This window comes from Trichoderma virens, assembly GCF_000170995.1.
Source record: "Trichoderma virens Gv29-8 chromosome Unknown TRIVIscaffold_82, whole genome shotgun sequence".
Taxonomy (NCBI): Eukaryota; Fungi; Ascomycota; class Sordariomycetes; order Hypocreales; family Hypocreaceae; genus Trichoderma; species Trichoderma virens.
In genome coordinates this window covers 575845-836829 of record NW_014013667.1, presented here as the reverse complement: position 1 = coordinate 836829, position 260985 = coordinate 575845, and the positions used below count along the sequence as shown (strand labels likewise).

The following is a 260985-nucleotide window of genomic DNA, read 5'->3' as shown; positions in this document are numbered from 1 at the left end:
ATATCAGCCATTACACAACTTCCAGAGGGACTGCGGTCTCTCCAGTTAAACTTTCTAAGCATTACACCCAGCAGTTATTGTGAGTTGCTCAATGAGATGCGCGACAAATTGCATTGGCGTAAGCAGCGCCCCCAAACTAGAGTGATTATTGGTGTACCTATCGACCATTATGTTCGAGGACGCGCGATTTGGATCGAGGAAGATATTTATATGCTTTTTAAAAGTGGTGTAAACCCTTTTGAGAACGAAGATGGCGAAATTTGGGACACGCCTCGTTTGGGGATCGGAATTGTACGTGACTCGTTTGATCCGGACTATGTGAGGCCCTGGGTGGACCACAATACCTACCAAGAATTGAGCTATTACAAGAAATAGCTTCGTCTCGAAAATTTCAGAATTGCGGTAGTATTTGTGGATGCATGTATGAGGGTAATTGGATTTAGTTGAATCGTTTCAATAGCATATTTTTTACGATTGAACTCCTACAACTGGATTACGCCAAACCCAAAGTTATCTGGAGACTTTTGTGCCATTCAATATACATGTTCGCTGCAGAACGAATCGAAACTGTACTCAAAGAATATAATCTGGGTGATCAAGAAAACTGATTGCTCTCACTGAGACCTATCATATTCAACATTCACCCATACCGACCTTACTACATGCATTATATTAATCAACGACTCGCAACTTCTTATTATTTTTGTGGCAATAAATTCGGCAAATATATCCTTAACTCTCCCTCCTAATTAATAGGAGGGGATGGAATCATCATGCTCTTTTGTGCCCAACAGTGAAAGAAGCCGTTGCTCATGAATCTCTGTTTGGGTACTTTGCTGAAGCCACTCGCTCTTTGGGGTGATTGTAAGTTTCCAAGGATCATTCTTGTTGACAATGAGACAAATTTCAGTAGATCTTCAGAAATATTTGATAGAACCCCAGCAATTCTTAATTGTTCTGTAAGCGTTTGGATGCTTCTCTGAACAAGTGTCTCTCTGGCGTTGATGTTAATTTGGTTGCTAGTTACGATTTCATCGTCACCATCATGATTATCGCCAATAAAGCGTCTCATAATTATCGGATCTGCTGCGAATGAGAATAAAAGGCTGTAAGGCCCCAGTACACTTTTAATAAGGCCCATCTCGATCTGCCACTGCTCATAGTTGTTCAACGCTCAATAATAGAAACTTCATCATAGGACCTGTAAGTGATAAGCAACATGTCATATAGATAAAGCCGATTTGATTCATATATCCTGGTCCTGGATTCCGAGTAGTACCAGTGCCCGGAAACTCATATATAGCAAGTGGGTTGAAGCTGTGATGACTCTGGTATATCCCGACCTCTAGAGTCGTCTCTTCGGTACCAGTCTGAGCTGTGCCGAATTGCTCAGTTCTGAGGCCTCGTAGTGCATGAATTATAGAACACTTACCACTTCCTGCTGGGCCTCAAATAGCCACATGCGTCGTATTCAAATGGAAGCCTTCTTCAGCTCTTTGGGTTTAGGTGACCTGTGTACTTCTCGGTGGCGCTTCGTCTTTATTCGGAACGGCCGAATCGTATAATCATTGGAACATGTGCATCAATGCAATGAATCCAACTGCAGCGTAAGAGAAATGAACGGCCTGGTTGGTTCGGGCACGTATGGTAAAAAATAAAATACAGTCAGTAGCGAAGTATATACATATTTAATCGCCCTTCTCATATAGCCTAAGTACCGATGATATAATGAATGTATTAACATACGTTGAACAGTATTGGAAAGCAAATTAGGAATGGTCGACTCACACGCGGCCTATAAAATTGGGTATAAGGAAACGTGATGATACCACCTTTGCCGTTTACTTCATAGCTAAATCAGTTAGATGGGCAGCAAGGCCGATTTAGGAGCGGCGCTATGCTTTTGCTAGAGCGCAAATGCAATATTGCAGAGGCCTCACCCCCTTATCGAGAAATGGGTGTACTGAGAGCAACACGGTATTCGACACACGTAGCCTGAATGTATAGCAACATGCGCCATCCATTTTCCCCCCCTCATGCTTGTTGTGCTTCAAATAATTATTCCAGATCTAAGAGTATAAAACGGTTCTTCTTAGAGCATTGCATAGAGTCATATATTGCTACCTACAAATGGCAAGATTAACATGATCCAACGGTGAAATAAGATTGTCTATATGAATAACTAGGGTATCAGGACTAAAGTCTCGCGACAAAGGAAAATTTGTACATGTGGCACTTTGCCTTTTCATACATTCCAAGTCTAGGTGGTGACAATCATGATGTCTGCTCTTCACTCTTACGGCGCAATTCCTCTTTGAAATCTCTCCGAAATTCTCGAGCATCATGCCGTACCTTTGTGCCAGCTTCACGTGCCTTATCTTTCAAGTCAACAAAAACTGAACCAAATGGGCGTTTAGTGTCATCTTCCGGCTCAGCTTTTGTCTCTCGAGGCCGGAAAAGATACCCTTTAACGGAGTCGCCGACTGAGAAAAGGCGCTTCACTTTCCTCGCTAGCTTTGCCCCTGCAGATAATTGTTGAGGCTTGGTGTCTCGCGAAGAGGTGGAAACGAAACTTTTGTTGCCTTCTTGTATCTCTGAAAGCCTATTGCTAGTGTTGAGATGGGATATCTCCGCCGGTTCGTCGGTAAGTTGAGCCAGAGGTGTCATTACATTCTCAATCAGCGCATCCGACGACGTTTCCGTCTCTTCAGGCGTTTTTCTGGCGTGCATAAGCTCTCCCAGTCTTATTACTGAGAAATCGCACATTTTTTTGACAACATGATCATATGCTTCTGATGACAACTTGTATTCTCCATCTTGCAAAATGTATGCGGGCATCTGAAGAAACTCCTCGACATGCATCACCGTCTCACGTACTGTTTCCCTCGGTGCGATGAACCACTCCCTGTGTCCACCTTGACATTTGAAACATTCTAAAACACGAATATTGGCATGCCGGAGTATGATTTGGGCAATGCGCTCCGCATGGGGGGCTCCGACGAATCTTTTCGTCTCATAAATAATATCCGTATTGATTCCGTAGCAGTTGTTGGGTTGGTGCAGTCTCTCTTCAGCACTCTTACTCGACCACCCAATCTTAAAGAGAGAAGCGTTCTCCTTATGTTGGAGAATATATACAACACCTTCTCTCATTTTATCTGCTGTGGGATGGCTGCTGATCACTTGGAATACTGGCGAGTGGTCTCGTATCGACCCGCTGCGCTGAATACTGGTAACACCAAGTCCTTTGATGATAGTGTCTTGTCTCTCGGAGATGTCTTCTTTTATACCAGCGGTAAATGCCAAGTCTCGCATTCTCTCGTCGCCATACTCTTGCTTGACATCGGGAAAGACGATTATATCTTGAACAACCTCTTCTGCAACAAGAACCTCTTCTGCAACAACAACCTCTTTAAGAACCTCTTGTTCAAGAACCTCTTTAGGAACAGGAGCCTCTTCATCAATATTTTCTTCTGCAATAACGTCTCCCTCAGGAATATCCTCAGTAATGGACTCTTCCTCGGTGACATCCTCAATGTCAAATCGGGAGCGTGTTCCATTGCGCAAAGGAGTATTAGGGAGAGAGCTCGCGAATGTTGTGTTGCTGGTAACAGAATGAGACTCAGCAATACTGTCAACGAAAGAGCTGCCATCATCTGATGTTGCACTGGCTGATGATGGTATGAATCGTGTAGGCGTCGAGGGTACAAGCTGTAGTGCAGCTGCAGTTATTGGTTGTATATTGGATGAATTGGTTGATGGCACAGATGGTGTAGGCCTTGGTCTTGAGGTCGACGAAAAGCCTTGCCGCACAGCTGGACGTTGTCTTGAAGTGGATCCATCGGTTATCCGTTCTGTCTTCCACTGGTCGAAAGCATCGAGGACTCTCTGACGATGCCACCTCTTGCAATGTGTATAAGTGATAAAAGTTTTCATTTTATCATGAAAACTCTCTGTATCAGGACATTCTGTCATGTCCTGGAATTCAGAAAGCAGACTAGGTGTATGCCATCTTTCCTCCTTTCTGCATGGAGGATTTCTGCACCTCCCACCATCAACTCTTTTTGCTCGACAGGTTTCGAAATCGGAATCTTGAGGATTCGGACACACGTCAGTGTATCGCTGTATCTCCTCAAGCTTCTGGAAGACAGGATTTTGCCTCATATTTCTGGAAGCCATCTTGTGTGGGTCTATTGCTTTGATCTTTTAAAAAGTATACTCCTTTGACGATTTTGTCTTGGTGTATAGGCATGCTCATTTATACCGTAGACTCTGATGAGAGCCATCAAGTATTAATGCGTAAGCGGGTGAGGCTGTGAAGTCGTATGGGGCGCTTGACGAAACTACAGATATGCATGTTGGTTCTGTTGTTCTAAACTATGTCACGAGCCCTGTCTCTTGGCGGGCAGAATTCGCAGAAGATGGGCTGTTTTTGCGACCAACATGCATATATTGGAAGCCACTAATCCAACTCGGCAGCTCGTTTTTCAAAAGCTGAATGCGGGACATGCAATCCATGTCACCCCTGAATCCCGAGTGGATGGATGACATGTGCTCGATGCGACGACTGATCGGTGATTAGAGACCCGATCGCTTAAATATGGAGAATTCTTAGACGATACACGGATTGCTCGGTTGCTTTTGGACTATGAAGGAGCAAGAAAATTTTAGGACGCATACTCGATATCGCGCACTAACTAAATAACACACCTCATGTTTGCCTGGTTACGCATTTTCCAGAAACAAAACGGGTTTCATTCGTTGATTAGATCGAGAAGTACGATGTACAAAGAATTTTGACATTGACCTGCTCAGTCGACTTAGTGAGCTCTGAAACTTCCCAGGAAGAGTGACATTCAATCTCCGCTCTTGCTCCGTCGACATACGAGTACCCTCCTGGTATGTTTATTTCCTAGGTATCCAGGGACAATGTGAAGCATTAGACGACCCTCTTAGGATTCTGCTACAAACCCATGTATCTCGCGGAAATAATAGAAGACGAAATAACTGGCCGCTTTAATACACCCTCTAGGGCTGTAGCTTCGGCCGCAGCCGAGAAGACCACCAAATGTTGCAGAAAGCCGGTTTTCCGTGTTCTCTGAGAAATGCTGTTGGTCCTGCGGTTCAAGCAGCCCCCAACGAGGAGAAGACCCACGCAAGATGCAACACGCTACTGCGCGTAAGCCACACAGACGCCATGGATTTTCAAAGCCAGGCACCTTCTGTAGCGACTTTGGTTAGCCTCATGCCCATCGCGGCATAGAACTGTAACCTCCTTGTTTAGTGCAGTCAAATGTTCCAACCGGGCCGGGCTGTGTAGGATGCTATTTTCGATCTCTCGCGACGGGCCATCTCCGCGGTCGCTTTAGCGCACACCCACTCTCGAGCTGTTATCGAGAAAACGAGGTCAGCCATTGGGCCGGCGCTTAGATGATGCAATTGTTTGGGAACTTGTGATAATTGAGCTGTCCTGTACTATGTAGAGAAAGCGGCTCTCCACTATTTTCCAGATACCAGAAGCATTGGTTTCTGAGTATCAATACAGAACATGCAGACGGATAGATTCGATGCGTTTCGGTCAATCCTGCTAGTACTTCCATCATATACTACAACCATGTTCTAATATAGGTTTCTGTGAATATGTGTATGAGAATTCTCGTCTCGCACATTGAGGTTGATTCGTGTCTGAATTGTCGACTTTCTCGCGTCACTGATGAAAGGGGCACAGGTTGGCACAGGTTGGCACATCAAACTGGAAGGGATAATATTCACAAAAATGAATCCAATTACGGCATGCAAGATTACAGGGATAAATCGATATATATTAGGCAACTAGATCAATATGTATCAAAAAGGGAGAAAGGTATTTAGTGGCCTATCGATACGCATTCGGGCTGATAGAATTGACACCTGTTAGCCATGGTCCCATTGCTGCGTAGCGAAATCAGGTACACAAAGCGCATCTTAAAAGAGGGAATACGTACAATAGGCTGGTAATCTGAAGCCAGATATAACGGATCATCAATATCCGCGATTTCGTCGAAAGTATTTATGGTATCGCCAGGCATCTCCCGCTCTGGTTGAGTCGGCTGCCCGGTCGGTTCTGTGCATCCAATAAACTCGTTCATAGCGGCTCGAGGTACTGTATCAGGCTCTGTGGCGGTACCCCAGTTAAGGCCCTTCTGTTCGACAGCCTGGGCAATTAAGTACTGTTTGACGTTCTTGGAAATTTCTGAAGGACCGGCGCTAGTCATCTGAGCTCGAATAGTGGGTTTCGAGAGGAAATAAGCCGCCAATCCGGCGACTTGTGCTGTTGCAGGAGAACATCCAGTAAAGCAGATGAAAGAACCATAGTCGGTAGTCCCACCACAGGCCTTCACGCCCATAGCATAAATACTGAGAATGTTGTTTCTAGAGGTGTCGAGTATGCTAGATCCCTTATTATCTTCCCCAATATATCTGGCGCCGTTAGCATCTGCATTGCCAACCACGGTAAGTCCAGTCTCGCTGCCTCCACGGGCCTGCGGTTCGAATGCTGCCAGGTCCTCTGTAATATCGTTGTGACCAGCCGCCACTGCAGTAACACCAGCTGGGTAAATGTACTCATTGAATAGCCAAGGAAACGGATTGATCTCTGGGCTTCCAACTACTTGATCCGAGTCCCAAAATAAGGTATTGATCTCAAAAGCTGCATGTTTATAACTCAGTTGGGTGGACAGGATACTCAAAGCAAGGTATACTTACCAATGGACATGGAGAACACAGCACGGCCCGACAGCCCTCTGTCAACCACATTATGGGCGCTATACGCGATCCCCTTCACCAGTTCCCACAGCGTAGTTCGCGGCCCAGTAAACCCTGAAACTTTCACAATAACCAGCTTGGCCATTTTGGCAACACCAAAATAGTAACCAGCAGCCAATGAGGCCATACGGGTACCGTGTCCTGTACTATCATCCCTCACATCGCTCCGAGCTGTACCTCCGGTTCTTGAGTTGAAGAAAGAGTCTAGATTTTGCACTGGCCTATAATCAAATTCCTGTAGCATATCAGAAACTGTCTTTTCAATGCGGAATGGGAGAAGTACTTGATTGGTAGGGGCAATCCCTTTATCTATAACGTAGATGTAAACTTGGTTATCTGGATCTTCTGCGGTTGCATTGTCATAGAGAAAGCCGTCGAAGTTCTGGACTGACTGAGCCGGAACTTGGTTTCTGGCCCAGGGCGATGAAAGCCATCCAAGATGATAATTATATGAGTTAGATTGTTCAAAATAAAATTCTGTAGCCACTGAAATACCTCTCTTTGTTATCGCCTCGGAGACGTTTGTATGTGAGAGATTTGAGAGAGTGTCCGGAGATACAGTTCCAATGGCGCCGTCGTCTTCAATTTCAGTTGGATCATCTATTTCTGCATTCAAGCTGACGCTTGCAACGTTCGGGCTAGCAAGCAACTTTCCAGCATCGCAGTTGTCTATCTCTACGAGCAATGCGAGGTAGCCAATGCTCGGGTAGCTGTCTTGATCCACTAAAGCTCCTTTGGGGAGACTATTGATAAGATCGTTGGCATCATCATCAGAGGTATTTTTCTGAGTGAGAACTACCATAGGCGTTGGGGACATTGTAGGACTGCATGTGGTTGTTGTCGATGTAGATGACGCAGTTGTGACTATAGTGCTTGTGGGCATACCTATGCTCGAGGATTGCGGCGGTGGAGGCGATGATGTTCCGATTGAAAGAAGAAGGAGGAGTGACAAGACTAAACACAGGAAAGTCAGACAAACCAGAATTCTTCTTATATAGATCGATAATCTTGGGGAAACAATGATAACTCACAGATTCCAGTAGCTGCACCGGCCCCTGCAGTGACGATTCCTGGAATACCAATTGTTTGAATCTGCTGCTAATTAGTTTTCTAATGCTATGAGCTTCAACAACACTTTTTTTGCATACTTGTGGGTCAATCGCAGCTAGATCTCCCGGAACATCTATCGTAGGAGCAGATGGGTTTGAGTCGATGCTAGCAACCTCTCTGTCAACGACCGTCTCAAGGCTGCCTAGGGTTTGATCTGCAAGACTGCCTGTGGTGAGAATATTTACAGTTAGCAAAATGAAGCAACTATTGTCATATGACGCCCCTAAAATTGCAATCCCGTTCACGATCTTTTCTTTCTTAATGGGGATGCTTACTAGCTTCGTCCGCTAACTGTAATTGATCCCTAGTTATCTAACAGTCTGAGGGTTAGATGAAAAGTTATCCAACAGACAAGATAATACCGAGATTGTTATGAGTCTTACCAGCGGTTCCAATTCTATATCATCGGCAGCAGCTATTCCGGCGTAGCGAGAAACCGTAGCCGCTGATGAGCCTATTTTTATGTCATTGTGGTTAGATCTTCTTTTCCAATGCACAGCTATGAAGCAAGGAATATGCTCTTACTTGCAGCAGATCGAGCGAGACGGAACGTATTCCCGTCAATTTTTAAGCTTTGAAAGATGTTCGATGGCACATCTCGGACCACCTTTGCATTTTTTGATGAACCTTGTGTTTGCAGTTGTTGGAGATCACTTCTATAGTCGTTGATAGCTTCAAGAGCCTCTCCTAGCGACGAATTTAACTGGAGAAAAGCGTTTTTTAACTGGACGAGGTCTGGGAAGAACCAAGAAGAGTCATTATAGGCCTGGACACGAGACATAGCGCCGCAGAGCTCTGTGCTATTTCCTGCGCAAACTTGATTACAGTCTTTGGACGAAGCTTCGGTCGCATTGTGCAAAGTGTTTCCGACATAGCATACGCTTTAAACAAAGCATTAATGGCTATTAGCTATATGAGTCTCATCTGGTGGGCAAGGGTGATCTGATTTGTAACATACCTTCCGTTCTCAAGACCGGCATATCTCCACGCTCCTTTCTGCGCAAATGCAACACATTTCTCAACTGTCATGCCAGTTGTACTATTATCTGTGCTCTCTCCGGCAACTAAGACTCTCGCAGACGGAGAATCTACAAAACATCCGATATTCGTGAAGGTTCCCACAGATGGCACTACGGTAGGGCTCACTGAGGTTGTGGGGACCGAGGAAGTTGATGTTACAGTTGTAAAGGCCGAAGCGGTTGATGCGATAACAACTGTGGATGAGTTTGTGCTGGCTATAGAAGAAATACTGGTTGATGAGACGCTGGATCTGGAGCTAGTTGTGGCAATAGTGCCAGTTGAGCTGATCGTGCTGGTCGATGACACGCCGGTTCCGGAGCCGATGGTAATGGACGAGATGGACGTAGTAGAACTTTGTATACTCGATGGCGGAAGGCAGGTATTTGTTCCGCACAGTTGACCTGAAGGACAAACGTTGCACGCAACACCGATGCTACATTGCACGCCGTTATTATTGCAACACACTGCATCCGAGACGTAACAGTTTCCATGGCTGCATTGGTTCAATGATGTTAGCATCACGAAATTCACGTGTCAAATGTTTTGTTAGACTCACCAACAGCTACCCCCATTACAACCGACAGCCTCGAAGGTGGTCGGGTTCAAAGAACAGAATTTTAGCCCTGTTGTTGCGCAAGCCAGAGTACCTTCGAAGTTGACACAGCCATACCCAACAGGGCAAATAACGTTGTTGGGGCACGCCGTTTGTATACAAAGAAACCCGCTTGGACAGGAGGGATCTTGAGAGGCTCGCCGAGAGAGTCCATGAGCTTCAACCCTTGCTCCCAAAGGTCTTACGATTCCATGTAGTGGAGGCAAGGCTGCTATTGGCGAGGCTTGAAGAAAGACGGTGACAATAACAGCCACTGCCGATATATGCGATAGTGGCCACATGATGGGCATTTGATATGAGACGAGAAATCTACCCCCAGTATCACGAGACTCTTAATACTAAACCAAGAGCGAGCCATTCGTTTATAAATGTTTTATCGGCTTGCACGTGTCTAGCATCCTTGTAAAGATTAGCCAATGGCTTTTAACAAAAAAAGGAGAATAGCCAAGAAGCCCTGCACTCATTACTATCAGAAGTTCCTACAAGGACAAATATGTGGAATCACAGGGTGCATCTACGTCGTAAATATCTACTAACTGTCGAGTAATGGATCATCTCGGGTCAAGACCGCTAACTAACTTATAGTACTGACTATAACAGCCGGCTTCACTACCTCACATCATACAATACAGTGGTATGGTTTTATCTTGTTATCAGCACTACTGCAGAAATACAAGTCTTGTTATCCTTGTTTCTCTGGGTCTCTATGCACTAGTGAACTGTGTTCAGTCTAATTACCGGGCTTGTCTCGGGCAAATCCTTGACTGCACCAATGATGTAGGCAGTAATAAGGTATTGTCGTAAACATAAACATAGAGTCCAGACTCTTCTCATCGAATAGTGCTTCGTATTATTCCTTGCACAATGTGGAATGTATTTTCATTGGAAAATATGCAAATCCCTATTTCAGAAGATATATGCCGTGTCACTTTATAGACTCATTTTCAGTTTATTTCTCCTGAAATTCCGATTCAAATTATCACATGAGGCATTAGAAGTGATAGATATTGAATGATATGTGTTGCCTCTGCTACGACTACGATTTTGAGGGCAAGATAAGCTTCTATTTAATGCTTTAAAATACCGTTCTTATATTTAATGATACTTAAATTCTTCATAACTTACTCCACACCGCAAATAAAAATCGCCACGACCACTCTATGCTAACAATTTGTGTTGAGTTTTATTTCTCTGGCTTTGTAATATCGATATAAGTGCTTTGGCGGAAAAAAAGGAGCAGCGCACGGACCATAATGATTGATTTAGGGAAACCCATTCGAGAATGTCAGCTAGTGCTGATAACTAGAGCGTGCCTAACTGATGAGGCGATATTAGTGAATACGGAATGGCTCGTGGTCTACATAGTAGATGGAGGCGAATATTGCATCTATCTTTGTTTACCTGTTTTTTTTTTAAAAAAAAAAAGAAAAAAAAGAAAAAGAAAAAAAGAAAAAGAAAAAAAAGAAAAAGAAAAAAAAAAAAAGAAAAAAAGAAATCCATCCGCTCTTATGACTAGGAAAGATTCAAGGCTGCAGTAGTGTTAGTTGACTGTTACATATATACGGTTATCTCGGCATCATTGTTATAGCCGATATCTCCAGGCGCAATGAATATAATACTACTTTGTATCTAGAAAATAATAAGACGACCAAACTAGGTAGTAACGGAAGTTCCCATAGAAAGGGGAAGGCGAAGCTATTCAAGGTGCCCACTATACTAAGAACACCACTCTGAAGGAAAAAACTACTATCTACTGTCTGCGGACGGGGTATTCACGCTATCTTACTTGGGGCATTCGAGCATCTAGATTTGAACTACTAGAAAATTTCCCACATGAACGTCCTTTTCTCTGCTACTAGCACCATAACCATGTCTCACAAAGTGCCCTAATATAAAGGGGTTAATATTCCCACCCACTTGAATTTGCATGCAAGAGACAAAGTATGGCTAGAGTCAAGATGTATTCCTTCGATTCAGGTTTCTTCTCACTCTTACTCACTATCCTCCCAAGTGTCGCCATTGCCGCCAATGATGTTGATGCTGGCTTCAATGCCTACGCGGCAGCTCAGGTGATGGTTAATAAGGCCTCACACTCCTGGGAATGGGGTACAGCTGCAGAAGCTCTATTAGAGCTGTATAATCCCGAACTTTCTGTCTTTGGATCGAACCCTTTCCCTAATGGCAAAGTACCTCAGGCTAGCCCTAATACTTTCGCTCTTGAATATGCGAGGGAGTTCATCAACCGCAACTCACAGGTTCTTGTCGACAATTCTGCGGTTGGTGATCCAGCATCATTAGGTGTCTCAGCGATTCTCCTTGGCCAGTCAGACAGCGTTTATATCGGGGCGGCCAACCGCCAGGCTGATTATATTCTTAACGATGCCCCAAGATGGAGCAATGGTGCGATTTCTCATCGGCCTGATGTTGCTGAGCTGTGGGCAGACAACATGGCCATGTCTTTCCCATTTTGTATGTCGCTTTTTCTTTTTCTCTTAGTATATGAAAGGTAATAGGACTAACTGAACTTGTCTTTCTAGTGGCTTATCTTGCTGTCCAGCAGAATAACGCCTCGCTTATGTCCGTCACAGTTCAGCAGTGTGGCCTACAACGTGATGTTCTTAAAGGAAATAATTTTAACTGGCAACACATTATCGGTCCGCAATCTCAAGATACAGGTCTTTGGTCAACAGGCAACGGCTGGGCCAGCTATGGCATGGTGCGAGTGCTACACACACTCCAAAAGTGGAGCGTTTCGGCCTCCATGACTTCACAAGCTACCCAACTCAAGGGGTGGATCAAGGAGATTCTCGACGGTGCTATTCAGTCAAGCTTGGACGGCGGCTTATTGCGTAACTATCTCAACGATGCCAGCTGGTTTGGAGAGATTTCCGGAACTGCAGCACTAACTGCTGTGGCATATCGCATGGCTGTCAACGATCCTTCTATGTTTCCGCAATCTTATATCACCTGGGCAGATTCAAATAGGATGGCCCTTGCAAAGAAGCAGAGTAGCACTGGCCTCTTTTCGCCAGCTGTCGACCCATACAACTGGCACGACAAGACCCAGTATACTACTGGATCACCTGAGGGCCAGGCATTTACAGTCCTTCTATACACAGCATACAGAGACTGCGTCAACGCGAAGGTTTGTCAAGCACCACCTCCATCTGCAACAACTATCTCGAACAGTGGTCTGGGGCCTATTGATATTTTAACTGTTCTTAATGCGCCTATGACGTTCAGTCAGATGCCAGATCCAACTGGAATTGCTTGTGGTGCTCCTCAGAGTTGTGATACTGATGGCTGTAATGGCACCTTCAGTGGGCTAGTAAAGAACCCGGTGTGTAAAGCCGGAATCAGACAGGGTTGCGAGTGCATACCTACAGACAATACATGCGGTCCGCACAAGAGCTGTGACTTGAATGGCTGTGCTGGCAAGTTTAACGGCTTGACCCAGTATCCTCAATGCACAGGCAACTTTGTAGGTTGTGAGTGCACACCAACAAATACCACATGCGGCGCACATCAAAGTTGCGATTTAAACGGCTGTGCTGGCAAGTTTAACGGATTGGAGCCCTACGCTCAATGCACTGGCAATTTCGTGGGATGTCAATGTACGCCAACGACAAACACTTGTGGTCCTCATCAAAGCTGTGATCTCAACGGATGTGCGGGTGAGTTCAGTTTGACCGACGGCAATGCCTACTGCACAAAGAATTTTGTCGGGTGCCAATGTACAGCGACATCAAATACCTGCGGAGCTCGACAGAGCTGCGACAACAATAACTGCCAAGGTGCATTCTCGGGTTCTGTACCTTATGCTCAATGTACCAACTTCTTCAAAGGCTGCCAGTGCACAGCAACATCTAAGACATGCGGATCGCCGCAGAGCTGTGGCCTTAATGGCTGCGGTGGTGCTTTCAGTCTGACAGATGGAAAGGCGTATTGCACTAAGAACTTCGTTGGCTGCGGATGCGTCGCGAATCCCGGAACATGCGGTGCTCCTCAGAGCTGTGATAACAACAACTGTGCCGGCAAATTCCCCGGAAACGTGCCGACACCCCAGTGTACCAATTTCTTTAAGGGCTGCCAGTGCAAGGCAACTTCGACGACATGCGGAGCGAAGCAAAGTTGTGATAATAACGGTTGCGCCGGTGCTTACGACTCAGCGGGCGTGGCTCGCTGCCAGGGTAACTTTCAAGGTTGTCCGTGCAATCCTACATCAGTAAGTCCTACTGGTTTCATATCTGATTATGTCTCCAGAATATCTAACAATCTTAGAATACCTGTGGCACACCCCAGAATTGTGATGCCAATGGTTGCAACGGTTCCTTTGACAGTAACTCCAATACGGCCCGATGTCGAGGCAAGTTTGCGGGATGTGTTTGCATCCCCGTTGCCGTAAGTGCCTTGCGCTTCAGATACGGCGATTGTATTTATCCATCATTGACACTGACTATGATCCAGTCTACCTGTGGCCAGGAGCAATCATGCGGTGCCAATGGCTGCAATGGCGCCATCAACTCTCAGGGCAACGCTGTCTGCACAGGAAACTTCTATGGCTGTTCATGCATCCCTGATATCATCTGGACTCCTCCACCTCCACCTCCACCACCTCCGCCATCAACATCAGAGTCCATCATCATGATCAGTCTGGCGTCTGAGATTGTTAATGATCAGGCTTCATTTTGGTGGAATATCTTCAACATCAATGGCATATTCCTCCCTGGTGGGCTGTGTCTTATCTCGCCCATCAAGATGAGTTCAGGGACTCAGCCATATCCTCAGAGTATGCCTACTTTCAACATTGACAAATTTACAGGCTGCAGCTACTCTGGTTCGAAATCATCCGTGGGAACGATGACGTGTGATGGCAATCCGTCCATTCAATGCTTTGCAGGGAACGGAAACACGGACTGCGGTGGTATTATTTACGAGTATGACGTTGAGTGTCATATAATAGGTTGATCAACATGGTATTTTGAGATAGATCAAGCATAGTATGCAGTGCCTTAGGCTTACATACCAAGCTTCAAGTAGCCTTGCGTCTACATGAATACATGGTATCCTTCTACAAACCACAGATCCTACTACGATAGATTAGGGTGGCTTTGAATAGACTATTGACAAAAATTCAAAGTATTTTCAACTTGTCCTATCAGCATTGTCGTTCTCGAGCACTACGCATTTAGCCTGTCTACGACAGCATTCAATGTTAGCAAGCCTTCTCGGTAAACAATCCAGAAGAAATGCACTAGTATGTTTTAGAATGCCCCCAATGGCATTACGAGTTGCTGTTCCTCTGTTTCTGTTTCAGTTGACGCATTACGCTCGATTTTGATAAGAATATTTTGGCAATTCGTAAAGCACCAGCCTTACCATTGTCCAAGATACCATTAATTTAACGAGAGCTTATGTATAACTAGGTCGTCTTTGTTAGTATATAGCAAGCTACGATGGATTGCGCGGATTTGGAAGTAGTCAAAAGCCGAAAGAATGGCATAAGTCTCAACCTTACTCCGGAATGGAGAAGCGCAGCCCTGACATTAAACTCCACAAAGGACGAAAAGATTTACATGAGGCGTTTATGGAGTTTCTTCAAAATGGACTTGTATGCATTTTTATGCCATCTACCTATTCTATATTGCGAGTTTTATAGAAAATCACCCAGACAATTCGGGATTTATCATCGAACGGAGTCCTCGAGTAAGCATTACCTTGACTGTAACTCCCCACCGGCTATACTTTTGGTGACCAAGTTGGAGAGGGCGCAGCATACATTGTGATATCGAGACGAGACAGCTCAAACCGAATGAGTAGGTGCTTTAGGGTATCTATGCATGTGGGAAGCGGCTCGCTACTCAAATTTTAGAGCAGCAGACGCTAAGACAGGCAGTCGGCGAGCCAAATACGGAATATGGGCGCAAAGATGGACGGACGGCGAGCCTAATAAGGAATGCATATGGGGAGATAACAAGACAACTCTTCGCACCTGACCTATTAATGGCCGCCTTTTCTCTGGGATTGTATAGGTTCAAAAGTTCCTTCATCCTAGCCCCGTCGCTGGCCTTCTTTGGTGGCACGCCTTTCTAAGGCCCTCTAGGCTGCGATTACAGGGGACATTAGCGTAGGGGATTGGCGAGGAGAGGCCCTGTCGGCGAGAGGTTCGCAGCATAGAGTCCCATAGATTGAATCACTTGCCAGGTATCGCTGCCAAGCGTTCCATCCTCATGAGGCTTGAGAATGCCGTTTCATTTTAATCGAGAAGAAAGACGGCTTCTTGTAAATCAAACAAAAACATTAACAGAGAGAGAGTGCTAATAGCGAATACTATTAGACTTTATCATGTAATTAATTTAATTGTTCGTTTACAGATGTGTCAGGTCGCAATCGCCAAGTTGGTTCGCAACTTGAGTTCAGCTCCCAAAGCAGTGAGCCAGCAGGACGATACTGCTATTTAATATAGCCCAATTCCCGAAATGCTCTGTCTAGAATCCCCCGAATAACTTCATTTTTGCGGATACTGTAATCGTTCATCGACTCATTACCCTTGCGAGCTGCCTCCGCCGCCTCTCTCTTCGCCTGGACATAGAGCTCTTGGTCCGCCGGCGTCTTCCGCAGCCAGTCCCGAAAGATCTTGTGTCTCACAGTTTCTGGGCAGTCCAGGCCAAAGACGTGAAGGTTGGTATGAGGCTCATAGGCACAGAAGAAGCGGTGCTCATGCCACGACGGCTCGCGGAGCAGGAAGTCAAACCCGATCGCCTGGAGCTGAGGAACGTACGCGGCCTCATCGAGCGGATCTTGGACTGTCAGATCGATGTCGATAATGGGCTTAGCAGCTAGGCCGGGGACGCTGGTTGACCCAACGTGCTCGATTTCGAGGGCGGTTGAGCCCAGGGCAGATGCGATGCTTTCTTTGAGCAGCTTGAATGACTGTGGCCAAGAGGCATCTGGCTCGACGATCTCGATCTTGGGCTTTACTCGACGATGTGCGATTCTTTGCACATCATCTACTTCGAAGTCATAGTTCTTGATAATAGCCTCGACTGATGGAGCCATTTTGGCTGGCTGACGATAGTCGATCCCCGCCTGAGAGAAATAGCAAGATGCTAAATAGATTGAAGTCTCCCTGAGAGTTTGGTTTATGGGTCCTTCATATATGTATGTATTCCTGCAGGTAATGGGGTCCGTCGGTATAGTAAGACCTCCACATCTAAAGCTGGAGGATCATCCCACTGACACCACCCACAGCGCTAAACACATGCTGCATACAGCAATCAATGCTAAGGACCTGGTTAGATCCAGTCTATAAATTACGACACTGTGTCTTGCCGTAGACATGGCTAGGGTGCACTGATTAACAACAGTTTGCAAGGAGACACTATTCCCTAATAGATGTTGGTTTAGGTTTACCATACATATTGATTTAACTGTTTCTATATATCTTAAATACAACTACCCGGAGAAACAAGGCTCCTTAAACCTTCCTCCAAGTCATACCTAGTCTCTGGAAGAAGGAGAAAAGAGTCTCTTCAGCGACATGTCCACGATAAGTGGACTGCCACAATGCAGCAAAAGAACCTGTCAAGGGAAAAAGTTACAGATATGTCCGCTAAAATAAAGCATGAAACTTACCCGCAGTTGGCCCCAGCTCACCAAAGCCTAGAAGTTCTAGCACCAACGGCGCCAACCTCACAAGCACACCAAAGGCAAACAGGGACAAAAGCACAGTGGCTGCGATCTCGACAGGATGCTCTTTGACGTATTCGAACAGATCGGGGAACGTAATCTCCGCAGCTTTGGAAGCTTGGTCATATGCTTCAATCATAGCTGGGCCCATCTTTTCGTGTCCATCTCTCAACGCCCCCTCCAACTTCTTCAGGATATTTTGCGCTAGCCATTCCGACCATCCAGTCGCAAAGACGGCGTCCTCGAGTTGTGAGGAAAGGAGCGCTCCGGATTTTTCTGCACAAAGGAGAATTTCGATAAAGTTCTCGGCAGTTTCTTCGATGGTGTAGCGGATGGGAGGATGAAGGGATGGCTTTTCTGTGACGATGCCATCAGTGCGATAGGGCGAAAGAGACGCCGCGTGGTCATCATCACAAAGACAGCAGAAGAAATCCATTTCGCTTTGATTAGATTATAATAATCGTGTAGATGATGTAGGAATAAAATGCTTGAAGGGAAAATATAAAAGGCTATATCCTTGGGGTGGTGAAGTGCAGCTGGGCACATGGAGGCAGCCTGACTGCACTTTATGCTCTTCTAGCTGATGCGGCTGTGCACACGCACGTGCTGGCGCAGCATCACTTTTGCTGTTGTTGACTCAAACAAAAACGCCTTGACTGGCGTTATTGCGAGCTGATTCAAGGGATGCAGGGAATTCTGCAGGCCGCCTTGGAGGCTGGCGGGTATGCGGGAGGCCGACAAACATGATGGCTGGAAAGTGGCTGACCGCTTGAGAGGCCGGAGAAGAGGGCCAACAGAACGCGAAGAGTGGAATCGAGAGGGATTTCTGAACGATGAGAGAAGCTTGAGGTATTCGTAATGGGCCATCTAATTTCATCGCTCAACTGCGAGCTGATGTTTAATTTTATGGCGAAGCGTGAAGGATTATGGCTGGAACTTGTGTTTCTCTTCATACATGTATTTACAGGTAGGTACATATGCATAACTGTTCCATCACCACGCCCTCATCCACCAACCCTGCATCAAAGCGGCCATTACCACTTCCCCCACACCGAGCATCGATAAGTCACTACAAATTATTATCAAACTTCAAATACTCTATCATTCCCCTTTGTCCAGAAGTTTTATTTTCTCATCTTATTTTTTCTTGCTCCACGTAGGATTCTATTCTAAGTCTTCCGGTGGCCCTGCCATGGTAACGTGCCAAACTCCAATTCCAACAACCAATCCGCCTGCAATAAAACCAACACCTCTGGTCTGCGGCTACCAATGGGATTTATGATGGCGACGGTGAAATGCACAAAAAAAGCCATTGTTTACGGCGAGTATTTCGTTCCTGAGAGAACAGATCCAGGGCACAACGGCGTACACGCAATCACCAATAGTGACCATTCCATTGGAGCCAGATCCAATAATCTCCGTGGAAAGGGGGGGTTGGGTTGGGTTGGGTTGTAATCACCCAGGCGAGAACGTGGATGTAGAACCTTTAAGAGCATTGTAGAGGTGCATCTGCAGGCCAGTCTTCACCATCACGCTTGCACATTGTTTAGCCAGATAATTTCAGGGCCCTTGGAAATTTTATGGCACAGTGTTTTAGCATCGACAACCGCATGGTAGGTAGATGTTGAGATTCTATTATCTAGTATCCTTCCTGCAAAAGGCAATAACTTCCATAGATCAATGGCCATATGTCTAAATGTCCTTAAATAAATGGAAAGTCTACACTAAATCCCACAAATAGTAATCATTAGATGGCAGTTGTGTTTCAATCTACTCCCCTTTTTTCATATTCGCGAGAATTGCATCCGCCATTCGCTGGCGAACGCGGTGTGGTATCTCATGCCCACAGTCTTCTAGAATGACAAGCGTTGCTCCTTCGACGTCATCTCTCAGAGCCTCTGCATGTTTTAGAGGGAAAATTTGGTCCTTCGCAGCATGAATAACAACGGTAGGGCATCGAATTTGCTTGAGCAACTCGCGCGGCCATCTCACACCTGACGCATCAGAATGATTATACTTGGTCCACATAGTCCCGCTCTCTTTCTCGCGATAATATGTAATCTCGGACTCTCGTCTAGATTCAGCCCTCTCCTCTTCTGTAGGCGGTTCAGTTGCCAAGGCAAGATCAAGTCGCATATATGATTCGATCCAGCTTTCGTCATCGTCTCGGTCGTCTGGAATCTCATATGCCTCAGCCAGCAGCCACTGCCCCTCCAAGTGTACTTGGGGCAACTTATCACTAGGAAGCTGTTGTCGCCCAACTGGACTGGTGAGTACAAGTGCAAGACTTCGGACAACATCAGGCATCCGACTAGCTGTTTGCCAAGCAAGAGTTCCACCCAAGCTAGTGCCCACGAGGTGAACATTTCCAAGTTCAAGGTGTTTAATGAGGCCCACGATATCATCAACCATATCATCTAGCGTATATACCGGCGCACCGTCAGTTGGCTTGACAAAAGATGTTGAGCGGCCTGTATCTCGATGATCAAATCGAATGAGGAAGTGTGGATGATCTGGAGGACTGAGAAGTCGCATAATCCCGTCTGTTTTCTGTGTCATGGCACCACTGTGCCCTGAGATGAGAAGTATTGCCGTGTCCGATGGGCTCCCGAATACCTGATAGCAGATCCGGCATCCGGATGGAAGCGATACAAAAAGTTCCTCAGACATTTCTTTAAAAAATATTGTTTAAACGAGAACTGATTGTCGTTGGTTGTCGTTATGGTGCCTGATATGAGTAGTGTTTATTCACCAGCCCGACTAGCCATTCTGGCGGAAGTCGAATCACCTGATGGCTATTTAGGAGCATCTCCCTTGTGCAGGGATGGAAGCAATGCGGGGTTCGACAATTTGCGTCGTAACCATCAGACGGATGGCCAATTGTGTTGGTCGCGTTGGCTCTGAAATTGCATTAGACATCATATCGTTATCTAATAAGCCCATCATGTCTTTCCAGCATTGAACATTTCGGCACTTCTGCACTTCTGCACATATCCGGACAGTGTTTCTTTCATTCTTCAAACAGACTATGCATAGTGATTAGCGGGCACAAGTGCTTATCGGAAGAAACGATCATCACCTTTGACCGAACCGCGCCCATGGGTTTACAGCATAATGAACAGACTTGACAACGGCTAAGCTATTGGTGAAAGCTACCGACTCGACTGGTCAATTCAAGTTGTTGTAGGGCAGCTCAATGAGTGAGCTATTATATATTTTGGGCTTGACATAGTTATTGACAAAGTTTATGAGAAGAAACAAGTAGACATAGGATGGTAGGAATTTGAGAACAAGCGATTGGGGAAGTCCGAAAGACAGATGAAATGTCAGACGTTGTCTCTATGCGCCTCCAATTAGCTCCAGCACGTAGCTCGACCAAGTCAATTCCTATATTTACATCTATTCATTTTGAAATCTTCACATTCCGCATTTTTTTTTTTTTTTTTTTTTTTTTTTTTTTTTAGATATTCAGAATACCTAAATGAAACGGGGAAGAAAAAACGAATTGAATCTACAAGTGAGTTTAACTGGAGTTGTTTATAGACTTGCCAGTGCCATCCATCGTCGTCGGCCCACATATTTGGCGGTCGCTACAATACAAAATGATTTTCGACTGATTTATCCCTTATGCCACTGGTTTCAATCGAAGTATCGTATGCCCTCTAGTTCTTCCGGCTCGGGTCACGAATTGAACCGACTCAGGCTTGACCCTCTATGCCATGATGTTTATTAGAAGAGAAATGCAACATATTTAAAATTGACCTATGTTGTCGAGTTACCTCATGGCATGCAAAGCTGCGCACAGTCAGCATTCTAAGCATCGTTTACTTCACACGACACGACGTCATTAATAGCAGTTTCGTTTGCTAAAAGTTTAATTTCCAGGCCCAGAACGTTCGATAATCACTATTGCTTAACGGAGCATATGGCTGCTGACTGCATCTGCTTATTCGATGGACTAAGAGTAGCTGAGGTCAGATGAAGAGGAATGCGGTGAGGACGACATTTATTTATTTGCACTAAACAACAGAAATACCTTCTCTCTTTTCTCTCTCGATCTTTACACGAATGTTTTGAATAATTTATTCCAATTCGGCTCTCTTTTCAGACTATAATCTTGTGGTCTTCATTTTGCATTCTTTACGGGAGTAAGTATGTCTTCAGTGGCCACCATAGACGCCGGCAGAAAAGCTGTGAGTTCATCTTATTGTTTCTCGATACAATATTAGAATAGACTCTAATAGCTGTAGGCCTTGATACTCCGTGATAAGCTAGGTGCCGACAAGGTTATCTTGCCTGATGATGCTTCCCCAGATTTAGGCAAATATGGCACATCTTTCTACTTCATCGCGCAGGCCGCTCAGATCGCTCCTGCATGTCGCATTCTCCCAGTAAATACTGCGGACGTCTCAGAAATTCTCAATGTTGTTCGGGAAACCGGGACAACATTTGCCGTTAAAGCCGGAGGTCATTGCTCATACCCTTCTGGGACAAATGCTGAAAACGGCATTACTATTGACCTAAGCCGTCTAAAGGACATCAAAATATCCGATAATCGAAAGTCTGTCACCGTTGGAGCTGGCTGCAGGTTTGGTGAAGTCTACCGCGAACTGGAGGCCCATGGGCTTGGGTGTGTCGGTGGCCGTGTTTCCAGCGTCGGTGTTAGCGGGCTTACCCTGGGAGGTATGAGTGTGCAGAATTTTCATTTGAGAGCAAACATTAGACACAATGCAGTAACTGAACCGTTATCTAGGTGGTATTTCTTTCTTCTCGACTGAGAGAGGGCTTGCTTGCGACAATGTCGTAAGTTACGAGGTAAGCTTTGCATCCACCATCCTTAATATGCTAAACAGTCGCTCACGGATCCCTTCCGAAGCTTGTAATTGCCAATGGTCAAGTTCTAAGCGTCACCAAAGTTTCCCATCCTGATCTTTTCTGGGGGATGAGAGGAGCTGGGATCACCTTTGGTATCGTCACTAGCTTTGAGCTGAAAACCTTTGACCTTGGAGAAATATGGGGTGGCTCCAGTACATTCGCCCATGAGAACGAGACTGCAGTCCTCGAAGCATTTGATAAGTTTGTACATGCGGACCAAGATCCCCTCGCTGAAGCATTTCTGGTAGTTGCCGATATGGCAAAGGATGGTAATAGTGTGTACACGATGGTCTTGTCTCACAGCAATCCGCAATCCGATACCTCGGTTTTCAATGATTTCAAGAATCTCACTCCTCTTGCCTCATCGACTCAGACTCGCACTTTGACAAATTTTTGCGACGAGTTGGATAGTCGAAATGAGTCAGGTTTCAGGTATTTGCTTCTTAGTAGATCAAATAAGGCCACTGGTGGACTTCTATCTGACGAAATCCTCTAGATACCGGACCAATTCACTATCTGTGAAATGCCATCTAACAACCCTGAAAGAGATTGCTGCTATTCATGAAGAATGTGTGCATCTCTTAAAGGATTGCGATGGCTTCGTACCCACACTACTATACCAGCCGTTGCTTGGGGCTATGCTTCCCAAGGACGATGTAAGCAATGCCCTGGGAATTAAACCAGAAGACACGCCCTTAATCGGTATGCTAAAAACGCCATATCTTACAATTAAACTAGGTTTTACTGACAAATATTGTGAACAGTCATTGCGCTTCTATGGAAGTGGACCGACATACAACATGATAAGCTAATTTCCCAAGTCGCTGATCAGTTTGTAGAAAAAGTTGAGAAGGCCACTCGGGCCTATGGCACATTCCACAGGTACCAGTATCTTAACTATGCAGCTAACTACCAGGATGTATACGGTGGTTATGGAGAAGAAAATAGGAAACGCCTTCTAGAGATCAGAGCAAAGTATGATCCGGAAGGGCTGATGTCAATTCTGCGTCCAGGGATCATCCAGTTGTCCGGTCAGCAGGAGATGTGAAAAACTTTAGCAATAAAAGTTCTTATTTTGAAGGATGTATTAATCTGGTAGACAAGACGACTCGGTTACTTCAATCAATACGGGTCATTAGCCAGCAAGATTCTCGGTGCGGCCCACATGAGTGAATCATTCCCACCTATAGCTGTTCACAATGTACTACACAAGATGAGCCATCTGAATCACGAGTATCTTGACTGGAACGCCAGCGCAAAATAGCTCATAGAAAACTGGAAACAAGGTTTCATTAACTTGGCATCTCAGTTGAAGGTATCCACCGGTTGAAACGAAACAAATGTGATCCAATTTAACAGCCATATTGAGGCCATAGAACTTTATTAGCCAAAGTTTTAAGCATATTTATTAGCCGTGGTTAAATTGGATCGGCTATATAAAAATAATATCTCCGTGTGCTATATATGGTAACATTTCCTCCGCGTATCACATAAGGTAGTATTACCTCCGCAAATTATACGAGATGTTACACTCGGATTCTCCGTCACCGGGTAAATATCCTATTTTAAATACCGTAGTAGTAAACACATGAAGATGAACTCGCCTTATTCCACCAATCGTAGATTTTGAGCTTCTCACTCTATACTTCTATAAGTATATAAGAAGCTGGCGATGCCAGTTATCTGATGGAGAATTGCTTATTATCATCAAGTTTTACTTCAGAATCTGAGCAGTGTAAATATGAAATCCTCCACAACGCACATTCTTACAGCCCTTGGCTGCCTTACCTGGGGTGTTCTTGGCCATGGACAAATCCAAAATTTCACTGTTAATGGCGTGTACAACCAGGGTTTTATCCGTATGTCTTCCTTCTCCTTGCAGCTTCCATCCGGCCGGGCAATTTCTAATGCATGTGCTCCAAACAGTCGATTATTACTATCAAAAGGTCAATACTGGCCATTTCCCTAACGTTGCAGGCTGGTAAGCTACAAGTCTAAGATTAATTCATTTATTGTTGTGGCAAACCTTTGAGTACGTTGCTTATACAAAAGTAGGTATGCTGAGGACCTAGATCTGGGTTTCGTCGCCCCTGACGCATATACCACGCCCGACATTGTCTGCCACAAGAACTCGGCTCCTGGTGCGGCCAGTGCCACTGTACCAGCTGGCGGTACCATCGTCTTTCAATGGGGCCCTGGCCCGTGGCCACATCCCTATGGCCCTATTCTTACCTACCTGGCTCAGTGCAGTGGGTCATGCACGACTGTGGACAAGACATCGCTACGCTGGGTCAAGATTCAAGAGCAGGGTATCAATTATAACACCCAAGTATGGGCACAGCAGGATCTTATCAACCAAGGCAGCAAGTGGACCGTGAAAATCCCATCCAGTCTCAAGCCTGGTAACTATGTGATCCGAAGTGAACTTCTTGCGTATGTTACTTCTTCTCGTTTGAACTTGCCTAATTGATAGTATTAAACTAACGTACACAGTGCCCATGGCGCCACGAGTTTAAATGGCATGCAAAACTATCCGCAGTGTATTAACATTGTCGTCACTGGATCTGGTACTAAATCGCTTCCTGCCGGAACCCCAGCAACGTCGCTCTATAAGCCAACTGATCCCGGCATTTTGTTTAATCCTTATACAACGATTAAAAGCTACACAATTCCTGGCCCAGCTCTGTGGGTAGGGTAGATGTAGGAAATATAATGTAACCCCCTGTAATGAGGTCTCAGATGCGGTTGGGCAGATATTCGCTACAGAAGCATATGCTGTGGAACTGCGTGTATATCTCTCTCCAAATTCAACTAGGCAGAAACCTCAAATAATCCATGATAGTTGCTTACCTATAAAATATTACCTCCAGTTGCAAGAGTCGATACCTCTGAAGAGAAATTCCTACTTAGATGCTTCCTTAAGCGCGGTAATGGCATTCCCCAGGAATGTTGCTCTCGCTAGGAATAACGCAAAATTGCGCTAATTTGTACAATGTATCCTCGGGCTAAAGCTGATACCCCACTTGCGCTAACATATCTGCACTACCATAGCAACCCATAGCATATTGTCATTATCTTACATATAGTTCTAAACGATTTAAAGAGTCCTGTACTTAATATAAAGGCTTGATTAGACAAAAAGAGAAAGTCACACACGAGCTTTAAAATTTCCAAGGACCAATTTAATACATAAATGAAGTATAGGTGAAAGCTGTGCCAGCACAATTCCGTAGTTAAAGCACTAGATTGTTATCTCTCAACAATCGAATCCTATAATAGCGCTTGCCTGCCGAGCATGCCGAAATAACCAGGGATCAGGGCATCCTGGCTGTGAGGGGATGCGGTACAATGCATGATATGTAGCTAATGATGTAGAATTTCGCTAAGTGAGGCTCAGATATGTAGCTAGTAGTGCGGCGGTAGTTTGGCAATATCTAATGGCTGTGGACTCACCACGTCAGTTGCAGTTCTTGTAACTATTGTGAACCTTCGTATGCATGACGTATCAACGCGTACACATTTGCGCATAATATGATGAATCAGGAAAAGGTATGACCTTCTCTTCCAGTGAAAAGATGGCCCCTTCACACACACACATCTATGCTAGTCCAGTGTTGGCCTAGAACTCCTCTTCCCACCCCCCAACTCTAGGAGGGTTTCCCCTCATGGTTGCCTTCACTAGCGGATAATGCGGAGTAAATAATACCTACTAAATAATTTTGAGGTGTCTTGAACGGTTAAATGCGTGATGCACAAGGCTGTGGGATTGGGGTCTCTTGGGTAGGACGTTGTTAGTTGGGAGATGTTTTACATGTTGGGCACAGATGGCTGGCCGAGGACTAGGGATTGGTCTCCGCAACACGTGAATGAACGTACACGCGGCTTAGATTGTGAATAATACGTTAACTCCCCACAACTCTACTATGGGTCGTGGCCTACCCCACACAACAGGCTCGGGGAAAAGTGGATTCTATATGGAAGAGACACTTGACATAATGAACTTGACTTTAATTGGCTAAGATAACCTATCGAGTGAACTGATAGCTGTGTTATTCCGTTCATGCGTCATGAGCATTACCCATCATCAGACCTATATAAATAAGAGAAATCTGCACAATCCCTGAATTGACGGCAGTGGATTGTAAGGAGGGGGGACCATAGGGGTAGCTTCAGCACAAGCCGCTGTAAACGTTAAATTTCAAATCTGGTCAAAAGAATGATCTCTCCTGCAGAGCTTCCCTTTGGCCATCAAGCACATTAGAGGTCTTGAATGGCGTTGTGAATGTGAAGGGTGTCGGCATAAGTCTTCATGTGGAGGATCTTGCCACTATTGTCAAACTGGAAGGTCATCACCGATTCATGGTTAAATGGCTTGCCTATCTACAATTTAGTAATCTGAGTTTAGTTTTTTTTGTAATCATGTAGCGACTCACCAGAGAGTGTTGTTGCAGTAGCCTTGAGCACAGCGGCAGCCCAGTCGCTCTGGGGGCCGCCTCCGATCACTTGAAGGACTTTGCAGTCGTGAGGCTTGGAATAGTCGATGATGTTGGGAATATCAGAGAGACCCCCATCGACGACCTCTGACTTGATTGTATCGGCGCCCTGAAGCTGGGTGGCGTGCTGGAAATCATGTCCGTTGATGTGGAACTCAACGTTGTCGTGGAAGTGGTTGGTGATAAGTCCATTTTTCTGGGCCTTTCCTCCAGTTCCTGCCTTCTCAGCAAGGTCTTGGGCAATGTGGGCCTCGAGGAGGCTTCGAATTTGTTCAACGGATGGAGCCATTGTAAGTATAGCTAATGTGCTTTGGAAATTGATATCAGAAAGATAAAAGCTGGTAGTTTGAGTTTGTGCTTGTCGATGAGATTTGAAAAAGAATGAGAACCTCAGAGATGGGGTGCATTTATATTGTTATGTGAGACTACATTTCAACTAAGTGTTAGACTAGACATGGCACCTAATGCTACATCCTTTGGAAAACAGTATCCCAGCCCTTCGACATCCACATGCCAGGTTGAACACTTTGGCCTTTCCGATGGCCGAGTGGGACCCGGCTCTCAGCAGCGTACAAGGGAGGGGTAAAAAGATGTGTATAGAATATGCCATCAGCAAATCCTGCAAACGTATCACTTTTCACTACAATATTAGTTACTTCTTTCCCTTCAGCTGTGAAAAAACTGCCGCGTCTTTCCGTATTGGTCACTGCAAGGCCCTTTTGTTTATCCTATGATGAAACTACACTTGATGCCAGGGTAAATTAGTTACCGCTGGCTCAATTGTGCTTTCTACATATTAGAAGCATCATTTTTTATTTCACTTACTAGCACAGCCATGATTTCGCCCTAAACTTCTCTCTGCAATGCTACGTAACAACAGGGCGAACAAGAGCTCCTAAGTGACTCTCATCCAATGAATCTTGAGCACTCCATCACACTTCCCTTAATCACATGTGCTCATCATACACATTCAGCCAGCCACGATTTCCAACTGTGAAAATGATTGGGTTAATCGGTGCCATCGTAGATATTATCATGACGTTTGTATTTACGGAACTTGTTCGAGACCGAAATGATAGGGTATTACAGTCCTTTTGTTTTCAGCCGCCTCTTTTCAGCTGTGATAATGTTCAGGATTCTTTCCGCATTAGTAGCTGTAAGCTCTTGTGTTCGTCCTATGTCGAAACTCCTTTGGTGCCGCAATGACGGCAGAACCGTTGTTGCCTAGTGTTAATGTGAGTCTACTAAGGAGAGTGTTCCCCACTGCTATCTCTAGGTGCAGAAGTCCTGATTTGCCAATTTAATAATGTAATCCAACTAGACATCACGGACAGCTGAAAGAGCTGCTAAGTAGAGATTGTGGGTAAAGTCTATCCTGAAAAAAGCTCGAGGCCAACAGGTTGTGTTAGAGTTTCGTCTGTACTGATGCGAGGAGCCACGCTATGATCCTTGCTCCATAAGTCAACGGCATGCAAGTCATTAGCTGGACCTACAATACAAGAGATAGGCTCTAGTAGCGTTGTCAAATACTAGTAGTACCACTGGAAGCTGGTTGCGGCTTATTTGAGCTACTGTAACGTATAAGAGATATGATAGGTTATGAACAGGGAGCTCTAGTAATAGTTAGCTTTGTATAGAAGCGGAGCGAGTACACGTAATTAAACTTCATATGTTGTGTTGCCTCTACATCTGAATGTTAAATCCACAACCCCTGTCCGAGTGGGAACAACCAGGGTAATCGGGGCATTGGTGTGCATTCGCCCTCTAAATAGACCAGACGCTGCAGCTGCGGCTCAGCAGTGCTACCACACGCAGCTTTACTAAACAAAGCTATAGTGAAGGCCTTTGCATGAGCTGCCTGTTCCAAATCAGCCAAAGGGAACAATCGTAGCCCCCCGTGGCCGACATATGCAGATGCAAGCTTCTCTCCCCAAGACTCTTAGCCGTTACAGAACTTTAGGGCGGAAAGCTTGAATGAGTGTGGTGGACGCACTAGCTGATGGAAGATACTATGATAGGCAGTTCCATATGCACACTGCCCGCACTTGACAGCGCACTAGCATGACAGGATCGTTTTATCTCCACAGCTAAAGTGAGGCTTAGATTCGAATTGAGTATAGTACAGGTTCAGGATTAATAAGTGGCGGCTAGTTCGGAAAGCAAACAAAGGCATTTGACGAAAAGAGGGTTCAACTACCTAGTCGACGATATCCAAATGAAATGCTTGAAGCTGATCTGAAAGCTTACGGACTAGAAAGCGACAAAGATCTGTGTAAGCCCAATTTCGAAATTCGCTCAAGCCAGTGATACCATACGTACCAGGAAAGCGACTCCAGCAGTTGTAAAGTCGCTGACCTAATCGTTGTGAATGGTGATGTAGTAGAATGATTAGTGATTGGAGTTGAACAGGAGACGTCCTAATTGCATACGTCATGTAGACTGTAACAATATAATGATTTGCTGCCATCTGGGCTGTCTTTGATGGAGGATATCAAATTTGACAAACGACGAAATGACTAACAGAGGGAAGGGGAATTAGAGCTGGGAATTCATATAATTTGAAGAAAATAATTTTATTAATTTCAAAGAACCGAGTTGATAACATTTCCTGCCACATAGCTCTCAAGTGTCTCTTTGATTCTCAGCTGTGAATTCTCCTGGCATGTACCACCATACCAAGCGACGTGTGGAGAGAGGGTCAGGTTGCTAGGACATTCTCGAAGAAGCTGGCAACCCTCTTTGGTCGCCGGCTCGTTTACAAAGACATCTGTGGCGGCAGCGAATATCCATTTTTCCCTGAGCGCCTTTAACAGCGCCGCTTCGTTCATGACGCCCCCCCGCGCCACGTTAACTACAATGCTATCCGGCCTCATAGTTCGGAGTTCGGGCTCGGAAATCATGTTTCTTGACTCCTCGTCGAGCGGACACGCGAGCATCAGTACCGTGCACGTCTTGATCACTTCCTCAAAAGGAAGCCTTCCAGCCCTCACCTGATCAGACGCAGCCGATTTCCGCTCAGCAATCAAGACAGACATCCCTAATGCCTGTCCTATCGACTCCGCAATTTTCCCTTCCAAGTAGTCTCGGTCAGTAATTCCTACGCTTGCAGTTCTCAGACATCTAACACTTACCTATGGCCCCGTACCCGACAATCCCCAATACTTCGTGCCTCAAAACCCGTGGCATTTGCGGGTACAGATGAAACACGTTCTTCTCTCTGGGCCAAGCCTCAGCTTCGAGTGTGATGCGGTGTAGGTCAACAACTTGACGCTTAGCAGCCATGTATAAGGCAAACGCGTGCTCAGCAACCGACTCTGCGTTTGCGCCAGGCGCATTACATACAGCGATGCCGCGCGCCCGGCACGCCTTCTTATCAGCTATGTCAGTGCCAGTGATCATGAAGGCCACGAGCTCGAGGCGCGGGCAGGCGGCGATGGTGCGGCTCGACACAGGCGCGCGCGATGTGATGATGATTGTGGCATCATGGACGCGCTCAATGATCAAGTCCTCACCAATGGTGTTATGATACTCGACATACTCGTGCGGGAAGTCGAACTTAGGGACTGGACATGTGTAGGCATCCAGGCAGACGACTTTATGGAGCTCCCCACCCCATCGGGGTTTGAGTGAGCCCACGTTTACCGTCGCTCTGGCAAAATGTTGACTCTCAACTTGATCGATGGCCATCAGCACAACAGTAGTTGGGTGAGCTAGTGGAAAGTTGCCTGACGGCGGAATCAACAGTCAAGGTAGGCTAATTCAGAAATGACTTCTCTGATTTATACTCGTCGAGTTTAGAAACGCCGCATTTTCGCCAACCAGCTTGACGGGAGCACACAAAGGCAGATATCAGTCGCAAAGGATAATTCGACGTAAATACAGATCGCCTACTTAGGCATACCTAACAAAGGACAGGCCCAGAATTCACTTTGGGGGCCAGGCTAATATTCTACTAAGATACATACCCCCGTCTACACTAATACCACCCCAAGGTGGTGTATAGCTGCTGCCTACAGAGGGGAAATCCTAGCTAGTAATAATTACTGCCATCCCATGGTAAACAATGGGAGGATTTATCGTACCCCGCGCAGAGCCCCTTATTTGACCACAATAGGTTTGGACGCGACGAGCAAGTGGCTAGCTGACGACGCCCCAGTAGCCCGGTAGCGTCTACTTTTAGTCCGTCGGCCATGGTCCACACCTCCCTCCTTAACGTTGTAGGGGTGGAGATGAGTAGTAAACAAAGTAACAAGAAAATGAGGCGACTGTACTCCATATTTAACCACAGGAATCTTAGGAAATGGTTGACTATACTAAATACAGTAATGAAGTTATATAGTAATACGATATAGCAATAGGACAGACTAATATGACACAATTATGGACCTTAGGACGGAGCTGAAACCTACAGGGAAATAATTATCAAACCAAGGCTAGAAATATCACCTGGGAGCTTGTCCCTAATAACAAGCGAGCAGGTTCTCATATAAAAGAGCATTTATATTTTACCTTATATAAATATCATGAGCTGTAGACGCAGTTATTCTTGTAATGGAAAATAATCATTAAGGACCTGTTGCTAAACTACCAATTACGAGGCTCAAAGAGGTCCATCTACTCAAAAGCATTGTGATATTACTTGCCTAAAATCACTGTGGCCATATCTACTCGACAGGCCTTTTATTTTATCTCCCTTAACTCAAAGTCATTGTGACTACAAAACTCGAGACAACCTATTAATCACAAACATTTGCCTTCATACATCCAGCATGGGGTCACTCGGGTCACTCAACCAGACGGATGGTCACGATCTGGCAATTGCACCATCCTTAGTATCTAGTGATTGTGACAAGAAATATGACGGCATTTTTGAACAAGCAACCCAGCGCTTCGGTTTGAACCGAAATAAAATTGAGAATATCCTGCCATGTACGCCCTTTCAACGCGACGTCATGGATTGTGCTGCCGATGATGGGAGGCGTGCTATTGGCCACGTCGTCTACGAAATCTCAAGTAATATTGATACTCAACGCTTGACCGCAGCTTGGAAAGAGGTTGTGCGCCAAACACCAGCCTTGAGGACTTGCCTATTTGCCTCCAAATTTGGAAGCTCCTTTCAGGTTGTGTTGACAGAAAGCTTCTTTTCGTGGATGCACTCGACATCGATCGGCATTAAGGAAGAGGTGGTGCAAGATGAGGCAGCTGCTGCTATGATGGGGCCGCGTAGCAATCGATATGTTGTTCTCGAGGACCCAACTACGAAGCAAAGACTGCTCATCTGGACATTTAGCCATGCCCTAGTGGACAAAACCCTACAGGAACGCATCCTTAGACGGGTTCATACAGCCTACGAGGGCAGAAAAATTCAATGCTCCAGCCGGATTGAATTGGCACCCAACCCTTCCACCAGGGACATGGAACGTGCTGCTCGGTTTTGGCAGCAACATTTTAATGGCTTGGATGCCACCGTATTTCCCCCTCTCCCTTCTCATATTGATGTGGCCTATCCCAATACACATGCAGAACACCGTATCTCATACCTGGGCCAAGAACAGAAGAAGTGGTCCAACACGGCTGTCTGTCGAGCCGCCCTCGCAGTTCTTCTATCTCGCTTCACACAATCTCCAGAGGCCATTTTTGGCGTTGTGACGGAGCAACCTCGCACACTCGAAGAGCAAGGCGGCCTAATTGATGGTCCAACGCGGACGGTAGTGCCCATACGCGTGCATTGCGCCTCTGATCAATCCGTGTCGGAGGTCATGGGGGCAATCACTGCACACGATCATGCTATGCGCGAGTTTGAACGGGCTGGTCTCGACAATATCCGCCGCACTGGAGATGATGGTTCCGCCGCTTGTGGATTCCAAACCGTGCTCCTGGTCACTGATGGTGGCGCTTCGCAGACGCCTAGTTATGGACTTCATCGAAGTGTAGAAGAATCAGACAGATTTGTGCCCTGCACCAATCGTGCTCTTCTACTAGACTGCCAGATGGCTAATGACTCGGCATTACTGGTCGCACGATATGATCAGAGTGTAATTGACCCACGCCAGATGCCTCGTTTTCTGAGACAGTTGGGAGGCTTGATCCGGCAGTTTCAGAGCTCTGCAGCCGATCTGCCTTTGATAGGACAGCTTGATGTTGTGACGCAAGAGGACAAAGCAGAGATCGAGAGTTGGAATTCCGAACGCCTGCAGATAAATGATGCCTTGATCCACGACGTGATATTCAGGTGGGCTGCTGATACTCCAGATAGAGCAGCAGTTTCCGCTTGGGATGGAGAATGGACTTATACCGAGCTGGACAGTGTATCCTTACGCCTCGCAGTACATATCCAATCTATAGAATTGGGCCAAGGGCTGAGGGTAATACCACTCTGCTTCGAGAAGTCGAAATGGGTCATCGCTGGAATACTTGCCGTACTTAAAGCTGGTCGGGCATTCGCGCTCATCGACCCACGCGATCCACCGGCCAGGATGGCTCAGGTCTGTCGACAAACTTCCGCCATGGTCGCTCTCACTTCCAAGCTTCACATCAACACCATCGGCGCCGTCGTTGATCGCTGCATTGTGATCGATGATGACTTTCTTCAGTCACTTTCCTGCGATGAAGACCAACTTAAACACACCGTGAAACCTCAAGACTTGGCCTATGCTATTTTTACTTCTGGCAGCACTGGAGAGCCAAAAGGCATTATGATTGAGCATCGGGCATTTTCATCTTGTGCTATCAAATTTGGCCCTACACTAGGGATCAACAACCACACGCGCGCTCTTCAATTCGCGTCATATGCGTTCGGTGCGTGTCTGGTGGAAACCATGACAACTCTGATACAAGGCGGCTGCGTTTGCATTCCTTCTGATGACGATCGTATGAATAATGTTCCAGATTTCATCACAAGGTGCCAAGTTAACTGGGCTATACTGGCTCCTTCGTATGTCGGAACATTTCAACCAGAAAATGTCCCTGGACTAAAAACATTGGTGGTGGTCGGAGAGCCAATATCAGCATCGATTCGGGATACCTGGGCCCATCGAGTTCAGCTCTTAAACGCCTACGGCCAGAGTGAGAGTTCGACTATATGCAGCGCTATACAAGTCAGTCCATTCTCACTTGAACCGAACAATGTCGGTCGGGCTATAGGCGCCCGCTCCTGGATCATCGAACCCAACGATCCTAATCACCTTGTTCCAATTGGGTGTGTTGGTGAGTTGGTAATTGAAAGTCCAGGGATTGCACGGGATTATATCATTGCTCTGCCGCCGGATAAGTCGCCCTTCTTTGTAACGACTCCGGCTTGGTATCCAACAAAACAGCTATCCAACAGTTTCAAATTCTATAGGACGGGTGATTTTGCGCGTTACAGCCCTGATGGCACCGTTATTTGCCTTGGGCGCAGAGATTCCCAGGTTAAGATCCGAGGACAGCGCGTAGAGGTCAGCGAAGTGGAAGCTGGTCTACGACTACAACTACCCGGTGACATCGTACCAGTGGCTGAAGCTGTCAAACACTCGGATTCGTCCAATAGCAAGGTCTTGATCGCCTTCTTGATAGGGTCGTCTATGGGCGGGGAGGATAGCGTCTACACCACATCGGGGGTAGACGCCCACATCTTGGATCACAGCGCTACCAAAGAAGTCAACGCGAAGTTGCAGCAGCTTCTTCCCCAGCCTTCCATTCCGTCCTACTATATTCGTATGAGGGATCTTCCCCGCACTGCCACAGGGAAAACAGACCGGAAAGCTCTTCGATCTATCGCCAGCAAGCTACTAGGCGAACTAGGTGAAAATGCGACATCTCAGCTGAGTGAGACGTTCGATTCATCGGCAGCTAGTATAGAGGGCAAGCTGAGAGATCTTTGGTTTCGAGGCTTAAATATCGATCCCGACTCTAAAAATGTGGGAGCAAGTTTCTTCGAGCTGGGCGGAGATTCTATCGCTGCGATAAAAATGGTAAATATGGCGAGGTTAGCTGGGATTGCCCTCAAAGTATCCGATATATTCCAGAACCCTACGCTTGCTGGTCTTGTAGATGTAATCCAGCAAGGCTCAGCCCCTTATAGTCCTATTCCAACCACAAGGTATGGCGGGCCTGTGGAACAGTCATTTGCTCAAGGCCGACTATGGTTCTTAGACCAACTGGAACTCGGTGCGTCGTGGTATCTCTTACCATATGCCGTACGCATGCGTGGGCCGCTGTACATCGATGCGCTTATTATCGCGTTGCGAGCCCTGGAACAACGGCACGAAACCCTGAGGACGACATTTGAGGAACAGGACGGTGTAGGGGTGCAAATTGTTCACACGAGCCTATTTCAGGAATTGAGGGTGATTGACATGCCAGACAACAAGAACGGAGGCTACCTCCAGTTGGTACAGCAAGATCAGACCACTCCATTTGATGTGGCATCCGAGGCAGGGTGGAGAGTATCACTGATACGGCTGGGAGAAGATGATCACGTCCTCTCTATAGTCATGCATCACATCATCTCTGACGGTTGGTCTACAGACATCCTACGCCACGAACTAAGCCTGTTCTATTCGGCCGCTCTCCAGGGGTGTGACCCTCTATCAGTGGTGAGCCCACTCCCAATCCACTACCGCGACTTTTCCGCATGGCAAAAGCAGGAGGAGCAGGTGACTGAACATCAGCGACAACTTGAGTACTGGACAAATCAGCTCGCAGACAGCTCTTCGGCCGAATTCCTAACTGACCTCCCACGTCCAACTATACTGTCCGGTGAAGCTGGCTTCGTGCCAGTCACCATCGATGGCGAGCTGTATAAGAAGCTCCGAGAATTCTGCAAAGCGCATCAAGCTACATCTTTCGCTGTGTTGCTGGCAGCCTTCCGCGCAGCCCATTATCGTCTAACTGGGAATGAAGACTCTATCATCGGCACTCCCATCGCTAACCGTAACCGACGGGAATTGGAGAATATAATTGGCTTCTTTGTCAACACCCAGTGTATGCGAATCACTGTTGACGGTGATGATACATTTGAAAGCATTGTGCGGCAAGTTCGGTCGACAGCGACTGCAGCATTTGAGCATCAAGATGTCCCCTTTGAGCGCGTCGTTTCAGCGCTGCTACCCGGCTCGAGAGACTTGTCCCGGAACCCGCTGGCACAGCTCATGTTTGCCGTTCATTCTCAAGATGACCTCGGCAAGTTTGAGTTGGAAGGCCTCGAAGCAGAACCCCTATTTAACAAGGTATACACCAGGTTCGACGTAGAGTTTCACCTATTCCAAGAGGCGAACAGACTAAGCGGCAACTTGGCCTTCGCAGCTGATCTATTCAAGCTTGAGAATATTCAGAACGTTGTCGCTGTCTTTTTCCAGATCCTACGTCAAGGCCTCGATCAGCCCCAGACTCCAGTTGCCGTTCTCCCGCTCACAGATGGGTTAATAGAGTTCCGTGATATGGGTCTGTTAAAAATAAAGAGGACCGAATACCCCCGAGAGTCGAGCGTAGTCGACGTCTTCCTCAATCAAGTGGCTGCCCACCCGCATTCTCTCGCTGTCGTTGACTCATCATCAAGCCTAACTTACGCTGAGTTGGATCGTCAGTCTGGTCAGCTCGCGACCTGGCTCCGCCAGCACAATATGCCGGCTGAGACACTGGTGGGAGTGTTTGCACCGCGGTCATGCCAGACAGTTGTTGCCTTCCTTGGCATCCTGAAGGCGAACCTCGCATATCTCCCGCTCGACGTTAAATCTCCTGCAGCTCGCTTGAAAGCGATTCTATCTACACTGCCCGGACGCAAGTTAATATTACTCAATTCTGACACGATCGCCCCAGAGATTGGGCTACCCGACGTGGAGACGGCGCGAATTAGCGACACTTTGGAACTTCGTGATATGGATGATCTGAATAGTTGTTCAGATGTGGCAGCGTCGGGGCCTTTGGCGACAAGTCTTGCATACGTGATCTTTACATCCGGATCAACTGGCAATCCTAAAGGCGTTATGATTGAGCACCGTAGTGTTGTTCGACTTGCGAAGGACAGCAATATTATATCCAAATTCCCACTGGCGGCAAAGGTGGCTCATATATCCAGCATCGCTTTCGACGCTGCTACTTGGGAGATCTTTACAGCGCTTCTGAATGGTGGAACACTGGTCTGTATTGACTATATGACCATTTTAGACAGCAAAGCATTCGAGACTGTCTTTACACAAGAACAAGTCAATGTGGTCCTGCTTACGCCTGCGTTGCTTAAGCAATGTCTGGCCAATATTCCTGCTACATTGGGCGGACTAGACGTCCTCGTTATCGGCGGAGATAGGCTTGATGGCCAAGATGCAATCGCAGCGCAAGCGCTTGTCCGGGCTGGTGTTTATAACGCTTACGGACCGACTGAGAATGGGGTTATCAGTACTGTTTACAACATCGTTGAAAATGACACATTTATCAACGGAGTTCCCATTGGTAGGGCCATCAGCAACTCAGGGGCCTACATCATGGATCCGCACCAACAGCTTGTCACTGCAGGCGTTATGGGAGAGCTTGTGGTAACCGGAGATGGGCTCGCTCGGGGATATACCGACCCAACATTGGACGCAGACCGCTTCGTCCAGATCAACATTGATGGCCAGGTGGTAAGAGCATATCGAACGGGTGACCGGGCGCGGTACCGGGCAGGGGATGGCCAGATCGAATTCTTCGGACGCACGGACCAGCAGGTCAAAATTCGAGGTCACCGTATTGAGCCAGCTGAGGTAGAGCGTGCTATCCTCAGTCAGGATGCCGTCCGTGATGCCATAGTCGTTATCCGGGAGCATGACGGTCAGGAGCCGGAAATGGTCGGTTTTGTCACAACTCATGGCGACCTCTCCGCTGAGAAGGAGGAGGCTGGAAGCCATGTCGAAGGTTGGGAAAATTTCTTTGAGAGTAATACCTATGCCGACATTAACACCATCAGCCAATCTGATGTTGGCACCGACTTTAAGGGCTGGACATCCATGTATGACGGCAGCGAGATCGACAAGTCTGAGATGAGAGAGTGGCTCGACGACACTGTACGCACTCTTCTTGATGGTCAGGCACCAGGCCATGTACTCGAGATAGGTACCGGAAGTGGCATGATCTTGTTCAATCTAGGAGATGGACTCCGAAGTTACGTCGGTCTTGAGCCATCCAGGGCGGCGGCTACGTTTGTTAACACCGCGATAAATTCCATCCCGGCTCTTGCTGGAATGGCCAAAGTACATGTCGGTACAGCAACAGACATAGGCCAGCTTAGTGGACTCTATCCAGACTTGGTAGTGCTTAATTCGGTCGTCCAGTATTTCCCTACGTCTGAGTATCTACTACAGGTTGTGGATACTCTGGTTCGGATCCCAGGCATTAAACGCTTGTTCTTTGGCGACATTCGATCTCACGCTACTAATAAGCAATTTCTTGCCGCCAGGGCATTACGTACGTTAGGCGACAAGTTGACTAAAGATGCGATGCGACAAAAGATGGCGGAAATGGAAGACCGTGAAGAAGAACTGCTTGTTGATCCGACGTTCTTCACGGCGTTACAAAACCGGTTTCCCAATCAGATCAAGCATGTTGAGATCCTCCCAAAGAAGATGCAGTCCACAAACGAGCTCAGTGCGTACCGGTATGCGGCTGTCGTACACGTTTGTAGCTCAGAAGAGCTTTCACGGCCAGTGTATTCGATCAATATTAACGACTGGACCGACTTTCAGGCATCACATATGGATCGTCATGCTCTTCTCTGCCTCCTGCAGAGTTCAGCAGACTCCTTGACAGTTGCTATCAGCAATATTCCTTATAGCAAGACGATTTTAGAGCGGCATTTAGTTGAGTCTCTGGATCACGAAGGTCAAGATAATGAGCAAAGCTTGTTGGAGGGGGCCGTTTGGGTCTCAGCTGTCCGCTCCAACGCCGAACGCTGCAGCTCCCTCTCGGTGACTGACCTTATACAGCTTGGCGAAGAGGCAGGCTTTCATGTAGAGGTCAGCGCGGCGCGACAGTGGTCGCAGAGAGGTGCGCTCGATGCTGTCTTCCACCATTTGCCAACTCAAAAGGAGGGCCATGCTCTGATCCGGTTCCCGACTGATATTGAGGTTCGAGAATCGGCCACCTTTACAAACCGGCCGCTACAGCGGCTGCAAAGTCGTCGGTTCGTATCACAGATCCGTGAGCAGCTGCAGTCCTTGCTCCCAGCGTACATGATTCCGTCCCGCATCATGGTGATAGACCAGATGCCTCTCAATGCCAATGGCAAGGTCGACCGGAAAGAGCTTGCCCAAAGGGCCAAAAGAGCAGTTCCAAAATCTCAAGTGGCACCAGAACAGGCAGTGCCACTCAACGAAATAGAAGCTATGCTTTGTGAGGAGTTTGCAGAAGTCTTTGGCATGGATGTCGGCACCACCGATCACTTCTTCAAGCTTGGCGGACACTCCCTCCTGGCTACGAAGCTCACAGCGCGTGTCAGCCGTCGGCTGAGTGCCCGAATGTCTGTGAAGGATGTATTTGACTACCCTGTTATTGCGGATCTTGCAGCCGTCATCCGCCAAGAACTGTCTTTACACAACCCCATCCCTACAACGCCCAATAGCAGCCATGGGGAGCAAGTTGTGTCCGCACGGGTGGCCCCACGAGATGAAATAGAAGCCGTACTATGTAGTGAGTTTTCAGATGTGCTCGGCATCGATGTTGGTATTACCGACAACTTCTTCGACCTTGGCGGACATTCTCTTATGGCTACCAAGCTCGCCTCGCGTATCGCCCGTCGACTGAATGCCCCCGTATCTGTCAAAGATATCTTCGATTATCCGGTTCCTATCCGTCTCGCGAGTAACATTCAACTTGCTCAATTGGAGAGCTACGAAGAGACAAGCGATATGCAAGCGGCTGCCAATGCTCCATTCCAGCTCCTTCCTTTGCAAGATCCGCAAACATTCATCCAACGTGAAATATGTCCTCAACTTCAATGTTCCCACGACGCAATTCTGGATGTCTATCCTGCTACTCAAATGCAGACATTCTTCCTCTTTGATCCTGCAACAGGACACCCACGGAATCCGACGCCGTTTTACATAGATTTCCCGACCGGTTCGGATTGTGCTAGCCTAACTAGGGCCTGTGCATCTCTAGTCGAGTATTTCGATATTTTCAGGACGGTGTTCTTAGTGGCTGCAGGCGCGCTATATCAAGTTGTCCTGAAACATCTGAATGTCGATATCGAGATAATCCAAACCGAGGAGAATGTCAACAGCGCGACTCGTGCATTCCTGGACTTGGATTTACAACAACCTCTCCGCTTAGGACAGCCATTAATACGCATTACTATTTTGAAGATGCAGGCATCAGCATTGCGAGTGATAGTTCGAATGTCTCATGCCCTGTATGACGGCTTGAGTTTAGAGCACATTGTGCGCTCTCTTCACGTTCTGTACAGCGGCGGCAATCTTCTAGCGCCGCCCAAATTTGCTCGATATATGCAACATATGGCAGACAGTCGTAAAGACGGTTACGATTTCTGGCGCTCTATTCTACAAAATTCGTCGATGACTGTCGTAAAAAGTATTCGCAGCAGTGCTCGTCAACAACAAGTTGCACCTGTTGGGAGCTATCATGCGTCCAAGGTCATTGCTGTTCCTCTCCAGGCTAAAACAGACAGTAGCATCACACAGGCAACGATTTTTACCACCGCCTGCGCTCTGACGCTGTCGAAAGAAACCGGATCAAGTGATGTCGTCTTCGGTCGAATAGTATCTGGGCGTCAAGGCTTACCGATCGCTTGCCAAAGCATCGTTGGTCCTTGTACTAATGAGGTACCAGTGCGCGTCCGCATAGATGAAGAGGCAAATCATAAAGAATTGCTACGCGAGATGCAAGAACAGTATCTAAACAGCTTGCCTTACGAGACTCTAGGGTTCGAAGAGCTCAAGAAAAATTGCACAGGCTGGTCAGAAGCAACTACAAACTACAGCTGTTGCATCGCATACCAGAACTTTGACTACCACCCTGGTAGTGAAATGGAAGAACAGCGGGTACAGATAGGGGTTCTGTCACGAGATTACGAAGCTGGGAATGACGCACCGATTCACGATCTGGTTATAGCAGGAGAGGCAGAGCCTGATGGGCCTTACCTGCATGTCACTGTCGCCGCGAATAGGCAAGTTTGTGAAGAAAGAATGGTGAAACGTGTACTCGAAGATGTTTGCGAAAGGATTCAGACTTTGAGTTTGGCTATGTGAGATATAAAGCTAGATACACTCGGCTCACTGGTGGTCGTTTTTGCAGCTAAAATGAAGGGTTTACCACAGGAGATTGTCAAATATAAAAGTTTTAATGTACAGAAATTTCTCTAAATTATATCTTTGTTGGCTCCATTGACCCAAGGCATCACGCCTCACAGTGTTGAGTTACGGTAGCAATCTAGCGCTAGCATGAGCGAAAACTCGATTTCATTGTGACGTGCAGCATGGAGCTCCGCTTTCCAAGACTCGCGCGACTCGCATTGAACTATGTGTAATCCTCAATCGAAATGTGTACCTAGGCAAGTACATGTGTAGCAAACTACCTAATGTGTAGACTTATTCTGTCCTACAAATCTATGATTATATGCTAAGTAGTTACAGAGAAATCTTATCTTGTCTTGACTAACATGAATCCGCTCCTTATAAAACTGCGCCTGTTTTATATCATTAGCTTGGCTTTTCCTTCGCTTGCAGATATCCCGGATTTCAGATTATGTGGCTCTTTCCACTCATATGTGCAGTGCCCACAAAGATGAGTAGTGATTTTACCTAGCTCTGGCACGGGAACACACTTTCTCCGAATTCTACAATCGTACGTGTAATGCCATTTGCGGCTTTAGGCGGAAACAGAGACGCCCCTTTGCCAGGATCTGGGTGCCAATTGACAGTTTCTTCCTATTGACGCCCTTGTCTACCCAGTTTATATTATCGCCCAATCAGCCGCTGTCTAGGATCTACTCATATATGCGGAGTAGCACCTGGAAAGTGAACTTGAATCAGCGGCGTATTTCCCTGCTATATTATTTATCAATACTTTAGTATCGATACTAAAGACGTAAAAAGCCGACGCTATGGAGTAAAGATGCCAATAAAAAATATCAACGTGGATAAACCCTGAGGCGACAACTAACTGTAAATTGATCGGGGATGCTCCTAGAATAATGACGTATGTGTGGCCAGATTCTAGCTTTTCCGGAGTTGCGACTACACAAGATAGGAAATCTAAAGAGAATGGTGCATGTGCTAAATCTATTTTACCAGATCTATTTATGGGCTTCCATCTCTGCTAATCTTATTCCCCTCGTCGCCCGAGAAGTATGAGCGTTTAGACAACAGTCAGCCAATGTGTTGGAATCCTATGCGACGTCACTTGGGCATCATCTAGCGCAGCCACAGAATTCTATCTTATATTCTCGTATGGAGGAGTACTTATTCATACCAATGCGATCTGATTTAAATCACCAAGATAATATTCTCATCTAGAAGCACGCAAAAGATATATCAGAACGGGAATCCTAATTAGCCGTCTGTTCACGCTGCCCTGAATTTTGTCAACGTGGTTGTATTACACTAAGCTTACACCATACACATTATGGCTGCCTATCTCACACAGCGCATCTCACACCCTCACATTGCACATCCTCACCATGGCATCACCGTTTCTCGCGCCGGCACTCCAGCTCCTGAGAAGAGGGCGAAATGCTCCGTACCGATCCCTAATGTTGCTGCCAAAGGCGTATCTTTCTTCACGCCCGAGCAAGATCCCGCTCCAGGCAGTGCTTCTCAAATTCAAGCGTCTGGAAAACCAGTGCCCAAGCTTTTTTCTCCTCTCAAGATTCGCGATATTCAAATGCCGAATCGCATTTGGGTGAGCCCCATGTGCCAGTACAGCGCGCATGAGGGGTTTCAAACACCGTGGCACATCACTCACTATGGAGGAATGGCTCAGCGCGGTGTAAGTCTCTCTCTCTGAATTAATATCACGCTTATTCAGTTCTTCTATTTTTTACCCAATGAAAATACAAATGTAAATATATGCTAAATGAATCAATAGCCCGGTCTTATAATGATTGAAGCTACTGCCGTGCAAGCCAATGGCCGTATCACTCCAGAAGACTCGGGTTTATGGCTTGACGCCCACATCGATACTCTAAAGAAGCATGTCGATTTTGCGCACAGTCAGAATGGCCTCATTGGCATACAACTTGGTCATGCAGGTCGTAAAGCCTCCACAGTTGCGCCTTGGCTCAGCTCCGGCGCAACGGCTACTGAAGAAGTCGGTGGCTGGCCGGCAGACGTTGTAGGACCCAGCAATGAGGCCTTCAGCGAACATTATCCAAAGCCGCGCTCTATGAGTCTTGCAGAAATTGAGCAGTTCAAGCACGACTTTCTCTCTGCTGTTCGCCGTGCCCTTCGCGCTGGTTTTGACGTTATTGAGCTGCATTTTGCGCATGGGTATCTCGTTTCAAGTTTTCTATCGCCGGCTGTGAACAAACGAATAGATCAATATGGCGGGAGTTTTGAGAATCGTGCTCGCCTAGCGCTCGAACTGGTGGAGGCGACGCGACAAGTTATCCCCAAGGGAATGCCTTTATTTGTGCGTATTAGCGCAACCGACTGGCTGGACACAAACCTAGACTGGAGAGGAGGGCCAAGTTGGAATGTCGACGAGAGCATCAAGCTGGCCAAGCTCTTTGCCCAACGTGGCGTTGACGTTCTAGATGTATCAAGCGGGGGCAATCACTCCCAGCAAAAGGTTGTCGGTGGGCCAGGATACCAGGCTCCGTTTGCAAAGAAGATCAAAGCCGCAGTAGGAGACACGATGCTTGTCAGCTCGGTGGGAAGCATCAAGACAGGAGAGTTGGCACAGAAACTAATTAAAGGAAGTGAGGATATCGAGGATACGCCACTGGACCTGATTGCTGCGGGCCGCATGTTCCAAAAGAATCCTGGGCTGGTGTGGGCGTGGGCAGATGACTTGGAAGTGTCTATCACTCTTGCGCATCAAATTGGATGGGGATTTGGAGGAAGAGCGCCGAAGAAGATCACCAAGTAGACTATTTCATAATTATTCTATGGTTGTATGTGATTTGGTTTCGAGTGGTTGAGGGATAAAGTATAGAGACCCTACATTTATGTAATTGTATCTCTAGCTCATTATCCAACTGAATAGTCTTGCGTCCTGTACAAATTTTCAACGGCTGGTCTTGGTTGATCCAGATGAATCTTCTTATTCCTATAATAGAGGGGAAAGAGAGGCAAGACGGACCCTAATCAATTTTCTGTTTCTCTCTTGAGTGTCCACGGATCCCAATCCATGACATCTTCGTCGGAATCACCATATTCGCTTGGAATTGAGGATCCTTCCCTATGACTATTTTCAGCAACCCATGAATCGTTTGCACGCTCTGACCTGCCAACTGAGCTTGAACTTGCCCCCAAACCCACCGTAAGGCTAGAATTCGAACTCATCCCGTTATCTTTGAATGAAAATTGGGATCTGTTTTCCTTCCGAGGGATGAGATTCTTTGTGCAGCGTACAACCCATGGCACGCGTAGCTTAACCTGTTGCGTGCCAGGTTCAGAATCGGCACTCACACGCCTCGAATTTGAAGTATTCTCCGACATGTGTACTCCTATCTGCCGCATGTCAAGTGTAGAATCGAGGTTCCCGCTCTTCGGCCCTGGTATACTCTCTGGCGCTTTCTCGTATTCCTTCTCAGCGTTTTTTATATCATTCCCTGGGCTGCATACATCAAACGCGCCCAGTGCACAAAGATTACGCGGGAAGCCGCTGATCTCAAGTGGGGTGGTGAAAAGTTCTTGAGAGACGCCGTATACGTGGGAATTATCCGAATGCAAGCAAAGGCATATGTTTGTCTGACTGGAAAGATCAATCGCTTCAATGGAGATTTCTCGAAGGGGGGTGAAGATCCCACGGCTAGCCATATTCTCGATCGTGGTGATAGAGAAGGACTCCTTGTAGTATTTCTGCAACCTTGATCCGTAATTCTCTTTTATCAAGAATGATGGTACAAATCGCTGTGAGCAGTATCGAAGCAGTATCTTTCCTAGTCCTTGAATGTCGCGCACGTCATGAAACCGACAGTGGATTCGACCTATGTCGTATCAGGGTCAGTATACCGCAGAGAAAATGATCATGTGCATAACTGAAATGAGTGACTGTGCAGCTCATAGAAGAATAGGAGAGATAGTTGTTCGTGCGGTAACTGTGGGGAAGAAATAACACTGCAAAGATTTGCCTTGTTCACCTTTACATTGAAATCGACCAGTTTCCGTGTTTCGAAAAGCTGGGCCGACAGTCTCAAAATAGAAACAACTCGCAATTAATTTTTCTGCGACCTTCTGTATTTCACGTCGAGTCTCCTGGACCATGAGTTTTGCAAGATGCTCCATACCGTCCATTGCCTTTACATCGTCAAGGGCTGGCAGTTCGTTCGCAAAGTGAACATTTAGGCGAATATTGCGATTTTCGTCTCCATATCTCATCTTGTCTCCTGCTGATTTGTTCTGGCTGGAGTAACTTCTCCAAATCTCCTCACAATCTAGCTGCTTTTCAATAATTTTGTTAGCTGTTCGCCATAAATATCCAAGCCCTGCCACTGCTCGCCGCGGCCTAGGTCTGCGGTTAAAGAAGCCATCCGAGGTGCTTATCTCCATTGTTTCGGGTGGGCTAGATGAATCTTCAGCGGTTCTAAAGCCACTACCAATTGAAAGGACGATATCAGGGGGCCAGTCTTTAACATCTTCCCAAAGCAGCCGTCGCTCTTGATCCGCAATGAATACTGGACAGTGGTGATGGATTGCTCCGTCCGTATAGGCGCGCATCGTTTCGCCTTGAATAAACGGTTTAAAATATGGCGGAGCCGCTGAGGTGGCTCTAGCAGCCTCCCAAACTTTAAGCTCTTGCGTTGGGTCTTGTGGTCGTATAAATACGTATGGCACTAATGTCTTTAGATCAGCAAATATTTACGCGGAGAGTTATCGTAATACTTACGCTTTTCCGATCTACATTCTGTATTATAGTTGGATAGAACGGCTGCTCGATCTTCTCTTGCGAGCGTTGTTGTAACCGCAACGCGTATTGACGTTGATCTTGTGTGCAGGGCTCTCCCATAAAGCAAAGAATTATTACCAAAAGCTGACCGTAAAGCGCTTTCAATCGCCTTTGATCTGTATAACCCTTTACCAGTTATGGCAGTAAATGTATTGAATAATCTTGGAGCGCGTTTCGTAAAAGCCTGTTTGCAAAGGCCTTTGAACTGCGACGTGCACTCAGAGACGGGCCAATTTTTGACACCCAAGCCTAGAGCAAGAATGCCACCGGCACTACAGCTTGTTAGTTGAGCGAGTATAGTAAAGATAAAATAAAAGATAAAATCGGTATGTAACAAACCTTGTCCCAACAATGAGATCAAAAAAGCTCTGGATTGGAAGGTGATCTCCAAGCTCCATCTCAATTTCGCGAAGGATAACGAGCTCGATAATCCCTCTTACGCCACCTCCGTACATTTGATTAGCGTTTTAACAACCGCCAAAAAGAGTGTTACAATGTACCCATCTAAACAAAGGACTCTCACACCAGCCTCCTCTGGCTTGTATTCAATCTGTATTGGAGAATGCCAATTGCTGGTAGTTGGATGAAGAGGGCAGCGATATAAATTGACCAAGCCTTGCCCTTTGCAGTCTCCGAAACACTTGACGCATGCCTTGCAGATTATGTGGCCGCAAGGCAATATGTTCTCCGGTATTTTCCCAATGCAGCAAACGCAAGTTAAATGACTTCGGAATCTTGAAGCGGACGGGACTTTGTAGTAAAAGGTCTCCATAACACTGCGGTGCATCCTTGGGATGAAACTGCACTCATCTTTCTCCGCACTGTTAACCTTCGCCTCAAGGCTCTCAATAACCTTCTGAATATCAGCAATCCACTGATCAAAAGATTCAAGGTAATTGAATGATGATTGATAGCCCCCTCGCGCAAAAATGACTCCTTTGCGAGTTTGGTGCCCCTTTTCATGTGATAATTTAGTATTCACACAAGAATTACCGTCTTTTTTGAACGAGCAACGCAACCATTTGTCGCAAAACTCTGAAACAGCATCACTGAGTGGAGCTTTGTACGTGTCTTGAAGAAGACTCGAGAAGGTTCCTACGCTGTGTCAGATTGGGGCATCCTATATGATGGAAGAAAGGAAAGTTTCTGAATTCCGAGTATTCATACCTTGTGTTTTGTCTCTAGTGGCTGCGAGCATAACACACGAAGCAATGGGTTCTGCAAGACGATAAAAGAGCCCAGACATAGGGATACCAGTTGTCTCCCATTGATCGTACATGAACAGAATGAAGTTGAGTACATGTCCGCCAAAGTCTTGCGGTGGAGACAAATCACGGCGTGCCTCTGTCACAAAATCAAATGGCTCGTCTAGATCTTGGGTGAAGTGGTCATAGGCTGCGTTGACATATCTTGGTAGCCTTTCTGCATTGAGTAACATTCTTGTCCTCTTCTTGATGTCATGGGACTCTGCGCATTTGCTAGAGATGTTATCATAGAGCTTTATAAGCTGCGCATCAATTTGCATATAATGGCCCTTGCGGGGAATTTTGAGGACTGTGACTGATAGGTAGTAATAGTTGAGAAGATCTTTGGTCGTCTTAATGCTTCTCGACAGCTTGAGGCTGGAACAAATGTTCTGTAGGTACGGTACATTATTGACCGAATCTTTGTAGTCCTCGAGTAGCTTATCAGTCGCAAATTCCGGTTCCCACTGTCTGTCGTCCGTAGTCATTTCGGCCGCATTAAGGACAATAATAACATGTGGCCTGCTGGGTTGGTTTACAGACTTGCTAATTGAAACAGCCGCCCACTCTACTAGTAGATGTAAGACATCTTCAAAGATTCTTTTGTTGTCAATGGTTAATTGATTAGTCAAATTCCCATCGGCATTAAAGCTGCATGCACACTTACCTAGCTTCACGGAGTACGAAAACAATAACATCCGAGAAAGTATATAGAATTCTTGGGAAGAGGCTCTTGACGGCAAACTCTCGCGAATTTTTCTTTGGTTCATTTCCCCAAGAAAGTCTTTTTATGATTCTGTCTTTGACAAGATTTCGGGCTTTTTTCGCACTCTCTGAATCATCTGTAGAGCAGAATTCTATCCCTCTCGGGGTGTTTTCTCCACCAGTCATGCCTTCTGAATCAGCAAACAGTATCGGGCTCTGATCATAATAAGTTGCGGGATCTGCATATAAGTGTACATCGCCTGTCGTAGGTAAATTATCGTCGACGAGCCCTGGGACAGGCTTGAGGTTTATATGATCTTTAGGAAGCTTAGCCTGAGCCTGGGCACGGTCCATGAGCATCTTGATGACTGTACTCTTTCCGGCTCCTGTACATTACGCAGAAGTATGTCAGCCAATTGAACTATATGGTCTGGGTACTAAATTAAGATTAGAATAAGTTGTAGATAGAGGGAAATCCTACCCGTATGTCCTATAAATGAAACGAGATGAGGAAACCGTTCCTTAAATACCCCAACTTGGCTCTCGTGCAAGATATCAAGAAGCCGTCTTGAAGAATGAAAGACGGATTCACTATTCCTTTTTTCCACTCCAAACCATGTTGTATTGGTATCATAGTTGTGCTGTATTTGTTGGTCGTTCGGGCTAGGCTGCTCGAAGATTTGGTTCAGTCGTTGAGCAACTTCATCATCAACCTTCTCATGTGGGCGGCCATTCGCTAGTGTTTTATTTGGCTAATGAATTACAATTCACTTGTCAGTCATTTTCTGCAAAGTTAAGGATATAGACGGCGTACAATAATAGCCAGTCTCAGATAAATGGGAGCTTTTAATCTCGATAGGGGTGATCGTAGAAAACAAACAAATACTAACTTTATGGGGCCGTTGCATAGACCAGCACCCATCGCAGAATAGATCAATACATTCAATGCATCTCCAAACTCTCCCAGTGCTTTCGCAAATGCAACATATTTGCGGTTCCAGGGCCGACATGGATTGTCGTTATATCAATGGCTGGGGCCCTGATGGCTGTAATGGTGACACCAGATGCTCTAAGCTGCGGATAGTTGATAAATGACTTTTATATTTTATCAGAGTCAGCAATAACAACCAGTTGTAGAGAGCTTTTCCAAAGGTAACAATAAACTGTCAGATTTAAAAGAATACGGAGTAGTAGTACGCTGCAGTCTTTTGATTTTGTTGTATAGAAAGGGAGTCAGCATGCGATGGGACGCAGAGTGAGGGGGGGAAGAATAATGTGTGGAACGGTGTGGGGCCACATTTTTACCAACAGAATCAGCTACCTCTCTAGGGCGCACGGTATGATGATTCTTCCCATTTGAACGCGAGAGTTGGTAGGTTGGGCCGAAAGAAGGACCCTGGTGATGATTGACACGTCAGTCAAAATGAAGGGCTTTAATGTAGGATGAACAAACTAATGATGTGCAGGGTAATACCATCAGGTCTTAATTTGATTAGGCATTACCGCAGAAAGCCATAGGCAGTGGACACCGAAGTCGTGACATTATTCGTCGAGGGGGCTTGGATTGCGAGGAAGACTTTGATCACGAGTAGCATAGATTTACACTGAAGTCTATAAGCAACCCTTTCACGCATTCCGAGATAAATAGACAAATAAATGTATTATTGTCAGGCTGGTTCTCCAGCACTGCCACACTGGTGCCTTTCCAGATGAGGGAGCCATACTCTATCTAATTGCGGCCCAAGAGGTTTGCATTAGACGTCCAACCCATTTACTTCGTGGTATCAAACTTTTAATTTTCACTCTTCGTTCTATGTTATTTCTGCCCGCCATATCACTAAATCGTCAAGTTAGACCCGCAAACGTTGATTTTATTGTGTGGCCTGAGCCCACTTCATTACTTGTGATAGGAAATCAAATGTTTATATTCTTCTATAGACCAGATTGTATAACAGTAGGCGCTTAACATATTTTATGTATTTAAGATGGGAATATACTATGTGGGGTTCAAAAAGAATACAAAGTACCATTCCCTAGAGGCGTTCGGCAAAGTGATACGATTATGCATGGCATCAATCTCGGGAACAAGGCTGGTAATAGGTCCATATGGGGCTTATAAGCAGATGGTGAGTTATTATGTATGAGATATTGAAATGCAGTGGTTTGCCCTCAGGCAGATTCAAAGCATGATAGATGTTCGGTGAAAGAGATGTGGAAAGATGATCGAAGGCATTCAAAGATAGAATCCAAAAGCTCGTGTCTCTATCGATAGAGAATTCCAAGATCATTAATAGATCCGATTTGCCCGCAAAACACTCACGCATGGTCATGCCTGGGTGGCCCTCTGCCTTCTTAAAAGAGGGCACGTTGTTAATTGGTCAGATTCCTCACCGAAAAGGGTGCATGCTTATCCATGAAGTTCAGCCGCAATTTATGTCATTGTGCCACGTCACTCATTGCCAAGGCACCCTACATCGCAGGGTAGCAATCTATCAGTTGTATTGAAAGTAGGCTGTCAGTGGTGTGCATATTATTGTAAATCATTTACATTATTTAATTGGTGCATAACGATTATTTCTACCTTGATCGGAGAACATCTCTAATACCTGACTTGAATAATTTGCATACATTAGCAACAGCGCTTAGCATTACCGCACCAGACTAGTATCATTTAGCTTCTACTTGTAACTATTGGATAGTCCACGAATTAATGTTTTCTTCACGACGCTCCGAACGTTTTAGAGTAAGGACTGGGTTTGTAGTAGATGAAGGATGTGGAGAGATCCTACGTTATATACCATCATGTCTTTTCCTAACTAGTACACCCAGTTAAGAAATTTCTGATGTTTTTGCAAAACGACCTCATCGGTTGCCCTCTTCGGGTGGTTCGTTTAGAAGAAAACTGACAATGCTAAGAAGGTAAACTCTCTGTTATATACTACAAGGGGGGGGGGGAGGGAGACTAGCTGTAAACAAAAGCAAACAAAAAAGTCGGCTTAACCAAGGAGTAGTCACACAAACCCAAATAACATTAAACTCAACACCTCCCCCCAAGCCCAACTCCCCATCTAATCAAAGCCATCACAACTTCCTCCTGACCCAATTCTCATTTCAATATTTCCCTGAAGACTCCTACTTTGGGGCGGAATAGTTTTGTGGTAAATCCAATCAGGAACGTTAAAAGTATGTAAGATTTAGCCTTATAGGTAGTTACAGGTTAGACCATATGAACAATATAGCTACACTTCCTTCTGCGCTGATTAATAATACAGAGCTTGCTGCCACCAAGTACAACGCTCGTTAGCTACAGTATCCTGTGCCGGCAGAAAGCCATCGGCCCTCATATCCAGTACAGATGAATTAGAGCCATACTGAGTCCAGAGCGGTAGGTTCCCCTGATTTGGATTTCCCGTCTTCACAAAGTTGGTTATATAGTTTTGAAACATCTTTGCGAGAGTAGAATTTATCGGTACCCCGTTGTCCAAGCTCAAAGAACTGTTGGTAAAATACACTGTAAAGCGTACATTATTTAGGATCCTACTCTATGATAGCAGTAAAGGTCAAAAACAGGACTTACAGTATGGGCTATCTGCCCCATGTAGTGCTGGCCAAACGTTGAATAAGTACGAATACGTCTGATTCATAAATGCGAGATCCAGGTATCGCGTATTGCAGGTGAAAGCGAACTCGCTAAAGATGAGGTCAACTCTTTGGATTTGATTTGTATATCCGAGAGTTCCATTAAATATAGGTGGATATAGAACGTCGCTCACATAATCCATGTTGTCTTGTGGTGTAGATGGGAAAATGGACTTGAAGTAGTTGCCAAAGTCGCCGTTACTCTGGATGTAGGGACTTGAGAATGTAAGCCCTTCGTCCGCGGAGTGACCAACCATTACCTGTAACCTCTTGTTAAATTGGCCAGTCAGGAGAAGTTCACCTGGAAGGCGGGGCACGAGTTTCCCGTCCACGACAGGACCATAGCTGAAGAGCCCGTAGGCCGAGGTCGCCACAACAAGGTAGTTGGTGTAGTATAAGTCGGCTTCAGAGAGACCGCGGAGCTGACTCAAGCTGGTAATGTTTTTCCCCGTAATTTGCGATGCGGATGCAAGAGTTTTGGTATACAACGCTTTTTGCTGTACACTACCTGGCATAGGTTGAAACCCCGGGCTCTGCGCGATGGCCCGCTGAAATGGGACTCCTTCCTTGAGTCCACCATATGATGTGATATGGTGCATAACCGAAGCGCCGCCTGCAGACTCACCAACAATCGTGACCTGATCTTTGTCGCCGCCGAAGAGGTGGATATACTTCTGTACCCAATGAAGAGCTAGTTCTTGGTCGTATAAACCTGCATTTGCAGTTCCATTTGCTGCAACCTCATGCCCAGATAAAAAGCCCTGAAGACATTAGTTTCGCAGCTCATCTTGGTGAGAGTGAAGTGAATACTAACATAGACACCTAAGCGGTAGTTGAATGTGACATAGATTATATTATCGTCACTACTGGCTAAGAGACCGGCTGGGTGTCCTTGAGAATTCTTATCGCCAAACACAAATCCACCACCAAAGATATTAACGTAGACAGGAACTACATGTAATTAGTCACTGAAATTGATGTACAGTTTGGGCATGATTCCTCCGTTGCACCTACCTAAGCTGTTGCTCCGGCGATTAGAATAAACTCTTGTCGGAACAATTACATCGAGGAATAGGCAATCCTCTGACGTCCGTGGATCGGGTGATGGAAAGTCCAATTTATGCAATGTGGAAGGGTCAGGGAGAGGTTGGCTCGTAATATTTGTCAATGGCCGACCAGACAAAACTGCTGTGACCACTTGCGGCGCCTTTATTTCTAGCCATACTGTAATTGTAAGCCATGAGCTTCTGAATATGCCGATTCACCTACATGAAGAGGCTTGAGGACATATAACACCTCGCCGGCCCAAGTTTAACTTTCTGTCCCTCACCGTCGGGAGCGTCGGCTTAGTGAAGCGCAGATCACCAACTGGGGGTGCGCCGTATCTAATGTTGCTGAAATTATAATATTGAGATCCAAAGGCCTCCAATTTCTGTCAGCAGGGGTCTCATATCTTGACTTATGGGTGCCGCGATCACCTCATTGAAAGTGCCTTGATGCACAGCATACCCTAGGTCGACAATTGGCGGGTGAACTGCAGATGCAGCAGGGTGTTTGGCAAATCCACAGGTAACTGTGAGCAGTAGAATAATGAAAAGATTCAACATGCTTAGTATAAAAGCCTTCTATTATACGGAGAATAATGGCAGGGTGAGAGTCGGGAAAGCCCAGAATATATTCTGGAAAATTATTGAATTGGAGCGATGGAGGTGCTGTCTTCTCAGATGTTATCAACCTACCGAGCCGTACTTATAGCTACTTTTTCAACCACTTCCCCAGCCGTAGGTTGTATATTCAAACCAACCCGCGATGTTACCAGGCTCTACGATTGAAATTAATCCTGCGGAAGCGGACACATTTGATCCCGCTTCCGGTGGCTTGGTATGGAGCACTTCTTCCCCTGCCCTCGTCTCCTTCCAGTGATATAGCTCACTAAATGCCGAGAGAACGTAATTTCACCCTTGTATTTCATATTCTTTCTACTACAGTCCCTCCCACTGTGGGTTTGAGTTGACTTGTGCCGCCAGCCGGGTGTAATTGCACCCGGTTCCGTCCGACTTATTTGTCTGTAGGCTACTTATCCCTCTCCGACATGTGGGACGCCTCCGTCAAACTGATCCCATAGGAGGATAGTATCTAGGCTACCTCCATGAACGTGCATAGCCAAGTCTACCGCAGCAGACCGCTTTCTAACTTCTGCGTCGTACCAAACCTTGCCTAGTTTGAGACTCTTGACAGATCTCATCAAGTGGCATGGTGACATCTCTTTCCCACCAAGAGCTACTATAGCCGACTCCATACGATAAATCATTTCATCAATGACTGCTGGCATGTTTACAGTTTGTCTTGCTTGAGACACGTCCCAATCCTCGGCTTCAAAAACGCAGAGTTTGACCATCACCAGGAGAGCTCGTGTCAGTTGCCCGAAGTGGACCAGTGTCAAGGTGTGGTACATAGATGGTGTTAATAACAACCAGATATGACAGAAGCTTTTTGTAGCTGACAAACACGCAGATAAGATGTTCATCCGCTCAAAATTCATAGGCTCTTCCACTGAGAATGCCATATGTAAGCCGACTTGATAAAGTTGAATCTCTGCGGTATGGTAATGCAAGAGAAGTGACTCTACAAACACTCATGCATTAGTATTTGGCCAATGGGTGCGAGGGTAGCGGACACTTACTATCCTGACGGAGAGTCATCGGAAGAGCCGACTCGTATTCTCGTAGTGCTTTCTGAAACATCTTCACGTACATCCTTGCTTGGCCTTTTTGGGACAGAATGCTTTCTGAGCTGCTGGAGTGTGCGTCTTGCATTATCTTTTGAAGTTTGACCATTTGAACAAGGGCCGAATCCGTATTACATTCATTTGATGTTGTCAATTTCTGTACACAGTCGTCTATATGGCTTGTATACCTCATAGGATCAAGTTTGGAGGATGACACAGTAAGCTGCTCCTATGTTAGTTGCATGCAACAAGGGTGAAATCTCCAAGCAGCCACGTACGCTCGAAGATAGGTAGAAGCACCCTAAAATAATTCTGCAGCTGGTATATGACAGTGGGGCTGGCTGAGGTGCACATTGCTCTGGATGCTTAATTTCAAAAAGGAGTGCATCTTGGGACTCTCTTGCTGGTGACGCCCTATTTAAGCCTAAATCATTCAAAACCGCCATCGCTAGCTGCATCAGCAAAGCAGTTTGAAAAGGCCCTGACCTATGATAATGGTACCTTGCAATATAATTAGCCTCTTGCACCAAGTGAGCTTCGCAAGTGAGTTGTCATGCGTGCACGTCGTTGGCCTACCATGTAATGTATACTAGTAAACCTTGAAGTAGGTCAATACTCCTCTCTCCTTTGAGAATCAAGTGGTCACTAATATATTTCATAATATCTTTTTCAAGGTAATGTTGCTGTGAAGGATTGTCGTACGATGCAGAGAAGAGTATGGCTCGAAGTAGGAAAGGACAATCATAATACAAGTCTTCCGCTGTCTTCTCCTCAGATATGAATATAAACGGGCTGTAGAAGGCGAGAGCATTGCGGTAAAACTCCACTAGCTTATTTGCCTGACCATTTTTAAGCACTTGGTCGACAATGGAGCTAGACACAAGAACCGCAGCCTCCGAAGGGCATGCGCATTGACAATCGGATCTCGTAGATATGGACTTGGTAGAGCTCTCAGACGGCCCCACCGTCGGCGCGCTGGCGTTGTATGAAGCATTTGGTAGTATCCCAGAGGCCGATGCTGATTCCGCTACATTCAAAGGCAGCTGATGGGACGTACCGATAATTGATATCAGCCCATCTAGCTTCTTCTCTATCTGAACCACCTGTCTATGGTCCTAGTCAGCAGCCAACTAGAACAAACTCAAGTAGAGAGCATACGCAGCCCGCGAGTTCTTTGCTTGTCGGTTCAGGACCTGAAAACTGCAATCCTTCTTCAGACGATCACACCTGTAAGCGTCAGTGCCAAGGTAGCAAACACCCAGCAGTGAACCTCAAACCTCTCGCATTTAAACGTGTTGACCCATGTGCACTTAGCTTTGGCCACACTGCAGTTCCTGCAGGCTCTGCGTACTGGGCTGGAACTCGACATCCTGCTACTGGCAAAGAACAGGCATTCGATAGTTGAACGTTCTGACAAGTGCTCAGTGGGGATGAATCTTTGAACCTTTCAGTTTATGAATGTGGAATACCCGGGGCCGGAAACGGACTATGCTCCCGCCGTCGGAAACCGGCTTACATTCACGCCGCTCATTTACGCTGCCCATGACAGCCAAGAGTCTTAGGCAATCTCACCACAAGCGAAGCCTGAGTGAGCGGTTTTGGCGGGTCTGAGGTGTCTTGGCAACTTGGATCGGCTGCCGTTTGACCCAAACAAAGCGGCCGCTTCATCTACCCAAAGCGGCCGCTTGATCGGACCAGTGATCAATATTTGTCACGGGCTAAATTTGTATTACTGAGGCACTTCGGCAGGCACAAGTCCGGGGTAAGCACCGTGATTCGATAGGCATACCGAAGCCGTATCAAACCCGTCGACCAATTTGAGACAAGGTTCTTGCCCATGATTATTTCATCCCGCCCTTGGGAGCCCGGTTGACGATATATGGCCAATTTGCTCTCTGCACTCCGCCAACGAACTAGATTCCGATACTTCCAGTCTTAGTAAATATTCGTTGTTCCTTCTTGGGCCTGGTAGTCTAGTAAAGAGAGATCAGCGGATTTGCTCAATATTTCTTTGCAGACGGCCACTCTCATTGTCGTTCGGCTTGTTCCAGCTTTTTGCTTATAATCCAACACTCTCTAGTAGCTATGGCTACAGCATGGTTAACTCAGATGCGACCCCCTCAGCCAAAATTCACAGAGGCAAACGTCGAAAACTTGTCCGGAAAGGCAAGCTACTCTCTCCCCCTTCCAGTAAATCCTGGATTTTTAACAGTGCGCCTTGTCGCAATTTCTAACTCAGGATTAATAGGTCTACATTGTGACTGGTGGAAACGCCGGCGTCGGCAAGGAACTCGTTGCCATGCTACATGCAAAGCATGCAACAGTGTACGTTGCAGCTCGCAGCGAGGAGAGAGCTGCAGCAGCCATCGAGTCCATTCGCAGCGCAAATCCTTCTTCGACTGGGCACCTGAAGTTTCTGAAACTGGATCTTGCGGATCTCGTGTCTGTATCGAATGCAGCAAAATCGTTCCTTGAGTCGGCCAAAAGTCTTGATGTTCTATTCAACAATGCTGGCGTCATGCACCCACCTGAAGGTTCCAAGACAAAACAGGGCTATGAGCTACAGCTAGGTGTTCATAATATTGGAGCTGTCCACTTCACAGAGCTACTCACACCACTTCTTGCAAAGACGGCATCTAGCTACTCCGCTGTTGGCAAGGAGGGATGTGTCAGGGTAATTTGGGTCAGTTCGCTTACTGCGGAAAGGTCCCCTTTAGGTGGTGTTGATCTTACGAATATGGATTATTCAAAGAGGGATGAAAGCAAGTACACTAAATATAGTGTGAGCAAAGCCGGAGTTTACTATCAAGGTACTGAATATGCTAAAAGGCATAAGCATGAGGGTATCATCAGCCTGGTGAGCTCAGTTGATCCCGTTTCCCCGCCGCAGCTAACTCAACGCGATGTACAGCCTTTGAATCCCGGAAATCTCAAGTCGGACCTTCAGAGACACCACCCAGGCCTTGCCTTCAAGGTTATAAGCGCTGCAATTCTATATCCAGCTACCAATGGAGCATATACGGAGTTATTTGGTGGGCTCTCTCCTGATATAACTTTAGCCGAATCAGGAACTTATAGTAGTAAACCATAAAATTCCCTCCTGATATTATCAGCTAACGATATTATTAGTTATTCCTTGGGGTCGATTTGCTAAAATTCGATCTGATCTTGACGAGGGATCCCGGAGCATTTCAGAAGGCGGGACTGGAATAGCTGAGAAGTGGTATGACTGGTGCCTGGAACAAGCAAAGCCATATATTTAAGAAAAAAAGATGGAATCTAATACCCTGACTCACTCACTCAATATATTACGTCCAGTAGGGGCTCCCCCAATAGGCCAACTATAAATTTGAGTTACATGGACGTTTCCCATGTTATCCATTTCCCTCATCATAGCACATATTTTAGCACAATCTAGCTTCGGCTCTCTTTGTTGGTGTCCTGTCTTACTACTATTTCTCATATATTACATATTTATTGCCCACAGGCTAGTTTACAGTCATTCCTCCACTTCAATGCCCTCTCTGTAACAGCAGAAGCTGTACCGCTCGAAGTGGTAAGGTGAAAGCTGGTGTTAGGTAAAAAGGTAAATAGAAATTACTTATTGATAAGGTGCTAAAATTGAACAAGTAGTTGCTTGAGGTATGTATACTAATCATATATTCGTCGACTATCCTTATTTGTCAGCACCTTCATCCTAGAAGCCACATTGTGTTGCACTCCTTGCTGATCATGGTTAAATGAGCTGACCCATCATCGATTCCCCGTTAGATTCAAGAATAATATCGCCACGAATGACTGCGACTCATTCGCGGATCGCTTGTCATGCCTGTCGCCGTGGCAAGAGGCGCTGTGATAAAGTCTTTCCAGCATGTCAGCTGTGCATCCGCAAGGACACGCACTGCAGCTACCCAAAACCCCCAGCGAAGCGCTCGTATACACCCGAAATTGTCTGGAACGACGAGCCATTGCCAGACGACTCGTCTTTCTCTGACCACCACCAACTCCCACAGCCTGAGCAAACAGCGGATGTGGAGTCTACCTTTGATACAGTGAGGGCAGTTCAATTCCTAGCTCCTAGAGTATTTCGTGACATCAAGCTGGAAATCCCCCGTCTCGAAATTCCGGTCCCTGGTGACGTTGCAGCCTACGTTGGAGACTCTCAGCAGGTTCGCGATATAGCTGCCGTGTTGTTTTCTAACAATGCTTCGTGGCTACCAATAGTTTGCCGGAAACACTTTTTCAGCTCTTTACTTAACCCCCTCTCTCCCCGGCAAGCCGATGGCAGTTTGTTGGTTCTGTGCGTGAAGCTGTATTGTACCACGGCAATTCATGGTAGTGGCAGCCCAAGGACAGCACTCTATAGGACAGCTAAAAGATACCACTCTGAGATAGAGGCGGCGGGGATCATGTCGCTACAGGTTCTCCAAGCAACAATTTTCGTTGCACTGTACGAAATAGGGCATGCAATTTATCCCGCCGCATATTTGACCGTCGGCGCCTGTGCTAGATATGGCATTGCGCTGGGCCTGGATCAGTTGATGACGAACAACAGCGGCTTTGATAGATCCTGGATGGAAGTAGAGGAGAAGAGGAGAAGCTGGTGGGCAGTATTGGCTTTAGATCGGTAAGTTGGCCGTTATCAGTGGCGTATTCTGCAATTGTCTATCTGAAACCACCGTTTGTCGAGATCTTTGCTAATCGAAAAATGAAGCTTTTTAAACTTTGGAGACCCTTCCAGGCGTCTGGCCACGAATGATCCCAAGATCAATTACTATCTTCCAGTTGACGATCAAGCTTTCGCAGAAGGCGTATGACCATGCTTGCCGATACAAAACAAAGAACAGGCTGTGGCTAATACTTTTATTCCTCCTAGAACACAACACCCAAAGATGCTATTCCGATATCGGCTGCATTCCATCTCAAGACTGGTAGCTTTGCTCGGCTTGCCCAAGCTACATACCTGACAAGCGAAGCCCTCCGACTAGCAGCATCTGTCGAATCATCCAAGGCAAATAGTGCGACATGTTTAACAGGAGATACAGCACAATTGCGTCGTACTCTCGAGGCACAGGTGAACGCTGCTGAGCAAGAACATTCTGCTCGCAAATTGTCGTTCTGTTGTCAAACAATGTTTTCTTACTGGTAAGCGGATATTTGAAGAGCCTGCTTTCAGACATTAACTTCTGTAGCGGAATCTTTTTACTCCAAGATCAGTACTGGCAACGACTGCGTATCAGTTCCACGAGAGAGGCGGATAACCATACATTTCCTGAAACCTGGCGCGCTCTGGAAGTTCTAGGTCGTTCCGCATCTGTCCTTCGAAAGGCCTTTGAGAGTGGAGGGTGTTTGGAAGATGGCCTGCCCATTTTCTTCATGCAAACTTTATATCAAGCCGCAATGCTGGCGATGGAATTGGATCAAGGTAATCCAGACAAGGAAGTTCAGGAGAAGATTGAGTCCTTCAGATGGCTTTTACAATACCTTAAATCGCGCTGGAAAGTGGCTGGTAAGTCTCAGTGCAAAAAATGTTCAAAACAGCGGCCCTAACTTCAAAATATCAGAAATATACTTAGACATTTTGGATGCAAAGAAGGCATTTCATGACTTCAATAGCATAAGTAAGCAATGTGACTAAAGTCCCGCCAGTTTTCCACCTCGTTGCAAACTCTTGATCAGTTTGGTGCTGGGGAACTACTGGCCTCTAACAGTGAGCGTTATGTTCAAGTTTGTTTGCGGGCTCCTATAGGTAGATTTGAGACTCAATAGCGTATCAAACGTCGTTTTTGCGTTCGGTGAACTCATGTCGTATTTACTCCAACTTCCTGTCTTACCTTTGATAACCAGCTTTGTACCCACATTACTTCTGAGCGTTACATAGTCACAATTTGTGCTAGGTAGGATGAGACTTAATGTCCTCATGACCGGACCGAAAGATTCGTGGGTCAGACGAAGGGGGGAATGTACATTGGGAATATTACACTGGGCAGTGGCACTGAGATACTCAGAGTAATACTTCTTAGCATGAGATTGACATACATAGTGGCTACTTCAGGTCTCGTGGAGTGCGGGCTTACGACCTGTACGCGTGGGACTTGCAGAAACAGGTTTAGTATGGCAACCTGGAATCTTTACCCCCCCCCCCCCCCCCCCCCCCAACACTGCGCAGCGTAAGAAGTCCCCAGCGCCTCAATATCAAGTTTATAAAGGATTTATTTGGAATCAGTATCTGGAGTCTTTCTTGATTACCGACTATATTCTCTCAAAAGCGGCCTTTCATTACACAGCGTGTGTCCACCACCTTCGATACCCGAGCCATACCGTTGGCATGCGACCTTAGTTGACTAATATTAATTAAATTGTATCATCCCAGACACAAGCAAATTGATGTTCTAGAATCTAAAGATTAATAATTTCACTACTAAGGGGTTACCGAATGGGAGTATATAATGCCGACTGGAGAACCATCAATCTTTAATGCAATCAGTAGCTGGACACAGCTCATCATTGCCCATCATGTCTTCCAACAGGTCAGCCATCACTCTCACATAACAAAAATGATCTTTCTGTGAACACCTACTAAATTTTTACCTAGTCTCCTTCAAAGCATTGTCGATGCCAATGGTGGCCTAGAATACTGGAAATCGGTCCAATCCCTTTCTGTAGAATTCGAGTTTTTGGGGCCGGCATTAGAGAGCAAGGGGCTTCCAGGGCCCTATAAGGCGGAGATTACAGTTGATACAAAATCCCAAAAGGTCATCTTCAAGCAATTCGGCGATTTCCACGGCTCGTGGTCCCCTACGCGAACTGAAGTTGGAAAAGTCGGTCAGCAGGCCCTCGATGTTCGAGAGAATCCCAAAGCCGCTTTCAGCACTCATACCTCTGAATCGAAATGGGACATTCACAATCTCTTTTGGTTCGTAGGCTATGCGTTCTGGAACTATTTCAACTTTCCATTTTACCTTGAGCAAAACCCGGAGATCAAAACTCGCGAGCTAGAACCACTTATTCGCGAGAATGGCGAGAAATGGCCTGTTTTGGAAGTCGTATTCCCTGATGGATACCCGACCCACACCAAAATCCAGCGTTTCGATTTGGACCATCAGTATCGACTGAGGCGAATGCGCTACTCTGTGGATGTTTTTAAGAATGATGACCTCCCAGCTTGGCATAACTGCTTTAATCATGCTGTCGCTGGGAAAATCAGCTATCCAACTTTACGGGTTGTGAATATATCTGTCCCAGAATTTTCATTCTTTTCCCCTTTTATGTTGAGGGATGTCAAGCTGGAAGTCAATCACTCCTGATTCGAGGGAGCGGCGTCGTACCATCGGGGGTGGGAATTGCCAAGCGGAGGAAGGTGTCCAGTTTAGTCTCAGTCTAGAATAAATGTGGACAAAGATTTATTTTGCTCAAGAGTCGAAAATAATGGTTTCGTATCGCATCACAGCCGCAACACGATGAGCCATATCCACCAGTCGGCTTGATGATGGCGAGAAACTGCCGCCAACTTACCTGACATGGGTACCCATCTTTAAACCCCTATCAACATCATTTCCCAGTTAACATATTAGAAACCCAAAAGTTCTTTTCTGGGCGCATAGAACACTAGATATGGCTATTGGAGATCTACATCCTCTCATTCATCGTCAGGGTTCCGCCAAAATAATCAGGAGAGAGACCAGGTCAGATTCCCGATTAAGAACTCCAGGCAGATGACAACCCTTGCGGTACCATTATTAATCTTGTGATTATAAGAAGTACAGCATATAAAGTCGGTGGGGCGAACGCAATCGTTGCAACGCAGATGACGCTAAGAAGCAATGAAGAATCTTGATCCTGCGGACTGGTGCGGACTGGTGCGGATGGCTGCGGATGGCTGCGGACGCGGCTAAACCATCAAGATTTCGAAGCTAACCTCAAGTCAAACGCGAGAAATACGGCCATCTTCTGAATCACTAATCAAGAATGGAGTATCCGCCAAAAACGGTAGGGGCCCTTGTATCGCCAGGTGTAAGAACACCTGCTAACACGGACATTCTTTCCAACATTTTGGACTTCCTATTGCTACGGATGGGTCTCAGTAGAATCCTTAAGCATTAAGTTTGTACGTTTATCTCATCACTATGTAGACTATAGAATAAATAAGAAGCGCCCCTACTACAACATATCTAGTCATGGGAGAGCAGCGATCAGAATCTCTCCAAAGCATACCATAATGCAATATTGAACAGACGCTCAAAACGAAATGGCCAAAAATTCCGACCTCGGAGCTTTGAGAAATGGCCCAGACGCCAGCCCAATGATGAATAGTGACACAGAAACGGCCATCGCGGAGCAAAACGAGGTCAAGAAATCGCAGCCCACAGCCCGAGACAATATCCTCGCTTTCTGTATCGTTTTCTGCCAGTTAGTTCAAGTAATTAAATAAATCCTTCCATACCGAGTTTTTGGAGCCCAGAATCCAGCTAAAGAATGACAACAGGCCATACCATATGGCGCTGGACTTATAGCCGCCATTGACATCCCAAAAGCCTTGGAAGCACCAGAAAACAAGAGCGTATGGATCGCAGCATCATACCCGTACGTGCTTCCTCTATATTCAGCAATACAATGTACTAACAAGGCAGACTAACCCAAGGAGCATTCGTCCTCATCGGTGGCCGCATCGCCGCCGTCCACGGCCACAAAAACACCATGCTCGTCGGCGCCTGCATCTATGTATTATTCCATCTCATCACTGGATTCATGCGATCAGCAGACACCGTCATCGTTATGCGCGCCCTCAGCGGCATCGGTGGCGGAATCATGGTCCCTAACCTCATCGCCATGCTAACCATTGCATTCCCGCCGGGTTTAATGCGAAATGTCTGGGTCGGCATGTTTGGTGCCATGGGACGGGTAGGTGCAGCTGGTGGAACTGTGTTCCCTGGCTTTTTTGGACAGTTGACAAGATGGTGGTGGTTGTTCTTCTTCTTGTAAGTCCTTGTGGATTCAACCTGATCATAACGTAGTATGCTGATATACAACTAATAGGGCCATATTTGGTGCTGTCGTTTTCGGTGCCACCTCGTTCATCTTGCCTCCTGACGGCGAGCCAATGGATGCAAATGGTACAGTTGACTATGTCGGGGCGTATTTCGGAGTCACTGGTCTCGTCTTGTTTAACTTCGTCTGGACGTGAGTTACTCAGAAAACAGCCCCTATACTGTCACTAAGGTTGTTTTAACATGGCAAATAGACAAGCCGCTGTTGTTGGTTGGGAAGAACCCTATGTGTATGCTCTTCTTATCGTTTCCATTCTGCACTTCGCCCTCTTTCTCATCTGGGAAGGTAAGTTTGCTAAAGAGCCCATCCTTCCCCTTGATATCTGGGGCTCTCCGTCATTTGGGCCAATGGTATTGTCCGCCTTTATGTCTTTCATGGGGGTTGGTATCTTCCTCTACTACGTCCAAGTGTGGAATATTGAGATCCGTCACTATTCCAACCTCCTCACTGCAGCAGCCAACTCCGCCTTTGCTATCGTTGGAACCTGTGGCTGTTTCGTCAGTGCAGTTGCCGTGCGATATCTCCCTGCGCAAGCAGTAATGGCAACGGGTGCAGTGGCAGCGGTGGTCGCTGGCATCATCTTTGCTACAACGCCAGCACAACAAACATACTGGGCTCAGTGCTTCCCCGCATTCATAATCATGGGATTCAGCCCCGATTTCATCTTTACAGCCACACAAATCATTACCAGTAATAGTGTCTGGCGGAAGCACCAGGGAATTGCTGGATCGTTAATGGGAACCATCCAGATGTACGGCCTTAGTACAGGACTGGGATTTGCAGGAACTGTTGAGCGATATACAAACGATGGGGGCCGCGACCAAGTTGGAGGTATTCGACATGCTCTCTACCTTACCATCGGAATGGCAGCTGCTTCTGTGCTGATATCTCTGTTTCTGATTCGGATCCCAAAAGATCAACGTGAAGGGTGGGATAGGGAGGATGAAGCAGCAGCTCAGACTTAGCTTTCGACATCACCCTTTCATTCCTGGCGAGGGAAATTGGCATCACTATTTCATGTATAATAAAATGCTCTCTGTATTTTGATAGAGGACATAGAAATAAACTCTATAAGGTTGTGAAAGTGCATTAACAATCAGGCACACTAACGGGAATGTGAAGAGGAACGCTGGTGGCTAAGCCGCTCAAACTCGTCTCCTTGAACTCATTTCTCATACCTTGGGCCGTCACGCGCATGGCCCGAATGGCATCATCAAGGCTGACCTTTTGTGTGCCAGTCTCACCACTGAGAGCGAGGTTGGCACTGGAAATGGCTTTGATGGCGCCTAGAGCATTACGCTCGATGCAAGGTGCTTGTACCAACCCGCCAATTGGATCGCAAGTCAAACCCAGGTTATGCTCAATGCCAATCTCAGCTGCCTGCTCAATTTTCTGAGGGCTCGCGCCCATACAAGCTGCGAATGCTCCGGCTGCCATGGAACACGCCACGCCCACCTCGGCCATGCACCCGCCCTCTGCAGCAGAAATGGTGGCACCGCGTTTATAAAGCATACCGATGGCAGCAGCTGTCAAGAGAAAGGATAGAATGTCACGCTCTGGGTCATCACTGACGAACTCTATAGTGTACTTGAGCACTGCGGGAATAATGCCTGCCGCACCGTTTGTTGGGGCGGTAACAATGCGTCCACCAGCCGCATTAGTCTCGTTAACTGCCATGGCATACACAGTTAAGTAGTCCACTAGAGAATCTCATGTTAGCCTTTCTCAAAGGATAATACTATTTGGCCTGGATAATACTTACTTGCAGGGAACGTGGTACGTCGTCGCGGCGATGGTAGTACTGGGTGATTAAAGGAGCCATGTGTTCGTAGAGGCATGCTTCTCCTGGTAGCGATGCTCTTTCGTCCTGACGAAGGCGGTGCTGAGGTCGTAGTCAAGGTTGAGCTCCCTGATGCATCTGAACTTGATGGCAATGCTTTGTCTTCAGATGGTAGCTGAGCTTGAACTGTCTCGGTGCCCTGGGTGGCGTGAGAAGGATACAGTCCTCTTGTGAGTCGTCTATATAATGCTGGTGCTCGTCTATGCAATTTAAGACTGCCCGGAAGTGTTGAATCTGGTGGTGCTTGGACACCTTCAAGGATACTATTGTCCATGACCTCCCAGATACGGAACACTTTGTCGCGAATTTGTTCATCCGTGTAGCCGTGGCTCTTTTCGTTTTCATACACCAGTTGTGCAATCGTCAAGTTGTGCTTATCACACAAAGCTAGCAGACTTTTTGCATCTCTGAAAGGGTATCGAGGTTGATGACCGTGCGCACTGCCTGATTCTGGGGCATCTTCTGCTGACGATGTGACAGGTGGTGCATGGCCGCCCTCAAAGCCAGATGTAAGCAGAGCCGACGACTGTTCCGCAGTGTCTTCCAGTTGTTTGATCTCTGGTCCAGTTCTTCGATCTCCTGCTGCATCCTCTCGCCTGATTTCCTTGTAGTACATGTTCTCCGCAAGGTCAAGTGGGTGTCCGGTATTGCCATCTGCCTGTTGCTGATGGACCTCGGACAACCCGAGGCCAGCATCTTGAGCCGACGATGATCCTGATGAATCCGGCTTGTTGATTGACAAGGCTCCGTTGACAACAAACCCGCCACCAACACTGAACATGTCATTGGTCGCCAGCATGTAGCCTTCCTTGTCAAACACCATAAGACGCATGCCGTTGCTATGCTGAGGGAGCTTTCTCGTCCACTCCCACTTGAAGTCGCGCTCGTAGTCGAAGGCAATCTCCTTGCCCACGCCATTTCCGAGTTGCTGACCCAAGAACAGCTTCTTCTCTGCCTTGATCTGCTCAAAGCGCTTGGGCACGTAGTCTGTATCGACTGTCTCCACGTTGGCACTCTCAAGGCCAAGCAAAAGAGCAGATGGCGTCATATGGCCCTCGCCAGTGAGAGCAAGACTGCCATAGAGAGCTACGCGTATTCTGTCGACTTTTTCGAGCAGGCCAGCTGCATGTAAGTCTGAGACGAAAATATTGCCTGCCCGCATGGGTCCAACAGTGTGGGATGATGAGGGGCCGATGCCAATGGAGAAGAGGTCAAAGGTTGAGATAACGGCATGCTCATGATCGGCTTCACTGTAAGTTCCAGTTTTTGAGTCATCGTCGAAGCTGTTTGGCCGCAATGCGGTGCTGCTGAAACTCCGAGATATTGGTAGACTGCGCGGTGAGCAGCTAAGCAGTTGACTCTTGGCCTTGAGGAGATTGCCGTTTGCAAGTGTGCGGAGATGCCACCGGGATGAGGCCAAGGAAGGCCACAAGGCCCGTCCGGCGGCGCTCCGCGAGAGCCCAAGCTGTTGAATCGCAGCTCGGTGGTGCATCCTGGAGTTCCGATTTGCTGCAGCTCCAGGTAACGAGCCGTGATGTTGACAGAGGCCAGTTCTGGGTCGCGTTGTTGGAAAGCTTGGGCCGTCGATCCAATCGCAGTCGCTGCCTTTGTGCCGGGGATTGCCGATAAAGGCCGCGATAACAAGTCATTAGAAATAGCAATTGAAAGGCTCCATAGTCTACAGACTTTGTGGCATGGCTTTTTATGCTTTATGATGCTCAATTATATAATAGCCCAAGAGTCTAGGCTCAAAGATATGCCGAATTGAGAACACTCAAAAGGTACTTGTACAAGGAGAAAGGACATGTCGCAAACGGTTGGGGAGTCTCACGTGACTGCGTGTGTGATACATTGATTAGCTCAGTCTACCGAGTATTAATTAGGCTCGGAGGACACAGTATGATATACAAAGCAGTATAAATTTCACTGACCCAAATACACTCTCCTACTTACTCGTATGCCAAAGAACAGTTCATTGGTCTTTGGGGAAATCAGTGTGTACAACCAGGGTTTCATTCGGCTGAACAAGGGGGCGCGGACTAGTGCGGATTCATAGCCACAGAGCAACCGTGCTTCATTTGCTCATCACAGTCTCGGACTATCATTTTGCGGGTTCATGGTCCACTCAGCTTACAAACTGAAACGGCATGATTGGATTGAGAGAATTGATAATTTGGTACTAAGAGAATTTTATACACGGTGGTGACGCCAAGGCAATGTCTCGCTTGCAGCAAAATTGCCCAGCCAGAGCCACTAATATAGTCTTGCGTTTTACAGCCGCAACCAGATCATGCAGGTACAGGCCGGATTGTTATACACGTTTACGGAGTACACTACCACAAAATCGATGATAGAAACGACCAAAAAGAAAATCAACATACAACAGCTGGTATTCAATAGTGGTTAACCTGACTCTGGGAGAGCGGGCGGGATACCAAATTCTCTAATATCTACGTTATAATATGTGGTTGGGGTTTGCTTCCATCTGACTTATAACCTTCAATGGGGTGCCAAAGTGTCGACGCACCCTATAATAGCCCGCAAAACACAGCATTTCTTACTATTAAAAAAAGCTATATATAAGTATTGAAGAGTCAAGGTTGAAGTTTTTTCTGTATAACTCTGCGGCAATATAACGCAAAACATTACCACATGCAACCATTGTGTAATAGAATTATAGGTCAGAGACCTTATAAGCTGTTGTAAAGGGCAGTGCTAGCCTAGGCTCTTCTGTAAGGAGAATTCCTACCCGCTGGAACCACCCTTCAGTCAACTGGGACATGGCTACTAATTAATCACAAGTCCTCATCAAATTACTCGGCTGTATGGTGGTGTTTTTGACTCTTTATTTGATGCTCTGGTCTTTGCTGAAGCCCATCGGGCTAATCGCGATTGTCACTGCTGTTCCAGCAAACACGTACTTATGGCAAAGGATGGTGTTTATTAGAGAGCCTCGGCTACTGATATGGACCAAATATAACCACTCGCATCCAGGTTTCGAGGCTAGTTCGGTTCCTCATAGTCCTGAGATGGCGGGATCAAGCCCGGACGACATACAAGCTTCCTTGCAAGGTCTTGTGCATACGCGCACATTGTCAATGTCGGGTTCCAACTTCCTGACGTGGGGAAAACCGCCCCACCCGTAACAAACTAAACGTACATTGTTAGTTGAGGCTTATAACGAGAACAAATGGGTATACTCACTACATTAGCAATCCCATGTGGTCGGTATAAGCTGTCCAACGAGCCACCGTTCTGCTTGCTTCCAACAAAAGACGTGCTTCCCTCATGTACCACTCCGGGCGCACGAACCGATTCCGTGGAGGGTTTCTTTGCGACCCATTTATTAGCTCTGTCGTCCCAGTATTCAATAGCTTTCGGCTGATTGCCAGAAAGGGCTTCAATTGTTTGGTATATTGCCTCGTCCATAGTATCCCACATCTTTTTATCATTTGGGCATAATGTATATTGTACGGTGACATTGGAGGCAGGATCAGGCGTGTTGTTCAGTTTGACCCAATTCTTGCTATTGTCTTCATCCAGCTCACCCAATCCCGAGCAGACTGTCATTTCATATTAGTATAACCACTAAAGAAGATTTCAGGCAACTACACGTGCTTACCAAACACAATATGCTTCTTGGAGCCCTTGAGCTGCTCATCCGTGGCGGCTGCGGCATAGTCAGGACATTCCCGCCCTGCGTCCTCGGCGTCAGCTTCTGGATCGGGACTATGAATTGCAGAAATCCCAATATGGTACTGGCGATGTGTATTCGGATCTTTTCCAGCAAGATATGTGCAAGCAAGCTGGAGAGATTTATCCCCATTCCAGTGGATAGCTTCACGTGGAATACGTGCTGTAATGTTTGACCGGACATGACCTGTCAGGCGTTTGCCAACATTGCCTTTTGAGGGGCGACACTCCTCGAATGAGTTGAGAAGTAATGTGGCATTAGGAACGGCCTGTGATGGATGTCAATATTTTGTTTTTTTACGACTATAATGGGGGTAGTGTCCAAGCAACTTACTCCAGCACATAAAACTACTTTTGTATCGTCGTCAGTCCACGAGAGCACACCCCGACTGGTTTCGATAGCTCGGACGACTCCTCCCACCTCGTCCTTCTTAAGTCCGGTGACGGTACAATTGATCATTAGCTCTAATGGCCGTCCTTCTCCCGCCTCAGCATGTTTGCGCTGACTTTCGTGCAGCGCAATTAGTGGGCCAGGAACGGAAAACTTGTTGAAGCGCATGGTGGATGTGTGCGACTTAGGACCAACAGCCAAGGGAGCTGGCACGACAGTATCAGCAGTGGGGATTTGACTTAGTCTCTTCTTGAGAAGCTCATCAATGGCCATCTGCATTTCACAGTAAATGCCGTCTCTTATCTTGTCAGCTGGTATCACATTAAGCAACTTCTCAGCAGAATGCCAGAAACCCTTCTCATGGGACGCATCAATCATGGATTTTGGGAAGTCCCTCATTAAGTCTTCAGTAGGTTGTGGGGCGTAGGCAGACCAAAAGGTGCTCCTCCCGCCGAAAAATGGGCATGATCCATGGAGGTAACCAAGCTCCTTCGTCTTGAACGTCTCTGTAGAAAGTGTCCAAGGATAGGTTTCCGATGGGCCTCCTAGCACCGTCTTAAATGGAAGAGGGAGATTTTGAAAGTGGGTTGTAAGCCAAATGTCTATTAGCAGTTAGTATCAACAACGTTTCGAGACGCACTTAGTAGCACATACCACCTCTTTCAATGCACAGAATTCGCTTCTTCTTATCATGCTTCAGTACCTCATCAATGAAGGCAAGTGCGGTGAAACCGGATCCAATCACAATGTAGTCAAACTTGCCAAAGGAAAGTATATTTTCCCAGGTATGATTACTAGAGTCGCGTTAGTATCGGCGAACCGAGCACACGGCCAGAGAGTGATGACAACCCGACAAAGTAGTCCTGAACCATGACAGATGTAGCAGATGGATTCTGCTCACCAGGAACAGGGAATCCCCATAAGTTAGCCTGCTTTGGCTTTTGAGCAGGGTCAAGAGGTTCTTCGCCAGTTCCATTGTGAGGGCTAGGGTTTGTATGTGATAGGATCTGGTCTCTGAGCGTCATGGTGAACGAAATAATATTGTAATAGTACCAAGATCAATAGATTTTTTTAATGAGAACAATTGTTTCTCTGAATATGATTGTCCGTTGAGTTATGAGAAAACACTAACCGTTGGGGAACTATGGACACCTTTATATCACAGCTCTCAGTCATATTCAAAACTCTACTTTAATATATGATTCTCCAATAATTTGGAGCTCTATCTGTCTTGTTTTGGGATGATATGTGACATGTGATTGACTTTTCAACACTGCAGCCTACAACTCATGATCACGAATTGATTCGACCACAGCCGTCTGAACTTCTAGAGGGCGACCCTACCACGAATGATTTGCAAAGTCATTGGCTGCGTTTCGGAGGCGGAGCCTGCAGGCGGCTTGAAGAGGCGCTCGGAAAGCAGCTGAGTTTGTTGTCATTTTGGTGGCAGATGTGCCCAAAGTGCATCTCTTCCCTTTGAACCCCATGCATTCCAACCAATAGCGCCAATTCAGCTGAGCTCTCTTCCAATCGCTTTCTGTCGGACCCCAGTCTCAGCTCCCCACGATGAGCCGCGCCACCACCTCTTTTGCTGCTCTTCTGCATTCCGATCAATAGTTTTGCGGTCGCAGCTGCAGCAGCTGAAACTCCACTAGTTAGTACTATCTATCAATCTATGAGCTCTCTTATTGCATCTCTGAGAGGAAAAGACGGTGGTCAATGGCAGCAAAGGGAGGAAGGTAGGGGCTGCCAATCACCCTCCAAGTCACCGAGCTGAACATGAATGGGAAACCGATGTAGTATTATGTATACAGGGATGCCACCCGCTTCTCATTGTTTCCCACTGAATGACAGTTCAACAAACACCTGGATTTAGCTGTCCTGTTGAATAACACAGCAGCACAACCACACACCACAAACCACAAACCACAAACTACCATCACCACCAACCCATCACTTTGAAGTCTGTAAATCAGAGCCACAACCCACGCCACAACCAGTGGGGTGCGTCAAGCAGAGATGCTCCTACTAGTGGCATTTACGTCTCTTGTCGCTGGGGTTGCCGCCAAATGCCGGGGACTGTCGGACAATTATCCCGCTAACCTAAACGCCCAATTACGCTATAGTATTATTGACTACGGAGTGGATAATACGTTGACATATATAACCTTAAGTAAACATAAAGATGTACCATCTTAGATAAATATAATAACCTAAAGCAGAAACTACTGCTATTCTTTTTATGACATAAGCCCTTAGGGATACTGCCTACTAACAGCTACTCGCTAGTATTACAGGAGAATAACTGTAACGATGCGCGGTCATGCGGAGCCGAGCACCGGAAAATTATTTCAATGGTCTTATTTTATCACAAAAGAGATACCTTTGTACCTATGTAAATATTATATACATGTATCTAACCCCGCACCAGAGCCTAATCTGCCTTGCGCCTTATGTGATGGTAGTGATCACCATGTTTCGCGTCGAGGATTTGGCGAGCGATTTCTTTCCTCGTTGTATTTTCCGACAAGAGGGTGTCAAACGCAAACGAAAACTGCTATTGACTTGCCTATCGAATTAATAATCCTACGTATCCTTTTCGTCCTATTCTACAAGCAGCACTTCCGAGTGTCGAAAATCTTCGAAGCCGAAAGCCTATATCTCCCAATAACAAATGTGATGGAGCTCATACGATCTGAGCATGTCCTTCTTCTAGCTGGCATCGCTGCCATCATATTCCTATGGTTGTGGCTATCAGCAGGAAACAAACAATCGTCTATCCCACCGAATAGCGCCCGCAGATCCCTGACCTTCAGGATTTCCAGCATACCTCGAGGGGTGGACAGGGAAAAGTTCCGAGACATCTTGACCAGGCTGCCCACCACAAACAGTGCTCGCGAGCTTAAATGGACTTTACTTGGGTTCTCGTACTCACCTTCTGCGGCCCCGAGCCAGGCTCAGCGATATGCGGTAGCCACTGCCACCTTCGCGAATGCCCCAACCTTGAGCGAGCTTGAGAAATCTATCAAGCGTGAAATTGGCATCGATGCCAGCCGCTTGAAGGTCGACTCGGATTTTTTCGGTCTAACACCACTCGCTGATCCTTCACAGGATGTCGCTGTAGAGTAGGTCAATTGTTGCTCTCTCAATTTCTCAAGTCATGACGCTAAATGCTGGCATCCTTTCAGCATTATTGCAGTAACCGGACTTGCCGGTCATGCATTTGGATCCTGGAAATCAAAAAACAAACCAGACATGTGGCTGCGTGATTTCCTTCCAGAAGCCGTTCCAAATGCACGCATTCTAACGTACGGCTATGATACCAAACTACCTGGGAGCCAGTCTGAAGCATCTATTCCTGACCTCTCAAGGAGGCTACTTGAGTCGATTAAGACGATCCGATCTGGACACGCAGTAAGCGCCTAATCCAACAGAAACTTTAAGACTAAAGCTTAAAAACATAGAAAAATCGGCCCCTCATTCTTATGGGACATAGCCTCGGTGGTCTTGTTGTGAAAGAGGTATGATGAAATGTCTACTGAAACATCACTCAACTAGACTTCTTTATACTGTGAGAAGTTTGCAACTAACTACTAATGCAGGCCATTGCTGAAGCATTTGAAGGGAGTGAAGATGACCAGGCCATCTTTAGGTCCTGCTATGCTCTTATGCTCTTTGCCGTTCCCAACAGAGGTCTTGATAACTCAAACTTGATGTACATGGTTAGAGGACAGCCTAACGAAGATTTGGTAAAAGATCTGAAGCAGTCATCTCGATTTTTAAATATGCTTGGCCAGAGGTTCAACAAATATTTCACGCTTGACGATTCGAAGATAATATGCATATACGAAACGAGAATGACCCCGACAATTCAGGTATGTTATTATCTAAATTTACATTTAATTACATTAAATATCACTGACTTTTCTATGAAGTGGTGCTCGGAGACCGCGTCATGGGAAAGGACCGGTTCTAAAGTCATGATGGTTCCATTCACATCTGCTATTCATGCCGGCCCAAATGAGAAAGTCTATGATCAAATACCAATAGAGGCAGATCATTCCGAAATCGTCAAATTCAGCGACATATCCAACCCTGACTATCTCATGATGGAATCAAGAATAAGAGAATTGGTGGCTAAAGCACCAGGCATCATTCAAGAGCGTTTTGCAAAGCTCGGGAGAAGTGAGTGACTTTACAAGTAGACAATAGATCATGTATTAAAACAGTTATACAGAACTTTCAGACTCGGAGAAACGTTACATTGAGGCCCTCAAGGCTCCCGATTACGCTGCATTCAGAAACCACAAAGTTGATAATCCAACACCCGGCACACTTGGCTGGATATTGAAAAATGAACTGCTCCACTTATGGCTAACAACCAACGAGTCATCAGTCTTGTGGGTAAAGGGTTCACCAGGCCAAGGGAAAACAATTCTCGCCAAATTTCTCCTGACGCACATAGAAGATTTGTCTCTTAACTCCCACCGTCGTACAACGGTCATATATTTCTTTTTCTATGACCAGGACGATAACTGCCGGACTGTTGGCGCTGCTTTAAGGTCACTCATCACGCAATTGCTTTCAGTAAAAGATGCGTTCCAAATCATTTCCGACAAATTCGATATCGAAACCTCCACTATAACTGATGAATCGACGTGGGCCATTCTGAAAGAGCTGCTTCAATCTCCTGTCTTTGGTACTATATACTGCGTGATTGATGCCCTAGATGAGTGTCGGGATCATGAGTCGAGACACAGATTACTTGAGTTATTCAAGGCACTCGTTCAGCCACCGATTATGAGAAGAAGAGAAAAGTTTCCGCCTCTCAAGGCCTTCTTAACAAGCCGCCCGACAGTGGATCTAGGTCGGAGTCTAAAGCCATTTCCGTCCATTCACCTGAAAGCCAGTTCTGATGATATCAAGACATTCACTCTCAGCAAGATTCATCCTCTAGAGCTGGCCACTGAACTCGAGTGTAGAGTGATCGAGTTGTTGAGCAGCCGTGTGGAGCAGACTTTCTTGTGGATATCGATCGTCTTGAAGAAATTAAAAGCAGCGACTACCTTGCTATCGCAGGCAGACATAGAGCAAATCATTAATGAGAGCCCGTCAGACCTAACGGACCTCTATGAAAGCATTATAGGTCAGATTATGCAAAGCAACGATATAGCAGCGCAAAAGCTCCTGATATGGACAGTTTTCGGTCGACGAGCCTTGACTTTGAATGAGCTCGAAGAAGCTCTTGCCATCCAAGAGAATTCCAAGAGTAAGGAATCCATTAGGAAATACAGGATACCTCTCACTGAGAGCGCCATCACTAGTGCTGCCGGGGTAATTCTGGACATCATTGCCGGGAAAGTCTATTTAATACACCAATCAGCGAAAGAATTTCTTCTCAATAGTGAATATCTAGCTACAGCTGAGTTTTGCAGAGGTCTGCGTCCTAGCATGTATTTGGCGAAGACCTGTATGACATACTTGTGTTTCACGGATTTTATTGAAACAGGTCCTTGTCGGGATCCCGCGCTGCTAGATGAAAGGAATCGTCATCATCCGTTTTTTCGTTACGCCGCGCGCAATTGGCACCGCCATATTGGGGTCGAAGACGATATCAAAAACTTCACCGGCATCATCTGCCAGTTGACTAAGCCAGGTTCCTCAGGACTCCTAGCATGGGGAGAAGCAGCGGGAATAGCCAATTTTGACAAAGCAGTAGATGCATGGGATATTGCAACGAAGGCCGACATTCCATGGTTAGCCGAGTTTCAGTCCAAAGATATTGTGGTCACAGAGGAGATGATTGAGAAGGCAGCCAGTCAGGGCGTGGCAGGGTATAGCAACTTGAAGACGCTCATTAAAAAACATGGCATTCATTTTACCGAAGCAGCTATTTGCGCAGCTGCCAAATACTTCGACCAAGGAGTGGTTCGCATTATGCTAGACAGAGACACTAGCCTAGGCATCACTCCGGCATTAATAAGAGCAGCGGCAACCAATGAGAAGAATGGCAGGGCCATGATAGACTTACTATTGGAAGCAGAATCTCAAGGAAGCTTTATGATCACAGCAGAGTTAGTAAAACTAGCAGCAAGGAACCGTGAGAGCGGCAGAGATGTCATTGAGTTGATGCTGCACAATGCCAACACAAACATCTCGGAAGGCGCAGTCGCAGAAATAGCGCTTAGATTCAGTGTCGAAACTATGATGCTTTTACTGAATTCGAGAGAAGACGTCAAGATCACCGAGATGGTAATTGATGCCGCAATAAGAAGAGAGCACAACAGAGAGGAAATGGTATCTCTCTTGCTAGAGCAGCGAGTTCAAGACATCCAGATCACAGAAAAGATTGCTAAGACTATTGCGGAAGAGTTTGATGAAAAGATGATGATATCTCTTCTTGAGAATGGAGGCCAAGACTTCCAGATCACAGAGGAGGTCATCAAAGCTGCAGCACGAAATAGGAAGAATTGCAAGCAAGTGATGGCATTGCTCTTTAACCAGCGAGGAGATGAGATCGCTATTACAGAGGAGGTTGTTAAGGCTGCAACAAGAAGATCTGATGCTAGGGAAATGATAACATTTCTCCTTAACCGAAAAGATGGAATCGCCATTACAGAGGTTATTAAGGCTGCAGTAAGAATATATGATGCTAAGGAAATGATGACATTGCTCCTTAACCACCGAAAATACGAGATCGCTATTACAGAGGAGATTGTTAAGGTTGCAGTAGGAAGACATGATGCTAAGGACATAATAACATTGCTCCTTAACCACCGAGGTGGTCAGATCGCTATTACAGAGGAGGTTGTTAAGGCTGCAGCAGGAGGTACTTATGGTAAGGAAGTAATGATATTACTCCTTAACCACCGAGGAGATAAGATCGCTATTACAGAAGAGGTTGTTAAGGCTGCTGCAGGAGGTTATGATAGCAAGGAAGTGATGACATTGCTCCTTGAAAAGCGAGGAGACGAGATTACAATTACAGAGGAGGTTGTTAAGGCTGCTGCAGGAGGTTATGATGGCAAGGAAGTGATGACATTGCTCTTTGACAAGCGCGGAGATGAGATTGCTGTTACAGAGGAGGTTCTTAAGGCCGCAGCCGGAGGTCCTTATGGTGAAGAAGTGATGACATTGCTCTTTGACAAGCGTGGAGACGAGATTACAATTACAGAGGAGGTTGTTAAGGCTGCTGCAGGAGGTTATGATGGCAAGGAAGTGATGGCATTGCTCTTTAACCAGCGAGGAGACGAGATCGCTGTTACAGAGGAGGTTTTTAAGGCTGCAGCCGGGGGCCCTTGCGGTAAGGGAGTGATGGCATTACTCCTTAGCCGGCGCGGAGTCGAGATTACCGTTACAGAGAAGGTCGTTAAGGCTGCGGCAGGAAATGGATGGAATGGTAAAGAAGTGATGGCGTTACTCCTTAGCCGGCGTGGAGACGAGATTACCATTACAGAGGAGGTCATTAAGGTTGCGGCAGGAAATAAACTGAATGGCAAGGAAGTGATGGCATTACTCCATAATCATCGAGGAAAACGGAGTCATTCAACTCCAAATATGGAACCCTAAGATACCGAAAATGAAAGAGCCTGAACCTCGATAAAGACTTGACGGGACCCCGAATCCTCCACTACCTACGTTCGTATGTGTCTGATGATAGAGACAAGTTGCCTTATATCGATAGCTGAGGGAACCATGGAGCACAGCAGCTCTGATCAACGATTTAACAAATGGATCTTCTTCACTTCTTTCTTTCTTTCTTTCTTACTTTCTTTTCTTTTTACTAAATATATTGCTGGAATTCATTGGCACGGGGTTGGAGAGGGAGGGAAGTTAAGAGAGTGACATTTTTGGAAAGAAAACAAGTGTTGAAACGTCAAATCCAGCGATATGAAGGCCCAAGTAAATAGCTAGATGCCTATCCTTCATAGTTAAATTCTGTAGTTGCATTCATCACCGTCAGAATGTATCCAAGTCGAAGCGTATGACCGCTTGTAGCGAACAACGAATATATCTTAATGATGTTCTTTATCTATCGCCCATTTAGAGCTAGTTCAGATTTTCTCATCAAGTCGTAGTTGCCGTGATCTCCTTGCATCTGTGAAAACACTGACTGGTAATTATTTTTATCTGCTATGATTTCTCATGATCCCCGGTCAATTCTGGAATCTCGGATTCCACGTCAATACCAAAAGGCACGCTCCAAAGGTGATTCGCCATGTCAAATTTGCTCCTAATATCTTGGGCAATAAACTGTCCGCCCTGTGTTCGAAACAGACGGACTTGCACGATATATCCAGTTACCAACAGGCGTCGTGTAGTTTGAGGTAGCACGATTGCGTCTGAATGGGACGCTATGAATTCTGATAGTGGCAAGTGCCGGTTGCCTTCATCGACTTGAAAAACTGCGCATTCTAGGACGCGCCGTGGGCTATCAACGCCAAGCTCTTTCTGCCTCCAGATGACTTTGCCGAGCATCGACACCCAGCACCATGTGGGAAAACCGCCTTTTCTCCTTCTCTCACACCCAGAAGACAGTTTTTGCTATGCTAGACTGCCTGCAAACGCAGCATTGGGACTTAGATTGTTAGTTTTCTGAGCATCGACGCTACTGTCGTCTATTCCTAGTGCAGTGGCCTTATAATAGGCGTCCCACCAATTTCTTATCGGAAAGGATTTCCCCAAAAGGACCTCCACGGTTGACGATTGAGGACGCCTCGGAAAGCGTCCAATATATCTTCCTCGTGAGTCAAGTCACGTTAGCTGAACACCTCCATCTGTGCCTCGAACGTGTTTCCTGTGCCAGAATTTCACGCTCTCCTTGCGTCATGGCGCTGGAAGAGATCTGCCCCTATTACCGCTGACATATTTATGATGGTTTAATCATTTACCAGTGGCACCGTTGAGTTGTTGAGAGACTCAGAAGTGCACATGGTTCTGCAGATGAGATAGATTTGTTGTTTCGTAATGACCAGGCAACAGCGGGAGAGAAGTCCCTCTTGGTACGTCCATGCACGTGTCAACCAAAGAGAGTCGGCAAGGACCATCAATGTAGGAACCATACTCAATATAACCAATGTGCCGTCTTACGATAGGGACCATGGCTGATTCTCTCGTGGAACGGTTGATACTCCTAGGGGGCGCTCAGAGCTACTTGAACATGAGGCAAAAATGATGGTGGCCGTTACATTTTCAGAGATATCGTCCATTTGTGCCACTTGACGTGATACATCAGCCGGACCTTGCTGGTTAATACAGTACTTGTCAACCCACAAATAATTGATGCAAATACCAAAAGTGAAGACGATGGCATCTGATATAAGCTTGGGAAAAGAGCTAGCGTCATCCTTGAGCTGGCCTGGAGCCCCCCAAACGTCGCTGAGAACAAAAAAAATCTGTCCTTGCCATTTCATGGAGCAATTTTGCCAGAATCGCAGTCTATAACATTAATATTGTTCGCAGAGGGCCTGTAAGTCTGCTGAGGGTCATTTCACGGCTACTTTTCAAGCTCAAAGAAATGGAAGAGAAGATGGCGTGTAAACGGTTTTCTTAGTTTGTTTTAGTGCACTAGGCCTTTTTTCTGACATTATAATCTTGATTATAATCTTGCGTTCAACAGTTTAACATTGCAAACAACGATATATTCGACCTAACTAGTTCTACTAGAGCAGCAGAGGACCTACATTGTAATTATGGCGTGAACCTTGTGTGGCCTTCGTACTGATAGAATCGAAGCTTTAAGAGGTTACAAATATTACGAAGTGATGTAGATCTAAAAACGGACCCATGAGACTCAGTTAATACAGTATTTTTTTTGTCAGGTCTCTTACAAATCTTCATGTCGCATTCTGCTCTGCTGTCAGCAGCCTCTCTTAATGGTTATAATCTTTGTCTCGGACAATTCGTGGCTTGATTTCATGATTGCTACGTCCAGCTTATATACTCATGGCGTTAGTAATCATAACACGAAGTAGCAATAAAAATACCCCTTAAGCAGGTTGTTATTGAATAATATATGACTATAATGATCAGTCCTTGGGCCTTAGGGTGTGTAACATTCTTTCTGTGATGAATATTGACTTGAATGCCGGGCACTAAATATTGCCAAGAAGAAGCTTCCTTATAAAGTGTTCATCACGACTCCGAATTTAATGTCACGCGTGATATTATCATGTCCATAAGAGGCAAGCGTAATTGGTGAAGATTAAGAATCTCCATGAATTTGATGAGCACGCCGAACAATTCCAACTCTTCTATATTACCAAATTCCAACCAATTAATTATAAACAATTAGGTAGAATAGATCTCTATAACTACGTCAAACCCCTGTCCGTATCAGACAGGATTAGGCGATAACACAGCCTCGGTGTCTGTCGTCCGCGAGATTGTAACACCCTTTTGTTCTTCTACCCCAAAGTTATTGTTCAATTCCTCCCGTAGTTTAATCTCCTTCGCTATAAAACTGACCAAGAATCCCAATGCAGCAAATGCAATTCCAACAAGCCAAACTGTCCGCATCGCTCCGGTGAAAACTTTGACCACCTCTGCGCGAAGTGCCGGGTCTTCAATGCTGAGTAGAAAAGCACCTGTGGCATGCTGATATGCGCTGTCTCCTGACAGATTCCCAGCGATTTCTGCGTTGGTAATGGTGCTCGCGAGACGACTACACTCATTATTAAACACGGCACTCGGGATAGTGACACCCCAGATGCAGCCGAAGTAGCGAGCAAAGCTCCAAATGCCGGTAGCCGTGGCGACATAGCTTTCATCCAGAGGTGCCTGGACCGCAGGCAGGAGCACACCACCAAGCATGCCACTGCCGACGGCGTTTAGAAGCTGTATGCATACCCACGCGGCGTCGCTTGAATTGGCATCAAGGATGCTGAGCAGCCCAAACGAGACAGTAGTAACAGCGAATCCGACCAAGTGGAGAGGCTTGTAGCGGCCAAACTTGGAGAGCAGGACGCCTCCCAGAACCGCGAAGACAAGCCCGCCTGCCACATTGGGCAATGTATTTATTCCGGAGCGTAGAGGTGACAAACCCTTAATGGCCTGGAAGTATATCGGCAGAAAGTAGTATACCCAATAGGCGACGACCGCGTGGATAAAGGTCAGCACAAGAGCGGCTGCTGAGGTGCGGTTTGACACGATCTGCCGCGGGAAGGAGGGCTCTGGACAGAGTCGCGGAGTCCACTCGAAAGCGGCGAAGAGCAACACGCCTACAAGGCCCAGGACGAGGGGCACAACAATGTGGTAGGTGCTCCAACTGTAGATGGTGCCGCCCCAAGTAAGCGCAATCAGGGCGGAGACGATTGCGGCTACAAAAATTGCATTACCAGAGATGTCGATGCGCCTGAAACGAGCCGACCAGCTCATGTCGCGCTCGTACTTGACGCGGAGGAACACAAACAGGATCCCGAAAGAGACTAGAGCATGGTCAGTTAAGAGAAACTGGAACTAAGTCGCATTCGACGGGAAACAGAGAAGAGGGACTGGTCTTACCAACGCCGATGGGCACGTTGATGTAGAAACACCATCGCCAGGAAGCATGATCGGTGATTAAGCCACCCAGAAATGGACCCAGGGTCGCTCCAACAATAGTGCCAATGCCCACAATGCCCATATATTGGCCACGCTCCCGGAGCGGAACAATGTCGGTCACAATAGTCTCTATCAGGAGGTTGATACATCCGCCGCCAAGCCCCTGAATAGTGCGGGCCGCTATCAGCATGTTCATCGAGGAGGCACCACCGCTGAGGCCACCCCCTAGTGTGAAGAGGGCAACGGCTCCCAGAAGGAGATGGCGACGACCCATGATGTTACTTGCTTGCCCGGCAAGAGGAAGTATGGCTACCTGCGCCAGGAGATAGGCGTTGGGGACCCAAATGTAGGTATCACCACCACCCAGAGCGTTTGTGATGGTGGGCAGCGCGCTCGTTATGATGGTACCCTCGATTGCGGACATCAGTCCCGTGATGCTCAATGCGATAATGATAGCCCAGAACCTCCATGTCCGGTGGCCCGCTGACCGAGGCTCGTTGTCTTGCGCTGGTATGGGCGGTGGGACAAGGTTGGGTTCTTCGTTAGTTAACTCATGTATAGAGGTGTTTTGGGGTCGGACTGGGGCCTGCAAATTGCCCAACTCGCAGGTTTCGTCCATGTTGAGCTTGGGCGTAACAGACACTGCAGTGTTTGGATGCTTGAGCTGTAGCCAGAGTAAAGATTGGAGGGAGCTGCTTGTTGGATATATGCAGCTCAAGTACTATATTGCGCTAGTGCGTTTGTAGTTGCAAAGATAGAATTAATCGACTACGCTTTATAATAGACAGTCGATTAAGCCATCACAGCCGAAACCAATCCTCATGGTATCTAATGAGATAATTTAATTTTCTCGTCATTGTCCCAATCTTCCAAAAGCAATGCAATTGAAAATCGTTGTAACTGTTGGAACTGCCGTAGCATGAGTGGACCCGGTGTGTGACTCGACCCGGTGAGTGACTCAAATCCCCTACCGGATCCTACAATACAACCAACATTTGAATGCGAGGTATAGGAGTAGCTTCGTTTTCTCTCCCCAAGAGTACGGCCAGGCCGCAGAAATGCTGCTTACATGTACTCACCTTTGACGGTCATTTAATTTAACACAGCCAGTGTATTTGCCCTATGCGATGCCAGCCGTGTAACATTAATTTCTTTTTTTTTCGGCGATCATCTCAAATCTATAAGTATTTAATAACGTAATTACTGGGCACTTTCTCTTTTCACTCTATTATCAACATCCTCATCTGAACAGCCCGTGACAAAGGTCTCGCGGATTACATAAATATTTGCATAGTCAACTTGAAACTGTCTTCTTCTGGGTCACTTTCTAGCGTGACATATTTAGAATGGATGAACTACCATGGACCGTTGAACAAATCCTCGCTACTGGCATCATGGACTCGGAGTTCGAAACCGCTTGGAAAGCCAATGGCTCGCCGCCAGGACATATTCCTAGCGATATTCCCACATTCCAGAAAACCGTTCAGGCAACCCTACCCAGTGCTCAGCGAATGCTCGCAGCGAGCCGACCGACGAACATTGTTGAGAGAGAATACAATATACCAGTCGACGACACCTTTTCATCTCGCACAATCGTCTGCCAGTCCGCTTTGTCTAATACCATTCCATCCCCTATTGTGATTCTTATTCATGGCGGCGGCCACTGCGTTGGATATCCGGAGATGGAGCTTACCACCGCTCGGGAATTGGTATTGGCACATAACGCCACTTGCATTTTGCCGTCCTACCGCCTTGCACCAGATTATCCTTTCCCTACCGACGTTAACGATATATTCGCAGTGGTGCAGTATATCGCATGCAAGGCAGCTGAGAAAGACAGAGTCATTCTACCTGCAAATGCCGACCCGAAGAAGGGTTTCATTATTGGGGGGCTTTCAGCAGGGGCAGCCATCAGCAATAAGGTGGCACAACTTGCTCGGGATCTAGAGCCTCCACTTACTGGGCAGTTTCTAGCGTGTGGGATTTATATCGACCCTGGTAGTGTTCCCGATCAGTACAAGGAACTCTATCTCTCCATGGAACAAAACAAGTATGCCCCAATCTTTGACACAGCATCTCTGAAACAATACATGAACGCGTACAATGGGGACAAGTCATCGCCACTCAGCAATCCATTTTCTATCAGCCAACAATCTCACCCCAACGTCGGTGTAACTGGACATAAATTCCTGCCGCCTGTCTATTTCCAAGTCGCCGGGATGGATCCTGCTCGGGACGACAGTCTTATTTACGAGCGTATTCTGAGGGAAGAGTGCGGAGTACCTACAAGAATAGATACATATTGCGGTGTTCCTCATGGATTTTGGACAATGTATCCAGATCTAGCAGCTACCCGAAGACGAATGCGAGACACTGTAGATGGCATCGGTTGGTTATTAGGGATAAACAACTAGTTAGTTAGTTCTAAATTCAATTTAGTTATCAATCTCAGATATAACTCTCCAAAAGGTAAATAGCAGAATTACTAGTTGCAAGGTAGTATTAATATGTCAATAAACCTGGCCAATGCGGCCAATTACATGGCATGTCGCCAACTCTGCTCCATCAAGGCTTGCGGCCTGGATCGTCGAACAACCATGCCCTCTCTCTTATAATATTTGCTTCACACAACTGTCACTACTGAGTAAATCCGTCAGTGCGTCCATGCAGTCTTCGTTCGTGGCTTCGGCGACCCTCAAGCGATGGCTTAGACTCAATCTTGCCAATACTCCAAGCATTGCACTACACTTCAACCCATGCCGTAACGCTACCGTGCTGAATCAGCAGGCTCTCTACATGAGTGAGGGATGCCTGGTTTGTCGTTATTTTCAGCTAATTAGTCAAGGTAGATCCATATCGACATCTGATGAGGACGGCGAATCCAATACTAGCTTGATCATCTAAGCTGTAAGTAGAATATTAGCTGTATATATAGAGTCTCAACTATGTAACCATGGAATTCGGGATCACAGCATTCTCAGCGCGTGGTAACTTGGATGTGGATGATTCCTAGGAAAGTAGGTAGAAACTATGGGGCCTATATACCACCCGACAGATGAAATGATACTAGGCGCATGTTGGAGAATAATTGCCCTGAATCAAACTTTCAAAACCAGCGAAATGATCTTTTTTTTTTTTTCACTTGAATGCAACAAAGAGAATATTCGGTCATTGGACTCTTAAGTGCTGTCATATCTACATTGATTGGTGTTGAAGTGTGGAGTTTAACGAGTTTGAGCCCCTGCATAGTCTAAATCTCCGCTTCTTTACGACCTCTCAGAGACATATTGGGGTAGGCCGTCCCAACTTGTGAGCCAATGACAGGGTAGCTGTTCTCTTAGGCTTTTTGATGCGACCAATTCTGCGCCAATTTCCCGATAGGCATATCATGGTCGGAGAAAGACAAGTTGTGATTATCAGCTTGACTAAGCCAGGAGTAGCCGGAAAGCAGATAGATGTTCTTATTCATAGTTAGATCACCCAAGTTGCCCCATATGCACACCACTGTCCGAATTCATACCTAGACACTTTGCTTACTACAAGTATGTGGCAAAAGTTACAAACAAGGGCCTTCGAGTTACAAATAGTGGCCAAAAGTCTGCGAACACATTACAGTGCACCACCCAACTCCACCAAAAATCTATATTATAAATAACCACATAATATTATTAACATAAGTTAAAGTGTAATAATAAAAATAATTTATAATAAATAATTTATTAATAATTTATAATATAGATATATATATATATATATATTTAGTTTAGTGTAGATTTTTAAAGCATTTTACCCTTAAAAATTAAAGTAAAATAATATCATAGTTTTATCACTGAAGATAATATCTATTATTACTACTGTATTTCCCACTGTAACCCACTATAAATATATATTTTATAAGTGTAAAACTATATAAAATATACAGTATAATTACAATATTTTTAGGCATATATAAAATATAATAGTATTTTAGTAATATATTTTAAAGAGATGTTTTAATTAATTTTTAGGATTTTTTCTATATTTTTAAAGTGGACTGATTTCTTGGTGTAAATACATAGTAAAAATAACGTCGTGTTCGCAGACTTTTGGCCTTAAGTGCACTACCAGCTCGGGAAACAAGACATATTCCAGAATTAACGTAGTGTCCACCTACTCCGTACATCCGACATAAGCTACAGTAACTCATTATGACAGTACTAGTATTAGTGATTTCTAGGGCTAGCGCTCACTTAAATCGGCCCGAGCCACGGGCGGAAACCCCCTTTCCCGTACGATATACATACGATACGGTGTAGGTGAAGCTTCACGTTATTTCACCTGGATGCGAACAGCAAGAGACATGGATATGAATATCTTAGGTAACATTCTATCTGCCTTTACTCCGTATCTCATTGAAGGTGCTAAGGCAGGATTTATGTACCTTTCTGACATCTAGCCAATCAAAAGGTAAGAAAATCCAGCGTACATTGCTCGTGCGCTAAAATGCGTGAAGGAATAAGTCCCCTGTATCTCACATACGAGTAAACTTATGAATACTTTAGACCTAGCAGCATCCCGCTTATAACAGGGAATTTTAGCGCTAAGTCTGTTGCAAGTTAAGTCTAGAAAGGTACCGTCTTGCTGACAAGAAAGTACAAAAATCCTGCCGTAGCACCTTCAATGAGATATGAGTATGTCTCTGGCGGTCCCCGAGAAGGGAGGGGCGAGGTGAGAAATTGTTTACGAATACTTAAAGGCAACTTGATCCTGCTGTGGTAGGATGTGATTCTACACATTCACCACATCATCTCTGCACTACTTGATATATCCATCATGCGGATCACAAGGCTAACCTTTACGGCAGCACACTTACTTATTCCTGCCGCTGCCAGTGGCTCAACGTTTAACTGCCAGCCTGGGCAGTCTTGCTGGCCCACCATCTCGGAGTGGCAGGCTTTCAATCGAAGCGTCTCAGGATCTCTAAGAGTCACAGTCCCAATTGGTAGCGTCTGCTTCCCTAGCTCGCCTAATTTCGACGATGACGCGTGTGCTACCGTCAAGGCAAACTATATGAATGGCACCTTTCGGGAATCATCTAATGGAGCGCTGCAAAATACGGAGTGGGAGGCATGTGGCTCCGCAAATTGCTACCCTGGGGTCTTCGCACCACAGGGCCAGACATGCTCCCTAGGAAGACTCTCTCCGCTACAGGTGAATGTCCAAAACAGTCAAGATATTACAACTACTTTGGCGTTTGTTCGGAAATACGGCATTCGAATGGTGGTCAAGAATACTGGACATGACTTTCTTGGTCGGAGCAGTGCAGCAAATACCCTTCTCCTCAGCACTCATAATTTGAAGAATATGGCATTCAAATCCTCCTTCACTCTCAAAAATTGCCCTGCTGCAAGCAGTAAGCACAATATTGGCATTATAGGAGCTGGCGTTATTGCAGAGGAAGCTGTGGACTTTTTCGACCAGCACAATATGATGGTTACCATTGGCGGCTGCTCTACCGTGGGCATCGCTGGAGGATTTGGTCAAGGCGCAGGCCACGGTCCTCTAACACCCACTTATGGACTGATGGTAGATCAGGCGGTTGAGTTTGACGTTGTCACAGCTGACGGAGTTTTCCGGACCATCAACGAATGCAATGACCCGGATCTCTTCTGGGCAATGCGAGGTGGTGGTGGACAGTCATATGCTATCCTCGTCAACTACAAGTTCCAGCTGTATCCCGAGACACAATGGGCCGTATGGCGCCTAGAAGCGACCTTCAATGATACCGATCCAGACTACACAAAGAGCACAGTCTTGCGTGACGTTCTTACAGAGCTGGCTAAGGAGCAGACCAACTGGTCAAAGCATCACGTTGCTAGTTACCGCTCCGTTTCAGCGGCTAGTTTCAGATTCCTCGAGGTTCTACCTGTTGGCCAAGACCCCCTGGGGACGATAAAGCAACTTACATCGAAGTACAACACTTTCCTTACTGGCCATGCAGGACTCAATATTACAGTCAACGGCTACTTTTTGTATAATAGTGAGAAGGGCTTCTACACTGGTCAGGCAGATTACCTGGCAGCCGCCGGTATTGTTGGCATTTCCGCCTTGACTCCAAGTCGCCTCATCACCACCGATAATTTTGAGACCCTTGCAAAGGTGGACGCCCTCGTCAGTGGCGTCCTACTAGGCATGGAGACTGCCCGTCAGGAACTGGGTGGCGCTCTGGGCACTACATTCACGGCTGTCATCCTGGCGACTGGAGCGAGCAATACACCTGATGCGCAAAACGCAACCAGCGCCAATCCTGCATGGCGAAATACTCTCTGGCATTTCATCGCCGCGGCAGGTTGGTCTCCCGGCTCTCCTGATGCCACCGGTGATCAGGCTGTGGCAGCTGCCCGTGCTGCTCTGGGAGAGATCAAAAAGCCACTTACTGTGCAGGCCTCGTACATGAACGAAGCAGATCCGGGAGAGGTTGACTGGCAGAATCTCTTCTTTGGTGAAAATTACGATAAGCTGCTTGCGATTAAGCAAAAGTATGATCCTGATACGCTGCTGAATTGCAAGGGCTGCGTGGGCTACCTTGGAGATGAGGACCCTATGTATTCTTGCTATTCAGATAATCCTGTCCCATCAACGCCGTATCCGTTTAACTAAGAGGGTCGTCATTATTGACATCAATTACACAAGTGTCTACCCGTGGGTGTATCGAATTGGTAGGGCAGCTGATAGAGAACTTTGAAAGTGGATATTATGGAGGTGTAGAATGGAAGATGATAAAAATTCTTACAAGTTTAGTATATTGATACTTCAACGATGGACCCAGGAAACAAAGGAATACTATACATGTAGCTATAGGCTATTCCTTATTCGTCCATGATATGTTCCGCTATTGTTTAAATAGTCCAACGATAGACAAAACATTCATCCCGTAAGCGAGACTATCGGGACACCTCATCAATGAGAGTTGATAGTTGAGAAATGCCATTACCCGATCGTACTTCCTTCAAATCTCTACATATAATATGAGAGGTTTATCCTGTCTCCTCATCATCTGAAATAGTTCTGCGTAAGAATTATTGAGGTCGTCTTTCTGGTAAAGTACCTAAGTTTAATACTAGCAGTGAGAGAACGATTAACGGGCGAGTCTGGGAAGTAGGAAGTAGCTTGCTTAAAAGTCACTCGTTTGTTAAACTTATTTCCAACGTGTAAGGTTTTCTTTCAATTACTATTCGATTTTCTTCTGGTCTCTACAGATACAAACTTACTTAGCAACCTCAAATTGTTGTTTCCAAATCGTCGTATCCAAAATTGGTATAACTATGACTAGCATTGATGGCATCTTTTTCGCAGAATTACATTAGGAGAGTTATTACATAGTCGGTGCAGTCCACAGCTCTTCCCATGACAGCATGTACGTTTGATTTGACGGGTGCTGTGAATTTCGCTATTTGGTGGATGATTCTATAAAAACCAAAAGCAAGCAATCATGCGTCTCATAAAGCCATGAAAGATTCCAATTATGCAAAATTTAATCAATTCAATATAAAGATTGGCATTCTCCCAGTAGGTTTAAACGACGTGCAGTTTATTCTTCATTTTGTTGCGCCTGTTCATTGTACAGGCCAGAAATATACCCACCGTCAACAGTGTAAAAACTACTGCAGCAAGCCCAAAGACCCAAAAATCTGGTGACACTGTCGTCGTATTGTCGCCCTGCCCTCTCCATTGGAAGAATCCCATTGAGAAGAAAGTCTGCAATTTGATTGTCAGTAAACCAAATCCAGACTGTCTTTCGGATGACATACACAAACAAATGTCGCTGGTAGATAGATCATTCCGAGAACGGCAATAGACTTCATAAGACTTCCGTCTCGTTGAGCCGTCTCTGCTACTGCCAGGCTGCTTCTCGATATGTTTTCGTTTAACCTTGCATCTTTCCTACCGATATTGTTGAGGTCCTATTGAGAGTAGCTGTCAGTGATCAGTTACCTGGTAGTAAAAAGATTTAGAAGATATTAACCAGCTGCGTCGCAAGCGACATTCCCGCCATAATGTGATCACATTCTCGTATGAAATCGTCATATTCATCAATCAAATCGCGTAGTCTTTCCTTGATTCGTTTACCGCATTCCTTCAATCTGTCTCGTCTACTAGTCCAGACTTTAGTTGGGACAAAGTTTATATCTTCGAGCTCTTGAGTGTGGTCAAACATCTTGCGTAGTTGTGTTTTCCAGTTTTCCAGGCCGTTTTTGAGATGGCTAATTTTAATCCAAAGCATTGCGCATGTTTCAACATCTTCTTCGATACCAGAGTCGCTCTCGTTCTGCAAAGTGTCCGACTTTTCTAAGGTATTAAATGTTGCTGATATCATAAGAGCATTTAGATGAGCACTTCATAAATCTGATGCAAGTTTTCTCTCACATGGTGTGGATAGGGTTTTGCCCGATAGAAAAGTTCCAACTCTTCCCTTCATATCGTTAAAGAATGTGCTTGCCCTCGACGATGGATAGTCTTTTTCTATTGACTGCCGAATTTCCCGACTGGTTTGTTGCATCCCATAGAACGTATCGTTTCGCGATTCAATATCGATCATCCTTTGTACGAACTGAGTATTACTTTTGCGCACGAGGTTAACATGCCTGTCCCTCTCAAATTCTGCAAATATAGTGGGCAACATCATAGGATGAAAGACCTCTCCATCAAATTCGCTCAGTCTGCTTGTAATAATCGCGGAATCTGTCAGTTCATGGCCATCAATTAAATGCTTCTTCAAGTTGCAACCGAACCAGATAGCATTTGTGATCAAGGTATCTGGAAAGAATGTTACAGATAAGGCCATATCGTCGTCCCAGCTTTCAGCTGTTCTACATGTATAGACTACTACTATGTGAGTATAAGCTACCTATTCAGGTAATCAAAGAGGCATACCTATTGAGCGAGGGCTTGATTTCTTAACTTCCAATATCATCCTTGAGAAGGTGCAGCTTGTGTTTCTATTGATTGCACGTATGATCGACCTGTGAATTTTCCATTTGCTCATCAGTTTCGTTAAGATGATCTCCGAAAAGGGCATAGTAGATAGAGAGGATGTCCTTCCGCCCATAATCAAATTAATACTACTAAAAATCTCTGTGCTTTGGCCTGTTGGGCCATCATCCACTTCGTCTGGATATGAAGATGTAGCTGATAACCCTTCTGTTTTATGGGTCCATTTTTCCCAATTATCATCAGCTTTTAGGTGTAACAACTCGCTGCAACGTTCTCCACCATTAAGAAAACAGCCTTTACATCCCCGGTCATGTTTGTTAATCCTGAATAAATCATTTTCAGTTGCCGAATATCTCAGTAACTTTTTGTCGTCCTCGTCAGGCTCAGCCTTCTGGTTTAACCAAGTCATCTTTGGTGATATATTTTGAATGTGTGAAAATAGATGCGTATCCAACGGTGTGTAGGAAAACTCGAAGTCCGCAAAGGCCTTGAGAGTGTGTGTGCATATCCATTGTCTGCTGACCACACTCCGATAGCCTTCATATATAGACTCCACCCAGGTGGCTGCATATATGTATCACCATGGTGCCCTTTTGTAAGTGCGTTAGGCAGAAGTTGACGTATTTAATTTAATTTTAGAAGCTAAGAGGAGACCGGTGAAGGCCAGCCAATGAAACTCCTGATCGAAGGCCCTGCCCTCAAATTATTGGGGGTGGTTGCATGTATATGCAGCCTGACATTCTGCCCAACTACCTATTGCATGCTATTGCATATCACAGTCGGGGATGTAATACATATCTACTCTTGGCAGTGGACGCTTCTGACCACACCAAGGCGCAAACACGAATCGCGCATTGATTAAGCTGACTGAGGACCGGAAGAGGAGGTGGCATGGCAAACTTGATCATAGACGAATTCTTTGATGACATGGCACGGCTCGGACCACGAGTCGGCCTATTATGTCATGTGTCCATCTCTAAGTAGTGTCACCACCACCACTTGCACGCCAGCAAAATGCTTCAATCCAGAGCCTGATTTTTCTTGAGCGCAAAAGGATCAGGATTAAAGAAGCGACTGAAGGAGTCATAGCAGCGTGTCCGGACAAAACACAGCTCACGCCTTATTGCCACCCACCACTTCGCAAAAATGTTGACACAAGTTATCGCCATAGATTATGGCTCAAAGGAGAGGCTGCAAGAAATTCTTGAAGACATACTCGGCGAAGAGAACTTCAAACTTGTGCAGGTAATGGTCTTTTTTCTTTTAGTACTTTTGCTCTAACAAGCGCAGAATCCCTAATCCCATCAGCAGCGCATCTCAAATCAATGGCAGATCAAGCTAGTAAGACGACTGACGGTCGTATGACACCTCCATCTGAGGGAATATATATCATCATTCTGACAATCGAGCAACCAACAGGAGGAGATTGAGAAGATCCGGATGCATATGAGAGTCCATTACCTTCCAACTGTCTGACTGTGGCGACAAAGACTACGGAGTGGCTTAATGTGCCGTCCTTCTCAATGTATCCAGTACCAGTGGCCAACTACACTACAAGGAGTTCGTCAGGCGTTCTGTATGTATCTCGAAATGATTGTGCTAGTCAAGTTTGTTCCTCATTTTCTCAAAATCTAACTGAATTGTCGGAGCACACCATCTAGAGCTAGTCTTGGTGGTAGGGGTATTGGGAGTAGTAGCACCGAAAACATGCAGGCTATGAAAACACATAGAAGAACCAATAATATGATGCAAGATTCGTCATTAATTAAAGTATAAATGGATCGATCGTCATCGCAGTATAAATTCTAGTAGCCCAAGGAGTAGCATGTGCGAATTTCCGTCTCACTGAGCGTGCCGGGTGCTCGGATACGATACTCATTAGAACGCATCTTTGCGTAGTTAGTAAAATATTATTGAGAAGCGATATGAGGCAAATTTTGTAGAGAGTGTTATGGACTTACCTCAACGGCATACTGGTTTTGATAATTTCTTTTCAGAGCGGCTTCTAGTCGCTCGGGAACAATGTACTCCCCAGATATGCATTGCGGCGGATTATTTCTCCATGCTTGAGAGGCTCTCATGTTTGAGCGGTCCGTCCGTGGAGGTTGTAGGGGGCGTCGAAGAGCAGCCACGAGTCTATCCACTCCTGAATGTGTTTTGTGTTCCATAGTATTGACAGCTTTTTCTTTTTTAAAAAAAAATTGTAAAGAAAAAATTAGCGTTAGAGATTCATATTCAGGTGGAGTAAGGAAAAACTGGACTTTATATTTTTCCTGAGAAAATTGCCTCTGTCTCTAGGATGTGCTGCTGAGTCGCATGTGAGACACAAGCGGGACCAGACCTGAGTCCGAGATGCATCAAGGGAACCACCTTGGTACGACATTGGTCGCCTCATGAAAGGCAACTTTAAGGCGTTCGGGGGGATGAAAAGGACCGGGTACCATTATATATATTAAATGCGGATTATACATATGCGGCCTGAATAAGAAGCTGAATGAGCGTTGTGGCTCCTCGTTGGCCAGCAGTTCACTTGTGGAGGCTGTGTCGTGGCAAAATAGCACTCGCCCTTGATGAAAGGTGACACACGGCATGGTATTATGGTGTGCTCAATCCAGCCAATTCGCAGCCGGCTATTCTCGGTGCATACTGTTCAGAATTAGCCGCTGCGGCCATGAAAAACAGACGAGGCTCCCAACCGCTCCCTCACCGAACGACCCTTTGATTGGTTACATGGTGCCAAGGCTGCGGCCAGTCCATGACCTGCATCAATATATGTCTCAAAATACGAATTTTGGGGGTATCTCATTGGAGAGAAAGAACGTTTCACATGAGGTAGAGGAATATCCTGCCTGGTAAACGCTCAGGAACGACCCAGGACTTGAAAAGCCATCTTGTACGAGCCATGTGTCCGGAGAACGGCATGTCTTACAGAATAACTCAATAACCTATTTTTGAGTATTATTTGGTGAGTCTGATAGACTTTATAGACAGCACAGGAAACGTCTTGCTTAAGTTGAAATGTTGAGGGCAGCACTTTTGAGGGGAATGCTTCAACGTTAATGCTGGACCATCTAAAGCCTCGAAGCAGGAAAATTAGGTGTGACAAAGGAGGGAGGCTGTAGGCAGCTATTGCTTCTAAGGGTGGGATAATATCAATAACCATGTCAAGGGGGTTGTTGAGCATTAAGTGCTGCTCACAGATAAAAAAAAAAAGAAAAAAAATAGGCCACCGAATCCTACCAACCAATTCACAGATAAACAGCCACATGCTTAATTTAATAAATGAAGTGACGAGGGCCTAAACGATCAGGGGGCCAGTGCCATCAATCCCCCTTTTTGGTAGTAGAAATAGAATAGTTGTTAGCAACGTCCGTATGATGGGATCTCCTCTCTACTCGTACAACCTCGATTCGATCACAACAAAGACCGCCTGCTACAGAGCTATCTTTGCATCGCGTTAAGCTTTGTCTATTTGTCTCCCTTTCTATATACATTATATGCATCATACTATGTCGACCAGTAACACCGCCCTCGCGAACGGAAGCATATCCAGCACCGACGGTAACACGTTCAGCACCGACGGTAACACAACTAATAAGAACGGTAACACATTTAACACGAAGGACAACATACCCAACACGAACGGCAACACATCCAACACGAACGGCAACATACCCAACACGAGCGGCAACATACCCAACACGAACGGCAACACATCCAACACGAACGGCAACATACCCAACACGAACGGCAACACATCCAACAGTTTAATAAAACTCCTTAGGGATGCTTGCGTGATCAACCCACGCGACAAGAAATCTTTTATACCGCATCGACAACTGGAAAAAATATGTAATAAGCAAGCAGTTACGCACGCATTAGCTACAGCATTCCCAGAGAAAGATGCCAGTTTTCACGAAGATTGTGCATTAGAAATATGTCATGGGAAAGCCCCTGCTTCCTCAGTTGATATTCCAGAAGGCCTAAATGCCGCCGGCGCCGCCTTCTCCGAATCTGGACAGAGCGGATGTACCATAGACCAACAATCCGAGACCAAGAACGGTACCCGATCATGTCTCAAAATATTTGCCATTCTTGTTCTTCTGAAAGAAGTTAGGCTTATAAAGTCATTTCTGGATCATCCACTCTGCGATAACGATCTCCCGCTTTTCAGTACGGACAGATTCACAGAGTTGTGGTCTCCTCGAGAGGACCCCATAAGCCCTGTGAAACTTCCTGACGAGGCCGATCATTATGCGATTATTAAAGGGTTTATTGATCAGCAGTGGTCTGTCTTGGCACCGCGTTTTAGTCTTCCTACAGACAAGACAAAACGATGCGAAGTGTATGAGCTCCATGAGAATCACATATTACCCATCGAATGGATCTCCGATAGGAAATTCAGTGGCGGGTTTGGGTTGGTGGAAAAGGTTAGGATACACAGTGAGCATCATAACTTTGTAAGCTTCCTGCTATTGGTACGGATATACCTTTGACCTCAATCATGCTAACCAAAGCCACAGAAGCACAAATCATTTGCTCTAAAAACTATGCATCTGTTGAGACCCGAAGAAATAGCTATCTTCTTTCAGCAGGAATTAGACGCTTTCCAGAATGTTACACCAGGCGGTCACATCATAGATATATGTGCCGCTTTCAAGAAGGGGGATAGTCGCGGCTTTCTTTTCCCGTGGGCAGAAGGAGGTAGCCTCAAAAATTTATGGTCCACTTCGCCACGCCATATCGTCGAGCCCGCAAGAGTTGGATGGTATGCCTTCAGCCGGTGGATTTGCGAACAGTGCCACGGCATCATCCGGGATCTCAGGAAGATCCATGAGCCGTCCGATATGTTCCCTAGCGATGACGTCGAAAGTCTCTTCGGGATCCACAGCGACATCAAGCCAGACAACATCTTATACTTTAGTGACGATGGCTTGCCATTAGGAACGCTGAAGGTCTCGGATCTAGGCCTCATGAAGTTCCACAGACAATTCTCGCGGACTAAGTTCTCTGCATCTATGGGTAATGCCTACCAAACTTACAGAGCGCCAGAGCATGACACTAGTAGGATGAGATCTAGGAAAATTGATATCTGGGCATTTGGTTGTCTGTTCGCCGAATTCATAACCTGGGCGATCGGCGGTAATCACGCAATTGAATTGTTCAAAACAAATCGAATAAATGAGGACAAAGACTATCCTGATCCTGATGAAACCAATGGCGAGTGGTCGGAAGACAACTTCTTCATCATCAAGAGATCTCTCTTCCCTCCATACGGAAAGGCAAAACGGAAGAGTTCAGTTAAGGAGGTATGTTGAATAATAAATTCACCGTGCTATTCGAAGCAGATATGTTACTTCATCATTTCTTGGCAGGTTCGCTGACTATTTCTCAAGTGGTTCAAAGCTCTCATTGCTTATTTGGGTCCAGAGATGGCAGGCACTTTCTTCCCTGAATTCCTACGTTTCATCCAAAAATGGATGCTTCAGCCCGAGAGAAATAAACGAGCACAATGCTCAGAGGTGGAAATGTTCTTAAAGAAATGTTTGGACAATAATCAACCCGATAGTTCATATTGGCATTTTAGTGGAACAGTGCAAGGACAGAATGATGCCAGTCAGGGCACGACAAAAATAGGCACTTCGTAGTAACTATGGATCCTTCCAATCCATAGCTGCAACTTGAGCATTCTGAAAAAAAAAGGGACCCAAGCATCGTCCGCAATAGATTCAATTATATTTTTTCTTCACTTTAATATCGTGGCTCTAGTGGCGCAAATAAAATATATGCAGTCCTACCATACCAGCTCCCTAGTTCATCACCTGTACCCATATGAGATACGACGTCTTATATTTCTATTACTTCCCTGATGTGCAACATGGCCTTACACCCACTACACTTCATGTGCTGCAAACTTGCCGCAAGTCTACATAAATCTTAGCAACTCATATGTCAAACGCCTAGCAGGTGTGAACAAATATGTCAGCGAAGACCATGATGCAGGATAGGAGGCCGGCTTCTACCGTTGCCTCGACACTTGCAACTGCTTTGCCAACTCTGATACCATTAAAGTCGCTCGATAGCTTCTGGAGGCCTTCATTAATACCCGACAAGATCTCACCTTCCTCATATATGGCGCCCAATAGAAGTTTAATCAGCTCATCGTCTTTGTCATGACTATTGTTCGGCAAGACAGGGAAAATGCATTTAGCCGTAACATCACAAACTCGGGGATTCGCCCAAGAATTGGGGCAACAATTCGAACTAGCCTACTCTAGAAGACACGAAGAAATTGACAGTAGTCAAGAATAGCAAAGTTCCTCCCAAAAGACGCTATTCTCATCGATACAGAGCCCACACAAATGAGCTTGAAGTGACGCGTAATGTTAGTGTTGGAAAGCTGGTGCCCAAGCGTAGAGCTTGATGAGCTTATGCAACACCTACTTCTTCTTGATATCATTCCACTGACAAAAAGATATAATGGATCAGATATATCTCATTGAAGCAGGCCCGTTATTTAAAAAGCATGGTGGATGGCTCATGCCGCAAGTAAAGTTATAAAGAGGGAAGATGAGAAAGAGCCCATCTGGTATTAGTCTACACCAATCATATTTTCGCGTCAATACCATGCAAGCATATCCTCTCCCGATCATCCTTTATCACTCAAAATTAGAACATGAAATCATCTATCAAATAAAGCATTGCGCCGCCCCCTATCTAATGGTACCAAGTTGATACACTAAGCTAACGACGGAGGCCACGCCTAAGCTATTTAGTGATTGTCGTCTATAAGTTTAGCCTTGCATTATTATTTTGTATCGCCCAGATCACCCCGAAGCCAACTCATCACCACAGAAAGCATCTGAACTGTCCGTACTTCTTTTTTCTTGTTTTCCAGGGGCAGATACACTCAGACAAATTCACGTATATCCCGCGGCGCTTTCCAAGCCACGGGGTCTTGTCGCAGTAATCCGCACACGTGCCGTCATGGAGTCAATTTCCGGCAGCAGGGCCGACAGCTTCATCGATCTCTAGTGTGGGCTTCTCTTTTTTTTGATGGACCTTAATCCAAAGTCCTAAGATGCCTCATCTTTTCTTCCGTCTTGTCTTCACAAAAATCGTTCTCAAAAACAGATGTAAGCGGTCAAGGGTGAAGTCTAAAAAGACTATATGCCAACAGTTTCGTAAATCCTCGATTAGCTGGCAATGTTGTAGATGCTGCGAAATTGTCAATCAACAGTCCAACTTCAAATGAGTCAGTCCTTTACTCACTTGATGTCTTCCCGGTATGATGGGCTCTTGACGCCATTTCTGGCATCAGCACCCTGTTGGCCGGGTGCCACGTTGACGACGCCGCCATTCGCAATCAACATGGCTTCCGAGCAGTTGACGGTTTTTCTCTTCTTGTTCTTGCCTCGGAGTTGGCTAATGTGCTCGAAGTAGCCATCGGGCACCTCGGTGATGTACTTTCCAGAGAAAACTCCCACTTCAAACTCCTTCACCTCGCTCGAATCGTCAGCTGCTTCGGTGCAGGCATCCTTGAGATCCTCCAAGCTCTGGAAGATGACTTTATCGGCTTGGATGTTCTCGGCCACCTCTTCAGTGGTTCTGTTGTACGCTACCAGTTCTATAGGCACGATGGTCAGCAGGTCGTCAGAGGTATGGGGGACGTCAAGGAACATTTCTTACCATCGGGGTCGGCAAGGTCAATACCGTACTTTAAAAAGCATTCTAGGTTAGTATTATTCAAGACACAGGCCAGGCTCACACTTACAATGTGCTGGTTCATAATCTCGGGAGAGCATGAGACGACATAAACACGAGTTGCTCCAGCTTCTCTCGCCATTTGAACCTAAAGCCAAAAGTCAGTCACAGCGAATAACAAAAGTAGTTCCAGCAGAAGCAGCCGTGACTACTCATGGTGAACAGTCCACATACAATCTCTCGCGATGTGTTTCCTCGGACGATGGAGTCATCAACGATGCAAATAGCCTTTCCATTGAACTCGGATTCGATGGGGGAGAGCTTTCGGCGGATGCCCTTCTTTCGCGCCTCTTGGCCGGGCAGGATGAATGTGCGGAAGACTAAACTAAGGTTAGCTTAAGATGCCCATACCCAAGCTTCGAGTATCTCACCATAGCGATTCTTCACGAAAGCGTTTGAGTAGGGTCGGTCCAAGCAGCTTGCAAGAGTAGCCGCGGCAGTGTTACTAGTCTGGTGATTTGGTTAGCCGATGATTCTGAACAGATAAGCAACTCTTTGCGCGTGTCTTGTAAATTGAAGTAAGCTTTACCTCTGGAACCGGGATGACTAAAGAGAAATTGTATCAGCATGATTGTTCATGATTCTCCAAATGATTCATATACGTACCAACGTCAATCTCTTCAATCTCCTTTGCAGTCAAGACTTCCCTCATCTTCTTGGCCAGCTTGACACCCATGTTTTGCCGGCTTCGGTGGACAGAAATTCCGTCAATGCAGCTATCAGGACGAGCCAGGTAAACGTATTCGAAGACGTCGGGAGTGTACGATCTTGGCTCCACGATTTGGCGGAAGTGAACACTGCCATTCTTCTGGCAGAAGACGGCCTGACCAGGCTTGATGTCGATGATGTCGGTAAATCCAAGCTGTCTGAGAGCAACAGATTCCGAGGCGAGGAAGTAATCTTTGGCTCCAGGGAGGGTCTGGGAGGGTCGAGAGCCAAAGCAAAGAGGTCGAATGCCGTTTGCATCCCTGTAGTTCGCAAGAACGTTGGTCAAATTTCCAACTTGAGTGTCAACAAGGCTAAATCAGCATACCTGAAACCCAGGATACCAAAACCAGTAACCATGGCAGTGCAAGCATAAGCTCCAGCGCACTTGGCATAGACCTCACGCAGGGAGGCGAAGATGTCGTCGACGTTTACTCGAGCCTTGCCAAGCTCATTAAGCGCATGTGCGAAAACGTTGAGCCTACGTTTGAGGAGTCAGCGAGCCGCTTTAAAAGGCATCTTCTAGCCACTCGATAATCATGGGAATGAATGAACGCACAATAGCTCAGAATCGGAGTCCGAGTTGACATGTCGGCGAGCTTCGTTGTCCAGGAACTCGCGAAGGTAGTCGGGGTTGATGAGGTTTCCGTTGACGCTGATGGACAGACCAAATGGGGAGTTTACGTAAAGAGGCTGCGCTTCAGATCTACGATTCTATCGTGTTAGCATATTCTCGAAACATCAAGGTTGGAAAAGCACATACGCAGACGAAGTGCCGGCAGTGGGATAGCGGACGTGGGCAATTCCGAAAGCACCGGGCAGCTGCTCCAGGAGAGCAAGTCCGTCGAATTCAGAAAAGACCTTTTGGGCCATTCCGAGACCCTTCCTCTGATAAACTCGACCTCCGTTGCAAACCGAGATACCGGCAGCATCCTGGCCTCGCTATTTTCCCCTATTAGCTCGAGCAACAAGCCTGTTCAAGTCCAAGATTCAACTTGCGTGTTGCAGGTAAAACAGACTCTCGTGGAGTTCGATGGCAGCCGTAGTGGCCTCCGGATCGCCGAGCTGGATTCAGGAGTTCCAGAGTTAGCAAAGACCCATGCAGCGTTGCAGCGAGATCCCTTCAGAGACGAACCATCAAACCAGTGACGCCACACATCTTGACGGTGATTGCAGCGGGTTTCAGCTGGTATATCCAATCCTAAACCAATCAGACGAGACGACGGCAACGCAAAGATGCGTCACGAAAGTGCAATGGAAGCTGGTCGCGATGGGGGTTCGGCGCAAAACGTCTCGGCTGAGGACAAGTTTTGGCGCAAGAGAGTCGAGATTCGCGATTTCGGAAGCTTTCCAGGTTTTTTTTTTTTTTTTTAACCCCGCAGGATCTGCCAGACTAGTCCATCACGGCCTGCAAGGGAACGTGGGGTTCACACAATATCCCACCAAAAACTTAGTGAGGTCAGGCCCGTGCCCTTCTGAGTTTGGGCGAAGAATGGAGGGAATTGATGGGAATTTAATTGATCCAGTCCCCTGTCGAGGCGTTTCTAGTGCTTTCCGACGCTGCTCTCGCCGCTGTAATGCTTTACAAAGAATTCGAAGACGGAGAAGAGGCGCAAAGTCGGGCTGTTCGGCAAAGTGGCAAAAAAATTGCCTCCGATATCACCCTCACTTTGAACAGTGGGGACGCGGCAAGATAACAGCTGTGAGCCAATGCCGGAGAAAGAAGTAGACAGCCGCATGGAAAACACCTGCAGACGATCAAAGTGATATCTTACATGTGTTGATGAATGCAGGCGATGATGAGATGCAGCGCGCTTTAAAAAAAAATTGGCATCGTGTAAGTGCGCATCTCCGTGATACAGCTGCTATTTTATATTGACATTACACAAGGATGGATACAGAGGCGTTACACTTGTGGAGAGCTCAATGACGGTTCAACCGTTGCAACGTCAACCAGCTGCTTTGAGACGAGATTTGGTCTTGCAGGTTCAATAGAATCAATAGTCTAATCTATATCTGGTTGGAATAGCAGATGCGACAAGGTGAAAGATGTCAACTGGCACTCACAAATCTCTGCACCTCCGTTGTCTCCTACTTACCCAGCGGTTGTTCTTCCAGTTGCATTTGTTCTCTCCAAACAATTGTGTTATTGAACACTCCATACCAATAATTCTTCAAGAGTTCTTGGCACGCAACAAACCACTCATCACCTTTTTTTCCTTTGTTGCCCGCAGCAGAATCGATTCCCAGGGACTGACTGGCTGCAACACTGATGCAAGGTGCGAGTACATCCTCTCCAATGTCTCAAAATTACGCAAATCTTCACCCATTCCTTTCAATAAGCCATACTATCCATCATTCTTACACCTACATGTAAGCACCTACAATAAATACTTCTACCTATAGACTGGCCATCTTGGCTTCAAATCAGCTCAGCCCCACCACATGAAATCTGATAGCCCGTATATTTTCTGCCCCACCTACAAACAAAGCTGCAGTTTATTCCGCGCCCTTTCGATCTGAACAACTTTTGAGCTCTTTTCGAAACCAGTAGCTACAATCGTTTCATTTGTCGTGAAACCATGGTTAACGGCAAGGTCTTGGTTATTGCCGGCTCAGACCCTTCGGGGGGAGCGTACGTATTTCCCCAAGTCCTCTCACTCAGCACCTACCACTCTCCAAGGTGTAGCAATTCATGCTATAACAGCTACTCTCTTACTATTCAAGATCATGAGAAAACACAATTATCTATTTCAAGAGAGTAAATTGATGCATATTTGCTAATGCTACGGATTCAATCACAGCGGCTTGGAAGCAGACCAAAAAGTTCTCGCCGCACATGGCTGCTACGCAATGGCATCAACCACAGCGCTAACCATCCAAAACACAAAAGGCGTAACAGGAGTCCATGTCATTCCATCAGACTTTGTTGGAAAACAAATCGAGGCCTGCCTCGAAGATGTAGGCGCTGACGTGATCAAAACTGGTAAGTTTCCATTTCATATCCAGGACTGAGATGAAACCTGATAAGCAACCACTGACGAAGCCGAAAAGGAATGCTCGCATCTGCCGAAACCATTGAAGTCATTGCCAAACTAGTCACCAAGTACAAAGTCCCAACTCTAGTTGTGGATCCGGTAAGACTGCCAACAGCATCCTTTGCACAAAGCGGAGCTGACAAAGGAGCGCCCTTCGTTCAAAGGTCATGGTCTCAACTTCAGGAGCCCAGCTCCTCCCCCACGAAGCCATCGCGCAACTCTCCCAGCATCTCCTCCCTCACACCACCATCCTCACGCCCAACATCCCAGAAGCAACCCTCCTCCTGACGCAGAATGGCCATGAAGTCGGTGAGATACAGTCAGTCGCCGACGTAGAAGTCATGGGACGCAAGATCCAGGAGCTAGGACCGAAATGGGTCCTGGTCAAAGGCGGCCATATGCCATTTCGACGAGACTTTACAGTAGCAAAGACAGCTGAAGAGCGGGAAATCATCATTGACACTTTGATTGGGCCTGGTGGCATCCCTTTTTACGTGGAGAGCCCGTATCAAGAAAGCACGAGCACTCATGGAACCGGTTGCTCCCTAGCCTGTGAGCTCATCTTGATGAGATGAATGGTAACGATGCTAACTTTTGTGTAGCTGCTATCTCAGCCCGTCTCGCCCAAGGCGCCGACGTCCCCACGGCTGTCCGCGGCGCTTGTCGCTACATCGAAGCAGGCATCAAGTCGGCGCCCCAGATTGGAGGCGGACATGGACCGCTTGATCACTTCCACTCGACATACACGCTTCCTTTCTCGCCGTTAGTATCTGCCACCAAATCATTCTCTCTGACAATTTGACAGGTTATTTTTGGCTAACTCTAGCGATAATATCTAGCGGATACTTCGTCGAATATCTACTCGAGCACCCGGCTGTTCGCGACGTGTGGAAGGAGTTTGTCCACCATCCCTTTGTCATGGCCTTGGGCGATGGAACACTGCCGTTTGAGTCATTCAAAGGATACATTATCCAGGATTACCTCTATCTGGTACATACATTCCCGACTCCTATAATCCAACATGTTTATCCACGACTGCAAACTAACATCGATTCACAGGTTCACTTTTCCAGAGCCAACGCTCTAGCAGCATACAAGGCAAAGAGCATAGGCGACATCTCAAGAGTACGTCCACCACACAATACCCCAAAGAAACAAATCCTAACCATCACCCAAGTCAAACGAAATCGTCACTCACATCCTCCACGAAATGAAACTCCACATCAACTACTGCAACTCCTTTGGCATCTCCGAGCCCGAAATCCAAGCCACCGAAGAACTCCAAGGCAAGCCCCAACTCCCTCTCACCCACTCTTCCAACACCCGCATATCCTAACATGAAATCGTACCCAAGCTTGCACCGCATACACCCGCTACGTCCTCGACGTCGGCCAAAGCGAAGACTGGCTCGCCCTCCAAATGGCCCTCGCTCCATGCCTCCTCGGCTACGGCGCAGTGGCAAAGATGCTTCATGCCCACGCAGATACTGTCCGTGAAGGAAACACATACTGGGCATGGATCGAAAACTACAATGCCGATGACTATGTCGAGGCGGTGAGATTGGGAAGCGGTACGTTATTACTCCTAGTCCGTTTCTACCAGATATGGGGCTGACTCTTGGTGGTGGCAGAACTCATTGAGAAAAACATCCGATTACAGTCGCCGAGTAGGATAGAAGAGCTCATCAAGATCTTCGTGCATGCGACAAAGGTGAGCTTCCAATCATTCTCTAGCCATTGATATGCTTACTAATAAATGCAACAGATGGAGATTGGCTTTTGGGAAATGTTCCCATACAAATAGACGGATTAAATAGACTAAAAGCCGCCTTCGTGTGATGACATGAAAACATAGAAGCGACAATTATGAGATAGATCTTTTAGAGACCGAATAAGCTACAGTATATAGCCCTTGATATTATGTCAAAAAGGTTTATATTTACACCCCTTCTGTTCCCTGAGAATAAACACCATTCTCCCACCTCCTTTCCCCAATCACGCCCTACTTCTTCCACATCGCAGACTCAACTCTCCTCGGCTCCTGCCCATCAGGCATCATCATATCAAATCCTTGCTCCGGCAGAATATCCGGCACATCAGGAACCCCATCCTCATTCCTGCTTGCTGCAGCTCGCTTCGCTCGGCGCGACTGCTGGCCGACCCACGAGGAAATGGATCGGAAGCGAGGGCGCATGTCTTCAGACGCGTTGGTGAGGACGGTGTCTCTGCTGCGGGAGAAGCGGCTGCCGAAGCTCTTCCTCTCAGGGCTACTTCTGACGGCAACGAGGTTAACATGTGAGTCACTGACGCTTGGATTGGCTGTCTTGACAGCAATGGCAGCGGTAGGGGGCTGAATAATTACAATGTCCCCGTCGCCAAACCCTGACGATAAGGAGGATACATCGCTTATGCGAGTATTCTGGCGCAAAGGCGTCCTTGGTGTCCGCGGTGCGTTGTATACACCTGCATTCACACTCTTCCTCGCATTCTCCAAGTGCGCCGCCGCCGCCATCTGCGTACTTGGTCGCACGATTGGTATCCTGATGCCCTCTGGGGAAGGAGGCGGCGATCCCCTTTCCATGGTCCTCACTGGGGTAGAAGGCGGCGTCATTCTCTGCTGGCCTCTCGGCAGAAAGATGTCCGACAAGGATGAGTCGCGCTTCGGTTTGCGGAATATCATCCCATATGAATTCACCGTAACGCGCTGAGGCGGCGTCGAAGTCCCCAGTCTCCTTTCCAGCAGACCACCAGCATTCGCCGCCACCGGAGCCGCAGATTTCTCATTCATAGCAGCGTCGTCATCGTCATCGTTGATACTGCACCAGCCAAGGGCGCTTGGCCGCCGGAGATGTCCCTTCATAGACGTAAACTTTTCGCCCACTTTGCTGGATACACGCCGAGGGCCATCGAAGATCTCGCGGGAGGGGAAATTGGTCGGCCAGGTGCTTTTTCGGCCAGCAGATTTACGCTTGGATGAGCGGCGCCAGAGGAACCAAGCCAAGACAAGAAGAATGATGAATCCACCTGCACCAAGAATAGTAAGTTTTATGCGTTATCCAGAATGTACCGTGGCTCAGAGGTATGTACGCACCAATGGTTGCAGACGCAATGGCGGCCTTTTCGCCACCAGGGCTTAGTTTGGAAGTGCGTGCAGCCTCTCGTCCCTGATCCATAGTCGCCGCTTCACTTGGACTTGGACTGCTCGTCGTTGTGGCCATTTCTATTCTTGTCCTCGTCTCCGCCGTTGATACTGACAAGGTTGTGGGTGTTGTGAAGGAGCTGGTTGTGTCCTGGGTGCTGCTAATGCTGGATCTTTGCCCATCTTTGTCTTTTGATCCCGTCTGATAAGGCGGCGGGATGGCGGGCGTAAGAGAGAGAATTGATCGAGTTGACTTGGAAAAAGTAGACCGAGTAGGCGATGGGGTACTATCGGTCTTCCCATCGTCATCGTCGTCACTATCATCGTCATCGTCACTGTCATCACCACTACCAGTGCTCTTGGGCAGGGCTGCACTAAGGGTGGTTCTGCGAGGGTCGGCAGCTGGCGAAGCAGATGCATAATTACCAGAGATGCCGGTTGCCGGTTGCTGTGGGGGAATAGAGGATGAGGGTGGGAGAGGAGGTTGTGGAGGGGGAGCTGCGCTTGGAGGATCTTTCTTTGGGAGTGGCAAAAGACCGGAAAGTGGGTTTGGTGGTAGCGGTAGCAGAGGAGGAGGTTGAGAAAGAGGAGGAAGAGCAATGCTGAGTGGAGGAGGAAGTCCAAGATCAGCGCGGTTGTCCACATGCTCGTCCTCGTCCTCGTCTTCGCTGTCCTCACTGTCCTCATCTTCGTCTCCATCTCGACCAAATAGTTCCGAGAGGGTCCTCCTCAATAGTGCTCCATTCAATTCGAAGTCGCTTGCTGATTCCTGGACGTTTGTTGTGTCATCGCCGAAATAGTCCTCTGTGTCGCCCTTGGGATTCCATTGTCTTCTCTCCCTCCTCGAGGTTGGCGCCATAGTTCACTATCCAAACCTATTCCACTCTCCCTTTTTTTTCTGAGTAACGTTGTGATAGACCGGCTTCAACCAACGTGCTCAAGTTCATGATAGTGTGCAAATATTCGTTTCTGGATAAAAGGAAAAGAGAGAGAGACGCGAAGCCACCGAAACCATTCACCAACCCGTGCAAGAATCCAGCTCTGCACTTTTTTAAACAAAAACTCAAGAAAATGAAACCATCCCCATAACAAAAATGAAAGAAAGACAAGGATGTACCGAAAGAAGGAAAAAATCCTCTCTCAAAGAGGAAGCATGAAAGAGGAAGAAAAAAAAACGTGGGGATGAGCTAATAAGATATCCATCGCTTGGCTTCCCGGATCTTCAAGTGATAAAATGGGGAAAAGCTCGGGACGGAGTAACCGTAGGTAGGAAACACCGCATAGAGAAGAAATCTGAAGCCAATGAGCTTTCACCTCGAATCCGTTACAGGCTGTCGATCCATCTTGCGCCTCCCCCTCGGCACGTTCTGGGGAAAGAGTGCAATTACTAGCCTCACCAAAGAAGCATAAACTGCCGTGTCGAACCACGAAATTGCGGGAACCGTTAGTATCAGGAAAGAGCTGGATGTGTTAGTGGGATATCCACCCAATCTGAATCTCAATTGGAGACAAGGGGCAAGGACACGGACGGTCAAGATGGCCGAGTCCGTGGCACTAAGTACGCGTACAGGGGAGAGGAGGGCTTGACACCGTCCCTCACAAACTTCCTCATGCTTCCTCATACAATGTTGCCTTGAAATTTTGGTTATAACTGCCTCAGACAAGAGTCCGAGCGCTGTGCTTCATTCATGTACCTTAACACAGCTGTGCGATTTCCTTTCTGTATCAAGAACATCAAGACCGGGGCACGGCGCCACAGTGGCTTCGTATCGGCGTTGGGCTGTTTCCATTCTGGGCATCTTCACATCTTAACAGGCGGCATCTCCGTGCAATAGAAACACCAAGGAAATATGGAAATACAGGGCGTTAAACCTCAACAAGGGAATGCTTGCGACAAGGAGGCCTCGAATGCAACGCGCGCACAGTCAATTGCTGCTACAGCGGAAGCACCATATGTGTCGTCGAGTGTTTCAGGTCATGTAGTAGCGCTAGGACGTGAAACGGAGCAAGTCTTGACTCGTTGAGCTGCCATAGAGAGAGCAGGAGAATCATCGGGTGAGCCCCTTCATCTGGCAAGGTCGGCTGCCGTAAAACAAGTGCGTAGATGCGCATCGGCTGCGTTGATCGTGTCACAAGCTTCCGTCTTGATGGCCGATGTCGAGTTGAGATGACATGATCTACGGAGTGCGTAGATGCGAGTTCCGGTGGCTTGTGGCTAGTGAGAGGACGAAATGAGGCGGGGCATTGGTGGCGCAACCAGTGATGAACAGGGGGAGCAAGATCAGACAGAGAGTGGTCGTTTGAAACAACAGGATATTATTAGATACCTGGGTAATCTACTGTACTGTACTCGATCAATTCAGCAGCAGCTTGAGATGCTGAACATGATTTGCATTTCTGGATGACCTCGGCTGCCGAGGGTCTCACACACTCAATATCTATCAATGCCTTTTAAAGGCTCACACTTATATGCAGTCGAATCTGCTGCGTCAAGTGCATGTGATTGGAGCGCCTCAACACACATGTGAATACACTTGTGAACAGACAATGGAGGGGGAGGGGAGGTCCGCCGACTATGACTCTAGTTTGCAGTGCATATCCGCTGGCCCTGCTCCTAGTTGGCGGTACACGATATTACAGTATGATGCATCCGGATCTGCTTCTGATAATAGAACAACCGCATCTCCATCTGTTGCTCCCAATACGGTCCAGCGATACCGGCCGAATGGCGTGCTGAGGTCGCGTACATCAATTACTCATCGCTGCAAGACGCCCTTGACGCCCGCGTACATAATAGCGTGCGGTTAGCTCTCCGAGGCTGCTCTGCTCTCCTCCTTTTCCAGTCATGGACCCTCCGAAAGATCCCGAGATACGCCTCGAACTCTCCGTCCGTCAGCGCCGCTGGCCGGAGCAGCTTCGGGATCCGGTGGCTTCGATGGGGCTGTCCGTCATCGCGAAAACGCACGGATCAAACCGGCGAGGCCAAGGAGGAGAGAAGTCTAGATGCTGAATTCGAGGCGATGGAAGAGGTTAAGGGGAGGAGATGGGAGAGGAGACGGGAGAGAAGACGAGAGGCACGAGAGGCACGAGATTCTGCTGGTGTCACCGCTAGAGGAAGCCGTCTGCCCTAGCCATGCTTCCAGTATACCGGACCCAAATCAGTCCGCACGTCCTTCGCAGGGCTCGGCTTTCCGGAAAGAGATTGCATGTGTATTCGTACTAAGGCCCCGGCAGTGGACGGAGGCTTACGCTGGCACATGTCTGCAGCAAATCCGGGTGCGTGGCCGGCGGTAGCAGTCGTGATCAATTGGTCGATTCAATCTCTCAATCACTCTGGAAAGCCTTATCGCCTTTTCTCCGTGCTAGGGGCAACGCTTTTGAGTGGGTGCCAGACCCAATCATTTCTGCGTTATTAATTCTACAGCGGGAAGGCGGATGGATTAGAGAAAAAAAAAATAGAGAAAAAAAATTCGGTCCGCTAAAGCTCTCCTTGGGCGTCATCAACTTTTTTTTAGGCCTTCTGCCCTGGTCGAGTCACTGGACAGCTCGAGCTCCATTCCTCTAGCGCACCCTTTAACTGATTTCCTACAATCGTCTTGAAATATTGTCTTGACAATATTGTTTGCCTCGTTCCCTCTCTGATATTGCTATTGTTCCTATTCCCCTGTGGTGGTGTTGATCCCGGTTCCGGAGCCCGAAGCAGATGGCTTCAACTCAGTCAATGAGAGCCCTCGCCAGGGCTGGCCCAATGGGCCCCAATGGCGTCGCATCACGAGCCTTTTCCACCGCGACGAGGGCCATGATGATGCGATCGGCTGCCCGGCCGTCTGTCGCCATGAAGCTGGCTAACTCTGGTCGCATCGCCTTCCGGAGAGCCTACGCCGACGAAGCCCCCAAGCCCAAGCCCGGCAAGCTGCGCAGGACCTTCAGATGGGCCTGGAGACTGACCTATCTCTCTGCCATTGGTCTCGTTGGATTCACTGCCTACAACATCTACGAGGATCGCCACCCCGACGAGCAGTACGAGCCTGATCCCAACAAGAAGACGCTGGTCATTCTGGGTGAGTCAACGCCGCCGTGATGCGCTCACGTGTGAGACAATGTCGAGCTGACCGGAGAATCCGAAACTACACAGGCACTGGCTGGGGATCTGTTGCTCTCCTCAAGAAGCTCGACACCGAAAACTACAACGTCGTCGTTGTCTCTCCCCGCAACTACTTCCTCTTCACCCCCCTGCTGCCCTCATGCACCACCGGCACCATCGAGCACCGCTCCATCATGGAGCCTGTCCGCGCCATTCTCCGTGGCAAGAAGGCCGCCGCCAAGTTCTTCGAAGCCGAGGCCACCTCCATTGACCCTGATCGCAAGGTCGTGCGCATTGCCGATAACTCTGAGATCAAGGGCGCCACCTCCGAGACGGAGATCCCCTACGACATGCTTGTCGTTGGCGTCGGCGCTGAGAATGCAACCTTTGGCATCCCCGGTGTCAGGGAGCACAGCTGCTTCCTGAAGGAGATTGGCGATGCTCAGCAGATTCGCAAGAAGATCATGGACTGCGTTGAGACTGCCGCCTTCAAGGGCCAGACGCCCGAGGAGATCGACCGCCTCATGCACATGGTCGTTGTCGGAGGTGGCCCCACTGGCGTTGAGTTCGCTGGCGAGCTCCAGGACTTTTTCGAGGAGGACATCAAGAAGCTGGTCCCTGACATCAGCCCCCGCTTCAAGGTTACTCTGATTGAGGCCCTGCCCAATGTCCTCCCCATGTTCTCCAAGACTCTCATCGACTACACCGAAAACACCCTCCGTGAGGAGAAGATTGACATCAAGACCAAGACCATGGTCAAGAGGGTCACCGAGAAGGCTGTCGAGGCTGAGGTATCCCGCCCTGATGGTTCCAAGGAGCGTGTCCAGATCCCCTACGGTCTGCTTGTCTGGGCCACCGGAAACGCCGTCCGTCCCATCATCAAGGACCTTGCTAGCAAGATCCCTGCGCAAAAGGACTCCCGCCGTGGTCTCGCCGTGAACGAGTACCTCGTCGTCCAGGGAACCCGCGACATCTGGGCCATTGGCGATTGCGCTGTTGCTGGCTACGCCCCTACCGCCCAGGTGGCCTCGCAGGAGGGCACTTTCCTCGGAAAGCTGTTCAACAACATGGCCAAGACGGAGAACCACGAGGGCCGTATCCAGGAGCTGAGCAGCAAGCTGAACATTGAGAGCGGCAACTCTGCCGAGGCTGCTCAGGAGATTGAGCTTCTGGAGCGACAGCTCAAGAAGATCCGTGACGTCAAGCCCTTCAAGTACAGCCACCAGGGAAGCTTGGCTTACATTGGCAGCGAGAAGGCTGTTGCCGACGTCAGCTGGTGGAACGGCAACCTGGCCACCGGTGGTAGCCTGACCTATCTCTTCTGGAGAAGTGCCTATCTCTCCATGTGCTTCAGCAGTAAGTCCCCTTTTACACAAGGTTCTCATTTGCCATCTTATAACTAACGACATTTACAGCACGAAACCGTGTTTTGGTCCTCGTGGACTGGCTCAAGTCCAAGGCTTTCGGCCGTGACGTCTCCCGAGAGTAAATACTAGACGAAGAGAAGAAAACATGATGAGAGCATAGAGAGAAGCAAGAATCAAAATTTGGCGCAGGCAGAGCGGCTGGTTGACCGCACCATTTGAAGCAACCACTATTCTATCATGGGACACATGAATCTCGCATATGCATGATTGCTCGCGGGCGTCTGTTCTGTGTGTTGAGCGGAGACTTTTTTATCGTTTCTTTTTTATGACATAGAGAAGGCGTCTTTAACCGCCTGGGCTGGAGACTAATAAAAAGCCGGATTGGGTTCGAGGTTAGGATACCTCACTTGTTTTGTAACTACTAGTATTCTTGTTTCATACATATCACGGGGCTGGGGGAGGAGGCTACCTAGTCGTTGCAGGAATTGTAAAGGTGATTACATGAAGATGATGTGTTTTGATCTAATTATTGTGTTTATTTGCCAAGTAGTGTCTGTGTCAATATGCTTTTTTTCTCTTTTGAGGCCTACACAATCTCATGACAGGTTGTTTCACCCAAGTGAATTCATACACTACATTTTAGGCGAGGCGTCAGCTAGAGTTTTCTCATCACAAGTTGCCACACGCCAGCTCTCGTATCAGGACAACATCCCTCTCGCTCAATACTGCAATCCAAGCATCCCTACAGGCATACAATTCAATCTAGTCACCCTCATGTATCATACTTGGTTTGAAACACCACTTTTCAACTCAAATTGGCCAATTTCGTCGTCGCAAGAAAAAATTGATTCACTCCAGGGTAGGCTATGACGCGTGATTACATCAGCAAGTTGCCACCCGGGTACGTACCGGCAGGCGCCATCGAGATTTTCTTAGCGCCAAAAAAAAAAAAAAAAACTGCAGGCAAGGAAGAAACTTAGGCGCAGACCGAATCCCCCCTGCTTTCCGAATTCCTTCTCTTTCAACAAACAATCTCCAGACGCCAACCTCTGGCTTCTTCTCTCTCTTTCATTCAATCTCCCCTCATCGCATAGCAGAGGCAAACCATCAGAACCGCTGGTTCTTGGTCTTTCTGACGCGTTCTTTCTTTCTCCCCTTGTGCCAGAATCTACCTGCTTGACCCTCGAGTTGACCTGACAACCGCGTTTTCACCCTTGCCCAGAAACCCTTTGCGAATCAACTCAACTCAGCAGAATGTCTGGCTACGGCGGCGGTCGATCCAACGGCGGTGGTTACGGAGGCGGTGGTGGTGGTGGTTACGGTCGTGATCGTGGTGATCGCGGCGGCGACCGCAACGGTTATGGAGGCGGTGGCTACGGTGGAGGGTAAGTTGTTTCATTTCCTCTCCCTGTTTGATTTGCGCAGGCAAGAGTTGAGATTCTCATCTCTTTGCGACACCTGCGTACCCGCTGGAACATTCGTTTCACCGGCTCGATCGTTCTTTCACATTCATTTCGCATCTGCAGCGAACCTTGACTAACGAGAATTTTTGTTTAGTCGTGGCGGATTCGGCAACGGCCATGGCGGAGGCTACGGAGGCGGTGGTGGTTATGGAGGCGGTTATGGAGGCGGCGGCGCTGACCGAATGGGTCACCTCGGCGCTGGTCTGCAAAAGCAGGATTGGGGTATGTCTTCACCTGGTGTTTTCACCGTACTTTGGACTCGTTTCTTCTTTTTCTTTTTGTACACTTTTTTGCTGACTCTGGACAATGCAGATCTCTCTACCCTTCCCAAGTTCGAAAAGGACTTCTACAAGGAGTCTCCTGATGTCAGCGCCCGCTCCTCAGCCGAAGTCGACGATTTCCGTCGCAAACATCAGATGACCATCGCTGGTCGTGAGGTCCCCAAGCCCGTCGAGACTTTCGATGAGGCTGGCTTCCCTCGCTACGTCATGGACGAAGTCAAGGCCCAGGGTTTCCCTGCCCCTACCGCCATTCAGTCTCAAGGATGGCCCATGGCTCTCTCTGGACGTGACGTTGTCGGTATTGCCGAGACTGGTTCCGGAAAGACTCTTACCTACTGTCTTCCTGCTATTGTTCACATCAACGCCCAGCCCCTGCTCGCCCCTGGCGACGGCCCCATTGTCCTGATCCTTGCCCCCACCCGTGAGCTTGCTGTCCAGATCCAGCAGGAAATCTCCAAATTTGGTCGCTCATCGCGCATCCGCAACACCTGCGTCTACGGTGGTGTTCCCAAGGGCCCTCAGATCCGTGACCTCTCCCGAGGTGTCGAGGTCTGCATTGCCACCCCTGGTCGTCTCATCGACATGCTTGAGGCCGGCAAGACCAACCTGCGCCGTGTGACTTACTTGGTCCTCGACGAGGCTGATCGCATGTTGGACATGGGTTTCGAGCCCCAGATTCGCAAGATTATCGAGCAGATCCGACCTGACCGACAGACTCTCATGTGGTCTGCCACCTGGCCCAAGGAAGTCCGTGCCCTTGCTGCCGACTTTTTGCAAGACTTTATCCAGGTCAACATTGGTTCCATGGAGCTGGCTGCCAACCACAGAATCACCCAGATTGTGGAGGTTGTTACCGAAATGGAGAAGCGAGACCGCATGATTAAGCACCTCGAGAAGGTCATGGAGAACAAGGAGAACAAGATCCTCATCTTTGTTGGCACCAAGCGTATCGCGGACGAGATTACTCGATTCCTCCGCCAGGACGGATGGCCTGCTCTCTGTAAGACTACCCTCCCCGAAACCGCCCGAATGTCAATGTCAGAAACTAACACTCGTCTTAGCAATTCACGGAGACAAGCAGCAGAACGAGCGAGACTGGGTCCTCGACCAATTCAAGACCGGAAAGAGCCCTATCATGGTTGCTACCGACGTGGCGTCCCGTGGTATCGGTAAGTATCAGCCCTCTTTATCCCCAATCTCTAGCAACTTCCAGCAAAAGCACTTGCTGTATACTTTACTCTCGCGTTTAGGGGCTATCTTTATTGTGCGCATCTGCCTGACCAAACCGTGTCGGTATGGTTCTCATTATGTGGTGGAGTCTTGATCCGTTGTGTAGCGTTCCCCTCTGCTATACTCGTATTTCCATTCTTGTACCTTGCTCACTCCCGTGGTACAAAGGTGGAGGTTGGCATCTCTTGACCCCGATCAAGCTGTCTCCCCAAGGCTCCTCGTCTCCCCTGAGGACCCCCGTAATCACATAATATGTCCCCCTACAAAGAGGATGGATTGGCATTTTGAAAAAAACGCACTTGGATTGGCCCTGGTTTACCAAGGAGTGAAGTACACAGATGGACGATATAATTACGCCGTCTCTTCACGTTCCGCGCTGGAGGTTGCTATACATACCCGTATTTCGTTTGCTAACCCTTTTTTTTTCTCTGTAATCAAAAGATGTTCGCAACATCACCCATGTGTTGAACTACGACTACCCTAACAACTCGGAGGACTACATCCATCGTATTGGTCGTACCGGTCGTGCTGGCCAGCACGGAACGGCCATTACGCTCTTCACCACTGACAGTAAGTTGCCTCATTGGTTGCGTTGATGATGGAGAGACAAGAAGCTAATCATGATTGTGAACAACAGACCAGAAGCAGGCTCGTGATCTTGTCAATGTCCTCCAGGAGGCCAAGCAGCAGATCGATCCTCGCCTGGCCGAGATGGTCCGTTACGGTGGCGGCGGCGGTGGTCGCGGCTACGGTGGTTACCGTGGCCGTGGCGGCGGCAGAGGTGGGTATCGTCGATGGTAGAGCAACAAGGGCAGGGTCGGGAGCTGACCGCGGTCTATCAGCCAACTCCAACAACCTTCCACTCGGCAATCGACGATGGTAAGAAGGAAGAATTCGTCAGCGACCCGGACAGGCGCAAGTCAATGACTGTGCGTACCCGGAGGGCATGACAGACGTGAACGGCCCATTGCACTCAAACGGCGTTTGATAGAGGACAGGATTGGTTTCAACTAGACATTGACTCGCATCCCTGCGAAGTCATCGGTTATTTGGTTTTTGCTGTTGACGGATATTTTGTCGTTTTGCTTTTGCCTCTTTTTCTATTTTTCTTTTCTAATGGTTTGAACGTATATCACATAAGGACACGGGAGAAGGTGATCCATTGTTATCAGTCACTTACTTTGCTACCATTTCGATGAATTCATCGACACTGGCATAGGCTGCTCTGCCTCGAGGGTTAACATGTATGTTGATAGAGAAAAAAACGAGGTCTGGAATGACACGCATTTGGGCATGAAGCTCGTTTCGTTTCCTGATGTGACTGTTGCATGAAGAGTGAAGGAGTGCCATAAACATGTGACGCCAGAGAAGGAATGTCGATGCGAGACGTTTTATATAGCATCAGCAGGTGGTCACCGGGGAATCCTCTATTCATCCTCTTTTGTCTTGCATGAAGAAATCCTGAGAGCAATGACATGACTTGAGATTGCCATGTCTGCAACGCACGATTTGCGAGTTCAACAGAATACGCTTTCAAGGTTAGGTAGGTTGCCGAATCCATAATAACCTCTTAATCGTTGTATCAAGAATCCTACGAAAAATGTTACATCACATGCATCAACCCAAACAGCAAATCACGTCCCTCGCTCAAGACACGTCTCCTTAATCCCCGTCACAAAAAAATCCTGCCCATCCACCCTCCTTAACCTTTTTTTTTTTTTTTGTTTGTTTTAATTTGCATCCCCAACTTTAATATATGAGAGACACACACACGCCTTTGGATAAATGGCAAAACTCCTTTTTTGCCAAGGAGGCCCAAGAGGAAGGTGTATAAACACCAAAAAAAGCGCGTCCCGTGCAGAAAGACGCGCTACGCGAAAAGTGAAAAATGTTCAGCTGCGTTTCTTTTTCCTCTTAGCTTGGGGTTTCTATATTTGGAGGATGGAGGTTTTTTTCTTTTGGCTTTGATTATGGTAAGATGTCATTATTTGCTTCTTTTGCTTTGTGAAATGCAAGGGATCTACGAAATGAAGTACGTAAAGTAATACATCATCTACGACGCAGCAAGGGGGTAATTCATCATACGCCAGGATCGAGATCTGTTCTCTTTTTTTTTGCTTTTTTTTCAAGGACCAGCTTTTGGGATGCATATACTAGCATCTATTAGAGTAGTAGTTATATCCCTACATCATGCATGTGTGTCTACTATAATTACCACTTCTCCGCCTTATAATCTTCCTCTTTCTTTTTTTACTTCGCTTCGATGCACCTGAGCTCTCAGCTGAGCCTGAGCTGAACTGAAATCCAAAAAGCCCAGGATTATCCTTCCCCCCCTTACATTCTCTTTACTTTTTCCTTCTTCTTCTTCTTCTCCCCTCCGACACACATGCATATAAATAATATTACCAGGATCAGAAAAAACGCCTCGTCTCAAAGTAAAAAGAAACGGCACGCGAGATGGGTTGAATGAGAAATGATATATAATAAAAACATCATTCATGTAAGACCCCCCCTACCCCAATACAAAAATACCACATTCCCATACATTACAAGGGCAAAAAGTAAGACGTACGTGCGTTATGTATATATGTATCTTGTTAAACGCGAACCCGCGAAGCAATGCCACATAAAAAAGGGTGCCTAAAAACACACGGTAAAGGGGGATCCATTCACAAGACGAAAGGAATAGACAATCTACAAGGTCCGTACAACCAAAGGCGTAAAAAAGAAGAAGAAGAAGAAAAGAGTCACAAAGACACCCCCCCCCCCCCCCCCCTTGGCGGATTGTTGGTCAGACGGACGAACAAGCCATGCCTGAAACTTGCTTCCATGCTCAATCAATAAAAAATACCAAAAAAAAAAAAAAAAATGATATACTATATACTACTGTGTGTATCCTCACACAAAAATCATCCATGAATAGAAACACACTCACCCAAAACCGCAAAATATCCTCTTCTTCCGTCCAAGCTTCTCTCCTCCCGACCATCCGGTCCCCGTTCAGAAAAAAGAAAAAAACCTCAGACACACAAGAGGTCCATGCACACACCGCCCGGCTCTTCAGTTGCAAAAAAAAAAAAAAAGAAACACGAAACAAAAAATCCAAGACAATCGGCGAACTGATTCAGAAAAAAAAGCAAATAGGCCTGTGTCACATTAAAACCAACGACAACACTTGGTTGGTTGAAAGGAAGGGGGGGGGGAGGAGGGTAGTGAGTGCTGCACACCCCCCCTTCTCAACAGAAAAACGGCTGGGCTGACGGGCAACACCGAAAGGAACAAAAAATTTACCCAGAAAAAAAAATACATTCCAAGGAAGAAAAGGCTGAAAAAGGGCAAAAGACAAAAATCCTGCTTGGTATTCGGAAATCACGGCATGGATACATGGCGAGAAGATAATCAATAGTAAAAGCCATCTTTTTCCAAATACTCAGCTCATTGAGATGTATATCAAATCGTGTATCAAAATCGAATCGAATGACTCGCGAAAAAAAAAAAGAGTGTATTAAAAAGAGGCTGTCCGTGCAATCTCTATAGTCTAGATGGGCTCAATCGCAGCTGAAGCTAGCCCCGACATCTTTGCTTCTTTGGGCATGGCAACTCTCAATCAGAGGCGTATTGGTTCAAGCCATCTGATTCTAGTTCCCAAGCACCCGGGATCAGCGCGTCTGAACAATCGCGACTTAACTACCAAGAAAGAATTAAAAAAAAAAATTGGGCAGACAAACAGTGAAATGGGGTGTTTAGCCCACAATGCTCTACAAACAGCCGACGGCCATACCAAGTCACAGCGAAATCATCTCGTCGAGCCCTACGGGTCATCACATCACATCATAGCCGGAGACCGCCTTTGCTCAAAAACCCTTTCTGCGCACAAGGTACGGAGTTGATGACGCAGAGGTGACCTCTCGGAGAAACGGGAGGGGGGTGCAAGATACACACACATGCAGTGAAAATAGAAATCAAAAGAAAAAGGCGAAGGCACGAGAAAGTGACGAGGAGGGGCGGCAGAGGGCATCTGCTGAGATCCAACCAGAATCCATTCCTTCGGACTGGGGACCTGGTTGGAGGTCATTTTTCTTCGTTCCCGTTCCATACTGCATACTGTACGGGAATCCTGACCGATAACACCGCTTCCAAAAAAGCAGGCACAGCGGGCGTGGCTGAAGAGTCGGGGTCAACAAAAAAAAAAAGAGACACAAGAGAGGCCAGAAAAGATCCCCTCGCCGGCGTGAACCTTTCAAGGAAGTGCCCGTGTGTCAACGAATAGCGTTCCTTGACACCGAATAGGAAAACACAGAGAGGTTGAAAAAAAATATTCAGGCCCCATTGTCATGCACGTCTTGCCCCCCTCAGATGGACCAGAGAGAGAAGAGAGAAAAAATGGGGGAGCCACATTTTCAACAACCTTGCCCACAGTGCATTCATCATTGAATCCCAGTCAAAGCGATCAGTCAACTCCTGAGGCTGAGAACGAGGGGAAAGGGAAAGAAAACCTGGCCTGGTCGCCGAACTGACAAAGCTGAATGCAGAGAAAACCGACCAGGGGTCACAGGGACGAGACCCAAGAGACCCAGCAAATCGCTCCGCTCGCAATGGTTCACTGCCTCCTCTCTGCTCCTCTACGGAGTCCATCTCCGCCTGGGTGAATCAACCATGCCGGGATGGGCGTAGTAAGCACGTGGTGAAGGTGGCGTTATGCTACAGGAGGAAAACAAGCTGGTGAGTGTGTGGGAAGAGGGGGGCGGCCGACAAGAGGTACAGAGTACGGCCAGTTACTCTATACAGTATTTCGTAAACAGTACTCCCTACCGTTATGGAGGTTGTTTCGGCGCTGGATACTGCAAAAGAAATGAGTTGAAAGAGGCAGGACCCGGCCGTGATCTTCATTCTTTGAGACGAGACGCGTTGGAAAAGCGCACCTCTCTCACTCGAACCAGGGGGACGGTCAGGCTAGCCAAAGCCAAGACACGGAAGACAGCTGCCAGGGGGGGTGTAGTGACTTGACCAAGCATCGTGATAGCCATGGGTCAGATGCCTCTCGTCAACCTTATTATATCCAATTGTCAAACTGTCTCAAGCGAGGCCATACAGTATTCCCCTCCTCATGCCACTCGACGACGAGCGAGACCGCTCCATGAGAGGAGAAGAAGCAAGAAAATGTGACCAAGGGGGGTGTGTGACGGGGGTTCAATGCAGGCAAGGGAAACAAGATGGCACGCGTGATTCGGCGGCCGCAGCAACAAGAAAAGACGGTGATTTGAGGTTTGAGCTGTCCATGTAGGCAGGATCAGATGCCTTGCCCAGCACAGTCGTATTTTCCCAGCTGTACCGGGAACGTATCGAGTACACAGCGCAACCATGTGCACGTAGCATTAGACAACTTGACCGTCTTTTCGCTTCCCGCCTCTAGGCTCATGGGCTGAACAACTAGCCCACAAAAAAAAAATCCAGAGAATAGAGGGTAACCACAAGAAAAAAAAAAAAAAAAAGACGCGAACACTGGGCGGGAACTGGGAATCGCCATGCCATAGGCCAGCCAAGGGGGGGCCCAGAATGTCGGGGGAGCCGAGATGACTCAACAAGAATGGGGTTTAGCAGATGTTCGCCGACGACATGCTTGCAAGTACCAGTACAGTACGCAGTTCCCCACTCTATTTCAGACGACGACAAGACGACAGAGATCGGATAAGGACGTCAGGAAACATATTCCTTCTCCGTAATGCTGCAGCTGCAGCTGTCGAGGGAGGGAGGGGGGAAGGATATTGGCATGTCACAGTTATCCTGCGGATGGAACCCTCGTCCGGGGGGGGTCAGATACCGTACATACAAGTAGTACAGTAGACAGACGGGGCCTACGAACGCAGCAACGAACAGAATGTGAGCCCAAGGCAAAATCTCCCATTGGCGGCGGGGCAGTGGATGGATGCCGGGATGGGCAAATAGAAGGCATCAGATGAGTGCGCAAAGGGGGGCGTCTGCAGAGCGAGCAGCAATCGCGGAGGCGAGCCATGGGTCCTCTGCTCACCCCTGGTCGTTGGCCTCTTAGTCATGGGAGAGGGGAGAGAGAGAGAGACGAAAGAACGAAGAGCGAGGCCTGCGTCGGCAAAATGGGCCTTGAAACGTCAAGCAAAATCCATGACAACAGCCGCACAAGCAGGGGTGGGCAGACGCACAAATCGTGAGGTTGGCAACTCGAAAAGCGCAGCGTGTCCACTGGCAGACGTCATCGCACTTCGTAAAAAGCACCAGCCAATATCGAATGCGACCCCGTCGAGGTGGCTGAAACAGTTATCAAATGTCCAAGGACCGAGGCTTTTTCCCTTTTCTCTCTCTCTCTTTTCGTCGGGCCCTGCTTTTCTGGCTGCCCGTCCGTGTGTCTCCAGCCGGGTCGGTCTCGAAGCATGTGCGTTCTTGTTCTGGCTTCTGGCCTGACGCCCCCTCCTCCCCTCCCTTTGACATGCACGAGCACTGTACGGTAACAGTGCATAGCACGAAAAGAGATGCATTTGCTGTTCTCGGACGAAGCTGCGATGCGACGGCGGTGGGAGGGTCGAAAAGTGGAGGGCAAGGGTCATACTGTACCAAAGCAGGCAATGCTTCGATTTGTGCCCTGCTGAGCTGATTTGATTTGATTTGATTTGATTTGCCCCGCGAGCCGTGCGGGAAAGCATCGTGGACAAGAGAAGAAACCGAGTCGCGTCGAAACTCGGGTTGCTGCGTACGAGTACCGAGTAGACGCAGACACTTGGCACTTCTCCGTTTTCGCTCCTCTGCCCGAGTGGATATCGAGGCGAAAGATGGAGCGAGGCGGGAGGTTTTTTTTGGGCTTGGAGGCGACAAGCTGTCAGCGGGTTTGTCAGTCGCCAGTCAACCACATGTTTTTGCAAACGTAGGTACCGGTACTCGCCCGCACAGCGCCCAAGTACAGCTACTCGTTGCGAAGTGTTCTGCCTGTCCAACGTGCAAAGTACGCAGTACCTCGCGTCGTCCACCCATGGCGCCCCTCGGTACTTTGCGCCCGGGCGTTCCTCCGCAGCGCTACGCGGTACCGCGATGGCCCAGGTCAGCGTACCGGCTACCTTATAACGTGACGAGCCGCCCAAGCATGTCATCCGCTAGGCCCGAGGCCATGGTGGACATTTCCTTCTCCCTTCAGGCCTTCGCGCTCTCCCTACCTAACAAGTGTGCCATTCTGTGCGACTCGCGCTCCCGTATTCCTGGTACCAGCGATGGCGCCCGCTAGCCTGTCGCTGGGCCAAAAACCCGCCGTTGGTGTGTTGCACAACAGCCGCCCGACTGGGGTGGCCGCAAGTACCTGTACAGTACGCGCTCGTAAACGCAGCCCAGTGATCAGTCAAAAAAAAGGCGATTCGACTTGGGTCAGGTGCGGGTGCATGTGCATGTACTCGTACATAATCCAGCGCAGCGCAGCGCTGTGTTGGTGCAGTGCTAAACTAGCGGGCAGCGTCTGGAACTGCTGGGCCCTAAAGCTGCTCCGTAATAGCGCGCCCACTCCAGTAGCCAGCTGCTTTCTGCGCTAAGCTACCCAAGGCGCTCCCCTCTCAGCAGCAGTTGCTGCTAGTACACTACCAGTACTGTACAGTAGTGCTAGCCTGAGCTGCTGCTAGTAGCTGCTAGCATCAACCTCCCCAGATCGCCATGCGCGCTCAAACTGATCCCTGGGGCCAGAAAAAGTCCCTGGCCTAGCCTTGGGACTCCACGGAGCCTTCTTCACTAGCACTTACCGGCCACTGGGTTCCTGGTAAGCTCTCGACTGAGATCTGAGATGGTAGTGCTAGCAGGCTCCAGGTACCTCGCGGCTAGCAACCCCTCCGTATTGCTTTAGTCCTGGTACCTGCGCTACGATACATGTTGGTTCCATTGGAACTGGAATTGAATTCGCGGCAAGGCTTACTGTACAGTACAAGTACGCTGCTGCATCTATTCTTGTCAGCAGCAGCTGTTGGCAATGCAGCATCAATAAGCCAGCCATTGATGCCCAGTCGCGTAATGTATGTTGTCTGCATGCGACACGTCCGGCATCAACTATGGCACTGTGCTGTTCTCTTTGGTGCCTAGCAGGCATCAATCAATATACTCGCACGTATGCCAGGTAGGTACACCAGGAGCGTTGCAGCGCATTGATGCGGCATGTATCATGTACAGTGCAGCACTGCACTGCACTCGCTCACTGGCTGGAGCGATGCGATATGGACCATCACATGCCCGTCAACTCTCAATAGGTCCTGTCCATATTGTATTGTATTGTGCTCCGTACTGCATTGTAAATCACCAAAAAGACTCCCCTCCGCTATGCCTTATCCAGTATGGAGTGCGTAAAAAAGACAAGCATCTGCCAGCTTCGGAGCAAGTCTGGGCGATTTTCGCTGCGCTGCCTTGATTCCGAGAAGCCCCTTCGTATCCCAAGGAGAGAAATGAGATTTCCCCTTAGGCGAGCATCGCCCAATCTGGGGGTCCTTGTCAGCCTGCTCCGGCTCTCGTTCTCATCCCAATCTCCTTTTTTGATTTTAGACGCCAGTCAATCTTTTTTGCGCGCCATGCAAGGTCCCAGCTTTGTCCAACAAGCCTAGGTATCAAAACGCGCCCTAGGGGAAGCCCAATCTCCCCTTTTTAGTCTGCTCCATCCGATTCGGGGCTTTAAACTTAGGCGGAAACTTGTAGCATAACCGCCTCAACGGTCTGCTCGCCAGTCCAGTTGATCACGGCCTCCTAATGGGATAGTGCTGCCTAGGCGCGTGGGTAGGAAGAGGACTGGTGCGGCTCTCGCATCTCGGTTATCGGAGTATATACAGACGACTAGTGAGGCTGATGAGGCTGCAATCATCGCCTTGTCTCGTATGTAAATATTACGAAATACGTCCCCATTCTACTACGACCAGCACCTTACCCTGTACTCAGCTCAACAAAACTCGCTCGTCGACATGTTACTATGTTGGCGCGCAGGTTTGATATAATCCCGGAGAATATACTCGTAGTATCCTTTCGATGCAGTTAATTTATCAAAACATGTAAGTCGGCTCTCTCCTGAGCTGGGCGGCATTCCAGGGTTATATCCCACAAGCATGGCAAGGACCATCATCGCCAAAAACCCCTTCCAAGCAGACAGGGCGAAATCGGAATAAGATGAGATAGCGGAACTCCGCTAAGACGGCCTGCCAAGGACTAACCCATTACTACTACTGCTTCCTACTCGTACTCCTCCTGACAGCTGACGCTAACTAGTCCAGCGCCGGTCGAGGGCCCTTTTCGTAGATCGGATTAGCATGAAATTATCGCTCTCCGTTCTGCTCCGTAGAGATCTCAGTGTCCTCGTTAAGTGGGGGAGCTGCTTTTCCCGAAGAGCCATTTTCCAAGAATCCGGATGCTTGGGTACGGCCTCGCTCAAACCCCCTTTTGTCCCAGCGGGCAAGAATGTGTCTTAATCATCCCAAATCAAGAGAAACATGCAGTATTAGCACATCGAGGTCCGTCGCTTAATGGAAAACCCCCCCTCTCCCTTTGCCTCACAACTCAGCTGCCACGCCCCCCCCCCTTGGCTGGATGGTTTGATGATGCCATGAGACCCTCTGCTCATCCATCCTCGTCTCACTGCTTCGCCATTTCATTACGGGGGGGATATTAAAGGGCCTCCATCAACGGTTAAGAAATGACGGTGGCTTGAGAGTATAAGGCCATTCTCCAGCTAGCATTGTCAGCCACAGCGAGCTTGGTGTGCCAACCTGACGGCGTCGGATTACCGCATTGGCTACGCCATGCAGGAAGCTGAAGGAGGGAGGGGGGGAAAACTGCGTCTGCTTGGTAAAAGTCCATTTGCGGCTGTCTCAGATGCCCCACCGGAACCATAGCGCCTATGCGATGAATCGTTTTATCGTAATTTGTCAATTTTAGGCAGCATGGCTTGATTGGATAAAAATACGACACGTTCCTTGTCGTGAGCCATCGCTGTCCCGGCAGTCGTGTAGGAGCCAGGCGGGCTGATTGGAAGGAAAGGGAGGCAGTGAGAGCTGGTGACCTTGGGAGTCGATTTTGGGGCCAGTTCTTGATAACGGTCCCGTTTAGCAATAGCAACGCAGAGTGAGCCTACGAGCACTGGTGCTGGCACTTGTTGCTGCCGGACCAAGAAAGGCTTGATGGAGCGCGGCAGCGAAATTAGAATGACCGTTTTTGTTTTTCCCCAGTCTTGGCCCCTGCGCGAATGGGGGACGTGCAATTGCGGCTGACTTGGTCTGTTCAGTAGCCAACACTAACCAGTAGAGCGACAAGATGCTACCATGTTAGCCCAGGTTTCACTCGTAAGGGGGTTTAATATTTTAGACCCTTTGGGCTTGGGGGAGGCAGAGCGGCCCATGTCCTTGCCTAGCTGCTAGCACTCATGCTAGTCCTTCCCGTGATAGTCTAGCGGTCAGTAGTATCTCGTTGGAAGTTTGCTCTGCCGTCCAGACGAGCCCCAAGACCAGCATTTGATGCGCAATTCGTGAGAGATACTGGGAAGCAGCCGGATGCCAATTTGAGCAGGGCCTTCTCTTGGATGCCCGCCCTTGCGGGGAGCATTGCTATGAGTTTTCATTTTGGCCATGCCCCTTGCCCTGGGTCTCAGTAGCCATTCGTTTGAAAATCCCTTCAGAATTGATGGAATTCGGACGAGTGAGATGAAGCCAGGCACAAGCTTGATGTTATTCCAGTCCGGGAGAGAGTGGTAGGATTGCTAGCTAGTGTTGTTGAGTTTGAGATTCAAAGTTTGGAACTCCCCGTGACCGTCCTCGCTTGAGCTACACTCCCTCAACAACCATCATATGGCAAAGCCTCTTGGCAGGGCCGTTGGAGTGACCCGTGATCCGTAATAGTAATATGATATCATCACACCTGCACTGCAGAGACAGTATAAGCGAGGGGCTGGGGTTGATATTATCATGACCTCGGGTTGACGCCGTACTTGGCTCTGCACGTCATTTTGATAGTTGTCGACAGGAATGCCAAGACAAACGCCAGTCAGTGTCTGGCTTGGACACATCTCTCCCATATTCGAAGAGATGTGATAAAACTTTACTTACCATGTCAAGTGGCAAAAACCTGCCAGGCACTCGGCACACCTTCTCCAAACTGCCGGCAGGTCTGGTCTGGTATGCCATGCCTGGGTCAATTGGGCAATCGCACTTACAGTCGCCAGGATCCAAACAACTTTGGCTCCATATGAGTATAGTACTCATTGAGATCTTGTTGGAGCGCCACCTTGTCTGGATCGACGCTAACCTTCCTCGATGCTACTGCCAGCTCAGTAAAAAGGACGGATTTCCGGCTGTGTGTCACTTTTTTTTTGCAAGTTAATGAAAGGGGGTCGGGAGAAAAAGCATTTGTGTGGCTCGGTTGCCATCATTCTCGCCTCCTACTGTTGATTGGGTGAATCGTCGTCCAGTGGCTGTACTGAATAAAGTGGCTGCAATTAAGGTGTCGACCAATTGATGCTTCAGATGGGTGCCGAAGGGGGTGCGTGCTGCTGCAGAGAGGGTAGGTCAGACCATGCAAGCCGCATGCAGAATTTCCCAGCTGCTTGACCCGTTGCCCGCCTCTTTTGCCTCGCCTGTCTGTCTGTGCCGTTTGTCTCATCTTGCGATGCGCTGATGGCTGTCGGGTGAGCTCATGATAGAGGGCGTCGCTCAGCTCCCTTGCCTTGCAATCAGGTGATGATGGATTTGGCTCCCCCGGAAAAAGTTGATAGCTAGGCGAAGGGCGGTGGAGTTGTGCGGCAGCGGCAGGGCGGTAGGGATTGAATGACAAGGTATCTGTCTAGATTGGTCGGCATGCGCAGGATGTCAGAAACGAGCAGGAGTGCAATTTGCCGTCCCAGGATCGCAGTCTACCTGTAACTGGAGAGCTGAAATGCCGTGCCATGGTTTTGACCTGATACCATGACTCGATCCTCCGGCAAGGAGCACACGTCGCACAGGCACAAGCACAGCGCTGTCGTGACGTGACGCTTGCAACAGAACCATCTACACGCTCTCCAAGGCCGGAGAGCGTCGCACAGCACTGGGTCAAACAGTCATCATCGGCATACCCTGCCCATCAGTGGATCTACCACGTGAGGCTACGCCCTTGTCGCATTGCAGGTTCGAGGGGAACACAGAGCTCAGCCATCACACGTGGACCCTCAAGAGGGGCTTCAGTTCAGCCGTGTGCGACAAGAGCTGCCTCGAAAGGGAGGGGGGGAACGTCGCAATTTGAGAAGCCAACAACAACAAGTGATATTGCGGTGAGGCCAGATTCGACCACGGGGCTGCGTCTCCAGGTTCACCTCGGCACCAGAGTCGGTGAATTGAAGAGCTGCCAAGTCGAGCTAACACGCGGTTGGACACAGTGTACAGAGTGGCATTGACGAGAATCTGCAAGCAGTCGGAGAAGGCCCTGTTGATAAGTTGCCCCCCTCTCCAAATGCGGTTGCACATGGCGTCTTTGGATTCGCGCTCGCTTAGATAAACACGCTGCCTTGTTATAATTTCTTTTATCCTTTTTTCTTTTTAAAAAATTAATTTCTCCCTGATGGGCGGCTTTGCGGGGGTCATTGCGTCTGCGGCACGTACAAGCATATTTATGCTTTGTGGACAAAGTCCCGAGGCCGCTCTTTTTGTTCTGCTTGTCTTCATTCACTAGGACAAACTCAGAGAAGCATGGACGTTAGCTGGAGCATCGTTCTGACGCCGGCAGACAGGCCATGATTTGGCCCTTGGAATCTTGACCAACGAAACAGCGCGACCGTGCCAATTCGGGGTATAGATGGCCTGAGGGGCCATTTTAGTCTCTCCCGAGGATTCGGGTCGATTTGATCTGTTGACGCCTCCCAAGGCTGAAGACGACTTTAGTTAGGCAAACAATACAAGGCAGTGACAGTGAAGTAGAAAAAAAAAAAGGAAAAACACGAGACACATTGGCACCAAGCAACGCCGACACAACTTTGTGCTCTGCGGCTGAGATGCAAGCAGAAGGAAACATGAGTCAGCGGCTGAAGGGATTGTGCATGATGGCAACCCAACAGGCGACCTTGACATGGTGGTGTGCGCCGTGGCTTGAACATTGATCGCAATGGTATGCAGAGAATACCTGTGCCACCGAATCATACGAGACAAGAGAGGAGACGGGGAGGGAGGTGAAGGGGGAGCAAGAGAGACAACAGAGCAGAGCAGAGCAGAGCAGGATAGCATGGAACAGAGGAGAGAAGAATAGAACAAGAGAGATACATGCCTGCCTGCACCTATCATGCCGCGGTCCCTCTGCCTGGATACCTATTTCTGCATGTATGTCTCAGGTTGGGCAATACAAAGTGACACAGGCTGGCTGCACCGAACCTTCAAGACGCCCAGTTTGGATGCCACGCAACATGCAACATCGCAGGCCCAGGCTTCGTATTCTTCGCTTCTGCCATGTCATGGTCCGTGGCCCCCCGGGAGAAGCGGAGCGGACGCCTGAAAGAACGGTGTCGCAAATCAATCAGCAGATGGATGGTGGTTGGCACTCGCTGCCCTTTGCCATGACATCCATCACATCACGGCGCAGCGCAGTGCAGCACAGCGCAGCACAGCGACAGCACAGCAACAACAGGCATTGAGGGCAGCAGGATTCGACCAGTACGACGAGTACTCGTATGGCGTACAGCTAGTAATACGGAGCAGTGGCCCGGAGTGGCACATCTGCTCCGTTGGCATCAATCTTGTACAAGTATCTGTACTCGTGCCGCCAACCCTGGCGAGAGGGCGAGAGGGCGAGAGGCATGATTCAAGGTTGGATGTCATAGAGCGGAGTCAGAATAACCATTTATCCGCTTGTAGAAGCGTCTGGTGCGCGGGTGGGGAAGGCGATGCAATCCTCATGCAACCGCAGTCCAGGCCCTGCAACCCATCGCATCATAACGTCGCCTTTGAGGACCTCAATTTTATGCGCGAGTGGAAATGGAAGCTGCAGCAAGCAAGACAAGGAACAGTGACGAGAGAGTTGGATCTGCGCACCGACAACGGACATGGTATGTGTACCGCACTGTACGCGCACACTGTACGAGGCATCTGCTTGCTGACGGAGCCGTCTCCGTCTGCCCGTGCTCTTGCTCGCTAATAATACAGCACAGTTGCAAGTCCAGGTCCAGCCATGCGCGCAATCCTTGAACTCTGTAACATTTGATGTACTATGTACGTGATGTGTGATGTGTGATGTGTGATGTGTGATGTGTGGTATTCAGAGTCATTTATGCGCCTCTCCCTGGCCGCAAAGAGTGGCACACATGGCTCTTGCTACACCACTCGTGCGTGTATTAGAGGGCGTCGACTGCTACTCGTATCGTATATTAAAACAGTCGAGAGCGGTGCCTGCATCTTAGCGACATATCGGAGCAGCCTCTCCATACAGGCGAATCAGCTGACGGGCTGATGCTCTCTCGACTCTTTCTGTCAATCTGGGAACGAATTACTTGGCACACGGTGGCTACGTAATGGATCAGGGCATTGGCTCGGTCATCGGGATCAGTCATTACTCGTACATGCAATCCCACTCCCCTCTCTGCAATCTGGGCGCACCTGGACATGGAGAAAGGAATAGAAAGCTGGAGATGGCCATGGACGGAGGTTATCAGCTCAGCAGCAGGGTCAAGCCCGGCTCGTTGTACTAGTACAAGTATAATCAATCACGCTGCAAGTACGGAGTAGAAGCTCGAGATAGCATCTCCTGCTAGTGCCAGGGAATCCATCCCCTCCCCTCCCCTGGCGTCGCAACAATAGCTGTCGCCTGCTGCGGCAGAGATTGCTAGGACCCCTGGCCGCGCCCAGAACGGCCGTTGACAGTGCTGACCCTGACCGGTCCAGAGCCGATGCCAGCCTCAGTTGAGACGGTCGAGCACTAGGAGCGGTTCACGGCTTGTGGGAGTAGCGCTTTGGAAAACTAGCGGACGATCCAGGGCAGACGCTGGGGCCACGGGCTGATCTCCAAGCATTGAATCTATCGTTGCAGGCATGGGCGAAGCTGGGGGGGGGGGGGGGGGGGGGGGGGGATGCTTGACGATATGACGATGATGATAGTGATGATGATGTGCAAGTGTCCAGAGCGTCGAGGGTGCCGCAACGGCCATCAAGGGGGGAGATGCCGTGCCGTCTCAATATTCTCGTCTCTTCCACTGCACAGTACATGTACATGGCCCAACATACCGCCTCGATATAGTACATACAGCACCTGAGTCGTCGATGCTGGGGGAACTTGTATCGGGTACGGCTATCTGACTGGGACTTTGATACTATTACAAGATGCAGAAACGCCCATCAAATGACACCCGTCGGCCGCAACAGCACCGGCCAACTCCCCTCGCAGATACCTACTGTACTCGTACTTGTGCCGACTCCCATGGCCCGGCTATCGAACGACCCAGCACTGTTACACAAGCGGCTGCGTGGGACGAAAGACTGTTTCTGCGGAGAATATCGAGCCCATACCGTCTCGTACATGTACTTGTGTTCCGGACTGGCCAGCGTGGGCCGCTCGCGTGCGACATTCTCGCTAGCGCCACACTGGAACCATTGCTCTGGGCTGCTTAGCCGCTGGGGCTCTTGATTACTCGTACTATGTACTCCGTACTCTGCTCTGTTCTTGTCCTGTCTCCTCTCTCTCTCTCTCTCTTCTGGCCACCGACAGACGGACAGACGCATTGAGCAATTCAAGCCAAGGCTTTTTCATCATTATTTTTTTTTTCCTTCTCAAAATTAATCTCGGCCGCCCGCGAGTGGATGGCCGCCCAGCAACGCACTCGAGTCCGTTTGCGGCGCTTTGGCCCGTGCTATGTCGGTTCTGTATCTGTACTGTGCGCCGCCTCTTCTCTTCTTGTACATACATACGCGGCGCTGTCAGGCAACCAGGCGTTGGCCGTTAATGGCACTACCTCCGGCCTGACATGGGCCCTTGGAGCCCTTCCACCCACCCCCCACGACAGCAGAAGCTCCATTGGTGACATCCTAGGCTAGCCAATGCTGCGTCTCCATTGGCCGGCGGCTGTGATTGGCCATTATTGCTGTGCGAGAGGACAGGGCAGAAGAGAAAAACCAAGAGAGCCAGCCAAATGATGGGAAAAAAAAAAGGCGCAGATCTGTTGCGCTCCACGAAGTGAGGACAGGACAGGACAGGACACATGCAAGTATACACGCTGCGCGGGTACTCCATGAGTGCGGCCTCGGCAAACACGCACTGTGCATGTACGAGGACCACACACTCGTCGGGCAAGGGTGCGCGCGCATTCCACTGCGGCTGGCTTCGAATCAATCTCCAGGCTTCAGCTGTCCCGCTTGCTGGGAGCGTGCTTGTACAAACACAGAGTAGCCAGTATCTGGGCGCCCACCGAGGACCCCGGTAGCTGGGAATCGCGTTTGGCTTCGACGAGTACTACTAGGTATGTATGTATCTCGACTAGGTAGCCCGAGGCACGGGCGACGTCGCGCACGCTGGAGAGGAGAGGAGAGGGGCGAGCCAGTGACTGGACTGACTGCTGAAGACTCGACTCGACTCGACTCGACTCGACTCGAACTCGACGCGATACTGTGCCATGCAATACGGTTCGATACGATTCGAGCTTCGATTACTCGTACACATGTTGCATCAGGACTCAGCTTTGCCACATCTGTCGTGTCCGATAGAGCGCCTCTCTGCCGCCACAGCCATTGCAGGCATTTGCTGAGCCCAGCTGGGGTTGAACTGGGAGGGGAAGGCCGACGCAATAGGTTCGCTCTCTGCAAGGACAGGGAGGGTTTTGGCATCTCATTCGCCGTCGTCGTGTTTTTTGTCTTTTTGCCTTTTGTCCACTCTGGGGGTACGGAGTACATGCACTGGCAGTCACACCCCCATCAGGTTTTTTCTTTTAATTTTCCTTTTTTTTCCCTTATGCACCGCTCACCGCGATCCTTCACCAACAAACGGCGCCCCCCCCGTCATCCGTCAAGCGAATTGATTGATTGCCTGACGGATTGCCTGCAAACGCGCCTCTCAAGCTCCAGGTACGCGCACGCAATTGGCACAACAAGAGCCCGCCTCTCGTCCAAAGTGAAGTGCCGAATCTCGACTCCAAGCGCAGAACTCGCTCGCGCTACGACGGAAATAACCCGATTCCCACACCCCCCCCTCCAGCGCCTCTCTCTCTGGGTCAGACGCTCGGATCGTTCCTCCGTGTTACTGGCCTTGGAACCGATACTGTGCTGTACATGCAGTAGTACTTTGTACTTGCATCTCCCACAGCGCTGGGTTTCTCGTTCTGGGTCCGTCTGGAGGTTGGTCGCGCTGCTCCAAAATAAACCCTGGCCTGCTCTCGTGAGTCCCACCCTTCTTCGTCCCAGCCATGTACCTGTACCTGTGCCTGTCCCTCTCTGCAAGGCCTTGCTTGTCTTCCCCATCATTTCAATTTTTTTTCTCGTGCGTGGTCCCGTATAAAATCTTCGTCCCGCACCAACTCGCCCTGCAAATCTCGTCGCCGTCATAAACTGACTGAGAGTTTTCCCCTCCCCAAAGCCAGACCAGAATCCTCGCCCCGCCACATCTCTTGTATGCCGAGTTCGCCTTCTGGAACTAAGCGCCTCATATTCAGCCAGGCAAGCCCAGCTCTGCGTCGCGCCCCGTGTCAGTCTATCAAATTCGACGACGGAGCGATAGAGAGCAAAGCTACACCCCCCTTGGTCCTTGCCCGAGTCATACGCTAGACTCTCTTGGACCTCACCAAAACCCCGGCTTGATTTCAACACTATATTAGTAGTTGGATCCCCAATCTGTGCGACCGGACGCCTAGCTTTACTTTAGCCCCCCTTCGAAACTTTGCCTGATCGCGGGCAAGCAAGCAAGACATCCCTGACACGAGATCCGCGCTTCCAAGGACCAAGACTCCTGGGCCTCTGGAGCTAGTGCGCATCACGCACCCCAAACCACTCCATCAACCGAGCATTTTTTAACAGCAACTTGGCAACTTGTCGCTACGGTATACGCCGCCGCCCCAGTCCGCGCTACTATTGCCGCCGCCGGCGATATTACATATACTAGCCATTGCTGCTTGCGCCGCCACCGTGACACCAAGTGTCCCCCCCCCGGAGCAGCCTACTCATCACTCTGCCTCTGACTGCTACTATTTCTTCCTTCCCCCTGCACCATCTTGGAGACGCGAGTGCTTGGAAACTAGTCTTGTCTGGACGCCGTCTCTTTTTTCCTTTCCACGCCAACCTTGTGTGGAGTTCGGTAGCACGTTCCTGGGCAAAGCCAACGCAAACCATCAACATCGCGACTTGGGAGTTTTGATCATCTTCACAACTTCCGCATCTCGTCGCTGATAAAGCAACGCAAAAGCACCAACTGAAAGAAGGAACAGAGAACTTGTCAAGAGTTCTCTACTCGTCTTTGGGCATCGCCATTGTCGATTACCTCGAGTGTTTTTATGGACCGCGGTGCCACCCAGTTCTCGCAGTCAGGTTTGCCCTCGCCCTACTCCAGCAGCTTCGGCGACCATCATTCTGAAGGATCGTCGGCAGAACACGCGTCTGCTGCTCAATACCCGGGGAAACAAGACTATCCCACCTCTGTGACTCCCACCTCGGAGTACAGCGTCTACCCTCCCTCGGCGCGATCAGGGTCTTTCTCGGCGGATCATATCCAGCGTTCATACCATCCTTCCAGCAGCGCGAGCAGCGGAGGTATGGCGCAACAACAGAACAGTCCGTCTATGCCCCAGCACAATGGGCCTAGCCATCAAGCCCACCCCGTCAATTCTGACAACGATGTGCCTATAGATCCGTCTATTGCGGCTCCGAGTCCAACCTACCCTTATGGGCAGCACTCGCCGTATGCGCCGAATCCAGACATGTCTCATGGCTACTCCCATCCCAGCGGAGGCATGTATGCGCAACCCCGACCCGACTGGGCCGGGTACAGCCAACATGGAGCTCCTCCTTTGACTCCCGGCCACCCAGTCTATGCCCAATCCCCAGCCTCTGCTCCTCAGCAAAGACCCAGCCAGGTACGTATGAAATGCGACGGTGGAAATTTCGCCAAGTGGAACAAGAAAATTTGGAAAAAAAATTGAGCGGGAAAAAGTGGTTGGTCTCGTCAAGAGGGGGAGGGAGGCAGCTGTCAATCTTGGCGCGCGTCTGCAATTGAGTGGGCGCGCGCGCGAGAGAGAAGATGCATACCACCCAAGACAGAAACAATCCTCTGCCCAAGAATCCCCTCAAGTTTCCACTAGCCTTGTTACTAGCACGGAGCGCACCTACTGACGTGAATTCCCTACTCTAAACAGGTTTACTCTTTCGTGCCCATCCCAGGCGCGCAGCAGCACAAGCGCCCCCGCAGACGCTATGAGGAAATCGAGCGCATGTACAAGTGCGGCTGGAATGGATGCGAGAAGGCCTACGGCACTCTGAACCATCTCAACGCGCATGTCACCATGCAGTCTCACGGCCAAAAGCGAACTCCCGAAGGTAGGTTGTGGTTTTTTTCCCCCTCTTGTTTCCCTTGCAATCTTGAGATGTTGTTTGCCGCGACCAACCCTCTAGTTGCAAGCGTTTGACTACTGGACTTCAAGGCTCAGCCACGTGGTTGAATCTTGAAGAGAGATAGCTGACACCAGTTACCCGCGAAACACGTCCTGGCGAATGTGCATAGCTAACAGGTGATTGAATCTAGAATTTAAGGAGATTCGCAAAGAGTGGAAGCAGAGGAAGAAGGAGGAGGAGGCTCAGCGCAAGGCTGAAGAGGAGCGACAGAGGGCGGCAGCGGCCAATGTCGCGCAGAACGGCGGCGGCGATCCCCAGGCTCCCGATGGCGCGTCTTCCTCTGGATATCCCACCAGGCCTGTCCAGCTTCCTCCCATAGGCTACCAGCCCAACCAGTATCCTGCTCCCCCCTCTGGCAACGTTGGACAGCAGCCCATGCCGGAATATGGAACGAGCCACATGTACTCCAACTACCAGCCTCACTCTCCCTATGCTCAGCCCAGCCAGCAGAACATGTATAGCCAATGTACGTTGCCGACCAGAGTTGCGACATGATTGAAACCCTCCCTCGTGCTAATTATCGAACAGCAAATGGAGCGCCTCCCCCTAGCCACTAAATAATGACTTGGTGAGCTGTGGGTGCCACCATTGATCTGGGCATATATGACTTTGCTGGTCGCAAAATACCCCCTCCCCTCTTCACGCGTTGGACATAATGATTTTCTTTTCTGTTTTTTGTTTTCCACCCCGGCAGCAGGATGAAAAAAGAGGTTGTGTTGACAAACTTGACTTCTGGAGGAAATAATATCTCTGTGGGATGTTGCCCCGGTTTCAGGGTGTACCTCTCAGGGTTTGGGTACTTTGCCGACCAGCATCTTAATTAAGGCGGCACCCGTGTTTGATTTTGCAGCAGTTTGAGGTGGTTTTTGTTTTCTTTTTTTCTTTTTTCCCTTTTCTACCCATGTTCGAACAAATTTCCTTATTGTGTGTTTTCAATATTTTCTTCGGCTCTTTCGCACTCCCGCATTTGGGAGGGCATTGGTCTACGGTTACTGGGGGGGTTGCATTGGCAGAGGCACTCCGGGGATGGTCGGCTCTTTCATGGCGTGATGCAATTTTCAGGGGCGGTTCGGCGCAGAGGATACGGAGTACTGAAACCACGGCGGGTGAAGCACCAGGGGTTTCCCGGTAGCTGGTCTGAGGAAAAGAAGCTGCTTCTGTATCGCCGCAAGGCGAAAAACGCGATACGACTTGTCAAGTGAAGGGAACGCTCAGAGCGCTGGAAATGGGTGCGTAAAGACGGACTGGCTGGACTCTTGGGCCCTGCACAGGCTTCTGCGGACTTTGGGACGCAAGGGCTAAGCAAGCAACCCAGGGGGTGGAGGACTTTGGAAACATTGGAAGGAAAATGAAGGAGAAAAAAAAATGGAAACCCGGAAAGAATGGAAACTATTTTACGCCCTTTTCGTAAAGACATTGAGGCGAAAGAACGATTTGTGTAACGCTTGTTTTGTAACGTCTTTTTCTTTACTCTTTTTTTTCTTTGTCGAGAGAGAAGTGTATACGATAGCAGCAACCACCTAAACAGTCATTACTGGTATAATATGTGTGTCAAGAGCTGAGGATACGATGCTTGTTTATATAGGTATCATATATATATTCCGTGCGCGTATAAGCAAAGTGCGACAATGGTGATGTGTGATATGTGGTTGGTGATTGATGATGGATGTTTGATGCATGGACATGGACATGGACAGTCGGCAACACCAAGAAGGGCGATCTATACAAGCACCTCCATCCGCCGTGATGCGCCTCTGGACCCTACGCACGTTGCAAGCTTGTTTAGTCTCGCATCAGAATCGAGACTAACCAGCGTGCCATGCAGTCGGGACGCGCCAAGCAGCGACCCAAAAGCTAGTGTCGAATTTAAAGAATTAAAAAAAAAAAAAAAAAAAGACCCCGTCAGGCTTGGGTGTGACGAACACGGTACGGGTGTGATGGTTACACAAGACACTTTTGACATGGGTTCGGATTTAATGGAGTTTTTTTTTTTTTTTTTCTTGGTGGTGGGATTCGGGAGTAGCGTGCTTAGGTATATACCTTTTGTGCTAACGGGTGCGCGCGTGCGGCTTTGGCGCGCCATGTGGGATTTGATGTGTGTGTGGATTGAGACTTTGAGAGGACTAGGGGGACTTTTTATTTTTATTTATTTTTATTGATTATTATTTTAATTATTGGTTTGGGTTGCGTTGCGATGGTGGTTGGATTTTGATGCTCGACAGGAGGCGTACGAGGCTGGGCTGGGGATTGGGTGAACGAGCGTGGGGGCGATGCGATGCGATGCTTGAGATGTCAAGCGGGAACTGCATACGGGGTGAGAAGGAAGAACAAAAAAATAAATAAGGAGAAAAAAAAAAGGCCACGCGAGAAGTGAGACAGTTTCATGTTTGTTTTGATGGGCGATGATTTTCTGTGTGCTACGACGGGATGCTGCATGTTCGGGGGAGGTTTCGCTTCAGATTATACTACGTGTGTGCATTTGCGGGAGTAGAAGAAAAAGAAAGAGCCGCTAGAATATTCGATACTGGCTTCTTTTTTATTGGGATTGTGCGACGTGAGATGCGATGATCTTATTCAGACGCTTAGACATTTTGCAGGAATGAGGAATTCGATGAATGTTGTTAGTGAGACAATGTGGCATTCCAAAGCTTGTTGAGAAATGCGCAACAGAAATGCCAGAACAGCCACGAGCTTCTAGAAAGGCTTGGCGAGATCTACGCGGGAAAGGCTGCGGGACGACGCGCAAAGGGAAAAAAAACCTACATGCTAAGAAGTATTTCCATTGAAAAAAGACAACACTAAAGGGGGCGTGTGCAGCGAAAAAAAGAATGGGAAGAATTAAAGGGGGAAAAAACACGAGGCCCTGTTTTTAACGTTTTGCCTGGCAAATAATGTCTTTATTTTAGTCTTTCTGTCCGTTGCTGGGCGTTTTGGTCTAAATTGGTTCCGTTTTTTGCGTGCGGCCGAGGGGTGGGCGGATTGGGGGATTGGGGGGAGAACCGGTTGGTGAGATAGTGGCACTAGAGGTTTTTTTTTTGGTGGTTGTGAAGATGATTGTACTGTTACGTTTTGATGAAGTAGACTGGATTGGGGGTTTTGATTACTAGATGTGTTTTTGGTGGGATGAGTGTCGAAGGGGGGTGCTTATGGTAGACTGGCTGGTATAGATGTATACGGATTACTTCAAAGTCTTGCAAGATGATGTAGCAGTAAAACCATAGAGGTATATAACCACATAAACAAGCAAAGCGGCCAAGACGGCTTGCAACAAGGCTGGGCCCGCGGCTTTAGACTGCGTTAGAACGGGTTTTGGACGGCTTTGCTAGATCGCCCGGTTATTAGGCTGCCCGGTTTCCTTTTAGTGGGTGTACGATTTCGAAAAAAATAAAAATAAAATAAAAAATAAAAAAAAATTAGATGGTTTCTAGAAAAGGACTATGCTAAAGAAAGGCGAGGGGGCGAAATGTTTTGGGAAGCGTGGGGTGATGCAGATTACTACATGTTGTCTGTAAGCTGGACGTCGAAGCATGAGACTCTCTTTGAGGAAAACTGGTTTGTTTTCGGCTTGGTAATGGAGATGATGCTCATGATGAACAAGAATTAACTGAGCTATGTTCTACCTACTATTAGGCGTAGAGAGAGTTCAATATGAATCCAAGTCTTTCCTCTAAGCAACAGCGCATCGTACCCAAAACCCCAGACGCACACACCCTCCCTCCTCTCGATAGCCTCACCTCACCACAAAGGCCTAGCATTAGCATAAAAATCCACCCACCTCGCAAGGGGGAAACCAAAAAAATGGGATGCAAATGTGACAGCGGGCTCGGCACGCAAAAAGGGCGGCGGCCGTGGTGGGAACACGAGCACTGACGCCCCTCCACTCCTCCATCCCCCCCCCTTGCCAGGAAGGACTAGAGAGTACAAGTATAGGTATGTAGATTCGCCTTGTTTCCCTTGGTTTAATTTTCGTGCGACGACTTATTTTTGCGCACCCCTTGCTTAGCGCCTTGCACTGTGTTGCTGTGAGGACCAGGTTTGGGACATCGTGGGTTTTTGTTGTTTTGGGAGTTAGTGCCATCTTGGGGGCGATCTGGGGAAGCATGGTGATTATATATTCGATGTCATGCTGCGGGAAAGGGGTGATTGGGTAGGGCTGCGATGTGACACGACGAAAATCTCGTTAATGGATATGCCGTAAAATCGGTGTCACTCCAACTCAAATAGAAAAACCTCATGAACAATTTTTGAATTTCACATCAACTTTCCAGCTTGATTCGCCGCAAGCGCAACGATTCCGGAGTTGCCGCCCATTCCTTTGAACAAACGTGACAGAAGCTGACCGTTGCCGCAAAACACTCGTAAGCATGCCGAACCCCGAACCAACGGGCATGTTGATGCGAGATGACCGTGAGTGTAATCTGTTAGAGGCCGCGGTTTGCTCATGTTTGACAGCCCTCGCACGGGTTTATGCCGGTGTATCCGGACGCTCTCGTGATAGCATGGGCCCTGGAAGTGTCCCAGCGGGAAATCAGGAGACGCCTTGTTGGGCTTGTGGGAGAGTGCTGACATGGTGTGAGAAATGCCAATCTTGGGGGTTTTTGGTGTAGCGGCTGGGATTTGATGGGTGGTAAATCATCAGACTTGGTGCTTGTAGTGTAAACTTTTGTAATGGACAAGCAGGAGAGCCTTTTCATCCGTTTTCTTATGATAATAATAAATTATGATATTTATCTTTTGATATTTTCACAAGTGACGAGTCACAGGGAGCGAGCAATCGGATGATGCCGTGGGGGGCAGACGGAAGTATCTGAAGTTACTCCATCCGGTATATGTAGATGTCCCAATACATGCACAAGTACAGCTACACTTGCCCAAACTCCCCAAACCCTTTAACTTCCAAGCATTTACCCCTGCCCCTTGGACTATCGCATTCTTGCATTTCGACAACGTGGGAAAACAATGGCCTAGCTAAAAGCTAAATTTAGTAGAACACGTTCTTATTTAGTTGCCCGATGGATGGACGGACGCCCCCCAAGCACTAACGGGTAGCTTTTTTTTTTTTGGTTCCCTTGGAGTTTTTTTTCTGTGTTGGATAATACCACCGTCTGCGGTGCTAAAGGCGTAGTGCGAGCTTGGCCAGGGCCGTTGAAACTAGTGCAGTGACAGACTTCTTGTAGTTGTATTTTTTCGTTCATGCTTGGGAACGGCAGCTAAAAGAGTTGGTTTGAGGGACTAGTATTGACGGGGTTTCTTGATGGTTGTCGTCATGGTTTTGTTGCTGTTGTTTCTCACCCCTCTGAAGCTGTTCCCTGTTAGCGCCTTGCCTTTAACTTGCCGTTACCAGACTGAATATGGCATGCAGCTTTTCATATACTCGCATCCTCCAAATGAGATTTCTCCTTAGACATAATTAATTAATTACCTATCTCTTTCTTCCTACGCATCTTCCACGTGCATCAATACCTGTCCCGAATGCATCCACCTGGACAAAGTTATGGTGTCTCTTCCTGGGCTTGAGCTTCCTGCCTAACAGACCTAAAGCGGCTATAGAGCGGATAACGCCACCAAACAATTTGCACGTCAACCTCGCACCTTCAAATACTCGCCTCACTGCAATCCAGAACTCCAGCATCGTCTTCTCATATCAGCCGCAACTGATTCTTCATAATTCTGGAAGCAGTGTGATTTACTAAACTCGCATTATCAAATTTTCGTTACGACAAGGGCTTGCAAGAACACGCACGCCCAAGTCTTTGCGCCGCATCGAGTTTCAGCAGCACATACCTATCCATATCAGGCAAACACCCAGCACAACCGCCACCATACCAAGAAATATCGCCCCTTCTCAAACATGGCTGGCGAACGCCCGTTCCCAGCATCGCCTCTGCCCATAGGCGGGCTGAGAAAACCCAGCTCGGGTGCTCACTCAACAATGTCCCACGACTCGGTGCCGGTGCTCGGTGCCCATCCCTACGGATCTCTACATGTTGTCCAGCCTGATCAAACCATGGATACAGAGGAACGAGAAGATAGCCTGCCACCTCCACTAGATCCGCCGGAGAACCTGGGAGATCGGAAACGGGTTCAGTTTAGCAATGTTCAGCCAGAGGCCCTGGACGACTCGTCGACTCGTGTGGCCATCAACCATTCCATGGGCGGAGGAGATGTGGTGCTTATTTTGGATCTGCCTGAAGTCTATCTCGTCGGATACGACACGACCTCATTTACTGCCAGGCATTTCGGAGGCATCAGAGATATACCGCCCGGCCCTCATTTCTTTTGGGTAACTCACCCCGACAGCGGCGCCGTCAGGACTGGTTTCTGGATTGTATCGTCCGGCACACACCAAGTTCATGTTTTGCAGTGGGACAAATTTAACGAGACTGTTCTTGAACCATCACGAGCAGAGGCCAGAATCCAAGCTGAAAATCTTGTCAATTTTCACGACAAGCTGGTGCCCTACAACGACCCGTCGTCGGTCAACTCGGGGGTGGAAAAGCTCGATGAGTCTGTCCAAAAAGCTTCGAGTGAGAAATTAAAAGTTTGGAAAAGATTGTCTGGGAGCGTCACCGAAAAAGTCCTTGGCCGCGTGACAGGGCAGCACGCAAACAGTTGGCACGTCGACACGACGGATCGCGTCAAGGGGGCTGTGCTTTTGGCTGCAGAGATGGAACTCGAAAGGAGATTCTCAAACCATCTGCTTCAGTCAAGAGAACTCAACTTTAGCTTCTCGCAGCACTCGAAAACATATTCTGCTGATACTATGGGGGCTGCTCGAAGCCTGGCTGCTACGGATGCGACACCCTACATGATGTCTGTCATGAATGAGCCCAACAAGGAACTGTCCGAAGATGACGTCGTTGGAGAGCTTCAGTTTGCCTTTATTGTTGGTGTACATCTTGGAAATGACGCCTGTATTCAGCAGTGGTGGCATATGGTGCTCAAGCTGATCTTCAAGGCCTATCTATTGCCAGAGCACCGCCCAATTCTCGCCGCTAAGCTGCTTCAAACCGTTGCCGCACAACTTGAATATAGCTCCGAGTGGCTGGATGAATCCATCATGGACTATAGCGGCTCAAACAGCCAAGAGCTGAGACTCGCCCTCATCATCTACAAACGGCGGCTGGATGAGGTCCTCAAGGGCCTCGGCGATCTCGCCACAGCCGACCAGCTCAGAGTTGGCACCTCGTTCGCCAAGGTGGAGGCAGAAGTCGTGGAGCTCGGATGGGACTTGCACGCCGACTACCTGCGAAAGGGCAAGGTGATGATGGAAGACGGCGAGGAGGTGGAGGTGGAAATGGCGGAGCTGCAGGCTGAGGACGAGCGCGGCGAGTGGGCGCCCGAAGTTGTCGAGCTCGATGAGCATGGACGCCAGCGGGACTTGGTGTCGTGGAACGATTAGGGGACTGCGGCCATGGACGAGCGCGAGCGAGATATGGAGGATGGCAGCGTGCAGCATGAGGAGCCACGGGAGGGATTATTTGCTAGCTGGATTGGCTTGGGTGTGGTTTCGAGGATGGTGAATGGGAGGAGGATGAGTGCATTGAAGAAGGCGAAGAAGCGGATGATTTTGTCAGAGTCTCCTTGAATGGGTTTTCTTTTCTCTGGGTTTCAGTAATTGTTAATCCATGTTTGGCGTTGGGGGCTGGGTGGGTGAATATGGAGCTTGTTTTGATAACGGTTGGATAGGATGAAAAGAAAAGTGCTATGGCTACTTGGGCCTATGGAAGCAGTTGAGAGTCTGCTGTGCAGACGGGCTTGAATAACATAATGTTTACTCGATTGAGGCTTTTTCTAGTCGAGACGCTTGGGAGTGTCTTTTTACGGATGTCTAGTTATGGAACAGCAAGAGATTCTCTTGTCTTTTCGAGGGATATCATTTTGCTTGTTCTCGCCGTTTGGGAATATGGGTGAGAAACCCTGTCAGGAGGACGTGCCCGTACAGATAAGAGAGAGGCGCTGACCTTTGGCTCGGTTGAGATCCTTGCTGAGATGCGGATTGATGGTACATTGAGCATGAAGAAACAGCATGGATGAGCTTTGAAGCGGACAATTGTCGCCATCCCTCCGCGCAATGGGGCAAGTAGTTCACGATAGGGACATGTGGATCTGTTGGCTGGAGGCTGGATATTTGGGCTGAGGCATCGTTTCATGGCTCGTCCTTGGCGCAATGCGGGTTATGGGCTTCGACTGTCAGTTTATAGCACAAGTCCATATTTCGTCTGGCATGATGGAGAGCGAACATGATGGCTTCATAGGCTTGCATTTCTCATCTTGAAGACTATGTGACGATCCTTTACACGCCACATTCCTAGAATACACGCACACACAAACATTCACATACATGCACGTCTCTGCTGCACTTTGTAAACGTTTGAAGATTTCATTAGCCTGCCAGACCCGTTACAATCCGCCCAAAGCAAGGCCATGCAAATGCCAGTGGGAAACCTATCCCCGTGCCAGGGAATATGCGACTCCGGCCCCTTTTGTATTCCACATCCTGAAAAGCTGCAAAAGGAACAGCAGCCCAAGATGCTTCTCTGTCGACCATTTCTTCTTTCCTCCTCGGTCCTCCAACTCCCAACAGCGCCAAAAACGCCCACCAGCCAGGTTCTTTGTCTTTGCGCCCTTTATCGGTAAGACTTCTGGTACCTGGCACGAGCACCGGGACCACCGAACTTCTTGGGCTCGCAGCGGCGGTTGTCAGCGACCAGCAGGGTGCGGTCGAACTGGACGAGGGCCTGCTTGAGCAGGTTCTTGGAGTGCTCGTCGACGTACTTCTGGTAGTAGGCGATGAGGGACTTGGCGATGGCCTGGCGGATGGCGTAGATCTGAGAAGTGTGACCACCACCGGTGACGCGGACGCGGATGTCGACGTTGGCGAACTTGTCGAGGCCGACAACCAGGAGAGGCTCGTAGACCTAAAGAAGCAGAGTCTTAGTATGCGTGTTTTTCTCTTGTCTTGTTCGATCATCTCTGGCAATTTGTGGCCGTCTCCAATATCATCTGTCAAGGGAGTCCCCCCTCCAACTTTGCGTTCCCCAATGTTTGACAAGGGTTTCGTCTCGAGATGAATTGGAGGCGGCCACAGAGCTTTCGAGTCGTATCGTAAAGGAGAAATGAAAAAGATTGCGTGCGTACCTTGAAGCGGAGGACCTCAGGCTGGACGAGAGACAGAGGACGACCGTTGACCTTGATCAGACCACGGCCAGCCTAAATGATAGCCAAATGTCAGCATTTCCACTTGTTGATTTGAATCCTGAATCCCAAATCTCCGTCCCATCTCCCAAAAATGAAGAAAAATTCCTCCATGACGTGAAGCTCGTCTCCCCACATCTGCCGGTTCATGTCCCAAATCTCCATCTCTCCCTCCATTTCCCCCCCAAAACCGTGACATCGCTCTCGTTCTTCGTTCCACTAACCTTGCAGTGGGCGACGGCGGTGGCCGTCTTCTTCTTGCCGAAGCATTGCACGCTCTGAGTTGTCGTCGACATGGTTGCTGGTGGTATGTCTGAGTTGTTGCTGCAGTCTCGCTTCGCTTCTCGTCGTGATGGTGCTGGTCCCCTTTTCGCCTAGGACGGATTTTTTTGCGTCCCGGCACCAGCGTCTCCAGCGGAACAGCGAGAGGGTTTGTGCCCTTAATGTGCGCTATCCCTCTTTGGGCCGCACGAGCGAGGAAAAACCTATCAGAAGCGCGCTGCAACTTTTTTTTCGCAGTGGTAGGCCGGGGTACGTACTGGTGGGCTAGTGGGGTTACCGTGCTGTATTCTTGGTGCGCCCGCCAAACGGAGAGCAAAGGGCAGCACAGTCGCACCGCCCACACGTGATGCGTGCCCTAAACCCTTTGCCTTAGTGTTCCGATTGTGGCATCCGCCAAAATTTCGCATCGAGTGAAGCATCACGCCGGACATACTCAACCACAGCCCGACTAAGCCGTCAAGGTACGTTATGCCGATTCAATTTCTCTCGTGAGATCCTCCTCGTCACCGAATCTAACGAATCTCTCTGTTCCAGATGGTCGCCGCCAAGAAGCACGTCCCCATTGTCAAGAAGCGTACGTCGAAATTACCACGATTGGAATGAGGAGAGAGGCTCCTCGAGATACGGTCGCCTTTGCTGTTTTTGCCCTATTCTCTCTTGTCCGACTGCCTTCGATAGCCCACACGACGAATGGACAAATTTCGACGAGACGACTTTGAAGCGCAGTTGGATTGGTTTGACATGGGGCAAAACGGACGAGAAAAACCGAATCGAACCTCTTTTCTTTTCCCATCACTCCAAATCAAGGCGTTGGAACGTGGAATTAACTAGGAGATTTGCAGACAAGACCCGCTTCGCCCGTCACCAGAGTGACCGGTTCGATCGTGTCGATGCTAGCTGGAGAAAGCCCAAGGGTATCGATGGACGTGTCCGCAGACGCTTCAGGGGCACCATCCGCATGCCCAAGGTACGCTCTACTCATGGGGCGGGAGAGAAAGACGAGAAATCTTCTTCTCCTGCCGCCGGAAGAATTCTACCCCAAGGGAAAAAAAATTGCTGACGCTGGATGTAATGATAGATCGGCTACGGATCCAACAAGAAGACCCGTTTCTTGACCCCCTCCGGCCACAAGGCTTTTCTCGTCCACAACGTCAAGGACCTTGAGCTGCTGCTCATGCACAACCGAACCCACGCTGCCGAGTACGTCACTTCTCCAATTGTCTGGAACCTTGCCCCGACTAATCTCTTTCCACAGGATTGCCAGCGCCGTCTCATCCCGAAAGCGAATCGACATCATCTCCCGCGCCAAGCAGATCGGTGTCAAGGTCACAAACGCCAAGGCCAAGGTCACAACGGAGGTCTAAGTAGACCTAGGCGTGCACGGGGACTTGAGAGAGAGGAAAGTCTGTCGGTATCATCGTGTGTGGATGGGACGATAGAGAAAACAAAAAATAAAGCATTTAAAGCACACACAACAACGGAGAACAAAAAAAGATTAAACAGTTCACAAAGCTTGTTTTTGGCACTCCTGTGTTGTCGTTGTTTTTTCTCAAAACTCTCCGGGTTTATCGGGTTTTTTTAATCTCTGGAAAGGAGGGGGCGCATGCAGTCTTTGCTGCTGTCTTGTTTTTTTGAAAGAGAGGTGCTACGGGTTGCTTTTATTGCCATGCGCGCATGCATGCTGCATTGGAGAAGAGAAGACGTATTGTCCAACTGCTAGGGAAATATGACGCACCGTTGACGACAATGATGAGTTTGCGTGCTGTGATGTGTCTTGCCCCTGGCTATGGTGTTTATTGAGCATGAGAGAGCATGTGAGAAGGCTATATGGGCCGATTTTATTTGCTTACAGACCAAGTCAAAACATATTGCCGCACATTTACCAGACGTGATAATACACCACAAACTCATTGACAGACGACACTCGAGGAATCAGCAAAGAGGCTCACCCTCACCATTTCTTTACGTTTGCCTTGACCAACTACGAATCTACAGTTGCTTGCTCATCATGTGCCTTTCATTCACTATCTCTCTGCCAAAGTACTCCGTAATCAAAAGTACTTGCAAATACTAAAAAGCCCACACATCAAACTTGAGAGTCCACTTCATCTTCGGCCACCCCACTCAAATCTACCAAGTTCTCCATCAGCATCAGGATGATCCTCCTTTCTCCGGTTCAACAGTCCCTCAAAGCAAGACAACCCATCTACCTACCAAGAATAATAAAACCCCTGACGTATAGGGACCATACGAGCAAACTCATGATTGGAACTCAAACTGCACATCATTTCGTAGTTTCATCCAAGGCACTAGAAAATATTTGATATTGCCCAATCCATTCAACCAACGTGTTCCCTCTGTCCCATCCCAACACCGCCAGCTGCGTACAGTTAGTAAGTTGAAGCAGTGAGAATGAGATACATGTAGCTCCCCAGCTCCATCTCAAGGAAGCATTATAAGCTGGTTACATCACAACACCAAGCACATACGACCATAGGTAGAGGAGAATTCGGGGTCCCGTCTGCTCCCCCATAGACAAGCCTCTAACCGGCAGATTAGTAGTTGAGTGGGTGACCATCAGCGAACACCGGCTGTTGTATGTTTTTTGCTTTTTGATATCTCAGGTCAACTTGTCCACTTAAACCGAATTGCCTCTGTTTCCAAGCACATACGACCATAGGTAGAGGAGAATTCGGGGTCCCGTCTGCTCCCCCATAGACAAGCCTCTAACCGGCAGATTAGTAGTCAGGTGGGTGACCACTGGCGAACACCGGCTGTTGTATGTTTTGTTTTTTTTATCTTGGCTCTTCTTTTTTTTTGATGGTTCTGTCCACTTGTGCTATGTGGCGTACGCTCGACGAGCCGGTGATTACTAGCGTCTTATACTTACATATGATTGGTTCCATTGCTTACCTAGGTAATAAAGACTGGTCACTATAAGGATAGTAAGCTGGGGCTAACAGATATATAAGTTACGGGGATATTCCAGCTTTAAACTAACTATATGTATGTAGGGTCTCCGAATATTTTATTATTCTGACTTTATTTAGGTAGACTACGTATAATATCTCTTTTTAATGCGCCGTGCTTTATACGTGGTGTCCTTTCCTATATGACTGTTAAGGCTAATTGTATCGTGGTCAATAACCTGCACTCTCTTGTTATACTACGATTGATGTCAAATATCCCGGTGAGCTCCATTAAGAACGTATTGAGGAGCATGATAATTGGCTATTGCAATCGGAACTGGAAGAAATATCTGTGAAAAATAAATATGCATACACATTGACATTCAAAATCAGCTAGGTGAACTCATCCCCTTCTCTTCAACTGAGTCCTATATAGTGTAGACAGATTGTCAACATCCATCAAAATCTTATTCAGTCTCTCGTTTATTGTAATAGCTCTGATCATCGACTTACTTCCTTCTCCACACCTTCCACCCGGTCCGTAATAAGACCCTCGCTCGCGGATCTAGAAAGCTTGACTGCTAGTTGCTGAAGCCTCAGTCAAGCCCAACAGGCAATTCGAAGAGCTTGCAAAAAAGGCTGTTGAAAGCCGGTATCTGATCTGGTTTTAATGCCGCCTCTTACGAGGCAATGTGTCGCTGGCATCGTTTGAGAGACGGCGTTTTGACTCCTTCTCAGGCAAGGCAACGCTGGGCCCCAAATCATCATCACTGTCTGGATTATCGCTGTCATCGACGTCTAAGTCCTCGGTACTATGTCTGAGGAGAATTTGTACAAGACGTTCATCTTTGGCTTGATTCTTTGCATACCACATTGGCATTCTACCGAAATTGTCTGCTGATTCGATGTCAACTTTCCCAATGGCTAATAGCGTTGTCACGGCGTCATGATTCCCGCACATTACAGCGAATGACAGCGGCGAGAAGCCATCATTGTCAACCACACCAACAATAGTTGTATCTGCTTCAAGTAACAATGCAATAATATCCCGAGACGCTCTTTCTACCGCCATATGTAAAATCGCCCTGCCGTTTGGCTGACGATAATTGACATTTGCCCTGTTATCCATAAGGACCTTTGTAGCTGTATAATGATTTCTGACAACAGTGAGAGCGGCGACGTTACACACCGCCTTAGATCTCACTAACGGTTTTGCATTCTACACCAACGTAGCCGACATCTTCAGCTATATAAATCGCACCAATATCACAGCCAACAACGTAGACGTACAATTCTTTGACGAACGCCGATGTTTAGACCAGCACTAGGAACTTCTCTAGGCTTCGTTATATAAATGCATATACTGACCTGAACGAAGCTAAAAGGCACGCCGGGGTGGAGGGATGGATATATCCTCTTGGAGCTGCTGCTTGCTTGTGGCGCGGACATCAACATCACCGATAGCTGGGGTAGGACTCTGCTCTACAAAGCGATGAGGATAGGGTATTGGGTTACTGGATATCTTGAGCCCATAAAGATACTTCTTCGATATGGGGCTGACGTGGAAATTGTGACTAACTATGCCGACAAAACGCGAGACGATGAGAGGGAATCCTTGACGAGTCTTATAGAGGAATGTCGCCAGCAGTCTTCTATATCAATCAGCTTGGAAGTCCAACAGCTTATGAAAGAGTATGGACTAGTTCCAACACCGAAATTCAGTATTGGGCTCCAGTTAGCTGCTTGATATCATCTGTTTCGCTTATTCAAATTCGACTCGCATTGAGTCATATTTAAGAAAAGAGTAAGACCATGAATGTTAATCTAAGTTTTTTATTTGATGAGATAGCTGTACTATTGAATTAAGTAATAATGAGTTGATATACGGTAGAGATATACATTTGTGAGTGCAGGCGGGTAGTCTTGCTTCCTAGACTATTGGCGCTTTATTGCCAGTTTGGATTGAGAGTTCTCCCATTTTACATCCCTATTCCTACTTCATCGCCTTGAACTTTTAACGCTTTTCCAATACGAATGTCTTAATTTGTTCCTCTGGAGCAAAGACTCCTGTAATATCACGCTACCAGAGCAGCTACCAAGTACATACGGCCGTAGGTAGTGGAAAATTCGGGGTTCCGTCAAGCTCTTTATCCGAGTTCAGTGTCTTCCACTTTTGGCGTCTAGCGACACCAAAACGAAAGTCATGCACCTCCGTTTTTGGAGGTGAATAAACCGGCACTGAGAGATAAGATTATAGTTGATTAGAGTTTTACCAGCTTCTTCAAGGGTATTAATAGGAAGTAGAGATGGGCTGCACCAAATGGGTAATATCTAAACCAGAGAGCATAATGTCTCTATAGTATGTAGAACTGTATGTAAATTTGAGGCCTAGATTTTTGAGGAAGATTTGAAAGTCTGTCGACTGAAGCTTGGGAGAATTTCCAGAGCGACCTTAGGTTCAGCGTTCTCAACTGGCTCCGTGTCCTGCTCCTGGGCAACCTCAGCCGATGACGAGGTTGGAGACGACGGAAGCAACGTCGGAGACCCCGTTGTGGGACTTCCAAGTTTGGCACTGAAAGTTGTTGGAACATATGCTTCATTAGCTTTATCTATGCTCCGGAACTTAAATGATGCCCCGACCGAGTGGCTTTGAAGGTTGTGAGTTTTCCCTATGACAAATTTCGATCGTTCCAGAAGACTCCAGCTAGCCCCGGCAAACACTAACTTGAAGAAGACCAAGGAAACGACCCAAACTTAGAGAGAGTGAGCGATGTAGGTGGTGGAGTAAATCAAAGTTACTGTGAGGAGAGGATAACTGATGTATCCAGGCTCATTGGTGAAGAAGCCGTTGAACAGCAGAATGGAGACTACCATGAGAATTATCAACCACAAAAAGATCCATTCCCACACTATAATCTGTACCACGTTTCTGGTTAGCGGCATCCAGATGTCAACTACACAGGTCGTCGGTTTTCTATTCCCAGTAGTTCCGCTATAGTTTGCTGTCGCCCTTTAGAGACAAGACCATATCGCGGATCGCCTTCCATCTTCCCGATGTAGAATAATTGTATGATACCGTTGGACCGTCCGTTTCGCGCCGGCATTTTCGGTTTCCAGAGAGTACTGGCTTCTTCACTTGACAAAAGCCACGCCTCATTTATAAGGCGGCTGATATTGACCTTGATTGGCCTCCGCGGATAAAGGTAGGTAGTCGCAATGAGTGATCCTCGTTGAATGAGTAGAGTATACACGAGCGTCACCAGGCCGACAGAGATAACGGCAACGAGTGCTTCTGCGAGCCTAGCGCCAAAAAGTAACGTAAACATGTCGAGGCTCAACTCCGAAATGTCTCGTACAACTGGCATTTTTGCTGCGTATTCGAGAAAAGTAGGGAAAGAAGAATGTGAAAGAAATGGAGGGATATCCTGGAGAATCTCGGGTCGAAAGGCATTGAGATATGACAAATTCGAGATTGTCTCCAGGTATGAGGGTGGTAATTATACGAGGAATATTTCCTAAGTAGCAAGGTTTACTACATTCTTCCAGTTTGGCGTAAATATTAGCCCAGGGGATTGGTGGATGCAGGGTGTGGACGTTGCATTCTGCCATTGGGTGTATATTTCTGGGGGTTACAGTTGACCATAGGCGCCTAGGTATTGGGCCGTAGTGAAGCATTTCTAGCATCATCTATAAGAATGAAAGCTGTCGAGCAAGAAAATCGAGAAATTCCTAAGCTATGTCTAAATGCCCTGGCTGAAGTCTTCGCTGGTGTCAAACATGGTCTATGCCCCATTAATTGTATCTCAAAGACTTGTCGATTTTTATTTTATGACCGGCCAAAACATCAGATTTCTGTCTATGGATCTTTTATTAGAATATCCTCAGTCCAATCTTCTTTCTGCTGATCATACATTTCCCAAGCCTTATTTGCTATGTTTTTGCTGTTGAGGTTTGGATTCCCATCAGCAACACTCCCGGCAACAGTTAGCAAACAGATATGAATGCCTTGAGGACCGAACTTTTGGCGAAGAGATATCGTCAAGTTTTTTTGAGAAGCTTTAGAAAGCGAGAGGGAGAATAATTCCACTATAGGTCTCTCCGGGAGGTCGGAGTTGGTAACCATCAAAGTTGGCTTCGCCGTGGGATCTTGCCTTGCCAATAACGCGAGTTGAGGAATCGCCCATGTTGCAATGCGATAAAGCGAAATCGTAGAAATATGGAAATCCTTAAGGATGTCCTCTTCGCTTAACTCGAAGAAGGAGGATGTGGCCACAATGGCGGCGTTGACCAAGACGAACTCTAGCGCCCCAAGGTCGTCGTCAATTTGCTGGAGGGTTGTCGCGAGCTTGTTGCCGTCTGATATATCAGCGGAGTAAGTCTTGACTTGGACTTTATTCGCGGCGGCTTTGGTAACAGTATAGGCGTCCTTTTTAAGTTGAGCAGGGTTTCTCGCCACGAGTGCTACTTTGTTGAATTTTTTTGATGCGAAGATGGCAGCCGTGTGGCAGCCAATACCGGGACCGGAGCCAATGATGGCTACCGTATTATTTGAGCGTAAAGCCATTGCCACAAATGCCTAATGTAATAAGTAAAAGTAGAACTTAGAAAAACTAAGGCATTGGACTTTTTGCTGAGAGCTGTTTTCTAAACAGAAAGAGAACGAAGGATGTTAAAGCTCTAGTCTACAAAAGGTTGGTAATGAAAAATTACAAATCGTATCCATTGCCATCCTATTATAACTATTAATAATAAAGCAATCCCATGAGTAATGCGGAAACAATTCCAAAATTCGTACTGTCGAGAATTACATTTGTGTGCAGCTTATGATTGCTCTGGAAATTCCGTCCGAACTACCAGCCAGCGCAGCTACGTCTCTTCGGAACTTCCTACGCATCTATGGAACTCCCTGCGGTCCTCTACAATCGCTTAGGAGATGACTGGGCACCACATTAGAGCTTACGGAAGTTCCGAATAAATGTTATTTTGCCTGGAAAACCGCAGAGGGAGATCGCAGCTGTGTTCATCCATGCCTTATATAAAAATATAAGGCCGGAGCAAAAGCACCTTCGCTATCAAGCCCATCTTTACATACATACGCAATAGGCAACATGGCTCTCAAATTGATAGGAACCCCAAAATCTTCATGTACCTTGAAAGTCCTCCTCACCCTGGCGGAGAAAGGCATCTCCGACTACCGATTTATCGACATTGACCTGATGAAAGGAGAACAAAAGGCAGGCATAATATCCACGTTAAATTTGCCTGCTATCTGTATCTGAAAGTGAGAGCTAAATGAAACCTATGTTCTAGCTACCGGGTTACCTCGCTAAACAACCATTTGGCGTCGTGCCAATCCTCGAAGACGGCGATATTTCCTTATACGGTGATATACACACGATTTCGGTTGAAGGGGGAGAAAACGACTTCTAATACATCTTGCAGAATCTCGTGCTATATGCCGCTATCTGGCCAAAAAATACGAGAACCTCGGTACTGCTTTAATTCCCGACCTGTCCGATCTCAAGACGATGGGTCATTTTGAGCAATGGGCGAGCGTAGAAATGGCGAATTTTGATGCTCTGGCTCGTCCACTACAGTGGGAAGTGATTTTCAAACCGTAAGAGCCTCATTTTTAAGTATACTGGTCGTTATTGACACCGCCTGACACGAACATTAGTCTCGCGGGAGAACCGAAGAATGAGCAGCTAATCCACAGCCTCGTGGATACGCTTGCCCAGAAGCTGGATGTTTATGATAAAGCGATTCTTGCTGAACAAAAGTACATGGCAGGCAACACGTTCTCCATAGTAGACATCTTTTATATGCCTCTGATGTCGTACTTGTTCCGTATGGGTTTTGGAGATATGATTACGGATCGTCCAAATGTAAAGGCGTGGTGGGAGAGTGTATCAAGCAGAGACTCGTGGAAGCAGTTTGGCGTGGGTGCCACGGTGTAACTTGAATCGCTCTTCAGCGCAGAAATATTTGTAAAAGAAAATATTGCTTGGACGCTGTGAACTTCAATAAATTCGATCTCCCTGTCTTTGTTTTCGCATACTGGAATGATTTTTGTACGTACTCATAGGTATATATAGAAGACCGCTAAACTCAAACGCCAAAGCAATCGATTCTTATAAAAAAGAAGAAGAAGAAGAGAAAAAAAGAAAAGGAAAAAAATTTCAAGGACTGGATGCAAAAAAGGTGATCTTTATAGCATCAAGGCTACTTCCGAGCAAATTTTTTAGTGATCATTAATTGCTACGGCAATGGCAAAAAATGCAACTGGGTTCATCTTGGATGGTTGTAGAGAAAATTTTGTGCGGTCACAATTACACCTTGTCACACTATTCTACACCTAGACTTGCTATCGGCCTGGCTGTGCTCCTAGACACAGATTCGTGTCAACAAGTGAATCTGTGGCAGGCATAACCACCAGCTTATCTAACCTAGAAGGCGTGTACAGAACTCCTGATGGCATAGACGAACGCACCATGTCACGTAACGCTGCTTTAATTCTTCCAAGTTTTCATAGCCACGACTAAATTATCCTACGAGCTTGGCCATGCCTCCACTTGTACTTCCAACCGAGCTCCAGGAAAAGCCAACTGCGCCACCCCAACAGCAGTCCACGTCGGCTTGAATTCGTGTCTTCGCAACCAGCCAGTGGTGATCAAACCAGCACTTTCTTCGATATCGAGATGATAACTGATGACTTTGAAGACCTCCGTGGGTTTCGCACCCGCAGTTGCAAGTGCCGCCTCTATGTGGTCTAGGATTATCTCAACCTGTTGCTCCAGGGTTGGTGCAAGAGTCATTGTTGCGTCCACTCCTAACATTCCTGCAAGAACAACAGCTCCGTTGGGCAATTTAGCTGCCTGCGAATAGCCGAATGTATCAGCCATCTTCTTCCCGGCGTCGTGATTGAAAAACTTGACTGAAGAGGGCATTGTGTGTAGTACTTTATGTCAATGGGATAGATGACTGGATGATGATGGATGCAGACGGTTGTGAGAACAACTTTGGTAAATGAACTTGACAAGTTCAATTATCCTCTGTGATGTGTATAAGTAATATTCTCCCTGCATCCCCAATAAAGATTAAACTTTTACTATACGGAAGTTCCGAACTGTGATATTCGGACGGCTCCTACATGGAGACATCTGGTGTCGGTAGCAGAGTAGTAGTATCTGATCAATATGCTTGGTATTATTAATAGAAACTCTTTCTATGGCGACAAGTCTGGTCAAATTGTGCTTTATAATCGAAGAATGCTTGCCTGTATAGCCGGAGAGGAATGATTACAAAAGACAGAACGACATTTTGCGTGGGCAAGCTGCGGATCTTGGGCCACATTTATGCGGAAATTCCGATACGGAAGCTCCGCTGCGTCACCAAAGGCATCGCTGACGCCTTGGTTATTAGAAATCCGTAGCTTGTTTTATAAGCACCTGTGCTTTTACTGTTCAGCACTACCGTAGTCTGTTGGAAGCACTGTGAATGTAGAATTGACAGCGATGAAACTCATACACACCGCCCCTGGTTATCTCCAGGTCCATTTTAGGTGCCCACAAGCCGATTGATTCAAACAAGGGTAATGTAGATTATCCGTAATCATTACGATGTTTGTAGTCATCATTGCTATTGACTTAGGGTAAGTTAGATAATGAGTAAAGCAGACTGTTTCCTACTTCTAGGGATTATAGCCAATATCGTCACTGAAGTATTTAAACATCCCCAACCCTACAAGTTTTCATCATATTCATAAAATATCATAGCACGCTATCTCCTCATACAAAATTACGCTAGACGGAATGACATGAACATTTGGGCGATGGCCTTATCTCTTGGTTTGCCTTTATCAGCGCGTATCGTAATAGCAAACACAAAAGATTGAGTTTCTAACTGTATGCTAACGGACCCTACTTGTGCTCTTTGAGAGGCTGAATAGGACTGATGCTGTTTGGACCCCTTTTAATAACAACCATGCCTGTTATTGACACGAACACCGGGCGTTGATGATTGTAGAAACTCAGGATGGTCTGTATTCTGGGGTGCGAGGCTTTGATACATGTACTTTTCATTACTTTAACGATATAATTGCCTATTCCGATTTAGGAAACCCTTTCTAATTGCCCGTTGTCAGTACATCATCGCTTAGTCAAGGTTATGAGCCTAAGTACGAAGTACAACCTGTAACATGTCATTTCAGAACCAGTAGACATTATATCACTGGCATAGGCATTGATGTTTAAGGAGATATTTCTGATATATCCGTATGAAGCCTGCAATACATGAAAAATCTACAATAGCTCAAGTTATCAGGAATGTAAAGACGTAACAAGGTCAACGAGACTGTTCCGGCTGCAGGATCGCTCACAAAGCCTAAATCTAAATTGCATTTTCTTGTGGATCCTTGTATAGACATATTTGGCCATGCCAGTGTCCAGCGGTAAACTATTAGCATAAGCTAGGTACTGATAACACTGTTGCTAGATTGCAGTCACACCAATAAGTACCCTGCAAAGGAACTGGCATTATCTAGTTGTCCTACACAAATGATAGTTTCCCATACAAACAGAACTTGAATAATATTATCATGATTGAGTATAGCGATACCGCTCGCCGTGTCATGTAACATCTAACTCAAGAAATAGGTCAAAATACCCATCACGATACCATCCACGCCTATGACAGCGCCAAACACGCCCAGCCCAGTATCTAAACTCTTCCAACAAAAACCCGCCACGACCCCACAGATAATCGATAGGATGATGGACAACAAAATAATCGCTGAGAGAATCAGCTTGTCAATCTCCAAGCGAATCAATAATACATCTCTAGCACGAAGAGTGCCAGGCGTCTCGACTAAAGCTGAGAAACGGCGATACGAGGAAACGAAGTCGCACCCAATCGGGAACTCTCTGGGGTTGTGCAAAGCCTTTGTCAGAACGTGACAGCGATATTCGGCTCCAATGTCAACGATGCAGGGGAGGTCCCGAGAGATAGCCTCGATTGGTACCTAGGAACAAGTAAGCCTCTGTCTCGGTTTCAAAATGTGAGGATAGCACGCGGCTCATATAGAATGTCAACATACTGGGCACATTGTTGCGTTATAGACTACCGGCGTTAGAAATGGAACAACCTTCATTAAAGTGTTCGTCCACCATCCGCGAGAGGCCACAAGAGACCGCTTGAGTTTGAGTATGACATCAATCCCCTCGTCGGAAGATCGAAGCGGAACATGATAGAGAAGGTAGTCACCGTGGTGGAACATGACTACACGGAGGTCGATCCATGTTGTCTCAACTTGGTACTCGGTTTCAACTTCCCATGATGAAGACATAATGAAAACCGAGGAATTGACGCTGACCTTGACACAATGGGTTTGCGTAGATATGAGATTATAGCCATAAAAGAATGACAGCTTTAATAAACGCCGGTGTTGTCTGTTGAAGGCTCCATATTTTAGGAATCTGGCAATTCCTAGGAGGCGGTCCAGTGATTCACTAGGGCATGGCAATAAATGATCGAGTGTGTCCTCCACGATAGGAGACACAGTAAAGCATCGTAAAAGTTAGGAACTCAGCAGTTCCCGGGAGATGGAGAGCCACAGAGAACAGAAAACATCCATTGTTAGGAACGCAGCGGCAGCTCAGGAACTCCAAGCCAGTGAGATGCACAGGTACTGGCGCAAGTTAGGAAGACATGCTGCAAGATAGAGCCATGCGACTAGCATGTATATGTATAGAATTAGATGCATGCCATTTGTTGGGAATCGAAGGATGCTGACTTGTGCTTTGGTAGGTTCGGCAGCGAGCCGGCCTCCATCTCTATTGATGCGTGCGATTCCTAATAATCCCTTGCACGCTAGAGGAGAGCTTCGACGGGAGATGGGCAGACCTGGGGTTACTAGTGGATGTGAACCCCTGTCAGCACGGTTCAGCTGGTTTCTAAGATTTAGGAATGCATCCCCTGTCCGTCGCAGCCCAGCCTCAGGATGCACTGCCTGCTCAGGTACACATGTTAGGTTGTAGTTGGTGCGCCTTGCCCTCGGTGCTGGTCGTTTGGTGGTCGATTCCTAAAAGTGTGATGCGGCCACTAACATGACGACCTCGAACACAGGTACCGATTCCTAAATTTCCTCAGGGCGGCTTAATCTAAGGCATGGTGATGATGGGTGGTGTATTGGGTACTAGGTAGCCGTCGGTGTAGTCTATATGATTCTCGCTCTTCTCCCCAGCTTCAACGTAACTCCCGTTTAATTCCTACAAACTTCAATAAGCGCCCATCTCTTCTGGCCGCCTACACAATATTCCTTTGGTGGTATCACGCCGTCGCTGCGGCCATGGGCTTGGATCAGTTTGCTCCGTCCCGGCAGAAAGCCTTTGTATTTACCGAATATTTGGAAGAGTGAGTGCGCCTCTTTTAGCTCCTGCAGCTATGTATCTCGCATTGCGCTGACCATTGCCAAGAGGAAATTTCGAGGCTCATTCGTGCGGTAACGGCCGCTTCATCCAGGGCGCTCCAAGCGCAGACCTCGAGATCTGCTTCAGACTCTACAAGACTCAGAGCTTCCTCGACATCCAAATCCACGAAGACAATCTCCTACAGTGGTTGCGTGCAATCCCCTCGCTGAGTGACGACCTTAGCGATGACCTATTTGATGCCTCGATCAGCATGGGCACTCTGCTGCCCCGCTACCCAGAAATGAGTGCGAAATTCGACCAGGATAAAAGAGACGGACACAGCTTCGACGCACTCGAATTATTTGTCCGTCATTTCCTCCGCGAAGGCTCAGTCTTTGCCTCCTTCGGCTTTGAGCATCTCTACGAAGAGCGGATTCTTACAGAACTCCACTTCCATGACATCCAAAGCCAGAACCGCTCCATGTCCGAAGATCTCGACCTTCTAGACGAAGCCATTGACGAAGTTGACGAGCGTGATATCAAGGGGTCAAGTCAGCCCTTTCTCTTCATGAATGAGCGCTTCCAAGCTCAACTACAGACTGCCATCAGACAGCGTGATCCCATCGCTGTGGACAAAGTGCTTGCCAAGGACCCAGGCTTCGTTGATGCCAAGACTTTATGTCTCGCCATACGCTACTATGAACGGACCGTCTTCCATCTTCTCCTCAAACACGGTGCTCAGGTGAACGGGGTCGGTATGATTGCCGAACCCTTGTACCGTGCCGCAAAATCTGGTCGCTTGGATGCAGTTCAGCTGCTTCTAAGCTATGATGCCAACAAAGAAGGAGGAGATTCCTGTATCAGCGCAACACCCTTGAGTGGTGCAGTCTCTGGCGGTCACCTCGAAATTGTCCAATACCTCGTCGAGGAGAAAGGCGCAAACATCAATGGTAATAAGTACAAATCCCCGCTATCTCGTGCCATCAAGCATCGACATTTACACATTTTCGACTACCTAGTGAGAGCCGGAGCGAATGTGCTCGAGGAGGATTATTTCGTGCTTCTGCCTCAATTCGTGGGAACCAAGCAGGCAGTGCTAGGCGATATTCTTGAACGCTTCATAGCCGGCATGGGCAACGAGGCTCGCGATCTCTTATTTTGGAGAGCAGTATCGGAGGGTCACCTCGAGATTGTCCGCCACCTAGTAGAGACTGGTGCAGATGTCAACCCAGATACGCGGAACTGCGACCCGGTTGACTTTTTGATGTGCAGCCGAGAGCATTCCTCGCCCCTGGCAGTAGCAGCATCAAACGGTCACCTCGGGATTGTCCGCTACCTAGTAGAGGCTGGTGCCAATGTCAACCCGCATAAGTATCATAGAGACGCGAGCGATGGTGGCAACTCGGATGCGAAGATTCCGGGGTGCATGCGACCACATTACTCGCCCCTAGCAGCAGCTGCAAAGTCAAACAAAAGCGAAGTGGCTGAGTTCTTATCCTCAATTGGAGCAACTCTCCTCGAAGGTGAGGACAAGATCTACGTCTTGGACAATTTTCGTCCTTTACATGTACATTGGTGCATGTACGGTATCATGTCGGTTGGCGAGTTCCTTGACAAGATGAAGCCTTCCGCAGCCATCGAAGTGAAAGATTGCCCGGCGGTTGCTGCTATACAGGCCCAAGAACGCAGAACCATGGCGCGCCGGTTACTCGCCAAGATTGCCAACTCATGCGAAAAATTGCTAGACGCAAGCACCATGCAGGACGTCTCTGCTGGACTCATGGCATTTGTGGACCAGGTCGGCACCAGCACGTCCGTCTGGAGAAGCGGAACGCGCGCGATTCGGGACATCTGCGAAGGATACATGCCGCGCAGCCTCTCGGATATCGTCAGCGCACTGCAAGTTGCAAATGCAATGCGGTCGGTCGTTCCACCTTCAAGACTAGTGTACACGAAGAAAGAGTAAGCAGACTCAAACCCTCTATTGATAGTAACCTGCACGCCTAGCTGACAATACAGATTTGTTGATGACATTCCACGATGGGCTGCTCTTTTAAGTCCGGATGATCAACGCCTGTTCTTCGAAATAGCTTCCTATCTCTGGGGAATTCCGGCCGCAACGACCGCCCATGAAATGGCGGACAGTTTAACGCGCCCTTTGATGTTCCTGCAAAACCTAGTCATCTATGTAGTGAAAACACACGGGCTGTTTGATCATGGACCCGGAAACTCTTGTGGCTCTTACCGGCTGCAAGCTCTTCGACAACAGTACCCTTTTGCAATGCGCCATACTCATACATGTGAAAGGAGACTTACTTTAGCCGAGTGGGATCCATTACCCAAGCAAGCGGCACAAGAGAGTCCGCATACCAATGTCCTTAAGCCGCCGGATCCAGAGGGGGAAGAGTTTAGTATCCTGGCTCGTATCACTGTCTTAATGGCGGGTGCTATATTCGGCGCAATCCTGCTCTATTTGTGCCGTAGGTATTCCGGTATTTCGCCTACTTTCGTCTAGTCTAACACGATGACAGTGTCTCGATACGGCTTTTCGACCTTTCGATTGCCCATTCTGACTTCGGATGCCGGGCAAGGTTGGGCTTCAGATCAGATAATAACTCGAAACAACGTCCTCCTTGCCTTGTATATCGGACTTACGTCTCCTGTTGACCTTGAGAGCCGAAAGAGCACCGACGATTTGCTACCCAAATCATCCCCGCTTTCGCATGAGCTGCCAGACAGTCGCCCGACAGAGAGAGTTCGGGATCATATGGCAGCCATTCAGCCATCCTACGAGGGCGACTATTCCATGATCGACTCCTCTAGGTAAGCTCCCAATTCCTATCATCTCTACACCCGTAATTAATAGTGATAGCGTGGTTGATGCCACCATGGACGGCTCGCCCAGTGTGTCGTCACATCTGACGAGTTCATCACCCGCCACCACCATCTCACCATCCTCAATGACCACAGCAACACCTGGCTTGACTACCATGGCCAATCCGATGGACGGAACAATTTACTGCAAGCATTGCGATTCAAAATTTAAACTCGGAAAGAACGGCCGCAGGGGCCAGGCCAGCAATCTCCAGAAACACGTGAAAATTCACCATCCTGAGACTATACCAAATTACCACCGAGTAATATACAACTGCCGTTACGGCTGCGGCGCAAGGGATCCTAATAAATCGAATATTAAGGTCCATGAGAATAAACACTGCGCGAACAGGAAAGGGAAGCAGCCAAGATGCCATGGCAAGTGGAGACAGACTGTTACAAGAACATCCTGAGTCAGCGCCAATGCGCATTATTAGGAAGTTTTGAACGGTTTTACGGCCGGGCTATGGCGAATGGGTAGACATGACGAGCGGTTATGAGTTGGTTTGGTTTTTGTTCTTCTCTGGCGTTGCATGATTACATGTAGATACGTACTTTTCTCTACTATGAAAGTTTATGCAGGCGTGGAGACTTAAGACGAGAACATGGATTAAGGAATTTGTGATTTTAGAATCTTCTTGTAAGCTTATGACTTAGAGTGTTACAAGTATCCAGACAGAGTGAGATGATCTTCTTATCTACTTTTACGAGACCTCGACCAGCCCCCGATGAGGCGTGAACCACTTCATGCGTGGGTAGAATTTTCCAGGAGTTATCTTTGGCCCCCATGACAAGGCTGGCGTTAAGACAGCTGATCAACCAACCATATGCTAGATAAGAGTCGATCCCATTCGAAACCAGGACTGGCGACAACAGGGCATGTGACATGATGTTGATCGAATCGACAGGCTATAGATTGTTGTTGAGTTGTACGAGTTGGTCAGTGTTACGGGCCTACAAACAAAGCCGGACCGACCAGTCTCAAAGCCAACCATCTGCTACCATTCTGCCTTTAATATTGTAGTCACATGACTACAGAACCTCGTGCTCACGCATTTGGAATTACTTGCTGCGTGCTTTGTTGTATGAGATTCCTCGATTTTCCTTCCTTTGGGTGATGTGAATTGCTACTACCTGCAAGACCTATTTAGAGCGTGAATGGGTTTTGCCGCGCAATCCTCCTCATTCACCGTCGACCAGCTTCCCTCGGAAAGGTCCTACAGGCCACAGTCGACAAAGATCCAGACCCGGCCTCTCCGCTTGATTACTTCCAGCATGCCGCAACCGACGCAGGGCGGTTTAGGGTGGCACCAGACACCAGTCTATTTGGTGCCAGTATGGACGCGGGACCCTTCAACCGCCGCGATTGAGAGTGTATGCCGCAAACAACTGAAAACGCCCTCTGAGGACCCTTGCACCGTCACCTTTCATGCAGAAGGTCTCTTCAATAAGGTCTACCTGGTTCACACTGCCGGACGCTCTTTCATCATGCGCGTCACCTTGCCCGTCTACCCTCGCCACAAAACACGCGCCGAGGTCTTTACCTTGAGATGGGTGCGCGAGAACACCAGTGTCCCAGTTCCCAAAGTCTTCGGTTTTGACGACAGTAATGACAATGAGATCGGCTTCGAATGGATCTTGATGGAGTACATGCAGGGCACCTCGGCACGGAAGCGATGGCGCACCATGTCGATGAAGCAGAAGGTCGCACTCACGAAGCGATTTGCAGTGTTCCAGTTCGAATTATCAGGTCTCGAGAAAAAAGAATCCGCATTCAAAGGGATAGGGACATTGGATTCGCCGGAAATAGACCTCCAAGCTGACTTTAAGACGCCACAAACCGCGGTCGCGCCTGGGCGCCTAGTGTCTCCTGAGTTCTTCATTGGCGATCATCTTGGATACGACATTCCAAGGGGACCATTTCACTCGAGTTGTCGCTGGCTAAACGCCATATTGACTATCATCATACGGCATCAAACCTTGGTTCTGGAGAAGTCTGAGGATGAAGACGACATCGAAGATGCCGAGGACATCCTGCCAGTAGCACAAAGCCTCCTAGCTCTTCTTCCCAAGATTTTCCCCCCAGACTTGACCAGACTAGAGTCGTCAGCTCTCCATCATCATGACCTCAATCTCAACAACATTCTAGTCAACGAACAAGGCGAAATCACAGCCGTGCTCGATTGGGAATGCGTCTCGGCACTACCACTTTGGATGCTGACTGAAATGCCCAAGTTCCTTGACGGTCAACCTCGGGAAGATGAGCCACAGCGGAATTCATATGCGGACGAGACACCGGAGGAGGCTGTCGCACAAGCGAATAAGCGCAACGACCCACACTACCTGGACAACGAGGGCAAGAACGAACTATATTGGATTCACAAGATGGAGTTTGAGCAAACACAGCTACGGAAGGTCTACAAAGCCAGATTGAAGGAATTGTGTCTGGAATGGGCCGAGGAAAGCCCGTTGAAGAACGACTTCTACGAAGCAGTTTCGCAATGCGATGGTTTATGGGTGAGCAAGGCACGCAGATGGGTCGAGCGTATGGAGAAGGGCGAGTCTGTACGATTCAAGGATGTCTAGATGAGGGAGTCTCAAGAGGTGTTGAAAAACTTATTATTGCTTGGAAGGGGAAGTACCAGCGTCGTAGGCGATGTTGAAAGGCTAAAATTTGAGCTAGAGTTGGAGGGGCCGTTATATCTTGAGGACCTCTTTACAATCGTTCCGATCCCAAGACCGGCCTGTGATATTAGTATAAAGCTGTTTGTACCCTCATTAGTACTCCCAACATCGGTAATATTCTCACCATATCGCCCTCGGTTTCAATTATATAAGTGTATTAGTTATACTGCATAATCCCCTCTTTACTACTCTTATCCATGTTGCCATGAGACATTGTCGGTATAGCAAACACAGGTTTATGGAAAAAGTCATACAGGCGACTGCAAGAACCGCCAAAAACCAGGAACCTCTTGTCAGGAACTCCAGAGCCTGATGATTTGCCTATCTAGTTCCAACGCCCCATCTAGCGACGAGGGGGCGTGAAGACCAGTGAATAAATATAACTATTTACACTGACTTATTGTAGCATCCCAGATCTTAATCTTATTTAAGTTTTAACACCAATAGCCTTAAGTTAGGGCCTTGCGCGACTGATCCATCGTCCTGATCGGCTCGCTGTTTTTGTGGACATAAGCTGGTGGATCGGTCAGGTGGGCCACGTCGCAATAGATCGTTAGCCATTCAGGTAATAGATACGGCTTTGCGCTGGTCTTTCGATGTTTACGGTTTTTGCTGTCTTGTGCTGGCCGTCATCCAGAAGATCTCTCACCGGATTCCTCCCGACCTACGGTAATTCTGCGAATCTCTAGATATCGATGCCGTTGGATCCGTTCGTGAAGATGGCCAGGACAACAGAGATGGCGAAAGTACGCCGCTGCTGGCGATGCTTACCGCACTTGTGTTGCTCTTGCTGTATCGGCGGTTGTCCTTGACCATCTCGGGCTGCCCATCATCGCCGGTGTCGAACCACTCAGACCAGCCCGACCCATTGCTGCGGCCATCGCTGGAGCGGCGGGCCTCCGTTTTGTTGTTTGATGACTCTTCAGTTGGTTGAGCTGCTTGAGCTAGGGCTGGAGTAGCATGCGTGATCGGTGACGCTGGACTTATGCTAGAGGCTAGGGACATTGTGTGTCGATGTGCCGATAATGCTTCGCCTTTCGGTTGACTGGCCTTTTTTGCAAGGAGGGGGGCATGTAGCCTAGCGATATACTCCGTTGTGGTCGAGATTATAGGAAAGGATTGGACTTGCGGAGGCGGGCGGAGTTGAACTACGGGACGCCTGGGCAGAATGGGTGCAAAATCCCCACCGAAAGGAGTCTTCTGTCTATCAGAATGTCCAGCCATTGACCGGTGAAGTATTGATGGTGGTTCTGCCATGGGGGGCGCTTCACAGTATGCAAAAGCCATGTCGGAGTCCCGGTACGGCTCAGGGATGGCCCTATAGGCGGCACCGTCACTCGAGTTCTCTGCAATCGCCCTAAAGGGGGGGTCGTTTATAGAATCCGCTGCTCGTGGGTGGTAAAATTTATCTTTTGGGCGAGTAACAGCTGTGAGTATTCGGGAATGGCGATATCGAAGGAAAATAAGGATGATGGCTATTAGAGCGACTATCCCAACTATACGTGTTTATCTGTCAGTTTAAGCTACATCTTTGGGTAGATATGCTAGATTTACCTGTTATCCCGACTGCAATGCCTATCCTATTGACTTGTGAGGTACTGTGAGTGGCACTATGAGTGCTAGACGGCGGTAGAGTTGTTGGCACAGTATGGGTGGAAAATGTTTTGGACGGGGATGTCTGTGGTGTCGACACAGGCTGTAAAGGCATAACATTGTGGCCTGTTGATGAGGCCTTGGTATCCTCCAAAGCTTGTGCAACGATCGTGTTTCTGGAAATTGAGGCTGGCGTATCTGTAGTTGCGGTTATGGCCTGTGCTGTTGAGATAGAAGAAGATAGTGTGTCTGTTGTTATTTCTGGTCTTCCCGAGTCACTATCTTGAGGAGGGATAAGGCTTGCTGTTGAGATGGTATCCGGCAGCGATGATTTTGGAGTTGCTACCGGAGAGGAAGATTCAGGTGCTATGATCGAAGTCTGGGAGGGTGGGACAATTGCCGATATTGTCGCCTGCTTGACCTGCCCTGGCGGCGTGATTGACGGGCCATTTCCATTTCCACCTTCCGGACTGGGGATAATTTTATCTGTATTGATGTTGCCGTTGCCATTGGTGTTTCCATTGGTGTTTCCATTGGTGTTTCCATTGGTGTTTCCATTGGTGTTTCCATTGGTGTTTCCATTGGTGTTTCCATTGGTGTTTCCATTGGTGTTTCCTTTGCTGTTTCCATTGCTGTTGCCATTGCCGTTGCTATTACTATTACTGTTGCTTTTGCCGTTGCCGTTCCCGTTCCCGTAGCCTTTGCTGTTGCTATCACTTTTGCTGTTGCTATCACCTTTGCTATTACCGTTTCCGTTGCGATGGCCGTTGCCATTACCGTTGCCTTTGCCGTTACTATTGCCGTTACTATTGCCGTTGCCGTTACTATGGTCGTGTCCTTTGCCGTTGCCGTTGCCTCTGCCATTGCCGTTGTCATTCCCATGGTCATTATTCCCTCCAAAACGTAAACCCCGCTTTATTCCTGCATCTAACTGCAAGCTCCTGTAATGCTTTGCAGTATAACCCATGGTGGCCATGAACCGGTGCGTTTGCGGGAGCTATGATACTCCTAAGTAGATTTCATAAGCACAGCATGTAGCATTTGAGACGAATAAAGATCTATGAGAAAATGGAAGGTCTCGAGCCTTTATGGAAGTCGAGAGCCAAAAAGGGGACGCGCAAACCTCAATAAAATGGAGGTCTACTCACGAAATCGCTCTACCTGCAATTGGCCGAACAAAGCACATTTATACAAATGCTAAAATGAGGTATTTTGACAGGATAAGCATGGCTTCTAGCCTATTCCACTTTCCTCCACAGGCACTAAGATACTTTCTGTAGTTCTTCAACAAGCCAAAAGTGACAGGTCCCTCCCGGAGGATGCGGACGATCACACGTACTGCCTCACTTGCAGGGGGTTGGCGTGGCTGATCATACAGAATAAGTAAGGGTGTCATTTGGGTGTTAAGAGCTACGACACTAGTTATTTCCTATTTGAGCATCCAAACGCTTTGTAGCATAAATGGTTCCAAGGAAACATGTCAGTTCATCCAAGGTTCAGTTAAGCAGATGCAGTAATCTGGGTCGTGACACATCGGAAAGTCCTACAGGAAAGCGAGTGTTATTGAAACTCTAAGATATTACTAGTGGAACCACGCCTCAGCTCGCAAACTCAGCTCCTGGCCCCTATACTGGTTCTAGCCGAAGTTCAACACCCAGGCACGGAATGTAACCACAGCTTTTGCAGAACTTCTACGATACTTTCGGCATGGCCCGAACGCCAGCGGCCCGCTCTTTGCCGGCTAAAAGGGGCACGAGACGGCTTTTTCATGGCGCTTTGCCCATTCTTGTCCTCCACCTGCAGAAAAGGAAGCGAAATGGGTCGAGGCTTGCATTACTGGCTGTGAGATAGCTCTACTGTTCGAGTTGTGGAAGGCGTCGCATGTTATGAGTATACACATGGGCAAGGTTGTATTTCGGGAATGAGGCTGGGAGCCATTGACAATTCAGCTCCAAAAAATCCTCGTGCAGGTCAGTACAGGGAACTGGGGAGAGATGAGAAATGATATACTACAGTTTTAATAGGAATTGGGGAGCAAAAGAGGTGGATATCCCGAGGCAGAGCAGCTGAATCGAATTTTGCCTGATCAGGGTCTGCCCAAAGTTTCTTCTCCCTTTAACATGCTTTTGTCTCTATGGAATAAACTGGATGCAATATAGAGCCTGCGACTTTCATCGGTACTGGGAGTGTATAAGAGGCTCACAGATATCCTCGCATGTGTTGAGCCAGTATTCTTAACGAACAAACTGCTGAGACTTCAGAGCTGGATGCACTCGTACTCGTAATGGTTCATCGAAGAGTTCTTGGCCTAGTAAAACGGTAGCTCGAACTCTAATTACCCCTCACTTTATCTAGATCGTTAGTCCGCAATAGTTGGGCTGTGAGCTAATTTAGTGTTGATAGAATTCTTCTTCCCATTCGTGTTGCTGACTCATCTGCCCTCCCAGGGTGGGAGGTTGAGTCAGCAAACGTACAGAGTGTTACAGTATGTGAGCCCCCCTATGATGTGAAGGTGCTCCAGTGGATTTACAAGTTTTCTGGTGTATTCCTAGCCTTGTTGAACGAGAATCTGCACTGGAGGTTACCATCTATGAGCATATCGAAGAGCAATCGGATAAGCTGGATAACATTTTCGCAGTAGCTTACATTAAAAAGCTCGAGAGCCTGAGCACATCGACGGAAACCTCGGTGCTGAATGGGGAACAGGGGGAGAACGTGGCAGTCTCTAGCAGGAATCTTTCGGTTCTTATTAGAATAGTGAAAGCTTTGTTCGCCGCCATGAAACTGTGTAACGGTCTTCATCCCACCTATAAAAAAGCATGAGCAACCTACTCTATTAATGTCATGCATCTTATAGCCAAGGCATGTCTCGAGCTACGCTCCATGTCAAAAGACGAAGTCGGCGAGAATTGGGGAGACATCGCGTGGGCCATCCTACACTGCCGCAACTTGCCGAAAGTGGTCTTCTAGGCAATCAAGAGGCCGTATTCGGAACATGTCTTTGGCGCCGAGATCTCTTGCGATGATGGTGAACTGGACTTTACAGCGTTGGTCACCGACGACTTCCACGATAAAGACGACGAAGTTGACGATGGCTCAATCAGCTATTCTAGGGGAAAGGGGACTATCGCCGTTGCCATGCGTCAAAGATCATACATTTAATGGGTTTCATGTTCTTGTGGCGATGACGCTCATCTTCATCATCTAGGATGGCTAATCGCTGGATTACAGATGCAGCTGTCTATGATGCGACAATGCCGCAGAGATCAGGGAGAAAAGGGCTAGCGAAATCGCTATTTCTCTCATCAAAGTAAGCAAAACCAGCGACAGAGAAGAATGATTCACTTGAGGAGCCTCCCTCGGACTATTAGCTGAAAATTGACATTCACAGGCTCAGAGTGCATGTATACATGTCGCATTTTGTTGTATGTGGGCAGTTTATTCGGCAGGGTTGGCGGAATATACATGTAAGTACTCCATACGTCCACTAAAATACGCACATGGAATTGAACTTTTTGACTTGCAGCTTTTTTGCCAGGGCGTCGGATTGAAGCGATAAGGCGAGAGAGAGAGAGGGTGGCGGTAATACAGCAACCCAAGGAGAAAGGGGAATAACCAGGCAAAAAAAAAAAAAAAAAAAGAACAAGGGTGGTACTGTCAGGCACTGGTGCCTGGGTAGCTCGATTCCTACATGTACATGTGCCAGGTAGGTCCATGTGTCTTGGTGTACGTAGGTAGTACCCCGTACTGGCAGAGCAGCTAATGCGGGCAGTGGCTATGGCTCTCCGTCCGCTGATCGGGTTACGGTGCCTGCACATGCATGCAGTAGGAAGGGGAAATGAAATGCATTGCGAAAGTCACAAGTTCCATCTGGAGAGCCCTGTGAGTAAGGAAACGTCAGATGGGCTAGGCAGGGGTTGCGAGAGGGGATTCGCCCCAGTGGAGAAGCCAGATGCGGCTCATGGAAGCGTCCCGTTGGAGGTTCCACCCCTGAACCGGCTCACCACCTTAGAAACTAATTAAAGGTTTCCCACGGCTTCTCCTGACTTTGAGCTTGTCACGAGGGGAACTGGGTGAGCTGTTTCTGGGCTGTCGTTGGGGGGCCTTGTCCTGCTTCTGCATTGGCGTTTCCCTGCCTGCTTACAAGCTGCTTTCAGTTGAACAAGCGGCCTTGGCATTTATGAATCGTCAGGGCGAAAAAAGATGTCATAGATGGCATGTTAGTGCGGCCCTGGACGGTTTGCAAGCAACATGATTGCCCAAGAATGCGCGTGTTACTGTTTGCCTTACTTCGTCTTGGTGGGCCTTCTGAGTTGGTTCTGTACGGTATCTACTGCTGCAGTATGAATATGGGGGCAGACATCCATATGTCATATCGGCCCCCATCTCATTCCCCATTACCCGCTACCGAGTCCAGCGGCGCGTAAGAGCGGCCGGCCGTTGTACCTGGTAGTACCGCTATCTGTGTCACCTAAGGTACTAGGTAAGGCAGAGGTACAGAAGAGAACAAGGTACATGAGTAGCTGGTAGGCAAAGTGTCGTACTTGTATGTCAGGGCCCAGCGGCTATTGTTGTACCGTACCTATCCAGCTTGCCAGCTTCTGTTTCACCCCACATTTTGTCGGCATCAGACTTTTATCGATACCAGCCTTAGCGCTGGTAGCCTTAGGCCCCACAGTAGCGGCCGCCTTGAGCGAGTTCCGCGGCCCGTGCCTGTCAATTCATTTGAGGCTAATAGGTCAAAAAAGGCAATCTGGCATGGGGATTGGATCGAATTTCCCTAGGCACTGATCGTAATTGGCCCGCCCCTTGAAAGGCGGATCGTCCCTCAGCGACGAATCCGAGTCGCGCCTCGTGTAAGAGAGACTCAGACACGCAGGTGATCAGGTCCGCAAGACTAGCAGTTCGTGAGACATGTAGCTCTCATATGTAGTCAAGTCTGTCCAGCGGCATCGGATCTCGCGGAAAAGTTTTTTTTTTTTTTTTTTTCAGGTACGAATAATTAACAAGTAACCAAGGTAGAATTATTATCCCCGTAAAAAATAACAACACTTGCAAATCCATCGCCATGTAGTATACCTAGGTACATATAAATATAAAATACTTGTACCCCCATATATAACTCCTCCAAAGCTCCAATAAATGCATTCCGTGTGCACGCATGCCATCCATGCATGCAGCAATCGCCCAAGTTGTCAGCTTCTAGCTGCCCCGAGGAGCGTCGCTGCTCGAATTAAATTTGGCCTCGAAGTCGCGTATTTTTTGCAACGCTTGGGCTGCGTCTCGCGCTGGCCCGTGCCCCGGCGGGTGGTTTTCGGTGTCAAGGAGGAAGCGGTTGACGCTGTACGAGGGGTCGTGGCCATCGGCCGTCTGAGGGCCACCGCTGCTTGGAGTGGTGTCCGCGACTTCATTGCCGCTATTAACGACGCAGACAATTTTTTGTTAGCCATCTACAACGAATCGTTTTAGGTACGACATGCTTCATACCATAGGTAGGTATGTTGTTAAAGATGGTGGGAAGCGAGTGTTGTCTTGGCCTGGGTGAGGCTTCTTCCTGGATGCGAATCCATTGAGCGTCCACTTCGGTGTCGAGGTGGAGGCGGTCACCAGCCCACCTTCCCCTGGGGGAGACATCTTCATACTACACAGACAGCAGAGGATTTACGCAGGGAAACCCTCTGGTTGATGATGATGAAAGAGGAGGAGGAGAAGAGGAGGAGGGAGGGGAGGGGAGGGGAGGGGAAGAAGAAGAGGAAGAAGAGGAGGAGGGAGGGGAGGGGAGGAAGAAGAGGAAGAAGAGGAAGGAGAGGAGGAGGAAGGAGAGGAGGAAGAAGACAAAGAAGCAGTCTCGAGACGGCCAAAACTTACACAACGCTGCCATTACAAGCACGAGTGGATGACTTGTCCATGTTGAAGAGACAAGTCGGAGCTGAGAAGACAGGCAGCTGAAGAAGAATGGGCACTCTGTGTTGGAGAGGACCCAAGCGGTACAGAAGTAGTGATGCGTAGAAATGAGGAGACGGTAATGAAGCTGAATTGATAGACAGAAGTGGGAGAAAAGGGGGGATTCCATCGTTTTAAGTATGCCGAAAATATGGGCAAAAGGCCTTCAACGACTCTTCCCACTCTCAAACGTAAGATGGATCCATGGATAAGTAAGCCAGCGGACCTGGTCTTGAAAACTTCCCTGCGGCAGTGAATGGAAGCAACTCGTCCTTGCTAATTGGTTAGTGCGCTGAAGGTTGGGCATGCGAAAATGGAAAATTGTATCGGCCAGGGGGGAACAGCGCTAGAGGGGGGAGTACGCTGAAGATCTGGACGGCAGTACCTGGAGAGTACCTTAAATCCAACGGCGGCGACCACGGCTGTTAAGGTCCTACTGAGGTAGACGAACATGCGATACGCCGCGTCCACATTAGGCAACTTTCCGACGGACTCGAATCTCAGGGCACCACCGATTAGGTTGTTTCTCTCGCTCCCGCACTTTAAGTCTCGGTCTTTACACCAGCGTCACGATACGGTACTGCCTCATGATGCAACAATGCAGCCAAGGATTGCTTAGCAACTCATCAACATGCTTCTCTTAGCCCACATGCGAAGCTAGAAGCCGGAAGCACCCCAAAAACGCTGCTTGTACAAATATTTGCTCCTATCCCCTCCCCTTCGACTCGCGTCTCCCACCATCTTTCAATGCGTCATCATCCACCAGAAGAGAAGCACAGGAGCATGGCGAGCCCCGTTATGGGCCTTATCATGGCATTGGCCGCTGGCAAAACTGTCAATGCTACCATCGTAGTTTTTCGAGCGAGCGGGCAAGCATCACCTCGTGGCATAGCGTCCACTCCAGAGTGCGCCTCGCTGCCACGGAGGCTAATTAATGATCGTCGTGCTAGTGAAGCCCAGGGAGCAGCCAGTAGATTCTCATCGGGTTGCGTGATTCTCCCAGCTAGACATGGGAGAAGCAGACGCCATTGGTTGAGACCCTTGTTCTGCTAGCAGCGCGCCACAGCCCCTGCGGCTACCGTACACTGCCATGAGCGCTTCATATGATCATAGTGCCCGGCTCGTCATGGTTTTGTCTCGGGGCAGCTGCCCCACTCATATTGCGCGTACACCGTTTTAAACGGCCTGCCTTCTTCTCGGCGGAGAATTGCCCTTCCCGTCACATTCAAAGCTCCATGACGGCGGGGTTCCGTCCGGATTCTACCATGGACCGTCTACTATGCAATACTACCCCTCCAATAGAGCACGTGTAATCACATTGCTTTTTCTGGTAGAAAGGGACTCGCCGGTAAGCCAGCGGAAACGTCTTCTGTTGTGGGCGTCAGACCAGACGTGGCTAAAGGCGTATGTATGACGGCGCTTGGTGGCCGGCTGTTTTGCCGAAGCTCCAGGCCCGTCTGCTTTCAACAAAAAGGTTGCTCTGTTGAAGTATTACTACGATAATAACTTGCCTGTCATCAGCTCCATGGGCGCCGGATGCAAGGGAGACCCGACCAGGATAGTATTCGGTGATATTGGAACAAGCAAAGATGACGGACTATCACGAGATACGAGACGACGACTTAAGCTTCTTGGCATTACTAGCGGCATACTAATTGTTTACTCTACTGAGCAATCTGGAGAAGGAAAGGCAGAGCTGTTACCACTCCCCGAAGAGGAATTCCAGAAAGGATCTGTTGGCGACCTTGGCGTGATGGCCAACTTTCGAGTGCGAATCCTTCCGGTTCTGGGGACGATGCCAGCAATCTTTGGCAGCTCGCCATTGTGGCCCTCTGTCAATTAAAAACAGCAGCATGTCAGCTGCCAAGGAGGAGATTCCCCGCTCAGTAACCGGCTATTAGGGTTATCGCAGATGACCTAGGCTTAATGAGAAACATCCCAAAAACCCAGATCATCTCAACTAGGCGAAACACATAATATTGTAGAAATAAGGTAAAGCGTTGTTTTTTCCGAGCTGATTAGTTTACAGTACCTGCATATTTTAGTTAAAGTATGGTAGTATTTTAGGATTCCGATGCAAAAGCAGATTACGAGATACGACGCCTATCCTTCACATATACTACCTACGAGTAAAGCAAAAGATATCTAATCTAAGGCAATGCCGAATATTCTCCAGCTGGTGTCGCTTGGTGAAGGCACACACCCGCACCCAACCATTCCATCATTCCGCCGATTTGAGAGCTCTAGGAACTGACGAGCCGGCCACAGCTCGTGTGCGCTCATGTCCGTACTAGCGCACTGCGAAGGCCGGGCAGAGCACTTCAAAGATGCAGGCAACATAGCATCATGGCGGAAAAGCAGTATGACAGGCTGGCACATTAATTAGCCAGATCCACAGCGCATCCCCAAGGGCGCTGACCTTTCCTTATTTGCTCCGTGACCTACCATGCCGCGAGCTTGTTGATGCCGAAATACGCCGGGTTGAACTGTCCTTGCGAGGCATCAGCAGGTCCAAAAAGGCCACAAGGCGCCGAGAGGGATCGTCTCTGCTCTGAACTACTCTGTACCTAAACGCCAGCATAGAAGCAACCAGGAGCTGACAAGGCTCGCCTGACACGATCCAGACCCACGTATATACGGAGTAGTACGACCTAAGAATGCTACGTCTCCTTTGGCCGCGGCCTGTAATTGGCCATCATTTAGGTATTAGTATTTCGAAGTTAGTACTCGCTACCTACCATGCTGTCTACGGCTCTCCCATTACTCAACCCGAGATCCTCATCACACCCTCCCCCTGTCGCTGGAAGCGTCCCACTCCTCAGTCGGGAATCAGTCGGGGATCTACGGAAAAGGGAGCCGACGCTCCTGGGCTTGGCCCAAGCGTAACCTTATGGTAATCTATGTGGGGGTAATCTACATACGTGGGGATTCATATCCAGACAGCCCACGCCATTTTAAGCAAGTACCTGCAAGCCATCAACCGATTTGAGCCTCGAGCGTCATCTAATATACTCCTTTTTACTTGAACTCAAAGAATGCGTTGGAAATAGCACATGCCATAGATGTCTAGTCATGTTTACTAAAAAAAAAAAAAAAAAAATTTGTTCTACACCATTGTTACCTTCCCGAGACGTCGATGGATCAAGGTTCGCCAATTCGCGGAGCTATTCTGTTGGCTTTGTGTCTGTTTGAACAACTCAAAGAGTGCCGATTTTGCCAAAGGACGGATACCCCGCCGAATTGGTAATCTAGGCGGGCATTTAAGTGGGCTAAAGGACGACGGCAGCGCGGTTTAGTTGGGTTGCATCGACGAGTTTAGGCCACCGGCTAGCCATAGTTATGTTCTGTGTATGATAGCATGATGTAGGCAGCCCTGGCGCGTACCGAGTAATTCAAGGTACCACGTTTAGGCAAATAGAAGGCATACATAGAAGGGCGTACAGGTAAGCTAGTACAGTAGGAAGTGTCCGGCGTGGGGATAGTACTTGTTGACGTAGGTCCGAAGCTATTAGCAGTTCGAAGGTTTGGTAAAGCCGTGGCATGTCAGACAGTACTCGTACCTAGTCTAACTTTGAGAGCAAGGGTGGCACTCCAGACGAGAAACGGAATGTTTGGCTTCTGCCGGTTCATGACCCAGGCAATTTTCATGCACTTCCAAGGAGGGGAACCCCTGTCAAGCTTTTTGTGCGCGACCTTAGAAGACTCGGTTCTCGTCAGAACACCGAGAACTTCTCGGGAACTGCAGGAAAAATACTGTAGTATGGGCTAGAGCGAATGCACACGCCTGCGAAAGGGGGCCCATCTATCCCGTTACATGTACTCTGTACTCCGTATTGAGGGTATTAGGGGGTGGCATACAATGACTCGCGCTTTGATTTGTGATTTTTGGACTGGTGTGTAGAACACGTCAACCCATGAAGGCCAACCTATGACTGAAGCGTGCACGATTACGCCCTCCTCCTGCGCAGGCCGAGCAGTCCTAGGAGTTAAACTATACATGTATCCGCCGGCTAGACTCAGACCTCTGGACTGGTGTGTGTATACGAGTAGAACGCGTCAACCCATGAAAACCAACCTATGCCTGAAGCGTGATGACGTCGGTCTCCCAGGACGCTATGTTAGAGCCTCCGGGACATGGTCTAGGTGCAGCGGAGAAGAGGCATGGTCCTGCAAAGACTCGGCATACGGTTAAATGCAACAGGTGGAGCGCAAATCTCAGTGTGCGGACGGAACTGGACAAGTCTCTCGTGAATCCGGCGGCCTCATAATGCAAGGTGATGGAAAACACTTGGGACGGCGGTCTGCAGGATTTGCATCATGCCCGAGTTGGTGGCCCATGAGTCAAGTTAGCTGCTCCGTTCAGGGCAAGGATCAGCCGAACAAAGAGCTTTAGATCGCATCCATCAGTGGACTAGGCTAGTCGGAGGCTGGGAATGCTAAAATGAGGCTCAACGTTTCCCGTCTCACTGGGTCGAGGACTCGTTGAATTGCGCGCAGATGCCCATCGCCCCACAGCTGAGAATGGTCAGATGTCCTTCCACCTCTCAGCTCAACAACAAATACTTGACGCTCAACCCCGTAAGCAGCTGGCGGCAACGGACCCGGCTCGCTAGTACCGCGGTCTCGAAGCAACTAACAGCAAAGGGGTCGCTTACCTACTTGCTCGCTATTGAAGTTCGGATCGCGCAGTCGAAACTCATGGCATGGCCGCTGCTGTTTACATCCGGCTACGGTTACGATTACGACTTACAACGTCGCCAGCACTTCATCAAGCCACTCCTTCGGCCAAGAGTGACACTTAGGCTTATAGACCCTCGGGCCCTTGGGGGGAAATATCGCCTTGCTCTACGGAGTACGATCTGCTATGCTATTCACTAGCCTAATAACGCCTGTAACGACAGTTTAGTACATAGCTATAAACAAGCACCAAGATAGGATGTGTGAGATGCCTTTTCCCTTCCTCTTTTCGTCCTAGATCTACAGCCACACCCAATTCTCTTATAGCTCAGACCAACAGAATAGCAAGCACATATTTCACCAGGTTGAACTGGTCATGTCCTTATCAGAAACATCTCTATAGAAAATTATCCTCGGCAGAAACATTTTCATCGGACTCCTCAAGATCCCCAAGAGATTTGTCCGTCTCCTCAGAGTCAGGCACTTCAGATCGCTTGCGCTTCCGGTTTGCGGCTTGACTGAATGGGTGGTACCATTTTTTTCCCATCACAATATCGGCAAAATTGTTGCCATTGTGCAGCTAGCTCGGCAATATCGTTGAAAGGGTCGTCTATTTTTGAGTAGAAATCAAGCTTCCTAGCCCAGTCAATATTTCCATCGTAATTGCCAAATCCAAGTGGTCGACGCGCGATGTTTTGGCGCAGTGATGTATACCCAGTGCGGATGGTCCAGAGCCTTTTTCCGAGCTCCTCTTCGGAAAGGTCTTTTATCTGAAGCGGCGGTTCCCCACGGACAGCATTTTTGAACCACTCGTACTGGTTCTTATCTGCCAAAAACACCTGGCAAGCCGTACATATGTCATGTTCTCCTAGCGCAGCACACAAGCGGCAGCAAGATACACCGCTTCTCTCCCGCTCTCTGGCGATACCCTTCCAGAAAAGTATCTCTTTAGTGAAAAGCTTATACAATACAAACATTCGTGGTTGACATTTGATATAAAAGTAGCGTGGATCCATCCATGGAGATATATTTCTCTGGTAGAGTTGCGATCCACATGCGTCAGGCGATCGTGAGGACCCTATGACAGTAGGCACTTCGGAACTAAGCGTTCTCAGAAAATCAAGAAAACCAAAATCACGACTGTAAACCCCGTACGGTCCTCGTATATTCCAGAGACCATCGCCTGATTGCTTTTGTTGGTTCAACGCCGTGAAATTCGTACTTCTGGTGGAGGTTCTAGTTGTGTGGTAGACGTCGCGGGTTTCGATTGCCTTCTTCAGAGTAGCAGCTAGATCTTTGGTATCTGTTGCAGCAGGACTGCCCTCGGTTAGGTAGGCGCACAAGCTAGCTCCCTTTCTCCCTGCTGAATCCATTCCTTCGCATGTTGCCGTGATCAACACGCAGCCCTCATCCGAAGCTTGTAGATGATTCTCCCGTAACAACGGAAACGGTTCGGCTTGGTCTTCTCGTAAGTGTTGTTGGTGAAAATTTTTAGATGATCTCAGGAACGACTCGTCGGGTTCTAAAGCCCCTCCTCTCTTGAGCCAGGCGTAAATAAAGTATACAATGCCTCGTAGAGAGCCACTGTCAACTTTAACTCCGAGAGAATGGGAACCTGCAAAACTCTGCACAATCCTATAAGCTGTCCTCATTATCGCGGCATGAAGAATCTGCCTAGGAGATCCAGCCATTAGTCTTATTATCATTCGGATAAATTCACTCTTATCGTAGTAATCGTATATCAGAGGCTTCCTCAATTTTTTCATAAACCCGAACGCATCCCCAATAAATTTCCAGGCATCTCTTGTTATAGCAATGACGGAAAGCTCTCGTACTTGGTGCCATTGAGTAGATAGATATGTTGTGAACGACATGACCACGTGGAACTGCTCCTGGGCTTGTGGGCGATATGAAGACCCTGACGATCGAGACACCCCGGTCCACTCCACTTCAATTGCATCCAAAGTGTCTGGGTCAGTCAAGATTGACTGAGACATATGCCCAAGAATTAGTCGACATAGAGGCTGAACTCTGGTCTGTGTTGCAGAGCGCAGGAACGTCTCTACGTTGTCTCTAGTGATATAGAGGCAGTAGTATTTTGATTCCACGAAAGTGGCATGACGAAACACTCCTGCGGGCGAATCTAGGGCCAGGAAGGGTGACTGTGCCGAAATGTAGCTGCTCAGATTGCTATCATCTTCAGTAACTTGCGTCGGTTGGTGAACTCCGTCCAGCGGGACGGTTGAAAAGATGTCCGTGTCTGGGTAATAAACTCCACTAGCAGCATCGCTTTCACCGCGGGCTACAGTTCTTAGAGCGCCAATGATGTCCTCCCGATACTTATCTCTCGCCCAGTCGAAGAGGTAGTCGACAAGCAGGAGCAGCTGCAAAGCTCCATCACGAGATGTAATGCAGCCGTGCCATACATCAATAACCCGCTTTACAATATTAGTTACGAGGCGTAAAAATTACAAAGGAACCACACTTACATAGACAGTAGTACCGACACGGTCCCGTTCAGCGGAAGCGTCTTCCGTGTATGCTGCACAAAGACGCCAATTTTCTCCCTTGTTAGAGAAGAACCATACCATAGGTTTTGCTTTCCAATCAGACAGTGCGCTGGCCGCAGAATAAAGCTGTTGCTGAGAATCAAGAAACGTTCTGATCGAGAAAGCCGTTTGCATATTGATTGCATGCCACTCATCTGAGGAGCCCGTCTTGGCTTCGAGAACTAGAAATGGGAATAATTGGTGATCTCCCTTTTCATTCATAGGTGGATTCATGAATCGTAATGCGAATGGCCAGCCTGTTTGGCCTGGATCTGTGCTGAACTCAGGGTCGGGTCTCTGGGCAGTCATGTCATAGAGGAGAAGCTCAATGTTTCTCGTTTTTCGGAGCCCATATACTCTATCAGGGTGCTCTCTTTTTCCCAGTTCTTTACCGATTTCTGGACCGTGGTTCACTTCATCATCCGCTCGGAAATTGAATATTTGATTTAACCCCACCACCTCAAGCCTACGTGAATGATAAGAGTCCGATGATTGGACACGGTTGGTGCGTTGAGACGAACGTACTGATCCAGAGACCGTCTCGCTCTCGGACAACGACAAGGTTGACGAGCTTCTTGTCGATTTCTCAGAGCGATCGCAGTGCCGCTGTTGCTGTTCCGGGTTACTTCAACCTCCGAACGCCATACTCGTTTCCGACAGTCACGGCGAGAAGGGTTTTAGCGACACCGACTCTATATAAAAGGCATATGGGGTCTGCTTCTTACCAACAAACTTCAGATAACAGCCTGCTAAGTATAAAAGATTCACAGGCGTGTCTCCAAGTACTCTCGTTACGACCGCGAGAGCGATCAGCACTCTTGACCAGAACCATGGCATGACTCTTCCTCTCCATCTTCCAAGGATCAGTCCCCAAATGGGCTGGATTGGTTGCGTAGGCATTGTATCTTATGCTGGCTACATCTCTAACACCATTGAGCGTGTCCTTGTGCCACTCCGGCCAATGGGATGAGTCTATCTCTCCAAGAAACTCAATGCGATACTTCTGGCAGAGCTCCTGCAGATGGACCAGTTTTTCAGAGGTCAATGTCGGCATTTGAGAGATTGAGGAAAATATAAGTAGCTGTCCTGCTTTAAAGTGAGAAGACACAATTGCTTGTCCCAGACACATTCCAGCTGCCTGATGCCTTTTAATTCATTTCGTTGAGGCAGCCCGCCGCTCTTGGTGATGTTGGTTGCAACCTTGCTGCGCCACACATTTGGTGCGACACGGCCGTCGCAGCACACGCTCGTCTTTCCAGATCTATTGGTTGGTGGTGCAGGGCTAAGCGCCGGAGGACACCTCAGAGGTATGGAGAAAAGCAGGCTAGAAAGTGATTTGGCAACATACCTAGGATGTGATATTATAATGATATTATTATTTTCTATTCTGACTAAAAGCCCAAATATGTTCGGGGCTGGTATTTCTTCGCTGCGTACTTGCGCGCTATATACTCTGGCAGCTACTCAGTCTGTATTTACCTTGCCATTATCTGCATTAACGCAGTCGGTGTTTACACTACTTTAATAATTTTTACAGACTTAGTAAAGGGCTTATTATATTAAATTAGAAAAATAAAAAAGTAGTAAGGAAGATTATAGTATATAAATTGTTGAAAAGTATATGAACTTGGTAACTATTCAATATCGCTCCAGTCTTACATAATAATACAACCATTGTAACTATCGAGTGCAAAGCTATTAGTAAATACATATGGCTAAGCTAGGTTGTGTAAGTGTATACAAAAGCTAATTGCGGACTCCAAGATTGGCCGAACTTTCCAACCTGAACTACGTTGCCATTTCCAGCTGGCTGGCCAAATGTATCTCAGCTGATGTGCCCTAAACTCCTCGTAGGGTATAATCTCGCTCTCGTCATCCAATGCTAATTCAGAGCCTGAATCTCCCTCACTGAAATACTGCAGCGTCGTTTCATGATTCAAGTCAAGGAGCGAATAAAATGAATGGGACAAATAGGGATCGAAGAGATCGGTTTGCGAATCATCCCAGAGTTGAGCCCATTCCTGATATCTTCGGCGTATGATATCATGATTCCATCTCCAGGTGCCAACCTCAAAACCCCTATTCCCTGCCCCTATAGTAGATCCAGGGTGTTCTTCCGAGAAGGCGTCTCTTGGAGAGTTGTCCAAACGCAACCAAATGGTTTCAGGTAAATTGGCTGTCTGCGACATTCCGATACCCATAATTCGCTGAAAGCTTTCTGAAGTGGCAATAGTAAAGTTGAGGTAACATTCTAATGCCTTTTTCCAAGAGCTATGATGAATCCCTTCAGAGACCCAGTTTACACGTATGTTTTGAGAGTTCTCAAATTGAGGTACGAACTCTTCTTCAGATCCTTTGACCATTCCATCTTGCATAAGTTGCTCGGTATATGCCCATGCTGTAAGTAGTAAGGCATTGACACCATGATATACGATATGTTTTTGACCAGCGACAACATTTGACGTGATAAACGACGTGCTCTTCGATTTTGGTTCCCTGTCGAATGTAACCTTTGCGTTCCTCCAAGCCCAATGCATACAAAAAGGGGTTAAAATCATTTCGTAAAAATATAAAAAAGCATCACGGGCCATAAGTCTGTTTACCCTCCATATAAGGGGCTGGAGATCCCGACCACGCAGGCGCCTTAGTTTTTTTCTATTTATATCGCAAGACGGAGGACGATTTTCCCAGAACGGTTTATTGGGGCCACTGCCACTATTTGCCCAAGGGTCGCTGAAATGCAGATATAGTGACCGTGCATTTTGAGGCTGTACAAGATCCAGAACCGCACACACATCAAACAGCTTGGCGCGTAATATTAGGAATGATGCCTGGTGGTAACCTTTCTTTGGAGCTTGGAAATCGATAAATATTTCCTTTGGGCGAAGGTAACGGAGAGACCGTGCAAGCATATCATCCAGACTTCCAATCTTCCAAGATAACCCTTGACCATGAAGGACTGAGACTGAAAACTTTAGCCAGGATTGGGTAGAGCAGTCGGGTTCCACGACGATGGTAAGTCGTTTGACAGGGATAGAGTTGTCACATAAACAGGGCCCGTATGGCGAACACTGGCAAGAAAGACCTATGCCAGGGATGAGGGATAAAATGTCGGATCGAACTAGGTGGTTGGTCTGAAGCAGTTGTTTGTAACCTTCTGCTTGGCCAACTTCAGACCAAATCATACACCTTAACTCCATGGGGAGTTGCTGAATATTATGACAACGCTCCATCATATTTGAGTGCAGGCGTGAATCGATGGTAAGAAATCTTCAGTTTAGCTTTGAAGAGGTAATCAAGGCTTGTGATGCCGGATTCAAGAAATGGTGTTTATGTAGGGAAGAGAGATTGTGGAAGAGCAAGCATGAGAGAAATTCTTTTATAGCACATGTGAATACGATCGGGAATTGTCGATCGAATGGCACCTCGAAAGTTTGTGTCGTACCAGCAAAAGAAAAATATAAACCATCACCAAGGTTCATAACCAAAGTCAATTCTGCAGGTAGGCCCGATTACCAATTACCAGTGAACTTCTTCGCGCAATGTAGCAACGGTCTAATTTCAGTTCTAAAACAAAGTATTAGGCCAGATAACCGTGGCAACCGCTTCGGCGAAGGCTACGTACAATGAATTTATGGAAGCAAGAAAAGTAAACTGTTGTCTCAGAAACCTATAAATATTTTCACACTCGTAATACTAACTTATATGTAATGCTGACGGTAGATAAAACCATTTGTCCAATAGCGACTTAAATCATAGCGAGCAGAGCCTCACTAGGCTTTCCCAAGCGTCGCTCCACCTCATTTGTGTAGTAAAGAACAGTCACATCCGAAAACCGAACTATGCGACTTGCAATTTAGCCTCCTGAGACCCCGTAAATGGCAGAATCTGAACTGCGATAAAGAACTTAACGGGACCCCGAATTTCCCACTACCTATGGTCGTACGTGCTTGGTGATCGTGTAACCTAGCTTGTGTTCTTGGCATCTAGTGGGATTGTGTATGTATGTATATTCCGAAAATGAGACATTACGTTGATATCCGGCTTAGAATAGCACCCCATACAGCGGGACTTCCATTTATTATTGGACAAGAGGGCCATTGGGATAAACACAATACTTGCATACCTATACATTCTTATTACTGACTACCAATGGACCCGATCAAACCGTTGAGCCACTTCTCTCTGGTTGGGTCGGAATTATAGAGTGCGTAAGAAGTTTCACTAGAACAGCAGCTTGCCTTTCGGTATTTCATTTCTATCTAGTAGTCTAGTAAGTCTAGGTTAAACATAAAAAAGGCCATAGCACCTGAATTCTTCAGCTGCCTCAGAAAGTAATTGTTCTATTTTCTAAGTGGGACTAAACTACAGTCATTTTATCCCTGTTCTCTCTTCCGCCATCTAGGCTAGGAGAAAAGCGCTACGGGTCATTCGACAAGTCTCAGCTTAACTAAAATAGTACAACTTCCAGAAAAGGAAAAAAAAGATTTGGCGCTCCGATCTAGCCAATCGGTGGGGATCGAAGCTGATGGCCGCTTAAAGAGGTGCTCAGGGGGGCGAAGAGCCTTACCTTTCTTCTCTGCTGTGTAATACATTGATTATTTCTCTATTGCAGTGACGTGGCTAGGTGTCTTGATTAACAAGCCTTTGTCATGCGGAGAGTTGATTTCCGCTCCGCAGGATTTGTCAATGAGCTCATGACTCTGTCATGCAGTTGATAAAGGGGTTCTAATATAGATCGCCCCCAGAGACTCTTTACGCGCCCTCCTAGAACAGTATTTTCTCATTCGCTTCTTAGGAAGGGGTAATACGACGAAAATTTTAAACCAGCAGTGCTAACAGAATACAGCTTTACTGATCTCGTGTATCCATATTCGCTATGTCAATGACAACTCTGCCTTGAGCTTGACCGCTTTTGTATCGTTTGTATCCCTTGAGATCGTGTTAGAATAGAAGCATAGAAGCCGCGGCCATCTCGTAATCTTACGCTAATGACGTCTTCTAATGAGAATGTTGAGTCAATGAACACCATCATCTTGCCCTTCGAAGCTAAACGTCCAAGATGCGCTGCATTTTGCCCATTCAACGGCGCGCCGAACGTAATATATCGCCTCGGAACGCCACCCAAGATACTCGGCTGTAACACATTTTGAAGCGTGTGTAGAATTAGACCAAGCCGACTTCCGTTGCTGTCGCCGACGTTGATAAACAAGCCCTCAGGCTTGAGATACTTTGGGCATCGCAGAAACAATTCTCGAGAACCTACCGCATCTAGGATTGCATCAAATTGGCTCGCGCTGTAGGAGTTCTCAAGGGCGGCAGGTATGGAGTTGACTTGAGTGTAATCAATAATCTGCATCTTGGCGAGGGCGAGGTTAGTCTTTCTCTGTGCCAGTAGCAAAAATGAAATCAGATCCACTTGCCTCATCTACTCCTAAAGACTGCTTCATCCTATAGGCGTGTTTGGTGGAACAAGTTGTCACGACGAAGGCACCCAGGTCCTTACAGAGCTGGACAGCGGCTGCTCCTACAGCACCACTACCCCCATTGACAAGAACTCGATCGCCCTTTTTAATTTTAGCCTGACGGACCATTTCCATTGCAACTTGTCCGAGGCAGCTTAGACAAGCAGCTTCTGCAAATGTTATACTAGTCGGCTTGACGGCGATACAATTAACATTCAACACAATGTACTCCGCCAGCGTTCCCTGATTATGAATGATACTACCCAATTTAGAAACCGTACCAAACACAGCCGCGCCTGAAGCGAATTCAGCTGGAACATCAGGGCCAGCTGAGACCACGCGCCCAGAAAAGTCGAGTTCTGGTATTGCGTTTTTCCTCAAAAGAGACGGAATGTCCCTCATCAGATTTGACCCTGGAGAAGACAGTGAAGCGTGAGATATTTTGACCAGGACATCCGAGCCGTTTGGGGTTGCGGGTGCAGGGAAGGACGGTTTGAATGACAAGACTTTCTCTGGCGTACCGCCGCTGCTGAACGTCCAAGCACGCATTGTCGACGGTAGGTAAGTGTTTGCTACCATAGCGAGTGTAGCTAACGGGTCTGAATGTTGAGTAGTAATAGCTGAAAGAACAAACAGCACCTCGAAACTGGGGCCAGATCGCGCCTATATGTATGCTGCATGTTCTCGCTGAAGGCTTTGAACTATCTGACCTGATGATGCGGAGTTTGTTGTGAAGTGGCTGTGACTGACTACTCAAGCTATGGCTAACCGTTTGGCGTAAAGCTGTCACACATGATGCTTGAATGCATGGCATGGCTCCTTTCGCATGTCGACTTAGCAGGCAGGGGGCACTCTTTGTAACCGTCAAGATTCCAAAGACCTTCAAGATTCCAAAGACTGCAGGCTTGCGTCATCAAATGATCTTTCTGGCATACGTAACTCATACTATACTCGTTAACTGTTCGTTAATCGTTTATTGTAGTTGCCGCTTGCATATGGGGAGAAGCCCCGGCATAAATAATGGGCGTATTTAGTAAACTGAATGTAGAGTTCTCAAACGCAGTCCACCTTCAATCGAAAACAGGGCAGTGATTACAAGCTTGGCAGGTTTCTGTTCGTAGCTGCATAGGAATGGCAAATTTTCACAATATCGCAGTTCTGGGCGTAAGACGTGCACTTCTATCGTCACGGTTGTGAACAACCTACTGAGATCCACTGGCGTGTAGGGAACTGGCCAAATTGGTGGACCGATTGTTAAAGCCTTGATAGACGCAGGCTTCAACGTTACGGTCGTGACGCGGGGTCTAGGCTCAAATCCAAAGGAAATCAATGGTGCGATTTTTGTGACTAGCGACTATACATACGAGTCGCTTGTTAAGATCTTCACGGGTCAGGAGGCAGTGGTGAGTGCCGTGGCTGCTGGGCCGCCTATTGCAGCTCAGAAAGTTATGGTCGATGCGGCAATTCAGGCCGGGGTCAGGCGATTTATCCCCAGCGAATATGGCTCTAGCAGCATTGATCCGCCACTTGAAGACTTCAAGAAGCTCATGGCACCGAAGACCGAATTGATTGGTTACCTTCGGGAAAAGTGTCGATTGTATCCAACATTTAGTTGGACGTGCCTCTCTGGAGGCGCATTGCTTGATGTGGTGTGTAGCAGATAAGGTACCCGATGTCGCTGTGCCGCAACTAACTTGAACGTATACGATAATCAGGGCATTCACTCCGGGACTTGGGGTTTCTCGGTGTCAGAAAGAACAGCCACTATATTTGACACTGGTGAAGCTCGTTTCGACTCTACCACAATTCCTGCTATGGCGCGGAGCGTGGTGTCCGTTTTGCTAAGGCCTGCGGACAGTGCCAACAAATATCTGCTGATTAGGAGTTTCATCGTTTCGCAATCAGAGATCCTTACAGCGTTGGAGGACATTACTCAGTCAAAATGGAGTGTATCTTACGTCAACGCCGAGAGTCTTCGCCAAGAGGGCTGGAGATTGCTTGCAGACAATAATCCAAAGCAAGGCATCGAAAGTATTATTAGAGGTGCTCTCTTTCAAGGTCAGAAAAACATCTCAGTGTCTCAGGATGCCCTTGCAAATACACAGTTGGGATTACAGACGACAAATCTACGACATTATCTGGAGAGTATAGTTGAGAACTAATACACACTCGGGCCAAATGAATGTCAAGATATTTTTCCTGTCGAAATGAGTCTGGCCACATTCAGAGCAGGCATTATTAAAATGGTGCCAGTGGTGGCCCCGTTTTAGTTGTGGCAGGGGTTGCTTAACCACCAAAAACGAAACTATGTGACTCCAAATTTGGAGTCGTGGAATGCAAAAAATTAGAAGACATCAAAATCGAGAAAAGAGTTTGGCGAGACCCAGAATTTTTCACTACCTATGGTCGTATGTGCTTGTATGATGAAGTAAGATCTCTGAGTGCCATCGCCCCTTGCGTGCTGTGATTCGACATCTGCTTCTACTTCGACCAGCTCCCCGTGGCGTCTTCATTCAGAAATCCTCAGCATCTCCACCTGTATCCGCCTCAAGCCCTGTTTGCCTCTCGGCCTTTTTCTTCTCATCTGAGCATACAGTGATGCCTTGAGTATCCAATTGGATTGGAGTTGGACAGAGGCAAAGAAGGAAACGTACAACAGCTAACGTTCGCGGATACGACAAAGACAGAACACGACAAATCGTGTTGATAATATGTATATACATACCTGTACTTTAGGCACGACAGGGCGGGACGCTTGGATTGAAGTGAGACTAGCGACAAAAGTTAGCATCGGATACGCTGGCATGAAAGGGGATGGGGATGGGTGAGGAGGAAAAGAATAATAGGAGTGGTTTCACAACGAAAATAAATATCTGTTGTTATCATAACGATATCCCTACGGTGACGTAAAAAGTATAAAATGACGACCATGTGAGTAAATAGAAACCATTTGCTTCTAAAATAGTAAGTGCTAATTGATCAATTATTAGGGAGTGACTATTCAGCACCCCACGTTCGCTATTCAGCATCTTGTTCTTAAACTTAAAGCAGCCCGGTAGTAACGATAGCAGATATTAGAGGAATATATAGATAGTAGCAGAAACTGGCGATAGTAGCAGATACTGGCGATAGTAGCAGATACTCCAGGAACTGTGTAATATCTAATTTAGTGACAGTAATAAAAGATCTTCATTATACGTTATTACTCTATTCGGAACTCCTCTTAGTCGATGGGGTGCTGAATAGCCCTTCCCAATTATTATTGTTATTACTGTTATTCCATCCGAATTCTAGGCACTGCCTTTAAAAACGCATCGCTGCTTTTACATATATCAGCTCAGGCACTACTCACGAACTGCTCACCCTAGGTTTCGGTACATCAGGATTTGCTCAGTCCAATACCATAGCTAGGAGGGGTGTAAATAGCCGCGCAAGGGACTATGCTTACCAAATTTATTTTAGTAAAAAGCCATTGCATTCGCTGAACTAGTATTTAAACCATCGTCGCCCTTTTGCTTCTTTCACAAAGCCTACCTTCTTTAATTTCATTATCATCCAAAAAAATTATTCATATACAAAACTATCGTTCTTGAAATCTTATATTATTTAAAACCATTGAGCTAGCTCCTGCTTTCTGGTTAAAAATGAGGAAAAGATCAGCCTTTACCGACGATCAGCTCGTTGAGAAGGCCATACAAGATGGATTACCGGCAGATTCTTCTGGGCAGAGCCCAGACATAGTGCGACGACCGATCCGCCCGAGAACTGAATTCACGTATAAAAGACAGGTCGAACGATGGGACGCGTTAGTTTTCAGCTTGATTTATACATTTGAGGTCCTTTTCTAGATCTTATTTTCTTACTAGTTTCTAGGTATAAAAGAAGATTCCCGTCACATGAGCCAGATAATATGCAAGATTTAAAGCATTACGTTCATTTTCTAGCCAAATCTACAAGAGGTAGATTAGATAAAGAACACCATTTGCCATCTCCTAACACTCTAAGAATTAAACTGCGACAGTTTTACAACGGTTATGAACGTATGAATAATATGGAGATTCCTAATGCCATTAAACGTTCTATGGCGCCTGTGAGTAATTTGATATACAGAGAAGCCTGTAGGGTCATTTCAAAGTCTTGATAGCTCATTATACCAGTTTATCAAAGGCGAGTTACAGGAGTTATATGGACTTCCTAAGGGTAAGGATGGCGTTAGGGAACAAAAATTCTTTACCATCGAGAGCTATGTCCAAATGCAAAGCTTTCACTGGAGTGAAGACTTCCATGACTACGTTCACGAAGGAATGAGGGCCGATTACACGAATTTGTTAAACCTTCATTGTTTCACATCTGCAAGGCTACAGGAAGTATGCCAAGCGGTTCACGAGGTAGTGCATATACTTCAGATTGTATGACTTTATCAGCTAATCGCGAGTAGGATCTTCAGCTTATTTTGGCATGGAAGGATGGGAAGCCGGAATACCGTCTTAAATTCGAAAGAAATTTTTGCAAACGCATAGATGTAAACCAGTGAGTTGCAAAGCCTTCTACTTCGCTTAATTTTTTAGATTCAAACACAGACTAACGCAATTGTAGGCCCGAACATCCTTTGGGAGAAGTGCTTACCAATGCCAATGGCGATTATCCGCCGCTCTTTGCTCAGCCCATGTTTCATATGCTAGCCAACATAATCTCTTCCGGATTTTACCCTGAACTATCTACAGTAGAGAAAGCTCTAAAGTTGACGCCGCCTAAAAATGGACCCAGTTTTCGGATTATAACACTGGCAGACGAGGGTAAGAAAAAGCCGGTATTTCCAGCATGGAGCCAACATGGTCCAAAAGGCACCGTGAAAGCCCCAAACAGCTGGGGAGCACAGGCGTCTGATTGGGCCATCCGCGCAGGCCTCGCTACAGGTTTAGGCTTGCATAGCGCTCGCCGGGAAGCTCTTATTAAGGCTAATGGTAAGAATCCGGCTACGAGCGTGCCAAAAAAAAAAAAAAACTGCAGTCAGTGCTAACGAGGCATCTAAAAGACAACGGTTATACTTTGGGCCAGGTACTAAAGTTCGCATCCCAGAACAATCCGAATGTGCTCATTCATAGTTATCTCGGCAATGTATCAACAATTGATGGTGCGGCCAGTTTCCTTGGATTGGAACGCCGCACAGACCTAGCGGAAGACTTTCGTTCAGTGACTATGAAGTGGAATCCTGCGCTTAATCATTCAATCCCAATAAGAGAGCAGAGGGATCTCGAAAACAGCCCAGAATACAGATCGATTAAAGACAGGATCGCAGAAATCAAATCACTGAAAGAATCAGCTCCTAAGGATAGCGAGGAGGCCCTAAAACTTCAGTTGAAAGCAGAGCAAGATAAGTTACGAGCGCTGAGGAAGAAAAAGCTCAAAGATTTACAAGCCTCACAAAAAATTATCTACGAATCTGTGGAAAGCCCACACGAACAATGGGACGCGCGCCGAAGCCACTTTCACCGCATCAAGCACATGCTATCAGAACCGCGTACTCGCCTTATGGAAGTCATGAAAGAGCGTGTACCTCCACGGAGCAAGAAATGGATTTCTGCCCTGCAAGATCTCGTGACACTCCGCACAACTTCTTCACGGCTAGCTTTTCAAAATGTGCTGATGCCCACTAATGATGGTTACTGCCCAGTGTCTTCGTGTAAGATGCGTATGGATAAGTACGTCAGAACTGCTTCCGTAAGCGCAAATGGGCTAATGATGCTAATCTCATATTGCTTAGAATTATTCCACCAAAGCAATGGAGTCATATTTATCGTTGTTACAAGAAAAATCTCATAGATGAGTTCGGATTTGCTCAATTTTGTTTTCTTTGTAGCAGTTGGCAGACGAGCAAAGAAGACTGGAAGACTCATTGTCAACAACATATTGAAAGGGACGACGTCCCTTTCCGATGCGATCCGGTTACCTTTCGCTATGCAACTGCCCACGCGGGGTACTGTCCTGTTCACCTCGGCAACACTGACCTTCCTGCTCACAATCGTTTACAACAGTATATCACCCGGCAAGATTGGCGATATCATATTTCTGAATGCCTCGCACAATACACTGCCACCCCTCACAATGATACGGGAACCTGGGACTGCCCTCACCATCTTTGTATTTTCGTATGTGGTTCGAAAGAGGGTCTTTTTGATCACCTTAGTGAGATTCACAGTATTCCTACCGACATGAAATGGGAGGTTGGCAACAACCAGGATTCTAGAAAGCGCAAACGCAGCTCCAGTGCAAAGGCATTTAGAAGCAAAACTCCCGTTGATTTCTTGTTACGATCAACATCTCCTACCAAGGATGCCGACGGCAGTAATGCTATGGAATGGATAGCTCCGCCATCCAATAGTCCTCTCTCTGAAGAGGTTGCAACGACCGATGTCAATTTGGTTTTCGCGGCATGGGGGGATTTGAAGCCTCCCGAAGAAGAGATGATGGTTGATCCGGAGTTATACAAGGCTACGACCGACAACATGTCAGCGGCTGAGATACTAGAAACTCACATTGATGACACGAATAGCTATGAAGCATCTTTGATCGATGATCCTTATGACGCTGATTGCATCCTTGCTAAATGGAAGGAAGGCCGAAAAATGCTATATCTCGTGAAGTGGGATGACGGAACAACGACCTGGGAACCGCAAGAAGAGATTTTAAAACAAGATCTAATTAGTAAGTTTGAAAAAGGGTATAAGGGTTTTAACAAAGGCATTGAGGTGTTTGGAACGCGGATAAACGGCAGGAGTAAGAAAGTTGAGTACAAGATACGGTTTTTAAATTATGCTGGAGCCGAGAAAGATAAGTCTTGGTGGGTTCCTGAGAGTACTATGGACCCGGAGATCCGTCAGAATCATACAACAGCAAAGCAGACGACGAGGAAGAGAAGAAAGAGGTCGTAGATATGGTGATTAGAGAAAGAGACCAGAGTATAGACATGCATTAGCAATATAAGCTAATACTGTAAACAAATGAAAATACATTACTTATACCGTATGCTATATAGTAAAACTTTATGTACAATCAGTTTGGCAAAAAGGCGAAGAGATGGATGAGGAGCTCTCTAAATTACTGTTGCAGTCACAATCTATGCGGGTTTAGCGATTCAACTATTCTTAGGCAACTGACCTGGCGATTTATCGCAAGGCTAAGGTATGGTAATAATTCATAGCATAAGAAAACCAAGGAAGATAGATAAAGCAATTCTATAAGTTCATAAGTTCATAGTAACTACTGGGTTACACCTGCCCGCTGCCGAATCTCTTCCAACGCAGGCAATGCCTTATCAGCTACAGCAAATAAACTAGAGACAATTCCCTGAAAATGCTCTACAAGATTTTTGCTCTCCTGTAGTTGCTCCTCAAGCCATCTTTGATGATCTTTCAACTGCTGGTTATCCTCCTCTACTATCTGTCGACGCTTGGATTCCATGTCTAGCTCCGCAGTCACTTGATGAATTTGGATTGACAGATTTTCATTATTGAGCTTTAGGTGATCAATAAGTGTCGTAAAACTAGCTTTAGGAGTTGAAAGCTACACATAAGTTAGTATTGCAAAGATATTAAAACTAGTGAAATCGCTGATGCATACTTGACTAAATGAGCTTAAGTGGTTAATTGTGTCTGTATTTACAGCTTCAAATGTCTTGCCCACTTCATCTATGAGCAGGCGGTAGGTGCCGATTGAATGTTCGCTTAAATTTTTAGAGAAGATTTGTGAAAAAAAATCCTCTTTGCCGCAAAGCACTCTCCAGGAATACGGATCTTTTCTCTTCGGATTTAATCTCACGTCGGACGGGCACACATCAATGCCAAGCTTGTGATCTAGCAATGTTAACCGTGCTATTCTTTACTCGCTTAGGTGATGTCTTACAAATATGTTGTGATAATTTCTCACGGCACTCGTCTCTTGCTCGGCGACGCTCCAAGTTACTTTGGCGAGCTACCGTCATGTCGCTGAAACTGATCAAATAAAGTGTATAAGACGTGTGTATGCTACAGTACTGTATGTACAGTAATTTTTCTTTTATTTAAGTGACTTCATTGTTGCAGTAATTAGACAAACAATAAATGAAACTGCTGTGTGTATGCATTCTGCACATATTAATGGTTTAATTTTGTAATGACGTTCTTAAAGGGAAAGAAGTGGACATTCCTCTGACACCTTTCCTGCTGGACGTTTGTGGATCCAGGTTTGACTAGTTCTGGGTTGGGCAAGGAAATTTGATAAGACACTACTTGCTTTGGACACTTGTGCGCTTTTGACAGTGAGCACTTGGCCTAGTACTAAAACTAAGCTATTTAAACCAGATACCCCTCGTGGTGATAATTACTACTTTCTAATACTTTTTGATAATATCAAATCCATTATGGCTTCAAGCGCTATTGAAAGTAATATTGTCGGTGAATCAGCACGAGGTAGTGCTAATGGTAGAGAAGCATTCAAGACATGTTTCGAAGAAACGGCTACGCTTTACAAAAAAAAAAAAAATGTGGAGGAAAGTCTAAACACGGGGTTAGCCACTCCAGAGCAAACTCCAGAGCCTGATATCGAAAGGAATAGAGCCGATTTGGAAAGATTGGAAAAAAAAACTAAGGAATCCAAAGTAAGATTGGATGCTACAGCTCAATCTGCGAGAGCTTTCGAAATGAATCGAATTGTAGGTTGCCCAGACGATGCGTATGATAGCATATTGGACGTAAAGGAAGATACAGAAGAGGAAGACAAAAAGAAAGTGCGAGACGCGAATTTTGTTCTCTTGGGATGCCTTCTGCATCCGAAATATTCAGGTGGACAAACAGAAGAGGCCTTCAATAGTAAGTTAGAGGTAAGATATGGATTAGCCTGCTATATTAACATGTGCAACAGAACTCCTTGCGGCTGGCCGAGTTGTGGAGGTGGATGATGCATACTTTTCTGCCGTGAAAGAATGGAATGGCGAAGAGGATATTATGAACCCCCAAGCGGACAAAGATGAAGAAGAGGAAGAGGAAGACCCTCCGCAAGAAGACTCCATGCCTATACCACCCGACTGGATAAAAGAGCTATACGAAAATGCAACAAACGTCCTCAGGTCGCTTTGGATAGATCCGAATGACGCACAGCCAATGAAAACCCTAAAAACTCTTAACGACGATATTTTGGATGATATGAGTGAATTAACTCGAGAAGAATTAATGCAGTGGCAAATCCCAGCGGGGTTTTTTCAGGTCCACTATAAAAAACTCGATAAGTTAGACGAAGAACTCAAAGAGTTAGATGAAGAAGTCAACAAGTCAAATGAAACTATCGCAGCAGTCGAAAAAGCGAAGAAGACAAAAATTGAAATACATGAAATGATCAATGCCAGAGTCGAAAGGCAGCACTTCCCGGAGGCCTGGCGCTCCATACATATCGGGCCAAAGCCGGAGCGTTCCGAAGAACGAAATGTTGAAGAACGAAATGTTGAAGAACAAAAGGTCGAAGAACGAAAGATCGAAGAACGAAAGATCGAAGAACAAAAGGTAGAAGAACTAACTTACCCCTGGCACACTGCTGTGGTTAAAGAGGGCACACGCATCATTGGTGTACGTAGGTATGGAAGAGGCCATCAAGTTTGCATCGAAAAAGAGGAAAATGGACACTTGGTCCGCAGACTAGACTCAGCTTCGAGACTTGGACTACTTAGTGAGGTGGAGGAATACTGTGAAAATGCGGATTGGAAGAATCTATCTGAAGGCCAGTCGAAATGGACATACAAGAACAGGAAAGAGTTTGTCAAGCTTCTCTGGATAGCAACATCTCAGAGACAGCTAGAAAACAAAGCCGCCCCCCCAAGAGCCCCCAATGTAGATTGCTGCGTCCAATTTAAAAATGGCATACATATGCTCACATTTTCAAGTTTTTCTAGAGTCCGTGGAGCAAAAGACGCAAGAGATAAGATTGAGGAGCTCTGTGAACAAGATAGTAGCCCTGTTCCATGGGATCTTAAGCCTGTTAGTACTTTTTATAATCCAACAATTGTCAAGAGGCGTCGAAAAATTGAAGGAGCATCACATGAGAAGGTACAAGGTAGGGATTTACAAGCTAGAGAGAATTTTACAATCGATGATAGATTTACGAACATGGGAACTGAGGTGTTAGAGAATGAAACACCCTCTGTCGAAACTATGAAATCTTATGAAGCCACGATCAAAGGAATGCTACAAGTTCAAGAGAAGCAGCGACAAGAGCTATCAGACATATCAAAGCTTATGGCAAGAACTTTCGCCCAATTTGAGAAGTTTATGAAATTTGTTGATCCGAAGGCCTTTGACCAAAACCAAAACAAAGGCACCTAAGTTTATAGCCGGTTATGTTACGACTTAACACCTTTATAGTCGCAATAACAGAACGACGGGGTACGTTGCACAGGAATATAGAGGACCAAAGTTCCAATTTTGGCATAAGCTTGCTTAAGAGCAAGCCACTTCCTATTCAGGCAACTAGCTCTCAGTTAATTAAGCTTAAGTAAACTTTACATTATATACTCTTCGCATATTGTTTAGGATAATTTAATAGCCAGTTAATATATATTACAAACACAAATCAGATTAAATATACTTAAAGCACTCTGCGAGTTACATATCAAGATTGTCCAGACATTTAACCCGGCCTATCTACAAAATTACGTTTAATGTAATTTGCAATAGATTTCTTAGCTTATATATTATATCATTGTTAACTAACATATTCCAATTATAACTAATGTAGAAACAAATTCTTAGACGGGAGAAGTGGGAAAGATAAGCCCTAAGTAGGTATTACGATCTACCATATCGTTATGTCAAATAGGGTAAAAGATTAAGCCAATGACTGTAATTGCAACGCTTATTGTGAGGGAACCAACTGTATATTATAGTTTGTTACAAAGGATGAGATTGCAGCAGATTATTCACAAAAGGGCTTCTTAGGAAGTTAGTAGACAAGCACTGATTATATATATAATGCAATTAGAAGATAATTTAAATAATTCAATTAGGGCATGCACTATTGGATGAGGCCTAGGCTCATGCAAAATAGATAAAAAGCCCCCCCCCCCCGGCGACCCTAGAATAACTTTTCCTTTTCTATATGTTTTCTCTGTGCTTTGCATACTGTACAGTACTTAACACCCATTTCTTAACATGCCTAATCTCTTAGTTCAATCAGATGATAGTTTTCTTGCAGACGCAGAACCTAGCCTACTAGAGGCAAGTGGACCACCCGCCTACAATGTGAGCTATTTGTCCACTTCTGCCAAGAGCCTTAGTCAGAAAGCGGACATTGCAGCGATTTCAGAATCCATGAAATCTCCCCTTAAACTCATTGAAGTACTGAACAGCATTATAAGCATTCCTGACGCAGTGCAACATGTGATTAAAGGATTTCGGACAGTCCTATGCCAGCAACCACATACGAAACAAGTACAGATAATTAAAATTATTCACACGCTTTCCGATGTTTGCGACGAAGTGTCTAAACTAGACGAAGATTTATCTAGTAGTTCCAAGAGAAGTAACCGTGATTATGCAGAGTATATAGGGGGCGTAAGGAATGATAGACTGCCGGAAGAGTGTAAAACATCGGCCAGATCCCCCCATATACTGCACGACCAGCTCTCTGATTCGGAGAATCTGGTTGCAAATCCTAAAGGGCCTGACTCTATCCCTTATTCTAAGACTGAAAAGATAGGTTCATTGCTTAATACTGGCACCAAAAGGAAGAAAAGCATGAGCGAAGATGTTATAGTTCTTGGTACTCCTATTACTAGTTCTGAACTTAGTTCCCCGAGTCGTACTAACACACCTTCTGGAAATCATATGGACGAGACACCGGAGCTATTAGATTGCGAACAGACTGTTGACCAACTGCTGTCTCAGACCATTGAGGAATTCGCTCAAGAGTCTTGTGAACAAGTCAGGCTCTTTACTTCAGCCGAAGACCCTGTAACTTATAAAATATTTTACGGCTTGCTTAGAGGCATAGATGACGAGGAAAAAGCCGAGTGGTCAAGCGGCATAGAATGGACTTCTTTAGTGACAAAAGGATATGGCACCCGGCAGGTAGGATCAATTTTTTACGCAATGACTGCAATAGCCTTTGAAAAGTGGCATGCGTCCCAAGTGGCCTTACTTTCAGACAAGCCTTCACAGACAGCATCGCAGCGTGTGACAAGAAGATTAATTGGGAATAAGCCGGCTGGAGGTGGTGAGCAAAATAATTGGGATCGACAACGAAAGAAAATCAACACACACTTAGCACGAGGAAGAAAGTGGCGTAGGCTGGTAAAGAGCCTCGAATTTGGTATATTATTTAAAAACCCATGGTAAGTGCAGTATTTAATACGCGTCAAGAGAATACCATAAATCTTAAAAAAAAAAAAAAAACACAGGGACTTAGTTAAAACCCCAAACTCCATTTTGACTGGCTTTATTAAGAGAATATCAGAAGACGAAGATAAAATGTTTATCTTAAAGAGCCTTACAAAACAACTAGAGTATCTTATTAATAATGGGACCACGAACAACAGCGAATTCGTCAAGGAGCTGCGAAGCAAGGGCTATTTAACTGCCGATACTAAAAAAGCATCCAATGATGTTGTTCTGGAAGAGCTTGACAGTGCAGTTAAGCAATCAATTTCTGGTGATTGCCATTCCCTGCTTATATATGGCACGCGCACTTTGAAGGTAGCTTCGCTTGAAAGGTTAAAGCGAAATAAATGGTTAAATGATGATATTATAATCGCTTGTCTACACCTGTCAGACAAGCTGGATTTTGTACGTATTGGATTCTCAGTTCCGATCCATCAAGATGTTCAGCCCTATTCACCGATAAGTCGTCCTTTCCAAAAGACTGCAACTCAAGTAGCAGAATGGCGTAAAGAGCTAGGAGACTCACTAGTCTGCTTCTTCCCGCTGTTTCAATATAACAACCACTTTACGCTTCTTGAGATAAATTATAGAGAAGGTAAAAGTAATATATTTCACTATGACTCGCTGAATGGAGATACCAATGATGTTAAGGTACTGTATAAAAAGCTAGAGAATATAATTTCTTAAGGAATCTAACTGTACATATACAGGAAGCGTATAAAAAAGAACAGATTCTCTCTAATTTAGAATTCAGCGAACAAGTAAGTAGTATTACGATTTATTGACATTACTGTTAGTACTATATTAACTACTGACAGAAAGCTATGAAACAACGAGATAAAAGTAGTTGCGGACTGATGGTAATTAAGCATGCTCAGCGGCGTATGATGGGGTTACCTGCAATTTCTTATGATGAAGAATTCATAGGCCCAGAGATGTTAAGGCATGAGGCAATAAGTATGTTGAAAAATGCTTGGGATAGTGGTGCCCTAGTTGAAGATGCCCAAGTTGAAGCTCCAATCAGCCGTAAAAGGAAACGAAATGTACAGGAAGATATAAATAATGAAGAAATAATAACTATCGACAGCGATTAATAGAGAAATAAACCCAAACAATAAATTTGGTACTAGATTTTTCTTGTCTCTAGTTAAGCAGTGGTATGCGTGCATGTGGCCCCCGCGCTTATGTAGAGTGTCAGATATTGACCCGTAAAATCTGCGCAAATTCGCAGCTTATTAAACCGCGTACATTCCGCTATCTTTAACATAGCTGTCTTAATCATAAGGTAATTGACCCCTATGGCGCAGAACAGACTCCAAATGTACATAGTGTGTCAGATTCGATATCTATTTTGTTGGGCAATGGAATTAATAGGCTTAGAAGATAAGTGGCTTCTCTTACGCAAACGTGTCGAGAGAAAAGTACTTCATCATTAAATTTACCTATAGTATTAAGCTTCTAGAGCAATTACATAAGTATATTCTTAGAACTAAATCTACTTATCAAGCGATTCAAAAAAGGAAGCCGAAGTACATTTCTTAAAACAATATAAACAGTTGCAATATATATATAAATAGATTAATATTTCGGGTTTCCATTTATTGCAATTTAATTGCTCTTTTATTACGCTATTGCACCTACAATAAACAGCCCTTGGCCCCTAAAGTTACTCAGAATTTTCTATCCCCTCAATAGAGCTATAAATTTCTTCTCTTAGTTCTCCAACAGATATAGCAATAGAATCAAGAGTCCCTAGAGACTTGTACATAACATTCGTTATCTGGCTATGTTTTGCAGAGAGTCGCTCATATTCCGTTTGAAGCGCTCTTAATTCACACTCCTTACTCTCTCGTTCGGCCCTTTCGGCTATCATACTCTGTTGGGCGGAAAGAAGCAATTGATACATTAACTCAGTCGACATGTCGTATGTTTCGTGCATGCCAATGCTTCCAACTTCTGAGCTTCCTTCTGATATTGAAAGTTGTGGTGCTGACTGAACAATAGCTGGATTTTCCAGACTATTTTGAAAACAAGCTCTCGGGGTTGCAATCGCCTCAAAATTTACACCAACTCCTGAACAAATTTCTTCATAAGCGGTAAGAGTCTGTTTGCTTAAGCACCTAGAGAAAATGTGCGCTACTTCAGGTTTATGTAACCAGCAATAACCATCTTTTTCTGTATTTGTTAGGCGAACTTGCTTTGGCTGGATATTTAAATCGGTCTTCTCTTCTAAGTCATTACGTGTTATTAACAACAACTGCCACCGTCTAGTATAGACTCCAGCGCGCTTACTTATATGCTCAGCAAGTATTTCTCGACATTGCCGTCTAAGCCGTTTTCGATTATACTCATATCGTAGCTTAGAATTGGATTTCGGTATATCCATTTTAGCTCAGCTTTTGAATATCAATGACCTAATATGTATACCGTAGCGAGATATGTATATCGGAGTTTCTAATGCACATGAGACGAGATAAAGTAAATCAATAATGATACTGTAATTTTGCGAACTACTTATGTATACAAAGGCTGAAAGAATATATCTGGCCATGAATACCTTGGCATATCAACTATTGGACAGCCGTATTACAAAACCAAAAGCAACCTCCCATGGAGATTGGTTAAAAGCGTAATTGCCTTACAGCCCTGTACGTACTGACATACAGTAATAGCTGACTACATTAGATTTTAGACTCATCTTTCATCCATATAGACACAAATAGCTATAAATATAAACATATAAAAGAGTAAGTACATAGCACAATGTTTACACTTGCCTTATACATACCTTGAGTAAATAGTATGCATTACATACAGTCTATACACTGCTAACTACTATACAACATGATCATTCTTTTTTTTCTTTGTTATATTGCTTTATGCAATGCTACTTGCACTGTATGGCACAATATTTGGGAGGTATATCGGTATGATACTGTGGATGAAGCAGCTATGGTACTAGGGTTACCAGACTATCAAATTATTAAAGAAATGAATTCAGGAATAAATGTTCAATTTGTCTCTCCAGCACAGCAGGTTACAGTGCCATATGTAACTCCCATCCCCTCTCCGGCAATTTGGACAACAACTGGTTGTTCACATATCCTTCATCTAAGACAGGCAGCAACCACCAGTGTTTCAAAGCCAGATAAATCTGTAACAACTTCTCAACCTGTGGCGGAGAGTGTGACCAATGGAGCAGCAACCACATCAAATCCCGCAAGCGAATCTACGTCATTACCCTATGGACCGCCATCTACTTCATTGCAAAGTAACAGCGCACCATCAAGTTATAAGTCTTCTAGTAATGAGGCGACTTCAATTACTGGGTCACGGCATAGCAGGGTAGGACATACTACCAATATAAACGATTCTGTACAGTCGAACCCAACTAAGACAGTGGAGACTGACACACATGTAAATACCACTACTGAATCACAGGGCACTGGCACAACACCAACCACTAGTAGAAAGGAAACTGAGGCAAAGTCAACCTCTACTCATAAACAGCCAACTCATCCTTTGGAAAAGACAGGTGATACGTCATCAACCACAGATTCGTTGCCTTCTCCTACTAGAATATGCCATTCGCCAGATCCTCAATTATACACACGCAATGAAACTCAATCTCTTTATGCAAACAAATTTTGCGAATATTTGGGAGATTTCTGGCAAACCTCGTCGAATTCATTTTCAATGTCCATTTTTTTAGACGAGAATAATAACCAACTTGGATATGGATACTCTGTCGAGTGGCTCTTAAATTGTACGAGTAAAGCTTTCCCACAAGATTTTCAAGCGTATTGTAGCCAAATTATGAGACAAAATTATATCCAATGTATTAACGGAGGAACTGGTGGTTTCGCTGATTCGAACTGTTTAAGATTACGCTATAGACCTTCTCGCTTATATACTGTTCAAAGCATAAACGGTACAGCATATTATTAGTCAATAGTATATTAAATAGCGATATTTTTTTGTTATTGAGCTAGTATTCTTATATTTCCAATTTATGATTTCAGAAATAAATAGATATTCTAGATAACTCTGAAAATTTATAATTTATTACTATATATACCAAAATACATATATTTGAGTTTATTGTTATCCCTTATCAATGGCAATGTGTTTTATGTTATTAACTAACGTTTATATACTTTGCTAATAGCTTATCATAATTTTAGAGCCCGTAATTAATCGTTCAGCATTTTTATAATCCACCTTGATGCCTATTAAATATTTATTACAATAGCCCTCCCAGATTGTTCCATTCTTCTCCAATAACACAGTGCTTATCTCCCCATAGGGCTGTATACATTGCACCTCGATAGAGAAACTGTTAAGGCAATTATAGAGTAATCGAGATGGCCATATGTGTGATGTATTATCTTGCCATAGGTAATGAGTTTTGCCGCGGGTGAGTATAAGTTGTCCCTCTTTTAGGTGAAGGACTAGCGTTGTAGCTTTGAGATGTATTTTCCGGGTGTTTTGAGTTGTATTCGTAAAGTTATTACTAGAAGAGCCATCGAAGACTTCATCATCACAGCCCCAATCAATAAGATCTTCTGGTTCACCAAACATGATTTGTCGCAAAATGTAGCTGAATAGTAGAAACAGGCTGATTCCGTACGGGGAACAAACGATCTAACTAAATATCAAAACCGTGCTAAAGGAAAAGGGGAGTTAATTACTTACGCCCCAATGAACCACGATACTGACCCAAATCTGCCGGCGTGGGAATCACATCTGCTAGCCCTATGTTGCAGGACGAATAAAATAGCGAATTTTTATGTACGGTATACATAACTTTACTTTGAATTTAAATATAACCAAGCTTATCCAGTTGTATACTTTTGGACGTACCTATATCGGATGTTTCTCTTATATACATACTGTACTGTATTTAAACTTAACATATATGTAAACAATTATATAAATAAGTACTACAGTACATAATAAATTGAGCATGTTTAACCTTATGAATATTCTCTTACCTCGCATTCTCGGATATAGTTAATATGGATGAAGATATTGCTGGGGCGTCGAAATGCATCTGCTTATATCAGAAACTACACCATCTTGAGAACGAACTCAAAGAATATAAGAACCGCAATGATGTCCTAGCGCATGCGCTTGACGAGGAATCTCTAAAGCGGGAGATGGCGGAAGCCAACCTCTATTCCCATAAGGAGGCGCTTTTAGAAAAAAGTAACGAACTTCAGGAGCGGGATCAAACAATTGAAACTCAAAACACACTGCTTGCGTTTGCCTGGGCTGAAAGCCAAAATAACTCAGCGTCCATAAGAGACCAAAATCAGAGGATTTCATTTCTTACAAATCAAATTGAGCAAATGCGGCCTGAGAAAATACAAGAGTCCAGTAATAGAAGCGTAAATAAAAAGAGAAAATTTTCTCCATAGTTTTTAATATAACGCCATTTCTACATACAGTAAAAGCTTTAGCGACTAGAGATCTATTGAAAATTCCATAAACTAAAACTGTAATATTATATAATGTAACGCGGCCCCCTTCAACGATCCTTTGCAAAGCTATTAATAAAAAAGACCTTGAGCAGTGGCTCGATAGTTGTACAATTTGATGCATGAGACAGATTCTGCCTTAGCCTAAATTTACTTCTGTTTCCTGCCACGCACATTCTTAGCCACACTTACTTCAAAACACTGAGTGTAGTCTCTGCAGCGAAGCCTTGATATTTGAATAAGGACTTGATTCCCAGTTTCTATTGTCTTGTGCACTAAGAGCCTCCTCTTTCTCCACACTCTTTCCAAAATTTAGCAGTATTTTTAGGGACGGCTTATCAAAGGCGTAACACGCATACCCTTTTCCACGCTATGGTAATGGCCTATACTTCGCTTTTTATTTTCTTCTTTATAATCTTAGTTATATATAAGCTAAAAATAAATTTTAAAAAACAGTTATATAAAGAATTTTTAAGTTATTTTATTCTTTTTTAAAATTGGCTTTATTTACCTACTGCAACGTCCTTAAGAAAGCAGGGTAGGGCCTAAGGCAGGTTTCTTAAAGTAGATTTAGGTAATTAACATTTGCCTTAAATCCAATATTGCAAATAACTTTTAAAATCCATAGTTTTCGAAGCTGAAAATCAGCATGTGGATTTTTTCAACAGGTAATATGGTATATAGAGCTTTTTGATAGAAATTAACGACGTTGGCATACTCGGAATTTTTAAAGAGTGTGGAGAAAGAGGAAGCTATTTTTGCATAAAACAATATGTAGTTGTTTCAAATATTTTGCTCGCGCGCTGTGGAAAGAAAGATCTTAACTATTACAACGTTTAAATATGTTGTCTTTCGCATTCATCACGTGTTTTCTTTCTCTTGCATTCTGTTGCAATTTAAACTCGACTCAAATTGGCCTTTGGCGGGTTATGGATTGCGATACTGTGAGCAAAACAGCCGAGGCTCTTAATATTACTCAGGATGAGATTAAGAGATTAAATCCGAGCTTGATAACCTGGTTTATTACTCCCGGAGATATTTATAAAGTACCATACAACCCAACAGTATTACCCCCAGCAACTTGGTTCACAACACAAAACTGTACCCCAGTCCTTCATTTAGGATATACAGACTGCGGACAATTTCATTCAGCCAACAAGACAATTTTACCAACTAAGACTAAAACTCTACCCGCAGAAATCGCTACTGAAGAATGTGCGTCGCATACGTCGCGTACGTCAACTTCCTTGTCAGTGACTTCAGCAGCAGCATCATTAAGCCCAGTTCCGGGTCTTCAAACAAATAGCCCGCTGTGCTACCGAGACGGTAAACCGTCTAATGAGGAAGCTTTAGTCATGCAGTTCATAGCTAGTTTTGCTTGTCGGGCTATGATAAATAAAAACGTCACTTTGAGAGACGAACGAGATAACCTCTCTTTTCTTATGCCTTTTGAGAGTGGCTCTGACCCTGACTCTGACCCTGACTCTCTCCGTCATTACTTCACCATACGCTGGACACCAGATTGCAAAGATCCTCAAAGTGTGACGCAGAACTGTTCACAAATCATATATAAAATTTGGGAAAATTGTAAGTGATAGTTGTCAATTAGGCCTGATATATTAGAGCTGATCTATGATGTAAAATAGGTCAAAGTTCGAAAGGAGGGTTTTCTAAATTTGGGTGTCTAGTTTACGATTATGAAGCCTTAGCCGATCAACACACTATTTCATGTGAGGGACCATTAAACCCTACTGGTTCACAGACAGAGTCTTGTACAATAAAACAATAGCGTAGCATAATGCTGCATATATTTATAGTTCCTGGTATATACCGTATTCTCCCTTGCTAGAGCTGAAGATAAAATTAGTGTGATTAAAATATTCTTTTTTTTTTTTCGGTAAGGGGTAGTGGTTCTCTATATCAATTCGTAATGGAGATACCGAGATTTTTTGAAGGCGACCTTTGCAGCAGAACCTTTGGATAAGATTGAGGAAGCTGTAAAACAGTTTGAAGAGGCTCTAAGAAAGACTTTTGATATTAAGGTAGAGCTGAAGGGTGCAAACAAGAGTTAAAACGGATTTTAGTCATAGATCTTGGAGTATGAGTTAGTTTATCTGTCACAGTAATATCGGGAATTTGAACTATATAATAGAAAATTTATAACAACTATAGAGGTCAAATTAATATCAAGATGAGAAGTTCAATGCTGTAACAGTTGATTTATAATAACTATATATTTATTTATTTCTCTCATCTCTTTTTCTAAGCACAATTTAGCACTGAAGCCCTATGAGGTCCTACATAGCTATAGCGATTTATGCTGTAATCACCACTGTTCAGAATAGAGGCCATTTAAGAACTATTTTTAATAGCTTATCTAAGAATACCTTATTTCGCCCTCTAGCATGGCCAAAGTATAAATATGTCAATGTTTAGTGACAAGATGACCACCACTTGCTTAGTTGAATACATTGATACGGCGGTAGGCACAGTGTTGGTCCAGTATAATCTTGGCCACCGCACTGCTTTAAGTTAGTTTCTGAAAATAACTTAACATGCTCATTCTACCATACCTGACCCCATATAGGCACTTTATCTAATATAGATGACGTTGTTTCTAGTGGTGGTGTATAAGCTGCCTGTGCTGATGCGGTAGTTCGTGAGCTTAGCGGTGATGACATGAGCGATTCTGAATGCCCACAAGCAGATCCAGTAACAAGGATATGATGAATGTTTTGTGCGTAAGTGCATCCGTTATTAATATTTCCATCAGAATACCCAGCGTCCCAAAGCATAACACCTCCAAAATTCTGTTCACTTTTTTGGCTATTAATATGGGTAGCTAACTGTTCCGGAGCGATATAATATTGTGACCCACTGTCTGAACCAGTTGATGCGTTTACTGATGCAGGCAAGCCAATAAAAAGACTAGCATTTCTCGACTGCGTTGTGAACAAAATATCCGTCCAGTCTTTATAATTAAAATTTTTGCCATTGTCAATAGCCAGAGCACAGTTATTGTTATAAAATTGAATCCATAAATAGTCAAACTCGGAGTTTTGAATAATAGTGCCCATGTTAGTTTCAGGGAGAAAACATTGAGGTGCCCCTGTAATATAGTATTTGTTTGAGGAGTCTTTGGCAAAATTGGAGCGTAACTGTTTAATCATATTTTGATAATATTGATTGTAATTGTCATCTTGATGCTCAATATCGAAGTCGAAGCCATTAACGAATGCTTCGCCAAATGGTCTTGGTGCAGTACTGTTTGGTTCATTGCCATACATGTCCCATAAGGATTGCCCAACATCTTCAGCTTGACTTGCCGATTGCAGAGAGATTGAACTATACCAGCCACCTAAAGAAATAATAATTTTGACGTTTGCAGCTTGGCATGTTTTAATATCTGATGCTATATTATTACAGCCTTGGATACTTCCGGAGGCACCGATAGAGCATAGGGGACCAAGCGATCCTGAAAGGGTGTTACCGGGTAAAAGATTATTTAAGAATGCTAGGACAATAATATCAATTCCAGATATTGAATTACAATAGTCTGCGAGACTCTTTTCACCAGTATATTGACCCCAGTAAACCACAGTTTGAAACTTCATGTTGTTAATCGTAAGAAAGTGCTCCCAGAAGAAAATATTCCTAGAAAAATACGCTCCTAGGAAAGAGAATGCTCCCAGGAATGAACACGTTCCCAGGAAGGGAAATATTCCTAGGAAAGAGAATGCTCCCCGGAAAGAAAGTGCCCCCAGGAAAGAAAGTGCTCCCAGGAATGAACACGTTTCCAGGAAGGGAAATATTCCTAGGAAAGAGAATGATCCCAGGAAAGAAAGTGCTCCCAGGAAAGAAAGTGCTCCCAGGAAAGAAAGTGCTCCCAGGAAAGAAAGTGCTCCCAGGAATGAGCACGTTCCCAGGAAAGAAAGTCAACATAGGTAAAAGTGGCCGAATATAAATTTATATAAAAAGCTATGCAAAAGTAAGCAAGTGCAATCTAATCAAGTAAAAAAGGAAAAATGAAACAATCAATAAATAAGCACCAAGATTTAGAAAAAGTTTGGGAACGAGCTAAGTGCCTAGACAATTATTACAATATTTGTGGAATTGGTATTGGTTTAAGCAGCTTAGTGGGAATAGTGCCTTTGTAAGTTACTCTTTTCTTGCTTTCTTTTTAATACATAAGAGAAAGGTATGCTAATACCCTATAGAGTGGGTGATTTTCTTGATGCTGGTTTAACACTACATTTAGTATATATGTGCTGGAATATTAATGGTGGCATCCCTAATATTATTAAGATAAGAATGCTTGTGAATGTATTTCTTGACTTCTTATTAGGTTTATTACCTGGGTTAGGTGATATCCTTGATATATTCTTTAGGGCAAACATTCATAATGCCAGGTTACTTGAGCAATATTTAACAGAAAAAGACTTAAATTCTTGCTAAGAGATATATAAATTGTCTTTTAAAAATAACTTGAACATAGACGTGATGTAACATTCTTTGATATCCTCATCTAGACCAATACACAGGGGATCTCATAATGTATTAAATGAACAGCATTTCATAGTCTATATTGGGTCAACTGTAGTTTACAGCCTCCTACTTCAAGTGACTGTTGAGCACATGTACGTTTTAATGCTTACTAATATGCATACTCATTTAAAATACCAGAAGGTAGATACTTAACATACAATGCTATGCACAATATTACAAATGTAGTTTACTGTACATTATTGAAACGGGCTGGATTAAATAGCTTGTAGAATTTGTCCACTTGTGGCCTTTAGAAGCTTGAGGGTAGAATCTAGTATTATATAAACTGATGACTGGCTAACAACCGTACTTCATTTCGTCTACACTTTAAGAAGGTGTTAGGTTTACAAATACGTTCCAAAACATTCAACTATTTAAGTATTTGGAAGCATAGATAAGAGATATAATATTACCAAACTCATTCGATGTATAGTACTAATAATTGCAATCACACAAGATGGCTAAGGCTATGGAGAAAAGGGAAGCATATTATGCTAGAAACTTCAGACAGGCCCAGGCAACTGCTCAAGGATTTCCGAGATGTAAACGACCCTACTGGGGTTGTTGTATTGCTCGGTAACCAAACAAAGACACTTGCTAACTTCAAGCCACGAAACAGCCATATTGGTCGACAAAAAGCTAATGGAGAATACCATTTATATACTTCATATCTGCGAAATAAAAAACCAATCATCATTAGCGATGGCAACATTTTATCCCATAACAGGTTACCCAGGTCATGTAAGCTGCAGTCTTGTCATGAGGTAGTAGATAGGGTTTTCATGGAAGAAGAATCCTCAATGAGGACTGCTGAAGCATCAGACAGTGTATACCATAGATTAATATCTCCCTTTGCGGACGTGGTCTGCATCTTTGTGGAAGATGTCGGAGGCATCGACAACACAATACAGCGGCTTAAGGCGTGGACTAGTAATGGCCAGCCGTCTACACTTTACACCAAACCGGCACTGATTCTTGTTGTCCCAAGGGGCCAGAAAATTCAAATGGAAAAAGCATTTAATGCCACTCGTCTGCTCGATCACTTCCAACGTATCCGTGTGGTTACCGTTTGCCTTAGCACTCGCAAACTAAGGTCCAGGAGTGTGAAGACAAAGCCGAAGCAGTGTATTCCGCTTCTCAGAGAGATAACCAAGTCATTGGATATCGTCCAACAAAGCCGTTCGAGAGCAGGCACGCTTTTCTCAGCTCGACATATTGCCGAGTTTCTCTTCACTGCATCAAAAAATGACATCTGGTCTTCTTGGGAACCATTCAACTTTATTAAAACTTCCAGAATGAATAATCCAATTTGTACAGGGTTTTCGACCCATCTCACGGAATTTTTTACTCATTTTGACGACGAGGCCTTGAAGCACTTTGCACTTCCTTACGCTGCCTCTAGCATGATATTAGATCAGTATCCACCGGGGATGCATTGTAAGCTCGTAACCTCTTCACCACATGCTTGAAAACTAATCTCTCTTCAAGCTTTCAATTCCCTTGATATTTTTGATAGTTTATATCACGATGCATGTGCCCAAGCATCCAAGGGCCTAGTAGCATACCGACTAGCAGCAAATCTCACAGTCCCGGATTTAGACATTGTTTCTTTGATTAGAGCTGAAATACGCGAGATGTATTTTAAGTACAATGAATTGGGATCTTCAAAGCAATTGCAAATGAATTACCTGGCTCGGTTCTATGGGAATCCAGTCTTTCCCCTTTCAGGAGAGACGTGCTTCAGTTGTCTACGGCGCAGACCCATGTACAAGCTACCATGCGGGCATTGGACATGCCAGATATGCGTTAAGATCTTTCATACTACCTGCCATGAAGACCCCTGGCTGTTTTGTGTTGATAGATGTGTACTCTGTGGAATTGAAACTGCTAAGCTTCGTATTCGAATTAAACCAGACACAGCAACACCCCGCGTGCTAAGTATAGATGGTGGGGGAACCAGAGGTCGTATTCCTCTAGAGTTCCTCCGAATATTGCAAGATTATGTTGGATTACCCATGCCAATACAGCGAAATTTTGACGTTGTATACGGCACAAGCTCTGGTAATCAATTCACCCGTTTTTGACAGAGAATTATCGAATATATGCTGATTGAATAGGTGCGTTAATTGCCTGTGCGCTAATTATCAACGGTTGGCCTATTGAACGGTGTATTGAATATTTCGAGGAATCATCAATAAAAGCGTTTGAGAAGCGGCCGTTATTTCAACTCTTTTACTACCTTTTTGGTTACATCCCTATCCTATCTCCAGCTTTTCGTTTTATAATGTCCCTATTAGTCGGTAGCAAGTATTCAGCTAGAGAGCTAGAAATGATACAGCAAGAGGTGTACGGCCTGTATCAAAGCATCATGGATTCTAAGGAGGCTAGTGAAATGGGAACGTGTATGGGAGTAACACTTACTAGCACAGACGATACAAGCACCTTTATAGCAACGAACTATGGTGACGCTGGTAACGACTGTGAAAGAAATGGCAAGTAATGGATGGATTGGCAATGGCTCGATTAAGAACAATTCTGACATTAATAAAGATTACAGCGTTCTCAAGCCGAGCTACGGTATTCACAAAGTTCCTCTATGGGAGATGTAAGTGCTCAGACTCTCTCTACGCACAACGGCGAAACACTAACGCAAGCAAGCCTCCGTTGTTGTACTGCAGCTCCATAGTAGGTAAATAGCAAATGCTCTAAATTCTAATATTAATAAACGTTCTCTAGCTATTTCACGCCACATCACATAGATGGCATTGGTACTTTCCAAGACGGCGGTCTTACTTTTAATAACCCGGCCCCGATTGCTCTAAAAGAAGCAGCAGCCTTATTTCCAGCTACACCTGAGCCCAGCATAGTTGCATCCTTTGGGACGGGTACGACTCGAACCAACCACCGCGGCGTTAGACAGCAAGAAAGACGGAATGAGCAACGCATGCGATGTAAAAAGCATCGAAGGTGGTGGAAAAAGCCACTGGCTTGGTGGAAAGAATTATATCCAGCTCGGCTAGCCCGCGCTGTTCGTAAGCACTGGGACTCTGATAATGCCTGGAAGCAGCTTATGAGTCATCAAAAAGCCGGTGGTCGTGGCGAATTTTTCCGATTTGACGTCGAGTTTAAATCTCAGCTGCCTGCTTTAGATAATGTTAGTAGTATAAACGAAGTAGCTGGGATCGCTCGCGAAGCTGCCCTTGGTTCAGCCGCCATGAAGCAACTTGGAAGTTGCCACCGAGCGGAGTTATTCTTTTTCGAGCTGGACGTAACCCGCCCACCCTGCTTTGTAAATGGTGTGTATGAGTGCGTAGGGCATATTCAATGTCGACTACGAGCTGGAACTGTCGAATTTGATACTTTCATGGATCAGTTACGTCATGGCTCTGCTTCATTTAAATGTCAAGGGCGAACACAATCTGGATCTTTTCAAAGGGCAGGGAGGATAGGAACTTACGGCAACTTTCGCCAAGAGATAGCTTTTTTTATATCGAGTCAGCAGCAGCGGCTTGAAATCTCTCTTGTGGAAGGGAACCCACCATCCATCTGCCACATTAGTGGCTCTCCTTTCACGCTAAATTCACTAATTAAGCAACAAAATATCGATGCTTGTTTCGGTACCATGGATCATCAGGAGAGAGTAGCTGGGGGCAATTCTACATATCCGTAACAAAAAGACCTCAAAATTATTGCGTAATACGGGCAATTTAGCTGGATCAGACATAAAATGAACACAGATAGGAAGGCTTTAAACGATTTTCCAAGTATATTACGCTTCACACACAATGTAAATGTAATTGAATATATAAAGCTACCTGGATGCTTAAAAAGATAGGTACAGCCAGTTATGGGTAATCATTGATCTTACTGTCTTACTATTAACGATAACAGTCTCTGTCCTGTTCTCCATTGCCTTAATATATCTTTCAAAAAGGCATCAGTCATAGGCGTCTTTATTTTCATCGTTTCCTTTCCCTCGCTTAAACAATTCCATATTAATGCATTGAAATCATCTGGATTAAAGATATAAGTTCGGTCATTATCTTCAAAATTTAGTGTATTGCCATTTTTCTCATATTCTTGAAGGTAATTGAGGGCCTGGTAGAGGATTATAGCACATATAAGCCATTTCCCCTCTTTCACTGCCGCCATCTTCCTACCATCTCCTGCATCGTCAACAATCTTCAATCGTGCAGGGATGCCAATAAAACGTTCCTCACCAAGGACAGAACGCATATTTAGCGCAGTTGGTAAAAGATTAGTCTCTAAGTCAACTGACGCATTAAGTCTGAAGAACGGCGCTATTAATCTTAAAAGCTGACGATGTAGACTTGTAGAGTGCATTTTCAATATATTATCATCCGTATTTTCATCCGTAAAATAGCCATCCCTTTCGGCTAATGGAGACTCCCGCCGGATGAAATTACGTTTTACTCTACTGCCTATGCAGAAGCTGTGGTTTTCACTCAATAAAGGCTTTCTCCGAACGAGCTTATCCCGAACCGATAGTGAATACATGGGATGTGATTGTAAGCATGGACTTCGATGTGCAGTAGCTAATATCTCAAGGGCATACATATAATCACAAACAGATTGACTACTAACTGTGCCCTGAAGCAGTATGTACTAGCCAATCCACACAGTTAATGTTCGGGAATCAAAAGTGTCTATTCGAATTGACTTCTATAAATAAAACTGCGTCGTAAACTTAGCAGACTGCTCCGTAGTGAATGCTAATATTATGCCACATAGGTACAGTACATAGTTACTTAATAGGCTTTTGACGCGACTTGTAAAGTTGTCTTTCTTCAACCCCAAAATCCGTATGTAGACAACTGGGCTTATTTACGGAATGGTATTTAGAATAAGCAAAACCCCGTACAGGTATATATATAAAGGATAGAAAACCAATTTCAATCAAATATTATACCAGTCTTTCAATTATATGTATTATCTCATATTTTAATAGGCTATTTAAAAAATTTCCGATCCGAGAATCCTTTACCAAGATGCCACTAGACTGCAGTCAACCTGAAGGGTATAAAGCGAAGATGATTGAGCAACTTCGCCCCAGTACCCGAGAAGAGAGGGAAAAATGGATTCAACAGGCGGATTATAATCTTTTTAACCTTCACGGTGATCAGGTATATATTGACCTCCTTACTGATAGTGGCACCGGCGCGATGAGCCACTACCAATGGGCTGCCTTAATGCGAGGTGATGAAGCATACGCTGGGTCTACTTCTTTTCACCACCTTAAGGAAAAGGTTCAGGAATTATTTGGCTTCAGTTATATTGTTCCCGTTCACCAAGGCAGGGCCGCCGAGCATGCATTAGCCCAAGCGTTGCTTAACGAAGAGAGTGTTGTGCCTGGCAACACTCATTTTAATACCACCCGAGCTCACATCGAATATCGCCAAGCAACTGCCATAGACTGTGCTATAGAGGGAGCGTTTCAGATTGAATATCAACATCCCTTTAAAGGAAACGTTAACTTACTTAAACTCGAAGAAGTCCTCCAGTCTTACAGTGGTAATGTACCGATGATTATTGTAACAATCACATGTAATATGAGCGGTGGTCAGCCGGTGTCTATGCACAACTTACGGCAACTAAGAGAAATTGCTAAGCGCTTTAACGTGCCAGTTATTATTAACTCTGCGCGCTTTGCAGAAAATGCTTGGTTCATTCAGGAGAGAGAGCCTGGATATGGCAGCTGGACAATATCAGATATCGTCCGGGAAATGTACCACAACGCCGATGGTATGATAATAAGCGGCAAAAAAGATGGCCTGGTGAATGTTGGAGGTTTATTTGCAACTAATAACAGAGATTTGTTTAATAAAGTCCGAAAGTATATTCTCCTCTGTGAGGGATATCAAACAAATGGCGGACTTACTGGAAGAGATATGGAGGCGTTTGCAGTCGGATTAAATGAAGTCACTCAACAGAAGTACCTAGATGACCGCATCAGTCAGGTATATCGGTTTGGAAAGATGTTGATTGATGCGAATATTCCTGTCCAGCAGCCTATTGGCGGTCACGCTATTGTAATTGATGCATCTGCCTTCTTACCACACGTTTCGCAAGAGGAGTATGTTGCCCAAACATTAGCTGTGGAACTTTACGTGGAAGCCGGCATTCGAGGGGCAGAGATGGGTGCATTACTGAGTGGCAGAGATCCAATCACTGGAAACAATCGACCGGTGGCGACGGAATTCCTCAGACTGGCTATTCCGAGGCGAACGTATACGAATGACCAGCTTGCCTTTGTGGCCAACGCCCTTCGCAGAATACATGATCGGCGTCTCACGATTACAAGGGGCCTTTACATTGTACACGAAGACGTAAACTTGGGGCATCTTACCATTCAAATGATAAGAGCTGAAGAGAAAACCGTAGCTGTCTAGACGTATATATAGGACACAGTAGGCTGTGTCGTATAGTATTGGTTCCGGGTTACAAAGTTTTGGGTTATCTTACATACAAAATTACAATATCTATACAGATATAGGGTTAACCGAAATAAATGTCCGCTTTTTAATTTTACTAAACTTTCTTTAAGTATAAACTATTTTCGCTATATATAACTTATACTATTTTCTTACTATAAGCTTTAAATACCTATTAATTTATTATAATATAGGTTATATATATAAAAACTATTTTTACTTTACTACCCTTTTATATTATAACCCTTTAATATACAGCTTATTATACTTTTATTATTATTATAATTATTTTTTAATTTTTTAAATTATAGCTAAAAAAAGCTTATTATAAAATAAATTAATAATATAATAATTAATTAATATTAAATATAAGTATATTTAAATTTTATTTTTAATTAAAAAATTAATTTATAAAATAATTAAAAAAGCTAAATATAATAAATATATTATTTATTAAATTTACTTAAATATATATTAATTTAAAACTATTTAATTATTATTAAATAAAATTAATTATTAATTAAATATTATAATATATATATAAAATATATTATATAATAAATTAAAAAAAAATAATAAATATATTATAAAAATATAATATTATATTTTTAAAATAAATTTAATATAAAAGTATTATATAAATTATATTATTTAATTTTTATCAATAAGTTTAAATATAATTTTTTAATAATGTAATAATAAAAAAAATAAACTTTTATAAAAATTATATTAATAATTATTATAAAGTTTAAATATAAAGCTAAATATTAGTGTATTTTAGCTTATATTTAAAATAAAATTATATTATTTTATATTTTTTAAAGTTTAATTAATTATATTATATTTAAAAATTTTATTAAATAATTATTTTAATATTATAAAATATTTTTATAGTTTAAATTTATTTTAATAATAAATAATATAAGCTTTTATAAAAAGTAAAAATTAAAAAAGCTTTATTTAATTATTAAAGTTAAAATTATTTTCCTTTTATTATATTTATTTAACTTAAACCTTATAAAAGAATACTTTAAAAAAATTAAATACTTTATAAAAAAAAATTTTATAATATTAAAAAGCTATTATTTAATTATTTCATTAAATAATATATAAATTAAGTAAATATAAAATAAAAAAATACTAAAAGTTATTTTTATTATTTTAATATTATAATAAAATATTTATAAAAAGTTTCATAATACTTAAGAAGTTATTTATTATTAAAAGTTTAAAAAAAGCTTATATAAATAAATTAAATTATATATATAAAGTAAAATTAATATATAATATTATAAAAAAATATAATAAAAAAACTATAAAAAAAGTTATTTAATATTTTTATTATTTATATAATTTTAATAATTATTTAAACTATTATTTATTTTATGAATAAATTTATTTATTATTTTTCTTTTAACTTTTTATATTAATTTACTATATTTATTTATTAATATATTATATTTTATAATATTTTCTTTAAAATAAAAAAAAAAATTTTAAACTTTAAATAGTTAATGAAAAAAAAATACTTTTAAAATATAAACTTAGTAATAATATAAAACTTTTTTTTTTAATTTAAATTATTTATTTATTTATATTATTAATTATAATAATACTTTATAGTTTTATTTTTATAATTTATAATTTTAAGCTTTTTTAAAAATAATATTATTTTAACTTTAAATATTATATTAATAATATTAATTTATAGTTTTTTAATTTAATTTTTTCTATTTAATAAGTTTAATATTTTATTTTAATAATATTTAAAAATATTATTATATTTTTTAATTTTACTATTACTTTTAATATATTAAATTAATTTTATTAAAATATTTTAATAAATTATATATTTATTTTTAAAGTAAAATTTTATTTATAATATTTTAATTATTATATATAATAATTTATTTATTTAATTAATTATTTATAATATTTTAATTTTAGCAGTTAATTTTCATTAATATTATTTAATTATTTTCTTTAAAAATAAATATAATATAAATAATTAACTTCTTTTTATTTTAAATAAAGTTTAATTAATTATTAATTTACTAATTTATTTTATTTTAATTAATATTAAGTTTTAAAAACTATATAATTATATATTTAACTCTTTTTATATTTATAAAAATAATAATTTAAGTTTTATTTAGTTTATAAATATTAATTAACTTTTTTCTTTTAATAATTATATTAATTTTAAATTTAAAATTAATTTTTTAAAATATATTTAAATAATAATTAATATTTTATATTATATTTTTAATAAATTTATTATATTTCTTTTTTATAATTTTAAAATAATAAAATAAAATATATTAATTAATTTATATATATTATAAATATATAGTTATAATTTATTATTAATTAATATATTTTAAATATTAATAAATATTTATAAATTTTAAAAAAGTAATATATTTAATCTAAAATTAGCCTTTTTTAATAATCTATTATAAATAAGAAAGCAGACACTTATTTTAGCTAAGTCTATAGATTAAGAAACTATCTTATACTTAATATATTTTATAGAATAGAGAAGCAATAGGCAAGATCTGTAAAGCAGTTTTTTTATTTATTTTATTTTATTTTATTTTTCTTTAAGAGAAGTTGTATTCATTTATTAAGAGCTTCTATTGGCTGTCTCTATCAAAGTCTTTTAGATATTCCGAGAAACAGTATGCCTATCCAGGCAGTCATTAAGCCAGAGTCATCCGGCCCCAGTTTATCCGTTCTGCATTTAACACTCTCATTTGCTTATGATAAGCTCGCAGCGCATGCATTTCCAGAACGGGTTTTCAGAGAATTTTTGGGAGATTTTGGTTTTGTTTTTCTTGTTTGATGCAATGCCTCTGTTGGAATGTAACTTGGCAGTAAAGTCCTATTAACGCCACGGACAAGCGCGCTCAGGGCCCCATTCAATACAAAGTGGTCTGTATTCTCTCCCGGTATGCTATTTTTCAGTAGCGGCTTCCACTTCTGGCCCTGGAAATTCCGGATATCGGTCATATTTGAAAAGTGTAGTATGTAATATTTGGTGGTGTAAGACAGGTTGGTAATATCTCTTTTTTGTCGTTTGAGGGTACTGTAAGCAGCTTATGTAGATTAGGATTTATAAGTAGTACAGTATAGCTGCAGAACTGAAGATTTCTCAAATGGATGTTTGTCAACAAAAAGCTTACTAACAATACAGTACATATATCTCCATAAAACAAGGCCATCTCTTCGTCTAAAACTGGATATCGAAGACTTTCTGCAAGTCAAAAAGGCTAATATATACCCGGTCGAACGTATTAAAAGATTCATCAATGGTGCATAAATCGCAATGAAGGTAAACCCAGGGAAAGGCGAGACTCTTTTAATTATTCAAATCATATGCCTGTCTTTTACATTACTTTTAGTGGGCCTAAGGGTCTATACTAAAAGGAAGATTTTAGACGGGAATAAATGGGAGGACTACCTGATGTATTTTGCTCTTGTGCGTCAGAAAAAAAGCAAATCCTCCAACATAGCTCAAGAAAATAACAGAAAGGCAGCTTCTATACAGTACGCAGAGTGCATTTGTAATGCATGGTGTAATTTTAGGAGGCGTAGGTCAACCAATATCACAATTAACAAGTTCTCAGATTAGCATAGCGCTCCAAGCGTGGTATGTTGGCGAGTCGATTTATGGGCCGCTATCAGCTGTTGTTAGGACCTCTATCGGCATATTTATATTACGTCTCTCAGCCAAAACGACAAAGGCAGGACAGGTCAAATTTGTTTTATGGGTTTCTCTTGGCCTTACATGGTGTTTTACAGTTGTATACCTATTTATTAATGTCTTCCAGTGTTCACCTGTCTCTTTCTATTGGAAACAGATTGAAGAGCAGGATATCCATGGTTCATGTTCAAATTCAAAGCGAGTACCAATTGCCGCTATCTGCCATAGCGCCTTTGCGGCTCTTTGCGACATTGTTCTTGGAGTTCTACCAGCTTGGACTCTCTGGGGGGGGGAGTTCGAGCCTCATAAACGCTTTGGTCTTATTCTTCTTCTTAGTTTTGGTATATTGTGCGTTATCATGCGTTATCTAATAGTAAATTATGTGCACAGATCCACTAATGTTGTAGGGCCGGTTTCGTGATGATAGTGAGGATACCATTTATCCGTATCTTGGAAGTCTCCACCGACTTCCTTGCTGAGACCGTGTATGTGGATTTATTAGGTATTAAAGTTTTTTGCTGATTCATACAGTGACGTTGCGATTTGCTCTATTATAGAGCCATGCCTTGGAATTGTGGCAGGCTGTCTTCCAACTGTCTGGTGCTTACGAGGAAAAATTAAGCGATGGCGGTGTGGACAAAGACTGGTTCAAAATCGTTCAACTCGCGATTCAGCTCTCATTAGTACTAATTATCCACCACAATAACCAGTTATATACAACAGATTATACTTAATAATATCAAGCGCTGGCTTACATTCCCGCAGCTAAAAGATATAACCTTATCTACCATTTTGCTATAGAATAACCAATGCTAATTATCGGCAAAGCTTTTCGCATAAATCTAGCATAGCAATATATGCAAATGTCATAGCAGGGCCTATCGTCACTCCTGCACCTATCGAAGGTTTGCCGAAGGGCGATGCCGTTATGTTTCCGGATGCATACAAGCCGTCAATTACACCTCCAGCTTCATAAAGCACTCTCCCTTTCTCATCCGTTAAAAGTCCGCCTTTAGTCCCAGCATCTCCGGGAAATATCTGAATTGCATAGAAGGGTGAGACAAAAATAGGACCCATATTTAGATTTAGCTTCATGCTTTCATCGCCAATGAATTGTTGGTACTCATCTTCTCCCTTCCTAAAATAAATATCCCTTCCCTTTTCGCACATACTATTCCACTCACTAACAGTTTTTCCCAATGTTTTTGGCTGAATCTTCAGCTGCTTAGCAAGCCCGGAGAGAGAAGAAGATCGTTTGAGGCATCCACGTCTCATGAGCGGAAAGGGAACCAAGAGTATACTTTCCAAGGTACATGCTATCGAGAATCAACCGCGAAGGAGTTATGGCATCCGCAACTTGGTTATAATCCCCATATGGACGTGCTTCACTGCAAAAGCGATGCCCAAAAGAATCGACAACAATGCAATGGGGTTTAGACATCACAAACACGCTGGGTATTAAATTCCCATCTAAAGGATCTTCCATAGTAGGAATACCCCATGTCTCTTCCAATAAGCTGGTCTTTGCTCCTTTGGACTTCATTATATCAAGAACATACCCGTCGTCCCCGTTCAATTGAGCAAGCGTCCATTTCATATCCGTAGGCTTGTGCAAATATTTCTCACGCATCCTTTTATTACGTGCAAAGCCAGCGACAGCCAAGAACGTTGCTTGCGACTGCACACTAAACCTTTTATTCCCCCTCTGCAACTCAACCCCAACAACTGTATTCCCCTCCAACAGTAGATCTGAAAACTTAGTCTCAGTCCAAATAGTCACGCAATTGGACAATTTGCAGATAAGGAGCAACTGCGCAATGAGGGAACAGCCCATAGATAATGTTAAATTCCCTAGGTTGCCAGTTGGATTGGTATCAGGACTATCCTGACCAATTTGAGTGACTGGGGCCCTCAATCGTGTGGCATCCCCAAAACTTTCGAAGTACGGTATCTTCGTGTTTAATGATAAATCCAGGTATGATATCCAGGATTCTAGTGGCTCAGCATCGAATATTTCGGGATTGATTGTCCGGCCTCCAGCAGGCAGAGCTCCTTCCAGGCGAGGTTGATAATCAGGAAATTTTGACAGTTTCCATTTTAGAGTCTTATTCTCTAAGTAGGAGATCATTTGAGGACCTTTTTTTAAATACTCTTTCCTATTTTTGGTAGTTAATTTAGTGTGCTCGCTTTGGTCCGCGCCCAGCGCTGCTTCAAGTTACGTATTAGCCTTGACTTCTGTGTCGCAAATTCCGTGACGTTTAGCTATGAGATTATTCGGAATCCAAACTGTTCCACCAGAAAGCATTGTAGTTCTTCCAAGGGTGGCTCGCTTTTCAACAACTAATGTCTTGAGTCCTTCGGATGCAGCGATTGCTGCAGCTGTCAGCCCCGCAGCGCCGCTCCCGACGACCACAACATCGAAGTAACTGATCATTGTACAAGGAATTTACCGCAGATCGAAAAGCTATATGGCTTCCCCAGAGAATAGATTACATCGGTTATTACTGTGGTTACCTCCGTTTTATTTATAGATATACCGGATGCAAAAGTAGTATTACGACCATATATACTTAATAATAAGTAAAGAGCACTTGTCTAGAAGGGGATTTTAGTCTACAATTACTAATCTTAAATTTTAATGTACTTAAATATTCAACAACTTATCTACCTAAAATATAACTACTGTTTAAGACCAACAATTTCTCATTAAACACAAACCCCCATCTAAATCAATGGATATATTAAACTATGTTGATCCACCATATATCTATCCAGAAGAGCTTCGGGGCAATCTTCTCAATGTTATCAATAAAATTGAAAAGTTTCGATTCCTAGGTATCCCGGCTGCTATAGGTGGCTGCTTGATCCTCAGAGACAAGGGGAACTCTTGCTTTGACATTTTACCCATGGGGCCAATGAGGCTCTGGTACTCTTTGCTTATTAAAATTGCATACGGAAGCACAGCAGCGCGCGATTGGATAGAATTTTACACCGCTATCTTGGCATACTACAGTATGTGGCTTGACAGTGACAGACAAGAGACAAAGGTGTTAGATCCTGCGGTTTTATACATGGAATTGCAAATGATAAAAAACAATAAGGTGCCTTCATGGAAGGATGTTGCGAAAAATGCCCGGGAAATTCTTATTAACCTTGAAACTGTGCAACTACGAGCCGGAAAGTGGTCTGAAGATAAAGCCATTATCAGTCGAATGAACCAATACAAAGATAAAGGGAATTGGTGTCGATGTGAAAAAAGATTACAACTCTAATTATATTTAGGTTTTAGTTTAAAGAGTGTGAAAGTTGTATGTCTAAGTCTTATATATATTTATTCTCCGGGAGCCCCAAGTGTAGCCTTTGTTTTTAAAGGAGGAATAGGCGAAATATTGTCTGTTGGTGCAGTACTTTTTATTCCAATGCAGCGAATCTCCAATGAGCTTCTAGCACTTTTTGCACTTTTTGCACTTTTTGCACTTTTTGCACTTGAGTTGGCATTCTTTTGTACCTTTTTTCGGCGCCAACACGTAATTATAAAAACAAATAGAGAGATAGTGCAAGCCAGTCCAAGGCTAACAGCAACTCCAATAATAATAACTTTATGAGTCGCGTCTACGCTCCCAGTGAAGGCAACAATCCCACTTATTTCCGAGGGCGTAATTAACTCGAAATCCGAAGTCTGTAAAGAGGTAACAGTTGCTGAGTCTGCGGTAAGGGCTGAGGGCAATGACATTACAACTCTAGGGGATGTACCATTTAAACCATTAACAATATAACCGTTAGCTGCTGTCAAAACTACAATAGAGGCAGGTCCAAGATCGCTGGTTAGCGTAGCCATAATGTCATAGAAATGAAAGTTAACTATTCTGGCTCTGTAAGCTTGACCACTGGCCACTTTCAGGGGATGGGGCCCTGGATCGCGAAAACTTTGGCTGGTAAGCTTCAGTTTGGTGAATCTCCGTTGTCTTTACAATGTCAGACCCCCTTTCGCCGATATTTTCCTTTTTTTCCCGCTGCTTTTTGTGTTTTAGTGCAGTAATTTTACCTAAAGTGCATCCCATGTTATAAAACGAAAATACGCATTATATGCAGTGGCAAAGGTCTATGATCTATAGCAACTAGTTGTGCCGGCTAATGTAGATATATATGGCCTTGGGGGGGTTATGTATTAAAAGAAATTCAGATTGTTTATTTCTGTTTATTAATGGAAGACTTTACGTCCAATTGTACTTATTTATTCCATAGAGATAGAGACAAAAAGGGAGCGGAGAATTTTATTATAACGATTTTAAAACCACCCGTTCTGGAAAAAAAGAGAAAAACCACTTTAAGTTTTAGTATACATATTAAGATTAACTTTTTACTTTCTTAAGTTATTAAAATATTATACTTCAATGTAATGAACTAATCCTATAGGTTAGTATAAGTTAACTGTTCCTAAAGGATAAACCTTTAGGTTTTAGGTTTATATTAATAAAGCTGTTAAATTAATTATAAATGTAATTTTATTAATATTATATAATTAATATAAAACTTTTAAAGCTATAAGATAGCTAATTTTATTACTAGTTTAATAATAAAAAGTTAAAAGTAATTAAAAATAGTTAATTTTATTTATTAAATTTATTAATTAATTAAAATTATTAATATAAAAAAACTTAAAAAAAACTTTTATTATTTATATTTTAAAAATTAATATTAATAAATAAAATTAAAATATATAAAAACTATTATTAAATAACTTTAAATTTAAATTATTTTTTAATATAATTTATATATGTTAATTTTTTTTTAATTATATAATTATTAAATATTTATAAATTTTATTAAAAATTTATTTTTATTATTAATAAAAAATTTAATTTAATTTTAATTAAGTAATAATTATTAAAAAAACTATAAGCTAAACTTAATTAAATAATAATTTATAAATTATAAAATAAGTTAAAAAGTTAATTAATAAATATAATTTATTATTAAAAATTATAAAGGTTATAAAACGTAATTCATTATTAATAACTATAGTTAATATTATAAGTTAATTAAAAGGCTTTAAAAAATATTAAAATAACTACTATAAGTTTTATTTTTTAACTATAGTAAATAACTATAGTTTAATATTTTTCTTTATTTTTTTTATTTTTTATTTTTTTTACATTAAGTATAATACTGTATTATAAATAGTTAATTTAACTTTTTTTATAAATGTAATAATTGTTACAACCCAGCTCTTATGGTTGCAACAATGGGCCTATAGGGTAGGCGTCCCTGGATTAAAGTCGGCCCGCCCGACCAATTAGGAATAGATCATCCAGAAAATACAATAATCCAGTATAAGATCATTTAGGAATTGAGATAATCCAGCCCAGCCAACTGGATATATAAGTTTACATTCATGTCACTCATTTAGCTTAGATAGCCAGTTGTTAACATAGCAATTAGATTGGATTCAGATACCTCTCTACTAGCCAGTGACAAGATTGCCCGTCTACCGACCTGACCGCCCGCTAACATAAACCTATACTACCGGTTTATGCCCTATGAATAGCTAACCCTAGTTTACTATAGGAACACGGATCGTCACAATAATAGTACTGTAATTATATTTTAAAACCTATAGTTTAGTGTGCTTTTTACTGTTATATAGGTTTTTATTTAACATTGTAGTAGCTTAAGTTTACTATAGTATTTACACTGTTAAATATATTAGCTGTAAAAATTTAATTAAAATAGTTAGGTAAGTGAAGAGCTGTGTTAGTAAGTGTAGCTGTATTTCTGAACTCACGTAAAAGTTCTTTTATAATAGGCTTATTATTAAGCCTAATTTATATTAAGATACAATAGCTAACCTTTTATATAAAATATTTAAGGGGAAAGTATTAAAAAATTAACGCCTGGAGGTCTTATGGTATTACCCCTGAATATTATAAAGCAGTCGGTTTAAACTTAGCTAGGGGACTCTGTGCCAGCAGACTTAACTATCCTGCTTATTAAATAGTTAAATTTACTGTAATAACTTATTAAACTACAGCTATTGCTATAGTTAGAAAATAAAGCTTATAGAAGTTATTTTAATACCCTTTAAAACCTTTTAGCTAACTTATTAAATAAATTAATTAAAATTAAAACTAATATTTTAAATTATATAATTATAAAAATATATAAAATAAAACTTAAATATTTAATTTGTAATAAAGAATTTATAATAATTATAATTATTTAATAAATAATATTAAAAATATTATTATTTAAAAAATAAATATAAAATTATAATTATATTTAATAAATAATATTAAAAATATTATTATTTAAAAAATAAATATAAAATTATAATTTTAATTAATTATAAAAATATTATTTATTTTATTATTATTAAAAAAACTTATAAAAAAATTAATAAAGTATATAAAATATTTTTTAATTTTTAACCTTAAAATTAAATATAAAATTAAAAAATAAATAAAAATAAATACTTTTAGTTAATACTTTAACTATTTTTAAAAAATATTTATTATAAAAGTATAAGCTTTATAATTTAATAAAAAAAGAAATCTTAAATTAAAGTTATTAAATATTATATTTTATATTATTATTAAAGATATATTAAAAACTATAATGAAATTATAGTTTTATTTATAAAATCTTTTTAAAAAAAATTTAATTAATATATAAATAAAACTTTAAAAACTTTTAAAATATTTTAAAAAGCTATTATTAATATATTAATATTAATAATATATAGCCAGTTGTAAATAATATAAGCAACCTTGACGAAGTCTAAAGAAGATCTACTTTACCTCGCTCGTGACACTATTTACATTGCCCGAATATCCAGCCTTGTCTATCCGCTAACATAAACCCAAAACTAGGTTTGTCCCTTGGAAATCCGAACTTATACTAACCTATAGGTTCACGATCCGTCACACGTACATTTACTGAATGACAGTGAATTCATTGTGACCTTGAAGATATGAATAAACCGCCGCATAAACATCCGACAACATCAGCAGAGTTGCTCTCTGTCTGATAATTTCCTCTCTCTGTCCGATCATTTCCTCTTTCAAAGCCGCATTACTCTGTTCAAGCATAGCAATCCTAGAAAATGCGTTAGAGAGTCAAACTGGTAAACGTTGGTCCTGTATTCTTGCCTATTGCGAGCATCACGTATCTCTTCCCGAACATGCATATCAGACCTCGATGGCCTAGATGCGCTTTGTTAGCACAAGCTAGATATAGAGGATGATCAACCATACGTATGAGCCTTTGGGCGAGAATGGCGAGATGGTACTACGGTATACATGTCTGACGAGGCACCTGGTGAAGTAATCGGTGAAGTAATCGGTGAAGTAACCGGCAAAACACTCGGTAAAGTAACTGGCAAAACACTCGGTAAAGTAACCGGCGGAACACTCGGTAAAGTAACCGGCGGAACACTCGGTAAAGTAACCGGCGGAACACTCGGTAAAGCAGCTGACGAATCATCCAGTCCCATGCGTTGCCGAACAATTGCTGGGTTGATCATCTTTGCAGTGAATGAGGCAACACTTGAATAATAAAGAGTAGAAGGTAACACTGAATGATAAAGAGCAGGAGGCAATATTTGAATGATAAAGAGAGGTTTAATGAAAAGAAAAACAAGACTGTCTCTGCTTCCTTGTCCACATATTTATATTTCAAATCACTCAGGATGACACTGTATTTATAGAAATTATGCCCAGTAATTATGTGTGATGAGAAAAGACATATCGATGCAACTCTCTACAGGGGGATAGTAACAGAAGTTAAGCCTCTTCCATACCTGTATGCAGTAGCTTAATGTAAAGACCCTTGCTGCATCTGTGGGTCCCATTTGTTATCCCTGAAACTTTAGGATGATGGGAAATAACTGCGTAATACTCCGTAGTACAGAGCGATTTATAGATGCTGTTTTTGCAAGTAACCAGTAATTATAAGTAAAACTCTTTGGCAGGATCGTGTGCCTTTTAAGGTCTTTCTAGCTGGAGATCTCATACAATGCCAATTCTCCCCAGAGCTCGCGAGGGGTATGGCCGTAAAGGAAAGCACTAGTACGCAATCACGCCACTTCTACGGAGTAACGGAATCCGCTATTGAGCCGAAGTGCGAGCCGTAAGTACTAGTTAGACTCTTGACCCTACACTTAGCCAATCATGTGCGTTACCAATCTACTGGTAACGCCTCAAGTCCGTAGGTCTTTTTGTCGGCGAACGGGCCAGATGAGATTTATTCACTCATCTTGTTGGCTGTTGGCTGTTGGCTGTTGGCTGTTGTGTCATGTGGAGTCTGAGCGCAATTTTACTTGCAAAATACGAGGCAAAAGAATGTACTCTCTACACTATTCCTGTAGAAAATGTAAATGATGAGCGTTCTAAAAGGAATTGAACGGTTGACTTTTCTGCTAATTCTAGGCAGCGTGTTAGTAGGCCAATTAACGTTGCTCTGTATTCTTTTTTTGGCAATAGCTCCATGGGTACTCCGTACTCAGATGCATTTAAGCTTCATACTTGTACAGGCACGGCTTCACTGCTCCATAATACTAGCAGGGTTTAAAAAAAAAACAACTGGAACTTTTGTACTTGCCCCAGAAAAGCTTCCAGGGATTCTTTGCCCAGACCTTTTCCGTCCTCTCCACCCAGACTAAGTGTGGGTAGTCCTTTCTAGTGTTGTGAGTACCCGTGTTAATCCTGTGATTGTACGGAGTACGTATTGAGAGTAAGCTGACACTCATAGCAGGAAAATGACTATTGATGGTATTTCAAAGTGGCTTTTTCATCTAATATTCTCGAATTACCCTTTTTTTTACGGGTATAGTACCCGTGTATAGTAAAAAGCAGCAAAGATAATGAGAGATAATGAGAGAGCAATATGGGGAACTCCACTTAATACGAAGTGGCTCCTCGCATGTAGCATTTATCACATGGAAAATTCTCCACAATAGTGGCGTACAATGGGGTAGGCATATCAATGATGTGATTGTTATAGAATGCAAGCCTTGGCTTCGCGTCTTAATTTAACCCGACAATTGTGGGTAGGACAGTGTAGCAGGATCAACACCATCATGGTCTCCCGTGCTTGTGGAAAATATGTCAACAAGCTGCTTCACCTTGCCCTTAATATCTTTAAATCCGTCCTTGTTCTCTTTTAATCCGTCCCGACATCTGATCAATCGTTAGCCTCTACTTAGATAGTCAGTAGATAACTAATGCAAATTACCTATCCGTAGCGTCCCATAACTCCCCAATCCTTATCGGCAAATTATTAGTAAAAGCGCTAAAAAGCCGACGACCAAAACTTACGATCTATCATGGGACATCACGCTTCGCGTTTGTTAGCGCAGCTGCATACATAATAGACTACTATTAGCGAAATCACTCACAGGCCTCTTATGTCCGGCATGTCCTGTATTCTTTTGATAGTCGTCAGCACAAAAGCGCGCAAATATCGGCAATAACTTACTGCATCGACATTTGGGCTATTTGTTCGTTTGCATGTGTAATATTTAAGCTGACTCTGAAGTTGCATTTCTTAGCATATCGTCGAAAAAAAAAATTGGGATATACTTACTGATCGATCTGAGACTGCAAGGAGTTTGCAACACTGCTATAAGCTCTATTTATGGTCAGCGATAAATATGATAGAACCAAAGTGCGATCCGGTGTTCGTACATATTGCTGCTGTCTATGCCACTCAAATCGTTATTTAACTCAGCCAACAAGCCACCATTTCGATCGATATTCTCCAAATGACTATATCGATTGTTGAACAAGTTGTTATGGCTTGGTGGCCTCCTCTCAAATGGTGGTGGTCGCGATCGATATCCTGGGAATCCTCCAAATCCTCCTCTCGTAGATGCTCCTCCCCTCATTCCTGAGCGATCGAGTTGGCGGTTCATCGTCAGAAACAACGGCTTAGAAATGAACAACCTTCAGCTTTACTGGTGATGAAAGATAGATTGCTGGTTTTACTTGGTCTGTACTTTGTCCGGGGTCATGCCATTTTTCTTCTCGTTTGCTCCATTAGACCCTGGGGTATACATATCATTAACTAAGAGGGCCATCCAATAATGGATGGTTCTTTGTCCATTTCCGCTTGGCCAAATAGGGAAGGTTGGGTGGGGGCTTCTTCCGTCTCTTCCATGGAGCCAAGAACGGAGTTGAGGGAGCTATGAGTTTGCAGTGATGGCAATTTGTGGATAAGGAACCTTGTAGACTTTGGATGAAATAGGTGGACATCCAAAGGTCTCCAAAAACCCGAGGCGAGGTGGAATAAACCCGAGGCGAGGGGGAATAAACCCGAGGCGAGGGGGAATAAACCCGAGACAGAAGGGTTGGGCCAAGCAGAATGCCAAATCAGCATATATCGACATATTTCGGCCACTTGCACTGAACTATTAGCGATGGCAAATCTTGACGTGGTATCAGATATCAATATGGGATCCAGTATGGAGATCCGGCACGAGCATAATACGAAAGAAAAGGCTAAGGCTCGTAAGAGTGGACCTAGTCTTTGCAGTAAGACGAAAGATTTAGGGGTTCTAGCCAATGTGTTTGCATTGGCTGTATATTGGGATCCAACACACCTATGCTATCGTACTCAGGTCCATCTCCCTGAAGGAGTGGAGCTGCCAGATGTGAACGAACTCGTCAGCATATTCCTCCGAACAGAGTATAGACGGTAGCTAACTATTTTATAGATGGAGGAAGCGCTGTCAGAAAAGGCTTCCCAAAAATTAAGTCGACAGCGACGCCAATTACGGCACTCAGCGAGAGCGCGGCGGTATGTTAGGCGATGTGCACCCAGAAGTCTGGTACAACAGTCTCACGAATCTTCACAATCCTCAATAACGCAAGTTATTGATCTCCGGGATAGCGATGCCGGCATCGATGATGCATCGCTGGGTGGTGGGACTGAATCAGACACAATGGAGAGCGGATATCATATCCCGAAGTGCACTATTAAAACAGCAACCGTGGTTGGAGAAGGGGAACTCAGCACGGAAACCGTGGTCGAACAACAGGAGGGACTCAGCAGAACTGTGTTAGAGGAGCCCAACAGAACAGGAACTATGGTCGAGCAGCCGGAGGAACTCAGCGGAACACCCAAGGAAAACGCAGACCAAGTATCTGCCTCCTCTTCCAATACTGCACAGGACGACACTCAGAGTTCCCAGCTCGGTGATATTATGCAGAGCATTGACAATCTAGGGGACACTTGGGGAGATTTTGCTGGAGATTTTGACTTTGGCTCTGATAAAGTTGATGACAATGATGTCTTACCGTCTTTGCTACCAGAGCTAAACATCGACATAGATATGGTGGGGAATAATCTGTGTTCTGAAAGAACTGTTTGCGAGAGCAATATTAAGCTAGCAGAGCTAGCTAATAAACCAGCAGAGCCAACAGTGCTCCCACCGTTGAGGGAACTGAGGCTTCCCCCTCCTCGGGGGCCTGGAGGGGGATTACACAAGTTGTGGAAGGCTATGCGCGCCTTGCAAGGCACTCTGCAGGAATATTGTGCTAGCGCTGCCCCGGAAGTAGAGAAAATGCGACGTCTCTCGCCTCAGTATTACAGACCTTCTACTAATAGGTTTACTCCTATTAACAGACCTCCTACTATTGGATTTACCCCTATCAACAGACTTACCCCTATCAACAGACTTACTCCTATTAATAAGAGATATAGATAATACAATTCCCCTTATATTTACCTTATCCTCGGCTTTCTGTTTCAATATCTAACGATAGCTCGTCTTGTAGAAACTTGGCTACAAGTCAGCTGGAGCTGCCAAAGCAGTATTGCTTACATTTAGCTGAATGCTGCTTCCTTGCTATGCCGAAAGTTACGTGGTACCGTAAGCTTAGCAGTCAGTACAAGCCCCCGGAGAATATCCCTCGGCCACCCAAATGTTGGATTCCATTGGCGAGAAATAAGCTTAGTCTAATATCTTTAGAGCCAAATATTTCAAAGTTTGTATGTGTGATTTGCAACTAACCTGTCGTAGCTCCATGGCTCCGTGGCCTGACGTGGTGGACGACAAGAAATCCGCAACATCTCCGACACCTACTTTTCCAATGTCTAGCTTGTATTTCTGCATCAACGCCATGCATATCTCAGTAACCCCTTCTATATCCCTAGCTATCACACTCGGAGATATTTTGGCAAAAACTTTATGAGTTGCTGTACACCAATGGTTAGTATTGAAGCGTTATGAATATTTTCACATTCACGCATACTCAGCTTTACATTGCCGCATTCATTAATGAGGACACTGAGGCAATTCAGCGTCCCATGAACGAACCCTTTGTCATGAAGATATACAAGTCCATCGAGAATCTATCAATGGTTAATCATCGTGTTCTTCACTTGTCGTCAAGAATAACCCTACTTGGCCCATAATTGTACCTATTTCCTCGGCACTTGGGATTGGGGGCGATCTGACAATATGCTCCAACGATAATAGCATCTTCTCAGCAACAATGTAAATATTATCCCCTTCGGTAAATACTTCAATAGCGGCAATAAGGCTGTCGTGCCGCATTTCATTAAGCTGAATTAGTACATCGTTTGCATCATCTTTATGAAGTCGCCTTGCAGTGAAATACTCCGAGGATCCTCTTTTCTGTACTACATTAACTTCTCCACCAAGATCTAATAGTGTTATATTTCCCTTGTATTGATCTTTATATAACTCTCCCTGGTTACTAGGAAAGGGACTCTTAGAAATCTCTTTCGGTCGTTTTATATCGGTCCTTGCGACCTTAGCAAGTCTATCATTGTCTTGTCTAGGCCTTTTTAAGTTGTGTGTGGCTTCTTCATCTATTGGGCGTAGTTTATTGATAAATTGCGGTGCTCCTTTACCTTGGCGCTCCTGGCGACTGATAAACATCTGGGTGACACGTTTATCATTAGACATTATTGGTTGCAGTGTGAGAAGCTTTCTAAGCAGCAATGCTAGTACATATAGTATCAAATTACACAAAAGAGCACTGTAATTTATAAGACAGTCACGAGTATTTTAAGTTTCAGCAGAGCTGTTCTTTGCCGATGTCATAAAGTAGCCCATAGTGATTTAACTTGACCAATCGCTTAGAAACACTCACATTTATACTCTTTTGGATGCAAACTTACGCCAAAAAGTTCTACAGCCTCATTTTATAAGTAATCTAGAGTGGCAGTGTTCATAATAAATTTGGGACACACATGCAGAGTATCTATCCATCTCCCACTTTCTGCACAATATTCTCAGCCATGCCACATATGTAGTTGTCCAAAGATTTCCAGTGCCCGAAGTGGAAAGAGTCTGAAACCGTAATACATATTCGTGGATATGACTGGCCGTCTTACACCTGATACTATAGAACTTATGGCGGCTCTAAAACGGATCAGCAAGGTTATGAGCGAACTTGATGTCAATAATCAAGAGAGTATGGCCATGGTGAGGACTATGGAGAACACTTCTAAAGAAGACTTGATTTAATAGCATAGCCAGTCAGACTAATTAAGTTATATTAAGCGTTCTCAATCCTTATATATGGTAGCTTATATTACTTTACAAACCTACAGCACACAACTCAGTTGATAAATTAGAAATATAATTGGGAATGCTCCCTATAATGAAAGGGTATATGCGCTGCATTTACATATTACTGTACTTGTATCATTTTTAACAGATGTCAAGCTTATGCACGGGTCATGTCACGACCCGACTCTTATGGTTGCGACAATGGGCCTACAGGGTAGGCGCAACCGGATCAACTATGGAGCGGCCACCGCGACAAGGAAAGCTGGGAAAGCCAGCTTTCCACCACGATCCAGAACACACAACTGGATATATAAGTTTACATTCATGTCACTTATTCAGATAGATTAGATACCCAGTTGTTAACATAGCAATCAGATTAAATCCACATACCACTCTACTGGCTACGTGATACTTACAGAAAACGCCCGTAACCGGCCTGATCGCCCACCAACATAAACCTGAACCAAGGTTTGTCCCTTGGGAAGGCCTGTATACTAACACATAGGAAACCGGTTCGTCACAGGTCGGCTCTGCAACAGCAAAAAGATTACCTGTGCATAGCTCAGGTTATAGATAATTAATTTTCCACTTTAGGTTTTTTTAAGGGGGATTAGAGTACAGTACTTTTACACTAATTACAGGTAGTTTTTTTTTTTTTTTTTTTTACAATGGCTTTTATAGTACATAAAACTTTTTACAGCGCTTTTTACAGTATATAGTGTGTTGTTACAGTAGGTTACAGTAGGAAATACAGTAGTAATAATATTGTTTTTCAGTAATAATAATTTTTATATAATAATACTTTAATCTTCAAGTATAAAATACTATACAAACCAATATTACATAAATAAAAAACTTATATAATATAAACTATTAAGAATTTATTTACTATGATTTATATTTTATATTAATTTTTAACATATGTTAATAATAGTGTGTAATTTTTTATAATTAGACTTTTAGTGTTAGGTGGTGCACTGTAATGCATTTGCAGACTTTGGGCCACTAATTGTATGTAATATATACTAAGCTTTATTTTAGATTTTATAACATATACTAAAATATACTAAGTTGTTTTAATTTATTTATATATTAATTTTTGGATTTATAATATGTACTAAAATATACAGGCTATATTTAATTTATTTCTCTATTAACTTTTAGATTATATAACTTATATTAAGCTACTTATGCCAAGGTATATTTAATTTATTTCTACATCAACTTCTGGATTATGTAACTTATACTAAGCTATGCTAAGCTATGCCAAGCTATACTTAATTTATTTTTACATTAACTTCTGGATTAATGTAACTTATGCCAAGCTATACCAAGCTATGCTAAGCTATGCTTAATTTATTTCTATATCAACTTCTGGATTATATGACTTATACCAAGCTATGCCAAGCTATGCCAAGCTATGTTTAATTTATTTTAACATCAACTTCTGGATTATATGACTCATGCCAAGCTGTGCTAAGCTATGCTTAATTTATTTCTATATCAACTTCTGGATTATATAACTCATGCCAAGCTATGCTAAGCTATGCCAAGCTATGTTTAATTTATTTCGACATCAACTTCTGGATTATATAACTCATGCTAAGCTATGCCAAGCTATGCTTAATTTATTTCTACATCAACTTCTGGATTGTGTGACTCATGCCAAGATATGCCAAGCTATGTTTAATTTATTTCTACATCAACTTCTGGATTATGTGACTCATACTAAGCTATGCTAATTTAATTCTGCATCAACTTCTGGATTGTGTGACTCATGCCAAGATATGCCAAGCTATGTTTAATTTATTTCTACATCAACTTCTGGATTATATGACTCATGCCAAGATATGCCAAGCTATGTTTAATTTATTTCTACATCAACTTCTGGATTATATGACTCATACTAAGCTATGCTAATTTAATTCTGCATTAACTTCTGGATTGTGTGACTCATGCCAAGATATGCCAAGCTATGTTTAATTTATTTCTACATTTACTTCTGGATTATATGACTCATACTAAGCTATGCTAATTTATTTCTGCATTAACTTCTGGATTTTATGACACATGCCAAGCTATGCCAAGCTGTTGATTAAATCGCGCACTAACTTCTGGATTTTGCATATACGAGTACCTGCATTTAGCAATCTCAAGACTACTTGTACGTTGATAACCTGAGTCCCCCAATCTCAACGCATGCTCTACATAATATGTCTACTACTTGTATGCAAAAGTGCAAAAGGTATTATTAAAGGGCGCAACCGCTGTAACCTTTTGGGAAAACGCGACTATTAAATTAAGGGATAGCGTACATTCATTCATTCATTCATTTATTAACGCCCGGTGGAGATACTCCAAAAAGGGCAACTATAAACCTAAAGCACGTGTACATTCTGAAGTGTAGCTTTTGTCTCACTCGATAGCGTACAGTTAGGAGCGAAATGGGTGTCCTGTTCACATACTCTGAAAATTTTTGAGCCCGGACCATCACTACTAAGAGCTACTTAAATATACAAGCCGTAGTTGTTTTTTAAGATGTCGAAAGAAGTACTGCTAAGTGCTTCAAAGTACATTGCGATCCGGCAACTTTTACTCCTGTAGACAGTGCAGATATAGCAAATAACTACGAAATCTACCCAGCCAAGGTACTCCGTACATGTTCTAAAATAACAGGACTACTGAGTGGGGTAAGAGCCCTCTGCTGACGACCCCCCCAAAACGCAAACGTGGCTTGATCGGTTTCCTGGCGTCTCCTCTTCTTCATTACATACTATGAGTGAAGACGACTGCATGAATGAATGTTTTACTGACAATGAGATACCCTCTCAGCTTTGCAATATCCCGACTCCCGCTCGTCGGCGGAGCCCATCTTTATCGAGCCAAGGATGTAGCAACCGGTCTTCCCGGGAATTGATGCTATTCGTGCCGTTGGCTAACTGGAACCCAAACCGCCTGCAATATGACAAACAGCGGTACATACATTATGAGCTTGAGTGGAAGTTGACCGTGAACAATAGACAAGTTGCAAAACAAACTGAGCAGGACCTCGTGTTGGCGCCAGGTGATTTTTGGAATGAGATTCTTATGTCGAGGCTGGCAGGACATCTTTTTTTCGGGTCATGGATAATTAATTTTCCATTTCCATTTTTTTAAGGAGGGGTTAAATTATAGTACTTTTACACTAATTACAGGTAGTGTTTTTACTTTACTTTTTATTTACAGCGCCTTTTACAACGCCTTTTACAGCCGTGCAGCTTTACCCAGCGCCTTTTACAGCACCTTTTACAGCCAGCTTTACCCAGCGCTAGGTATTTTTTACAGTAATTTTTATTATAGATAAATTAAGTAGATTTTATAGGGTAAAGAAAATACTATAATGAAGCTGTAAAAGCTATAGGTAAATTATCCAGAAAATCAATTACCCACGACCTGAGCCATGGTCAGGTCAGCTCAGTTGCCAAAAAAAGATGTCCTGACCATGGCTCGGGGTCGGGTGACAAGGGGGGGGGGCTCAGTTTATCCATACACTCGAGCTAGTTCGGAAAACCCAAGTAAACAAGCCATGCGCGGCTGATGCAACTACGATAGTTATGTCCGTTACCGAGCGTTCTGAGCGGAATGTAACGAAGCGATTCGATGAGATAAAGGTCGACTGGCTAGTTGTAGAGAGGCAGTTGCAGACATGGAGCCACCTTACGCACAATGGAAGAAAGTTAATAATAAAGGTCACTTTCAACTATAAAGAGACTAAAACAGCTGGCCCTGCTATTAGACAGGGCTCTACTAGCGGCCAGCTTGCAGAGAGGCAAGCTCGATGTGATGCCGAAAGGGCTGTTTTAGGTCGCACAGCCGCTTGGGAGCATGTCTTTGCTATTTTTAGCTGCCCGGGTGCCCCCTGTGACAGAGGTCCTTATTGTTGGCAAGACCCTACCACCAGAAAGCACTACAAGCTTATTATGGGACATCAACTGAGGAATCTCGTCAAATAAGTGCAAAGAGGTGAGGACATCAACAATCACGAAGACATACCTAGAGAAATTCGCGACGAGATATATGCTGAGGAGCAACAGCAATTATCTCGGAAGCGAAAGCGAGCCAATTCAGGCACTTATTCCACTAGCCTTCCTGCTATCCATATCCATAATATTACACCTAGTCAGCCTAACACAATCTTAACCAATTCCAGAGTGAGTTCTGCGCCTAAAACGGCATCCTTACGTTATGCTTTAGAAGGCCTAGGTATGTAAGACGATATAGCCGAGGAATACTTTGCATAGCATAGTTCACGGGTTAGAAGACAGACGCTTAAGGAAGAGTATGACCGAGCCTGTGAGCTAGCATTAGGCAAGGGACTTAATTTTGAACTGATCAATGATGATCAAGACGGTGTGTATCAATTCCTTACAGACCATGGGATAATGGACAGCGCGACGAGTTGTCCGCGATGTTGAAATATTCCTTAATCAGTTACAATCCTGTAACGACTAACTCAACTGTTCATTGTTGGCTAAATAAGCTGTGAGCACCGACCTCACGTACTGTCAAGAAGAAATGGGTGTCCCTCTACTTTTAGATAGTTTTCAGGTCCGATGGGCTCATAGTGTGGCTTATGTGTGTTTCGGAGAATCTCATGAATTACTTGCCCCGTCTGCACAAATGTGTATTTTGCATACCTTCTCGTGACGTGCCAACTGTCTCTTGCTCCATCCATTCAGCATCTTAAGCGAACACAGTTCAGCCAATAGCCAAGCACTTCAGGCAGGTTCATCCTCGCACGCCGAAGCTATGCCACAGGCTCTCTTGCTTTAAGGAAAGATACACAGTGAGCCTTGCGCAGTACCTTACACAAAGCCTAGCGTGGGGCACAGCTTGATTCCCAAACCCATGGCGGCATGGGTTGGCCGCTGATTCTCGATATTGCCTGTACGCTGTGCTCCTTCGCAAACCGTCTGTTCCCTAGCCTGCCTCTCTATCTCTTGCCTCGCTTCCATCGTGTCCGCCTAATAGTGCCACCGTAGGACCGGGCGCGAAAACTATAAATCATCTTTTTTTTTTCTGGGCCATTATATATTTGGATTCTGGCGCGCCATTAAATTTCAGCCGAATGTTCGGACCAAACGTCTGTTAGTTTCATATATCTCCGCCCATCATCGCGAAGATGCGTCTACTGAGCACGGAAAATCTCCAATTCTTCGAGTTCTATGGCAATGATATCCCACAATATGCAATTCTGTCGCATAGATGGGAATCCGACGAGATCTCTTACCAAGACATGCATGATACAAAAAAGCATGAGAACAAGCAAGGCTTCCGCAAAATTAGCCAATTCCGTCAGCTGGCGTTGAGGGATGGCTATAAATATGTATGGGTTGACACCTGTTGCATCGATAAATCCAGCAGCGCTGAACTCCAAGAAGCCATTAACTCAATGTACCAATGGTATAGGAAATCTGGAGGCTGTTATGCCTACCTCTCGGATGTGCCTGCCCCTAATCACAACGTCGATTGGCGAGGCAAATCGTCGTATGGGGCGACATTCCTCGAGTCATTTAAGGCTTCTCTATGATTCACTCGCGGTTGGACGCTTCAAGAGCTGATCGCCCCAGAAAATGTTGTGTTTGTTGATGCGAATTGGAAGAAGTTTGGCACCGCCCGAGATTTGAAAAAGAGCATCAACGAAGTGACGGGCATTGGTGTCCAAAACTTCATTGGAGAAACGAATTTACAGACACTCCGAGTAGGACGTGTTATGTCTTGGGCCGCGAAGCGACAGACTACTCGAGTTGAGGATCGTGCTTACTCGCTACTCGGCCTTACTGAGATTGACCTGCCAATGTTATATGGCCAAGGAGAGCGAGCATTCCAGCGTCTCCAAGAGGAAATACTTAAAGTAAATGATGATGCCTCTATACTAGTATGGGGCTGTATAGATACTGACACTGACTTTACATCTAATGGCCTGGCTACTTCGCCAGCCAATTTCCAGAAATATCCAATTTTGGTACGCCCAATGAAGCAAATACATTCATTTGTGAACCTTCCTTCTACATTGACGCCGCAAGGTCTGCAAACGACATTAAGGATCCGGAGAGATCCAATCGATGACGCCATTGGATACGCTGTTCTGGTAGACCACAAAGGCCAACGTTTTAGACACCGGATATCTTTAATTATCCCTTTAATGTTCCCCAGAACGGCTCCCTCTCGATTTACTCCAGAGAATGAGTGCGTTAGGTTCTCAGATCCTGTTTGGGTCAGTTCGAATTTTGTCGAAAAGGCCGTTCCAGAACTAGTTTGTTTCATCAGAAAAGTTAAAGCACTGGATATCAATTTCAAGCGCGATGGATTCAGCCTTGGCTCGAGGGTGTGGAAGAGTTATTCTACGACATTTACATACCCAGTCCAAACACAGTCTGGAAATCGGCATTTCCCTGCCATTCTTGGTGGATTATCACGAAAAGGGAAAGTCAATCGACGAGGTTATACCTTCATTTTAGAATTGACGGCTCTTAAGCAGGAGTCGGCAAGATTTGTTGTCTTGGTTGACTATCAGTTACACAACCAAAGATTGGTCGATACACCAACTGTCACAGTTATCAACATTAGAAGGCAGCTGTATCTAGCAAATGCGGTGCGGTTAGCGGAACGCCGGACAGCACGGAGCGCATACGTCCCGTGCGATCTCTTTGATAATCATGGAAGAGCAATTCCGATGAAGGACATTGTTCGAGTACATGAATTTAACAGTTACTGGATTCATGCTGAAGATAACGATTTCGACAAGCCACCGCCTCGCCTGGTTGGGGAAATCTTCACTATGGAGCTTAATACTATTACAGCCAAGCGGTATGATAAAAACGGGACCGCAAAATGAGTACACACACATGTACATAGGTGATTGAAGAGAAGAGAGGGACAGAGAGCAATGAAGGTCAGCAGCGCGGCCTCTGGAGGTAGGAATAAGGATACAGTGGGTCTTACAGCCACTGGCCGCTGTTTGGCCCCGTGGCGCCAGTACCTGGCTGTACAATGGATAGCAAGGATGCACTTTTGCTGCGGTACGCCCGTTATTTATTTGATCAACTTAAACAAATGGCGACAATAATTCCGCTTTGCACTTTACAGATGGGTTAAGTGAGAATTATTAGCTTTTTATTATTTAAGGCACATGTTAAGTGCTGCTTACTGGCCTCATGTGGACTAAATTTGCCCCTACTAATATAATTCAACTTAAAAGTTGCTGACTAAGGGCAAGGCTCGGTACCTAGCTACGATTTGCTGGTTGGCTACTGCCTAAGGTATAGGTTGTATAATCCGGCATAATATAAATCCTAACTGTATATATTTTACAATATTTTGCCTTGTCGCTATGATTCTGTGGAAGAACCTCTCATTGCGGCAACGCATTCGGGTGGAACAAGCTGGCGTGTTGCTGTGCATACCCCCGCGTAAAATATACACTGTTTGTACACACAGTAAATGAGGGGTATCATTAGGCAGAATGGGGTAGCAGCCATACATAATTTAAAGCTACCCAACGATCAGGCTGCCATTTTTAGGCCAGATACGGAGTACAACTAGCACTATAATCCCTTCCTCATGCCAGTCAATTCATAGAGAATACGATGTGACACTACAAGGTCCTCCTCGAATAAGGAACATTTTTTACCGTGAACATTTTTTACCGCACTTCTGGCCACTTTACATATGAACCCCTTCAGCGACCTTGCCTAATGTTTCTTATTTCCATCCACCTTTTCATCCACTTCTTCTCAGCTTCGCCTTCGAGGTCTTTTTGGCACGGGTTAGATTCAATCCACTTGCGAACTCTCATCTTGGTGGCGTGCTTGCTATAGAACTCGCCCAACGCTCGGTTGAAATCTAAGATGAGGTTAGCTCCAGCGTCGATTTCGAGTGAATGAACATTGCGACCTGTGAGAGGTTTGCCATGTGCTGGCTGAAGTGAAAATCTGGAGTTGACCCACTCTTGGATCAGAATTAGGTGGCTGGGAATTGGAGTTCCTGGTTTGTATTTTGTCAATATCCGCACTCTGTGCAGGCATAGGTGAATGATTTACCTTTGTAAAATCTTCCCCATCGTGGGGCGTAACATCTATCTATCCCGTGACGGAAAACCGTGCTGTATATGCCTCTTTACCTGGGCCACCTTTTCTGCGACTGTGCTGCCTGCGATAGAGCCACTGTTTTACTAACTGCATTCAGTAAGGCGGGTTTAATATTTAACTGCAATATATTTAAGCTATATCTATTACTAAAGAAATTATATATATATCTAAGTATCTTTTAAGTAATTTTATTATTAAAACTGTATATTACATGTTGGGCTGATTTTTCTTGTGACGCATTCGCTGGACTGTACGGAGTACGAGCGCTCCACTTAGCTTTGTGGGCTATAGCCCGGGTTTCAAATCCCTCTTCTAAAAGAAGGTCTATCAGACTGCGATCTGCAGCCTCCAAAGGTGGCACCATGTCAGTCTTATGGAAAACTACTTTCGAAAGTAGTAATAGAGGAGAGCAGGAAAGGAAGGAAGAAGGGACGGGGACACAGGGGAGGGACGTTACTACCCTCCAGTGTTGCGACAAATAAAGGCCAGTTCTGGCTTCGTTACAGTGGAGCTCCATCGGTACATCTGAGGTACAGGTGCACGTTCCAAGGTACAAGTCAGCAAATAGCCACCCGGCTTATTACTAAATTAACCAAGAAAACCCGCGACACCCATTTAGAATTTTGCGGTATGTACGGAGTACTCCGTAGCTTTGTGATAAAGATATCAGTGCAGGAGTTAATCCCACCTATTTTGCTGCAGGGGGGCTTCAAAACGAGCAACAATTGTTAATCAGCTCTTATTATGAATCAAGACATTGTTCAACATCTAGATTAGGACATACGAGTACGAGTACGATGGGTGGATAGTTGAGAGTAAACACGCTATTACGAGTACTGGACGTGACAAGGGGCTTTGTGCAAGATACTCCACTTGGTACATTAAAAGTCATTTTTTTGCTCTTGTATGTACTGTACGGAGTACAGAAACGAAGTTGCCAAGTTGCTTAGGTACCTCTTCCATTCTTACTGACTGAATTTGCTCACTATTTACGCTTGGAGCATACGAAGGGTTACGTGAACTCACAATTCTGATGACCACTTCTGGACAGCCTGTATTAACACACAATTTGCCAAAGACTAAGGAGTATACGTCTACCGTGTGCCAGGCGTTGGGAATAGGCGGATTGATATCAAGAGCTTCACAATTCAATCAGCTTCACTATTCTTTATGTAGCTTGAATAAAGATATATTCACGAAGCTTCGTTCTCAATTGATTATGAGGGTTTGTCTTGTGCATGACACACTGGGCTTATACATTGCATTATATTTTGATTACGTTACATCGCTCTTTTACTTTTCGTTTGATACACAGCATACCACCTCACCATGGGCTCGGGAGGCAAAGAAACCGTGAATGACGACATGATCAGGTTTTTCTTAGATCTTCACAACGAAGAACAGGATTGCATGTTGGAGAAATACCTTGTTCAAGATGAACCGGTGATTTTCTACCCCTCAATTCAGCCGCTAGACTTGAATCCGCGGGTTGCGTATGGAATACTATTGTTGCAGCGACTTGCATTGTGTCAAAGTGAGCGCAAGCTTGATCTCATGCGTCGCGCTAGAGAGATGTTTTACAGCAGGAATGAATTTCTTCTATGGTGGCACGGCCTTGGGGATTTTCTTAGCTGTGTCCCCACTGGGACAATTGAGGGCTGTACAGTGGACCTCACCGTGCGCAACGTTACTGTCCGGTATGACATGAGCGAAGACCAAAAGGAGTGGCGCGGCAAAGATTTGGTTACTGAGCTGGAAAAACTGTTTTGCCTTACCAATGCAAATAGTTTAAGGATTGAGATCATTGGCGGAGGGACACCTAATGGAAGCGACATAAGGACGCAGCTGCTTCTCAAAGATATCTGTTCGATCGTCAAAAGGCTTATAGCCCATTTCGGTACCCGTTTTGAAATCCAGAAAGGGTCTGGAGAATTGGCTCTTCTCCCCAGCCTTGATGTCTATCCCTTAACGCCATACTGGAAAAAGCCCGAAAGCCCAGCCCGGGAGAAGTGGCACAAAGGTGTAGCCGAATTCACAGAGAACATGCAGGTGCAGGTAGAATCTTGGCTTTCTGAAAGTATCGTTCGCGAAGGCAGCAACGAGCCCAAAGATTGGGGTATGGTGGGGCGCTGGGAAACGCAGGACTCTTTGCGTGCTTTGTTCGCAGATACTGGGGACTGGTTTTTAAGTGAGGGCCTCTTATTGCAGGATGATATTCTCCCACCGGAGTGTATCCTTCCGCAGGAGAGCCTGCTGTGGGAAGCCCTTCTTTGAAGAAAGGCGGACAAGCTAGACTTGGAGGATAGATGCTAATATATGAAATTGGATTGGACTTGTGTGGTTTTGTGAAATGTCATTCCTGTGATCGAGCATGCCCCTCCATAGTGTAGTACAGGGTACTTCGTAGTAATACGTCCACAACGCAGGAAAAGAGAATAAAAAATAAAAAATAAATAAAAACAAAAGAAAAAAAGAGAAGAGAAAGAAAAGAGAAAGAGAAAGAGAAAGAGAAAGAGAAGGAAGAAAACAGGCCAAATCCAGTTGGCATACACAAGAAAGTGGTGGTACTGCTACTTACAGTATGTGGCCAAAAGTCTGCGACCACAACCCAAAGTTTTTATGGGGGCAATTTCCGCCAACTTCTACCACATACAGCTCCAGAATGACAACAATTAAATAATTTAAACTCCCTTGAAGAATACTGTAAAGAGAAACTATTATTCTAATTAAAAAGAAAATCCCAATTCCTGATTTTATATGTGGATTTATTTATGGATTTTTGAAATGAATGAGTTTTGGTGGAGCCAATAGGAGTGGTCGCAGACTTTTGGCCATCTACTATACCAACCTGCTTCAGTATGCTTGTGCCGTTTAATACTGTTATGAGCATAAGTTGCTTCCTCTCCACACACACACTCTTCTCTTTTAAGCTCATTTGGGATACCTCCAGGTACATTTATATACTTAGTTTGTCGCTTAAAGGCCCAAATCGGATCAATAATTTAGGCGTATTGCGCCGCTAATGCCATTATTGGCCAATTTCAAAATGTACATTTAAGTATACAGAAGTATACGATTACGTAAGTGGTCACTGCCCCATAGTGACAGTGCGAGCAGAGCACCCAGTACTTTGCCATAAGCGCTGGCAATAAAACTACTTACCCTTCCCCAACCCATAATATTGGGGGGCATCTTTCATCTAAGCTTGGATATCTGGCGACGCTTAATTTGGGGTCTGCATTAAGCGGCTGCAATTTCTCGCTACTTTTATATAATAGTCTACATAAAAATACTAGGAGGAGTTAAGTAGTAGTTGTTATAATAACTGCCTGATTATAGTGTGCATAGTAATAGATCAGACCCTTACGCGAGTTGAAATGTTACGTCTCCCTTTGTATATCCTGGCTGATTCAAGTACTGCCTCCCAAAGAGCCAGACGAAATATTTTCGCTTGCTTGTCGCTTTTAACTCATTTGTTTGTGTTTAAATATAGAAGAACAACAGGATGAGATGAAGTCGTACCATTGACTTCGAGTTGAACCCCAATCCCCGTCACTGACTACATATCGCCTAACAATGACCCTCGTGATAGATGCAGAAGTGGCTGCCGCAAAGTCTTACTAGCCTTTATTCTTGTGGCTATCTGCATAGTCGCAGATGCGCTTCGCAACGATACACGGAACTTTATCCTAAGCTCCAGCACCTGCCACCTTAATGAGAATGATGTTGTGCGCGGCAGAGATTCGATCACAGTCTTCCCCGCTCTTGAATAACTGTATTACTGACCTATTCGACGAATAAAAGCGCAAATGATGGCAATACGAAAGGGTGTACGGTCGGCGGGAGGCTGGAGGGGAGCCATCATGCAGGTTACGGAGTATAGCTGTGAGAATAAGGGAAGTTTAATATAAGCAATGGCAAGTTTTGTATTGTATATTATCACGTGAGGAGCTAAGGTAGGCTGGGTTGGTTGTGTTGGTTCGGTATTTTCTCACCCATCCGCAGTCTAGGCTAACCCCTCTTTACTTGACACCATAGTTTATTTCCTCATCTCAAGCTTCAAGCTGAGCGGCTTTCATGATGGCGGCTTCGGGACACGAGCAGCGCAATATCAGCAATAGTCAGTTCGGCGACAACACTAGCATCTACCAGGGCAATGTCCACCTCCACCTGCCCCACCTGCCGGCCCATGCCGAAGTTGTCCGTGTCATTCCATATCCCCGCAACGAAGATCTAGTCTATCGTCAGGATCTTATCAATAAGCTAGACAAGCTTTTACCACAAACGCCAGGGTTCTATAGCGCTGCGCTTTGGGGCTTAGGAGGTTCAGGGTAAGCCCCCTTAGCTAATTCTTCTGTCTTATTAGCGAGAGTAAAGGTATTAATAAACGCAGTAAAACACAGATTGCGCTCGATTATGCGTATCGACGGTGCGATGATAGTAAATGCTGTGTCTTCTGGGTGCATGCGGACAGCGAAGCGACTTTTATAACTGACTATAAGATAATTGGGAAGAAGCTTGGGGTTGACGAGAGGCTCAATGGGTTAGATCTACTTGATGCGGTGCGCAGCAGCATTGAAGCCCAGTCGCGATGGGTAATCATCCTCGATAATGCTGATAATCTAGAGCTATTTGGAGTGGGTTGCATAGAAGGGACGAATGAGAGTCTTTCTAGGTACATCCCTCGAGGGTCACAAGGGACGATATTATGGACGAGCCGTGATGCGCATATCAGAGGCACGCTTGTCGGCCCGAGTCGAGACATTAAGGTTCCACCCATGACAAAGGATGAGGCGACAACTCTTCTTGCAGCAGCTAGTGGTGATAAGTCGGCTGTGGAAGATGCAGGAATCCATCGGCTTCTAGAAGAGCTACAGCGACTTCCATTGGCGGTCTCGCAGGCTGGAGCATACATACGGCGGACATCAATGACGATCAGAGAATACCTAGGCCTCCTAATGCAAGGCTCGAGTCGATGGGACCTGCTTAAGATGAATGATTTTGATCGGCATCGGCGGCCGGAAGTGTCGAATAGCGTGCTTGAGACGTGGAAGATCTCGACAAAGCGAATTCGAGAGGAAAGCGAGCTATCATACCGGATTCTCCACGTGATTGCGTACCTAGACAGCCAAGATATACCCTATGAGTTGATAGTGGCAGCTAGCCAGTATGACGTTGGCGACGAGGATAGGGCTGAGCAGGTTCCCGAGCTTGAGGTTCAGCGAGCCGTTATGCGACTGGTGGAGTTTTCATTTCTTGATATGCGTCGGGGAGAGGGAGGTTTACGGAACTATGAGATGCATAAACTTGTACAGGAAGCAGTTCGATACGGGCTGTGGGTTCAAGGGCAGATAGAGATGGCCTTAGGCAAGATTATAACTGGGCAGAACAGACCGGAGAATGGAGAGGCATACTACTCGAGTATGGCTCTGCAGATAGTGGATGATATGTTTCCGGGATCAGAGAAAAATTCGTGGGCACGATGCGAGAAGTATATGACTCATGCTATACGGGTAGGAGAGTGGGCAGAGGTCAGCAAGAAGGAGGTTAAAACATCAACATTACTCAGTAGAGTATCGGTTTTTCTGTATGATCGAGGGCGGTGGAGAGAGAGGGAGCCAGTTGACCGGAGGGTATTACATCTCCGACGGGAGGTGCTTGGGGAGAAGCATCCAGATACAATCAAGAGCATGGCGGACCTCGCAACAACATACCATAATCAGGGCCGATATAATGAGGCTGAAGGGATAAAGAAGCAGGCATTAGATCTCCGATGGGAGGTGCTTGGGGAGAAACATCCAGATACGATCAGGAGCATGGCGGACCTCGCGACGACATACCATGCACAGGGCCGATATAATGAGGCTGAAGGGATTGATAAACAGGCATTAGATCTCCGACGGGAGTTGCTTGGGGAGAAACATCCAGATACGATCAGGAGTATGGCGGACCTCGCAACAACATACCATGCACAGGGCCGATATGATAAAGCTAAAGGGATTTATAAGCAGACATTAGATCTCCAACGGGAGGTGCTTGGGGAGAAACATCCAGATACGATCAGGAGTATGGCGAACCTCGCGGCAATATATGGTACACAGGGCCGATATAATAAGGCTGAAGGGATTTATAAGCAGACATTAGATCTCCAACGGGAGGTTCTTGGGGAGAAGCATCCAGATACAATCAAGAGTATGGCGGGTCTCGCGGCAACATACCATGCACAGGGCCGATATAATGAGGCTGAAGGGATAAAGAAGCAGGTATTAGATCTCCAACGGGAGGTGCTTGGGGAGAAACATCCAGATACGATCTGGAGCATAGCGGATCTCGCGGCAACATACAGTGCACAGGGCCGATATAATGAGGCTGAAGGGATTTATAAGCAGACATTAGATCTCCAACGGGAGGTTCTTGGGGAGAAACATCCAGATACAATCTGGAGCATGGCGGACCTCGCGACGACATACCATGCACAGGGCCGATATAATGAGGCTGAAGGGATTTATAAGCAGACATTAGATCTCCAACGGGAGGTGCTTGGGGAGAAACATCCAGATACGATCAGGAGCATGGCGGATCTCGCGACGACATACCATGCACAGGGCCGATATAATGAGGCTGAAGGGATTTATAAGCAGACATTAGATCTCCAACGGGAGGTTCTTGGGGAGAAGCATCCAGATACGATCAGGAGCATGGCGGATCTCGCGGCAACATACGGTGCACAGGGCTGATATGATAAGCAGAAACCAGGCCGCAGAACTTTAAGGGAACTCTACATATTAATATCAAGCCTGGAATGTTTAAAAGATAGGAATTATAAGAAGTATGACCAAGGAGACAACGCTGCGTCGAGTCCTCGGATGCGAGGAAATACTAGGCCGAAAGTGAATGAATCAGAGTGGATGTATACTGTCCATAATCTTAGTAATTAATACTATGTGGAGATTCTCTACAGTTTGGCAGTGTGTTTTAAAGAGGAAGCTATTTATGCTCATAACTATATTACTTCTAGAGTTTATTCTGGGATGACTGCTTTGACGAGCAGGAGGCAGAAGAAAGCCTTTTAATGAGATTGCACGATTGTTACATAATGCTTACCTACTGTACTTACATACAAATGCAGCAGAACAACTTATTTTACCTCCCAGTATATGTACTGTACACGCTGCCTGCAGTATAGCCGTTAAACCCCAAACGGCACTCCATTATACATCCGCCGGAAGTAAACAAAGGAACTTTTGATCCAAATCGGTAATGCTGAACCAACAAGCATTACTTCATAAAATTCGCTCTTCTCCCAACTACGCTAGAAGCCAAGACAAAATCTCAACATTGCACAACTACCAAGATCTCACGGCTTTTGAACATAACTTAGAATGTCGAACCTCGATCCTGTTACGCTTGAATGGATCGTGGCCATTGTTAAAATGAATTATACAATGCTGGGAGATGGACAGAACCAAAAGGACATGATAGATGAGGAGATTGCTTCCCTAACAGGGAGCATAATGGAAAACAAAACCAAGCTAAACGAAGAAAACGCCCACATCAAGAAACAGTTAGAATTGATTATAGCCCAGAGAGATGAGATCAACTCTCTGCGTGGAGAACTCACGGACTATGAAGAGGCGGAGATTAAGCAAGCTGGGGTCATTCGTCGACCAACCCGGGTGAGCGATACTAGTTTCTCGAATGTTGTGCTTCCGCCATTGCCACTTCCAACGGCATATCCGCAGGCTGTTGCACAAGAAGAAATGATAAGCGGACTGCACAAGGAGTGTATGGATAGAAGTCAGCTGGATGACGAACAACGTGGCGTTCATGATTGCGACAGCTGTTTTTTGTGTATAGAGGAGGCTAAGCGTGACTCTCCAGTATAGTGTAAACAACATTGAGATGGTTAAATAATGGAGTTTGCCTATTAATTTGTTCACCCGAAAATGCATTATATATATTCTTGCCGTCTATATTAGTTCACAACGAACTTAAGCCCTCCATATCGTCGTGGCAGACCTCATATGTGTACAAATTGTAATATAGAGGTTAAATTTAATATCAAGATGAGAGGTTCAATGCTGTCACAGCTGGTTCCACAAAAGGTTATGCCCCAGCCTTGTACAAATTTAATATACTGTCTTTTTTAAAGGCAATGAAATATAACTATGCTCAAAGATGCTGTAGTGGCTTATATTTATATACGACTAGCCATTTACATAGTCTTAAACGAAGTCGATCAAGGGTAGCTCAGGTCCTAAGTCTGCCCTGGAGCCCACGTCCGATTCAGAGCCTAAGTCAAACGAATCCTTCTCTGAGAACCCATCTGCGACAGGTGTCTTGGGTAATTTTTTTTCGGCGATCTGATTGGGATGTTTTACTTGATTGCATGGTTCAGCATTGAACCAAATTAATTCAGTGTCAACGCCACAAGTGGAAGCGCCGGAATCTGGTTTTAGGAAGCGATTACCCAGCGCGGGTAGCGGCTTAAGTGGCAACAGCTTGATCGCAGCTTGGTTCTTGCGCCGCAGTCTTGCATTGAGGCATCTTTCAACAGCTCGCGATTGACCTGTAAATTCACTGTATAGGTGAGCTGTCCTCTCCATGATAAGTTTTGGTAGCTCGAGGAAGTTTTCTGTATTGTTGTTCAGTGTAAGTTGGTATTGGGGCTCGTATGGTCACGCCTCTCTGTTACGCACCTAGCATATAGACTAATCTGTTGCTGAGAGCCTGAAATAACATCTGTATATCTGATACGAGCAACCTGGAAGCGGTATCTAATACCTTATTAACAATGCATATTCCTATCTATAATATCGATAGATTCTAGGTTAGTACTGTGCGATTGCATTCTACCCAGGTTAAGTCGCTCACATGGCATTCCACCGCCACCGAAAGAACTTGCTGAGTCAATTCTGCTTCATCCAGAAATTTCCCATCAATAGTCATTGCCTCAGAATTGAAATCAAGTCTTCGCATCCGACCAGAGCCCGTACTATTGCACAATAGGGTTCGTTGCACCAGATACTTGGCATAGCGTTGGATTATATCGCCATGTGGCAGTGCTGTAGGTCTTCAGGTTAATGTCCATTACCGACGCAAAAATTAAACTGCCCATACCGTTCACGGAGAAACAAGGCGACAAGATATATAAGTGTCTAGCAAGATAGTGCACTATGTCGCCCGTTGAATCTTCTTGCATTATATAATGCACAGTTGTCAATGCCTTCAGTGCATCAACCCACTCAAGGCTACTCAGATGAGGCTCCAATGCTGTGAACACCGTGCTTAATCTTTTGTCTTCAACATGAGTAGCCTCGATAATACGCTGGATGCTTTTTCCTTCTACCCACTCATCCTATCGCAGCGGTTATAAACAGTTGACTGTCAAGGAGTTAGGATGGGCAAATATAGTATGACTAACCTCACCACCGGCGGTTTCCCTGAGCGATTGGACAAGTGACCGTAACATACTTTTGGCAAGGATGGTACTGTATAGTAAAATACCTCTAAGCTAGGCTAGATGACCATGTGAGATCGTGGTCGGACAATGGGCAGCATATAAACTATAGTATGTACGGTAAGTGCTGTCCCGTAGACCGAAGCGTACACCGTGGCTAGCTATCTAAATCCGCCGACTATTCATTCTTATAGAGATTGAGGCACTATTTGACATTTGGACTATTAGAAGAGATTATATTAGGGCACCTAACCCATTCCATATTGTAGAAGAGGAATAAGCTAAGAGGCTTCTGTTATATACTGCTATGGACAATAGTGAAAAAGAAAAATACACTATTGGTACCCCAAGTGACGTCTGGAGAATATCAATTGGTAGACGCTCTGTGTTTATTACCGAAAAGACGTATAAATCAATAAAATATTTAAAGGAATACCGAGAGCAAATGTTTAAGGCTAAAGAGTCTCGAAAGACAACACAATCAGAGGTTTCAAGTGCTGAAAACCTGGATGCAGGATTTGGGTTAGCGTGGTCGTTTCTGGCCAACGTAGCCGAAAGGGAAAACAAGACGAGGGACACAAGGACTGAACTGAACAAGGCCTTAGAAACAGCTGAAGAAAGTTTGAAAAAGTGCAAAATGGAAACTATGGAAGCTATAGCAAAAATTCTGCCGCTCTGAAAGAAAGAGAAAACATGCGTAAGGTCAGGATTGGCGCATTGTCCACTTTTGGCCTACTTGGTGACGTAGCGGTAGAAGTGCATAACCTGCCAGAAGTTGACAACTAGCCTTTTCTCCAACAAACGGCTGCTAGGTAGTATGTGATACTGTATGTAGGATCACAGTAGCTGAAAATTTGCTTGAAGAGAATTACTCGATATTAAATACATACTGAGAACCATAAGAAGCTTTTGTCTCTGTGATTTAGGGACAGTAAAATAGCCAGAGGCCAGACGTCGTCACTCGAGGCGCGATCATCCTCCGCACTGGCCAGACAAACATATCTTCTAATTCTTCCCTACCTTATTTAATTGTGGGTTAAAGCGACGTCATGGATGTTCTGCAACTGCTTAACCCAGTTCCACCTCTGGAGACCCCGCTTCGATCACGACACATATCAGCAAAAAAGGGAGACCAGCAGCAGGTTACTCGATTCATACATATCTCGGGATATCATGTACCATTTCCAGCGGCTATAGACAGCTCGAAGCAGGCGATAGAGTACCGACAACGCCGAAGGAAGGCAGGGAGAAACTATCGCGAGAGCAAGAGGCTTTTACGAGAAGAGCTTGCCCGTACACAACAGCAGCTTGAACATACCCAGCGGGTGAACAAATATTATCAAGAAGAGGTCAGCCGTCTTCAGGAAAAGTTGGAATTGTCTGCGGGAGATGCAGATGCGAAGACTCATTCCACAGGTTGCCATGAACAAAAGTCTCCGTCTCCTTTACCTCCATATACAGCGAGAGGCTTCGAATGGAAGCAAGATATGGTTGGTAGACCAAAGCAGTCAACGGACACAAGAAACGGCAACAATTGCCATTAAGGAGGAGGGGCATACGGAAAGGAAACTGAAAGTTTTCTAAGCCAATCGGAAAAACCTATGTCAAAGTTAAGAGCGGCATCTACATAGGGCCCATCGAGAAATGTATTAAAATATATAATATAGTATAGTTAAATCAACATAATACGTCAACAGCAATATAATTTACTTATTTTATATATATATATATTTACAGATAGGCCTAAATGTGATTTTTATGAGGGTTAGAACTTATATTTCGCAAAATAGACTATGCCCTTTAAATTGAATTAATGAACAGCGGACCGTAAATCGGAGGTGCTGCTACCAGCAAAATTGCCTGAATCTGAGATTGCCAAAAGGCTAATTTGATAGATAATCCAGATACAGCCTCGGCTTGCGTATAACCAAAAATAAGTAGCCCATTTCGTGAAGAGTAGACCGACTAGAACTACAAGCATCACTGCCGATAATATTTGGATAATCCTTATGGCTGATTTAATAGTTACCTGGGCTACCTTAAAAATATATCCAAGGCAAAGACGAATGTATCTCCTTGAATTTGTGACGCTTGTGGAGGGCGAGATATTAGATAAATCCTCTAGAAGGTTCTTATACTGTGCCTCGCTCCGACGTTGCCGTCGTGGACGGCCCAGTTTATTTTTCGGGACAGTTGTGTAATTCATCTTGTATGAATCTTAAAACTGCTGTCACTTGAACGATTAAAACATTAGAGATCCCAGTGTTTGGGAGAACGCATTTATACTTTAAACAAATAAGAGGTTGACAAAAATAATTAGCTAGTTCCTGACAGTTGGACATTCCGGTACTGCCTGCTGGGGTCCATAATCTGCCACTTTCTGATAGGGGCAATAGGGATGGTATCCAATATTTACTGCATTTTGGAGGAGAGACTAGAGCATAGCGCAGCACTGTAGCTCCGCGACTTTTTAATCTTTTTCATAGGATATACAATATCCTTGACCACAGGCTTATATAGAAAGCCAAAGCTGCTTAATAGTAGATAATTAAAGGGTTTATGGTACAGTGGATTTCGGCAGCTACAGTGTAGCAAAATTTATGAGGAGGAATTATTCGATTTTGGCTACATGCGGTAAGCGCCCCACTCCCCCAGCCACATATTTTTCTGTAACTTCTCTGGGTCAACCAGTAAACTTGCGAGGGGCGTTGCTGGAGAACGTTCGATCAGGCGTTACGAATGGTTCGCGTAGTGCAAGGGACAACAAATTCAGCAATTTTTTTTGTCTTTATGTACTTCCTCGCCTTTAACTTACTTATGATAATGTCCTGAAGTTCGGTGCGTTGGATCTTCGATAATCTAGGTGCCATGTATTCAACTGGAATGACAAGATTCACCACGTTTCAGCGCATCCCAATCTCGCGACGTGGTATCTCCGGGAAATAGATATTCCGGTCATCCAGTTTCCGCCCAATCGCTGGACTCCCGCACCGCGTCCTAATTTCTAAGCTTTTTGCTTGGAGTTTCTCCAGTGTCCCACGAAGAACACAATATGGCTTCTCCGACCAAGAGAATCTCGCCTGAAGGAGTTCCAAATCCCATACTTGCCAAAGTCTTTACAGAAGATCTCCATAAAGGCTTAGAGGCGGTCGCTAAGAGCCGCGAGGAAGCTACCCCAGAACCTACTTACTCGACTGACAATTTCGAATCACACCTTCAGTACCAAGCGGAATTACTACGAATGCATTTCACACCCCTTGAAGCCGAGAAGTACCGACAAGGAATACCGGTCTCAAAATACTGGGAGTGTGAAGTACAACTCTTTGGCGATATCGCGAATGAACTTCGAGGGCACCCGCGGAAGACGGAGGATTGGAGGAATCATGCGATACTCCTCAAGCGCTTCCTGATCTCTTTGGGGGTTCCCGAGGACCAACTTGAGCAACGGCGACGCTCTATTAGCGACCAACTATACTGGCAACATGAATTAGATTGCTTAAAGCGGGCGTCAAAGCGTCATGAATACGAATTGAAGAAGATGTGGAAACAACAACACGATCAGCGCCAGAAGCGGGTGGGCCATCGATCAGTGCAAACGAGGCAGCCACTCTCGAATTCCTTAACACAAACAGCCGACCATATATCGAGTCGGACCAGATCAAAAACAGCCGACCATGTATCGAGTCGAACCAGATCAAAAATTCAGCCAGGAGGGGTGGCTAAACGCGTATCATGCAATAATAATACTAGAAGACGATGATAGGGCCCTCGGCGCTACGCCTTGCGATTCTATTGGCCTGTCAACATCAGCAGTGATGGGGTATAATAATGTCCATCCCCGCTTCCTGGCGCCGTACTGTTGCCCACCCACACTTAGACATTACAGCTTCCATGATGTCGACCACCACGTCTGCAGACCTCACCAACGTCGTCCTGTTCCTTGCCAACTTCAAGGGCGGTTCAAATACAAATATTATCGATTTGTCGGGCAATAAGGATTTTGCGTTCAAACCTCCTAGTAAGGATGCGGACCCGAATGCAGCATGGCTGGGCGATCTCTCAGAAGAACCTACACCCCCCATTCTTTGTCTCAAATTTGGCGAGAATATGTTCTCTTCAGAGGGTTGGGTCGGAGGCTCGGCGTCAGACACCGATGTTGCTGATGTTCAGCTCGCGCCAGACAATAGCACTGGCGTAAGCAGGCGACACTTCCGAATCGACATCAATCCGCTAACATGCCACCCAAGAGTGACGGTTTTGTCGAGGAATTTACGACTTCTCATTGAAGGTAATCGGCTTCAACTTACGGAAAACGATGACATAGAGATTAGAAGTTCCGCTATCTTCGACCTGGGCGCTATAAATTTCCATGTCTGGCGCCCAAAGCTCACACTTCTCGAGGCTAGAGCATATCGTGAAAAAGCTATTAAATTTAGTGAAGAAGCCGTGGACGCGCTTCCCAAATACATTCCCTCTCTCAAGAGCGCCCCTGAGACGATAACCTCTAATGTACGGTATGGTCCAAACGACAAGGTCTACGTATATCAGGGTGACAGTGGTAAAGGGGCCTCGGCTTCGGTTATGGCGGTAAAGGAACTAAACTCGGGCAAAACCTTTGCTGCCAAGGAGCCATACTATAAAGTATCTGACAACGCGGGGAAGAGAAGGGATCGGTGGGAGATGCTAAACAAAGAATATACATGTATTCTTGGCTTGGATCACGTAAGTGTACACACAGTTTGGTGTAGCTAGCGTATATTGACCAAAATATTAGCCTCACATTGTGAAGGTTCACGATATCGTGCTAGCGCAAGATGAAACGGAACCTCCCTGGATGATCGAGGATCATATTTCGATCTGCCTCAACGATGTAAAAGGCTTCAACGATGAAGGCTTCGACGATGAAAAGCCCGGCATTCCAAAACTCACTTATAATGACACTATTAACGTAGCTACTCAACTTCTCAGTGCTTTAGCATATATACACTCTGTCGACATTATACATCGTGATGTAAAACCGAGCAATATCCTCATGGAGGGTACAACGGCTATACTCGGAGATTTCGGGGCCGCACAACGCTGTGTGCAAGGAAACTTGGATACCTTTACTGGGTCACCGATCTATTTAGCTCCAGAATTTCTTGAGGAGCAGCGAAACTATAATAACAAGGTCGACATGTTCTCCTGCGGAATGGTTCTCCTTGAGCGTCTTTCTAAATGGGATCCCCAATCGGACTCGAGATGGCCAAGCAATGCGCTAAACCGTCGTATGCATAAGCAATGGATGCGTCAGACCGTGTTACCGCACATTTCGGAGTTGCCAGAGGATATTCGGCCGCTCCTACGCGGTCTACTTCGTAGACGGCCTGAGAAGAGATGGTCTGCGCTCAAGTGTTTAGAATGGTTGGGTTACGCCAAGGCTTCCGGCGACGAAGGTATTATTCGCCCACATACCAACCCAAGAGACGCCGATCAAGAAACAATTCAACCAGGGGATGCCAATAGCGTTACGCCTGAGAGACGCGCTAGTGAAAGAAAACGGCCAGCTTCCGCGGCACTAAGTGATCCAGTTGAGAGATATATGGCTCGCCAGCCACAATTTGGAGAAGCGTCGCCGCTTTGGCTAGGCTTACGGCCTCCAGCCCAGTCACCAGGGTTGAGACGACCTCCAATCGAGGTACCATCTTCCCTGGTTCCAGAAGCACCTTTTGCTACTCAACCACCTCCACGTCAATCACCAGAGTCAAGAGGACCTCCGAGCGAGCTGCCATCCACTCTAGATCCAGAAGTACCCTTTGTTACGCCGGCGCCGCCATCACCGCGAGTTGGCACAGCACTAAGTCCAAATCATGAGCAGTTCTCGTACTTACCCAACGCCAATGATTACAAAAGAGCCTCATTTCCTAACGCTCCACCACAATCCCCGTCCTGGGCCCCAACACCATATCAAGATGAGGGCGAATTCCCTGTCTTGGGGGATGACAATGAATACTCCACGGAAGAAAACGACCATGAGCTACTGAATGATTGGGACGAAAGTGATAGCGAAGACAAGGACTAATAAAACTCCCAGTGCAGCAAACCCATTCGTAAATGAAACAGATATCTATAACCTTGGGTTACTGTATCAAAGGACAAGGTGTTCTTCGCATAGGGGTTGCGGGATCTATGGGTAATAGTTTCATAATATCTTCTGACCCGGTGGACTTAGAGGCGAGAATCAGAATATAGCAAATAAACGGTAGAGTAGTATTCCGGAAGTCTTTTATTCTAACCCCTAAAGTAAACGGTGGCAAGCCTAAGGCAATTAATATTATGTGGTGTTTTTTCCACCGTTGTTAGGTAAAAAGAGGAAGTTGTATTTGCTCATAACTAGATCAAGTTCAAAATGCAAATAAAGAAGGTACTCCGTATTCATAAACTGTGAGCTATGGCAAGCAGAGAGAAACGAAACGGTATAACTGGTGGAAAATATAGCTACTCTATCACGTGAAGACCATTCCTCCAATTTGATTGGACGGCGGCACTGCATGCTGACAGTTAGTCATGGTAGTGGGATAGGTTTACAAATGTGCTGTGCTAGGGAGAAAGACTGAATAGGGCATCCTTTCACGTGTTATATATCTGCTCCATTCACGCTTCTGTATCCTCTCAACATCGTATCCCCTCAAATCTGAACTGTTGCGGATGGCAGGTCGCAAATGAGAGTTGCTGGGATGAGGATCAGCAAATGTGGGCCTATCTGTCTTAGGGTGGCCCGAGCGCTGCCGATAGAATCGTCCCAACTTCCCCGCTTTAGATATTTCAACATTTCAGAATTTCACCTTTATACAGTCCTCCTCACACCATCGCACACGGGATCTTATTAGCTAGTGCCTCATGACTATGGATCGAACGTCCAATGCTCATGATAGACCTAGAAACTCCGGTGAGCCAGAATCGTTCAATGATTTATGTATCTAGCTTACCAGTTAGCGCCGACTACTGAAGAGAGTTCCGGAGACCAATCGAAATTGCTATTAGACCTTTTCAGTGAGCCAATTCTAGGGCCTCTAGACAACTTGTTCTGCAAATTGGTATCAAAGGGGCTTTCCCATACTCGGGATATAAACACTTATATCGAAGCGATCAAGCTCTTCGTCAACATGACCGGACCTGACAGAGCAAAATACTTTGGCGAATTGACAGGACCACACTCTATGTGTTCATTTTCGTCAGCGTGGAACAAAACACATCCTACAAAACATCAAACTGGGTCTAAAAGGCTTTGGCCATGCCCTAGTTCATGGGATTATATCCCAACGAACGGAGGCAAAGGGTTGGTGTACTGCGGAAATGGACCTTTAACGGATGGCTTCATCGAGCTGCTTGTTGGGCCTGTTATCATGGATTGCAGAATGTGGCGCCAACTTATATTGTGGCTGGCTATATGGTTCTCGTCGGATATGAGACATTTAATAGGGTGTTCACGTTTGGATCGAGAAAGTTCGCCCTAATGCCTGGTGACGATGGTTTACTGAGCCAATTCTATGACTTACCTGGAGCCGACGAGGCGCAACCGCAACCGCAACCAAACATTCAGCTTTTAACTGTGTGGAACGACTCAACATATCTTGCAAAGCATCCAGCAGGATGTTCACGGTTGGAACATGTCATCTTGATAAATGACGTCAACCTTATATTTAAACCAGGTGAGCCCAGTAGCCTTACCAGAGTCGAATTGGAGCGCTACCTTAGAACGGCCTACAACACCCCTCAGCAACCAGACGACGAGGATATAATACGACTGTATAAAAATTGCCCAGAAAAAATACTCCCTGGTTTGAGAGAGCATTTATCAAAACTCGACCAGTATATGGATCGTACTCTAGACGAGGACGAATGGAGGAACGGTGAGGGGGAACGAAAAGCAGAAGCCGGCAAATTGCATCATGTATTCAACTTCCAGAGACTGATAGGATTTATTAAGTCAATGGAAGCTGTGCATGCGGATGGAATTAATTAGGTCAGGGTGATGCTGCACCGGTATGGTAAAGAGGTGGATACGAACGGGCAACTTTAGGCGGTGGTTGTTTCATGAGAACAAAGATAGAGACTAAGTTACATAGGAGAGGAACACGAGTGTGGGATTAAGTTGTTGAAATATATGTTCAATAGGCCTAGCCTATTACTATTACACGGCCAGCGTAGCCTCTCTCTTTATGCACGCGTAACAGCACCTCAGCAGTGCAAGCTAACAGGGCTATCAATTCACATCTTGACTGAAAATGGGTCTTTATTGATATTATCTTTATCTAACCAGCCCGTGACGCCCATTTTGCCTTGCAATGTAACTACTGTGAGTATGCCATACGACCAGGAGACTGGTATTGCTCGGATACCCTTGCTGATACCTGCTGCTCTGATTCCTTCTCATTTTGCATTAACACACAGCAAGTGCATGCGCATGACCTACAAAAGTCTCCAAACCAGCTTCCCTCAAGATGGAATTTCTTACGCATAAGCTTTCGTTGCATCATAGCTGGAATACACTGAAGGCCTAAATGGGCTGCAAGGGCAAAGACAATACACTATGGAGCCGAGTTTATGAATTAATAACTGCCTTGTATCCTTTGAGGTAAGTACTTGAGATAAACACTTACTGATGAATTGCAGCATGAGTAGTCATCCAGGCTGCCATATTTAACTCGGTGCTGTGTTTTGCCATACGTTATACAGGGACAACACGTGGTGAGAATGCATAACCCTCCAGGGCTGCAGCAACTAAAAAAGTCATTTGCCCAAGTCGAGGCATCGCTAGTAGTTGCTCTTTGACGACTAGACATATTGATAGGCTTATGTCGTAAATAAACAAACGTATAATAAGTTATGACTAAAAAAAGGCCATACAGTGTTGTATCTTGAGTTTAAAAACTAAAACCGAATCTTTTCTGAAGTTAAACGGGGATTATAATGAGTAATATGTACATAGTCTTAATTCTAAGACTTACTCTTTTCGGTTGCTTTGATTCATTCTAAATCTGCTTTTATTAGCCATATGTATTATTTTGGAGCAGCTATAATAGCATGTTCTTGGAAGTTTTCTCTTTCTGGAATAGGTCGATACATATGTACAGTACATACTGTGTACATACACTATGTATACGACTGAAACTCGCTACTTTGTTCCCTAAGAAGGGAAAAGGGAGGGGTCGAAGAGGAAAAAGTAAGGGCCATAAGTTGATCAAGGGCATTATTCTGCTAATTATTAGCATCTATTACAGCACTTAGACGTTTCCTACATAATACTGTACTCTATCGACCAACTCGGAGCCACAGGTATTTACAGTGTATGTAACATAATGGGGAATTTATCCTTAAAGAAACGTGTAAGCTGTTGGTTAAAGGGAGAAAATAATATAGTAGTAGAGGAAAAGAAGAGACGCGCAGTACCCACTGCTGAGGTTAACCAGAGGAGTATCCCAATATCTCCTGCTCAAGATTCTGTTGTCAATATTACTCGAGAGGTGGGAAAGCTTCGGTCAGATCTAAATCACTTCCAAACATTGTCTAATGAGGCCTTAATGCCCCTGCTTCCACTTATTGAATCACATTGTAATGGCTTAACATTGGCTGTACAACAATGTAACCAAATAATAGAGCAAGCCAATGCACACCGATATTCATGCAATTATCCCAAGCGAGATAATCATTAACTTCTAGGATCTACATCCAGGAACAAAACAAGCGACCCAGTCACATACGCTAGAAATCTAAGAGAAAATATTATAGGTAGTGTGGGCACTGTAAAGCTAGCTAGAACACATCTCCAGTCTAGTTCAGATGGTAGCTAACTGGAATCTAAACCGCCAATCTAAAAACAACAACAACATACACTTTATAAGCCTGAGTTTACGTGATCGTGAGCCTGCTGTTTTGGTCTTTTTTTTTTTTTTAGATAAAATTGACCGTTATTCTCATCTTAATCTCAATTCTATGCTTGAATGTTCGAATACGCAATCTACCACTAATAAAATTACGCATTTACAGAGTCATCTCCTAACTTAGACCGCTACGGCAAAGCTACGCAAAACTTTGTCAAGGCTGTATTAAGTAGAGATAGAGGTAGTAGTGTTACTGTATCAAATAAATAGATATAGCAAATATTTAAGGTGAGCGACAGTAGTCGAGTTTCGATTTAAAGGGAGGTTATTTAGATTCGTAGCTGAATAACTAGAGCCCTGTTTAAAGATTAAAAGTTGGTTTTGCTAAGCTAACCGTGGCTTCTTAGATACACTTTCTGATCCTGATTCCCCCCCTTTTTGCGATGGCGCATCACCAGCACCGCTCGCGAAACATTGAGAGTCAAGAGAGGCGTTAAAAGTTGACTCTGAAGATGTTTGGCTTAATATCAGTTCGGAAGGCCATGGCGTCTGCGGCCTAGATGGAGGAGGAATCAGAGAAAGATCACCGCAGGCCACCGTTGGTGTGTCTCTGTAACGCTCTAAATTGTGCTCGAGCGCGCGAATAAGCTCTTGCTGCCCTTGGAGAATATGATCATGTACAGTCCGATTCGCCGCAATCCTATCCCTTTGCACTTGGATATTCTGTAATATTCGGCGAAGTCGGTGACACTCTGACTTTCCATCTTCAACAGATCTCTGGGACTTGTCTACAGAAGAGTTAAGCTCCTGTAAGAACGCGACGAGCCAACGAATTGTGTGGGGGTCTGGCGATGCCATTATGGTGTATGCTTTTACACCTCATATATTTCATATGGCGTTAAGCTTATACATAAGAATTTCTTAGTTTATTAAACTTATCCCATAGACGTACTTATGCACAGGTCGGTTTTTATCTTCCATGGATGCTGCTAGCTTAAAGTCGACAATTGTCCTGGAGTATCTTCTGCGTGGTAGGGCCGGAACAAGTATCCACTTTCATTGATACGGCTCTCTCCTCCGCAGAAACGGTCCCTCTCCTTAGCGGAGCGCGACTGCCGGAGGTTGCAAGGTAAAAGTCAATTTCCAGCTCTGCTACAAATACTCTTTATCCAAAGGGTACTTATTTACTTACAATCTGAGCAATATGTGACATGTTCTGTAGCTCACATTTGGTAAATTGGATGATCATGAAAATCGTGTGTACATACACGAATGAAGACACGTGTGGGACAAATCAAACCTTCTTAATGTAATATATATATATAGAGTATTTATGTATCATTTGTCTCTTTTCCATTGATAAAATTATATATACTTAACACCAATCTCTATTCAATTCTAGACTTGTGTTACAGTACTGAGTAGCTATATTAAGTCTTCGCATTTGCCCAGCACTCCCCACACAATGGCTTATTTTCCTAACCCTCTTCATTCACTGGATGGTTTGGATAATGTATGGATTGACTCGAAATTGAGTCTAAAATTTAAAAACAGGACAGAACTGTATATAACTCTCACTAATGCCAGGAAGTGGAATGATATTTGCCACATTCTAAATGATATTCCAGAGAATGACATTCGCAGCCTTGCAACTGTCCTAAATGACTGCCCCCAATGGGCACGAGTAATTGCGTTAAAGCAACTGAAAGCCACACACACTGATTGCTACATAAAGTGTATGAGCGCTATATCCGAATTCCAGATAAATAAAGCCTTTTTCGACCCAGAAAACACATTTCCCTGCGTTGCTACTGATCAATTCTTTAATTGCTTTAAAGAAGGAGATACTCTGGTTTGGTCGCATTCTCAAGACTATTCAATCTATCGCACCCTTACAGAAACTAATCAGATGTCGAAATCGGAAAACAAATTAAATATCGCAGCCTACGCCTTGAAAACCTCTGTTATTCTTGATTGCATAGCAGATCAATCAGCACCCTCGGATATTACTAATCTTTTGGTGGCAATTGGACACATTCCTACAAATAGATGGAGGCGTAAATATATGAATCTCTTTAGGCAATTACCGGAACATTGTGAATGGATTGAGCAGATGAGAGGAAAAGAATACGATATAATGCTAGTAGGAAGTGATGTTAGAAAGCTCGGACTGCATATATCGAATTCTTTAAAATATCCAATTGATGTTATAATAGTTTGGCTTGCAGTTGTGCCAGCTACCCAATACTGGCGTAATCATAACGACCAAAGTATAATGGATGCCTGGAGGCTTTATTCTAATGGGAATATATATCTAGACGAGCTAATGAACGATGACGAGAGGGCTAATATTGTTGGGGAGAATGGAAGTATTCATATAAGTAAGTGGTATCAATTGTATGGCTCTCACCGAGATTTTGAGCCACAAAACAATATGTTCGCTACGCCAACAGGAATAACGAACGAGAGATATCTTGAATATGCAGCGCTCGACATGCAAGGATACTATTTATCAAAGTCAAACTGGGCTTACACTCGTAATGCAGAGATATATCCTATCAAAGTACTATTCTATTTGGGAACAGAATATAGACCAGGGAGTGGTACACAGCTTGCAGTGGCACGTTTTCACCAGGAAATGGTACAACCTTGGAGGCCCAGATCATTCCATCCACCTTTAATAACAGATAGTAGAGGGAGAGAGGCGCTATTATTATACTATTATAAATTAACCGATTTGGAGTTAAGATCATGCCCACAGACAACAGGATTGGTAGAGAATTCAGGGGACAGCATTGTCTTACATGTCAAGTTGGATAACTCACTTATAAGAGATATTTCATATTCCATTCCATTAGATATAAAATATAGGCCATAAATGCCCTCCCTCTCTATTCTTCCTAATATCTGCCCATTGACCTAGGACATTCCGCCTCCTAATTAGTTTTGCCAATGTCTACACAATGAGAGCTTATATATAACTCTGGCTCCGGTAATACATTTGAGATTGCGAAGCGGTTCATCAGCAGGTTCCACAGGCTGCTATACCGAGCTTAGATTTTCATTTTCATCGGTTAGTGCTAATTTCCCGGTTTTACGAAATATATCCCAACAAATAAAGGAGTCAGATCTGAAATGGGGATGAAAAGAAATAAAATATTATGCTTATACCGTCTTAGCCTAACTACTTTAATTAATTTTCGTTATTGCACTTAATACAAATACAGTTAATAGACAATGTAGAGGATTCTCTAGGACTAAAATTTAATAAATATACAAGCTAGTGCAATAAACATATGCATAATAGAGCCAGCGAGACCACAATACATCTCTTTACGGTGGATTGTGCCTCTTTGCTCAAGTTTAGTTACAAAACGAAAGATTTCTAGCGCACAACCGGCAAATATAATAATCAATATCCCAGATAATAGACTTAGTCCCGCAGAAATAAAGCGAATCATCGGGATTTTCTTTACAAGAGTATAGGTAACAATAGATACTAAATGAAACACAAGTCCAAAAATAAGAATTAATTCAAGTGACGGCATTTTGGTCAAGTAATCGCTCAATGCCTCTAGTGGCGGAAACCGTTGAGTTATGTCTTCAAAACTCGTCGATTCAATCGGTAGATTTTTACATTCTGTGTGTGGACCGTATATAATGCATGCGGACTTTGTGCCAACCGAATAGCCTTTTGGAATTTGTGTCTCAATAGAAGCTATTGCACTTCGTATTTGAGATGGCACATTATTTACGATATCTGTTGCTTTGCTCCCAATTTGGGAGACAGCATTGGGAAGATTCTGTGGGATAGAGTCGGGGATACTTTGCGGAAGAGAAACTGACAGACCTCGGTGAAACAAATCGAGGTTAAACTTCAACAGTTGTCAAAATAAAGATAATTAATTTTAAAGGAGATTAGGACATACCATAAATTTAACTAGTCCTTCTGTTTTACGTGTGCTGTTAGACAATATTGTACACGCAAAATAGAGTATTAATATAGTTGGTATAAAATATAAACACACACAAATAAGATATTTACGAATGTCTCTCATAATTATAATTAAAGATATATATAAAACGCAATATATAAATAAGAAAGACAGTATGCCGTAGGTTTTCTTAAAAGGAATATAAATCAATATATACATACACATATAACAGCTAAGGTCTACTATTGGATGCTATAATCTAAAGTAAACTTTAGGATAATTCAGTATATACTACAAGATTTAAATAAAGGTCAAGAATAGATGAATTACATACTGTAAGAATATAAATATAATAGCTATATTAAATTTTATGCGGTGCTCTTCTCTATGATAGAGCAGGAAACAACATGCTTTCAATATGTAAAAACAGTGAGTCGGATATTAAACTAAAACAAGAACCAGAACCAGAACCAGATACATTGAGTAACAATGGGAGCTTATCAAGATATGAAGAGATGATACTTGAAATTGATCATAATATAAAACCTTATTATTTTATTCTCTCAGGGTTCTGTTCCTGGTTACTGTTAGCAGGATTTCTCGTATCTCCATCTACATACGCCTCAGTGCAGCAATCGGATGCACTAGATAACTCGGGAAAGGTTGGGGAATCTATCATCCATGTTGTTCGAAACGTTCCTCTTATCTATATTGCCTCTTTTGCCTGTTTGAGCGCTACAATAGGCATGGTATGGCTCTGGTACAAATTTCGTTCCAATCACGTCTGGACAAGTCGTTATCTAATTGTGTAAGCCAAATTCACTCATCTCTTATTCAAACAGCCAGTTTCATAGTTTAATATTTTCGAAGTCCTACGTTAATGCACTCAGCAGTAGGATTAGGGTCAGCAATTCTAAATATTTATAGTAATCAACATGGTCAATGGTCCATAACTGCTATAATTACAGTAAGTATAGTAGGAGTATGGTTTATAATATCCAGTGGACTTTACATAGTATATGATTTTATTATTCTACCGTATCTAAAAGAGCTAAGGGGCATAAGAAGCTTTTAATAAAAGTGCTAAAGCTAGAAATAGACAAAGATTATTCACTCAGAATAAATTCTTCTTAGTAGCTACTACATAGTAGGGTGGAAATACAATAACTACGCTCCGCTATAACTGTTGACTACAAGGTGACCTCTGACCAATGTGTCTCTACGGATCTCGTAAATGTGTATATAAGAGGGCCTGCCCCCGACTTCACAACCAGATAATTAAGACCTTCAATGAATATAACATAATACCCAACTTTCAACTTAACAATAACTGTGCCCGTCGCTTTGGCAGTACTTATTATTTAGCCTTGAATTGAACGTACCAAATTTCAAACGCTCAAGCAGATATCACGTCTCTTACTATTCTAAAATTAAAGCACTAATCCTTTAATATCAAAGTAATCTGCGATTCTTTTCTCCATCTCGTACTCCTCATTAGACCCGCGCTTATAGCTTCTTCCTGTGTATAGGGAACCTTCGAAGACTTTCCTGAGAGAAGTGATAGTAAACATATTGTTCAGGTCCCAGTTGTAAACATCCTGAACTCTCCATCGGCCAGACAAAGCAGCTTTAAAGTAGCCTGACCAAAAACACAGAACATCTTGGTGGATTTCAAGCCTTTCGCCGTCTTTCTCCAAAATAACTAATTTACACTCGCTTTGAGTATATCGGAGACTCCTCGAGACTATAAGCCGACAAATTGGAGAAATTTTAGCAGAGGCAAGCAGCTCCAATCTTTTTTGCCGTGGAATCATGTTCAAGAGGGTCGAATCTGTCACAGACGCTCCGTCGAATAATTCAGAGAAAACGTCAATACCAAGACTGCTGAGTGAAGCTTCCTCTCCACCATATGCATTATATAACTTCTGAGTGAGCTGCAATGCCTCATTGGATGGCACCATGCGTTCGACCCATAAGGCGGCGATTCTGGGGTCATGGCAGATATTTCTTGTTTGACTATGAGCGTTAAACGCTTCTTGGATAAGCTCCCATGCTTGTTCATGCTGGCCGTGTGCTTCATAGCCCTGCACCATGCGCTCGATCCATGGGACGATTTTCGGGTCATATAGATAGACTCCCTTTTGACGAAGGGCGCTAAATGTTTCTTTGATGAGCCACCATGCTTCTTCATATTGGCCGCGTGCTTCACAGCCCTGCACCATGCGTTCGACCCATGAGGTAATGTAATCCGGATCGTGGATCCTTTTTTTTTCATGAAGAGCGTTAAGTGCTTCTTGGGTAAGCTTCCATGCTTCCTCGTGCTGGCCGTGCGCCTCGTAGCCTAGCACCATGCGTTCCACCCAATCGACCCATGGGGGGATTTTTTTGCTCTTTGGATGACTGCGATGTCTGTTTTGACGAAGATCATTAAATATTTCTTGGGTGAGCTGCCACGCTTCTTCATTCTGGCCGCGCTTCTCATAGTTTTGCAACGTGATCATGGCTCGCATCGATAACCAGGCAGTATGGCGGAGAACACAAACAAACTTTCGCAATAAACGTCAAGAAATGCGGCTAGATAATCCAAGTATCACCCCACTAGTGACACGCAAATGTGCTTGAGGTGGTGTTCGCCCGGCTTTGGTTGACTTGAACTCAGAGACTGGCAGCTTGCCGATTAAATATAAAAAAGTCCCCGCCGTCTGGCCAAGACAGCACGGCTGAACATTATTCCGGAGATCATTTCTGATGCGCTGGGCAGTGCTTTTTATA

At 45.4% G+C, this 260985-nt stretch overlaps 70 protein-coding genes across 70 annotated transcripts; 38 read left to right on the top strand and 32 right to left on the bottom strand.

The window, feature by feature from the left end:
• Positions 1-2274: 2274 nt before the first annotated feature.
• TRIVIDRAFT_224596 (uncharacterized protein) lies at positions 2275-3936 on the bottom strand (the record flags this gene model as incomplete). The annotated part of the gene is made up of 1 exon (XM_014098660.1): positions 2275-3936. One exon carries the CDS (start codon positions 3934-3936, stop codon positions 2275-2277), a length of 1662 nt encoding a protein of 553 aa, XP_013954135.1.
• Positions 3937-5913: 1977 nt separating this feature from the next.
• Positions 5914-9828, bottom strand: TRIVIDRAFT_203489 (uncharacterized protein; the record flags this gene model as incomplete). Its single annotated transcript, XM_014098659.1, has 12 exons — positions 5914-5931; positions 5985-6688; positions 6745-7758; positions 7836-7896; positions 7953-8080; positions 8190-8205; positions 8298-8368; positions 8440-8795; positions 8873-8936; positions 9061-9190; positions 9400-9427; positions 9491-9828. 12 exons carry the CDS (start codon positions 9826-9828, stop codon positions 5914-5916), a joined length of 2928 nt encoding a protein of 975 aa, XP_013954134.1.
• Positions 9829-11505: 1677 nt separating this feature from the next.
• On the top strand, positions 11506-12701 carry TRIVIDRAFT_156047 (uncharacterized protein; the record flags this gene model as incomplete). Its single annotated transcript, XM_014098658.1, has 2 exons — positions 11506-12016; positions 12085-12701. Coding segments are annotated over 2 exons (1128 nt in total), but the record flags the coding sequence as incomplete, so codon positions are not given.
• A 3299-nt stretch (positions 12702-16000) lies between these two features.
• TRIVIDRAFT_46891 (uncharacterized protein) lies at positions 16001-16606 on the bottom strand (the record flags this gene model as incomplete). The annotated part of the gene is made up of 1 exon (XM_014098657.1): positions 16001-16606. One exon carries the CDS (start codon positions 16604-16606, stop codon positions 16001-16003), a length of 606 nt encoding a protein of 201 aa, XP_013954132.1.
• A 418-nt stretch (positions 16607-17024) lies between these two features.
• On the bottom strand, positions 17025-17672 carry TRIVIDRAFT_155768 (uncharacterized protein; the record flags this gene model as incomplete). The annotated part of the gene is made up of 2 exons (XM_014098656.1): positions 17025-17128; positions 17183-17672. The coding sequence occupies 2 exons, from the start codon at positions 17670-17672 to the stop codon at positions 17025-17027; spliced, it is 594 nt and encodes a 197-aa protein (XP_013954131.1).
• A 1334-nt stretch (positions 17673-19006) lies between these two features.
• TRIVIDRAFT_47050 (uncharacterized protein) lies at positions 19007-19906 on the bottom strand (the record flags this gene model as incomplete). The annotated part of the gene is made up of 1 exon (XM_014098655.1): positions 19007-19906. One exon carries the CDS (start codon positions 19904-19906, stop codon positions 19007-19009), a length of 900 nt encoding a protein of 299 aa, XP_013954130.1.
• Positions 19907-21390: 1484 nt separating this feature from the next.
• TRIVIDRAFT_193312 (uncharacterized protein) lies at positions 21391-23159 on the top strand (the record flags this gene model as incomplete). Its single annotated transcript, XM_014098654.1, has 6 exons — positions 21391-21433; positions 21557-21919; positions 21990-22051; positions 22113-22543; positions 22608-22813; positions 22876-23159. 6 exons carry the CDS (start codon positions 21391-21393, stop codon positions 23157-23159), a joined length of 1389 nt encoding a protein of 462 aa, XP_013954129.1.
• A 693-nt stretch (positions 23160-23852) lies between these two features.
• On the top strand, positions 23853-24987 carry TRIVIDRAFT_111696 (glycoside hydrolase family 61 protein; the record flags this gene model as incomplete). Its single annotated transcript, XM_014098653.1, has 4 exons — positions 23853-23970; positions 24038-24092; positions 24167-24544; positions 24605-24987. 4 exons carry the CDS (start codon positions 23853-23855, stop codon positions 24807-24809), a joined length of 756 nt encoding a protein of 251 aa, XP_013954128.1.
• Positions 24988-26368: 1381 nt separating this feature from the next.
• Positions 26369-26893, bottom strand: TRIVIDRAFT_68102 (uncharacterized protein; the record flags this gene model as incomplete). The annotated part of the gene is made up of 2 exons (XM_014098652.1): positions 26369-26487; positions 26545-26893. The coding sequence occupies 2 exons, from the start codon at positions 26891-26893 to the stop codon at positions 26369-26371; spliced, it is 468 nt and encodes a 155-aa protein (XP_013954127.1).
• Positions 26894-29186: 2293 nt separating this feature from the next.
• On the bottom strand, positions 29187-30291 carry TRIVIDRAFT_155815 (uncharacterized protein; the record flags this gene model as incomplete). The annotated part of the gene is made up of 2 exons (XM_014098651.1): positions 29187-29674; positions 29736-30291. The coding sequence occupies 2 exons, from the start codon at positions 30289-30291 to the stop codon at positions 29187-29189; spliced, it is 1044 nt and encodes a 347-aa protein (XP_013954126.1).
• Positions 30292-31373: 1082 nt separating this feature from the next.
• On the top strand, positions 31374-40820 carry TRIVIDRAFT_46961 (non-ribosomal peptide synthetase; the record flags this gene model as incomplete). The annotated part of the gene is made up of 1 exon (XM_014098650.1): positions 31374-40820. The coding sequence occupies one exon, from the start codon at positions 31374-31376 to the stop codon at positions 40818-40820; it is 9447 nt and encodes a 3148-aa protein (XP_013954125.1).
• A 1375-nt stretch (positions 40821-42195) lies between these two features.
• Positions 42196-43659, top strand: TRIVIDRAFT_46934 (uncharacterized protein; the record flags this gene model as incomplete). Its single annotated transcript, XM_014098649.1, has 2 exons — positions 42196-42558; positions 42658-43659. The coding sequence occupies 2 exons, from the start codon at positions 42196-42198 to the stop codon at positions 43657-43659; spliced, it is 1365 nt and encodes a 454-aa protein (XP_013954124.1).
• Positions 43660-44378: 719 nt separating this feature from the next.
• TRIVIDRAFT_285 (uncharacterized protein) lies at positions 44379-48364 on the bottom strand (the record flags this gene model as incomplete). Its single annotated transcript, XM_014098420.1, has 8 exons — positions 44379-44722; positions 44876-45568; positions 45622-45953; positions 46021-46103; positions 46157-46776; positions 46849-47525; positions 47593-48016; positions 48112-48364. Coding segments are annotated over 8 exons (3426 nt in total), but the record flags the coding sequence as incomplete, so codon positions are not given.
• A 2526-nt stretch (positions 48365-50890) lies between these two features.
• TRIVIDRAFT_193306 (uncharacterized protein) lies at positions 50891-52876 on the bottom strand (the record flags this gene model as incomplete). Its single annotated transcript, XM_014098648.1, has 6 exons — positions 50891-51141; positions 51208-52002; positions 52092-52220; positions 52284-52493; positions 52539-52692; positions 52748-52876. The coding sequence occupies 6 exons, from the start codon at positions 52874-52876 to the stop codon at positions 50891-50893; spliced, it is 1668 nt and encodes a 555-aa protein (XP_013954123.1).
• Positions 52877-56082: 3206 nt separating this feature from the next.
• TRIVIDRAFT_193305 (uncharacterized protein) lies at positions 56083-57260 on the top strand (the record flags this gene model as incomplete). The annotated part of the gene is made up of 4 exons (XM_014098647.1): positions 56083-56163; positions 56246-56854; positions 56909-57074; positions 57127-57260. The coding sequence occupies 4 exons, from the start codon at positions 56083-56085 to the stop codon at positions 57258-57260; spliced, it is 990 nt and encodes a 329-aa protein (XP_013954122.1).
• A 555-nt stretch (positions 57261-57815) lies between these two features.
• On the top strand, positions 57816-59508 carry TRIVIDRAFT_125679 (uncharacterized protein; the record flags this gene model as incomplete). Its single annotated transcript, XM_014098646.1, has 4 exons — positions 57816-58624; positions 58712-58808; positions 58874-59142; positions 59190-59508. Coding segments are annotated over 4 exons (1494 nt in total), but the record flags the coding sequence as incomplete, so codon positions are not given.
• A 1005-nt stretch (positions 59509-60513) lies between these two features.
• TRIVIDRAFT_68110 (uncharacterized protein) lies at positions 60514-61304 on the top strand (the record flags this gene model as incomplete). The annotated part of the gene is made up of 2 exons (XM_014098645.1): positions 60514-60527; positions 60593-61304. The coding sequence occupies 2 exons, from the start codon at positions 60514-60516 to the stop codon at positions 61302-61304; spliced, it is 726 nt and encodes a 241-aa protein (XP_013954120.1).
• A 941-nt stretch (positions 61305-62245) lies between these two features.
• Positions 62246-64010, top strand: TRIVIDRAFT_203474 (uncharacterized protein; the record flags this gene model as incomplete). Its single annotated transcript, XM_014098644.1, has 5 exons — positions 62246-62416; positions 62483-62580; positions 62628-62975; positions 63034-63177; positions 63239-64010. The coding sequence occupies 5 exons, from the start codon at positions 62246-62248 to the stop codon at positions 64008-64010; spliced, it is 1533 nt and encodes a 510-aa protein (XP_013954119.1).
• Positions 64011-64134: 124 nt separating this feature from the next.
• TRIVIDRAFT_11665 (uncharacterized protein) lies at positions 64135-66377 on the bottom strand (the record flags this gene model as incomplete). The annotated part of the gene is made up of 2 exons (XM_014098426.2): positions 64135-64745; positions 64808-66377. 2 exons carry the CDS (start codon positions 66375-66377, stop codon positions 64135-64137), a joined length of 2181 nt encoding a protein of 726 aa, XP_013953901.1.
• Positions 66378-67888: 1511 nt separating this feature from the next.
• TRIVIDRAFT_68113 (uncharacterized protein) lies at positions 67889-69994 on the bottom strand (the record flags this gene model as incomplete). Its single annotated transcript, XM_014098643.1, has 6 exons — positions 67889-68035; positions 68090-68448; positions 68508-68847; positions 68913-69571; positions 69624-69763; positions 69819-69994. The coding sequence occupies 6 exons, from the start codon at positions 69992-69994 to the stop codon at positions 67889-67891; spliced, it is 1821 nt and encodes a 606-aa protein (XP_013954118.1).
• A 1678-nt stretch (positions 69995-71672) lies between these two features.
• Positions 71673-76511, top strand: TRIVIDRAFT_122435 (uncharacterized protein; the record flags this gene model as incomplete). Its single annotated transcript, XM_014098642.1, has 7 exons — positions 71673-72094; positions 72158-72383; positions 72434-72490; positions 72572-72844; positions 72917-73154; positions 73216-74787; positions 75049-76511. Coding segments are annotated over 7 exons (4251 nt in total), but the record flags the coding sequence as incomplete, so codon positions are not given.
• Positions 76512-79304: 2793 nt separating this feature from the next.
• Positions 79305-81129, bottom strand: TRIVIDRAFT_68115 (uncharacterized protein; the record flags this gene model as incomplete). Its single annotated transcript, XM_014098641.1, has 2 exons — positions 79305-80395; positions 80472-81129. The coding sequence occupies 2 exons, from the start codon at positions 81127-81129 to the stop codon at positions 79305-79307; spliced, it is 1749 nt and encodes a 582-aa protein (XP_013954116.1).
• Positions 81130-81856: 727 nt separating this feature from the next.
• On the top strand, positions 81857-83016 carry TRIVIDRAFT_68116 (uncharacterized protein; the record flags this gene model as incomplete). Its single annotated transcript, XM_014098640.1, has 3 exons — positions 81857-82898; positions 82963-82979; positions 83011-83016. The coding sequence occupies 3 exons, from the start codon at positions 81857-81859 to the stop codon at positions 83014-83016; spliced, it is 1065 nt and encodes a 354-aa protein (XP_013954115.1).
• Positions 83017-85535: 2519 nt separating this feature from the next.
• TRIVIDRAFT_171793 (uncharacterized protein) lies at positions 85536-87530 on the top strand (the record flags this gene model as incomplete). The annotated part of the gene is made up of 1 exon (XM_014098639.1): positions 85536-87530. One exon carries the CDS (start codon positions 85560-85562, stop codon positions 87147-87149), a length of 1590 nt encoding a protein of 529 aa, XP_013954114.1.
• Positions 87531-88064: 534 nt separating this feature from the next.
• TRIVIDRAFT_155822 (uncharacterized protein) lies at positions 88065-89892 on the bottom strand (the record flags this gene model as incomplete). Its single annotated transcript, XM_014098638.1, has 5 exons — positions 88065-88247; positions 88301-88453; positions 88516-88856; positions 88917-89372; positions 89424-89892. 5 exons carry the CDS (start codon positions 89890-89892, stop codon positions 88065-88067), a joined length of 1602 nt encoding a protein of 533 aa, XP_013954113.1.
• A 1396-nt stretch (positions 89893-91288) lies between these two features.
• On the bottom strand, positions 91289-91564 carry TRIVIDRAFT_224574 (uncharacterized protein; the record flags this gene model as incomplete). Its single annotated transcript, XM_014098637.1, has 2 exons — positions 91289-91372; positions 91445-91564. The coding sequence occupies 2 exons, from the start codon at positions 91562-91564 to the stop codon at positions 91289-91291; spliced, it is 204 nt and encodes a 67-aa protein (XP_013954112.1).
• A 1428-nt stretch (positions 91565-92992) lies between these two features.
• On the top strand, positions 92993-95131 carry TRIVIDRAFT_47121 (uncharacterized protein; the record flags this gene model as incomplete). Its single annotated transcript, XM_014098636.1, has 4 exons — positions 92993-93448; positions 93542-93943; positions 94007-94792; positions 94880-95131. 4 exons carry the CDS (start codon positions 92993-92995, stop codon positions 95129-95131), a joined length of 1896 nt encoding a protein of 631 aa, XP_013954111.1.
• A 1620-nt stretch (positions 95132-96751) lies between these two features.
• TRIVIDRAFT_46970 (uncharacterized protein) lies at positions 96752-99111 on the bottom strand (the record flags this gene model as incomplete). Its single annotated transcript, XM_014098635.1, has 12 exons — positions 96752-97110; positions 97173-97200; positions 97258-97335; positions 97422-97567; positions 97619-97697; positions 97777-97793; positions 97854-98215; positions 98281-98433; positions 98512-98658; positions 98716-98890; positions 98948-99017; positions 99088-99111. The coding sequence occupies 12 exons, from the start codon at positions 99109-99111 to the stop codon at positions 96752-96754; spliced, it is 1638 nt and encodes a 545-aa protein (XP_013954110.1).
• Positions 99112-100534: 1423 nt separating this feature from the next.
• Positions 100535-102930, top strand: TRIVIDRAFT_213554 (uncharacterized protein; the record flags this gene model as incomplete). The annotated part of the gene is made up of 11 exons (XM_014098634.1): positions 100535-100587; positions 100757-100938; positions 101007-101089; positions 101155-101542; positions 101593-101752; positions 101830-101980; positions 102050-102115; positions 102168-102276; positions 102345-102560; positions 102621-102700; positions 102755-102930. 11 exons carry the CDS (start codon positions 100535-100537, stop codon positions 102791-102793), a joined length of 1527 nt encoding a protein of 508 aa, XP_013954109.1.
• A 61-nt stretch (positions 102931-102991) lies between these two features.
• TRIVIDRAFT_224569 (uncharacterized protein) lies at positions 102992-104987 on the bottom strand (the record flags this gene model as incomplete). Its single annotated transcript, XM_014098633.1, has 2 exons — positions 102992-104013; positions 104081-104987. The coding sequence occupies 2 exons, from the start codon at positions 104985-104987 to the stop codon at positions 102992-102994; spliced, it is 1929 nt and encodes a 642-aa protein (XP_013954108.1).
• Positions 104988-107963: 2976 nt separating this feature from the next.
• On the top strand, positions 107964-110092 carry TRIVIDRAFT_77030 (uncharacterized protein; the record flags this gene model as incomplete). The annotated part of the gene is made up of 3 exons (XM_014098632.1): positions 107964-108189; positions 108264-109568; positions 109628-110092. The coding sequence occupies 3 exons, from the start codon at positions 107964-107966 to the stop codon at positions 109699-109701; spliced, it is 1605 nt and encodes a 534-aa protein (XP_013954107.1).
• A 522-nt stretch (positions 110093-110614) lies between these two features.
• TRIVIDRAFT_83250 (uncharacterized protein) lies at positions 110615-113849 on the top strand (the record flags this gene model as incomplete). Its single annotated transcript, XM_014098631.1, has 7 exons — positions 110615-110964; positions 111137-111264; positions 111355-112323; positions 112385-112492; positions 112995-113123; positions 113191-113334; positions 113396-113849. The coding sequence occupies 7 exons, from the start codon at positions 110834-110836 to the stop codon at positions 113434-113436; spliced, it is 1650 nt and encodes a 549-aa protein (XP_013954106.1).
• A 17158-nt stretch (positions 113850-131007) lies between these two features.
• On the top strand, positions 131008-132678 carry TRIVIDRAFT_117213 (uncharacterized protein; the record flags this gene model as incomplete). Its single annotated transcript, XM_014098630.2, has 4 exons — positions 131008-131586; positions 131866-132046; positions 132252-132587; positions 132650-132678. 4 exons carry the CDS (start codon positions 131008-131010, stop codon positions 132676-132678), a joined length of 1125 nt encoding a protein of 374 aa, XP_013954105.1.
• Positions 132679-137796: 5118 nt separating this feature from the next.
• On the top strand, positions 137797-139902 carry TRIVIDRAFT_231292 (uncharacterized protein; the record flags this gene model as incomplete). Its single annotated transcript, XM_014098629.1, has 1 exon — positions 137797-139902. One exon carries the CDS (start codon positions 137973-137975, stop codon positions 139521-139523), a length of 1551 nt encoding a protein of 516 aa, XP_013954104.1.
• A 464-nt stretch (positions 139903-140366) lies between these two features.
• On the bottom strand, positions 140367-141671 carry TRIVIDRAFT_83253 (uncharacterized protein; the record flags this gene model as incomplete). The annotated part of the gene is made up of 3 exons (XM_014098628.1): positions 140367-141042; positions 141263-141334; positions 141544-141671. 3 exons carry the CDS (start codon positions 141613-141615, stop codon positions 140752-140754), a joined length of 435 nt encoding a protein of 144 aa, XP_013954103.1.
• Positions 141672-142020: 349 nt separating this feature from the next.
• On the top strand, positions 142021-143606 carry TRIVIDRAFT_111698 (uncharacterized protein; the record flags this gene model as incomplete). Its single annotated transcript, XM_014098627.1, has 5 exons — positions 142021-142062; positions 142136-142175; positions 142444-142568; positions 142680-142801; positions 142857-143606. 4 exons carry the CDS (start codon positions 142136-142138, stop codon positions 142963-142965), a joined length of 396 nt encoding a protein of 131 aa, XP_013954102.1.
• Positions 143607-145177: 1571 nt separating this feature from the next.
• TRIVIDRAFT_156018 (uncharacterized protein) lies at positions 145178-145660 on the bottom strand (the record flags this gene model as incomplete). The annotated part of the gene is made up of 1 exon (XM_014098626.1): positions 145178-145660. A coding segment is annotated over one exon (483 nt), but the record flags the coding sequence as incomplete, so codon positions are not given.
• Positions 145661-148366: 2706 nt separating this feature from the next.
• On the bottom strand, positions 148367-149074 carry TRIVIDRAFT_58356 (uncharacterized protein; the record flags this gene model as incomplete). The annotated part of the gene is made up of 1 exon (XM_014098625.1): positions 148367-149074. One exon carries the CDS (start codon positions 149072-149074, stop codon positions 148367-148369), a length of 708 nt encoding a protein of 235 aa, XP_013954100.1.
• Positions 149075-149618: 544 nt separating this feature from the next.
• On the top strand, positions 149619-151150 carry TRIVIDRAFT_193288 (uncharacterized protein; the record flags this gene model as incomplete). Its single annotated transcript, XM_014098624.1, has 5 exons — positions 149619-149744; positions 149821-149893; positions 149953-150127; positions 150188-150416; positions 151106-151150. 5 exons carry the CDS (start codon positions 149619-149621, stop codon positions 151148-151150), a joined length of 648 nt encoding a protein of 215 aa, XP_013954099.1.
• A 1524-nt stretch (positions 151151-152674) lies between these two features.
• TRIVIDRAFT_203453 (uncharacterized protein) lies at positions 152675-153853 on the bottom strand (the record flags this gene model as incomplete). The annotated part of the gene is made up of 5 exons (XM_014098623.1): positions 152675-152700; positions 152888-152964; positions 153027-153057; positions 153175-153529; positions 153605-153853. The coding sequence occupies 5 exons, from the start codon at positions 153851-153853 to the stop codon at positions 152675-152677; spliced, it is 738 nt and encodes a 245-aa protein (XP_013954098.1).
• A 1002-nt stretch (positions 153854-154855) lies between these two features.
• On the top strand, positions 154856-158271 carry TRIVIDRAFT_68134 (uncharacterized protein; the record flags this gene model as incomplete). Its single annotated transcript, XM_014098622.1, has 6 exons — positions 154856-154920; positions 154983-156878; positions 156936-157396; positions 157448-157739; positions 157783-158053; positions 158143-158271. 6 exons carry the CDS (start codon positions 154856-154858, stop codon positions 158269-158271), a joined length of 3114 nt encoding a protein of 1037 aa, XP_013954097.1.
• Positions 158272-159065: 794 nt separating this feature from the next.
• On the top strand, positions 159066-160376 carry TRIVIDRAFT_155920 (uncharacterized protein; the record flags this gene model as incomplete). Its single annotated transcript, XM_014098621.1, has 2 exons — positions 159066-159326; positions 159411-160376. 2 exons carry the CDS (start codon positions 159066-159068, stop codon positions 160374-160376), a joined length of 1227 nt encoding a protein of 408 aa, XP_013954096.1.
• Positions 160377-160924: 548 nt separating this feature from the next.
• On the bottom strand, positions 160925-163035 carry TRIVIDRAFT_203450 (uncharacterized protein; the record flags this gene model as incomplete). The annotated part of the gene is made up of 3 exons (XM_014098620.1): positions 160925-160989; positions 161144-161971; positions 162030-163035. 3 exons carry the CDS (start codon positions 163033-163035, stop codon positions 160925-160927), a joined length of 1899 nt encoding a protein of 632 aa, XP_013954095.1.
• Positions 163036-167270: 4235 nt separating this feature from the next.
• Positions 167271-167977, bottom strand: TRIVIDRAFT_224553 (uncharacterized protein; the record flags this gene model as incomplete). The annotated part of the gene is made up of 2 exons (XM_014098619.1): positions 167271-167484; positions 167937-167977. 2 exons carry the CDS (start codon positions 167975-167977, stop codon positions 167271-167273), a joined length of 255 nt encoding a protein of 84 aa, XP_013954094.1.
• A 1559-nt stretch (positions 167978-169536) lies between these two features.
• On the top strand, positions 169537-169854 carry TRIVIDRAFT_224552 (uncharacterized protein; the record flags this gene model as incomplete). Its single annotated transcript, XM_014098618.1, has 1 exon — positions 169537-169854. One exon carries the CDS (start codon positions 169537-169539, stop codon positions 169852-169854), a length of 318 nt encoding a protein of 105 aa, XP_013954093.1.
• Positions 169855-173173: 3319 nt separating this feature from the next.
• On the bottom strand, positions 173174-176291 carry TRIVIDRAFT_224551 (uncharacterized protein; the record flags this gene model as incomplete). The annotated part of the gene is made up of 4 exons (XM_014098617.1): positions 173174-175126; positions 175178-175703; positions 175759-175822; positions 176024-176291. The coding sequence occupies 4 exons, from the start codon at positions 176289-176291 to the stop codon at positions 173174-173176; spliced, it is 2811 nt and encodes a 936-aa protein (XP_013954092.1).
• A 3797-nt stretch (positions 176292-180088) lies between these two features.
• On the bottom strand, positions 180089-181281 carry TRIVIDRAFT_193286 (uncharacterized protein; the record flags this gene model as incomplete). Its single annotated transcript, XM_014098616.1, has 3 exons — positions 180089-180169; positions 180225-180590; positions 180661-181281. 3 exons carry the CDS (start codon positions 181279-181281, stop codon positions 180089-180091), a joined length of 1068 nt encoding a protein of 355 aa, XP_013954091.1.
• Positions 181282-181833: 552 nt separating this feature from the next.
• Positions 181834-182864, top strand: TRIVIDRAFT_68139 (uncharacterized protein; the record flags this gene model as incomplete). The annotated part of the gene is made up of 3 exons (XM_014098615.1): positions 181834-181866; positions 181929-182351; positions 182418-182864. The coding sequence occupies 3 exons, from the start codon at positions 181834-181836 to the stop codon at positions 182862-182864; spliced, it is 903 nt and encodes a 300-aa protein (XP_013954090.1).
• Positions 182865-184600: 1736 nt separating this feature from the next.
• On the top strand, positions 184601-185236 carry TRIVIDRAFT_47098 (uncharacterized protein; the record flags this gene model as incomplete). The annotated part of the gene is made up of 3 exons (XM_014098614.1): positions 184601-184792; positions 184860-185090; positions 185141-185236. Coding segments are annotated over 3 exons (519 nt in total), but the record flags the coding sequence as incomplete, so codon positions are not given.
• Positions 185237-185377: 141 nt separating this feature from the next.
• Positions 185378-187634, top strand: TRIVIDRAFT_47147 (uncharacterized protein; the record flags this gene model as incomplete). Its single annotated transcript, XM_014098613.1, has 4 exons — positions 185378-185666; positions 185717-186404; positions 186467-186689; positions 187101-187634. The coding sequence occupies 4 exons, from the start codon at positions 185378-185380 to the stop codon at positions 187632-187634; spliced, it is 1734 nt and encodes a 577-aa protein (XP_013954088.1).
• A 328-nt stretch (positions 187635-187962) lies between these two features.
• Positions 187963-188683, bottom strand: TRIVIDRAFT_46843 (uncharacterized protein; the record flags this gene model as incomplete). Its single annotated transcript, XM_014098612.1, has 3 exons — positions 187963-188265; positions 188323-188555; positions 188605-188683. The coding sequence occupies 3 exons, from the start codon at positions 188681-188683 to the stop codon at positions 187963-187965; spliced, it is 615 nt and encodes a 204-aa protein (XP_013954087.1).
• Positions 188684-189379: 696 nt separating this feature from the next.
• Positions 189380-191051, top strand: TRIVIDRAFT_224547 (uncharacterized protein; the record flags this gene model as incomplete). The annotated part of the gene is made up of 2 exons (XM_014098611.1): positions 189380-189548; positions 189601-191051. The coding sequence occupies 2 exons, from the start codon at positions 189380-189382 to the stop codon at positions 191049-191051; spliced, it is 1620 nt and encodes a 539-aa protein (XP_013954086.1).
• An 825-nt stretch (positions 191052-191876) lies between these two features.
• On the top strand, positions 191877-195434 carry TRIVIDRAFT_224546 (uncharacterized protein; the record flags this gene model as incomplete). Its single annotated transcript, XM_014098610.1, has 2 exons — positions 191877-192794; positions 195375-195434. 2 exons carry the CDS (start codon positions 191877-191879, stop codon positions 195432-195434), a joined length of 978 nt encoding a protein of 325 aa, XP_013954085.1.
• A 5581-nt stretch (positions 195435-201015) lies between these two features.
• Positions 201016-202197, bottom strand: TRIVIDRAFT_193285 (glycoside hydrolase family 18 protein; the record flags this gene model as incomplete). The annotated part of the gene is made up of 2 exons (XM_014098609.1): positions 201016-201105; positions 201157-202197. 2 exons carry the CDS (start codon positions 202195-202197, stop codon positions 201016-201018), a joined length of 1131 nt encoding a protein of 376 aa, XP_013954084.1.
• A 55-nt stretch (positions 202198-202252) lies between these two features.
• On the top strand, positions 202253-202513 carry TRIVIDRAFT_9045 (uncharacterized protein; the record flags this gene model as incomplete). The annotated part of the gene is made up of 1 exon (XM_014098422.1): positions 202253-202513. A coding segment is annotated over one exon (261 nt), but the record flags the coding sequence as incomplete, so codon positions are not given.
• Positions 202514-203565: 1052 nt separating this feature from the next.
• On the top strand, positions 203566-206798 carry TRIVIDRAFT_123114 (uncharacterized protein; the record flags this gene model as incomplete). The annotated part of the gene is made up of 6 exons (XM_014098608.2): positions 203566-204565; positions 204617-204732; positions 204775-205189; positions 205246-205624; positions 205865-206039; positions 206109-206798. Coding segments are annotated over 6 exons (2775 nt in total), but the record flags the coding sequence as incomplete, so codon positions are not given.
• A 1339-nt stretch (positions 206799-208137) lies between these two features.
• TRIVIDRAFT_46993 (uncharacterized protein) lies at positions 208138-209538 on the top strand (the record flags this gene model as incomplete). Its single annotated transcript, XM_014098607.1, has 1 exon — positions 208138-209538. One exon carries the CDS (start codon positions 208138-208140, stop codon positions 209536-209538), a length of 1401 nt encoding a protein of 466 aa, XP_013954082.1.
• Positions 209539-212908: 3370 nt separating this feature from the next.
• TRIVIDRAFT_46790 (uncharacterized protein) lies at positions 212909-213992 on the top strand (the record flags this gene model as incomplete). The annotated part of the gene is made up of 4 exons (XM_014098606.1): positions 212909-213061; positions 213120-213634; positions 213694-213771; positions 213818-213992. 4 exons carry the CDS (start codon positions 212909-212911, stop codon positions 213990-213992), a joined length of 921 nt encoding a protein of 306 aa, XP_013954081.1.
• A 110-nt stretch (positions 213993-214102) lies between these two features.
• TRIVIDRAFT_193283 (uncharacterized protein) lies at positions 214103-215720 on the bottom strand (the record flags this gene model as incomplete). The annotated part of the gene is made up of 3 exons (XM_014098605.1): positions 214103-214556; positions 214588-215442; positions 215506-215720. The coding sequence occupies 3 exons, from the start codon at positions 215718-215720 to the stop codon at positions 214103-214105; spliced, it is 1524 nt and encodes a 507-aa protein (XP_013954080.1).
• Positions 215721-216885: 1165 nt separating this feature from the next.
• On the bottom strand, positions 216886-217124 carry TRIVIDRAFT_224543 (uncharacterized protein; the record flags this gene model as incomplete). The annotated part of the gene is made up of 2 exons (XM_014098604.1): positions 216886-216965; positions 217040-217124. The coding sequence occupies 2 exons, from the start codon at positions 217122-217124 to the stop codon at positions 216886-216888; spliced, it is 165 nt and encodes a 54-aa protein (XP_013954079.1).
• Positions 217125-222314: 5190 nt separating this feature from the next.
• Positions 222315-223196, bottom strand: TRIVIDRAFT_224542 (uncharacterized protein; the record flags this gene model as incomplete). Its single annotated transcript, XM_014098603.1, has 7 exons — positions 222315-222462; positions 222518-222547; positions 222601-222621; positions 222681-222710; positions 222761-222814; positions 222869-222913; positions 222970-223196. 7 exons carry the CDS (start codon positions 223194-223196, stop codon positions 222315-222317), a joined length of 555 nt encoding a protein of 184 aa, XP_013954078.1.
• Positions 223197-223700: 504 nt separating this feature from the next.
• On the top strand, positions 223701-224974 carry TRIVIDRAFT_203441 (uncharacterized protein; the record flags this gene model as incomplete). Its single annotated transcript, XM_014098602.1, has 4 exons — positions 223701-223815; positions 223998-224080; positions 224121-224837; positions 224909-224974. 4 exons carry the CDS (start codon positions 223701-223703, stop codon positions 224972-224974), a joined length of 981 nt encoding a protein of 326 aa, XP_013954077.1.
• A 7013-nt stretch (positions 224975-231987) lies between these two features.
• TRIVIDRAFT_224540 (uncharacterized protein) lies at positions 231988-233703 on the top strand (the record flags this gene model as incomplete). The annotated part of the gene is made up of 2 exons (XM_014098601.1): positions 231988-232159; positions 232436-233703. The coding sequence occupies 2 exons, from the start codon at positions 231988-231990 to the stop codon at positions 233701-233703; spliced, it is 1440 nt and encodes a 479-aa protein (XP_013954076.1).
• Positions 233704-234588: 885 nt separating this feature from the next.
• Positions 234589-234852, bottom strand: TRIVIDRAFT_121848 (uncharacterized protein; the record flags this gene model as incomplete). The annotated part of the gene is made up of 2 exons (XM_014098600.1): positions 234589-234710; positions 234762-234852. Coding segments are annotated over 2 exons (213 nt in total), but the record flags the coding sequence as incomplete, so codon positions are not given.
• A 1432-nt stretch (positions 234853-236284) lies between these two features.
• Positions 236285-237229, top strand: TRIVIDRAFT_224539 (uncharacterized protein; the record flags this gene model as incomplete). Its single annotated transcript, XM_014098599.1, has 1 exon — positions 236285-237229. One exon carries the CDS (start codon positions 236285-236287, stop codon positions 237227-237229), a length of 945 nt encoding a protein of 314 aa, XP_013954074.1.
• Positions 237230-239035: 1806 nt separating this feature from the next.
• Positions 239036-241692, top strand: TRIVIDRAFT_155683 (uncharacterized protein; the record flags this gene model as incomplete). The annotated part of the gene is made up of 3 exons (XM_014098598.1): positions 239036-239286; positions 239349-240609; positions 240862-241692. The coding sequence occupies 3 exons, from the start codon at positions 239036-239038 to the stop codon at positions 241690-241692; spliced, it is 2343 nt and encodes a 780-aa protein (XP_013954073.1).
• A 5850-nt stretch (positions 241693-247542) lies between these two features.
• On the top strand, positions 247543-249822 carry TRIVIDRAFT_123423 (uncharacterized protein; the record flags this gene model as incomplete). Its single annotated transcript, XM_014098597.1, has 4 exons — positions 247543-248062; positions 248332-249137; positions 249190-249285; positions 249325-249822. Coding segments are annotated over 4 exons (1920 nt in total), but the record flags the coding sequence as incomplete, so codon positions are not given.
• Positions 249823-252754: 2932 nt separating this feature from the next.
• TRIVIDRAFT_19251 (uncharacterized protein) lies at positions 252755-253228 on the bottom strand (the record flags this gene model as incomplete). Its single annotated transcript, XM_014098428.1, has 2 exons — positions 252755-252985; positions 253058-253228. Coding segments are annotated over 2 exons (402 nt in total), but the record flags the coding sequence as incomplete, so codon positions are not given.
• Positions 253229-258713: 5485 nt separating this feature from the next.
• TRIVIDRAFT_138653 (uncharacterized protein) lies at positions 258714-259261 on the top strand (the record flags this gene model as incomplete). The annotated part of the gene is made up of 2 exons (XM_014098596.1): positions 258714-259021; positions 259084-259261. Coding segments are annotated over 2 exons (486 nt in total), but the record flags the coding sequence as incomplete, so codon positions are not given.
• Positions 259262-259608: 347 nt separating this feature from the next.
• TRIVIDRAFT_216477 (uncharacterized protein) lies at positions 259609-260673 on the bottom strand (the record flags this gene model as incomplete). The annotated part of the gene is made up of 1 exon (XM_014098595.1): positions 259609-260673. The coding sequence occupies one exon, from the start codon at positions 260562-260564 to the stop codon at positions 259644-259646; it is 921 nt and encodes a 306-aa protein (XP_013954070.1).
• Between the last annotated feature and the right edge of the window lie 312 nt (positions 260674-260985).